This window comes from Sceloporus occidentalis, unplaced genomic scaffold (assembly GCF_023333645.1).
Source record: "Sceloporus occidentalis isolate IW3139 unplaced genomic scaffold, rSceOcc1.0.p SCAF_43, whole genome shotgun sequence".
Taxonomy (NCBI): Eukaryota; Metazoa; Chordata; class Lepidosauria; order Squamata; family Phrynosomatidae; genus Sceloporus; species Sceloporus occidentalis.
The window spans coordinates 5,017,564-5,305,921 of NW_028317023.1; the positions used below are offsets into that span (position 1 = coordinate 5,017,564).

Sequence of the window (288,358 nt, forward strand, 5' to 3'; positions counted from 1 at the left end):
TCAGTCCAACCAGGAAAGCATAGTTGATTATGTCAATCACAGTATAACTGGACAAGGTTTCTCTTTGTTTTTTCTTGGTTTTGGTGGTTTGTCATAGTACAAGAACAATTGGAATGATTCATAAAATATTGTTGGATTTTTTTTTTCCAAAAGAGGATAATCCTATTAAAATGTTTTTTATTTTCAGCATGGGTCAAGCCTGCAGAAGAAACCCAGAAAAGACTACCGGGCTGTCACCATCCACAGTCCTAGAACCACATTTGCCATTAACAGAGCACTGCCTGCTAGTAGGATGAAGAACCCCAGGAGCTCTCGGTTCTCTTTTTGGACAACAAAAGAACTTAATGTGGCTTCGAGGAAAGAGTTAAGTATCCATTGTCCATCCAAAGCAAAGCATGGAACAGCATTAATCACAGCCAAAGCTCCCGACAGAGAAATCAGATATCTGAGACATGTTAAGTGGAAAACCATAATTATGATAAATGTACACATATATATATACATAGAAAAAGTAAAAATAGCTCATACTGCTACACCCAGATAGTACAACTGAATGTTCATACTGTTTCTTTTTTCAGTGATATTATTTATTACTATCTACTTAGCAACCTACAACACTAAATGTTGCGCAATATTAAAATATCACATATGTCATGTCGATTATGGATTTTGCCATATTAAAGACATTTAGAACTCCCTGCTGGAATCCTCAAAAAAAAAATAAAAAAAATAAAATAAAATAAATTTAAAAACTTACTTTAGATGGGGAGCACCATTGAGTATTTACTTAAAGAAGAAATGTGTGAGGACAAAAACAAATTATCTCACTTCAAAGGGATACTTGCAGAAGGTTTCAATGACCACTGGCAGGTGTATGCTGAGAAAGTTATATCTTGGAACAAAACTGCTGAGACTCACTGTGAAAATTAAAGTAACAGTGTTTATAATTTGCATCAGACTAGCTTTATTCTTGCAAAATGAAGAAACATTAAAACAGAGGGGGCCAAGTAACCCCACAGCCCCTACGCCTCTGCACACTTGCTCATTCACACACACACGCTTTTCTGTAGCCTGTGTTGTATCCAGCCCTGCCACTCTGAGCTTCCTTTAAGTAAAACAGTCGCTTACGTTAAAAAATTAAAATCATTTAGTTAGATTGTAAAACATGCTGACCACTCTTAACCACATTGACTATTCTGAGACCAACTCAAGCTCAAACAACCCAATTACCCTTTCATACATTTTTTCGGTTGTAAATAACTTTCTACAACAATGCGCACATGCACTAGCACAGCTTCCTTAAGACAGGACATTTGCACGTACCGGCATATTCCAGATGTACAGGGTATCCTATGAAGAGCATTTCCATTTGAGGTGGGTGCTTTACTCTGATAAGACGAGTTTGATTCTCAATAGATGGGATAGCACAAATGCTGGAAGCATCTCCCTTCTGACAATCTATATCCGATCGACATTCGGGGCTTTTTTGGATTGCCTTTCTGGCTGGCAGACAGACATACTGTAAACAATAGATCGGTGATCAATATTTAGAGGACATGACTGAAAAAAAAAGTGCCTTGCCCAGGTAACACCTTCCCACCCACTATGAATCTCTAATTTGAAATAGCATTGATCATTCTATACGTCTTCATTCAATGGCATATTTCTGGATGGTGTGCCAAACTCAACCTATTTGGTCTGCTATTGATTAAGTTATTTTAAGAACTGTTACTTTTTTTTTTTTTATTTAAAACAATTCTGCTCGCACTAATTTCAATTTACAGCTAAAGAACAAATTGTGCAAGAATGTTTTGCTCATGCACCTAATCTTCTTTTTCCTCTTTACAGACAGAAAAACCCACTGTAGAACTTGCAAAACATTTTTAAAAATCCACATTGGACTGAATTCACTAAAGGCTCATGATAAATTAAAAAGCACGATGAAACAGACATGTAAGTGTAAAGGGCCAACTTCTCGTTAAACAAAATTCCATGGTCTAAGGATGCTTCCTTTACTTGACCAAGTTGGGAGGTTCACTTCCAGTACTCTAATGGAATTTTCTATGAAAATTAGGCTGAGTAGTCACAGGATGTGAACAATTACAACACAAGAATGATGAAAAGTAGGAACTCAATTACAAATAAATATACTTTTATACTTACGAAGGTGCAACAATAAAGCAAATCTAGCCAGAGACATATCAATAAATTATTAGAAGAAAAATCTATGCCTTGCCTTATTTTCATTAATTTTCTTAGATCATTACTACCCTTTTTCTTCACCTGGTCTCACTATCTCAAATGCTTTTTTAAAAATAATAAAAAAAAAAATAAAAAAAAAGAAATTGGTGAAGAAAATATGAAAATTATTTAATGAGTTCTCAAAGAATTGACATGTGACCGTTCTTCATGCTACTGATTCCTGCATCTAAATATGTAGCCTTTGTCCAGAAAAGCCTTTTATTTCCTGTAAACTTACCAATTGATTCCGCGTATTACCGCTGTATGAGAAGCATATGTCGGAAAGGCTGTTGTTACTGCAACACTCGATAGATCCATCCAATCTTTTATACACTGAAACAAATGAAAGACCCCAAATTATATTTATATGTGGATTATATTCAAAGTGCACATGAGCAAATAACTTGAAATAACAAGAGAATGTCCAACAGATGTCTCGGTAGATCTGGTGGCCCCACATTACTTTTTCTTAGGGCTATTTGAGTTTAAGAGGAGAAAGCTCAAAGCTCAAATAACGACGTGTACCAATAGCAAAGGTTGTATGCATTTGAATAACCATTGTATTCTATTTAGGTTCTTCTATTATCAAAAGCAGACACCATGTAGTGTCCAATGGTGTATATGTGACCATGTTGTGAAGTCCTATGAACCCACAATAAGGGCTTGATATGGCAGAATATTTACGCAAAAACTGGGGCCCCGACTACTACATACAGCCTTTCTAGGCAGATACAGTCACACATTGTAGAAGAAAGGAATCTGCTGCATCCAGGTACAGATGCACTTGATACGCGAGTTATTAATGTATGTCCAGTTCCTTGCTTGTTATCCTACATACCAAGGAGTCCACAAAGGCATTAATGGGAATAACTGTTAGCACAGATAACTAGGAACGGTACCCATCCAGTATAGTGTTGTCTGCTACAGAGATCCTACTCCACCAAGTTCCAATACTGGTGAGATCGCCATCTTACTCTTTTTGACTACATCTTGATACATCTTTTTCTATATTGGTCCAAATAAAGGTAACGTCACATACTCTAAGGACCCGGAGACTTAAGTGTGACTTCATGTCTTTTTCTATTTTGGCATCCACATCAACTACAGACTCAAACCATAAAGCAGAAGATCCCAAGATCTGCCCGTTAAAGCTCTAGAGTGGATTATTTTAAGTAGTGTAAATTTGAACAGTGGGAATAAACCCAAGGACAAATGTTTTACTATTTATTGCCCTCTGTGTTTCAAAAGAACAGGATGACCCAATGACTAGGCTCCTAAAATATATTTACCTAGAGCACAGATTTACCAAGGATACAATGTAAAAGTCACTTTGACCCTTACGTCTTTCACCAGGCATTACAGAACCCACAAAACATGTTAAAATCTAAAGAAATAACTGGCGGATTATAACAGACAGTATTTCCAATACCTTTTAGCTCAAGAAAACCTTGCTGAATTGATTTTGTAAAACAGGAATTGAGCTGTAAAATGACTAGATATCAGCAGATTAGTTTTTAACTTTCTTTGTAATTGATGTTTGGTAAAATAATATAGAATATAGAAAAAGCAACACAAATCCATTCAGCTTCTCATTTTGTCTCTGGGACAAGTAACATTGTAAGGCTATGTTTGACAGTCATCACAATCAATGCATTGGCTTGGATCCAAGCTTTCTAACTTTTTCGGTTATCCTCATAATAGCACAAGAGTATGCCATGACACAACAACTCTACTTAGATTAATCAGAATCCTCGCTATCCATGTGTCCAACCTCAACTCGTTGGCTTGCAGGAGATGCATTCAGCCAAACGCAGGTCCCGCACACATGCATAGAAAGCTTTTTCCCTGTTTGTAGCAGCCAAAATTGGAGCCAACAAGGAAGCACAGGGGTGCAGGTTTGTGCTGCATCTCTTCTATGGGTAAGTGTGCTTTTTTGTTTCGCTTATAGGAAAGAACGCATGTTAGAGTACTTACAAAGGTGAGGCTGTATGGGACACTAGACCTTGCCTTGAATAAGGCCGTATGTTTATCATTGTTGCAAAGAATCATACACTAAGATGCTTTTATGGAATTAGGATATACACACAAAATATATTTTCTACAAAGCATACCAATGATCAGATTTAAAAAGGAACGGGAAAATGAGGAAAGGCATGTTCCCTAAAACACTTAGTTCCCTGCAACCTTCTCCTGCAAGAATGTCTAAGCTGACCGTGCATAATGCTAAGTCAATATGAGAATATTTCTTCAAAGCCTTTCTTTGTCAGCCCTTCTTGCAGGAGAAGCTCGCTGGGGTTGGCACTGCATAACACACAGTTCCATCAGAGAGCAAAAATGTTCAGCCCATCTGCAAAATCCTGTTATTGAATGCACATCTGAATGCAGTCGGGTGTATTTCATGATACTGTACCTCTGCTTGGGAAGTGAAGCTGCTGAAGAGTGGCCGAGTTCATACAGTAGCCAACCTGTGGTTTCTGAGATATATCTGCTAGGCATGCATGCCAACCATCCACATTGGTCACTGGACAGTCTTGTACCTGGGTGACAATGTCTTGTACAAACAGTCCCCTTGGTCCGCTGGCAGGTGAATCCTAAACATAAGTGAATATGAAGTATAGTTAATGTTATCGGAAATTTTTTTTTTTCCAAAATACAAAATCATATAAAAAAATAATTATTATACATTACAGTGCCAGCAGGTTCCATAGAACTATTCCAATAGTGGGAAAATGAATATGAACAATAACATTGAAACCAGCAATATACAATTTAGCAATTAAATTTAACATGTGTTAAGACATGCTGGTATATATATAGTGAGCTTACAATCTATTAGTTTACATTCATCATTGAGAACAATAAAAAAAAAAAAAAAAATATATATATATATATATATATATATATATATATATATATATAACGCGGATGGGCAGGCTTGCCTGCTGCGGCGTCAATTATGTTGTGGATGGGGCGAGCCCAAAACACATCAAATTTGTAAGGGGTAGGAGGGGGACATGGCGAGTGGTGACCCAGAAAAGCAGAGCTTCAATGCAGTCCCCGGGTAAAACCTGGAGAGTTCCCAGATATACTTATCACTTGTAATGGAATACAAACGAAGACAAAAAATATATATATTAAAAAAAAATCTGTAGAATAAAACTACTGGGACATTATGCCTGATCCACAAATGTCTATTCTTAACATCTTGATGACATACGCTAAACAAAACGTTCAACAACCGTTCTGCTGACAGATGCACAAGCAGATAATCAATGAAACCTCTGAGGAAGACCAGTTATAGACCATGTCTTCGGCATAATGCACTCAACTGATAGAAAGAAGGAGTAACAAGAAAAAAAAAAAAAACAGCGTGGAAAGAATTCAGCATGCTGACACAGCTACCTTATTTTCACTTAGTCAATCTAATCCTATTTAATCAATAATGAGCACAGTGATCTCTTGAGGGGCTGACAAATGGGTACGTGAATTCACTGCCAAACCAGTATCTGTGTACTGTGGATTCTTGCATGACTGCTCTGTTTCTACTTAATGTTGGACCACTAAACACTTAGATGTATCATATGTTAGATGCAAATCGTTTAAACCTTTAGACACTAAGAGTCTTTCAGTAAATAGCAATTGCAGCACATTTGCATGTATGAAAATAAATATGGGGTAAATATTACTAACTGGGTATGCATTCCAATAGTAATGCAAGCAGAAAACAAGGTACTTAATACATATTAATGGAAGGGATGCGTGAATGAGATGCGGTGGTAGGAATTAAATACCATGGGTTACCCAGGATCTTTCCAAAATCCTATATTCTTACAGAGATAGATGAAATCTATGATTTACATATTCAAATATGCTACATACATGCATTAGAAATCCACTATATGTGTGTACAATGGGAACAGCCTTCTTAACTTCCTCCTCATGTGATCTGCACAATTATTCCTCCTCATTAAGTTATCTCCACCTTAGTGTTAAATTGTTGTTGATTGGCTTGGCCAGCCTTTGTAAGAGTGGCGGGGAACTCCAGGCCAGAAAAATATTTATATAAAGCTGGCCCTTTCACAACCGGCTGCCAAGCCAAGCTTTCCCGTTAAAAGGTTAAAATCCAAGTATCTCCAAAATAATGACACTGATGGACCAACCCGTGGGATCATTATTTCCCTTGCGCCTGTCTGGGTCTGTAATGCTCTGGAACCGTTTACCAGCTAGGATCTGTAGGTGTTTCCGCTGACTTGTGTGTCTACGAACCATGTGGTGGGGTACGAACAAGGGGTGGTTGTGAGAAGGACCTCCTTAGGGAATCCTGTTTTTTATCACCTCCTTTAGACCAGGGCTCAGCAGCCGGGGCTGTGGAGCCTCTACCCAGGTGCATTGGGAAGTGTCCGGGGGAACTGCTGTCATTCGGGGTCCCGACCACGCATCCTTCAATACCCTGGGATCTTCAACGCTCCCTCTTGATTACCCCCCTGAAAACAGTGACTTATGCAAAGATAACAATGTTTGGCGACCTGACTGTGGCGCCGGGCTGTCTCAGCAGGTTATTGTTTGGTTGATGTGATAATGCCTCATATCTGGTAGAGTTCTGTGTATAAGGGTACATGTTTTCTCAATAAACTGTTCCAGTTATGACCTCAACATTAGTTCTATTTGATGATTGGGATGGGCGGCTATGACAACTTATTGTCCTTTTCAGGACAATATTAGCACTGTGCCAGCACGGCTCCATTAGATTGCTGCCCCCCTTCTTCTCACCCAGTGCTGGAGGAGTGAACTGCAAAGTCTCGGATCAATGGAAGTACGATTTGATTTCGTCGGTGTACCCAGTCAGGGTACACATCGTCCCGTCACAATGCTCCTTACGGTGTGTGTGAACCGATTGTGGTGGGATGTAACACAGCTAAGTTAAGCATTGATACACCACAAGCTATTGTAACAAGGAAATCTCAACAACAGTCTCTTGGTAATTAGCATGTAACAGCTTTCTGCTTATGTGATCACCGTGCAGCCTCCCCAATACCGATCATTCGTGGAACAGCTGCGTGGCACTGGCAAGGGTGTTAAGTTTAGCTTGAAAGGGTACTGCTTATGACAAGGTGTAAATTCTTTCTGGGAGACACAAAAATGGGAACCAAATGATTAATTTAGTGTTATGTGGAGGCCAATTAAATTCTGTTTCAGATGAAACAAATAACAGCCTGTCACACCACAGCCTCTGTAAGCTACAGTCATTGGCAGCCTTGATAATTACTGGTTATGTGGAGCATTAACAAAATGAATACATAAATGGCTTGAGTAAACCATTAACATCTATTTACAGTATAATGAGAAGAGACGAGCATGATGAAGGAAGGAACCCTGCTTTTTACACTGTCATTTTCCCCCACTCATGCCCAGAACACATTTCGGAGGGGCGTCATTTACGCTAGAGGCATATTAAAATAAAATAAATTAAATGAAATACATAAAAAAAGGGTTGCAAAATGTATATCCAGATTTTTATTTTTTCAAGATACATTATATTACTATGAATTCCCCAGTTTTAAGGAGAGTTTTTTTACGATGAGGTAGAGCTGCCTGTGTTCAGGTCAATGTCAAGCATTCCCATGCTTCCTCTGGGTTCTGTTTTATTTTTATCACATGGGTTATGGTAACCAATTAAATGCATTAATACATAGAGAGGTCATGTTCTCTCTGTATACCATCATGAGGGATATGTGTCGCAATACGAAGATCAAGATTGTTATGGATAAATTATTCTATTCCCAGACTTCATATGCACTAGGAAGTCCGATATAAGCAGGGTTACCAAAAAAAAGTAAACCACTTGGAAAAATGGTCTTGTGACCAAACCTACCAAAGAAATGTTCCTGTTGATAGTTTGAAGGTCTGCATCAAAATAGCAAGGGGAAGCTAGCCTTGATATTCTCAAAAGAGTAAACATTTTGTTAAGAGAATTCCTATTTCAATGTAAGATGGAACATTACCGCTCTTTCCAGAACAATAGACTAGGGGAAACCTATAAATGTTGGGCCCCTTATATTAAAAAAACAACAAAAAAAAACACAAGGAACCTAAACCGTCTGTTTTTTGTTTTTTTTATTGGGCAAGGCCGGGGGTCAGAAAGAACTTCCAAAGGTTTGAATATGATTTTTTTTTTGTCTTTTTTGTTCTTGTTTTGTAATTATATGATATTGAATTTTTGTTTCTTTCGCTTAATCTAAACATATACTTTGTATTGTCTTGTCCTCTAGAAGTAAAATTGTACCAATAAAATAAAATTCAAAACAAAAAAAAAAAAAATTGTGAAGAGGATTGTAAAAAGGAATTTATAATTTAAAAAAATGTTCCCATAGATGATCAGGGAATATTGCGTCTCCCCCTTTGAAATGCTGAGTATCTGAGAAAAAAACAAATAGGGGTGTAATGCCTATTCAATTACCGGTTTCAACCATACTACCTTCCTCACCCTAGTCATGACCTACACGAGTAGGATTGAGTGTACTTCCTCTGGTAAATCCGTTCATCTGACAACAACATTTAAGTACTTAAAAGAATTTAACAAAGTACAAGAGGAAAGCTTATTTCAGAAGTGAAATGTTAGAACAAGATGTCATAATCTAACAAGAGGAAAATGGGTAGAGTAGATGGTCTCAATGGTTGTTATCTGCTGTCAAATTCTACATTCTAGGTTAGAAAGAAATATTTGGTGCCCCCTTAAGGAGCAAGAAAAGTCAACCCTGCATAGGAAACCAATACCAGCAGGTCACTAGAATACAAAAAAGCCTATGCCTTCCTTGCCATGGGTAAGCACATAATACAATATAACGTTAGTCTTCATGTTAAATTTGTCAGTGACGGCCATAAATATACTACATAAAATAGCATCAAATGATATGCTCATTAATGGCATTTATTGTAAACATGATAGTGACCATGCCAAATAAATTTCATGCATCAAAACACTGGTGACACAAATGGCGGTAATTATGTTACTTGCGGGGAAACAGGGAAAAAAAAATAGCACTTTTACAGATGAGAAAACTGTATCCATCACGCTGTTATTTTACTCTGTTATTAAAGCATGCTTTACAAAGATTGAATTCAAGAGCGTAATATTTTTTTTTTTATTATTGGCACTAATGGCCTTGTAAAAGAACAGCAAACTTTGTTTTGGCCTTTCCGTCAGAAACAATATGATGGGCTGCCAAAATCCTTCTCTTTGGAGACACTGGCACTGTATCCTATCCAAGAGACTTCTGTACCAATAGCAGAGACAGGCTGCCGCTGGGATCAGACATAAATCCAGCCAAGACCTCAGAGTAATGGACAGAGCTCTGAGCTTTTCAACTTCTTCTAATCGATTGTAAGCTTGCAAGAACAGGGATCTCTTCTTCTTCTGCGCCAGTACCTCTTATCGTAGGTCATTGTCAATTTTCAATGTTATTGTTAATTCTCACTCCCGTCTATTGTAATAATGCAGCATGGATTTTGTTGACCGTCTATAAATAAATTGTAATATAATTGTATATTGGGACTTATTTTTGAGGCAGTGTGTCTCTTTTGCAGGCAACAGTGAAATGGGCCAGTTGGAGAGATCCCTTGATGTCCCCTGACTGGCCCAGGGAGGTGAAAAGTATTGACCTCATTTGCAGCTCCAATGTTTCCTACTTCTGGGGTCAGCGTTGCCTCTTGCCACACTCTCCAACAGAGGTGGCCTGAAATGTTGGGGGTTATTCTAATGCATGCTGAAAAGCACAAGGTGTCCCTCTCGATCTAATGCAAAGAAAAGAGACACCTGTCCTCCATCTGCATTCCTTGGAATGTTTCTAATACGTTGAACTAGGTTCTCCATTTGGTAAGACATTGGGCATAGTCCCTAATGAGGTAGTTTGCAGAAAGGTGAGCATTTCAACTCGCTGTTATCTACATCATGAAACAAAAAACCCCAGTGAGTTTTCCTGCAAGAACGGCTGACCTGGCCCAGTAAATCAGCGTGGGTGGCTTTAGGAAACCTCTCGTATTATGTAAGTCTGACTCATCCCTTCTTGCAGAAAAAGCTCACCAAGACTTGATAGTGGAGAGTGATATCACGGAGCTGAAAGGTTCAACTCTCCTGAAATCACCCTCTTTAGTGATTAGAGCCACTTTAATTTAAAACAGGAAAGTACGTAACGTAAATATGAAAGGAGGCGGCGAAGAAGAAAAAGATGCAATACAGTTCCATACGCTTTATCCCACTCTTACCTCTACAACTTCAGTAACAAGCGCTCCAACTCCAGTGTAGTAAAACGGATACAGAAGAGCAGGAAGCGGAAACAATATCAAAATGCCCACCAGACCGAGAATGAAATTATGCCAGACCCCTGAAAAAAAAAAAAAAGGAATTGTACAACTCCATTCAGAAATGTAACAATAACAAAGGATTCAATAACAAGCAATTTGGGATGTTGGATGTACAGAAAGCTTTAATGCATTTAATAGTGGAGGGGTCCCTTTAAATCATGTTTCGAGAACAATAACATGAAGTTAACAGAAAATCAACATTCTGTTGCAAAAAAATAACAGATGTTCAGGCATTCCCCACCCAATGACATCTTCGCTGACAGTACCAGAAATTTTGTGAACTAATAATAAATAATAATGTGAAAAATAATAGTAATAATGATTTAAAAAAAAGGTCAGAGTCTCCGTATGTTTTCCTGCAATGCCCCTAAGAGTGTGATCGAGAAAGTAGTTTAGCACGGACATATTTAATCAACCAGGATGGAAGAATTCTACAGGTCTGAGACAGAAGAGTCATCGCAAAGAACTATAAAATAGGAAGGTAGACTGGGTCCGCAACTCAAGCAGCACATCGAAGGGTTTGCCTGACATCTAGTGGGCAAAATATTGAATGGAAGAAGCAACACATTTGCAGGAAACAAGGAAAACAATCCACGAGTACATAATTTCCCCAAATAAAAACGGTATAAGGAAGCTGGGGGGGGCATGAGAAAAACCGAAGACAAAGTACCCTAGAATGTTGCAATACAAGCATTGGGGAAACAGTGTCTTTTAATGGGATGTTGAGTTTTCTTTCAAAACCCTTCTTAGACTTCTTCTACATTCATTCACTAAGCAATGAGATGCAGTGAGATGAAAAACACAATCTTTCTGCCTTATTATCGACATTTGAGTTTTCTCAAGCCTCCATATGCACAGAACCGGTGTCTGAAGATAGGAGGGATCCCAAAGGATATTTCCTGCAGGACGTATAGCCAGCAACTTATTCTTGCCTACGAGGGCAGGTCGAGGGGGGGGGGGGGGGAATCACCCTCTTAGGTGATCAGGCCTTACTGTGTGCTGCTGCCCAATGGGCCCGTTAAGGGGAGCTCTCATATCTCTGCAGTCAGCCCATTTACACTATAGAGCCCGCTACTGAGTGCATTCAAAGGTGATGCATGGCATTAAGACAGAGCGCCAGGATCTGCCAGCATATCCCGGCGACCGGTAGCGAGGATGGCGGCCATAGATGGGGCAACTGCACTGGGTCAGCATCAGAGGTAAATACGTCTGGGTATAGCTCCTATAACACAGGGGTAGCAAGCATTAAAGGCACCCCATCTATGCATTTTTCACAACCTCCCTGCCCCTTGGCTCTTTGATTTGCAGGAGATGATTTGCCAAACAAGCTACATTTCCTTAGTTTATTAGCCTAAACAAAGTGAGCTCAATGTAATATTTTCATGCCACTTCAATCTTTATTATAAAAAATATCGTAATAATAAACATCCCAACACTGTTCCAGACAAGTTATCAAGTTCCATAAATGCAAAGATACCATTACTATTATTTTTTTTATTTTTTTTTTTTAAACAGACTATAAACTGGGGCCCGATTTGGCGGTGTCCAAAGTTAAAAACTTCACGAACAGAGTAACAAGGATTAGATTCTGTAATTGCTACCCTCCCGCCGTGTTACAGCACTTATCAACATAGTTACGGATCCAACTGCATGGTTAATGTGCAATAGATCAGTTTAATTGCTTTGTTCCTTTTAAGTCCCAATTCAATCAAATGATTTTATTTTTTTTTAAATCTTTCTTTTGCCAATCTGTGCCGCACGAAAAAAGAAGGCAAATTAATGACTAAAATAAAGTTTAAGCCTATATTTAAGAGAAGCTTGCACATATTTTGTTTAGCTATACGTTATATAAGATACTGATGCTAATTCTGAGCAGAATGATGGGAAATGGGAACTAACCCTTTAAATGCCAATGAAAGTACATTGTATTTATATAGCACATGCAGACACCATAGTATTGTATAACGAGTTATACATACGATAATACAGTTAAACTGAGACAAAGGTGATGCGCTTTACAATCTATAGGGTATCAACTCATTTGCAAACTTTAAGCAGTTTATATTTTATTAACTGAAATAATACAGATTATTATTTAGTTTACATTATTTCCAAAATTCTTTAGATGTAAAAATCTTGAAGCAGGTGTCTTATTCTGGTGTTTTTCCCGCAGGCATTCAGCTCACCGGCACACAGGTGCCAGATGGGTCCAAATCATAAAGCCAGGTTCAGCTCATCACCTGTCCTGCTAGCCAAGAAGCTGGGGGGCTGGAAGGAGGCAAATGCATAGTGGGGGTTTTGACGATTACCCTATTGAGGCCGTTGAGATCTCTCAGCTATATACATTAAAGTGCACATGATGGCTAGAGGGCCCCTTATATTATTGTCATCACAAGGCCAATAACATTATACTAAAGGTTATAATATAATTATACACACACAACGAGGGATGATAGAAGGTTAAGTTACTGTTCCGCCGTGTACGTATTACTTTCTATTTTTCTTTTTAATAGATGTTTTGACCTAGAAAGTAGTCTTATGGGGATAGATTGTGTCTTCAAATGGATTCTATTCTTTAACAAGCTGATTAGATTTCATTTTGATGATCCTAAACTAACTCGCCAGAAAGAGCAGGGAAATTAAGCCTTTCAATGCTAGGGATCAGGGCACATTTTGATCCTCGGGAGTCTGGGACAATTTTCATAGTTTTGCTCTAGTGATATTTAGGGGACAACCTTAAAACAATTTACATTTTACCTAGGGACACCTATATTTTTCTTCTGGACAAGTTAAGCAAGTCATAGATGCATAGTGTAAGACTAACGTGCATCACTTACATACGGACACTTACGGTTCCCAAATTTTAGCAAGAGAATTAAAGCAGCAGAAAGAGATCCGTATATGGCCTTTTTAAAAAAAAAACAAACACTTGAGAACACAGATATGCAAACTTCACATTTAGCTTAATTATTAATTGCTAAAAATAACGTTTACTGGCTCTTTAACTGCTTCACTGCCCTACATACGCACTATAATGTCTACAAATCAGATGCAAAATAGCTCTTTGGGGTTACCCAGGAGAAGTCTGAAAACTCCCTGGACTCTGTCCACAGAATGCCCAGTTGTATCATTAGGCATTTCTTTACAGCAGGTGTCACTGCTGACACCTGTACAAGGACTACGTGGAGGGGCAGAGACCTAGGAAGGGCTTTGTAGACCATGTTGGGCTCTCTGATCAGCCCCTGCTGGCAAAGAATACAGGGTTAATAGTTTCACCCACTTCCAAAAAGTTATCAGCGCATTTCACAAATCAGTCCCGCTTTGTCTGAGAGAGGGGGCTATTTTCTTAAGGAGATTTAAACTATGCTACATAGTATGCAGTGTGCTACCCAAGTCAGTATTTTTAACCCTTTATATGATTACAGTCAGGCCCGGACTGGCCATCGGGCAAACCGGGCGTTTGCCCGGTGGGCCGGGCTGGATTGACTTAGGGGCTGATGGAGCTGCAGCTCCAGGCCCCTACCTTAAAATAGGCCCAGTCAGGACCGAACTGACTGGGCCTATGCGGCCTCTACGGCCGCATTAACGCAGGGCATAAGGGGCACCTGCCCCTTAAGCCCGCCGCAACTGCGACCGGGTCCGCCACTCTAGCCGCAGTTGCTGCTTGTTCCGGCAACAAGGTAAGTAGGGTGAGGGAGGGGGGTGCAATGAGAAGGGGCAGAGGGGGGTTAGATAGTGAGAAATGGGGAGAGGGGATAGATAGTGAGAGGGGGTACATAGTGAAAAGGGGGAACATAGTGAGAAGGGGCAGATAAGATGGGGAGAGGGGGTAGTGTGAATGCGTATGAGAATGAATGAATGAATAAATGTGTGAATGATTTGTGAGACTGCATTAATGAATGTGTTAATGATTTGTGTGAATGAGTAAATGCAAAGATAGTACATGAAGGGTGGGCTTTAACAATAAATAAATAAATAAATATGGGCTGCTCGGGCTTAAATGCCCGGGCCTATTTTTTGTCCCAGTCCGGGCCTGATTACAGTATAATGTAAAGTGCTCTTTCCTTATCTATTTTGCAGTGTAGTTTTATTACAAATTAAGTTTTAATTTTAGTAATTAGTGAGCACTTTATGTGTATTTATTCTATTTATTAGGGAGATTTTACTCGTCAAATTTCATACCTGCCTGTTTTATCATACCCTTTGAATATCTGTACTGTAAGTAGTGCTGTGTAAATTGTTAGCGCTATATAAATAAAAGATAATATTAATAATAGGATAAAATAGCAAAAAAAAGTACTGGGCTTTAAGGTATAAAAAAAACATTGATCAAGGAGGGGTTAATTTTTTATGTTCACAGTACCTATTAAAGATTGTGATCAGTTTCAAGTTTGTATTTTTCATACGTAACATTTAGCTCCATGTTTTCCCCAAAATGTCTCTATACTATTTGAATGAATTATAAGGAACCCATAATGCAAAACAGAAGCTTATGATCGTAGCGCTATTTGTTTAGAGAGGAGGCGCTGGATCGTCAATGGAACTTAATCTTTTTTCTAATGAGAAAGACCACCACTTCCCACTGTGATTGACATCTCTTAGATTTTAAGTCAAGACACAGAGGCTCATATTGTGCTTAACCCTTTCTTTACTCCCACACAGCAGCAAAGACGAATACAACAGTAAAGTAAGAAAAACAAGTAGGAGTGTACATACAATAACCCCTCCTACATAACGTGCATCCCATAAAAGGGGACACACATCCCACAATCCTCCCCTTTCTTTGCTGCTCCCAGACAGCAGAAAAGTACACCTTGCATTTTTCATATATATTTATTATTATATATTGCATTTATTTCATTTTGTCTACCTTTGGTTCGGACTGCGGGTTTCCCTGGTGGGACTTCCCGTGGTCTGGCCGCTTGTTCATTTATATTATTTAATATTGTTTTGTCTTTGGTTTTATTGGTTTTCTTACCTGGTCTTGCGGTCCCCGTGCTCCCTGTCGGGCCGGGCGATCGGAGGACCTTCAGGGTTGCCTCTGCCCTCCCCCTTCCTCCCCTCAGTGTTTTTCGTGCAGGTTTTGTGTCTGTGTGTCGGCGTTTTTTCTTCTGACGGTTCGCCGGCTCACTTCTCGCTCTTTCCCTTTCGGCGGTCGCGTATGCTTCCATCGATCTGGTGCTTCCCCTTCATCCTCGTGCGTCGCGGACGTTCTTCTGCTCGTTCGTCCGCTCCTACTCCTGGCTCCTCCCACGCTGGTTCGCGGGCTTTTTCTTTAGTCCTCGGACGTGTGGTGGATAGGAGCCTCGGGTCGAGAGTCTGGTATTTCTGTGACATCCTTTATTTATCCTAGCAGTTCTCCTCTCTGCAGGATAATTTTTTCTCCTTGTTCGGTTGCTTTTTTCTTTGCCGTTCTCTTAAAGGGGCATATCCCTATTATACAATTACCTTCTTCAGATACTCAACTGTTTTGCTCCCATATATATATATATATTGCTATGGCTGGGCACCAATCCCCATCAAAGGAATTGTCTGATATTGATTCCTCTCCCAGAGAGGATCACATTGCTGACTTACCTTCTATTGATCCTTTAAAATAATTTAATAACTCTGTCTCTATGGCTATTGCTTCTGCAATGTCCTCTATGACTACGGCCTTGTCAGCTTCTCTGACTCAGGCCATTAAAAAATCATTACCTGTGTCTGTACAAAATCCAGATCCTGATTCTTCCCATAAAGCATCTGGGGGAAAGAAGGTGTCCTTTAAGTCTCACCATACTGGTGTGTCTGCCTCCAGATCCTCTATGAATGATGATGATTTTTCCATCCAACATAGCGTTCCACCTAAATGCAAACAAGCCCTTACCCACCAGGCAGAACAGGAAATGGAGGAGTGCCAGGGCACTTTCCTCTAGCTCTTCTGATTCTGATCCAGAATCTGTTGAGGAGGCTTGGAATTCATCTGACTCCAGTATGGAGGATCAGTTGACTAATGATTCGGCCCCACCTTTTGAAGTTGCTGCGCAGGCTATCTCCTCGCAGACTGGTCACCTTACTAAAACCCCAGACACTGCAGTCCTTGATCAATTTGGTGAACCATATTTTGATCCTGAGGAACTTCACCATCCCCGTTCAGCTGAGTGGCTTCCTTCTGACCATGTGGCCCGATACTTACAGGCCAGGGTGCGTAAGCCCTTAAGCAAAAGCTCGCGCAGCAAGCTAAGCGCGGAATGCCCACGGCCTATTGCCCCGGGCAAGGTCTGTGAAACTCCCGTTGTTGACCCCAAGATGGTCCAATTTTTGGCTAAGTCTGGCTGGAACCCCCGTAAAGGTCTGGAATCAGCCCTCAAAGCCACGCAGGATAAGCTCCTGGATATCTTTGGTCCCTTGACCAAAATGTTCCAAATTATTCAGGAATGGGTGGCTTCAGGTTCCCCTCCGGACCCTATGGTTCTCCGGGGCTGGATGCAACAGGCTATAAGCATTGCCGGCAACACAAACACCTCCCTCTCTATCGAGCGGCGTAAAGCCATTTTGTTTAAAATCGAACTGAAATTGTCAAACCTGGCTCTCACGGAGATGGGTGGCGAGGCCCAGGGGATTCCTTTATTAAGGATCTCGGGCGCTATGTGGAAGCCTTCACGGCTTTGGACAAGGCTCAGTCCTCTATGAGGAAAGTCTTTAACCCTCGGGTTTCCCCCAGGGCTGGCAGAGGCAGGAGCCATCTGTCCGGCCGTACCTTCACAGGCTCAGTTTGTTTAAGCCGAGGCTCCTATTCTTCATTCCGGTCCCAACGACCTCAATTCCAGGACGCCTATTCCAGCAGACAGCCGTTCTTTCCACAACGCGGACGCTCGTCGCGATCCAGAGGTCATCGTGGATCCCAGTTCACTCGCCGTCCCTTCGGTAAGTCCTTTTCTGTCTCACCCTTTTCCCGGTATCCTGTCGGGGGCAGGCAGTCACTTCCGACGCCTGGGTGCTGTAGACGGTGAGAGGTTATGTCTTCGAACTGGTTGGTTATCCCCAGATGTCTTCCCTTCCGAGACCGTTCCACTTCTCCCAACACGACGCAGAGTTGGTGGATGCCGAGATTTTCTCCCTAGCCGAGAAGAACGCCATAGAACGGGTTCCCCCGGACACCCCAGGCTTCCTCAGCAATATCTTCCTAGTACACAAAAAAGGAGGTGGCCTTCGTCCGGTGATCAACCTCCGGCACCTCAACAGTTATGTCCGCTACCGCCACTTCAAGATGGAGGGCATCCATCTTCTTCGAGATCTCCTGTTGTCAAACGATTGGATGGTCAAAATAGATCTCAAGGACGCTTACCTCACGGTTCCAGTGGTGGAGGAGTCCAGGAATCTCCTTCATTTTCACTGGCGCAACGTCTCCTGGCGTTTCACTTGTCTCCCTTTTGGACTTTCGTCAGCATCTTGGTGCTTCACCAAGCTTCTCAAACCTGTGGTGGCGCTCCTGCGGTCTCGGGGTGTTCATCTGATTATCTATCTAGACGATATGCTCCTCATGGCTCAGGACAAGGAGGTCTTACACCTGCACACCCAGTGGACACTGGAGTTGGTCCAACAGTTAGGATTCCTCATAAACGAGGACAAGTCCCACCTCATCCCGTCCAGACGGTTGGAGTTCCTGGATTTCGTCGTGGACTCCGTGGAAAGTGTTCTTCGCCTTCCGACCTCCAAGATCCACTCTATCAAAAAGGAAATCCGGAGGGTTCTACGTTTGCGGGCAATCTCGCTGCACCACTTAGCCCGCATTATCAGCGTCCTGGCAGCCTCCATTCAGGCGATTTTTCCGGCCCCTCAACATTACAGGGCCCTTCAACACCTCAAGATTCACCACCTCCGCTTGGGGGCGTCCTATGCGGATCTCATCACCTTGGATGCTCCCACCATAGCGGAGTTACGTTGGTGGCTTGCCAACATGTCCACTTGGAACGGCAAGGCAATTTTCGGCACTTCCCCGGATCTGTCAATAGATTCCGACGCCAGCCTTCACGGCTGGGGCGCGAGATGTGGCGAGATTTCCACAGGTGGCCCTTAGTCCCAGACGGGGACAGGTCTACACATCAATTGCCTGGAGCTCCTTGCGGGCTCGTTTGCGATAGAGTTTTTTCAAGGATCGCATCAACTCTTGCATCCGTCTGCGCATGGACAATGTCTCTGCAGTGCGTTATATCAATTGCCTGGGGGGCACCCAGTCGGCCGTTCTGGCAGACTTGGCCAAAGATCTATGGTCCTTCTGCTTGGAACGCAACATCACGGTGCAGGCGGAATATATTCCTGGCCTTTCCAACGTGGTGGCGGATTGGAATTCGCGCTACCTCGCTGACGCCAGCGACTGGACCCTGGAGTGGGGTGTGTTCTCATCTATTATTAAGCTCTGGGGTCCGCTCCGCATCGATCTCTTCGCTTCCCGGTTGAATTCACGTCTCCCTCTCTTTTACAGCTGGCGGCCGGACCCGGACGCACTGGTGGTGGACGCCTTTCTACAGGACTGGTCCGGAGGCCGTCAATATACCTTTCCTTCTTTCGCCATGATTCCCAGGACGCTCCTTCAAGTCCGCCGTCAACAAGTTACAGTGGTACTCGTGGTTCCGTTCTGGCCCTCCCAGGCTTGGTTCCCCAGTCTTCTGGTGGCGGTTCCTCGGTTACTCCGTTCCCACGACCCTCTGCTTCTGGATCCTGCAGGGACTCCTCACCCGCTGATTCAGGACGGCAGTCTCTCTCTCCTGGCTTGTTTGGACTCCGGGAGTCCGCCGGCCTTTCGGTCTCTGCTCAGCAGCTCCTGGCCGGAGCTTGGGCTCCAGGTACCCACAAGTCTTATGGTGCAGCCTGGCAAGCTTGGACTTCTTGGTGTTTGGAACGGGTTTTGGATCCCTTTTCCTTACCTGTTTGATTTGGGGCGCGTGTACAGGACCGTCAACCTGTATCGTTCTGCAATCTCTGCGCCACATCTTGGTTTTGACGGGGTCCCTCTGGGCAAACACCCGCTAATTTGCCGTCTTAATTCTGAATTGTCCTTGCGACAGCTGTCAGCTAAGTTAGTTATGTTGTTCTGCCTCATTTCATGTAAACGCGTCTCTGACGTTAGGGCTCTTGACTGGGACGCTCGATCCTTTATTCCTGAGGGGGTGCGTTTTTGATATCTCGCGTCGCACTTAAACCGCTATCAGGTCGGTCACTTATCCGGCTTTCCCGGCTAATGTTGCTCTGTGCCCAGTGGCTTGCCTCCAGGAATATGAGGCTCGCACTTTGGGTTTCCGTACTGATCATTCGCCTCAGTTGTTTCTTTTTTTTTCGTTTTCCTCATTCTCCTGTGTCATCGGCGACTTTATCTCGCTGGATCTAGTGGGTGATGACCCTTGCTGGTGTTAATGTCTCCAAGTTTGGGGCGCATTCTACTAGGAGCGCTACAGCGTCCAAATCCCTGGCGCTGGGTGGACGTCTAGAGGATATTCTACGTGCGGCGGATTGGTCCAGAGAATCCACCTTTCGAGACTTCTATTTCAAACCCATTGATCATGTTTTTTCTTCAGTAGTATCCTAGCTTTGAACTTGCACAATATGAGCCTCCGTGTCTTGACTTAAAATTATTGGATTTTACTAAAACATGACGTAAAGTCATGATTTTATTAAAGACACGGAGGCGAATATTGTTCCCTGTCCATTTTTTCTACCCCCCCTTATTAATGGCTTATGGTGTCTCTTCCTGGCAGGTTGGTGGTTCCTGTGGTCTGGTAGGTTTCTTTTTTCCTTGTACTGTGTATTTTATATGCCTTCTTCATGGGTGTTATGCGTGTTCTTCTTGGCTGTTATGCGCTTTTTGTTTTTTGCCTCTACTGTCGTTTTGGTGGCTGGCTAACTAACTCGTGCCCACGTTTTTTCTTCTCACCTTCTGTTTCTCAGGTTCCTCCTTCTAATCCTCGACTACATGGTGGTGGTGGATGTGTGATGCGCTCATCTCCTTACCTTCGGTGTTCCGTTGGTCGTTCTTGCGGTGGAGACGGTTCCTGTTTGGTTCAAGTTGCCTGTTCCTTTTTGGAGCGTACAGACTTCGTCGCAGCCTAGAAAGAGGAGGTTTGTGGGATGTGTATCCCCTTTTATGGGATGCATGTTATGTAGGAGGGGTTATTGTATGTACACTCCTACTTGTTTTTCTTATTTTACTGTTGTATTCTTCTATGCTGCTGTGTGGGAGTAAAGAAAGGGTTAAGCACAATATTCGCCTCCGTATCTTTCATAAAATCATGACTTTACGTCATGTTTTAGTAAAATCCAATAATTATATTCTGTGTGGAATGGAGACATTTATCTATTAAAACAACACAATACATTACACAAAAGGTTTGTAAAACACACATGTTTTCTACCTGCACAAAATATCCGCAGTTGTTGAACAGGAGAAACCATCTGCAAGTGAGTGGTCAGCAGATCCACAAATGCCCCGGGATAAAGAATGAAGATAAATATTCCAAAGCCATTAAAGCGCACTGTTTCTCTAAAGAAGGAACAAAACAAATTGCTATTAACAACATTTAAAGAAAAAGTCTATCAACATAAAAAATTATTTGGGAATACAAAATAACGAGTTTTTTTTTTTTTTATAATATGGAAAGCCAACCAGTTATTTTAATCGATAAAATATTCTTTGGTTAGACAGGGTTACTAGTTATCTGACCCTATAGGTTAAAGAGGGAGTCGCATGTAAAAAATACCTTCTGCCTTGAGCATAAAATCCAGTGCTGTATATAGTAATATAGCTTAGCATTGACAAGAACCGGGTTTTATTTAATCTGGTTTCAGTAAACTTCCTTTATCTGCAGACCTGGATGCTGCCATAGTTGTCATGTGACATTTCGAATATCTGCTCAAATACCACACTGAGCCGATTCTTTATGGCAATGCTAGCGAAGTCCGTTGACTTTCTTCAGCCAGAGTGTCCAGCTGGGTGATTAACACAGAGTCATTCTATTCTTTTCCACAGGCAGTATGATAAGGAGTCAGGGCATTTGTCTTGGGAATTGGGCATACATAACAGAGCCAGAACACATACAAATGGCTAATACGCAGCTGTCTGATAAATGAGGAATGCTAGAGCGGTTTAAAAAGAATCACAAGTATTGCCCTATTTCCCCCTTTCTTTAATTTGATAGTAGTAATAAAAAAAATAAATTGGGGTGAGTTCCCTTTAATATTTGGTTTGCATTTGAAGTGCACTTTATTGTGGTGAAGTTTAATGCTATCTCACATTTCCAGGTGTTGTTTGCAGTTTCAAGCAATTCATCAATATGTTCTTTAAAACATCTGCAATATTTTGATCTTCATGCAGTTTAAACAATTCAGATCCAAGCCATTGCTGCGGTAATCAGTATTGTAGCCCCCGATCATTGTTAGCCGTCTGCCTGTTTGAAATATTGATGTTGATGCAAAACGCTACATTAACTTTGTTGTTCGGAGAAGGAAGCAGGTCGTATTACCTTATGGCTGCCATTCCATGGCCGATCTCATGTATGACACCGCTGATGAAAATTGCAGAGAAGAAATATGACAGCTGGCTAATGGGAAGATTTACACCAGGCACCTGTTCAAGGAGGCATGACGACAAAACATAACAGGGTCACTTATACAGACACAGTATACAGGACCGGGTACCAGCTGACAGTATACTGGTATCCGGTCCTGATAGAAGCACTTTGGGGTCTAATCACTAAATGGAGAGTTGTGGTTTCAACTGTAAAGCAGCTTCTATTGTATGACCTAACAGGCAATTAGATCCATTTGGACCCTAGGGGCTTAGTAGGTTCTGTGACGCTTTTTTGTTGTGAGTTTTATTATGGGCAACATTTGGGCACTAAGTTTTATTGGGACACGCATACTCCTGTGTCTACCTCCGGCAGGAGACGTGTAGCAAGTTGGGGATCCCTATACCAATGCACAAGCAACCTTTTCATGAAATATTTAGGGCCCCCTGTTGCAATACTGCTATGGAATCTGCTGTCGTTCTTTAAATAAAATGTAATGCAGTCTTGCGATATATATGGTAGTCGGGCATTCTTGCCAGGGCCAACTAGTCATTTGTACACATAGATACAACGTGGACTAAAGGACAGTATAATGATGTTCTGTCTCTGGAGCTGGTATTCAGGTCTTAATGCTGAACCTGATAAAATCTTTATGGGCTAACAAAAGGGAGGGATAAATCTGAAGGCAGGTCACCCCTATGTCCAACGAGCAATGATCATTATAAGCAAACATTCATATATCATCAATAGCTCTGAGAAAAGGACTCACCACAACCTGCAGGATGCGATCGTTTTGGGACGCTGGACTTTCTGCCATCATCTGATTTAGAGTCTGTACGAGAGTCTTACCCAAAAGGATCATGGAGCCAAACATTGCGAGGACTCCAAATACCATACCCATGCTGAACCTGGCAAATGATTCATTGTGGTATTACATTAAATCTATGTTTTAGAGAGGCTTATATAATGAAAACATAGTACAAATTTAGCCAAACACAGCATTAGAAAACTAATGCAGCCAACAACTTGGTCCACAAACCAAATATAAAAAGTAACAAAAACCCCAAGGTATGCGGTACTACGTTGTGTGCATATTGATGACAGTAAGCATATTGTAGGGTAAACGCTCGATATGGGATTAAAATATGACCTAATTTCTGCTCCTCTGGTGCACCTCTTTCTGGACTACTACTTTCATGACCTTCATCATCGTAACGGAGGGTCATGGAATAAAATAATATACATATTGATGTATATCTGTGTGCATTTATCATCTTTATTTCGGGGTAGGAGGGTTGTCACATATCCGTCTATAGGCAGGCATCAGTAATTGTTCTTATATACTCACAAGTGACACATAATGGAACTCTCCCGGGTATATGCCAGTACTAAGCTCGTTTGAGCAGGGCCCTGCTTACCTGTTTGTTTAGGTCAAATTGTTATGTTATATACTACTTGTTACGGCCTGTCTACCCATTGTACAGCGCTACGGAATTTGATTGCACTGTAAAACAATAAAACAATAAATAATAATAACAGTAAACACAAGGAAAGAGTGATCTGTCTGCTTTGTTTTAGTTCAAACGTATAACACAGAAGTACCATTTTAAAAAAGGTCCTATGAACGCTATATAAGGATTTATTCACTAAAGCAGTTTACAGGTGTCTGTAAGAGAGATGAGGTTTCGGTCCCCTGACTGCATTATAAAGGACACCAGTAAGCTTTTCCTAAAATAAATGCCAATGTAACCCTGCATATTCCATATCCAACGTTCCAATGTTTTGATTTCCACAAAGCAACGGGTGGGAATGTAATCTTTTGCAGTAGATGCTTATTGCAGTCAATCCTTTATAACTCTCCCAAAAACCAACTCGCAAACTAATGTTTTTTGTTAATAAACCTCATATTATGAATAAATTCAGACATTGGGTACATGTGCAAGGTACATGTGTCCTAAGTTTAAGGTAAATATGTTTTTGAGTTCATTCCAGCAACCACATCTCTTAGCAGGTTACATCAAGCCAAACCAAGACTAACCGGTAGTGTGTGATGTCTTTAATATCATACAGTGATTTTTGTGCAGAGTAACAGAAAACCACTGACAGGGTAGACCTAAAGTGAAAACTATATGTATTACTTAGCGTGTTTTTATGCAAAATGTGCACTGGACATACCCAACCATCAAATCTGTCTTCCTATTGTTTGTAAAGAATCGTGAAGACACAACACTGCCCGATTTGTTTATTGGATTATATTTTCTTAGATCATCATTTTGAATTGACAGAAAGATAGGACAGGTTGCTTGGTGGGAGTCCAACACTGTTTATAAATAACATAGAACCCTTACCATAGGTATAAGAATCTAGGTTTCCACCTCCCCCATTTATAGAAGAGGCGGTTGAAGATATTTGTTTGCCAACGGATGTGAAACGGTGAGATGCTGAGCCCTTGTGTGGACAGCCATTCTTCATAATTGGTCTTCAGAGATTTTGAGGACTAAAAGTTTCAGGCAACAAAACGTAATTTAATCATCAAGAGAAAACATCATACAGGGAAAAAAATTAAACACAAGCAGAAGAAGACACCGGTGGCTTTCACTACCTGGCATCTTACTACAGGGACATTGATAGTGCTGCTCCACCGTTAGTGGCTAGTGGTCTACTCCAAATGGGAACAATAAAAACCAATCTTAATTGACTTTCATATAATATAATTATTACAGCATTTTCCATAAAAAGCATGTTTTGCGGGGCTCAAGAGTGGTTCCCAGCCTCGTTGTCATATAAGCCAGGTACCCATTTGAGAAGCAGCAGTTCCTCTCCTACACCCCCCAGGATTGGCCCTGTCCGAAGCTATGCGTTTGCAATGTGAAGAATACCAAGTCTCTCTTATGCCAGCTTGCCCATCATTGGTGGCAACCGCAGCATATTAATCCTAGCATAAAAGGGTGCATTCATTATTGTTCTATTCATTCTGTCAATGTTGTACAGCAAAGAGTGAAGGATCACTCAAATAAAAGTATGGCATATCAACCAATATAAAATATTACATATTGGATGAAAAATGGGCCCAAATCATTTCCTGCCAATGGAAATATAAAACAAATGATAAACGTAAAGCAGCTTCAGCCCTGATTTTCTAAAATAACACAGCTATCATTCGCTCCTTTTTTATGCAGCAATCACTATGGAGACTAAGTAATCCAGCAGCCTCTGTTGCTACGGTTACCACACTACACAGTGCAAAGTGTTTAAATGTGTTGGGGTTACACACATAGCTTTGTGGTTTCTATTTTATTGCTGTTACGTATGACACCTCTAGTGTACACAGACATGATCCCGCATGCGCCTCCACTGCTTCCCTCTGCATGCATCATAGGTGATCATAACCTATAACCAATCACACTTACCAAAAGTAACGTGTCCGCCAGGTAAATCACACACCATCCTCCGAGAACCGTCACCACCAAGGGTATAGGGATCATAGCAATAACAACATACCAGCCAGGGCAACACACTGCCGGCAGACCACAAACAACCCGGTACCTTCCCTTACTGTCCCCTTGTTTCCCACCGAACTGATCCAGCGGATGAACCAATGTGGTCCAATCAGTAGCCGATTTAGCTCAAAGGGGAATTCCGTGCGTATTAACAGTTCGCCATCTTTAGTGCTGGCGGAAGTAATGAGTAGACTAGCGTGTGATCTTTGCATACTAGATAAAGCTGATCTTTAAATTAGAAAACTCATAAATTTAATGCGCTGTGTGGCAGAAGGTCTGCTTTTTACCTTACTTACAGGCAATTAGAAGATGGCAGTATTTTGAGCAGAACTCTTTATTAATAAGGAAACAAACAATACATTTTAAAAAAAACAACAACAACAACAAATAATTAGCAGTGCATGATTTAAGACCATTTCATTTTCTACCATATGATGATCATGAGTTTCAGCTTCAGTGTACTTGTAATTTGGAAATTAATTTATTGGACCTTATAAAATGGAGTGATTTGGGAAAAGACATCCATGCTTTAGTCTGATTTAAGAATTTTAGAAAAACATATTCTAGTGTTTAATACCGGTACTTTTTTGTAGTCTTTTGTGAATGACATAAACTTGATGATAACACTTGCATAACCAAGACTTTTAAGTTAATGGAAATGTAGAGAACGTAAAATGCCTTTACCCCTTTACATTTAATCCATTGGATATACAGTGTCCTTCACTAATATCGGCACTCTTGGTAAATATGAGCAAACAATGTCTTTATTCTTTAACCTTTTTATCATTTCTTCAAAAAGTACAAAAAAGATACTTTGCGGTCATGAATATCAAACAATTGCAAACACAACACAGGTTTGTCCAAAAAAGAAAAAAAAATGTTAAATATATGTGTGGCATAATTATTGGCACCCTTTTAGTCAAAACTTTGTGCTACCTCCCTTTGCCAAGATAACAGCTCTGAGTCTTTATCTATAATGCCTGACAAGGTTGGAGAATAAACAGCAAGGCATATGAGACCATGCCTCCTTACAGAACCTCTCCGAATCCTTCAAATTTCGAGGTCGACACTGGCGGACTCTCCAGTTTCATCCACAGGTTTCCAATGAGTCAGGAGACTGGGATGGCGATGGTAGGACATTGATTTTATGGTCAGTAAACCATTTTTGTGTTGATTTTAATGTAAGTTACGGATCATTGTCACACTGGAAGATCTAACCATGGCCCATGTTAAGCTTTCAGGCAGAGGCACTTGCATCGTGGACTCTAACAAGAAGTCCAGGTCCTCTGGAAGGAAAACAGCCTCAAAACATTAAAAGACCCACCACCATATTCAACCATGGACATGAGGTACTTGGCTGCCTCTGTGCTCCAAACCCACCTCTGGTGTTTATTGCCAAAAAGCTCTATTTCGGTTTCTTCTGACCATAGAACCCAATCCCATTTGAAGTTCCAGTAGTGTCTGGCAGACTAAAGATGTTTGAGTTTGTTTTTGGGTGAGTAGAGGATTTTTTTTTTTCTTGAAACCCTTCCAAACAACTTGTGGTGATGCAGGTGATGTTGGATTGTAGTTTTTGAGACTTTCTGACCCCAAGATGCAACTAACTTCTGCATTTCTCCAGCTGTGATCCTTGTAGATTTTTTGGAACCATCCTCTTCACAGTGCGTTGAGATAATATAGCCACACGTCCTCTTCCAGGTTGATTCATAAAATTTCCAGTTGACTGGAACTTCTTAATTATTGCCCTGATGGTGGAAATGGCTAAATGGCTAATAGCCTAATTTTCGAATAGCCGCTTCCCATTTTGTGAAGCTCAACAACCTTTTGATGCATATCACAACTATGGTTTTACCACTTGTGACGAATGACTAAGGTAATTTGGCCTATATGTTACCTAATGTTTATACCCCTATAAAACATGAAGTCATACTTGAACAATTTCCTGTTCCTAGTCACCCAGGTATAGTACAAATGTAAAATATCAATCTCAATCACACATACTCGTTCATACAGTACAATATATCTTGTGTGTTTCATGCTCCTGTGTAATCAACATACCTGGGAACTCTCCTTCGGGTCCCAGGAGCAGGGTCTTGACACGCTCCGCTTCCCGCCCATTTTCCCTTTAATTGGGGGTTGTGCCACTGTGTAAGTGCAAGCTATAGATTCAACAACATGTACAGTAAAATGAATAATCCTTATTCCTCATTCAGTGCCAAATACCAAATAATAACAAATCATAATGAAAGGTCAGTATTAATGAGCTCAATTCCAAATAACATTATGCAGTCAAGCCAGAGAACGTTTTTGAATTTTCCCCCCCACCTTTTTCTCGTTTTTTTTTATCATGTTTTTTTAATTTGTAGTTTGAATCATGTACCTTTGGACAATATTCATGTGATGTCTTAAAATTATGAACTTTACTGTATTGTGATTATTTAATTATGTGCTAAGGCTATTTATCCTAAGGTAATTATATTTTTGGGTGATATCAGTACTAAATGAATTGTTCTTTGATTTCACGTAAAATACATAATACCTAATTATAACACAGCATTTTGGATTTTTTTCTATTTTTTTATTTACTGGAGTGCAGTCTGCTTTTTTTTTACGTTTTATTGCCGGTTATTAAAGAAAATGCAGTAGGAATGATCCATATTGAGTGGAAGAAAGACACTGTGTAAGTGTATGCTGAACTTTTTTTTACTAAAACAATGCTTGGCTCCCTGTAAAATGTTTTAATGTTTATACAGCACATGCACAAAAAAACAAAACAAATATATAATTGTTATCTGTAAGGATAGCATCTACTACAGCTTCTTATTTATGAAGAATTTACTGAAAACAAAAACCTAAGTTAACATATGCAAATAGCATTTTTTTATGTTTTTGCATCTAGTATACTCTGAACAGCCATCACTATTGTTTCTGAAGTCTTTAGTTCCATATACACTTGACAAAGCAAACTCAGCTGCAGGTGATCAGTGGTAAGCATCTGTTGCTCTTTTACATATAGTAATAGTTAAAGCGACAGTCTGACTCACACCCTTTTAAAATAAATATCACATATTGGAGTGCATTTTTCTGTGAAGACTGCGGGTGCTGGGTTAGTTGGGAAAAGGTTCTCGTGTAGAAACCTGTGTGAGTCTGGTAGATTCTAGAGTCCCTGATGACAGATCTCTGCTGAAGCCTTGGTCCTCTTTTTTTGGACAACATTTAAGGGGCCTAGTCCAAATCATGAAAAAAAGCCCCAGACTAGGTAGCATTCTCTTGGCATCCAACAAACCCAGATTATTTCATCAAACTTCCAGATAGCGAAGCATAAGTACAGTGGTGATGTTCTTTACACCAATCCAGTTGACACTTCCCATTGTGCATAGTGAGCTTGTGTGCAGCTGCGGTGGAATCCTATTTCATGATGCTCCCAACAAACAGTGTTTGTGCTGATGTTTGTTCCAGAGGCAGTTTGGAACTCTGTAGTGAGTGATGCTACATAAAACAGGGGATTTTTACATGTCACTTCATTACATAAGCACTTAAATTGCTCTGCCGACTCCCTGTCTTTGATGTGCATGGTCTACCGCTTCATGGCTGAGCTGTTATTCTGGATGCTTACACTTCACAGTAATAGCATTTACAGTGCACTGGGGCAGCTCTAGCAGTTGTAGTTTACCCAATTAATGGTCAGGTCTTTGTGACAATTTTAGTATATATTCAATAAACAGATTAAATATTTGTACAGAAAAACTTTTTGCTTGGAATAGTTGAAATAGTTTTAGGTTTAAAGAGTGGGGTTATTTAGCCCAGTGACATTGTTGCAAATCCTGGAAAGATGGATGTATAGAGGGCAGATGATACAGAAATAACTTTCAGTTCTTGGTTTTCACTGTGGTATTTGAAGAGTCAACTTGGACTTTGCTACAGGGAGGTTTCCTGGGTCATTTAGCTGTGAACCTCACAAAACCCCAATAGAAGTCAATGCAGCTCTAGTGGTAACTTCAAGCTCAGCAGATGTGCCACAAACTTCAACTCATAGCACCTGCTAAGTTACCTAAGTTTAGAAAACTCTTGGTGGTAACACATCTTAGAATGTACACATAATTTGTACACATAATTTGATATGGTTAAAATTAAGATCTATATTCTCTGTAAGCGACTGTTGGTGTCTTCAACTGATTTTAGTGATATGTTTTTGTATCTGTTTTTCATCTTATAAGTTATATATCTGCAAAGCTTACTGAAAACGACAGTGGTGCATTGAGCAGTGTGATCCTTTTTCTATCCTCTGAGTTACTGTGAAGCATATAATATCTTGATCACTGAATATGTTTTGCTGTGTCAGTTGGATGCCCGCTGGGAATCTCCCAATCACGTGATCCCATAATTAATGTCACGTGATAGATTCAGTGTTTTGTAAACAAGAACTTTGTCAGGAGGGAGCTCTGTCTCATGAGTTTGAGAGAGAGAGAAAACAATAAATAGAGTGCATTAAATTATTCATACACTGAATCTTTTCACTTATTATGTCATTAATGATATTTAGAGTCTTATTTTTTATGTAATATTAGCAGAAATCATTAGCATTATAAATAATGTAACTAATTAAAAAGAATACTTATGACGCTCCACTCATATTCCTTTACAAATTGTCTGTGATTTGCTTATAAGGGCAGTAGTATTTTAAAGGAACGGTCGTGTCATTTTTCCTCGTATTCTTCCCTTGCTTTGCATTGTTTTCTTCTCGCCGGATGGGAGCCAACAGAGTTAAATCCGGAATTGCGCTGTCATATGAGACACCAGAATGTGTTTGCATGTGCATACATCATTCTACATACATGTTCAATTACCTGTTAGAAGGGGGTAGTAGATGCTGATACCAAGTGATGTTTGTTAGTGAAACCATGGTGATTTAGGTAAATGAAAGACATCAGTGATTGAATTGTTGGCGCTATATAAATAAAAGGTAATAATAATAATAAAGATTCGTGAAAGCCTGGGTGAAAAATGGTCATTGCCATCTCTTTAACTAATGTAGTATTTATGTTTTAATACTAGGTAGTCCTGCTATTAGCAAATTAATCATTTTCCAGTGATGCCATAATTTTACAAATAGTGGTGCTTAATGATGATGTCACAAGGGGCCATTGGCAACACAATCAAAATGTTTTTACACTGCCAACACTGTTAATATGTTTTTACTTACACTATGGAATATGTGCCAAAGTAGTTTTTGTTAAATTTTCATGTGGTTAAATATTTATTTTTTAATTCTAGATATAGTGTGACTATGTAACATATAATATTATTTAATTTGTAGCTTTAGGACATAATTACTTCTTGGAATAAAGTGCCACCATGATTTAATACGTCCTACTGGAAATATTATAGTGCTGCCCACCAGTTACTGGTGCAGGGGGCTGCCTTGCAATAGAGGCAGTCCCTCTGGCACCAATGGGGGCTGCCCAAAGTCATGTGACCAGTGCAATCACAGTTATCACATACATTCGCAAGATAAATCAGAGCCACCATATCCATTTTTGATCACAATATTCATATTTTTGAAATATAATTTGTTTTTCTTTCTAGTTTATCTCGTAAGTTTGGTGGCTGGGTAGTTTGCAACAAGGAGATCAAAATGTGATGTTCCCCTGCTTCTTAATATGCTGAGAAACATGGGATCACAAAAAAAAAAAAAAAAAGGGGTAACAATTGCAAAAAATATCATTGGTCGTGAAGGGGTTAAATTCCATTCTAAATGTACCATTGTTTCAGTCTCAAAATACCCCTGATAGCATTAACATTGTCCCTTCTTGAGAACTCCAAGACCAGTGGCAAGTATTCAAAGCTTGTGGTATAATATGTAACAACGTGCCAAAGCCGTGTTGTGCCTTGTTACTGCTTTACTCCAGTGGAAATCCAAGTCATTACTAGCAGAATAAGCAGAGACTTGGCTGTCAGTAACAACCAGGTGAAGCAGAGACCCGGCTGTTACTGACAACCTACCGTTACCAAGTGTAACAAACTCTATATTTAGGAAGAACAACCCAGAGCTATGAAAGGAATCCATTCTGCACTTCAGCTACCAAACTGGGTTTATCTCTAAGCCCAGAGACAGCTCGAAGTGCAAGGCAGACAACGAAGCTCTCCAGAATCACATATCAGCTGCTCTAAAAAGGATCTCTGGCAAGAATACCAACAGAAAAAAAAAAAAGAAGAGGTGTGTAGGGGCAGGAGAGGGAGCTGATTTTGGCTCAGTTTTGAACTGACGAACTGCCCTGCAAAAGAAACCTTCAGCAAAAAGCAAGGTAAGCAAAAAACATCAAATAAATGTACTTGCCATGCTATCAAATCCAAAGTTATAGTAGAGTTTGGACCGTTGCTTAAATATGTTTGTGTGCATATATATATGTATATATATATATATGTATATATATATATATGTATGTGTGTGTTTGCGTGTGCACAAATATTTTAATACTGCAGCGAAAGATACATAACGGTATTTTTATACTAGTCCACTGTTTGTATAGAGTTAAAAATAGGAGATCTTGAGATAACAGGTAAAGTAGAATGTATTTAATTCACATTTTAAGTGGGATCAGAACTTTATTATGTGATGATATATATATGTATGTCACAGTATCATGGGATTAAGTTGTTGTTCAATATGTAAAGTAAAATATCTGACTTTACCGTATGAGAAGATTACGTTTCTGCTTAGGGTCAGCAATGAAACATTCATCTGAGACCTATGTATTGTGGGATGTCACTTCACTATCAGAGTTTCATTTACAATACATTTTTTTATGTAGCACCAGCAGATTCTGTAGCACTGTTACACTAGGGGACAGGGAAATACAGTATTCAACAAAGATAATTTAAAAGCTTTTGTATTTTTAAGCACCCCAACCTACGCATATACATTATATTGTGTTTAGCAAGGCTAATTTAACTACGTCCCCGCGTTTTCCAATTACTGTTCCTTATCCTATTAGAGCAGATTAGTTGTTCTCTTTCTTGTTTCCCCATAATACATAACGTATTACATAGTGATTTTAGAAATAATTAGATACACAGTTTTTCTTGAGCATCATACAATTCTATGCATAATAAAATAGATGGCTCTGTTCACCAGGTTTTAAATGTATGTCAGTCAAATGTAAGTCACATTGTCCTGGATTCAGTGCTGAGATAAACCTTTCAATAGCAATCTTCAAAGATTTCCATGGAAAAAATGAGACAATATACATTTTATCTCTGTTAATCTGGGACAGTATATCTAGTTTTATAGAACAGTTTTTACTACTTACTGTTGCCTTAGTTGTGAATTATTCTACAGTACCAACAAAGGTCACATTTGCGGGTAGACAGTGACACCCATTATTCAAATAGAGCTTGATGTTTTCTAGGGCTTAGAAATATCCATGTCTGTGGATATCAACATTTCAGTTGGTTACCCTACTGTAGATGTTCCAACCAGGAACGTGTTTGTGTCTAGATTTACAGAATAATGTATGTTAAATATGGATTTGCTTTAATTATTCTTTTGTTAATGGAGACTTTTTGCTGCTTACAAAGAGGGAGTAGGTCAGCCCAGTTCTGAATGTCAACTGTTTTAAGGCCTACCCATAGATGAATATAGTTAACTTCACATCTTAGTTTGTAATTAGACTCCAACTGTTATCAACCACTTCACAGTCAAACATGACAGCCAGTAATCAATGGTAGTATATGGGAGATAACAGATCTCTTCTCTAGGTGAGCACTTCTCAAACTTTATTCTCTGCGCAACCGTTGGTCTTCAGGACCTTCCAAGTTCTCCTCATGATGATATAAGTAGTATTAAAGCGATGGCATCTATATTTTAAAAAAATATGTTTGTTAGGTAGGATAGAACTCCCCTGCCCAAAGACTGAAGATACTAATCCAGAGCCACAAGGAAATAGCGATCCATCCGGTTTCCAAGTATTGATATCTTGACTTCCTGTTGTCAGGATCTGCAGGAATTGCCACTTAATAGGTAATCTATATTATTGCTAAATTGTCAATTGTTGATTGGATCCAGAATTTTTGTCAGGTTGGCAGGGAGTAGGGAGAGAACTTCAAGACAGGAAATTGATTAGATAATGCAAGGCCAGGGATGAGCCTAGGGTTATTGGCGTCTGGGTATAAATTGCTTTAGTGCCTCCCACTCCCTCCCTCTTATCTTGGGAGGAATCTTCAGAGCACCTTGCACACACTGTCAAGCTACTGCTATGGGGTCATGTACTGCTGTATTTTGTGATCCCACGTAACCCAAGTGCCTCGATAAAGGGGCACCAGGGTGTGGTGCACCCACCGTATCCATCTCAGTGCTTCCCGGCATGAGGTGATCTTTCATAACTCTAGAAGAATTACACTGATCGTGAAAGAAAAAGCACAATATATTTAACTAATAAATATTAGTAGCCGGGAGGAAGCTCCTCCGGCATCAACCAATGAAGGGCAGCTGCTCTTTATTGATTGATGCCAAAGGAGGCCCCTGCAGGCGACCAATAGAGTCGCTCGTACGGACCTTTATCTCCTAGGACCTCCCCAGGCCAAGTTTCGCAGTTAGGAGTTAAAGGTCCGTACGAGCGACTCTATTGGTTGCCAGCAGGGAGCTCCTTCATTGTTTGATGCCAGAGGAGCTCCCTGCCGGCAACCAATACAGTCGCTCCTGGAACCTCCCCAGGCCGAGTTTTGCCGTCAGGAGTTAAAGGTATCTATTGGTCGCTTGTACGGACCTTTAACCAGTGGTCTCCCCAGTCCGAGTTTCGGCGCCAGGATTTTAAAAGTCCATACAAGCAACTATATTGGTTGCACTTCATTGGTTGATGGCAGAGGAGGCCCCTGTCGGCGACCAATAGAGTTGCTCGTACAGACCTTGGTTTCACCATGGGGTCACGTGACATCACGTGACCCCGATATACTCCTGTCTCCCCGTGAAGGATCAATATAGTTTAGGAAACTATATAAACTATTTTGAACTGATATGAGGAGACAGGTACAAGGGGTTGCACCGGGCCCCCTAGAGACACAGGCCCCATCGCAGCTGCCACCCCTGTAGTTACACAAGTGAATGAGCTATTATTCTGTTTGGTTGTTAAATTTATGATGACCGCATGTGACATAAAGAAGACAGGTAGAGTTCCTGGGAAAGTGATGACCCCATGACATACAGAGTAAAATTTATTTTTAGTCCAACATATAGCTGAACTTTTACTGACACTTTCGTACTGCCAAATGTTCTGGTGCGATCTAATAACACAGATAACCTTTGGTCTCTAGTCTGTATTGTTCTGTCTTTTATTATATGTGAGAAGCCAGCCATGACTGCTACAGTACATGTTTTTGGAATACTCGAGCCCATTGAAAACAGGTGGCTTTGAAAATGTCCTTTCTATCCAGTACCGGGAAATGTCAAATTGCCAAGTTCATTGTGCATGGAATTGGCTTGTTATATTGGAAGTGAATACCTAGAAGAGGCATCTGAGACTGGAAGGATCCATGGCTACCATATATTTAAAATGCAAGGGAGAGTTGACATCTCTTTCACAGGGGACAAGTACAACCAAGTGGCCCTGACCCTACTGCTTTATAACAGCCCCACATCTAATCAGAGTATATAAACACACTCTCAATCACCCCCTTCCTTCATCGACCACTATGATCAATTATAACTTACCTTACTTTGCTGGTGTCTGTCTTCCATCCGGCAAGCTGCCGTACAATCCTCTACGGGGCTAATATTCCATTACATGATCCCACTGAGCTCCCACTTCCCAGAGTGCGACACAAAGCGTTAGCGTCCATGTTGGATGTTCCCTTCATGAAGAATTTAGAGCAGCCCACCCCCGACTGAATAAAATCAGAGCCCAGCAGATATTAAAAAATGTCTTCTTAAATACCGTATTTGCTCGATTTTAAGACGAGGTTTTTTTCAGAGCATATGCTCTGAAAAATACCCCTCGTCTTCTAATCGGGGTCGTCTTCTAATCAGACCTCAAATAGAGGTCTGATTATGAGACTAAGATCCAGTTCCCCCGCACCGCTGCAGGGGACCTGGATCCTCCTGTCTCCCCCCCCACACACACACACTTACCGGTGCTTCCTGCTGTATTGCCGGGGCAGCGGGTTGACGTCTACGCGATCCGCGTAGACAACGTCCGCTGCAGCCGGAAGGAGGTGTGGCTAGCAGCGGGGGTTGTCTGTGTCCGTCGCAGATACCTTCCCCGACTGTCAGAGATCAGAGTTCCGGTGCGGGGAACTTTGATCTGACAGCCGGGGAAGGTATCCGCGACGGACGCAGACAAACCCCCGCTGCCAACTCCACCTCCTTCCGGCTGCAGTGGAAGGAGACGTCAACCCGCTGCGCCGGCAATACAGCAGGAAATTGGAAGCCCGGTAAGTGTGTGTGCGTGTGTGTTAAATGGGGGCATAGGGCATTTCTGGAATGCCTTATACCCCTATATGCCACTCTGGCACTTAGGGGGTTAAAAGGCATATTATGGGGCAAAGTGGCATATAGGGAGGTATAAGGCATTTCAGGAGGCAGAGTGGCATTAAGGGGGCATTTAATAGAGCACTCTGCCTCCTGAAATGCCTTATACCTCCCTATATGCCACTCTGCCCCATAATATGCCTTTTAACCCCCTAAATGCCAGAGTAGCATATAGGGGTATAAGGCATTTCTGGAGGCAGAGTGCTCTATACAATGCCTTTTAACTCCCTTAATGCCACTCTGCCTCCTGGAATGCCTTATACCTCCCTATATGCCACTCTGCCCCATAATATGCATTTTAATCCCCTAAATGCCAGAATGGGATATAGGGGTATAAGGCATTTCTGGAGGCAGAGTGGCACATAGGGGGTCAAAAGGCATACCATGGGGCACACTGGCATATAGAGGGTTAAAAGGCATATCATGGGCCACAGTGCCATATTGGTGTGGCAAGCCTGGGGGCAGATGTGCGTAACTGGGGGACAGGTTGGAAAATACAAGGAAATAAAAACAAAAAAAATATTTTTCTCAATCATAGCTTTTATTTAAAAAAAAAATAGTTTACATGAATTAACATTTACTGGTAAAACTTTTTTCCTTTAGGGTCGTCTTATATTCAGGCTTTTTCTTTTTTTCCTAAGTTAATATTCAGATTTTGGGGGGTCGTCTTATAAATCAGGGTCGTCTTATAATCGAGCAAATACGGTAATATGACTTAATATGACGTAATATATCTACTTCTGTCATAATAGTCACATGATATACTTCCTATTTCACATAGGGACACACAGGGCAGCATATTTACTATCCATTATCTTGCAGAATACATCACTAGTACATATGTGCAATTTAATGAATTGTATTTCACTTGATGCTTTGTGCATGGAACACCAATTAGAATTATTTATCTTATTTAGCATAGGTCTGTCACTTTTCCCAAATACGACATTTTACAGTTCTGGCTACCAAGTAATGTACAAAATAAAATAAACGATAACTAAAAAGCCACATAACATGTATACTGTAAATAGGGCAAGATATCTTAGCTATCTTACTTCCTTTTTTTGGAATCTGCGTGATTATTACGCCCACTATAGGGACCAGCCCTATCATGTAGGCAGTCAAGGTGGGTGTCCAGCTACCCGCGTTGGTAGGGGAGCCGTCATGAGGTTCTTTACTGTGTTAGCAAGCAGGAGGATTTGATTGGATGCTGGAAATGATATTTCCCTAGGGTGTGTCACGGACTGGGTCCACACAGATGACTGAAAGGACCCAGTGCGCCCAAAGATTGTATGCAGGAGTCACAGTGCAGTAGTGGAGTTGGACAGGGCCTGGTTGCAGGGCGACCGCACTCACCCAGGTGTTGAGCACCTAGGGTTGTGCAGCCAAACACCAGCGCCCTGATATAGCGGCGGATGAAGTCCAGAATGAAGTGAAGTGATATCCTGCAGGCACCCTGGAGCAGGCATGAAGCATTTCACTAGAATCACGTGCAGGATGCTGCAGGCTGGAAGTATGGAAGCTAAGCAAAGGGTATAGCAGAAACATAACAAGCAAGGGACAGGGAGACCAGGCACGAAACATAACCAGACAAGATATACATGTTACAGGGCACTACAGTGAACCAGACAAGGAATAAACATTACTAGACAAGATATACATGATGCAGGGCACAACAAAGGACAGGGAACAAGGCAAGGAACACAAGGGAAGAAGTGAGGAGCCGGAATCCTCGGACGCTTCTCCTTTAAGCAAGGATAGGCATATTAACTAGGACATGGGGAGAGGAGAGAGGAACCAGAATCCTCAGGTGATACAAGGAAGAAGGGCAAAGGTACATAAGAGACAGACAAACATGAATACAGAAACTAGCCTAAGACTAAAAGATAACAATTGGAGATTCCGTCACATCTTATGGCCATAGTATGCTTAGCCCACCACTACGCCAAAGTACTCCAATGACGGTGGGTCCTAACGCTAATCCCTGCTGACAGTGGTACGAAACAAACCAAACATGTAAACCAAACACATAGCACTGAGACATACTGTCACAGTCCCGGGTGCCGGCAAGCATGGGCAAGCTAATGCCCGTGCGCGACGGGCACCACGAGGTGGAGACCCCCAGAGACAAGTACTTACCCGATCTCAGCACATCCATGGTTCTTGAGTAGAAGCTGGGGGCGTGGTCTTGATGGCAGGCTGTAGCTGCATCAGTGATGTCATCCAGTGGGCGGAGCTTAGGTCTGGCACAGGATTTTAAAATCCGGATATCCTCCTCCCAGTTACCCTGTTGTGGTCTTTGCTGTGTGCACCGTGCTGTTTAGTCTCCTGAGTATTTTGACCCTTTGCTTGCCTGACGTCTCTCTTGCCTGACGTCTCTCTTGCCTGCTGATTTTGTTCCGCTACCTTCCCTGATTTGGCTACCGATTTGGCTCGTCTGACTACCCTCTCTGGATTTTGACCCCGGCTTGTTCGACTACCCTCTCTGGATTTTGACCACGGCTTGTATGACTACCCGATTTTGGTGCTCTGACCCAGCTTTCCTGACTACCGTTTTGGCATCATCTCCACCCTGTGGGATCCTTTACCAGATCCTTCTACGTGTTACCAATACCTTGTGGATCCAACTCCGTTCCTATATTACCTACCTCTACCTGGCCTCCTTACTGTTGGGATCCTCTAAATCCTGGGGTGCTGCCGCCGGGGGCTTCTCCTTCAGCAGTAGTACTTTGGGTAGAAAAACTTCTGCGGTAAGTGCCAGTGTGGGGGTGGTCGTGACACATACCTTTAGACTGAAGACTGAGACAAACAGAACACATGGGTGGGGCACACCTATTAAAGGAAACAGAGCTGAAGCAAGGAATGGAAGATCAGAACAGAGCAAAAGGAAATCCAGGAATGGATTGAAGCAAAACAGGGAAATTGAAACAAGAGCGAGATAAGCAGCTCCGCAGCCTGGGAAGGACGTAACAGGGTGCTAGAAAGCCTAGGGCCTGTTCTGACTGAACATGTGTGCAAGGAGACCAAGAAGTAGAAGAATGGTCTTAATATGGGAAACCAGACCCTCGGATGTAATTGTTTGTTGAAGAGTTCTTGTTTCTCCCATTACACACTCTTCTACCTGTCCGCCTATCATTGATTACATGAAACACGGCGCTCACTCTGAATTATTTTCTCTTACTATCTTTGTTGGATCGTTTAGTTGCGCCTCGGCCAGTTTTCAGAGTTTTGCTATTTATTTATTTTGGTTTTGTTTACTGATCGGATCACTGCAGGTTTATAGTAATCCTAAAAAATCTACCATGTACATAATGGATTCACTTTGACCTCTGCCATTGACGACTAAATTTCACAAGATTAATTTAGAATCAGTGTCTACGTCCGAGCTTTAATCTGGCAGTGCTTTAGTCTCTACTTTTGCACATACTCAGACCAATATTCATTGTACATTCTCCCGACCAGCTGACATTTGGATTGAACCTTGTTTTGAAGCCCCTTTTGCCATTGGCATGCTATCGTGCTAATAAAGCTAGTGGATAGGCAAAGGGGCAAGTAGCTCTGCAGAAGTTTTCACATCGAAACACTCTGCAGGGAACAAAGAGGCTGTAGGGGTTGTTCAAACTGTAGAATAATTTCTATGCATGTTTAACCCCTTGATGACAATTGCCGGTCCGGGCACATCACGGAAAAACAAGTCGTTTACGACAAATGACGTGCCAGGACCGTCATTTGTTAAAACGGGTGAAAAAAATCGATCCCGTTAAACCCAAACGGCGTTGCTGTAATGCCTTGACCTCGAGGCATTCAGCAACGCCACGATCGGCACCTCGGGGCGTCAACATCCGCCATACATTGTATGGCGGCAGACGCCCGTTTTAAAAGCGTTTAGGAGGCGATCAACGATCACCTCCTAAACTTAAATGGTGTCACTGGAATGCCTCGATCAGGAGGCATCCAGCGACACCAAACACTTACCTCAGGATGGACTGTGACCGGGAAAAAACCAATAAAGAAGAAAAAGTTCGCTAGATGGTCTCCAGACCCTCTAGAGAACTCTGGCTCCACTTGCAGGTTGAATACAGGTACTGCATCACATCATGTTAAGGGGACACTCTAGTGTCCCAGGCTGGGGGTTCAAAGAAGCACATTAAACAGGGCCTGACTGGTTATCACTAGGCAGGCCGGGCACTTTAAAGGCAGTGGCTATCTGATGATGTACGTGCTGCTGACGGATAAACATACATGGTAATCCAGTGGCCCACCCAGCATGGACACTGTGTGCATATTAAAGTTTTTTGTTTTACTCAATAAATGGGAACACTTTGTGTCCATACACGCATACACACAGTGGGGAATCAATTGACCCCCCAAACTTATGTTACCGGTTCAGTTTTTGAAAAGAGATCCAGTTGAAGTCTAAGCCATTATTGAGATAAGTAAACTCAGATGTGCCTTTGTTTTTCATAATCAGATATGTTTATATAGTCTAAATATAGTAACAAAAGTCTAAATATAGTAAAGCAACAGAAGCTCCAAAGAAAGAAAACGGATAAGAAACTAAACTATGCAGAGAAATATCCAACACAGGTATTCGACATACATCTGGAAACTGAAAATGTTAGCAAGGATTTATTGGCTGAAGAAAATATTTATAATTGCAAAAATGGAACAATATTGTGGCCAATTGTTAAAATTTGCAGAAGCTCTCCTTTTTAGCACTAGAATTTCTTCAATTTGCTTTAAGAACCATAGAGTTATTAAAATCTATTGTAAATGAACCACACATTGCAATATGTGCTTATATATACAGTAATCCCAGAGATATTTTACCAATGATATATCACATCTGAGTAGGTCCATTCACCATCATTTAATGTAAGTAGGTTAAACATAGTGGATGTTCTACTAATACTTGACCCTTTTTTGCAAAAAAAATAGATTCACCGGCTAAAAAGTGAGAGGTATTTCTTTAGAATTGTAGCATGATTTAAAACAATTTCTGATCTTGAATATTCCAAATCCTAAAATGATGATTGTCCTAAGCAGTGACTGTGCATATGCGTATTGCGTAATGCGTGTAAATACGTACCATACGGCACGTGGTTCTACTGCCTGCCATGAAATAGCCATCAGCTGCCAGGACATACAGCAGGCAGGTCACCTCTCACTTTACTTAAAACAGCTATATTTGTACAAAACAAAAACGTATCTGCCAACTTTCTGCTATTTCTTAGGACTTAATTAAAATGTATGTTTATAATCTGTACTGAGGAATGGTAATACCTGTAATTTGTGGACAATGAAGATACTTCTGAAATTGAACTGGCATCAGATTAAAGAGGAACTTTGTGTTACTTTATAATTGTTTTAAGAAAAAGTTCATGTGATTTGTGAGACATGTCTGTCTCATAAATTCCATGAAATATTACATTTCTCCCAACAATTCAAATGGCAGAATAGAGATGCTTTTGTTATTTGGTGGTTTGGCTAGTAGTGGCTAGGGTGCAGGACCTTATCAAGATCTTACATTGACTTTGTGACTTATTACACATTTTCAAATGCTTTTCTATTCATAATTCTGATATTTAGACCCTCTTACTAAGCATACATTCCGATCTAGAAAAGAGAGACCCCAGGGGAGTGACTTGGATGCTAAAGAAGAACTGTGCCTCTTAAAGAGAGACACTTTAGATATGATGTCCTGTGATGCAAAGAGTTCTCGTAGATATAAATAATTAGCACATTTACTGTACCTGCTGATCTAGAGGTTAGCAAATGCCAAAACCGAAATTCTGAGTTTGTGGAAGGTCCACAAAAATGATAATGAATGAGAGGCATTATAACAGCACTTAACAGCCACCTGCTCCAGACTCCAGTGCCATTAACTACCTTGTGTATTGTATGTAGTTGAGGTTGTGTTTACTGGAACAACATTAACTTTGGATGTATTATTATCTCTATTACAAGAACAAACACATAAAGGAAGCCTGAAATTTATGTTAACCATCTGATGGACAGATCACTACATATCTCATGCAATGGGTCATTGCTTGAAATTGCAAGAATCCGCTTGCCCATTTGCCCGTCCTCAAACAATTTTCTGTACAGGAGATATATTCGTCTAAACACATCTCCATGCACGTGATATACTGCAAGTAAGCTCCAGTGCTGACGAACACTGAGGCTGAGGGTCTATGTCGGTGGCAAGAATCCTAAGACGGAGGAGGGTACCTGCAGCTTCAGGGGTGCAGTTTCTACCTCAGTTAACTACTTTAATAAGCATTCTTTAGTGGGACTGTCAGGGACAGTAAACAGTTGTTTTAATGTTTGTGTAACTTGGTTAAGGGAATTAAGCACACCCATCTTACTTTCTATGACTCACTCCTATAATCAGCTATCAAACGGCCATGCAGTCACTGAACAACTGCGACAGCACAGATCTCCATTGATATTACAGCTCCCTGGGCTGGTCAGAGGAGATCAGAAGATACATACAATACATACAATATACAGACTTTTCACCCCTGTGTAACCAAACCCGTAATTGCGCTGTGCTGTTTTAGAATGTATTGTGTTAAGTTGTCATCTGTAAAAGTCTTACGCGAGATGAGTTACAACATCTTTCATTAAAGGCTAAATGCACCAGCCCCACACAGCTGTCTGCTATTCTGCACCTTCTGTACAGTTATTATTAGACCCTGACCCTTCTGTGACATTCAGCTGATACACTGAGTGTTATGGATACTATTGATGGTGCGTCAGGTATATATTGTTAAATTATTATTGTTGATTTGATAAAATGGGATCGTAATGAGGGTCAAATAAACCCCTATATTTATATCTACATAAAGGACACTCCAGCCATCATAAGCACCATGCCGTTTTTGTGGTGCCCACCTCCCTTGAAAATGCATGGGGGTTCTGCAGAACACTCACTCTAACATGAAACACATACATACAAACACACATGTACACTCTCACTATCTCTTTCACACACTCATTCACTCTAACAACACGCACATACATGCATACACACACTCTCTCCCATCATCACTGCAACTCACACAGACCTCCCATCATGCAAATCAGAGAAAAAAAATGGCATTCAACGCCGCAGGTAACATCGCAACCATGTTGCCATCCATCAATTTGTCATGTTTACATTATGCCTTCACATTTGAAAGGTATAGCATTGCAGTATTACGAAGGTGAACTATTGTATACACGCATAAAAGTTGCACTGAATAGGTTAACTACAAACGTATGCAAGTTTTGCTCTTCAGCATCAGAGGTTAAATATACACAAACAGACTGATCAGGCACCTGCTGCTTAGGTAGCTGTGCTGAGAGCTAACGTTGTATCCAGTGTGCTGTGAGGCTGCCTACTGCCTTCTTGTGCGAGTAGAAAAGACTCAATAAGCTGGTAAGTGTATCCAACCGGCAACTAGCTTGACCATTTAAAAAACAGTCAAGCCGGGCATATACTACCTGCTTGGCAACCCTACTGCTGCACCATAATGCCGTGTACAGGTGCTGTGTCTCGTAAAGGTGCATGTCTCTGAATACTACATACTATAGAGGCTGTACTGTTCGACACAGTCCCCAAAGGTATGAATACGTTGGTTGGGGACATCAGCAATGTAACTTTTCCATTGAGCTGTGGCACAGTAGTAGCTCAGTTGTACAAAACAGATTTGAGATGCTCAACCAAGAACAACCATGAAGCTGAGGGTAAAGGTGATGGACTGGCCATGCATGTCTCCAGACCTAAACCCTATTGAGCATCAGTGGGGCATCCGCAAGGTCTCTAACATCCACCAGCTCTGTGATGTTGTCTCCAGTGCCAACCTGGGAAGCTCTGGTGAACTCCATGCCCAAGAGGGTTAAGGTAGTGCTGGAAAATAATGGTGGCCACACAAAATAGTGACACTTTGGGCCCAATTTGGACATTTCCACATAGGTGTACTCGCTTTTGTTGCCAAGGTTTAGACATTAATGGCTGTGTGTTGAGTTATTTTGAGGGGACAGCAAATTTACACTGTTATACAGGCTGTACACTCACTACTTTACATTGTAGCAGAGTGTCATTTCTTCAGTGTTGTCACATGAAAAGATATTATAACACATTTACAAAAATGTGAGGGGTGTGCTCACTTTTGTGAGATACTGTACATCTATTAGCACAATTTAATTATAATTTATGCCGAGTTCCTAGAAAAGAGGGACACTAGTGGAGGAAATTGGAGAGAGACATTGTGCTGCGAAGAGGGACTGTTCGGGTATAAGATTTCTCCACTCGTTCATGGTATGTGAGCTTCTCTATCATTGGCACAGATTGATGCCAACACTGTTGTTATAGGAAAAATGACTAGGAGCCTGTACGTGTGCATATGAAGTATACCAGATGTGGAGGCTGGCAGAAGGTGCAAGCAAATGAGCGGCGTGAAACAGCACTTGTTTAGCTGAATGTTGGGTGTCTATAAGACAAACAACTTTACACTTGCTAACTGTCACCTGTTTCCATGTCTCTTTATATTTTGTGAGGAAATCAGAAAGAAAGAATGAGTTCATTTGTTTGCCTTTTCGTTTTAAAAGCTATTATAGCCATACATTTTCTATAAAAAATAATGTAAAATCTTCCGAACCATTTACAATAGTTTAAAATATACGGATACGTTCTGATTCCTTATCATAGCGGGTAGGACCAATATAACATCTAATAGAATGGTAGTTCATGCGAGCAGGGTCGTCTTCTCCTTATTATGGGTTTCTATTCATAAATTGGTTTATGCCAACTTTGTATTCTTGCTTTATTTTAATAGCTCTACTGAAAGTGGTGATGCTCTATAAATTTTAAGTAATAATGATAATAATAATTTTAAGGTTACAATGTGCTTTATTTGGGAAGCTCTAGCATCTGTGACCCTTATGTCTTTGATCAAATAGGTTTCTGTTCTCTGCTATACCTCCTGAATAAGGGAACAACCCTTAATTTTGAAACCAGAAGAGTTTCCAGGTATGCCCTCATGCAATAAAGCTGAATGTCCTCAGTTAGAATAAAGACCTACTGTTCTATAAATTCAGCTGATCTTTATCGGAATTTGTAAGAATTTCCCGCAGCCCAGTGTTACATTACTCAGTACTAGTATTAGGAAAATAAAGCTTTCACTGATTCATTCTAGCATCTCAATGAAACAGTAAAATCCCAAAAATATACTGCATGGTAGTGAATTACGTTAATGTGGTCGAGATAAGGGTTGTAAGTGGGTGAGAGGGAAGTTTTGATGATTACCTCAGTGGTAGGTTTTCCTGAAGAGAAAAGTTTTTAGTGAGTGTTTGAAGGAGGGTAGAGTTGGTGAGAGTTGGACAGCACGGGGAAGAGAGAAGTCCTGTAGGTGGGTGTGGGAGGAGGTGATAAGTGAAGATGCAAGGAGCGGGTCATTGTTGGATCTTAGAGGGCAGGCTGGAGTATATTTGCTGATGAGGGAGGTTAGGTAGGGGGGAGCGGCATTAGTGAGAGCTTTGTAGGATAGAGTGAGTAATTTGAATTTAACTCTGCTATGGATGGGGAGCCAGTGGAGGGACTCGCAGAGAGGTGCGGCAGATGCAGAGCGCCGTGTGAGATAGATTAGCCTGGCAGATGCATTGAGGACAGACTGGAGGGGGTATAGTCAGGAGCAGGGCCAGCCCAAAAATGGAGCTGAGTGGGGCAACCCTTTTTTTTTTTTTTTTTTTTTTTAAGCGAAAGAGATAAAAAGGGGCGCAGAGTGGTTTTCGCTTACCAAGCTGTCAGTACCCGCTCGGCGCCCCTCTCTCTCTCCTCTGCGGCGAGTCTCCCTGTTCGGTCTCGGTGTCGGCTTGTAATGCTGAGTGCCGGAAGATTACCTCATTTCCGGCACTCAGCATTACAAGCCGGCACCGAGACCGAACAGGGAGACTCGCCGCAGGACTGCTGAAAGGTAAGTACAAGGGGGGGTAAGGGAAGATGATAGGGAGGGAGGGAGGGAGAGGAAGGGTAGATAAGGGGGGGCGGCATTTTAAAATTCGCCCCAGGCGGCATTTTGCCTTGGGCCGGCCCTGGTCGGGGGAGAGGGAGGCCAGTAAGTAGGTTGTTACAGTAGTCTAGACGGGAGATTACAAGGGAGTGGATTAGTTGTTTAGCGGTGCTGGCAGTCAGGAATGGATGAATTTTGGAAATGTTGCGCAGTTGGTTGTGGCAGGATTTAGAGAGCGATTTGATGTGAGGGATAAAAGATAAGTTTGAGTTAAGAGTCTCTCTGAGGCAGCGGACTTGTGGTGAAGAAGAGATAGTGGTACCGTCGACAGTGATGGAAAGGTTAGAAGGGGGAATAGAGTTAGAGGGAGGGATTAGAAGGAGCTCGGTCTTAGACATATTTATTTTGAAGGTGGTGAGAGGCCATCCAGGAAGAGATGCTAGATAGGCAGCTGCTGACCTGAGAGAGGACAGATGCAGAGAGATTGGGGGTGGAGAGATAGATTTGTGTGTCGTCTGCATAGAGGTGGTATTTGAAGCCAAAGCTGTCGATAAGTTTTCCAAGTGAGGAAGTGTAGATGGAGAATAGTAGAGGACCCAGGACAGAACCCTGAGGCACTCCAACAGACAGAGGCATTGAAGAGGAGGAGTCACCTGCAAAAGACATAGAGGAGGATCTGTTGGAAAGATACGAGTTAATCCAGGAGAGAGCAGTGCCTTGGAGACCTAGAGAGCTGAAAGACTGTAGGAGGAGGGGGTGGTCGACTGTGTTGAAAGCAGCAGAGAGGTCAAGTAAGATTAGGATAGAATAGTGGCTGTTTCTAGCAGATAGAAAGTCGTTTGTGACCTTGGTGAGAGTGGTTTCAGTTGAGTGCTGTGGGCGGAAACCAGATTGCAGGGGGTCGAGCAGGGAGTTAGAGGACAGAAAGTGGGTTAGACGGTCGTAAATTAGTTTTTCTAAGAGTTTAGATGTTATGGGAAGTAGTGATAACTAGAAATTAATAAGTAACGGAATTGGGGACATGTTTGGGAATAACGAAATGCTATTTAATTGCATGAAATGGAAAATAACAAATAGGCATCACTAATAGAGAGTATCAGGTTAATCCACAAAATATAAGCTCATCCCCTTTACACTATATAGACAAAAGTATTGAGACACCTGACCATTACACCAACAGGGAGTTTTATGACATTGCATTCTAAATACATAGACATTAATATGTAGTTGGTTCCCCCTTTGCAGCTATAACAGCTTCCACTCTTCTTGGAAGGTTTTGCACAAGATTTTGGAGTGTTTCTGTGGGAATGTTTGCCCATTCATCCAGTAGAGCATTGGCAGCCTGGCTCGCAATCTTCATTCCAGTTCATCCCAAAGTTTTTCAGTGGGGTTGAGGTCAGGGCTCTGTGTGGGCCAGTCATGGAAACCCATGAAGATCCCACTGCACACCTTTGTGCTAATATTAATCACAGTGGAAGTTTGGAAGTCTTCAGCTATGGAATCAACAGAGCGTTGGCGACTTTTATGCACCATGCGCCTCAGCACTTGGTGACTTCACTCTGTGACTTTACGTAGATGTCATGACTGCTATTCCTAAATGCTTCCACTATCCAATAATACCACTTACATTTGACCGTGGAATATCTAGCAGGGATGAAATTTCACAAATTGATTTATTGCAAAGGTCAAAGTACCAGGCTTGAGTTCAATGAGCTCTTCAGAACAACCCTTCTTTCACAAATGTTTGTAAATGCAGACTACATGGCTAGGTGCTTGATTTTATACACCTGTGGCAATGGGTCTGATTGAAACCTGAATTCAATAATTAAGAGGTATGCCCCAATACCTTTGTTCGTATAGTGTTTATGTGTGTGTGTTAGTCAGTAAATGTAGGCCTATCTTTAGTCAAACTCAAGTGAACATTGTCATCATCAATAACAATATTCTGGATATTGATTACTGTAGCTGCAGTTTTTTTTTTAAACTGATTTAGCTTTTTATTCAGGTAGTGTCCACACAATTTGGCATATATACAATATTGTATGTTGAATGTTGAATACTGTGTTCTTGAGCTACATGTAGAATGCATACAGTTTAACCCCTTTACCATAAAAAAAAAAGATCCTACAGGACCAGCAGCGTTACTTAGCTGGTGGGTGGTTAGCTAGTGGGTAGGCGCCGGTAGGTTTAAAATAAAAAGTTACGAAAAGTTAATATAAATGAAAACCCGAATATTGTTGTTATTTTTTCCAGTTTTTGCACTTGTAGTCATAAAAATATGACGCCTTACATATGAATATGGTTTTAAAAGAAAGCTCTACTTATCCTAATAAAAAACAATATATAATTTTTGTGGGTTCACTAATTGAGAAAGAGGGAAATAACAGATGAAGAAAAACTCAGCAAAAACAGGAAAATATCCCTGGTCTTGAAGGGATTAATCAAATAACGGATAATGAAACTAGCAGAAAAGGCAGCCTATATTTATACTTCGGCCTGTCACTCGACTGTGTCTTGTCCAATAATGACTACGTGAGAATCAAAACTATGTAAGCATCATATGTTAGGAAGTTGTGACTGCTCACAATCGGTCTCAGTATGTGTGTGTCCAGCGATTATCATGTCCTTGGTGAATACAAAAAAGGTTAAATTCTTGTAGGAAAATGAGCCTGACATAGAAGGAGGCTTTGTAAGTGCTTAATCTAAAGCACTCAGTTCCAATTTTCTAATAAGGAGTCCAAACAAGACATCTTACATGCAGTGTTCAAGATCTGGCATCCAAGGGACCAGGTTCAATAATGTGTCTACACCTTTATTTGTGAATATTCAATGACCTGTTTAAAATCAAATTGTCTGAGGTGGAATCTAGAAGCGTGCACTTAAACGATTCTTTGGGGACTAGGACTAAAATGGTAACTTTTAGTCTGATTTTCTAGTCAATGAAAAAGCAGCTCTAGAAATTTGTAAAATACCATTTATTAGCTATGCATTAAAAATGAATGAAAAGAAAAGGTGGGTACGTCCAAAATTCCAATTTAGGGTAGTTCTAGTACAAAGGAGCTACTAATCAGATAATGAAATCCCGTTCATTCTAGGTAATTTGTAGTTCCAAACAAAATCATCACCTATCATCCCTCCATTGAAGAGTGATATTATTACCTACAAACCAAATCTATTTGCCGTTACATTAAAAGATCCTAAGGTTACAGTCCATACTCCTGACAAAGCCGAGCCTTGGTGAAACGTGGGTCGAGATTTTTTATTTTATTATTTTCTCTCAGTTTCTCTAACTTATACCCTTTTTTTTATTCAGTGTTACTTGCAGGTAGGGTTAGTTTGTAGGTAATAATTTAAACTCTACAAATATGAAATGTGTGTAAATTTTGGAACATATACCAGCATTGTGATTCCACTACAGAATATTGCAGTTCATGTAAGCGTGCAGTCAAGTGTGTGGTGCTGTCGGCCAGGTGTGCCAGATGGCCAGTCCAGACAGGTCTTTTTTTTTTATTTTATTTTTTTTAGCAGTTATTGAATGTATTTTGCATTACCTTTTATATAGATATCCTTTACATGTATTCAATTACTTCTCACACATGTGTAAAAGATTCTAACACATTTTTTCTAACCCCAATTAAGAAATGGACCATATGTAATTATTGGTATAGGCAATAGTCAAAGATATGTAATCATTGTTCATATATAAATGATAATTAAGATATATTAATAGGCTTCAGGGTTTCCTTGACCTTAAATATGGAATGAAGGATTTGCTGAACAGGCATTCTATAGGTAGGATAGTAACTTGCTAATGTATGGTATAGTTGTAACTGTAAAAGGGCATTACAGTATGCGTACAGTGACCACCTAAAATAGGGTTTCGACGTGTAAAGATCTTAGTGAGCATGTTTACCCAATTAGGTGAAGACCAATAGACTGACATCATTATCTAAACGGCATATAAGCTAGGCATTTGTAAGACATGAGAGAGGCATGGGAAGAGAGGTTGAGAGAAGATGTACTTGCCATCCACAGACTCTTCACGTCCCGAACACTCCCTCCCTCCATCCTCAGGAATGCATAGGACAGATGTCATGAACTAAATTCCTCTCCAAGGTTTTGAAAGACTTGTTTTGTATTATTTTTGTCATCTTCTTTTTATATTCTTCTTCTATTTTTGTTCGTATTAAATGTTTCACCTTTGTTTGCATCTAAGTGACTCTGCCTATTTTTGACGCACATACATTTATATGTGTTCCAATTATTTGAAGTTTGTATTGACCCTATATTTTTATTACAACATGTATGTAAAACAGCTGTTAGATAAATATGGCAATATGTTGGATTTTAAATTAACATGTGAAGGTTGTATTTTTCTTGCATGCATTTCAGTTTGTATCAAGGGGATCTGGACCCATTTTAAGTGCTTGTTTAGTTGAATTTAATCTAATTATTCGAATACTCTGGTCTGAAACAGCTGCCCAGAGGTTTGCTTTGAAATGCTTAGACAATTGGTGGTTGTTAATACAAAATTCTGTTAAAAAGGTTCTGTTTAGGTTAAACATGTAAATTAGGTTGAGTAATTAGCGTATGTTACTGGACTTCAGAGTTGAACAGCTAGCTGGCAAGCTACAATTTAGCACTCGCTCTTTTTTCCCCAAAGTCTTAAAACAAGATTGCCCATTGAATTAGGGACTCCAGGTATTGATATATTGATGTACTTGTTCTTAATAACTTAAGCTAATAAGTTACCTACAACATTCAGCGATAGCCAAGAAGGGGGAGGGGGGCACAGATAACTGATGTCCTCAGCTCATGTAGAGTTCAAAGGTGTTGAAGAGTTGAAGCCTGGGAATACTAGCAAAAAATAATATAGAAACTCGGGGAGGCTGGATGGACTTCATAAAAAATGAAAGTAGTGACATTTATTACAATTTTTTTTCTCCATTTTACCTTCTTACAAGAAGAAAATAACAAGAATGCTATTTTTTTCATTTGCATATGATCTGCCCATTCTGATTCTGTAGCAAAGGTAAGTGATGTAATTTCTTAGCTTCAAATATTAAACAGCGAAGCTCAGGTGTTCTTGCTTAACCACATAATTAGAGGAAGTATCCAAGCAACTTTGAAACTGAGAATGAAACCGTATCTTGGTTGATTAAATGAATGAACATTAAACAGACGCATATAATCAGATTCTTATTTTGTTTGCAGGAAGAAGATATAATCAATTAAAATGTCTAAACAGCCAGCATCACATGTCAGATCTATCCAGGTAAGTCTTGATCGATAAAACAAACTTTAAAGGGAATGGCCTTAAACACAGTATTTACTGCACTTGTCACAAATCTATATGTTTTCTGAACATATTTGCAAAGAATGACAGCAATGCAGAAGGGATTGCATTGCCAGTTGGAAATGCTCAATGGATCAACTGCATGTGACTAATAGTCCTATAATAGGTTCTGTTTAGGTTTGCAAGTTGTGAATTATATAGTAGTCATAAACTCCAAAGATTATTCCTATATTAATACAATATCAACAAAATTAGGAAAATGCTGAAAATAAGGGAAAATGTACTTATTTTACCATTCATCAGATCCCTAAAGAAAATAAATACTAGGATATGTACATAATCATTCATCCATTAACCAGATCAGAAAAACTGATTATTCTGTACATCTGATATTTAGCTAGTACCGTGTTCAGGTGAATTTGCATTCTTGTATTCTATCTATCTAGAGTACATGCGATATGGGGAATGTTATACTGTTATCCAACCGTATTACCTACCAGGGTTTATTCATTAAACCTGACCCACAGACTCCATTATGTATTATATGAAGGGCCATCTGAGTCATTCTTGCTTGAGATGTTTACTAGGGTTGACCATTTAAAATATATATTGAAGATTTTCATTTGCCATATTCCTGAAAATGGCCACTTTAGTGAATAAACCCTATTGTGGCACAGAACTCAACACATAATGAGTTTTAATGGATAAATTATGTTCACTCAGTCTTATGTTGTGTCCAATTAGCACCATCTGTCTTCCGATCTTACGTAACCATTCTAACCAACGGAAAAAATGACTTCATCTTTGCTTTAATTAAGGACAAGTAAAAATAGCCCTGGATTTTATACACAACAGCATTTGCAGTTAATTGCAGCAAATATCTAAGGAATCATTACATTAACATGTACTTGCTTTTATCCCTGTACTGCAAAAGTCACCTTTTCCAGTACAATTACTATATGATGTCACTGATTAAAAATGACAAATTTTCTTAAGGAAAACTGAGTTGTAATGCAGATTATTAAATTAAGCACTCACCCTAAAATTACTCTTTGTACATATGATACAATATGTATCTGTTTACACTATTTATTTGTGATGTATCCTAACAAAGTATCCTTTTTCTAAAACCCCTTGTGGGCTTGTTATATGTTTGTTCCATACTATGATCCAAAACTGTCCCCTGAAGCAAAAGTGACACTGTACCTGTGAAAGTCATTCTTTAATTCCCAGTTTTCGTTGTTTAGTTTGCTCCTAATCATTTGGCAAGAATACAGCAAAATCTACGTGAGATTTTCAAAAAAGACACATCTTCCCAGAAGTGTGCCACAGAACCTAGAAAATGATCATGGAAATCTAATGGCATCATAAGGAAAGCCTTTTACTTTTCAGGGCAGCAGTTTTTCATAAATATTGCTCCAATTTTTCAATTCCACTACACTTCTCCTCAAACAAAAGACCATTTGCCCAGAGAACAGCAATGCTTGAACTGTTAGCTATTTTATGATGTCACTTTATTCTGTTGACCTCACAGATGTTTTACATTTGTGCCAGAAGATTTTGTAGTGCTATTGTGAAAATTAACATTAACCTTAAAACTATGCAATTTAACAATAATATTAGCACATGTTCAGCCAGTGGCACAGAGGAATGAGAGGGTTTGTTCTTGCAAGCTTAGATTCACTGATCTTTGGTGTCTCATGAATGTGTGCTATGAGCAGCAGCAGCTCATGAATGTGTGATATGAGCAGCTACCTTCTCCCATATTGAGTGTCACAATGATGTCACAGTATGGTGATGTCATAATTTTTTATATAAGACAAATCATAGATCATGTGTATATATATATATATATATATATATATATATATGTATATAATTGTTAAGATGCTCTTTTGGTTATAGGTTCAGTTAAAATCTGTTCATTTCTCAGTATAGGAGAAAAGGGTTTTACGTTGTATATTAACTTTTTTATGACTACCTTGTTTATTTTGATGTTTCAGCCAGTGGGACAGTGTATTTTGTAATAAACATTTGTTCCTTGTAGTATATGATTTATATTACTTATTATTTATTGATAAAGATATATACATTTTTTTTAATCAGGCCAATATAAACATCCCCATGGGAGCATTTCGGCCAGGAGCTGGCCAGCCACCCAAGAGAAGGGATTTTACACCTGAAGCAGAGCAGGTAAGAATCAGTAGAATATATTGTTATTAATGGAATACAACATGTACAACTACCAAAGTATGTTACACTGTAAATTAAATACTGGTGTCATAGTCCAGTTACAATTGTTGTATCAATAAACATTCTTTTTTTACGTTGCTCATTTTAACAAACTACAGACTTGAGTTTTGAATGCTTCCCATTACTAATAATACATTTGTAAGTTTGTAAAGTTGCTACAAGGTGTTGCAGAAAGTAGTATCAACTCCCTCACTTCACTATTACGAAGGGAAAACACTGGCAAGCTTCTCCAGCAAGAAAGGATGAGCAGGCACTGCACAACGTATAATTCTAAATGTAAGGAGCCTTGGAAGAAACTTCTCTGATTTTAAACTACACATTGCTGTAGAAGCTAACTGGGGTATGACGTATAGTCAAGTCAAGAAGTTGAAACCTAACTCTCCAGCAGTCTCTACTGACAAAAAACACCAAAAAAGTTGGTATATAGTGATTTGGCTGGCAAAGCAACTCTAATTTTGTTATATAATAAAAATAAACAGAAACATTTAAATAAAAAAGATAACTAAATTGGAGCATTGTTAAACTTACAAATAAATTAATTCACAGCACAATCATTAACAAAGAATAAGCTACTATAAATATTGTCCCGGTATATTTTTCTACCACAGTGTGTCAGTATTGCGTAATATATGACCAGCACATCTGAAATGGTTTGGTAATCCTAACTTTTTTCCCGAGACCTTAACTGAATTTGGTATAAAAACTAAAAAAAAAAAATGTTATTGATTGGGATTCCTTACCAATTTATACTAGCTATTCACTCTGATGTATCATGTTTATAAAGGAAAAAAAGTGTTTCCTGAATCAAGGACTGCATGTGTTGAACTCATCAGTATTATTCTATAATGTTGTAGATTTTATTTTAATTACCTGAGAATTCCTTTAAAATGGTAATAATGATAACTTGCTTTACTGTCTCTGTGCTCGTCCTGATCATAGTGTTAGTAGGTTAGTTTTCAGCTCAGTGTTGTTGCCATGGTAACCTGTGAAAATGCCTAGGGTACATGTATCGGAAAAGGGGATCCCTGTATATACACAGTAATAAAATGGCTGGTCTTGTAACATCTCTTGCTCTCTCCCATCTATGTATTTATGTATATATGTGTATATCCAGAGAATTTGGCAAAGCTATGTAATAGATAAACATTGAAATAATTGTGTGCTAAGATGTACATACAGTTACATAAGTTACGGCGGGTAAAGGTGATGTACATACACCAACAGGTTTTCTTGTATGCTGAAACTGTAGTTTGAGTCAAGTAGTGTAGATATATTTCACTCTACAAAAATATTTTAAAATATAAACTATAGTACTGGGGGGATTTATTTGTTAAAAAAAAAGTTTGAAGTTTCAGGTTACTTACCCTTTTGGGTCACTTAGAAATGTCCTTGTCCATTAAAATAACATGAAATGTATCAGAAATACTGTACACACATTGCTAATGTTGTAAAAGACTACTGTAGCTGGAATTTTTAATGGAGTATCAGTATCTTCTTAGGAATACAGAGGCCCTTAATCACTTCCATCAAACCATGTGTTGCAGTGGCACGTTGTGCTCGCTAATCCAAGTTTACATCTAATTGATCACTTGAAAAACAAAACATTACTAGATACTTCTGCTCAGTATATTAGACAGTTAATACATTTTCAATGAAAATTAGCTCAGAGTTTGGATTCTGCATTAAGCAGGGTTGGCTCAGCCCTGTCATTGTTGGCCCTTACAGATGCACAATGAAGTCAGCGAGTTCAAACTGCAATTCCCAATAAAACTCCCTCTTGAGTAATTGAGCCCCTTAGGTATCTTTCGGGATTTAGCCATTGGCAGACGATGTATTTCTGATTGTTATATCTTAGTTGCTGTCAGTCGAACATGAAATCTCAGAAGCAATATAATGGTGCCAAATATGTTTTTAACGTTGTCAGATCTATTTTTCGGCTGAGAATGCCCTTGAAACTTGACAAACGCTACATACTGGATTTCAAAAGTAAAAGACAGCTTGTTTACTGAAAGTCCCCATCAAGAAGTGGATCTGTCACTTTCTCAAATATTACATTTTATAATTCAGCACACGTTCTAAACCAATGTAACGGTAGATTCAGATAAGTAGTGTATATATTAGAATCTGGTATTTTATGTGTATACCATGGAGATAGCCATATTAACTTCCTTTTCTCATGATCTTCTAACATTTAAGGGGAATTTCTTACTTTTAAACCAACTCCAGAACAAAAAATACAAGGACAAGATATTTTCATAAAAACATTTGTGACGCCTAAAACATTAAAGGTGAATGGGTTTCACCTTTGTAGTGTTACATTATAACATTATTTCAAAGCATGGCTGAATTCAGGCACTTGCATTTATTATACATTTTATTCACACATTTCAATAAAAACTAATGTTGAAATATACTATATATCAATTATTTCACACCTTTGTAGTTTCATGTAACAAAGTATACATAAGACAATAAAACACTCTTGTTAAGCAAATTAACAGATCTATAATTTAATTTTTTCCTCTGAAGGTTTAATCACATGAATACACAAACATTTTAGAAAATTTTTCTGTTTTTATGACAACATTTTATATGCTTAAACAGTAGTTTTCTAGGAATGTTTTGGGTTTTCAGCAATACTAAAAATGATATTTCTAATGCTACATTTAGTAACTGAAGTGCTAAATTTTGCAGCATAGGTGGAACAGCACCTTTAACCACAGTATTTTCTTTTCTTTTAGACAGTTGAACAAGAATCACCAAATGAAGAGAAGAAACAACTTCCTGGGGCAGTAAAACTTCCTGGACCAGCATTCAACCTCTCTGAAATCCAAAACAAAAAAAGTGGACTTAAGTTTGTACCAAGGGCAGAGGAACAATAGTCATCAGGAAAAGGTGAGATCATTTATCGTACAATCTACGTTGTAGGTCAGGTACATATTGAAGCTTGCTTGGGGGTATGGTCACTAAACCAGCATCTAGCATTTTAACTCATCAACTTCCCAATGTATTATGAAGGACATGGTAAATAAGCTATTTGACCTTCATTGTTATCATCTATTTGAAGTGTTTAACAAAAAAAGTACATTTTCCAGGGATTGTCCTTTATAATTCACAAGGAAATCAGGGTGTTGAAACCAGTTCTTCTGCCAATTCCATTTTTAATGAATAAAGTCCAGAGTTCACGTGTATGTGGTTATAAATGATTCTAAGGGGTAAGTAAAATTATAATTAAAATCAAGGAAGACATTATTAAAGCTACACCTTTTCATAGCTGTTCCAATTTATGGAAAAAGTTCAAAATAGAAGAGATTCAAGGACAAAGAACAGGTGTGTGTATAGCGTGACAAGAAGATAGCCCTGTTATCTATACGATGGCAAGTAGCTGGCAGACACTCTCCTTCTCCAATGCCAGCCATGATTTTTGACAACTGGCGTCAGGTGTCTTACTGAGTCTCACCACGTGTCAGCTTTACAGCTGCTGTTTGATCTTTCATAACTGTGATAGTTCATTTAGTTCTTGCTTGTAGATGCTTTGTTTTTGGAGAGACATCCATGATATCTAAACAGGAACTGTAACTAAATATTATGCAGGCAACAGTTCTATCAGGAGGAGGAGAGTGAACTGGGGAAGGTATGCTCTGCGGGTGAGCTGCTTCCTTCCAGGACTTCTGTCTGTAGATGTTATCTAGAAAGCAATGCATATCTACCGTTTCACCTAAACTTCCAGGAATGTGTTTGTCACCCTGCCAAAGGACTTTATCCTCATCATTTGGAAACTGTATATGTGTTCTATGTGGTTATCTGCCATTTTCATCAGCCGGAAAGCACCCCTATTAAAAAGCTTGCAAACTTTATTATTATTAATCATCTATGCAGCCATATGTATGTGTTTATAGTAGCATGGTGTTTCTACAAGTCCACACATAATAATATGGGCAAATCTCTTTGGTCACCATTGCTGTCTTTTGTGGCAACTACTATTTGTATTTATGTGTAATATATATATATATATATATATATATATATATATATATATATATATAATATATAAGTCCCATATTACATATATAATGTAATATATATAATGTAACATACAATATATTTAAACAAAGTGCATTTTTCATAATACATATAGTGGGAAAGAAAAGTGCTTGAAGCTAGAAGCATCTTAGTGACATTGCCTCCATACCATACATAATTTCCTTTGAGGCTAATCTCAATATGTTACATACCATTGTTTGCTATCTTAAAAAAGAACAACCTTTGAAACTAGGGGTCATCTCTGTTTAGCAATAATAATGAACCATATGCATTTCTGAAGGTGTTGAGTACCTTAACCTCTCCAGGGCTATTTTACACTACAGGAGCGGGGCAATTCTCAATTAGGTTTCCCACACAAATGCTATATTGTTTCTTTTGAAACCATATCCATATATGTAAGATTATTTTTTTATGAATAAAAGAAAAACAAAGTTGGATAAAAAAAAATAGTTTTACAGGTATATAAATTATAAACGGCTAGTGCAAATGGGAAGAAATACCAAAAATATATATTTATTAAGTTGCCCTCATTTGGAAACCACCCTCTAATAATTCTATATGATTTTAATTTATTTGAAGTTATTTTAGGTTTTTATTGTTCTCTGTAGCTCTCAGCCCACAATCACAGTGAAAACGAGAGAGGCAGAGGACAGAGGCAAAGGAAATCAATCCATCCATCAATGGTGCATGTGATTCTCTGTAGAAGTGATCACATGCCTGGTAATCTTGGAGTTCGTCTGTAGCCTGGGTCAAGGAGCAGTCAGCCACTTTGGTGCAAACATATTTGCTCGATTATAAGACAAGGTTTTTTCCAGAGCAAATGCTTAGTAGAGCTCTGCGCGATTCGCGTACACAACTTCCGCTACCGCCGGGAGGAGGTGCCGTTAGCGGCGGGGGTTGTCTGCGTCCATCGCGCAGACCTTCCCCGGCTGTCAGAGATCAGAGTTCCCCGTGATCTCTGACAGCCGGGGAAGGTCTGCGCAATGGACTCAGACAACCCCCGCTGCTAGCCGCACCTCCTCCCAGCTGCAGTGGAAGTTGTATACGCGAATCGCGCAGAGCTCTACACGCTGCCCGGACTACACACTGGGGACTCAGAAGCACCGGTAAGTTTGGAGGAGGGAGGGGGAGGGAGTGTTAAATGGGGGGCATAAGGCATTTCTGGAGGCAGAGTGCTCTGTGAAATGCCTTTTAACCCCCTTAATGCCACTCTGTCTCCAGAAATGCCTTTTAACCCTCTATACGCCACTCTGCCTCCTGAAATGCCTTATACCTCCCTATATGCCACTCTGCCCCATAATATGCCTTTTAACCCCCTAAATGCCCGAGTGGCATATAGGGGTATAAGGCAATTCTGGAGGCAGAGTGGCACATAGGGGGTCAAAAGGCATATCATGGGGCACAGTGGCATATAGAGGGATAAAAGGCATATCATGGGGTACAGTGGCATATAGGGGGTATAAGGCATTTCTGGGGCAGAGTGTCAAGCCAGGGGGCAGATGTGTATAGGTTGCAGGTTGGAAAAAAAAGGAAATAAAAACAAAATATTTTTCTCAATCATAGCTTTTATAAAAAAAAAAATTGTTCACATAGTTTAGATGAATTAACATTTACTGGTAAAACTTTTTTCCTATAGGGTCGTCTTATATTCAGGCTTTTTTCTTTTTTTCATAAATTAATATTCAGATTTTGGGGGGTCGTCTTATAATCAGGGTCCTCTTATAATCAAGCAAATACGGTATATGAGTGATTTTAACTGATAATGTACCAAATAGGTCACAGGTCCTGTAGCACCATTTTTTAAAGATGTACCTGGTACATCAGCAATCACAAGTGTATAACAATAATTGAGCTTCCTAACCCGTTAAATAAATAATCCTTAGCAGATCAATACATTTTTTTTTCTCAATTCTCTGTTTATTGCACGTTTGGTAAGAGAAACACAATACAGAGCTTCATATACAAAGTCACAGTGTACAACCGATATGCGAGAACATATTGCAAAGGAGCAGAACATATGAAGATGTTGGTACACACAGTAACTTTACATGGAGGACATAGTGCGCTAGGATTTACAGAGTGATACAGTATGGGTAATACGACAATAAATTTATTATTTCCATAGAATAGAATAACATAGACTCTTTAAAGAAGCTTGTTGAGTTTCAATGGCAATAGGCAGTGCCAGCTTTTCCCCCCCGTAATAATTACGGGGCAAAAACCAAATATTAACGAGGCAACATTTTACATGTGTAAAGAATTATTTCCAGGACAGTCATGGGCTTTTCAAGTACTAGGAATTGTATTTCTAATGTTACATTTAGATACAAAAGTGTTACATTCAGCAGAGTAGGTGGAACAGCACCTTTAAATGTCTAAATCTGTATTGCATACTACATATATGACTACAAATAAACTGTATTGGGGTGAGAGAGGTTGAACGAATACAGAATATGTTTGTCACGTGATCTAAATATTTATTTTTATGTATTACAGGTCTGACAAGAAGGTGCGGGCGAAAATTGTGATCTAAAGGATGGAAAGCAGCAGAAATATTTTTTTATATTTGTTAAAAATCCTTTAACGCTGCACACCTCCACAGTACAGCAAATAAATTATTTGTACATTTGTACAAATGATCTCTCATATTTGAAAACTGAAAATGTATTTATTGTAAAGATTTAATAAACGTATCCTGTCTCACAGAGTAGTTGTAAGAATGGATGCACTATATAACCCTTATGATATACATTCAAAAAAGGGGTTACAACAATTCAGTTTATTTAATGTTTGAATCCATTAGGGATTATGTGTAAAAAAATTACCACTTACCACAAAATGGTATCATCACTAATGAAATCAATGAAATGTTTTAATTGATGGTCCAGAGTAAGGACAGTCAAAGAGGTGCAGCAGCAGCACCAACAGTAGTAGTAGAGCGCTGGGCCTGGCCAGGCAGACACTGGCAGATGAAAGCACATGCAGCCCCTTTGACCAGGACTGAATTTCCTCAATATTTTATATATTATAATGTCAGGTCTTGTCACCAATTTTTATTTACCAACGAAGAATAATAGATTATATCATAGAAAGATAATTAATTGACCTGTCCACAAGTTACAGGTTTGGCGAGTATCATAAATGGGCAACTGTCTTAATCAACTAAACTCCACGAAAAAATGTCTGCTGCAGTCCCTGTAATACACTACAACTTTTCCAATCCACCCTACAGCAAAACATTTTCTGCACTAAAAAAACTATTAATCAACACTGCAGTATGATAGGTGAGTAATGAGCATCAATCTCAGCCTCTGCTAAGCTAATTATCACTGTCTCACAGTCCAACTCCCATCAGTCTGTAACTGCTGCTACTAAAAAGTTACAATGGCGTCGGCAAATTTATATATCTAATGCTTGTTCCTTCCCCTTGTAAATGCTGATTGCCCGGCATGAAAAAAGTAAGGAACAACTCCCATAGGTTGTTGGACCCATCAATCACAGTCAGAACAATCAATGAGACCACCCCCATTTTTTTGGCTACTTCTGTCAGTCATAGATTTGTACCCTCCTACTTTACCCCATCAAGGCGTGCCAAAACTGCTCATGATGGCTCAAAAACGGCTTGTAGTGGTGCAAAAATGGCTTGTAATGGCAGCTACACATGTCAACAAATCCTTTTTGCACTTTGTTCTCGTTAGTTTTGGAGGTTGCAATTCGTTGATTAGTACGAATGCACGAAACATGCAATTTTTGTTAAAAATAAAGTTTGTACAAAAACAAATGCATAAGTCTACTGCTTAATGGACCTTGCATTGGTCTTTTTTATAAACAGGCTCTAAAATAGCATATTATTCTTTATATACACTCTCTGCTGTAACTTGGCACCAGAATAATCACTGTCACTATTAACAAGTGATAGGTATGTAATGGAGATATGGAGCATGCATTCAAAGAGAACTTCATTCTGACAACTGGATATAGCGTTCTTATGAATGACGAACAGGAAGGAGGACTAAAGGGTGTATCTGTTATACGCAGCATCTAGTTATGTATATTAAATAGTGGTTGCAGCCATTAACATACCTCTTGTTTCTTCAATATCATTGTTCTTTTAAATGCCATTGCCATTCCGGGTAGGACGTTATCTAGTTAAACTAGAACCAGGGCTGGCCCAAGAAATTGTGCTGCTTGGGCCTCACCTAGGGGGATCATGGATCAAATATCTGTCACTGCTGGCTGCCACTGTAATTGTCAGATCCAGGATTCACTCTGAGTGAGCGCTGACGTCACCTCGCTGGCCAGGAAACTCACACCCATGCTGCCACGCGAGAGCTGACTTCCAATATGTTGAGACAGCATCCCGATTTAGCTCGCTTTATATTTTAAAGAGCACATTGTAGGTTTTTAGCTTGGTTTCCTTTTTTTGAAAACAAACATAACATACATAATATTTTTATTCCTTTGTAGTGACTGGTATAGAGAAAGACTTTTCTTTATGGAACAATGTCATGTTATCTTTCGACTTGAAATGTTTAGAAATAACACCATAATGGTACATTAAATAATACAAAAAGTATTAAAATAAATTGTACAAGTTCCTTAGTTATACCAAACACTCTAGCAAGGGTGGATTAACAATGGAGCAAATGGGGCATTTTAACCTTCTTGCCATCTGCCTGGTAAAAAGGTTCGAATTTATTGGTTGTACAAGAAAATAAAGATGATTACAAACATCTAGTAGTGAATATGACCATGTGTAACACGTGGTCCTCAAACCAAAGAGTTCCTCAGGAACAATTGTCAACCAGGCATCTTTATGCCACTGTATGAAGGCCAGTGGCGTCACAACCCGGGTGCGGGGGGTGTGGACTGCACCTGGGTGACGCCTTACAGGGGGTGACACCACACCAGGCAGGGAACTCTATGAGAGTATAATCCACCTGGGATCACCGTACCGTAGCGCGGCCGGAGCGGAGGAGACAGACCTGGCACTGGCAGACCATCACTGGACGGCGGAGGAGGAATTACGGCACCACGCACGTTGAGGGGTTGACACCACGAACCTCGAGGGGGTGACACCATGTGTCATCGCACCAAGTGACACCAACCCCAGCGACGCCACTGATGAAGGCTGTGCACCTCATCAGGATGTGTTGTCAGTGAAAACAACCCTGTTTACATGAAAACAAGGAAATACACACTAACTAATACAACTTTTAACACAGTACAAATAAATGTGAACAAAAGAGAGTGAACAGATTAAATATACGCTTTATGTCAGTATGACTACCATAAGCATACTGAAGCGGCTAGCTGTCATTATCAGATTATACATATTATGAGATAATTAAGATTTCAAGTAGCATTACACTGGTACAAGTTGTCTGGCAAATAAATCTCATGTTGAACAGCAGTTTTCACATTTTACAACTATGTCCCTGTGCATGTCAAGGTCACATACTGCAGCAATCGTTCTTAGCCTCACCTAATCCCCATGACCAGCTGATGATTGCTGAACATTATCATGAAGCACGATTTTGTCTTCAGCGCCTGTTCTTGTATTCTCAGAGTAGACACCTATAACCATCTCAATTCACGTTTAAAATCAAGTAATACAAGTTACAAACTTTATTTTTCAAAGCTGTATGTGACTATTAGTAAAAAAAAAGAAGATGTTCTGACTCAATGTTTATAGTTTAGCAACTCGGAATGCAAGAGTTTTGGGGAATTTTTCTACTGTATTAATGACTCCATAATACATTTTGGACTTTGTAGGTGAGTTGAGGTGGAATTATGCTCACTAACACACACTCCATCTCACACCACTTACACATCCATGCTCACACACACAATTACACATCCATGCTCACATCCATACAGAAATACAGACATACATACATACATACATACATACCGCCCGCCCTGGCTTACCTCTCATCGATCCAGCAGCTTGAAGTCCAGCTGCTTGCACACTGTGCCGGTTCAAAATAGTTTGGAAAGGGCCCTTCTAACCTGACCGGTGCAGTCCACGTCGGAAGGTCCCTTTCTAAACTATTTGGTATGAGGAGACAGGAACAGGAGCTGTGACCCCTGTAGTTATGCCACTGGTCAGAGAGTGTAGACAGAACATGATCATGGAGTAGACCTAACATGGACAGAGAGAGGGCATGGCGACACACGAAACCCCTGCTCAGAGAAAGAAGAAACTAGCATGTAGACAGGGGGAAGCAGGGATTCACATGGAGAGTTTCCAGGTATGCTCACCATGTTTGCTACTTCATAATGCAGTTGGTGAGATAACTCTCCCCTCAACTCCAATTAAACATTTAGCGAGTAAATCCCAAATAATCTAGATCCAGCACCTTTCCTGACATTCTACACTTCTCACTGTGGTTGTTGTGTTTCATTTGGAGTGCCCTCAGAACATCTTTCATTTTGGTAAATGAGTCCTTTAAGGGCTGCTACATCTATTATGTTAAACTATATATATTCAGCTCTAAATAATGAAAAACTGCATTCCCCCAGCTTTAAATAAAAATGTGTACAATTCCATTTCAAAACACGAGCTCCACGGTCACCTATTCCCCACGTGTTGTTACTTTAACGAAATATGCACAAAATAAATGGTTTTAGTTAAAGCCTTAAAAACATCTTTGTATCTTCACTGTGTGATAACTACTGCACAGAAGCCGATACAAAGTCTATTTGTTTCCACTTTTAAACGCAATTACTGCCTACCCTTAGGTTTTTATAAATGCCCCTACACCACAATGTTCTGATTTAGAAGAAGTACATTTTACTTAGTTAGAAATTGATGAAAGAGATGCGGGTACTATTATTATAGATGTGATTCACTGTTTAGTAACAATATATAATAACAGGTTGGATTTGCACTCCCACCTTCAAACAATTCCTTTCAGCCATGAGCTAATGTTAGCGCTCAGCATCTTAAGTCAGAAGTCATACCCCTGTAGTTCATTTGAGAAAGAACACTCAGAGCACTACTGAGCTATAACATATGTTTTTGTTCTTATCTTCAATTGTTAGGTTCTGCTTACAAACATTTTTGTAAATGTTACCTTTCTTGCCCTATTTTGTTACTTGGAATGAATACAAAATATATCGACTATGAGTTATTTCTGTGATATCATATTTCTCCTTTGTGTATTAAGCATGTACAAATTAAATGCATTTGTACAAAAAAAAAAACATACTGGTGGCAGAGACTTCTTAAAACCCAGAGGAAATATGAATGGATGAATGAAGAGGGTCAGACCTATGTCCATTGCATGTACATATTAACCCATAACAAATCAATAAAAACCACAGTATTGTAAATTGGATAAAATTGGCCGTAGCTTTTTTTAAGTGGGTATAAGAGGCATTAACAACACAAACCATTTAATGTAATAACAACCAAATAAATTCTTATATATAACACACCAAATACAATCCACCCCTTTCTCAGCCAGATTGTGTAACACCAAGCCTCTGTCCACCTCAACACAGAGGCGACCTTTACCCCTATAAAGCTACGACAATATAACATACATTTAAACACAAAAAAGGGGGGGGGCTCGATCAGCAACAGCTTCTTGAAGATTTCGCTTGAGGTAAATTTAATCTCTGCACGCAGCTTATTTATTTTAAAATTATTTTCCCGCCACACAGAACGCTTGCGCAAACCAATTAACCAATCAGCTGTGCTAACTAAACTACCTGCCCGGCAACCTAGAACTAGATTTAGCTAACCTAGCCCTCCAAAACTTAATGCCCTAACTTTCCTGACCTTTTAATGACCCCTGTTATATAACTAATGTCCAGCAATGGACAATTAGCGCGCCGCTTAGGCAGTTTGCGCTTCCATGGAATTTTAAAGTCAGATATTAATTTGTGAGATTTGTATTATTTTTAAAGCTGCACTTGTCATTTTATACACTTTAAACCATATAATATATATGTGTGACATTAGCTTTATGCATCCAAATGAAGAGAGGGATTCATCAGAATCTTCCCTATGTATCTGGTGTTTATCCTATTCCCCAGCTCCTTACCTTGAAGGAGATGCATTTGGCTAAAACGTTCATGCGCTGAAACCACTCTCATTGATTCCAACTGGAGAGCTGATGGGATGGCATGCTGGAGCGGGAGAAACATCAGGAGTGTTTTTTATTTATCCTAATGGTAAAAAGATCATATTGAATGAATTATTTTTGGCGCAGTGGCCTATCTCTCTATTTTTTATGTACTGAACCTTTTAAAAAGGTTTAAAATTCCACACCACACTTATTTTCCTGACCATCCCAAAAAAGCTGAAGAACTCGCCATGTAATTACACCCTTGTGGTCTCTGTGAACTGCCAAGGGGAGCTAATGTGCAGGAGACTGTATCTGAAGAGAGATTTTTTCCTCCCCATGTGTGGATTAAACACTGGATATTTTCCCCAGGACCCCCAATGGCAAGAGGCCCACAAATGCTACAGTACAATTTACAGTACTTGCTGTGTTGGGTGATGTGGAAGGCCCAAGGACAGATTAAGGAGCTTGTGGTCCTGGAGCACTAGAACATAATGTAATATAAAACAAAGTTTATTGCAGATTCCTCTACATTGCTTCATGCTATCACACCCTGTTCATATTACACGTTGGCATCACATTATGTCCCATCTAATCTAAGGCCTGGATGCTGAACATGTGTAAACCATGTTCCTTGTAAAGTAGGCACTGCGTCTGCGCAGCAAATGGACTGACATTAGACAGGACTGTTGGCAAGTGGCGCACCCGGTGGTCAAGACGGTCACCTTCATATTAAGATAATTAGCAAACAACATAATGTAGGGCACATATAATAGTATTACACATTCCACATAACACAGGGGTGGAAAAACCAGGCACTTTCTAGGCTCCTGTAAACTGACCTAGAATTGCTATCAGCAATTACACTTCAAGACAATTCCTTGTTATTTGAGGGCTTCATACTGTCTGGAGCTTTCCAATCGCAGGCTGAATTGAGTTTCAAATGTCTATAAATAAATGAAAACGTACCAGAAGGGAAAATGTAGTAGTCCACCTGGGACTAAGAGAGACCTTGATAAAACATCAAGCTTGTGTGTATACTACATTATGTTGAATTACACTTATGTGTTGCTAATAGAAGTCCTGTATGCTCCTCATCATTTCTGTTGTATGTTGTTGGCTTCTGGAGGCACATAGGTGGACTTGTGATGCATTGAGGTTGTGTGCAGGAGTGCGGGGGGGGGGGGTCCTTGGGTAAGCACTCCTTAAAGTGTCCAAATAAAATTACTTAATGTCGATACATAAAGTATAAAATTCAATCATGCATATTTTATTTGCAGTGATAACATACCCTGTGCTCTGATTCAGCAGGTGTAGTCAGAAACATGTGCAGACATCCTCCTTCTTATTTCCTATTCCTACTCATTTAGGCTAATTAATATACGGTAAGTGGCTTTTCAATGACCACTTCTATATTCCTCCTCAATTTAGACACATGTGGTATACAAAATATGAATATCTCCAATTATTTTTTTATTCCCCTGATGTTCACCTCTAAATCTAATAAATATCTTTCTAGGATAATATCTTCCTTTTTCCTGTTCAACTAAGATATGTGTGTAGATATGTGTAATATATATATATATATATATATATATATATATTTATATATATAGCATTGCAGGTACACTAAAACAATGCACTTTGAAGTATGTCTATTATAGTTAGGGTTATGTAAACAAGCCACTAGTTGGGCCGCACACATGCGTCTCACAGTTTGTTGTGACCCAACACCTCTTCCAATCCCACAGCCAGCTCTGATCTTGGAAAGCTATGCGGTGTTGTCTTGTGTTTGCATTCTATTCCTGTAACTGGGAGTTGTGATGAGATCATTCACACAGGAGCAGAGATACACATGTCAAACTATAGCAGTGACTAATCAGGATATGTACTATTTGCTTCTAAATTCGGCGTGTCCGCATCTAATCCTCGGCTGTTGATTTGATCTTTAAACAAATGCTTACAATTAGAGAAACAAAGGGTCATCCAGAAAACACCGAAGCAGAGGGTTGGGTGTTAGATGCCACTTTATCCTGTGGACTACGAGGACGACAGTGTCTTGAGAAAAAGCAGGAAGAACCTTCATGTTCTGGACAATACAGAGAAAAATGAATTGAAGGAGTTTCAAACAAGAAGGGGCAAAGCTTTCACTTTACATACATGGTCACCAACTTACCCAAATGGCTATTTGAGGTGAGAAATAATGTATCTAACCAGACTAAAAAAATATTCTCAGTTTTTTTGCTGTTTTGCTGATGTGAAACTGGTGCTTCTAAAACAAAACTTTGAACGAGAAGACATCACATTATCCTGATCATTATGCATCATGAGTTATTTTTTGGCCTTCTGCAAGTCCCATCGCGGGCTGGTGTTCACACAATACCAGATGCTAAGAGCTCAAGGACATTTGTGTGATGTTTGTTTAGTAGTGGATGGACACGAATTCCATGCACACAAGTCTTTTTTGGCTTGTTCAAGTGACTATTTTAGAGCAATGTTTAAGGAATACACCAAGGAATCTAAGGCCTCTATCATCCATCTTAATGTTATCTCAGCAACAGGATTACAAATCATTTTGGATTTTATTTACACGTCGTGGCTTTCGCTTTCCATGAACAACTTGGAAGACACTTTGGAAGCTGCATGCTACCTACAAGTCACGGATGCTGTACCACTGTGTAGTCAGTATCTAATCAGTAACTGTGACTTGGGAAATTGCTGTTTTGCTGCCAACATAGCATCAAAATTCTATCTTTCAGATGCATTGGTAGAGATGGAGAAGTACATTATTAATAATCTCTGGGTGCTTTTACAAGAGGATATAGAGAAAACAGAGCTCCTTGAATTAAACATAAAGTCAATGATAAACCTGATAAAATCAAATGATATCCCAAAGGTGCACGAGAAAAGTTTGTTGACTTTAATTCTAAAATGGCTTCAGTATGATAGGACCAGGCACTTATATGTCATGGTTCTATTTGAAAACATTCGATATGCGTTGTTGCCACTGGATGCTCTACGTAAACTTTATACTCAGACCGACGTTCCTTTGACTGCTTCCATCAAAAACCTCATCATCAAAGCAATAAATTACCATTCGATTCCCACAAAACAGCCAGTTTTGCAAGACAAGTATAGCACCCTGCGTAATCACAAAGGATGGATTCTCCTAGTCGGAGGAGACGCTAATGGAGACCTTGTTGAAAATGTGCTTGGATTTGATGTGTATACTCACAAGTGGCGGATGGTAACAAATTTGCAAATGAAAGTACAACTTCACAGCATTTGTGTGATTGGTAACTTCCTCTATGTTCTTGGGGGAGAAACTCCAAAACATGGCACAGAGGGCACCACTTCGTTGACTGTTACCAATGTTGTTTACCGCTATGACCCAAGGTTTAACCAGTGGATGGAGGTTGCTAGCATGTTAGAGAAAAGAGCACAGTTCTCCTGTTGTGTTGTAGAGAATGACATCTATGCCATAGGGGGCAGAGGAGAAAATGAGGCCATTGTTTCGTCTGTGGAAGTCTATAACGTCAGTAGGAACATCTGGACAAAATCCAAAGAGCTGCCTTGTAAAACCCATGGGCATGCAAGCACAGTGTACAAAAATGTAATTTATATATCGGGTGGTAAGTGTGCTGGTCAGGTAAATAGTAGTAAGGATATGTATTCTTTTAATAAGTTAGAGGGCCAATGGAAAAAACAAGCTCCTATGTCTATTGCACGGTTTGGACATCATATGGCAACTGTAAATGATACCTTATTCACATTTCTAGGTATTTATGAACCATTTTCTGATATCGAAAAATACGATCCGCTGCACAACCAGTGGAGCCGTTTGCGACCAATGACGTTTGACCGGTTTTGCTACGGGTTAGCAGTAGTGGAACAAACGGTGTTGCTTCTTGGGGGTAAGAAGTGGCAAGAAGGTCAAGAGGTAGCCACTCAAAATATCGTAGGTTATGATGCAGAAAATGACTGCTGGGAAGAAATATGTAGTTTGGCCTTTCCATTTTCTGGTTTAAAATGTGCAATACTTCAGCTATCAGAATCAGAAGTAACATTAAACGACCAAGAAAAGAAATTGTATCCTCCGATGACTAATAAAAATTAAAAACGCAAGACCAATTATGAATCATATAGACCTGGCCTATGTGATAATGGCACGTAACACAATCTATAGAACAGCATGGTGACAACATGTACATGCCTTATCACAACAAATTAGATACCCTATATATATTAAAAAGATTATCCTTTCCAAAGGGCCCAAGAGGTAACCACCAAAACCCAATCGTCCTATTCATCATCTTTAGCATGATCACTGAATGTGCTTTTTGTAAAATAGGTATTAGTGCAACTCTTACGAACCAACAACTTAAAGTAATTATATGCATTGCATCCCGCATTTTGCTTTAGAAAACATTGTAATTGTTCGTTTTTTTCTGACACAGTGAGTGTGAATTCTGCTAACGGATATAAATGGTTTGGCTAGCGCATTTCTCTGTATGCACATCAAGCCCAACAAACCTTTACATTCCAGGTATATTTGGATGGATTGCACTTCTCGCTTTCCATGTGGAAAGCAAGTTTTAATCTGTCAACCTCATAGCTTTTTGCATAACTAATTTGTTACCTTTAGCCATTGCTTCTACTTTTTTGCATTCTGTGTAACTGTTAAGCGTTTGGTTTAAAAGTAAAAGACTGAGGTATGTGGCAAAAGATGGCAAAACTAGAATATGAATGTATTTTCCCCCCACCCTCATCTTCCTGCAGAGGAGAGCAGTAAGTTAAGAAAAATGAGAAACAATGACTTCATGAGGAGGAATAACTAATGCATATTCCAGGTTAGGATGGGTGCTCCTATGGTAAACACAACAAAGTGGGATTATAGTAGATGCGTTGATTATTTTAATCTGTAAACGCAATTACATGAAGGTTTGTAAAGTACTTAAGTGAAAAATTTACTGGAAAAGGGCTGTTTTAATAAGGGTTATGGCTCATGTATTATTTTTGTGAAATGTGTTAAATATTATGTATAGCTCTAACTAGTACTAACAAGCAGGTTCTGAAATTGATGAAATGTACATTTGTATAGGTTAATACATTAAACGTAGACAATGATAAAGTTTCATATAAAACAGCAATTAGCATTTTAAAAAGTGTAACTGATTTTGTAATACAGTTTAATGTACAAGACAAATATATGTCACATCGCATCTGTACTGAAAAAGGATCACCTTCTTCATATTTAGTCACATGAACTTAAAGGGGCAGTAATACCTATTTTCTAACAGGCGATAGTGATAGCTGATTAAAATTCCACAAGGCTACCGAGTGCTTCCTAGATGTACTGCCAGGTTGCCAAGGTGTATATGTGTGTGTCTGTGTGTAAATGGGGGGATCCAATAGGTTTTTGCATAGTGCTTCCTAAGTGGGCCGCATAAATGTTGTAACTAGAGCATTTACTCTATGGAGATCTGTTCTTAGCCAGCAAAGACCACAGTAGCTCTTTCTCCACACGATGAGCCCTTCTGAGGTAGAGCGTCAAGATATAACATCCACCGCTCTGCGCAGAGGACACATTGTGCACGGAAGAGGACCCCCTCCAAAAGGCATGTCCTGGGGGCATAAGTTCTCACAGCCTTTATTACACATCTTTGGATGAGACAGCAGTTTAAACAATGGTGCAGAAGTTAAATGGTATATACATTATAACATAAGAGGCATTATTACTCAAATGAAAAGGAAACGTGACTGTTACATATAAAGTACATGTATATGCCCCTAAGCAGTAGTACAGGGAAATCTGAAGCACAGAATCCCACTATTAACATTGTAGTTGAGTTTTCTGATCACACCACAGCCAGCTGTTTGAGATGAGATTAGGCGTAATCATATGTGATTGCCAGTAATATAAAATGATGTGATGCTTATAATGCTGTAATACAATGTTTATTTTCTATACTCTTCGTGCTATCTCGCCATGTACAGATATGGATAACGTGGCACAAATTGATTCCTGAAACCTCTTGTTTTATTTAAAGGTCAGTACTGCTAGCAAAAAAACAGCTCTTGGGTAAAAGAATATGATAATAAAGTACTACACCTCTGAGAGATGAGCCTAGAACAAAATGCCAAACACAGAAATCATACATGGCACAGAAGTGTATTACTTTGTCCTTAAGCCACACGTCCTCTGTTTTAAAGCAAGCCTACTGTATCCTTCTTCTTTGTGCCACTTGATGACAAGTGTAGGAATCTCTTGGCCTTTAAACACAAGTTAAAAGAAAATATCTCCCTGACCTAATTATGCGTGGTATCTAGCACAGAGAAAGGTTCTTTAGCAAATAATATTTGGGTCTCTTCTGCATGTGAAACCGATCCATAAACGTATACTATAGAGCGATCCGAGGCTAATCTTCTTAAAGCTTGTTTTATTATAGATGATTCTTTCCTTATATTCCACATATTTAATGAAGTCTGTAGACGTAAATCCGCACTGATGTGTATCAGAACGTTTAAACTAGGCACTAACCATACCTATGATATCACCTGCTTCTACAAGGGTATTTTATTCTGTATGAATACACAAGAATACATACCATCTTCATGTTATATTGGCAAATCATACAGTTTTTGTTGATGTTCACATATTATCGTGACACATGGCACAGATATATTGTATGGTATGAATTGGTGGATGCTTACATGAACGCATCTACTCCTAGGGGTCCAGGTCTTCCACCATGTTTTCAGAAAGATACCTTTGTACATTGTTTGATAATATATTGTGTTAATCGGCTGCATGTGCCTGTACAGTACAGTATATTATGGTACATACGCTGCGAAAAAGCTTCTTCTGACACGAGCAAATGTAGTTTTTTTTATTATTCCAAAAGAATCGTAGAACAGTATTTTTGCAATTGTGATCATATAATAAATAAACCATTATTTGACATTGTTTCTTTGATCTCAAAAACAAGTTTCAACACATATTACATGAGCATGAGTTATTTCGATAAATTATTTTAGTTTCTGCTAGGAAAATGATACAAAACCAAATTAACAATATTTATTGTACTGGCATGTAATCATGCATAAAAGTAAATGCTTTTCCCCATAAAACTATTCAAATAGTAGAGCCCTGGAACTCATTTTTCCAATGAAAATTAAATATTTATGCATGGCAAATTTATATTGTGATTAAGCTATACACAAGAAAGGCCACTCATCTCCTGTGCAAGTATGCAATGTTTATAAAACATTAATAATCCAATGGCAATAAAACCAATACGGGGAAAAAAATCCATTATATAAGTTTCTATGACAAATAACTACTGGCACATTTCTAAACTCAAAAGTTTAAGTACATTCAACGAGCCGCTCAAGCGGTTTTATAAAGACGCTAAAACCTTTGTTTCACAAAAGATATAATACATTAAGTTCTGCTATATGCACTAGAATGGTCTCTGGCAATAGGTGTATGATGCCGTCCTGAAATTCAACTTTTCAGTCATCCAAAAAAACAATTTTCCCAGTTCTAGACGGAATGATTGTATATGAATACTCACATCCTGGAGACATGCAAGTATAATGAAAATATCGAAATATCTAGAAGAAGGTTCATGTAAATTAACCAACATAGAAAGAAGTTCTATAGGTGGGCAAAAAAATCTATTTTGCCAAATGAAAGTATGGCTTTTATCGTGAAACCTCACAGGACAGTATATGAATACACAGTGGCTGCATTACGCAGGCTACTAAAGCCGGATTGGGGGGGGGCTCATTTGACCCTGAAATACTAGCACTGCCGCACTTAGGGGCTCCAGAAGGTCTCGATTTGGTACAACGTGTACAATAGGAATTCTGCTTTCTATAGAACCAATAAATAATTAAAAGGACTATTCACAGGGCTTTCTATTGATCAGTTTCTGACAATGAGTAATGAACAGATATAGGAAATGTAGTATGTACTTCACCTAAAGGTTTGCCTCGCAATTACTTAAAATGTACATGAGCAAGACTAGCAATGTAACATATAACCTACACACCTTCCTTGTATAACATTCTCCTGAAAATGTAGGCTAAGTACTTTGATCGTATCTTTTTTTTTTTAGTTAAGGACACTTAAAAATATACATTCTTGCACAGCACCAATATTTTGAAGTTAAGCCGTACAGAAATGTTTTTATAAAGTGTCCCAATTGAAGGGCCACAAAATAATAAATCAAGCTTTTTAAAGTTTGTGTTTTCCTGTTTTTCAATTTTTGCCATTGCTTTAGAGATATTTGAAGTATTATTTTTTATTATAGCAAATCATAACATCCCCTGTTATACAGAAATACCCCATATCCACAGTTTACACTATGGAGGGTCCAAATGCTTCCTTACACAAGACAAATAGAGTTGATTTCTTTAATAACTTTGGACTTAGGGGCAGCAACGTTTTTTTTCACTTAAACGTTATATTTTAGCGACGGGGGTACAAAGTGTTAGGGCATTTATTTCATAATAATAATTTCCTTTTTTGAGGGAGATTACTAGGGGTGTATACATGTTTTATGGTGTGTGTCTAGGAGGAGCTTGGGGGGTCCCAACCGTATGTCTCGAAGGAGGCCCCGGCATTTTTTGTTACGCCAATGAGTAGAGTGGTGGCGGCATGTGTGTATTTATGTATGTGTACTGTTTTGTTAAGAGTCTGTGTGTATTTTATATATAATTGTACACACTAACATTATACATACACATTGTATACATATGGTGTAGACACACAATGCGTGTGTATATCCGCATGTAGCGTTACAGTGTGTATGTATCCGTGCATAAGGGTTAGTATGCCTGTGCATGAGTGTATGGTGTTTGCATGTGTGTGTATATGTGTTAATGTAAGGTGGTAATGTTTGCGAGCATTTGATGTTAGCATGTGTGTGTCAGAGTATAATGTTATTGTGAGTTTGTGTGTCAGGGTATGGTGTTGGAGTGTCAGGGGTGTCCCTAGGTTTAGTGGTGCCTTGGAGGGGGAGGGGAGCAGGTGAAATAAGGTGTGTTTATTTAAGTGGCAGAGTGAATGGATGCTAAAGCAAGTTTTGGTGTAAGTATGTATGCATGTTATTTATAGGGGACCTTGAAGAAATATTGCACAAAAAAGCCTCTAACCCTAAGCTTCCCTCTGTTCTCCTAAGGTGTGTTTATGGGAGGATCTTAAAACGGAGTAATGGGTTGAGCAATGGGAGAGACATCAGGGCCTATGCGTTAACCACGTATTGTTTTTTTTTCATTTTTATTGGAAAATTGTGAAACTCTGTTTATTTAATACAATGATGCTTAAAAATGTTGTAAGTGTATCAGTGCTTTGGACTCGGGGTCAACGATGCAGGCTTCTGTGCAGAGCAGAAAATACAGACTTGATCCCCAGTGCATCGGAAAGGAGATCTTCACACTGAAGCAAAAAACACTTTTACGTCTTGTTTTTATTAAAAAAGGGAACATCAATATGGCTGTGAACAAAATATTGTGACATTAGGTTTGTAATGATAAGTAGGATTTTCCTTAAAGGCCTGGGGTCTCTATTATATTGCCATGCATGGAAAAGTGCTTGTTTTTAAAGTGGATATTTCCCTTTTCCGGTTTCATCGTTTAGTACACCAAATAAATGTATGCAATGCAATTATTTTAAACTGAAAAACACAAAACATAAGCTATATCACATTTTGAGAAATTCGTTTAGCTATTAGTTGTGAGGGTTTTAAGGACATGGGTGGTAATGATCTATAATGGACATATCAATACATATGCGGGTGCCTAAATCAGAGAGAGCTTGTGTTTACCTCTGCTGTTTGAAGGGATTGTGTTATATAGTACTCTGTTGATTACAGGAAAATAAACCTATGGCTTTACCTACAAATGCTCCCAGTCAGTTACCCGGCTGTTGTATCAGAATAGGTGATTTGTGCGCATAATACCCTTTTCTTTCTAAAAAATGTGCTTCATTGACTTGTACACTCAATGTACACTAAAATAAAACTGTCAATAGTCTAGCACTATTCTGGTAAAGTAAACAGAGCGAAAGATTTATGTCAAAAGAGACAAATCCAGATGTTTCCTGAACTACAATCCTAATAGATTGTAAGCAGGTGTGACCCTAGGGTTAGTGGTGCCTTGGTGCGATATTTGGCATTGCCCTGTAACAAGAACACATACACATACTAACACGCAAAAACACCCAACCACACTAGCACCATGCACTTCAATATATATACACACACACACACACACACACATATAACCTCCCTGCTCTCCGATGCACTACTAACCCTAGGCTAAAGCCATACTTTAAAACATACACGTTATCACCCACCCATGCACACATGCTTACACTGTACATTAACACACACACTAATGGCTGACACTCTTATATGCTAACACCATATACGGTAATAGCACACACACCATACAACACAACCATGCTTAAACTTACAGCAAAACACACTCTACTAACATGTACTTACATACACTCTGCATTCTGCAACCTCATACACTGACACACACTCACTTTAACAACATACCCTTACATATACATACACACTTTCATTATCTATAATCCATGCACCTCACATTGTTCACACTCCCTGTCACTCCCCTCACTCTTACCTTGTGTAAAGCCCTCTCTTCTTCAAAAACCTGCTAACATTTCATAAAAGAAATGTAATGTAACATGCACCTGGCATATTGCTCATGACACAACTAGTCTTGGAATGTTTAAGTTAACAAATAATGCCTTGAGCACACCCTTACTTCTCATACACAAAAAACAGATTTGGGGGTTTCATTACCTTGTTTCACACACACACACACACACACACACATATATATATATATATTCTATATATTACACACACACATTTTGAACATACACAAACACAGTGGCGAGAAAAAGTAAATGAAACCTTTGGAATTACCGGCATTTATGAATAAATTTGTCTCAAAATATGATGTTATCATCTTATGATTCATGATCTTACAATAATGAACAAATGCATTCTGTTTATTACTAATAACACAAAAATCACTGTATTGTTCTTGTCCATATTGAATACATGATTCAAACATTCACAGCCTGGGTTGGAAAAAGTATGTAAACACCTAGGCTAATCACTTCAACAAAAGCTAATTGGAATCAGGAGTTAGCGAACCTGGAGTCCAATCAATGAACCAGTATCGGGGTGTGTTTTAGAGCTACTTTGGCATGAACACATTTTGAGTTTGCTATTCTCAAGAAGCACCTGCTGATGTTAATCATGCCCCGGAAAAAGAAATCTCTGAAGACCTACAATCAAAAATTGTAGATTTGTATAAAACTGGAAAGGGTTAAAGTAATCTCAAATAGTTCATATTCATCCGTCCACAGTACTGTAGCTACTCTCCCTAGAAATGAAATGACTCCAAGGGCACAAAGCAGAAAGACCAATGAGGTAAAAGAACCCTAGAGTAAAAACTAAAGGCTTGAAGGAATCATTGGAACTGATTAACATTTTCAATGTGCAGGAAGGAGCATCATGCTTAGCTGCCTCAGGGCCTGGACAACTTGCCATCATTGAGGGGACAATGAATTCCCAAGTTTATCAAGGTATCATACAGGATAATGTCAGGGTGGCTGTCTGCCAGCTTAAGCTCAGTAGAAGTTGTATAATGCAGCAGGACAATGACCCTAAACATCAAGTAAATCTACCACAAACTGGTGTTAAAAAAAGAGAATCTGCTTTCGCAGTGTCCCAGTGAGAACCAAACCTTTATTAGAGATGCTGTGAAATGACCTCAAGAGAGACGTTCCTACCAGACATCCTAAGAATATGGCTGAGCTTAAGCAGTACCGTAAGGAAGAATAGTCTACAATTGCTCCTGAGCATAATGCAGGCTCGATCTGCAGCTACCGGAACAGCTTGTTTGAGGTTATTGCTGCCAAAGGAGGTCCGACCAGTTATGAAATCCAAGGGTTCACTTACTTTTTTCACCAGTACTGTGAATGTTTAATGAGTGTGTTTAAGGAATAAAAGATCATTGTTTATGTTATTAGCTTTAACACATTGTGTTTGTCTATACTTGTGACTTAGATCAGATCACATTTTATGAACAATTAATGCAAAAAAAACCAAAACCCACCCAAAACAGGTAAATTCCAAAGGCTTAATTTACCCTTTCTTGCCACTCTTAAATTAGAAGGGTATATGAATGTGTAAAAAACAATACAGTAGCTCATCTGATTTATTTATATTGAGTTCTTTGCTGTATTTGATTTTTTTATACCATACTTTGGTAAAACTGAAGGTAGTTCTTGGGAGACTTTCAAATATAATTGCACTACAAAAATGGAATACATAAAGTATTAGGATTATTATTATTAAATGTCTTTGGATATCCCAGAGTGTACAAGGGTGAAACTATTGTATGGCTAATACATATTAAGATCTACTACTTGTATTATAAAATAATCAATTTCTCCAATCTTGCCCCGTGCTACTTTTTAATATTTTATTCTACATTAAATCCTCAAAAATATACCTGTATTTTTTAAAATTTTTAGTGGCCTTTATGCAACATTATAAATATGCCTAATATTATGCCTTTTGTCAAAGTGATGCCTTTATCAAGAATATAATATGACTGTTTAGCAGGATCACCTTGGATTTATATATAATTATAAAATTAAGTACATATATGAAGCCCTAAAAAAAACAGCTTCCTATGTATAGCTCTGTCAACAATTTATATATTTTATTTATTAGTTTCTTTTTAACCACAAGATTAACACAAAACTGAGCACTAATAGCATAGAAAATATACAAATGCCAATAAGAGATACTGGCAATACCATTTAAGATTTACTCCACTTAGATCAGCAACATTAAAATAGATTTTTAGCAGACTTTCCATATATTAATAGAAAACTTCAAATCTTTCCAGGGATAAAGACAATTATACATGCGTTTCAATATATGAATGCGTGTGTGCTAGAGACTGAATAAGGGCGTCTACTTCGGAAGAGACACTTTCACAGTCCTTCGTGTTACTTTTTTGACAGATGTCTGAAAAAAGGTCCAGGTAAAGTTGCTTCCATTCTTGAAAGTCCTTAGATGTCAAATCTGGAGTCTCCAGAACCTTATCAATAATAGCTACCTCTCCTTCTTTGGCCTGAAAAACACAAAACATTTATTTTATTTTACTTACTGGTACATAATTAAAATTCATCAATAAAATATAATAAAGAAATAAAAATTCAATTCACTGTGCATCATAAATATCCCACTGTTTTCAACATTCCAATTTAAAAATCAGCATCTAAGTTAGATGAACAGCAATGTTTGAAGAACATAAATGATCATAATTTTCATCACGAGCTACTCTACTGACAAATCAAAATGTCTCATTACATAACACATTAGACAAACCTGTTTATACAAATATTCAAATGAATATCTCAGGGAACATATCACTTCAGGTTAAATGAAAAAAGACAACAAAAATAATATAATAAGTAAAAGTGAATAGAAACATTAGAAAACTAATTCTTAGTACAGTTGAATGCCTGAACATCTCCAGACATGGTCTATTTAATCATATAAAAGTCCCATTCATCTGTCACAATAACAGACACTGATAGGTTTGTCATCATAGAAACTGAAAAAGCTTTAAAGTTTTTTGTGTTTTTTTGTGTGATTAAACCTTCAGAAGAAATAAAATCTTTAAGTCAAAAGCTGAAACTGAGCCACACTTGTGAAATGGTGTCAATTTTTTGTTGCTATCACATTGTTGCTTTGTTTGGCGACACAGATTAGAAGTAAATATGCGTACCGAGCTAAAAAAATAAATGTTGACATCCCAAGCAATGCATTTTTATGCATTTAACTAGACTTAAAGAAAACTCTGATGATCCTAGGAGTGCAATAAAATATATACCACTTAACATGATTTGCTCCCAGCAAGCTATTTCTTGCATACTCACAGTGCTACCATACTACCAGTGCTGCCAATAATTACTCTGCATTCTCAAAAAGATTTAAGCCTTATTCACTGCACCATGGATCTGCAGGTAAATGAAGCATTTCACCCCACTGTAAATCTCTCAGGTGTTCCTCCTTGAAAGGGAAGTCAAATCCCTATCTCTTTTCTAGAATGTATTCCGTGTACGAGTCATTTCACAGAGTTCTACAACCCTAATAGTCACAACAATGCATAATGAAACAGCAGGCAATGCGTTAATTAAATTGTGCAAATAAAATACATTCAATTACATAAAAATAATTAGGTCACTCAGTAACAAATATCTGTAAAGGACTACTTGCCAGTCACATCTCTATCAACACTCTCAAAAACAAAAGTGTCCCTCGTTGGCTAATCCAAATGTTTAGTTGTATGTCATTGACTTTATTAACAGTTAATAGACATTCGTGGGAACTTTATAGGGTAGGGTTTGTGAAGAGTCAGGGGTAGTCACGAGCAGAGCTAGCCCCATACAGCTTTTAGCCAAACACTCTCCTGCCTGGAGAAAGAAGAAACTGAACTGGAGAAGCAGAGCATCAAACGGAGACTCCACGTTGGAAAGTTCTATGTAAAGTTCACCTTAGCTAAGCTCGACCTGTATAATGTATAGTTACTGTACAAGGAGGAAATCTTCCCACATTACATATGTTTTATGCAGCCCATTATGCAGTATTCTTGCATGGCATGCCCACTGATCTGGGACCAGCTTGGTAAACAAAATGGGATCCTGTACCCGAAAAGCTATCCAAAGCAGGCCCGGACCATCCTTCCATATGTACTAGATTTGCCCGTCTGCACTCTACGTGAGCCTAAAAATATAATGTGCGGCTTCTGGTGTCCAGCCATCAGCTGTGCTTACAACATTAGGCTGCCACCAGTTTTAAAGTGCCAAGGCTGCCATGTTATCCCTAGTCAGGACCTGATCACCAGTAACGGTGCGATAAAGTAGGGCAGTGAGAACTTATGATTGAGACGATGAGTGCAAATTCTGTATCTATCCAGGGTGGACAGCAATTCAAATTACACTTTTCAGCACGTGATAAAGATTTAAAAAATGAAATGACATTATCAATTGTGAAGAGCATAGAGATATTATATTAAAACACAAGAACAACTCAGTTAGTATTTAAATACAGAGTAGGAAGTGTTTTTTTCTGATAATAGAAGCTTAGATAAGAGACTTGTAATCATGTTACATGCTTAGGAAAATAATCTTGCACATTATTTATATAATTACATATTAAGGCATAACAGTAGCAGTGTCAGATTGCCCATCAATGACCTACAAGGCCTTGTTTTCAAAAACACCTTTGATCTGCACCAGTATTTTGGTACCTATAGCAGAATTGACCCTAAAAATAGACATCCCTGCTACAAACCATGAATGGGGGAGTGGACTGATGTCATATCTTGGTGCCTTCTGTCACCCGACAAAAAGAAAATGTGAAAGAGATCTATACGGTAGGGAGCATTTCTCATAGGACCTTACTGCTAGGCAACTAATGGTTGCAACACACAGGAGAACATAACGCTGTGAGCGCCAAACCCCAATAGTGTTTATTCACACGGACCTCTTTAGCTTAATTGTAGTACTAGTAGCAGTTACCCTTGGTAAACACCATACCTTCTCAAGTGTCCCATGTTTGGGACCCAAATCTTACAGCCCTCTTTCTTTCCTGATGCATTTCTTTTCTCAGAAACATTTGGGTAAAGCGCTTCCTCCTACTCATGCCTTTAACCACAGCAACTAAACCAAAAGTGTCTTTCTCTGGCCATTTGAAATGTTGGGTATTTGCAGAGAAGAGTGCTCAGTTTTCTAATTGTCTCATAAATAAAATACTACAGTAATATTTGGGGTCCAAACTGAATTTTTAGGCATCGTCAGTTTTCCAGTTAAATAAAAATGGAGTGTGCATTTAATATTTTTATTTGTGTTTCTAGACTACATTATATTGATTGTAACGAAGCCCAAAATCCACCGTTATTTTTCTCTTCTAAAATCCTACCTTTAAAGTGCTTTTCAAAATTCGCAGTCTGTGAAGTTTTTCATTGACTACCGGATCACTACATCTTTTTATAAATGACTTCTTGTACTCCACTTTGGTTGAAAGTCGTCGATCTCCAAGTGGGGACAAACTTGCCTGCTCCAGGGCCCTGTAGAGATCTTGTAATGAGTCTGCTTGCTTCTCGTTTACAATGTCTGCCATCACGAAAACAGAAGGAATGGAGCAAAAAATTAAATGGTGAGTAAATACAGGCCACTTTTCTGTTGCACTTGTATTTGCTGGTGTGTTAATTGAATTCTCAGGGGCTTAGTCACTAAACCTGAGTCCCAGGTGAGTTTCACACATTTTGACTCACCAACTATGGTAGGGCAAACCACAATGTGTTTCTCTTGCCAGAAGAGCAGAGCTGACACTCTATAATGCACAATTAAATCTGTAGGATTTCTTAGTCATCTCAATAATTTAACTGTGCATTGCACAGGGCTAGCTCTCCTCTTCTAACAAAAGAAACAGTTGGCCTTTCCTAAATCAGGAAGCGGACATGTCCTATCAGTAAATTCATGATTTAGTGTTGTTTAGGCCATGCCAGGTATATTTTCTGCCTATTAATGCAATGTCATTGGTTGCACAAGGAATGTCTATTGAAATCCTCCAAGTAAGAAATAATAGAATTTAAAGTTATTTACTAAATGCTGATTAGCAAGCAACCGTTTAGGATTAATCCATTGTGAAATATCTTTTTTTTATATATAAAATAATGAGTAATAATAATAAACACACAAATGTATACATTTGTGCAGTACAAATCTTTAATTTTAAGAAAGGAATGATGACTATTAAGATTAAGCAACCCAGTAAGAGAATACAATGGCAAGATAAAGTAAGTGAACCCTTTGGAAGTATAAACATTTATGTAGATTTTAAAATATGATATGATCTAAGTTACAATAATGAACAAAGACAATCTGTTTTAGCTAATGACACGCAAATTATTGTATTGTTCATGTCTATATTCAATACATCATTCAGTCACAGTGTGGGTTGGAAAAAAGTATGCAAAAAAGGCTAATCACTTCAACAAAAACTAATAGGAGTCAGGAGTTGGCAATCTGGAATCCAATCAACGAAAAAGCATAGGAGATTTGAAGTAAAGTTAACCCATTAGAGATGCTGTGGAATGACCTCAAGAGAGTTGTTCACACCAGACATCCTAAGAATATGGCTGAGCTTATGCAGTTCTTTAAGAACGAATGGTCTTAAATTCCTTCTGAATGTTGTGCAGGTCTGATGCGTAGTTACCGTAAATGCTTGTGTGAAGTTATTGCTGCTAGAGGAGGTTGGAGCAGTTATTAAATCCAATGGTTCACTTTGTTCCACCAGCACTGTGAATGTTTAATGGGTGTGTTCATTAAAGAAATTAAAGCTAATCAGTGTTTCTGTATTGTTAGCTTAAGAACATTGTGTTTGTCTATACTTGTGATTCAGATGCAGAAGAGATCACATAAAAAGCAACGGTAGATAAAAAACATTCATCCCTTCAAGTCTATGCGTATATTTAACTAAGCCTTATGCCTATCCCACCTTCACTGTATTAACATCTACCACCCCTCTAGCTGATGACTATGTCCTCTTGTCGTAGTCACACCTTTCTTCCAGACTATATATGTCCTTTAACATTTGCTTTTACATTTAATGAACAAGGAATGCAGAAAACCAGGTAATTCCAAAGGGTTCATTTACTTTTTCTTGCCACTGTACATAAGCTTCTTTAAATCTGAACGATAAACAACTGAATAATGGATCATAGATTTATAATAAACCAACAGATTCATAATTGGTTGGTACAAGAGTTTTGTGGTAACCAATTCACATTAAATCCATTTTATGAGGACGCACTCCGCTCCACAGTTCTCTGACATGTTTAATACCACAACACGGACCTTAGTGTACAACACGCTGGGACTATTGCCACATATACATGTCATGCCCTCCAATACTGAACAAAATCACATAAATGAGACTGTCAAAATCACAAGTGCACAGTTGGGGTTTCATTAATGTAAACTGTCAGAAGCCTAATCCTATGTAACATTTTATATACTGGGTGACTAAGAGTGCAATAGGGTTCAACCTCTAAATGCTTCACACCCTATAAATATAAAAACTTATCTTAATTATTATTATTTTTTTTATTTTTCCTTTTCCTCAGTGCTGTACAGCAGACAGACAGAGCATGCAATTCTTTTGACAAAATACACAAAGACAGCACGAAGACTAAACAAAACAGTTGTTGTTTAGATAATGTAGCCTTAATCTAAAAGCTTTTCCCTTCTGCTTTAATCAATAAGAGATGTATGTATTGGGTTCTTCAGATCTCTGAATCAGTTGAAGGGGGAAACAATCCCATAACCTGCACACAGAACTACATAGCTTTGGTTATCCAAGGTGCACAGGCAGTTAACTGACAATTTAGTCCTCAAATCAACATGTTGCTTTTATATGAGCCTAATTTATCATTAGAAATCACGCCTTAAGAAAAAAAGCCACCTTTCAATAAATTCCACTTTCTATGACATCACAATCCCATAGTATTATGAAATCCTTTAACAATGTTAATGCCCAAGGTTATTTCCAGCATCAACTTTTCATTAGCAAATGATTTTGTTAAAGAATTATTCTCAATTTTAGCCCAATAACCTATTTTAGAACAACCAAGCCGGGTAATATTTAACGAATTTCCCCTGCACATGTTTTCCAGTCTACATTACAGATGCTGTCTCTTGGCAGTCGGGAAAAGCTAAAAACCACTCTGGTTGCCTTGGGTATAGCCCATTACTTATAACTGTGGCAGCAAACCTTAGAACTGGCCTTGAGAGTCGTTTAATGGATGGGACATGACCTTTAGTCTATGCAAAGCCAGCTGGATCCACATGGTACTGCATTACGTCATGCGATTCTCAGCTAAGAGGCTCTTACATGTTAAATGTCAAATGGTGTCCATAGCCAGACATAGCTGTATTACTCACCACTTAAACCCTAAGGACCAATTTCGATCATTGTGTACTTGATATTTTAGTAGCAGATCATAGCAAGGGCATAAAATCTCACACCATGGTCATTTTGATTGTATTTAAAGGTTAATGACAAAATGCTTTTAAAAATTGTATACATCTGAGGAAAAAACAAAACGTGTCTAATCCTCCATACAAGTGTGCCTGCCATATTAGGCCCTCGTCCTACAATTTTCCAGGAAGCAGACAGGGGTCTGCCAATATGCCATTTTCATTTGTGTACTTTGGAGCCTGACAGAGACAGACAGAATGTTGGCAACAATGTGAGTAACACACTTAGCTATATCATATTCAGCTCTGGCAATTATGACAACATTTAATCCCGGCAAATCTGTAAAGATTTGCAATCTTTAAAAGCTGGAACGACCCCTTCCTTTTAACCTCTCAACAATTAATAAATCAGTAGCAGGAAAGTTGAAATTATTAGATTTTCCAAGCCAGTGATGTAGCCGACTGGTGATAAGCACATTACATGCCAGTAGATTGTGCAGAGTCCCCCCCCATGCATTTGCAAATGCTACATCACGTTAAATGTAAGAGACCCCATGGATATCATAAGCCCCGAATCCGCCGGGTCGCTCCCCGCCCATTTTCCCTCTTAAATGGGGGTGTTTCCCATTTAGCGCCATCAGAGGGATCGCCCACCGACGTCAGTGGGCAGTCCTCGCTGTGTCTCGCAAGGGAAGGCTCCCGGAAGCTGGAGCTCAGAAGTTCCCAGGTATGCATATGCATCAAGGTGCACTGATGACCCCACTCAACTGAAATCAACACATATCATCTCAATGGAACAATCATGTTTTTCTGTCTTTTTGTATTTGTTTGAGAGGCCATGGTTCACTTGGTTTTGCTTTCTATGATGCAGGAAACAGAAGCTGAGGAGATTTGTTTGCAAGTATAGTAGGATATGGCCCAATTGAAAAAATATTCCTAATTTTGTCTTTTGTTGTTCGGGTTCAATGCTTCTGCTATCTAAATTACTATGGAGAACACCTCAGTAAGACAACTCATTACTTACATAACCAAGGTCAAGCATGTATATGTCACACGGGTATTAGTCACTGATGATGCATGAAGAGCTAAAACAGATTTCCTTGGTGATGGTAAAAGAAAAACACCATGAATTTTAGTGAAGGAATTCTATGCAAACTAAAGCAAAACACAGCAGTTAAGCTGAAATGAAAGACCAGGATCTGATGTTTCTAAGACACCAGTGTTTCCGTAGCAACTGTCAAAGTAAAAATAAGTGTACATCATACTTGTTATTAAAGCACAATAGTTTTATAGAAAAGCAAAGAACGCAGACATGATGTGCTAGAGATGTTTAGAAACGAATGCTGGAACATTGTAATACCCTTTTAAGCGGATGTAATGAGCAATTATGACAAGCAATATCACAAAGGGGTCAATTTTTGTGTCAGGAAACATCCAGTTCCAGAAGGCATCCTACTAAAAACTACTTTGTTAGGGGGTCATGGGCTAGTCACAGAAATCCTTTGATCCCCCCGACCGGCCCAGGGACCTATAAATGTAAAACCTTGCATGTACCCCCCTGAAATGCTGGGGGTTATAGAAAACTGAAATCTGTGGGAAACCAGATTTCTGGATTTTAGTCTACAAAGGATAAGAAGGAATTAGCATTTTGGTAGGTGGACAATGAATTACTGCTTGCTGTAGCAGCAAGTACCTAAGGGATGTGTGTCTCTTCCTAGCTCATGTATATTTTTCATCTTCAATAAAATATATTTGACAAGTACATCAACTAGATTTGTTTGCGGGGGTGTGTGTGGGTTTTTAGAAATGTTGCAGAATACAGCTTAAATATAAAAAAAGTGTTTTGGCAGGTTTGTCCACTGCTTTGCCAGAGAACCGAGACTCGTCGGTGTATAATAATACTAATATTTTTATATTTTTCTAATAACTTTGTAATAACTCTGTAATAAGACTATAATGTAACACTTTGGCAGAATATTGGCCAGTGAGGTGTAACTTGACATCATTCCAATCTAGAACCATTACAGGTTTTAGTAATTTCAAAATATGGTATGAGCTGTCATTTTGCTTTAGTACAAAGTATATTTGTATGAAAATAACAGTATGAGACCACAATTTCTTACATGGAATCATTTTGTAAGCAACATTCCATAAAATTCTCCAGACACTGGCCAAGACTGAACTTTCCTGGGAAACTTACTAAGTACTACTGTATGGTTCTCAAGAGAAGAAGGTTCGTTATGTAAATGACCAATACATTTTTGAACATGCATGGCTTAATTTATATTTTACAAGATTTAGCTTCCATTAGCACTGAATAGGTTAACATTTAGCATGTGCCTTATGCAGAAATCCTTGGTCCTTCTAAACTATTGGTGATGGAACCAGGATTGGTTCCTTCTACAGCAACCTATGGTACATGACCATGGCGTTATTGTCTGCAGTATTGTCTTAAATCCCAGGAGAAAACAGACATTTCATGAGAGAGACACATGTCAAAAGGGATGTAAAATATAAAATTGCCTTATGATGGAAGAAGCTGCCTATTAGTTTGATTATCCTCAAAAAAATACATGAAGACAAAATAAATCATCCGATAAGACCTGGAACTTGTATATTTTGTGTAACTAGACACCCCTGACTATTTGGTATCCAAAATCATAAAAATTATAAAGGCAAACACAGATAATAATTTGGCCAAAATCTATCAAACTGATAGAAACTGAATATTTAGAGGCACACTCCTGCCATCACACATAATACATATGACAGCTATCCCTTTCAAATTTTTGTGTGATTCTTAGCTTTGCAGGTCAGACACTTGCGTCTCCAGAGATCATCTTTTTGGTAACACTAGTTATTTTAACAAACAGTATGTAAATATAATATAGTGATCAGTCTGGGTTGTTTATCAAAATTACTATATAATAAAAAAAAACAGAGTACATGGACACTGCCAGAGAATTGATAGATTGGCAACATTATATTTCCAATTTAAAAAAATTAGGAAAAGCCAGTGGAGAAAATGATGGTTATCCATTCATCAAAGGACAGTATACAGCTGTTGAATGATAAATGTTGATAATGAAAGATCATCTGAAAGGGATTTAGAGAAAAGCGGAATAACCCCCAATCACAATGACTTGGTTGCCATGATACTTGGAGTCGGTTCTGTGAAACACTTAATGTGCCAGTCTCTCATAATAATCATGCAAAAGTAATGCAAAAGCACCGAAACAATTGAAGCATTGAGGAAATATATATTCATGGGCTATACTTAATTGTGTCATTTCAGATTGAAGATTCAGACAAGAAAGAAAGAAAGTCCAATACATGGTGTGTTGAGAGTTCTGGTGGGTGATACTTTGTAGCAGCGCCCACATTTTATTAAGCCATAATAGCGCTATCTATATACGTTTTTTATAAGTTGTTTAAAAGATGGACAGAGTGATACAATTTAAATAAGAGGGTCCAGGAAGTGGGCAGTAGCCACATGTGGCGTTTCTAAATAACAAGTTGCTCATTTTCCAGAGAGGAGGGCATCTTGAGGCTAACACTGTCTGCCGTACCAGTGCCAGAAAACTTTTTACTTTTTCTTTAAGGGAATTTGTATTCCGAGTGCTAACATGTTACATTTCAAAGTCCAGTACTAAGATCATCAGAGGAATCCAAAGGATCCAATTATAAGACACTTGCACTTGAGAACCCAATCCGCTAAGACATATGATGAAGTTTCATGGACAGAACTTCAAGGATGATAAATTGTTTTATCAATACAACCAGAGAGGAGTTCTTTAAATTGAGCTACAAGAAATACAAAAAAGGAAACACACAATTAATGTTGACCACTATTTTGCCAGAAAGGATGGTATTCACTTAAGTTACTGTGCATTATAGAGGGCCAACCAAAGCAAGTTCCTCCTGCAGTAGGTGCTGAGCTCATCATGCAGCAAATAAACCCCTTATAATGCTATGATACGCTTTAGCATAGGTAATAATAGCTGTGAAATTGGACTGGTCAACAAATCCAAACTGACTCATGTCATCCATCTAAACCACATTAACAGCGCATTTTCAACCCTGTTAATGTAACCCTTTCGACTTGTTGGGTGCTGATATAATGTGGCAGCTTAACAGAGGTAAGTGAATTAAGCAGTATTTGGTGAAGTTAAATCTGATATATTTTGAATTTCTCCATCCGCTACATTTGTCTTAAAAAAAAAAAAAAAAAAAAAAAAGTTCATTATGATAGAAATGGAGACCCCCTCCAGAAACCATAAAGACATAATAAAGCCACAGAACAATACTCGCGTCGGAGCCGATTAGCGCGCGCACACACACACATTTTAGTTATGGCAATACCACAGCACACTCTGCATGAGAGTAATAATTAATTGGACTGAAGAAGCATTGGCTTTATTTAAATGCCTTCACATGTTGTGTGTCAGGCCCACTGTCAACAGATAATAGCAATAGTAAAAACTGTAGATACAATTAACTTTTAATAAGTGCAAGAAACTACTGTCAGCAGAACAACTGGTGGAACCAATTACCAAAGTGCTGTGAAACCGGTTTGCCAAAATTGTATTGTATATCGACTCCATGGTATCAAACTTCAAAAGGAATAAAGTACTGAACGGGTTAAGAAAAGCATTGCAAGGGAATTTTGGAGACAACACAAACACACATTGTGAGAAAAGAAGGGCTTCCTCTGTCGCACTAGGATCCCCTAAAAAACACAATCATGAGAGCATCCTTCCCTCGATACGACAGCTGACCTGTCATGTTGAATTACAGCAGTCCACCGGAGCGCAGTGAGAAACACATACATCAATGAACCTCAATAGCCCCTCGCAGGAAAGCATGCTAAGCTAATACTAATCTTATTCACAGGGGCCGGAGTTAAGCCGGAAAGACAGGAAAAATACAGCAGGGCATTTAATCTTTAGGGATAAAAGACAAAACAATGCATGCACCGTATCCAACACCACGATACCGTGGTAAATCTAGGATGGCAGGCTTGTTACATATTAAAAAATCTATACAATAATTTAATGGCTTAATAACAGATTTTATGAGCTTATTTTCAATATAGTTTAGTGACACATATACTTGATGCTCGTACAGAAAATGAACCTTAAGTATGAAACATTTGAGTTTCCATACATAACACCTACAATTTGTGATGGCCAGAAGAGAGAGCTATTTGTTATAGGATGAACCTATTTATGAAATTTATTGAGCCACTGGGAAAATTATTTTTTTTTTGCATTTTATTTACACAATTTACTTCATAAATCAGTTTTCTGTTGTTTATATACACATTATTACCATACACAGTAGAGTGATTTTTAACTCATACACAGCAGACCTTCTGAGTTCCAATAAATAAAAAAAAAAAGTGCAGTATCGGGGTGGGGGGGGGGAGGGATAGAAGCATTTGGGTCCCAAAACAGGGACTTCACTTGGAGTCTCCTAGTGAAGCCCTGCATTGCTGAGTCTCCAGGACACTTTAACCCATGGAATAGGGCACCGTTTGGCCACACCCGCTCCATCTCCTATGGCCCACCCTCTGAAGACACCCCATGCACTGCTAGCCCTGCCGCCTCCAGCAGTATGGTTACTCTACCCTGGGAAGTTGTTTCACTAATTTAGGAGGAAATGGGCTGATCAAAGTGGTAATCAGGCAATTTCCAATTAAGTTAATAAAACTGAAAATGTATGAGAGCATTATGGTGCGCTGTCCTTCCCTGTCTGGAATGCACATTTAAACAAAATATTTTGGCGTTGCAGCAAACAGCAGCACCATGAAAGGGAGGTTTACGATGGGTATTGTCCAATGAAAAGTACAACTGGCGTCTTTTTTAGCAGCACAGGTTCTGTCGAACTCCTTAACTTACACTGTGCTGCGGTTTTACTCCAATTATTGCAATTACTCCAAGGATAATGAAACAGCAGAGGCTGCCAAGTGCCCCACTCAATCAGTCTATCCCATTCCAGTTATGATTAAGCCTGTAACAGCTCACAAATAATTCAAAATCACAAAAAACAAGCCGCACTAATGGCCCGGATGATTCTTTAACGGGCGTCCAAGCAAAGCACTTTTACGGATCCCCTTGTTTATTAGTGCACTTTATGATTACCATGCAAATGAAAACTAGGTAGATTGCAAATTATTTAAAGCCCACTACGGGCCATAAAACAACGTGCAACTTGTTTTATTTGCTCTCCAAAGGAGACAATTGTTGTGGGTCACTCACACCGCTGTCCCTTGTGTTTTTCCAATCCACTGGCTCATTCTCGCAGCTTATTCTAACAAATCCATTGCGGAATAATAAAAGGTGGAACCCTGGAATAAAACAATTACTAAATAACCAACTGATTATTTCAATTAACCAAATTGCGCCCTTTTCTTGTGTAAAGAACGTCCTTGGAAGGCACAGCCCTCAGGTCTTCCACATGCGCATGCACAGGTATTGGGAAACAAGTCACTATGCCATGAAATTAAAAGAGCTAAACCCAAGGAATTCTGCACTTTATATCACAGCCTGCTTGAGGGTTGATAGAAAATAAATGTCAACACAAGCCAACAGTATTTATTTGGTGCTATAAAAATTACAACCAAAACATTCTATTTAACTTTGTCTTTTAAATTGGTACTAAAAAGTGCACAATAATTTAAAAGGACAAAACATTCTAGTCTGAGAGAACTGTAAAGGGTAGCATCAATAGACCTTACCTCAGCGAGCTGTCTCTACATAAAAACAGATCTCACACTAAAATCAGACTCACTAGTAAGTAATTCAGCTTCAAGGGCACTAATCCAAAAACTATTCATATCTGCTTGAATACATGTACACATTTAAACATGTATACCTTATTAACACAACTCAATCTTCAAATATTCCATGTCAAATGATAGAGTGCTCGATAGGATCAAAGGGAAATGTGTGATGTTAGTGCATGTTACTGCCACAGCTGAAGCTCATTACATACTGCAGTGTGAGTGCTCTGATGCTTCCCTATGTTAAATATCTCTTTATCCATACATTTCTGTATAAGAAGCCAACCCCATGGGAGTGAGTGTTGATGTGGTGTTACAAAATAAGTCTAATAAACTCCTAAATGCATGGTGTATATTTTTTTTGTAGAAGCAGCATAGTGGCTTCTTATGCTATAGTCGATGAGTTAAACAGCATTGAAAATCACATTTATAAGGTTAACTTAGCATTGGCAATGTGGTTTACTTTTCTCTCTGCGCATGTGCAGGGTGGTGATTTGGGCGTTAAATGTCTGTAGATGTGCCTGAATATTTCTAGAAAAAAGTTTTTTTTAAAGTCTAAAATGTACATGTGTAAATGAATCCAATTGACTTGCCGTAATACCCCATCGCGTTTAGTAAAGTTTCCTTATTCATTTTTTGTGGTTTCTAGCTAGAGTTTAGTCTGGTAGCTGAATCCAAAATCATGTATTCTCAACCAGCATTAACACCAATTACGGTGTAGATGGGTCACTGAACTGAGCCCCTTAATTCATATTTATACCCTCGACTATCACACTACATTCATGGAAGGTTTATTTCTCAAAATAAATACCTACCGCTAAAAGGGACACGAGATCTAGACAAATATACACGATTTATATTCTATGAATGCTTCATATATCTGAATTTAAGTAACCGCTCACAACAGAGAATGCGACAGATGTGTCAGTAAATGCTATCATATGCCCACCAGGCAGAATAGGATCGAGTAGGCGGAAGCACAGTTATTGTGCACATGGTAACCAATTGACTAATATAAGCATATCACCGCTATTAACTGTATGCGCCGGCTCTGTAAATAACAGAGTTTGAGGTGTGTGCTTATTCTCATGCTCTCAAAACACTTGCCAAGATTGTCCTGAATAATGTGCTTTTACCGAAATGAAGTGGTTTCCTTTCACCGCCATTAGACACCAAATAAAATCTCCTCGCTATTGGCACATAGTGAAGGATATAATCTTCACCCACTTTAATTGCACACATGATTCAAGCAACCACAGAAGTCTGAACTAAAAGGCAGTAAGCTATTAAGTGCCTGATGCGTTTCATCTTTGTAAACTGCGACACAACCCAATGAATCGGAGGATTTCATGAAGCTGTGCCCCTTACCAAGACAGTGAGGCTGAAAGCAGGCAGACCTCTGTGTATGTTGAGGGTCTTTCTTTCTTGCTCCCAGTTTTGAGAGCTTCAAGAGGCTTTCTGGTAGTCATCTGTAGAGGAGGTTTCCCTCACATTTGGGTATGAACCACCCTTTTGTGTGTTATCAGTGCTTTGCAACAGTGCAAGGGATCTAAATATAAATGAGTGGCTTCCAGATGGGAATTGATCACTAGGCAAGCTATAATGGTTTGTCTGTTCCTGGCCGAGCTTACCTCAGACACAATTGCATTTTTATGGCATGTAACTGGTCCTGACAGCCCTAGGAGAAGGATGGGAAGATGAAGAATATTCCAGGGCAGTGAAGACAGACAGACAGACGAGATGGCCTTCACCTGAGCCCATCATCTGGCTAGGCTCCATCTTGAGAACAGAAGAAGTAAGACGCCGTGCCAGCTTAAACTCCTAATCTCTCAAGGTTTTTGCTTTTAATGAGCAGTATACTGTATATGGTATTTTAAAATACATATGTGATCATGCTAAAAGCCACATGGGTGACGGTTAAATCCCTCTAAATTATGTTAATTTTTTTGAGCACATTTGGAAAAACAACTGAATTCCCATGCTTTCATACATGTTCTTGTTAAAATAAAATGTATGGTAAACAGAATAAAATCCAAGCCTAAGCGAAACCCACTTATGCCTCTGGTGTTTTACACAGATACAAAATGTACAGCTTTGTTCAATCAATCCATGCTATAATATGTCAAGCAGCTTTTATCAAAATCTTGTCGTAAGTTATAAACCAGGCTACGCAATGCCTTCAGGAAGGGTACGGCTTCAATACCTATGTGTCACAGTGAATTATAAAAGCGGTGCATAGCCTCAGGTTTTTAATACATAATGTACTTGTTCTTTTCCATTGGACAGATGGAATTATCTTTGATTTTGTAATAAATTATGCTACAAAGATCACATTATAATAAGTGTAGATTTCCAAGAATCACAAGGTGTAAGTTATTCACACACTCATATGTATAATGTACACCCATTGTTAGCTTTCGTCACTATCGCATATATCCCCCCGTATCTAATCTCTCAGACCCCTAGCCACTGCCAATAATGCCTCTGCTCACAAGTCTGCCAATAACTGTATAACTAGAGATAAAGAGGTAAAAGAAAGATGGACAATGAGGATAAATGATAAGGCATGTAACACTTATTCATCTCCAACATGCAGTTTTGAAGGACTTTGTATAGGGTCAGAGTGTTTTTGCACCAAGGGGAAAACTTAGAAGCCTCAAATGAAGTGGCTTGAAATCAACAAGAGCCAAACTCACAAAATGTAGCAGGGTGTGAGAGTTGCTTGAAAATGGTGAATGCACCAAGCACTCCCTTTCTCTTCACTATTTGCGACGTCCAACAAATTATCCGAGAGTCTAGCTATTTGCACAAGGCTAGGGTGCCATCAGACTTGTAGATTGGGCTAGAGGGTGTCACAGCTCAGAGTTAGGCTACGTTTTAACATGGCCACATATACAGGGAATACTCAGGCCAATAATCTTTGGCTGAAATACATATCCTTTACAGCTCACTACTTCCACACCTCACATTACCCTTACTACACAAAATCCTATAACCAATAAAAGACGTCACACCTTCAATGACACAAAGCACTCCTATCGTTATATAAATGATGACAAACACCACCAATGTACACAAAATCTCACTAATCCTTGTTATCTGCTTGGGCATGCCTAACCAACAAATACCAATTAGCAAAATGCCTATCGCAGAGCTGGTGTGCAGAAGTGGACCCTGATATGGGTAAGGACATCGTTAGATGTCCTAGTGATAAAGTGGACTTGTCACAAAACAAGACCACATTGCCAGTTTCCGTGATCTTGTAATGGATGCAGAGACCCCAGTATATGACAGAACATGTACTAGGGAAGCCATCACGCACATGACTGACAGGACCCGCTCAGTGAACATGCAACATCCCGAGTCAGCTGTAACCAAGCAACTGGGGTTGGAGAGAGAAAAAGAGAGTGACGCAAACAGCGTACTTGACTGATGTATGCAAAAATGCGCACAACTGTTTGTTTCTTTTGTGTGAAATAAAGGCTTTTAGAAAGCAGGCCCTGCATTAGGGCATTGTAGATATTTATGCAACTACAGTATGTAAAAATAAGCCTAGGTATTTGTACGTATGTCTGTTATATCCAATGCCTTTTTTAACACTTGGGGAAAAAAATCATCTTAAAGCTGCACACAAAAAAGAAATGGGTTCCCCCAGACTGGATTTATACGGTGGCACCATATTATGCAGCATTGTATAAGGGTTCATTGGGACCTGAGAAATGTGTTTGTGACAAATTCAGTTTCTAACCCATATTCTCAACACCACTGGGCGCATCATTACAGGGCTTCATTCTTTGTTGTGATGCCGTAAAGATACCTCATTTTTTGCAATTAAGTGAGAAGTTGGTCTGATTCATATGTCTGAAAGAACTTTGGGGGACCATTTTCCACCTACTATATTAACATGAAATAGGAAACGGTGCTTTCTACATTTAGAAAAATCACACCAGACTTGTATTGTGTATAAATAAGTATTCAATAGTAAGCAGCCTCCAGGACTGTCCCCAGCTGACGGCGCCAGGGTTTTCAAGTAGGTTGTCACGGGTTCCGGACAGGCAGGAGCATGGAACCCGGGGTGGATGCAGTGTTTTGCGCTATATAAAGGAAGGCCCAGCTAGCCTTTATTTTAAATGGCCAAGTAACTTTAATTTTGGATATGTAGAGGAATAAACAAAACAAAAAAATGTCTTCTATGTTTTAGTAAGTATGAACATCAGGGAAACACTATTTCAAATTATCAGAATATCTGCATTAAGTGGAAGGTACATCTCAATGAATGTGTCTGTATGTCACACGATAAAAAAACGTCAGCTGCACATACCTAAAAGCAAGACACTAATGCCAACATGCGGCATAGGATCACATTTAACGTTGGGTTTGCCAAACTTTGGCATACCTTTTATTCACGCTAGTTCCAAAACCTTAGGACTGCAAGTTTTTCCCCATTCTTAAAAAAAATCCATAGGTGAAATATTTCGCTATCCAGTGAACATGTGCGGGTGAACTCTTGTGTCACTATAAGGCCACAATGTACTACCAAGTCTTCTTCTTCTAGAATAACACTAGCCAAACAGATATGCAACACCTTCCCTCTCTTGCTAGAAAGCAAATGGAAGGGACAGCTCTTGTTGGCCCCCTCTGAAATTGGGAACTACGGAAGGAGGCAAAAAGACCAGCCCAACCCCATCCCCACCAAAAAAGTAAGGGACCACACTTTTATGTTTCATTTCCATTGGATGCAAAAACTCAGTATGCATCTTCCATCAAAAAACAGAAAAAGCGCACAACAAAGTTAAATACATTTTAAAAAGTTACACTACAATGCCAGACAGTAGTTGGCATTATAATAAGTTACCACCCGCCTGCCAGCCAAAAGGCTAGTGAGGGAAAATAAAGGGCAGAAATGGTCCACTGGAGAATACAGTGCTCTTACCAGTGCAGTCCGGGTATCTCTCTCTTACCAACAAATGTTCTATGACATAAACCCAGATTGAGCCATTTTCTGGATTCTAAAGCACTGCCAGTTCCTTACAGTTTTTTTTTGTAGAATTAACACACAGTCTATTTTAAAATGCTTGAGTTTAAATGTACACAAGCTAATGCTGTGGTGTTATAAAAAGCATCACCACTACACGTTTAAAGCACTACAAACATACATTTCAAATAACACAAGGCATTGACTTAATACATAGGACTGAGTAAGGAGCCATTAGAAGCGGCATGCACAGAACAATGCAAACATTTCCCCATAAAACCTTCCTCGTGTGGGCATCGACAGGACAGCAGAGACTACATGAAAGTGGCTCAAAGCCACCAGACAGGACAGAAAAACAAGACACATTAAATACATATAATAAAAAAGAATGTAGTCCACAATCTTTTTTAGTCACTTTTAAGCACATCAGAGCCCATTTTGCATGGGTCCAACAATTTTTCTCATTGTGTTAGTAGAAGGCTTACTTACTTCACATGCTCAGTAGCACACCCACTGAAAACCAATGGAAGTTGTGGCAGTCCGTTGTAGGCATGCTCCCATGTCAACAGGAATGCTACTGAGCATGTGCATGGGGCATTACTCCCTAGTTTTAGTAGAGGCATCCAGGCACATGCAGGAAAACAAGACATAAGTTTCATTTTATAACTACCATAAATAAAGAATGCACCAATTTGCTTGGACTAAAATACAATGGAGTCAATGCAAAAAGTGTTAGATTTTTAACTACTGGCACAACTAATTTGGTACAGTGAGTGCTGCTTCCATTTGTCCTTGCAGTGACTTGTGAGTTTTTGCCAAATGCAAAAAACAAAAATAAAATCATAAAATTTTAGTTTCTGTGTGCGTCACCCATGGAAGTTGAAGCACGTTGCTAATCAGAGCAGTGGTGCACAATGCACATCCTCGAACATTAGTGTTAAGACACAAATTGGACCATTCACTAAGCTGTAATTTTACATCACCAAGAACACAAGAATATAAATGTCAAATTTACAGGATAGCTCTAGAACCAAATGTCAAAGTGTAATGAGACACTTAAAATTTACTTCAGTCTTTATAATCATTAAATACTGCAATGAAAATAATTTCTATAATTTCTATATGTTGGCCCTATTACTGGTTTGTGACATACAGTAACTCCCATTGTATTTTATTGCTAAAGCAACATTTGCAAATATAAACAATATCCTTTTACACTGTGGCACCTATAGAAAGTGCTGACAACATGCAGACAATGTGATACCTACTTGCATCCTCTGATTTTGCTGGTTCCTTGGCAGCTTGTTCCAGTTGTGTTTCCTGCTTTGGAGAGGGCTCAGTTGGTTCCAGAATGTTGACAGGAGACAGCGGCGCACAATGACTTAAGCCAGCATCTCGTGGTAGTGTAAAACTGCGTGGTTTTGCTCCTCGGCCACTGGCTACCTGTAATCTATTTCCCTCATTCAAAGGTAAGTCCCCATAATGATCTTGTAGGTGGCACTTTTGAGCTGGAAGCGTAGACTGTCGTCTGTGATCTGGAGAGGCAACAGTTGGATCAGAGAACACAGAGTCCTCAAGAGGAAGCGTTTGGAGGTAATGAAGTCCTGAGCTGGTTAATGGAGTCTCAATCAAATCCTGCCAGGAACGTCGCTGACTGGCAGTTTTTCGTAGAGGAGAATCTGTAGTGCTTCCTGCAGCTTCTTGCCGATATTCCTCATGAGATGACTGGGATTGAGAGGTTTCTGTAGAAGACAGCCTGTTGTGCTTGGGTTCCACAAAAGGGCTGGCACAACTCATCTATGGAGAGAAAATTGTGGTTACAAGCCATGATGACCGTTGCTTCCAACAAGGGTGGCCATCCAGTGTAAGAACTAGAACTTTTAATTCATAGAACTAGAATAGCTAAAATGAAATGCATTTATGAATCTCAAACCAAAGGAACTTGCAAATCAGAAAAATTGTTTGTTCTTTTGAGAAGAATTCTATTCAAATTCTTATTATAAAGATGTAAATGTGTATTGATATTTAATTTTCCTTTACTACTCTTGAGGAGAAGAGGCAAGATGTGGTGTGCCTGAGACAAAGTAATTGAAATCAATCCTCAAAGTAATTGAAACATTTAAAAAATGATAACCCGTGCTTACCGAGGCCGGCCTTGGGTACGTGTCATACGGAGGCGGAGGACTATCTTGTTTTGGTGTTGATGGTGTGTCCACCTCTTCCTGATCACTCTCACTCCAATAATCTGTAAGGGGAGATGCACAATATTTGCAATATGGCAACTGATCCTTGCTTCAAAAATGGCACAGTCTTGAGCATGGACAAATGGGTTTCATTAAAGGAATGTAAGAGTAACAGGTAAAGCAATCTCTTTCCATGCTTTCAAAAACATTAGACTCAATTCAATGACCTGTCACAATTCTATAAGATTCAAGTACAAGAAAATCCATACGATTAAGTACACAATTCAACTTCCATGGCAAACATCTAAAGAATGCTCAAATTCACGTACACATTTAGCAAGTGTGTCTCATAATCAAAGCCCAACATGCACGTATTCCACATGCAAGCCCTGCACTTCACATAGAATCAAATGATAACCCCTAACTGATGTTAGTACGGGTTGTTGCCACAGCTGAAGCTCATTACTGTCAATGTAGTACAGTCAGTGATATAACTACTAAATGTTTTCTGGTGTTTGCATCTGTGTTACATCATTTTTTTTGCTTGTTCATATATATATATATATATATATATATATATATATATATATGAACATCTCAATTAATAGAATTATGGTTTTTTTTTTAAATTAGAAATACATGTAGATGGCAAACAGTGGAAGAAAATATGATTGGATAAGAACCATCCTTACAGAAGTTACTATAAATGTAGCAATAAATAAATCTATGTAACTCCTACTTCAGTGGCATATAATTTATCGTAGAACTAGCAGGTTTTTTTTAAATTTCTTTTCTATATGCGTTTGGTGTTTATTTCAGCGTTCTGTGGTGGGTTTCATTTGTTTAGATTTGTCTTGTGCATTTCCTATTGTATGGAATGTATGGGCAAAAATGTTATCAATTCAAATAGTTTTAAAACTGTGTACCCCTTAGGATGATATAGAATAACTTGCTTTTTATTGGTTTCAATGTAGCCATTTTCAGTGGTTGTGATCACAAACCATAAATCCATTGAAGAAGATAAGCGAAAATGCAAAATGGGCAGAAGTTTGTTATGTGGAGAAGGAGAACCAAGTGATTACTTTGTCAGAACTCAGACGTGGACTGATCAAGCACTTAAGACAAGAGGAATATACACTGATAAGTATTTTTTCATATGAGAACATATACCGCCAATCCCCCTCTGTTATTAAAAGATACGTATATCCATTATAATATATATATATATATGCGCACCCTCACTATTCTTATAAATGCAATAACATACTGCAATCGCTATTTGGGGTCCAGTCAGGGAGCTGAAACGGAAACCATGCATTTTTAACCACTGTTAAAACCAAAGTTAAGATCGGTCATTGAATTGAGCCCCTTGTCATTAGGTTGCAAGTTGTGTTGACAAATTGAGTACTTACTTAAACTACCTTGGTCTTGTTTAGCCCTTTCCTGCTCCGCGTAGCCAGAAGCAGCCAAGTTAACTCTGTTAAGCCATCTAAGAAAAAAAATGTAAAATCGTTATTTTTCACCATAATAGGACTCAAAATTGTTCCGGTTGCTTGCCATATATCCTAAAACCTTTTCATTCAGGAGTCTAATTTATCTACGGTGTTACACCACTACTGTCACTTCCAACTCATTGAGTTTTGTTTTCAAGTTTAACCCAACTAGAAACGCTTCCCCAGGTTTCCTTTCTTCTTTTTGCCAGTTATGTCATTCATTGCCAGTTATGTCAGGTTGGATATACGGCGATAAGGGTAAGCGCATGTTTATTCCCTTACCTTTAAATGATTTTTTAATAAGACAAGGCGTGACACTTGTCTATACCTAAAGATATGTATCAAGTGTCTTTAGGCGTGTGACTTATTAAACAAAAAACAAAAAAAACCTTTTAATTCTGTATATGAATTTAGTGTTTTAAGTTACAGGTACATATTAAACAGCTGCTGTTAGTATCACTTAGCCAAAATGTGTTTTATTTTCTATTTTGTTTTGTTAGAAGGAAACAAACAACAAGAACTGGCACATCCACAAAAAAGGTTTGTCAGATAGAGAAGATAAAACAACAGGACCCCCGCTGACTACTATAAGACACCCGCTGTTCCAGCACGCTGATTCTCCTGGTATAGCATGGAGTACACTTTAATCAGTGTGAACATCCTAGAGGTTTTGGTGGAACACAGCCAACAGCCAGGCTACAGATCTTAACAGAACAAAGCCATGGCCTTTTCCCATTCACAAGACCAACTAAAAAAAAAAGATCCTAAAGAGCATGTGATTACATTTCAAAAAACTAAACGTTAATAATAATCATATATATACACATAGCAAATAAACTATTGATAACTGATAATATATACATATAATACATAGCAAGTAGAAGGTGTTGGTAAATAAAAGGAATGCTTGCTACCTTGCAATTATTTTTACGATTTAAAGGGAAAGTCCCATGAGCATAAAATGTAGTGCTGTATACAGTAATGGAGGTTAAGAAAAAAAAAGTTTTAACTTATTTAGTTCCAATAAATGACCTTTATCTGAAGATCTGAAACCTGATACTCCTGTCAGTCATGTGACTTTCTCTGCTCAAACACCACACTGAGTGGATTCTTTATGGCAAAGCTAATGAAGTCCGTTCCTCCGCAGACTTTCATTAGTCAGACTGGATGCTGAATGTTTTGCTTTTTTTACATGAAATAAAGTTAACCTTGGGCGTCTTTGATACAGCTGTCCACTCTATTATCACACAGGGAATGTACCAGCCTGAAACTGTGTTCAAGCAAGCAAAAATAATTAATCAGGAGCGCACACATAAATAGATACATTTTAACTGTTTAGCTTACTATTTACCCGATCCACAATTTGCAAGTCATGATCAACTATTTGAAGAAGCTAAACTTCGACTGTTCGCATGTTTTGGCAGGGATGTCCCCTGTCACAGGACTGCCTTTGGCCGCTCTCTGAAGCTGCTAGCCGGATAACATTACAGATTATATCCAGACGATAAACTCTATGTACCGCTTTAAAAGATCAAGTATTAAAACTAAAATTAGTCATTGCATTGCAAAGCGTCTCTGTGCATCACATTCAGCTTTTTAGTTTTAGAGTGAGGTTCAAAGTACAACTTGCTAACACACTGCTCGGCTTTCTTTATGTATCTAATAGGCTTTACACTGTATACCGTAGGCTCTCAACAAATTAGTATAGGCAAGTAACTTGTGCAAGTGATGTGCACTTGCAAAAAGTTAACATTCGCTGCAATACTGTCTTAGTCCAACTACCTTTTTGTTATTAAAAAGACAAACCTTTATTTTGGGTGCTTTTAAAAGAAAATTCCCACCATTTTAGCATGAAATGTGTTCTCAATAATACTGTATTGCTTTGTGTTTTAAAATAGTTCTAGTTTTGTTTCCCGGCAGCTACATATTAGATACATATTAGCCATTTGTATCCCAAATATCACATGACTGTCAACAATGGCAGCCTCCCGGTAACATGGTTATTTAGGTTATATTTATAACCAATCCTGTCCTTTTAACCAATTATATCCCTTCCTATTCTCGTTTGCTAAAAAAACCCCAAAACATCTACTGAATGTCTGTAGATAAAGGAGGTTTATTGGGTTTCCTTCAGTGCTATACTAACATTACCATATTCAACACTTTATTTAATAAGCAAATAAAAGAAACAGATTATTGAAATGTTTTTAAAGATGGTATCCTAACACCAAAATCATAAGGTAAGGTAGGATACCAACGGGAACACGAAGACCTGGAATAACTGAGGATATATCATGTTATGTTATATGTTATGTTACATCATGGTTTTATTTCTGTACCCACTAGTGACTAAGAACATTACATTTTTAACACTATATACATCTTGAAGGTAAAACGAGCCTTAATGGATCTTTTCTAATAGGACCCATTAAGGTTTCCCATCTACATTCTGATTGCTTGGTGTTTTAAGCCAATCAAAATCCTGCTAAAATTCTATTCAAAGTTAATGACCAGAAAACTGGATACATGGAAATACAGTAATGACAGCTTTACATCTTCTGTAAAACGTAGACCTCATATCAATAAAAATATATAAAGTCAGTCTGCATTAATATTTGAGCTCCTCTAAATTGAGCTATTTTAAAGAAACCAAAATTATTCTTTACCAAACTCAATCTAGCTTTGCACCAAGAAACTTATTATCAACAGTGTGATACATTCAAAATCCTGAGACGAGAAACATAGAATATTACGTCGTATAAAAACCATTGGAGAATAGAAAACCATGTAAGCTCCAATTAATACAACACACACACATTATATAACAATGTTTCAACCACAAATGGTCTTCGTCAGGACCAATCTCATGCCATGAGGGAAAGGTGCTTAGAATTTTGTTTTGGCCCTGATGAACACCATCCATGGTTGGAACATTGGTATAAAAAATACACTTCATTTTTTTGTATAATTGGAGTGTGCATAGTTATTTTATTTAACTGGCAGTTTCATAAGGCAGAGAGTCTCAAGGCATACCTTTGAGGAATTAATGAAGCATTTTACTGCAAGAGCAAATATTACGTTTTCCAGTTTTGCTAATGCTCCTCTGGGGGTTTTAACATTTTATATATTTGTGAATATTTACCAGAACAATCTGAGTTTAATTATGCCTACCTATTATACATGAAATGTCAATATTTAAACATAATCAATATAGCTAACACAAGTTATCCAGATATTTATAGTCCTCATCCTTTACTATTGCACGACTGGATAGCAAAATGATTAAGTCCTCAGTAGACAAATAGTTATACGTGTAATGTGGATCATTGCATATCTATTTTAACAGCAGCAAGGGAAATTTGCTTTTAAGCAACAAATCAGTTAAGCCAGATAGCAGAACTAAAAGTTGGCTTCTGAAACAGAATTGGACAATTGCCCATCTCAACATCTCTTAAGCTTCCTTAATACTAGTGCAAGTCTTTTGCAGAAAGCAGAAGACAGATGTTTACACAGCTACTACACATCTGTCATATGGTGACACCTCATTTGTGAAAAAGTAATTTTAGACTTCATTAAGCAGTATATATAGTTTTATAGACTCATTTCCCAACTTCAAAATTCACTGTATATGTTACAACCTTAAGTTAAGCCAACTGCCTTTTGCATACTTGCGTATATTGAGTGTTAAGTTGCATCGCTTGCGAGTAGAAGCTTGCATATTTCACCTTGCATCCCCCTGCTGGGCCAATTTAAGTCAATAGAGGATGCAATGAGACCTTCAAACTCTTGGGGCTACTGGTACATAGGAGTATATAATGCCAAGGACACTATTTTCAACACTGTTTAAGCAGGGAATGGGAAGGGGTACATTATCAAGGACTGACACTGCCAAGTTTCGCCAGCGTGTTGGACTGAGCTGGCCCTGCATAATGTATAATTCAATGTGTAGGACGGCTTTGAAGAAAACGTACCTAATTAGGTATAGGCTAAAGCCACACAAACGCTTCATGCAAGGCTCTTTATGGGTCTTCAAAATGTATTGTAAAGTTAAAGAGCTGAAACTCTTTGGTGAAAAGACTTCACACAGCTACACTATACTATATTTATAGGAATCACCATATGCCCTTTTCAGCATTATTCGCAAAGTTTCAATTCAATTGCAAAAGAGAACAAATATGGAATGCATTACACATAATCAGCTTTGTTAGGCCATAACCGTATAAAAAAAGAGCCCTGTTTGCAACACGTTAAATAAAAGTGTCAATCCTAATGTACATTATAGGCTATGCGACATTTAATGTTACATTCAGATAAACAAGTTTTTCTTCCGCTTTAACTTTCTTCTTAGAGTATTCACTTAGGGCAAAATCAAGATTCCTATTAGGAGCCCTTTGTCTGCATCATAATTCTCAACCTACGTGGTGTCTCACAGTGAATATATTTGCCATGATTTATGTTCTACAAAAGCCAGCATTTAATAAATATTCAAATTTGGTTATAGACAAGATCAAAATCTTTTATTTTTCCTATATATGTCATAATTAAACTACCCCCCCATTGTTTAGACTGTATGCTGCAAGAACATACCTGGGTTACTGTCTATTTTTGCCCCAGAGGTTCCAGGTATCACCGTTGATTGCTAGGTTTCTGAGTCAATGTTTTATTCTCTAGACAAAGAATTGGAAAAGCTTTCCAGCTAATCAACAAACATTACTGCTACCTATATTCCAATACAACACAATCGTTCCTTAGAAATTGTGTTTTGCAGAAATTTATTTGAAAATAAAATGGAATAATGGAACAACTTTTAATAGGAGGTATATTACATTAAGCTAATTATATAAAAGTAAAAAAAAAAAAAAAACCCAAGAAACAAAGCAGACATTTTTTTTACCTGTTCATATCATCTAAATTGTCAGCAGCAAAATAAAAGCTTTTGATCTTCGGATGGCAAGCTTTAAATGCACTAGTAAAAGGAAAACAAGGGAGATGGAAAATATAAGTGCATTAAAACAACCTTCAAAAAAGAATACTGGAATTATTATAAAATAAATTATCTTACAAATGTTATCTAACAAGGATTAAGTGTATTTTTTTTAGTTTCATGTTTTTTCAACGTGGTAATTAACATTGTTGATGATAAAACGGCACAATGTTCTATGATGGCAAAAGGCTTTCAAAGTGTTGGCCAAGTGCGCATGAAATGGTTAAATAAAACTCACATTTTGAGATTATACCTCCCTAATGCAACTTTACATTCAAAACATAAACAAATTGATTACTCACAATTTCTTGCGGCATTCACTGGCTCGATCAATTTTAAATTCAGGTAGACTAATAAAACCTTCTGCCTTTTCTTCCTGCAAGAAAAAAAAGTAACAGTTCTCTGTGAGCATATTTTACCGAAAATAATCTATAATTATTATTTACCGATTCATATAACATCATATTTTGCAACAATGTACTATAGAAATATAGTTCAGCAATGTATTTATATTTTGAAGGCTAATAGTTGTTTCACTGCTCACACAAAACCCCCAATGCTCGGAAATGGAGTAAATCAATCAAAATAACTAAAATCCACCTGTGTTCATCATTTATCCTAATTTATATTTACTTTAAGGCATTAGATATTTTTACCTTATTACCGTGGGACAGGATAGATGCGCTTTTCATGAGTCAAAGATGAAGACGCCAAGACAATAAGAATTATTGTTACATTGCTGTAAATGGATTAAAGCTCTCCATGCGACTCCAAGGGTTGAGGCATGAGGTAGGTGTCATGCATCACCCAGAGCAAAATTACTAGTCCAGGCCTGCTGTACACATGTGGCAGAAGAGAGGGGCACTTGTTGACCTCTTTGGTTAAAGTTGGTCTATTTTATTTATTTTTTATGTTTAACGCAAGGGTACCATCGAATTGATGTAGATTTAGGTCACTGCCAGTTGAGTATAACTGCAAGGAGGTAGTAGTGAATCTAATTTCGGTGGCTGTGCTACTGCAAACTTGCCGTGACTCCAAACTCACTAGCCCTTTAGTAAGTACACTTGTTTGTGTGTCTGTTTCTACATCTTTCTGCATGTCTATATTGGATTTATTCATATCTCTTTCCAATCCTTTCTCAGTTTTTGTCTCTGGGTTTGTCACCGGACAGAAAGCTTCTCACTACTTGTCTCTTAAAAGAAATGTGTGTCAGAATCCCAAACGACAGGTTCCACAATCTGTTGCTATGTCACCAACACACAGTTGCCAAAATGTGAGCCTAAACGAAATATCCTCGCACTCCTGCTTTGTTCCAATTTGAAATGCAACCACTAGGGGGTTGCAGACCACAGTTTGAGAATCAATTGTATATTCCATAAGAACAAAACAATTGTTTGCAGGCTACTCATAAAATTTGCTTAAGTGTAATTATATAAAGAAACAGCCAATACTTGCTAATTTACCAAAGTACTCTTGTAGACAGTGATTATCTTTTTAAGCACTCTTTATGCAAACAAAAACCAAAACATTGGATGACAGCACTTTGCCTAGGATGGTAATTTTCGAAAATATGTAAAAATCAAAATGAATTTCAGAACAGGTCTGAAAAGGTGCATCTATATAAAAAAAAAAAAATTACATGTACATGCTGTAATCAAAGCAAACATCATGCTGTTCTGTGATGTTTACTGGGCATGAAAGCGTAGTTCAAACAAATCTACATAAAAAAACGTATACACTAAACCACGAGACGAAGACAAGTTGAAGGAAGATGGGACGTTTTACATGATTTAGTTAATTCCCCAACCCAGATCCACCACCTTCTGCCTCCCTTAAGAAGTAGAATGTGGAGCATTTCCCAGAGTATATTAATACCTCGTAAACTTAAAAGTCACACCACCACGTGATCTGTGACGATGATCTACTTTTTATCATCAAGATTTCTTGGAACACACCACCAATATTTTATCTAAAATCTGCTTGTATCTAGCTGCTTTCCCTTCATCCTTTATAGTCTTTATATGTTCCCTTGTCTAAAAGTTTAAAACATAGTTCTCTTGCCTCCCAATCCTCTGTCCTCCCTTCCTCCTTCGCTGACCAGCTTTACACGTCACTGAAGTGTGTTGTCTTAATACATTCTGTACTTATTCTGCTGAGCTTGTCTCATTTGAACATCTCATTTTAATAAACAGTATTGCTCTAAACCGCAAAGCTTACATTTCAAATTAAGTTTGATGAATCAGTTTTACTATGAGGTATTTTATTTCTGGACCATTGAGACCATTAAAACTGCAGGAGGATTAGATTTTATGAAGTCCGTGTTCCACGTATTATCATAATGCAATGAAACAAACAGTAATGTTACAAATTAAAATACTGTGTCAACGACTACATTGGGAGTTGAGGGCGTTTGGTAAGTGAGAGGTTACTTGGACTGCTCTCATTTGAAGATTCTTAGAACCTGCAAGAAGGTATTGTTGGTGTGGTTTTATTTGGCAGCCACTAGGTGTCTAGCACCACAAGTCTACAGACACGTATGCTGGGCCACTATCTCCCAATAATGGGCTATTCGGTTGTGTAATATATATGGTACAACCTTGACTTAAAACATTCAGACTTCCCATTTATCCTTGCAGCCAACTAAAAAAAGTATAAAATGCAAAAAAGATCTATTTACACATGGAAGCATTCTTCTCGTGTGCATAATGGATTACAAAGTCTTACATAATTTTTAACTCATTAATCATTGCTTTCTAGGACAATGATTTTTAAGTGGGTTTAAAAGATGAAGCACAAAAACCTATAGTTATCTACCATTAACATGTCAATCTTGTATCATTAAATTATACAGGTTGGGTAACTGGAGGAGTACTATACCAAACTAAGGTCAAACGCCAAAAGGTATACCAATCATAGATACCAATCCAATCCAATAATTAGCCTATAGCTAGTACTGTTTTCATTGTGCTTATGACAAATTTGCTTTTTGGATCATTTAACTCTCCCATCATGTTACTAAATTGCAAGCGAATGTGTGTTGTCAAACTCTGCCAAAACACACAGTACATTATATGGTTATATTCACAAATATATATTCATAAGACTGTAATGTCCAGTAGTACCATGTTCTAAATGTAATTACCGTATTTGCTCAATTATAAGACAAGGTTTTTTCAGAGCAAATGTCTTATAATCGAGGTAGTCTTCTAATCAAATAGAGGTCTGACTACAAGACTAAGAACCAGAACCCCCGCAGCACTGCAGGGGACCTGGATCCTACTGTCTGGTAACCGGGGCTTCTATCACCGAGTGCCGGCAGCAGCGGGGGTTTTCTGCGTCCATTGCGCAGACCTCCCCCGGCTGCCAGAGAGGAGAATTCCCCACAGCGCTGCAGGGAATTCTCCTCTCTGGCAGCCGGTGAACGTCGGCACGATGGACGCAGAAAACCCCCGCTGCTGCTGGCACTTCCACCGAGGCTTCTATGACTGAGCACCGGAGTCCTTGACCTCCCGGTGCTCAGTCATAGAAGCCCCGCCGGAACTAACGCTAGCCTCCACCCGCTGCCCCCACTAGACACCAGGGAGTCAGAAGCACTGGTAAGTCGGGGGGGTGTTATATAGGGTGGCATAAGGCTTTTCTGCCTCATGATATGCCTTTTAACCCCCTATATGCCACTCTGCCTTCAGCAATTCTTTATACCCCCCTATATGCCACTCTTCCCCACGATAAGCCTTTTAACCCCCTATATGCCAGAGTGACATATAGCGGTATAAGGTTTTTCTGGAGGCAGAGTGGCATATAGGGGGTTAAAAGGCATATCATGGGACACAGTAGCATAAAGGAGGGTATTAGGGAAAAAAGGGAGGCAGAGTGGCAGATGGGGGGTATAAGGCATTTCTGGGGGCAGGTTGGCAAGCCTGGGGCAGATGTGCATAACTGGGGGGCAGGTTGGCAAATAAAAGGAAATAAAAATTTTTTTCTCAATCCTAGCTTTTTTTAAATATGAAAAAAACAGTTTACATGAATATTTACTAGTAAAACTTTTTTCCTATAGCATAGTCTTATACTCAGGCTTTTTCTTTTTTTCCTAAATTAATATTCAAATTTTGGGGGTCGTCTTATAATCGAGTATACGGTATATTATGATATACGTTTCTTTATAAAAATAAATTATTAGATACAAAATTTAAAAAAAAAATGTGGTGTTGTCTTGGAAGAACCTGAATGGAGTAGCTCTCAAACTGTTTAATACAGCATCTGGTAGGGAATAATGGGAATAGAATAGTATAGTTAACAGCTCCACTGCTCTCAGTTTTTTACCATCCCTATCTACACACTGGTGAAAATTTACTAAGGGCTGCATTGAACCAAGAAGAGTCTGTATGATTATATTGACCTCATAATATTCACCAGTGAGGTCTCTTACTAATGGCGATACCAGCAAGCCACATGCAAACTAAAGTTGTGTATTCCAAGTGTAAGAAACCTGAGCTCTCTAGAAATCAATGCAGACTTGACTTAGGACATATAGGCCAACATCATATAATCACTATTTGTTACATATGTAATATTGGTTTTTAGATGACATTGCTGTACTTCAAAAACACAGCTTCTATGTATGTGCAAAAGCTTGGAACCTCGGCATAGTATGGCCATATATCCCCTAAACTTGATATACAGTCAGAACAGTTTTAGTCTTCAATAACATGGGGTGCAAAGCTAAATAATTGTGGTTAAAGGAGAAAAACGCATGATAGGCAGGGGCACCATTTACTCTCGAAAATCTGTGCGTCTCTGGGGCAGTTTTTGAAGCATGGCTGTAACCTCTGTGTCAGATAATTGCTTTTTTGTGTGTTGGAAGAATCTTTATTAAAGTACATACAGAGTAGTGTAAATATGCATTTGTCAATAGCAGGGGTGTCAGGGAAATTAGACTGTCCCTTTAACTAAAGTTAAAGTATAAAAGGTAAATGTACATTTTCCACACACTTTATATTGTATAGTCAATTCTTACCTCCTCATTTGTATACCAATAGAGAGACGTGTCCTTCAGAACAAACCAATATTTTTTCCACTTTTGAGAGAAGTAGCTCTTTGCATCTTTCTTTTTCCAAAGCCATCCCTCACAATCACCACGACCCAAGTCCTTGCATGATATGCGCCTTTTACTCTTGCCAGGAACTGGTCCTTGGGGAAGCAGAAAACAGTGGAGTGTATTATTCATTTTAAGTAGGTATGCCTCATCCAATAATCTAGCATTAAACATGCAAGATTTAAAAAATGTGCTGCAGAACTCAAGAGACCATAGATATTCACCATGCAGACATCCAGACAGCTACATTCACACAAATGTATCAGTGGCACAGCCACATAGTCATCACGTTGGGGAAAAGAAAATGTAGATATACAGCATTTAGTGCTTTTCTGGAAAAATTAATTTACTATATGAAAAAAATCATCAGTATTTTGTGCTTGACTGGAGATTTGTGTGTCCATTTGTACATCAAGATGAAACACAAATTGCCACTAAAAATCTACATAATTTTTTTTTTTCAATGGCTCCTTCATTTACCCATATTTTCCAAAAAGCCCCAATAAAATCCACACAAAAAATACCACTGGATGTGTCTGTGAATCAGGATAAAAGATGGTGTCCCCTGGCATGTGTTAATAGAACAAAACATGTCTACATTTTTCACCAGGGGTTGGCCAACTTCAGTAGTCAGACTGGAGTATTAATCACTTCACTGTGCAGGGGTTACGGGTAGAAGGCGTTAAACCTCAAGAGTCTAGTCACATGCGACTTTGATTATTTTTTTTGTATAGCTTATTAGTGGCAGCGACCTTGATAAAGTTCTTGAAAAAACTGTGGGATAAATGGAGCTGTCGCATTCTAATAATGCCACCCTGCTACTGAACATCCTACAATTTCCAAGGCAATGCTGCAGTTTGCCACAGCAGATATCTGATGCAAGTGCCTGATTTAATCAGGGGGTCACTAAGGTGGGAGCACAGCACAGAGCTGGACTGTAGATAGGACTTTGCGCAAGGTTAGAGAGATGAGTATGCATTGTGTTGGAGCGAGAGTGTGTGCACATGGTGGTGAAGTAGGTGTGGATGTATGTGTGTAAGCGTAAGGTATTATTGGTACACAATATCTTATACAATATCTTATACAGCAGAAGGTTGTTACCCTTCTCTAGCAAAAACTGTTACAAGATCTGGTGCCCAAATGCCTCTTCGTGTCATGTGACCATATTTACCAACATTTTTTAATGTGTGCATGTATGCACAGCTGTATTTATCTTACATAACACTTATTTCACTTGAGAAAGACTATGAGTATATTCAGGACCAGCTAAGAATATATCCACATCATAATGCAACCTGTCATTATTGTGGGTCAAGGGAACATTCATTAAATTAATGATAGGCTGCTGACTGAAGTCAAACAACTGTGTACCGGATAAGATATTTGTTCAAATATTGCAATGAGACCTGAGGATGAAACATTACTAAACATGCACTGTATTCACAACGGCACACAAAACAAGCTGAGAATGTTGAGCGAGCATGAGTAGATGCAAAACCGCTTCTTGGTCATCAAGGTGTTAACGATTGTTTGAAAATAATGTAATCTCCTTGATTAAAATACTATGTCTGGGGAGGTGGATTAGTGATGCGCAGAGTATGCAGGGAGGTAACTGCATAGCATTTAATAATACTTCCAGCATGAAATGTGATGGCATTAAAAATATTAGCACTCCAAGCTGTTAATCAGCTCACAAACCTGCCATACAAATTGTACCAGCTAAATGTTCCTTGTTGCTTTTATTTATTTACCTTTGTTCCTCTTCTTAGATTTATGTTGTAAAGATGATTGCGATTGCTGGAAAGTCTGAAAATATAAAATAAAATAAAAATATATTAGCTGCAGCATCCAATTTGACTTACAGAAACAACAGGTGAGGAGGGGCGCTGCTCAAATGACCTGGATCAGACAGGTTTTCCAGTGTGCCAGCCAGCTGATCCAACTATAGGCAATTAGGCATGCTTTTTTTTGTATTTTAACTTTCATAGTTTTTTAAATTAGTAGCAATCATAACAGATAAACGGGCATCACGTTCACTGTGAATGTGAAGTGTCCATTCATAAAGGAAGTCTAGTACAATCACATCATCACGCAAGACTTCTGATGTGGGGGAACATGAATGGCGGCTCCAAGGACTGCATTGCACCTGAACTATCGTTTGCAGCGATCCAGCCTGCTGCTGCCCATTTTCATTTTACTTTTCTGATACTGCTTATTGATCAGCAGCACTAATAATGGATGAATAGAACATCACATTCATTGTGAACGTGAGGCATCCATTCATAATTGAAGTCTTGTGTGATTGCAGAAGAATTCTGGCTTTAGGAGGGTGAATGCCAGTTCCCAAGGACTGCCTCGGGTGCGTTGGACCACCATTCCCTTATTACAGGTTTACTGGAGGCAGTAGAAGAGGCATGGATACCCGTTTAAAACCATACCCACACTAAAACACGTGCCCCTCAAAAACCATATGATTTGTGTGAGAGATTTCTACCCTTCATTAGTCCAAGTATTACACACGAGCCCTGAACATTTAATATGCATTACTAACAATTACAGAGTTGGGTATACCTTATGAAAGTACAACTATAGTACTTCCAAACGTATAAACAGAATAGTTTATCATAACATATTGTGAAACTTATACCGCTCATATGTCCCTGTTCAGGAACCGCAGTCCTTGTTTAAGACCCAAATCTCTATATCCTCTCTATATCCTCTCTTGAAGTCTCTGAAGTAAGTTTTACTACAAAGTCTTGATAAAGCCCCAGATCCTAGCCACCCCTAGGTATCCCTCTTTGACCACTGCAGATGCTGGGAGGTGTGGGAACTCTTCCGTCAATCAATAGGATACGGTCACTTTGATCAGAAAAAAAAATATATAGCCAGTGAAGTTGTGGCTAGATTATTCCTGCCTTTTCCTTCATATTCGCCAATCCCCAGTGTTTCTCCATCTTGCTTGCAGTACATCTCCAATACCAGGAGCTAATTTACCTGTTCCTCTGGCTTTTTGTGGAAGTGCACTGAGAGGCCAGAATAATGCAGAAATATTTGCTCATCTTTCTCAGTCTTCATTAGACTGACTTCCCAGTGCACTTTGGCAAAAGAGCGGAGCCTCTGGGCACACCTTCTCCTCCGGACAGAGAAAAAGAAGCTCTGAAGCTCCACTCTTTTGCTTAAGTTCTTCTATAAAGACATACAGGCCCGGACAGGCCATCTGGTACATTGAGCAAATACCAGGTGGTCTGATGGCAAGAGCACCACACACTGATCCAATGTGCAGACCTGACCTACACAACTTCCATATTAGTGCATATTATCCCCAGCCCCTGCCATGTTCACGCCCAGCCCCTACCTTTTTTGTCCCCAACAGCACCTATAATCCCCCCCCCCCCAGCTTGCCTCCTGTTTTCCTGAGTGGGCTCTATTCCCTTGTGGTCTGGTGTAGGAGGTTTGTAGGTTTATCAGAGGCGTTGGATGTGACATCGGATAAAGCATTTGCTCTTCCTCATTAAAGTGGGTCCCCTTGGGGGGGTGCGGGGCCTGGAGTGCACCCTTGCTAAGCAAGCGCTTGGGTGCAGTGCGCCCGCCTTAGCGTGCCCTTGGGGATCTGTGCTGTGTATAATATATGAAGTAATATTGGAAAAAGACGGATCCTTGAAAAACACTGGCTTAATTATACAACTGTAAGAATGTTATTTCATTAGATTTGATGAAAACAAATAGTTCTGTAATATCTGCTCTATGGTATTAATGATGAAACAATACAATTTGGAATGGTGTTTTAAATTTAACTAATATTTAATTTTATGCTGAAAAAATATCACCACAAAACATCTCTCTCAGAAAAAGGCAACTTAATTTTATACCAATGTTCAGTCTCCATGGAAACAGCTTCTTTCAACTATCTAAGAAAGAAATGTATGCTTGTAATAGGAGCTGCTGTAATTCTTAAAGAGAGAGTACAATCATAATTATCTTGACTTTTTTTTTTTTTTTTTGAGTATGGGGCTTATGAAAGTTCCATTTTTAGTTCATTTCTTCTAGAAAATTGGAGTTAAGAAACAAAACTGCTCAATTTTAAATTATAAAAAGCTGAGGAAATGTTAGGGTTTTATTAAGTTCCCTACAATGTATTGTAACTGGTGCAGGTACTGTGTGTAGACTATAGACTTTATTCAAGGCTACCTGACAGTTTTTGGATGGTGGTCTCAAACTAGCCAACACTACAAGCACTTGTTGCAGCAAAACTAGCTCAAGAGACAGGAATAAGAAAGACTGGGGAACAAAACTAGCACAACTGGATATCCAGTATTTTCTTTCTTCATGTAGTTTAACCATTTATGTAATAAACTGAAAAACAATAACCTACAGATCAAATACACTTGTACCCTACAAAAGCTAAGAAGTCATAAGAAATAGATGAAATAATAATTGAAGGAGCCCCAAAAAAGCTGGAGAGAGGAAGATATTTTACTGGACCAGGGTGGGCCACAGTTTTATTTTTATTTTTTTTAATTACAGCTAGTTAGCAGCAGGTCCATTGTGCTGGTAACATCACATACTTAGTTTCATCACTTGAAGAATCTTTTCATTCTCAACTAAAAACTAAATTAATTCAGTTGTGAACATTTCACGATTCATACATTCAATACATATTAGCAACCTTCTCGCTGTAATTACCTTTAAGATACAAAATCACATTGTTATTTAAATTGTGATCTGTCTCTGGTTAAGCTTGTTTAGATATATCTCTCTAGACCTTACCTTGGTAACAAAATATAACTACAGAGATGAAAAGCTTAAAACCTGGCTACACTGAGTGCTACTGCGCTGGCAAGAACACAACAAATTTAAAAACCCTACATGGACATCGTTTTGCAGAAATCAGTTGTGTTTTGTGAGCAAGGTATAACGTTTCCATAAGTAGCAAAGTTCAATAACTTGTTTGCCAAAATAAAAAAAAAAATAATAATAATTTGCCATTTTCTGAAATAATGGAACAAAACACAATTGGGTCTGGACACTGAGGCGAGAGTAGCCAGGAGAGTTGTGTTTCAGCTCTTTGATATCACTATACATTATAAAGTGAGCTTCTGCTATAGGATAAGCTTGGCTGGGTCTGTATAATGTGTAGTTAAGTCAGTGGGATTTCTTCACCCTTTAACTTATCCATTATGTGGGACCAGCTCAGGCTTTTTTTTTTTTTTTTGAGAAACCAGCCAGTGTTGGCCCATTATAACGAACGGTGAATGAGGGAGTTGGAGACCCAACTATCGGCAACTCTCCCCTTAATGAATAAAGCCCAGTGACCGTTGAATATCTTTTAACATAAATGTATAAAATGTTTTTTCTCAACTGACTGCAACTGCTTAACTGTTATTAGAATGCGAGCAACTGGCCATCCCCAACATGTAAAACCTTTAACGAGGTCCCAGAAGAAAAGAACACCATTACTTAACAATAAAACAGACTGCATTTTATTTCCACGTTTTACCAGCCTGTGGGTGATACAGTTTGAAATGGATTTTTAATCTCCTTTCAGGTTTATTTAGACTGAGCAGTGAAATACTTAAAAATAAAATGACAGATGGCATATCAAGAGTACAATAAGTGATGTCCAGATCCCGCTGCACATGGTAAGATGGCCATTTGGCCCAACAGATCTAGTTTCTCATTTCCTTGCAAAACCTTATGTTGACTGTCCCCCACCCCCGGTTTATAGTAATGCTCAGTGGCAAAAAGTCAAAAACAAACAAACAAAAAAAAACACCTTCCTTTAAGTGCACAATACTCAGAGGTGTCGATTTTGGGAATTGTACTAGCCACAACCAAAAAGCGAGAGCCACACAAAACCCAAAATGATGAAACGTAAGAGATGCCTAATTTAGAACTGTGTGCTTATTTTTATTTGGTACCAGTACTTAAAAGGTCTGATTAGCCTCAGTTATGGGCGTGACTAGAGAAGGGAGAAGGCGGGGCTAACGAAGAGAATGGGCAGGCCCAGAGCCACCTGCCCACCTTACCCGATGAGCCAGCTTTAGTCATTTAGCTACAGAGAATTGTGAGGTAGCTACGTGCAGGTCATTCAGGGCAGATCAGAGGATACCCCACTCGGCCCATGATCCCAACTGCTTGCAAAAAGCATGCCAGTGGGGCAGCTACACGGCATAGTCGCTGAAAATTGGTACTGTCCCACAAAAGCCAAGATACTTGGAAGGCATGGATCAGGTTAGCCAGTGTTGTGATGTGCTTAGTTATCCCCATGTGTTTAATCAATCAAGAGAATGGTTTTTATTTTTCTTAAATACAATGAGAAGGAATTCCATTTCTTTCAAAGTAAAACAATCAACTACTATGTTCTAGCAATTATTCTACAATACATACAAATAAAACAAATCCCACCAAAGATGTCTCCATCGTAGTCATATGATTACATCTTAATATTTGCAATGTTATACTCTTTTGGGGTGTTTCTGGGTCGTTGTGACAAGCAATCATCTCCAGAAAAATGTGCCACCCCATAACCTTATTTGAATAGTGTCTAAGCTGGATCACCCAACAGCAGATTGTATAGTATTATATAGTATTATATAGTATTGTGATATCAGATGGGCATACTGTGACATCACAGTACATAGATAGAACTGTCTCCTACATTAAAAAGGGTTTTCCCAGCAAGGTGATATCATATTAAGTGTGAAGTGGAGAGAATATCTTTTAAATGTCTGCACATTACAACTCCAGCTTCACACGGTGCATGACACTGTATTTAATGATTAAACATGATCAAATGAGAACACTTCATGTGATATCTTATTTTTACTTGTCTATTAAAGTAGAGAGGGGGATAACCTTGTCCATTAAAGGGTTAAATCATACTCCTACCAGAAGTTGTTTAACCTTCATCTCCTACAAATGAATGCACATCATTACTCCTAAAGACTTTGAATTTTCTCTTTTTCTGCACATTTGTTCCGTTAACGGCCAAGTGTGAGATTTGTGGCAGTTTGAACTTTTCACTTGATGGCAGAATGACATACAGAAATGCCACAAAGCTCTAGTTTTTGACCCACATGGAAAGATGCCTTGAGAGTACAATTCGCCTGAATAAATGAGAACATTAATTTACCCAATAAACATTAACATCGGCTCGATGGCCATAATAATTTAACTATAATTAAAAGTCGCATAGAAAATCCAATTTCTTGGAATCTGCAAAAGACTCTAATTGATGATGGAGATACCCAGAAAATAAATACATAAGCCATGTAAGCTACAGTAAAGCATAACTATTCCAGGTACACATCAGCCATCAACTACTTACTTATATTAAGCCATCCCGATTCACCAGGGGTAGGATTTGGATACATATGGTGTTCTAGAAATCAATAGATTGATAATTTTGAGAAACACTGAGTAGCTGGTTGTTCTTAAGGAATTTGGGAAGGCAAGGATTTTCACGTGGGTACATTTCACAGGAGCATTGCAAAAAAAGCATGCTATGTTTTGTTCTTTTTGAGTTGTATTTATTTTAGAAAAATATCAGTTGTAACGCTTTCACAATAATTTATCAACTTCGGCCCTGTTACTTTAAATAAATAAGGAGCCCAACTGCTACAGCCTATCGAGGTAAAAATGTGAAATAGATTTGGAATTGTGTGTTCTGGAAAAAGAAGGTATACAGAAGGTTTGCTGGATTTAGAATGCAGCAGTCCTCCCACACCGTTATTTCCTCTGGTCTGAAGAATGCTTTACTCCCACGCCTCCCTCCGAGTTCTCACATTTTTTTTTTTTTTCAGGCGAAAAAAATTAGATCCTTTTCTCATCACAGTGACAGAGATCGTGGAGGTACCAGCTGCTTTGTATAAATAGCTCTAAGTTCAAATAGCAAAAGTATAAATATAATCGGTACCATGGGTGCTTACAGCCAACGGTACACAATTTGAGAGAGCTGGGGACAAAATAAAACTCACAAACATGTGTCAGTAGCTGTACCCATCCTTATTACATCACCTAGTGAACGTTCTATAATCTCATCGAGCCATCTGCATTGATGTCATCTTTTTCGATACTTTTAACACCCACTCAAAATCTGGTTTTGTTTACAATTTACTTTTCTCTCCTAACGTACGTTTAATCAAAACGTCCACACTGATTTTAGATTAGTTTAGATTTTTCTAGTATGGATTTGAATCATCAACATTTCTGCAGCATCTAGTATACCCTCAGAGCTCTCTTCATACTTTTCATCTATTGTAGACATTTGTAGTAACTGGAGTTATTTTCTAGAGTTCTAAAAACTTACAATTATTACATTAGTTTCTATGGTGATGGCTAAAAAATTAGAACTTAACCCATGAAGTCTGTAAAAATTCTATTTTAAACATTGAATCTCTTTTTGTACATTTCTGGTGCCACCTTAGGATTTCTAAAATACATTTTCCATTTAACGTAACCGATAGATTTCATATTCTTTCCCCTGATAAAAATATGCTTTCCCTTAACAAAATGATTTTTGTATAAAGGGTAAGCTTGCTAGCAGGGCCCTCGTTACCCAATGTATCGGTTTGTTCTGTTATACCCCTTAAATGTACGTACTGTAAAGAAGTGCTATATAAATAAAAGATATTCTAGATCTCTGTTATGCGTTACTACTCCCTTTTGTGCCTAAAGGGGCAGTGATATTTTTATTTCCTTCTACAGCATCAGCGAAGCAGTGTTAACCTCCTTGATGACATTCTTTCAGGGAAACAAGTGAGCTTCGCTTAGAAACATCACTCATTCAATTTACTTGCAGCTGCTATGCTTTCCCAACTCCCAATACACAGCAGCAGAGTTCAAGATTGATCCCCGCTGGGACCGGTCTTTGCCAAATGCAAGCTAGACAGGAAAACTTGCTATGAAGCTGAAATAGGTGGAACTTGACCATTCCTGCAAGCATAATGGCCAAATTGACTGGAACCTAATACCTGTGAAAGTGTGATAGTGCAGCCATCATACACACTTTAATTCATAGCCAGGGCCGGCCTTAGGGGTGTGAGACCTGTGCAGCGGACAGGGCGCCATGGCAACAGGGGCGCCTGCCCGGGACTTAAATTAAAACATTGGTGTTTTTTTGTTGTTTTTTTAACTTTATTTAACATCCTCCATGATAAATAAAGTTTTTTTAAACTTTATTTAACATGGAGGATGTTAAATAAAGTTAAAACAAACAACCCCCCCCCGATGTTTTAATTTAAGTCCCGGGCGGTCGCTCGTGAAGTTTTAAGCAACCGCTCGGTGCCCCTCACTCTCCGTGACTCTGTCGCAGTGCCGGTGTTTCACGCTCAGCTGTGAAGCGTGCACCGTGGCAGAAGGGGAAGACGGACGCCTCCCGCTCCCACCGCAGGACTCAACAAGGTAAGTAAGGATAAATGAGAAGTAGGGAGAGGTGGTAGAAGGGGCAGAGGAAGGCAGTGAGAAGGGGCAGAGGTGGTAGATAGTGATAAAGGGGGAGAGGGGGTAGATAGTGACAAGATTTTTTTTCCTCTCTTTTTGGGGGGATGGGGGGGCACCAGAGGAGTACTCCGCACAGGGCGCCAGAACACCTAAGGCCGGCTCTGTTCATAGCTAAGTGGTCCCTTTCATTTTCATGGTGTCCCCTTTGCAAATGTATTCTTGCACCCTAGCTCTTTAGCTTGCAGGACATGTGTCCATGCTGTGTACTTACCACCAGTCAGCTTCAGCACTGGTTCAGAGATAGGTTTATGGGTGTTTAACGGTACTCAGTCCCGGAAAATGGGACTGAGTACTGCAGCTCCAGAGCAGCTTCTCCTTAAGTTATTTTTATTTTGAACAGGTTGAAAAGTACATATTAAAGAGAGAATGTGTCCAACTCTGGTGTATTTCAGAGTAAAAACAATACGCTTTAATTATAGTACAATGGTTTCTCTAAGGCAAAACTGTTACAGTGAATGGCTTCATTCCTATGCCTTACTGTAGATGCATATACAGCGGTAATTGAATTTCGCAGTTCAACAATATAATACAGGGAAATTGCTGCCACTGTATAGGTTTGTTTTGCATTGGGAAAAAGTTTTTTATAATTACATACTAGGTTTTTAGGTGTGTTCATTGCTTTATTACTTTTGTGATTCTGCAGCACCAGGCTTGAATGGAATTCTAACCGCAACACTCAGGTACACATTTACTGCAAAGTCCTTGTACACCTAAATCAGGCCTTTCGTACACTAAAATACACACACATTATATATACAATATATTATATATAGCGGCTCCCATGACCAGAGCTCCAACAACACATTTTCTAAGGAGCCAGAAGGGCCCAAAAATGACATGTCCAAAGTGCTGGCAGCATCACTTGCTCACAATGAGGTTGTTGGATAATGTTGTGCCCATCTATGATTTAATGAACTCCATAAGGTTTAGTAGTCCTCTTCTCTATTATTGCTGTGTAATTTCCCATAAGAAAACGAAACAGCGACATATCTGCTGTAAATGGAACACACACCTTCCAACACTGAAAATAGCTGAAGATGGAGAATTTTGTTTTATGTGGTGGGGTATGGCTAGGATTCAGAGCTTTACTGATATTATTTAAGTCTTTTTTGACCAACTAATATCTACTTAAGCGAGTAAGACATTTAAAAGAATAATACTACACATACCATTTACATGATTTCATTTATAAATACTCACACTTGGCAAAAATTCTGGACTCCTAGAAAGCAGGTCCCCACTAAATAGGGGCACTTAGGATAGAATATTTAATTGAAGATCATACTGGGCCAACGTAAAGTCAAATAACCTTTAAGGACTTCAGAGCTCCCTATTTCTGATAGAATGGGCAGCTAAGAAAAATGGTTCGATAGTGTCATTAATAGGCTGCATACCACTAAACATTATTGGCATATCTAAGAACTCTACAGTTGAGTTGGTGTAGCCTTTATAGTATAAATGGCCTGTTGGGAAGATCAAAGATATCCCATATAACTGACCCATTGAGTAGCTGGACACTCAGAGGAATGATGGCCCAAGGGGGCAATTTGCTAGCCTAGGCCTGGAGAAGTCAATGCACACAATAGCTGCCAAGATTGCCCTGAATTTGCTAGAATAGACCCAATTTACAGGTTTAGGTCCAGGCAGTTAATCTGCAAAATGTTTTACAAGCACCGTTACCTCTATACTGAAGTTCTATCTGGCTTGTATGGAAGATCATGTAAGATTTCCTTTCACATCTGAGGCGAAAGCCGATGGCTTTATTTAGACACATTTTCTAATATTTTCTAACATTTTCTGTCTGACTCCTGCTTTCGTCGTACATCTTTCCTTTACATATATATTAAAGGGTGTTTGAGGATAATATAACCTGTCGTTCTCTTGCTGAAGGGTGATCTAATCAAGCAGAAGCAATAAAAAGTAAAGAAAATGAAGGTTTGGAGATAACATTAAACCCGTTTGGCAGAATCGCCTTTTTTCATTGTCCGTTATAAGTGGGAGTTAAATGAAGTAGAGAATATGTAAGCAAGCCTTGACATGAATATTAATATTTCAAAGATTTCATATATACCACGAATGATATACCCAGAGGAACATGAATGAAGTAAAATTACAGACCACTGCGTCGCCCACATAGAGCTACACACACAGCTGTATTATTCCACATGGAGAAACAAGCTAAAAGGGACTATGGACAGAAATATGAATGGACAAACATCTCATTGTTCTTTAAAAAGCTGGGCAAGAAAGCTGAAACTCATCTTTTAATCTTTTTTTTCTCCATAGTAAGACAACAAATTGTCTTGGGATTGCAACTTTTGTGAAACTTCTCTCAAAAACACTGCAAAGAGGGCCCACGTTTGGGGGAATTTTAAATTCTTACCGATATATATTACACATATATTATACATACATAATATTAATAATGAAGGGATTTTTGCAGCTAGAAAGATTAGCTTAACCAACAAGCATCATGAACTCTGAAGAAAATGTAGAACATGCAGTTTCTTGTGCAATAAATCCAAAATATTGATCATCATAAATACATCATGTTTTAGGCGTTTGTACAGGGCAGTTTATAAAAATGTATTTTTATTCAGACAATAATTCAAATGTAGCATATAAATTTTCATTTAGTTTATGCAATTAAAAAAAAAAAAAATGTTTCTGCTGCACATTAAATAATTTTCCCTTAAAACAACCCTTTACAAAACATAGCTCTATGTGTCATTTCAGTAAAGTAATAAAAACGCTTTATTTATTTCATAACAGCACCTCTCCGGTATGATTCTTTATGATTCCCTGGCCAGTTAACCCCTGACCCCCCTGTCAGCACATATACCTTTCAGAATTCTATTACTGAGTACATACTGTACTATGAAATGTGGGCACCTCGGAATCTGCAATGCCTCTCTTAAAAGACAAACATCAAGGACTTTTATTCTTTATATATCAATGCTCATATATACCGTGAGAATGTTCGTGTTTATATATATATATATATATATATATATATATATACACATACATACATATATATATATATACACGCACATACACACACCGTATATATCATTCTAGATATGTATATCAACAATGCATCACATGACAGAGGCAGCAGCATCTAACAATTTCCCAAATCACTTTTGCATCAATCTCCACTGGTTGCCTGCCCCTATCAAGTACCCTGCGCTTGAGCGTGTGATGCTAAGCGGGCTAACAGCTGTCAAAGTTAGAAGTCAAGTTTAGACTGCAGGCATGAACTAGAATATAAATAAAGCCACTAAAAAAGGGTTGGTGACATTGTCCTTTAAAAAGGTAAGGATCTATTCTCTAATATAGCTGTTAGATAACGATGACTTCCTAATTACGTCTCTGTAAAGCTGAAAACTTCCCTTTAATAACAAACTTATTTCACAGCATGTCTTGTGTTATGCAAACCTTACAGCATACCCAAAAAGAAAGCACAAAGCAGGAAAAGTGAAAAGATAAAGTGTATGAATTCTAAATTATATAAATCAAGAATAATGGTACGCCATTAATTGTTCATTTACGCGAACACTCAAGGTGAAAGCTCAGCTCTACATAAAGAACATTTCTTTAATACGTTTTTGTCACAGTCAAATTGCTAGAAAATATAATGGATACAAAAAGACATTTCTTTTTATCTTTTGGATCCTACAAGTAGGCTGTAGGCACATATGTATGTGTACCCACAATGCATCTAGTTCACATTTAAACGTGGAACTATTCTTTTTGACGTATACGTCGTGTAAGCCCAACATTTATAAAGAGTCTTCTCTTTTTTGCATGGTGGATGCATTTGAAATCACAACGAGCACTTTATAATTTAACACAATGCATACGGACAGCACCATCAAATTTATATGCTGTGCTCATAGGCTAAATACTACTAAACGGGGGGAAAAGTTAATGATATGGTAGATTTCACTTTGTGAATATTGTGGGAATCAGGGCCACTGGCCCACGGGATGGCTTTGCGGTCGTGAAACTTTAAGGCCATCAGCCGCCAGGTGGATAAGCCTGGCCACACGTTACAATTTTAATATCACGTAGCCGGGCATATTCATATGGTGGTCCCACACAACAGCACCTGATCTTCTGCTGGGGCTGGGTAAGTATCTGCTATAGGCCCACCAGGCATTTGCTCGTTATGCTAAATAGCCAGTCCAGGTCTGGTGGGCATAGATAAGCACAAAAAACATAATAATCAGGTCTCTATTTTATATTCCCTAAACAAAAAAAAGTTGTAAATAATTCCAACAGCCTGAAACACCTACTGCTATGTCAACAAATTAAGAAATGATGTCTCAAAGCACTCTGTAAATCACAATCTTAAAGTCAGAATGCTAACTATGTTTCACATTTCATAAGATCCACAAATCATCATCTTGCAGTTACTTATTTTTTAACCGTGAACATCCTTGCATTTCCATATTAGTTGTAAACACTGCACAGGTCCCTGAGCATTACATTAAAGAGTTCGCTGTTTGTGAACAAACATTTCAGGACAGAGAACACTCTTGGAGATGTATAGCTCTGCCCTTGAGGGCAGTAATAGTTTTAATATTTATAAGGCAAACAATTAACTTTCTAACTAAATAATATCCCAATATAGTTTTAAATGCTGGTTTGCCCTTGTATCCTAGGCATTAATATTATTTCTTTCATAATATTAGTGATAATAATGTAATTTTGATAATAAGGTATTGCAGAAGAGCCTGGACAGTTTGTCTGCTGGCATCTATGCATGTGAAATGGGCACTGTCCACGTGAGAAGAACTTGCACTGTCACTCTGGTGAAACAGATTTGTTGACCCTCAAGAGCCAATTCTCACTTTTTTACTCACATGATAAGAGGCAGCGTCTGACACCGATGGACTGATCGCTTCCTGACGCAGTGAATCCATCTGAGCTCCAGGAAGCAGAGCGTAATGGCTGGGACTAGTGTTCTTGTCCCCTTTCTTTTTTGATTTTTTCCCAGTTTCCTTTTTAGTACTTCTCTGTTGTAACATATATTCCTCTTGGATAATTTTGTCATTGCTCATGTATCGGAGCAGTGAACTTTCTGAGCAAAGTAGAAAAAAAAGAAAGGGCAATACATCGCATGACTGATATAACCAAATAAAAAAAAAAATCTGTTAATGGGTCTATTATGATTTGTACTGTTGTAGAAAGGAATTCAATTTTGGTCCAACTCCAGGACAAAGAACACTTTTTTTCCCCCACTTTAAAGTGGGGGTGCGACCTATATTCGGGAATGCACAATTCGTATCGCCCGGGCGCCGGGCAAGGATACAGATCCCCCGCAACACTGCAGGGGACCTGCATCCTACTCTCCGATACCCTCAGACAGCCTCCCCTGCCAGCACTTCCCATGGGGGGAGTGCCGGCACGGGAGATTGTCTAAGCGCATCGTGCAAAAATCATAGATATCTGCCTTTCACAGCAAACAGCAATGTCACCAAAATATACCGTGCCTGTGATCAGTATGGTCTCCTCAAGACTGGGGGAAAGTGAGGGTTGCTCGTTGCAGAACCAAGGAGAGAACGCTTCTCTAAAAAAGCACTCACAGAAACAGAAGCGCTTCTAATAGATCCTGAGAATAAATAAATCAACTTCTAATACATTTAACAATACTGCATTCCACATACATCTTTATAAAAATGTTTGTATAACGTATATAGACTAAGTAAGTGAAAGAAATTCTGATTGAGCAAGAAAAGATCTTCAGAAAGCCTGATCAGCTACTTTTGGACTACTGCAATTACTTTTTTGTTATACACAATTCAGAACACTAAACGCAGCATAATACACAGACCGCACACACGAAAACAAAATATATATAGTTTTTTGTTAATGTTTTTATAATCTGTTTCATTCTGGATTTTTTGAAATCAACGAAATGCTTATGTTTTTGGCTAATTCATAACGAAATAGAATTGCTGAAAAGTCTAAAAAGTACCAGTGCAGGTATTTACAAAGACAATGTCTTTATTAGCTTGTTTACTCTGAACATAAGGAAACCTAGCATCAGAGTAAACAAGCTAATAAATGCATTATTTTCACTATAGCAACAGAATAAGTTTGTATATTTAACAGTACGCAGCACGCGTATTTCCCTCAATTCGTCAGATTCTTCACCAACCTCTTCGACTGTCCCTCTTCATTTTGTTGGGATCTTCATAGTCCCCAACCCAGTTATACTCGACAGGCATCGAGATTGGGCGCAGTTTACCTAGGGTTAGAAAAATTCAAATAAATAAGACATTTTGCAGGGATACACCTTTATTTTAGGCTTGATTATACATTATTATAATAGATCACAAGGTTCTGTTGTGAAACAGCAAGAACCCGACTTTGACAAACAATCTTTTGGGGATAAAATGCCCACATTAAAATGAACAATTTCCAGGAAACACTTTTTAAAAATCACTTTGTCACTTGTTAAATCTATTACTGCACTGTGCAAATGAGAACTGTGCCAGTCTCTGAAACACCCATGCTGCCAAAACGTCTGGGTGATATTCTTTTAGAACATGGAGGTGTTAATTGCGGTTTTGGTGGTTAATTTAAAAGATATCACAAAATGAGACAGAACACACACCAATTTAAATTAAAGACTGTGTTCTTTTGAAAACGTTAAAATTTTTAAATTAAGAATACCATAAAAGTAAGCCAAAATAACTGAAACCGTTAGACACTCACATATAAAAGAGGAATTGCATTGAATGTCCCTGTATTTATTATACTTGCGTCATAAGCTATGTTAAGTAATAGTGTACCATTTCAGCAACAATGGCCATAAGCAATATTGACTTGATTCTCATAACATGTCATAGGTGCATGCATTTCTATTTGCTAAGAACCTATATATCGAATTTTGAACAATTTGGGTGCTTGCAATTACAACCACCTAAAGCTTGTTCTTTTGTTCAGACAATATATTTCGGAGATATTTTACTTGAAAACCCAAGCATTAATCTAATTTCATAATCCATTTTGTGTCCTGATCTCCCTTCTCCTCACCCACCCTTACAAAACAACCAACAATAACCAGCAACCTTGGGAGACAGATAATTTAATGGAGGGGAACCATGTATATCCTAAACAAATTAAGATGGCGCTTCCCTAAGGTCGATTTTAACACATTGTATATGTGTATATTATGCTTATTGTAATATACAAACATAATTACAAGAAGTATCATATCAATGAGAAATCAACCCCTGTAAGTAAAGCACACAGACCACAGAGACATATATGTTAAACATTCTGCTAAAACACACTTCCCAAAGGTCACTCATTAGGAGGGACAGTCCATTTGTACCTCTTTCCTGCCCTGATGTCCATCGTTTTGGCAGGTTTTCTAGGTTTGTTAGGTATGAGTATCTCAGTGTTGTAGACTACTAATGTATGATATTATCCCTCTTTGTTTTAAACGTGGAGAGGTATGTCTATTGTAAGAGCATGTGCTTAACTTATCTAGATAAACGGCTGACTAGGCATCAATTAGACACAGGACAGAAAGAGGAGTCCCGATAAACTATTACCCTGACTGCATTAACAAAAACCAGGGTGGGTTTAGCATGGCTGTATTTTAACATTCTTAGTAAATTATTAAAAGTATTGTTTTTATTAAAACTCCTCCTTTCTAATGTGCATAGGCTAGGAGTGGGATTTCAGTAGAAGACTCAGGACATGTAAATACCTAAGAATTCCATCAGTTGATTTTCCTATACATGTAGTTTGTAAAATACGCACACACGTGCCTAGGCCCAAGCCATTTAAGAAAAGAGAATACCGTATGACGGTGTGCTTTCTCTCCGACCTTGTATGCTGCTCCTTCCTTTGTCGTATTCATAGCAGTAAAGGACTGCATCCTCTTCTACTACGTTGAAGTGTTTTCTATATTCTTGGTCCAGAAATGAGTTTGGCGACTCTGACCCCTTAGAGACTGGTTTTCCCACAACATGCCGGCTTACATCATCACAAGGCAAGTTTCCCTTCTCATCCCTTGAGCAAACAAGCATACAAAACAATATTAAAATAGAAGTAACAATAACCGACAGCCATTGTGTCAGTCAACGCAGCTAATAATAAAATATTTGCAAAGCATTTAATTTGCTATTTCTGCAAATGTTCGAAAGTCACTGAATAATTCATATACATTGCAAATTTAGCAAAAAATTAGATGACATCATTTTCACATGTTTTCCTGATGCTTCTTTATGATTGATGACCTTCCAACATAATCTTATGAATTAAGTAGGGCTGCAACAACTAATCGATAAAATCGATAATAATCGATAATGAAAATCGTTGCCAACGAATTTCATTATCGATTAGTTGAATCGATTTTTATCGATTATTAAATGAGGGTTTTTTCAGAGCAAACACTCTGAAAAATACCCCTCATTATATAATCCGTTTCAGTGACTCACAGCAGCAGCTCCTACTTACCAGTCCCTCCCTGTAATCACTGTGACAACTGGCCCCGCCCCCTTCCTTCTCCCAGAAGGCCAGAACCACATGGCTGTGACACTCATCTAACTGTAAGTATAACATTAATATTTGGGCTACTGAAAGTTAGGGGAGGTGGGAGTTAATTTAGGGGCTGTTATGGTTAATGGGGTGTTTAGGGTTCATTTAGGGGCAGTTATGGTTAATGGGGTGTTTAGGGTTAATTTAGGGACAGTTATGGTTAATAGGGTGTTTAGGGTTAATTTAGGGGCAGCTATGGTTAATGGTGTGTTTAGGGTTAATTTAGGAGCAGCTGTGGTTAATAGGGTGTTTGGGGTTAATTTGAGGCAGTTTTGGTTAATGGTATGTTTAGGGTTAATTTAGGGGCTGTTGTGGTTCATGGGGTCTTTAGGGTTAATTTAGGGGCAGTTATGGTTAATGGGGTGTTTAGGGTTAATTTAATGATGAGGACTGAGGGTTAATTTTATTAATTTATTAATACAATTAACCTTAAGTTAACTTAAGATGCAGTTAGAGATAAAGGGGGGCAAACTAAGGGGAATCTAAATCCTGGGGGCAGTGAAGTTTAACCCAGTACTTATTTATAAAAGTATGGTCTGTGACTCTATGAGGGGACTATGAGATATCTGGGGGGTATAAGGCATATCTGGGGAGGACGGAGTGACATATCTGGGGGTATAAGGCATATAGGGTATATAAGGCATATGTGGGGAGGGCAGTGTGGTGAATCAGGGTGTATAAGGCAGATCTGGGGAGTGGCTTATCTGGGGGTAGAGTGGAGTGGCATATGTGGGGAGGGCAGCGTGGCATGTCTGGGAGGCAGTGTGGCATGTCTGGGGAGGATGGAGTGGTGTATCGGGGTATAAAGTGTATCAGGCACAGTGGCATATGTGGGGGTAGAGTGGAGTGGTATATGTGGGAGGCAGCGTGGAGTGGCATATTTGGGAGGCAGCGTGGAGTGGCATATTTGGGAGGCAGCGTGGCATATGTGGGAGGCAGCGTGGAGTGGCATATGTGGGAGGCAGAGTGGCATATGTGGGAGGCAGCGTGGAGTGGCATATGTGGGAGGCAGCGTGGAGTGGCATATGTGAGAGGCAGCGTGGAGTGGCATATGTGGGAGGCAGAGTGGCATATGTGGGAGGCAGCGTGGAGTGGCATATGTGGGAGGCAGCGTGGAGTGGCATATGTGGGAGGCAGCGTCGCATGTCTGGGAGGCAGCGTGGCAAGCCTGGGCTCAAACGTGCATAAATTGGGGGGGGCTGGTTGCGAAATAAAGGCAAGAAATGCATTTTATCAAAGTTTTTTTATTATGCCGTTTGTATTTAATATAATTTATTACATTATTTTAAATAAATGAAAAATTTACATTCATTTTTTTATCCGATTAATCGAAAAAATAATCGGCCAACTAATCGATTATGAAAATAATCGTTAGTTGCAGCCCTAGAATTAAGTGTATGTACCTGGATTAGGATGTTCATGTACCTGGAAGCAAGACATTTTCAACAGTGGTCATAGAGGAAAGCAAGGATTTTAAAACAGCCCCAGAATAAACATTTGTGTCCCCATAGACAAATGATTAGGACTCAGATCCAAACCTACAAATGCATACTTTAAACATAAAGCCTTAGATCTCGTGTCTTGGCCAAAGCGTACCTGGCATACCAAGGCGCCCCATGAGAGGAGAGTCTAAACTGAAATACAGTAAGCTTACACTAATACTATAACGTCATATGTAGAATTTTTTAAAAGATGCTTTCCATAATAAAAAAATAAAATCAAAGTGCTGTAAAAACACGGTACATTTACATTAAATCTATATACACACATGAGATTGGAGCAATATTAATAGTTTTGAATTCAGCTGTACCTGGGTGTGTAGGGCTCAGCAGGAGGTGGGGGTATGAAGAGGTCCTGCAGAGCGGAGCTGTCTCTTTTAGTAGGTGTGCTGATTGTGCTCGAAGGCGTAGCAACGCTGCTTGTGGGACTTCTCGGAATAAGGGGCTACGAGATAGAATACGTAAAGCAGCATTATACAAACAATACGACGCATCATGTCATTGAAATACACCTGGCTTGGGTGTGCAGGGCACGGTTAAGTACAGTTCACCGATGAAACCATTTAAATCCATTGCAGAACACAGTAAGATCTTAACCAAGTTACAATGATCAGCTCTAGGAAATTTTATACGATATTTTGGAGTCACACATTTTTCTTTCTAAGAGCCAGGAAAGGACATCCCCATCGGTACATATCTTTAGTGCCTACACCACTCCTGGTAACCATACCTGGGAGCTACTTAGGGTTGGTTTCCTGTAGCACCCATTTATGTCAAGGGTGTTGGTGGCCACAGCTTTTTTTTTTTTTTTTTTAAACATTTGAGTGCCGGTAGTCAGTACATACTTTTCCTTTAGGAGGCTGGGCAAACTGTTACAGTTTTGCCATAGTTAGAGATCTGAGAAAACCTTATAAACAACTTACACTTAAAATATACATAGATATTTTACTGCAAGATAAGTTATTCACAGATATCTAGTTTAAAGGGACACTAGTTTAAAGGGACATGCGTAGCAAGCGCTTCTATTGATTTTAACGGGAGTGTAATCAGTAGCTGGAAATGTTGGACCAAATTTAAGGAGGGCAGATGCAACTTCTAAGACATGTATTAATTTTGAGGAATGCATATAAAAATTGTGCACATCTTATGTTATGCATATTTGCAGGTTCTGACCAAAACATAGGGTTAAGCACCCCATCTACCATGCAGGTGCCTCATTAATAGTGTCCAGGGAAGGCTTTTCATTATTTGAGAGTCTCGTTTGGGATAAATGTAGTGCAGTCCCACTGATTCAGCTCCTTGCTAAATAATCTAGCAATGAAAAATTATATAGACTCGCCAAACTTGGGGTGCTTTGATGTAGTGGCGGGCTAAGCAATATTTGACCAAACAGTATGAAAGAATGCCTAATATTTATGCCTTAGTGAATGCCTGGTCAATAAGTAATACAATCTAAAGAAAATTCTTGAAAGCCCCCTAATTTTCTCCAACAGATGTAGTTCTCCAAACACGCAGATTGCACAAGCAACCCATGTAAGTAATAGTACACAATATAAACACAGGGTAGGAACTAGGGAGACGCTATCACCCGCTTGCCCAGTGTGCCAGATGGCCAGTTCAGTTCTGGTATTGCTATTACCATTTCAAAAGTAACAGTAGAGCAATATCAACCAATTTACATATTTTCTGAATCAGATAATTTGGTAATTGACAGTTTAACACCCAAGGACCTCTTAGTGATATAAGCTTAATAAAGCTTTTTGGCAAACACAGCCCTTTGTTCCCGATTTTGCCATCACTTGGGCAAAGCCGCAAGCAGAATAATTTCCTATTTCTGAGGATGTGGCAGCTGTTGACTAATTACCTGAGGTTTCTGAGAACAGGATGACAAAAATGGAACACTGAGCTGTGAATACTGTCAGTCAACTGGAGTTGCAAGAAACGCAAGAACACATTTCAAACTCCTGTTGTAACAATTAACACAACGGTTTGACACTGAACAAATAATTAAATCCTGTCACATCTGACCTTCGTTAGGTCAACCGCTGAGACGTTGTACTTATTTCTTTGTCCTGAACAGCTCTATCTGAAGGAAACCGTACTACCTATTTGTTCTCTGTCTGTTACACAACCCACAGTGCCATAGTATAAAACCTTTTTATTTCTGAAATTTAAGTGGACCATGCTATCCCTAGCTAGGCATCCATATAATTAAATAACGGGCTGTGCAGGTGGCTGCCTAACTACATATTCATCTTTACTATGTACTGGCAACAAACACTTATATATTGCGGTCAACTGTGGAAGAGACAGAGACTGAGACCCTTTGGGGCCAATGGGCACACACAAACCTCCTTAACCTTGTGGCTCCTCTTCTGCTCCCACCCGGCGAGAGCTGCTACTCTACAGGGTAGCATTCTGGCTACCATAGCCGGCACAGTACAGCTACTGATATTTAGCCAGTGGCAGAGCATGGGCAGATTGTCCATTAGTGCTCAGGGCCCCAAGGCACATGCCTACTGTTGCTAATCTTCCAATGGAGAAAGAATAATGGATATGTCCGGCACCATTTAGTGTATAATCTGAAGCAAATACACAATGTCACACCCAATTTTATTTACCAACAAACGTCTGCACACATCCACTTCTCCTTTGCTTAGCCTAGGTATACGGATTTATGATCAAAGAGCCCCAAACAGAAGATGAAACATTGGGTTTCTGTTATGATACCCACTAGAGGTTAAACTTTCTTGAAACTCAGCAAAAAACATTAGTGTGCGCTTTTACCTTTTTGTATATGGACTTGTATTTGGACTTTGGTTTGAAGATGCACCCACACACATACACTTAGACCATATGACCAAAAGCGTGTGGTCTTCTCTCCTAATTATTAAGTTTATATTTTTAAGTCATTGCTAACGTGTATAAAATCAAAAACATCGACAGTTGTCTCCATACAATGGGTTGTACTGAAGAGTTCAGGGACTTTTTATCATGGCACTGTTATAGGATGCCCTGTTTACCAAGTCAGTTTGTGAAATTTCTACCCTGCTAGATCTGCCCTCATCCACTGTAAGTGTTATTACTGTTAAAGGAAATTGTCTATGAGCAACAACAGCTTAGTCACAAAGCCCAAGACCACGCACACTCACAAGGCAAGGCTGCCATGCCCTAGAGTGTGTGGCAAAAAAACCCTGTTTGCTCACTGCAGAGTTCCAAACTGCTCTCAAATCAAAGATTACAATGGCAAGTGTCAAGTGGAAACTGTTCTCTGGAGTGACTAATCACACTTCACTATCTGGAAGTCTGATGGACGAATCTGGGTTTGGCGCATGCCAGGAGAATGCTACCCATTATATGTTTTTCAGGGTTTGGGTCTCTTAGTTCCAGGGAAGGGTAATGCTTCCAACTGGGTGGCACCATTTTTTAGGAAGGCACTTTCCTGTTCCAGCATAAAGCTCCGTAAAGACATGGCTTGAGGAGTTTGCTATGGAGGAACTTGAGTGGCCTCACGGAGCCCTGACCTCAACCCCATCCAACACCTTTGGAATGAACTTGAATGCTGACTGCAAGCCAGGCCTTCTTGTCAAACATCACTGCCTGCAGTGCTGTTTTGGTTGAATGGGCACAAAATCTCCCACAAGAAGAGTGGAGGCTGTTATAGCAGTAAACAGGTGGTGGTGGTGGTGGGGGTGGTGGTGGTGGTGGGGGTGTAACTCCATGTTAGGACTAGGGTATGTTACAAAAAAGAAAAATCTGAAAATGAGCAGTAAATGGCTTAAAAGACAGTAACATTTGTAAACACAACATTTAAAAAAGATTTACCATCATTCTCTGTCTGCAGTTTGATAAATTATGCACTAACACATCCTTTCCACTTCATTTAATGTAAAATTAAGTCTATATCTCTCTGAAAAGCATAATCATGTAGGAATTTCTTTTTTTAAATGCACATCAGAAAGCCACTAGCAGCAGTTTAAAGGGAAGGACACACATAAAAGTATTATAGACTATTGCCTGTGCTGCATTTGTTTTAATTTAGTCTAGAGGGAAATATAATGGAAAACCTGTAGGAATGCAAAAGAGATCTCACTCGTTCAGACGGCATCCAGATTTCCAAGGCTTGCTAAAGCTCTAAAAGTCAAACCCATGCAGTAGAAGAATGTGTTTTTATTTAAGCTGTTTGCGATGTATAAAGTGCTGGAGATCGAGAACACTGTGATACACTCATACCCAACAGCCATCCTGGGCTTCTCGAAAAGACAACATTGGGACGGAAAGAGGGGTAGAGAATTTTGGGTTCCTTAGAGACACTATAAAGTAAAGTATGCCGCGTACGGACACCTGGGGCAAAATGTTCTTGTATGACAAATATAATGTAGCAAGAGCCCAGACATTTAAATGGATTTGAGCTCCAGGTTGATCACCTACACATGGTGATATTGAACATTCCTCCTCCCTAATCATTCTGTGTCCTTAGAGACTACTGAAGCTCAGCAAAGAAAAACACAACATCCAGCCCTATGTATATTTATAATAACAAAAAAATCCTTAATATAGAATCAGTAACTGAGGAAAATAAGTCTGCAGAGGTGAACCACAGACTTATATGCCATCCTATATGACATACACAAATACACTAATTACCAAAATAAGAAATGATTTCCTTGAACAAACACACGTGTACACATGTACAATACACACACATCTACAATAAATCTATCTGCACATATTTTACAATCACATTATGCACTTTTGTATCAAAGAACAGGGTTTTCATCTAAAGGGAACTTTGTTTTTGGATAAAAGACCACAGTGTCCAATTCAAAAAGGAAAATGTTAAAAATGCACAAACTCCAGCCAGCATGAAGTCATCGGAAGACCACCCAATTGCAATGTCCATAAAATATACGTAATTGAAGAATTTGAACTTTGGTTAAAATATGAAGAAAGAAAAAAAAAAAAATCAAACAATTGTTCATTATCTGGATTTTACGAGGTCTTTGGGTGTTGCTTTAAAAACCATGAATACAGAAGACGTATATTATCTTTTAAGATGGTGTACAAAACAATATTTTTATGAGAGACTACCGGATGGTGTTTCAAGCCCACGAACTTCAGTGCTTGTAGAAAATATCCTTATTCTGTTATTTAGTTTGTGCCTTAAAAATTGTCCTAAAGTGTTTTAATTTTTTAAAAATCTTTGCATGAATTATTGCATAGTATAAAGAACGTAATGTGTAGTAGGCCTGTATCCCAAGCAAGTTCCTTGCTTTCTAATAAAAAGGTAAACAGAGCCTCTTGAAATTATGTGTGGATATATATCGTTATATAATTATATACAGTTTCTGTTTTGTGCTACTGTGCATACCCAGGGGAGAGGTATAACTAAGGGTAGTACTTTTGATTATACGCATACTCATACCGGGGACCTCTCTCAGAGTATCGCCCGGAGACTCCGGGGGAAACATGCTTCTCCGGGTCTCCACGGAGAAACCCCATGTCGTGGGAGCGTCATTGCAGCAGACCACCACTCCCGGCTCGCTTCTCCTAAAAAAAGGGCAGCTTTCAGTGGGTCCCCCGCTGACATTCATGGACCACCTGCCATTGTCAGAGGACTGCCTACCCGCAGCCCAAAAAGGGATCCCAGGTATGAGCATGATTCCTTTTACACTTACTTTACATCCTTGTCTCTGTAGAACTTGCAAAGGCATTCATGTATGAGAGAAAAGGGAGGCACAATTCAAGGTTTTTTTATATAGTCTTTTGGGGTTCATTTGCTAAAAGGAGAGTTGTCATGAGAATCTGCCTTCAAGTTTTACCTTCAACTCCCACACCTCACTATACATCATGACGAGCCAACACTATCAAGTCTCTCGAGTCAAAAGGGCTGAGCTGGTTCTGTATAATGTATATTTCAATTAAAGAAATCTCACTCATTTACTTAGAACGCCAAGCTCTTCCTGCAGCAGGAACCTCGGTGGAGTTGGCTCCTCATAATGTATAGTAAAGTAAGTTGAAAGTACATCTTTCTAGTAAACTCCAGCATCAGCGAATAAATCTTTGTGTAAAGTACTGAATAAACTAAGTAAATATTTTTCTGACTCCACCATAATAAATCCATTTAATCTATGCAGTTAAACATATATGCATATTGCACACAAAGTCCATATGGGTAACAGTAAAGCATATCACAAAGTAGGCATACATGAGATTAGAAGGGTTATTTGCTATAATTATACAAAAGAAACCCAATGTAGGTCGAAAATACACACAATACCTTTTCTGTACCTTTAATGCACTCACTTGTTTGGGTTGCGGCTCCAATCACTATCTTTCTGGCTGAAGGTGGTGGTCCCACATGGGCTTATTGACTTTGTTTTTACTAAATTTAATGATGAATAGCACCTGTCATGTCACAGTGTCTGATTCTGGCATGTAAGCAGGAAATGGACAATTGCTTCAGCAAGCTGTCACGCTAATAGAACTACTTTTATAAGGCTTGTTGGTTTGTTTGTTTTGAGTTAAGTTTATTGCAGTATACACAAAGCATGCAATGTACTGCAATGCAGCACATCCTGATAGCATCATCGGCAAAAGCAGTCAATGCAAACATACACAAGTAATTACCGACTGGGCAATTTACACACATTTACAAACCTCATATCGTGCAATGAATAGAGGTTTGCTGGAGATTTAGTGACCTGGAGAGCCAGAGAAGAGGCGCTTCACCTGGAGTCTCCGGAATAGACCGGGAGAGACATATATGCCGACAGGGCCAGTTAGACAAAATAAATGACTTTTGGTACAGGAAATAGTTGAAATAGTTGAAATAATTTTTAAACAAATATTATAACTCCAATCTATTTGGAATTTAGTCAATTTAAAATCCGTGAAGTCAATAGTTTCCCATCTTACAACAGTGATCTGTTTTTTTTCCGTATTTTCTAATTTTTACCTTTCCCATCTCCATCCTTTCGAGTGCGCTCTTAAATGACAAAGGTTAGACCAGGCAAGGCACCATACTTGGCATGACTTAGAACATTACCCATTTATTGTCAGCAGACTTGCTAATTTAATAAAATGAGTGGGGAAGGGTGTTGGTTTTACAATGAAAAGCTAAGTCCCGGTGGGTTAATTAATCCACCATAAAGACAAGTGTCTTCTACTTCTGGTCAGCAGCAATCAGTAAAGTAATCAATAATACATACAGACTAAGCAAGTTCAGGTACATAAATCTTATAAGATGAATTCACTCTGATAGTTATGGGTTATTTTAATCAGCCATTGGCAATAAAAGCCAGCAATTAACATATTTTAAATGTAATATTAAATAAAATAAAAACTCCATTATTAACCTGTATGTTAGCTGGAGGGCCAAGAACAGAGATTACATATCGACTATGCTTGGGACACTAAATACCTTCACATTTATTGATGTGCTGATAGGAAAGGAATATTGTGGTAAAATAAACTTCAAGACAACTTTTCTGCAAAAACAGGTTTCAACCCCAGCAACATAAGTTTGCCACTCATGGGGTTTAACGAACAGAGCCATTTCAAAGTTACCCTAAACACAATGTGGTACGTTAACACCACTAAGCAAAATGATTTACCGTATTTGCTCGATTATAAGACGACCCCCCAAAATCTGAATATTAATTTAGGAAAAAAAGAAAAAGCCTGAATTTAAGACGACCCTATAGGAAAAAAGTTTCATCAGTAAATGTTAATTCATGTAAACTATGTGAACAATTGTTTGTTAATAAAAGCTATGATTGAGAAAAATAATTTTGTTTTTATTTCCTTTTTTTACAACCTGTCCCCCCCCCCCAGTTATGCACATCTGCCCCAAGGCTAGCCACTCTGCCCCAGAAATGCCTTATACCCCATATATGCCACTGTGCCCCATGATATGCCTTTTAACCCTCTAAATGCCACTGTGCCCCATGATATGCCTTTTAACCCTCTATATGCCACTGTGCCCCATGATATGTCTTTTGACCCCATATGTGCCACTCTGCCTCCAGAATCGCCTTATTCCCCTATATGCCACTCTGGCATTTAGGGGGTTAAAAGGCATATTATGCGGCAGAGTGGCATATAGGGAGGTATAAGGCATTTCAGGAGGCAGAGTGGCGTATAGAGGGTTAAAAAGCATTTCTGAAGGCAGAGTGGCATTAAAGGGGTTAAAAGGCATTTCACAGAGCACTCTGCCTCCAGAAATGCCTTATGCCCCCCGTTTAACACTCCCTCCTCCAAACTTACCGGTGCTTCTGAGTCCCCGGTGCTTAGTCCGGGCAGCGTGTAGAGCTCTACGCGATTCGCGTAGACAACTTCCGCTTGAGCTCTACATGCTGCCCAGACTAAGCACCGGGGACTCAAATGCACCGGTAAGTTGGGGGGGAGGATCCAGGTCCCCTGCATCTGAGTCCCCGGTGCTTAGTCCGGGCAGCGTGTAGAGCTCTACCCGATTCCCGTAGACAACGTCCTCTGCAGCGGAAGTTGTCTACGCAATTCGCGTAGAGCTCTACACGCTGCCCGGACTAAGCACCGGGGACTCAGATGCACCGGTAAGTTGGGGGGGGCATACACAGGAGGATCCAGGTCCCCTGCATCGCTGCGGGGGATCTGGATCTTAGTCTCATAGTCAGACCTATTTGAGGTCTGATTATAAGACGACCCTGATTATAAGACGAGGGGTATTTTTCAGAGCATTTGCTCTGGAAAAAACCTCGTCTTATAATCGAGCAAATATGGTAATTTAGAGGAAATTAATATATATATATTTTCAGGCATCTCTATACAATGGGGTTATATGACATAATACCGGTACTTTACATGTCGAATTTTTAAACGTCCTATTAATGATTTTCAAAGAAAAGGTACCTTCTGAAAAAATGGATTTAACACAGAAAAATGACTTTGCTCAGGATGTAACATTTTCAGGCTTCGGAACACAAAAGTTGCTAATTTTTCAAATATGGTCAGACATTACAGTTGTGGTCTGATTTTCTGCTTTGTGACATTTTTAAGCATGAACTACTTGTTTTCACTCCTCTGTGACGTTCAGATCTGGATTTTGATTCCTGAACCTTAAATCTCTTGTCCATTGACCATTCTTATAAAAACTTGCCTATGTGTTTTTCCAAGTCATGCTGCAAGACCCAATTGCTCCTCAGCTTATGGCCAGATAGTCTCCTGTAGAATTCTCTATTACAAAATAGAAACAATGATTCTATCAATAATGACAATGTTCAGGGTCTGGTGCACCAAAGTCTCTGACATCACTGTGCTTGTCCAGGCTCATATTGTGGAATGCAGTATTTGTTTTTTCACTAGATATAACCCATGTTACCTAAAAGCTTCCATTTTGACTTTTCAGAACTCTTGAGTTGCATCTATGGGCTTCTAGGCAAACTCTAGACAAAGCAAATTTATGTTCTAAAGTTCTTAAACAGAGTTTGGCAGCAAAAACCTGCTTTTACCTCTCCTTGTGGCTCTGACAAAAGGTTTAGTGGAACCCAGTGCCTTATAAATGCGCGTTTAACCCTTTCTAAACAACTGCAGTCTCTGAATCCTTGCATTTTGTTAACTTCAATCTGATAGCAAGGGCCATAGACAGTCAAATATATATTGGGAAGCATTAGTCTAAATCAGGTCTGTTTTATCGTTCACACTTTCTGTACGTTACTACAAAACGAATGTAAAAATAGGCAAAAATTTGAAATTTCCAGTGGAAACAAATACTAAGACAGATTTTTCAATTAAAAGGCAATGTCTAGTACCCGGCACTGCTTAAACTTTCAAAAGCCATGCGTCTTTACTCGCAATAAGTCTCTTACTCCTCAAAGAAAGAAAGCTGGTGCTCTGCAGCTCTCCAGGGGCCAGATCCAAACCCTCCAAGCAAGTACACACCAGGAATATAGGTAAGCAGCACTCAAGTTCACTGCCATCAAATACATTCTGTAAACTTTGCTGTTATGGATTGAGAAAAGCATAAACCGCTTTGCGCTAGGTGCTTCATCATAAGCTTTAAAATTACAAGTTTACAAAATGTATTTGATGGGTGCTAACTTGAGTGCCACTTACCTATTATTCCTGGGGGGTACCTAGTACTGCTTTCAATTATAATCAATAACTAAGCACTTAGTCAGTTTTGAAATTAAGGTTTACACTGACACTTCATTATTTAGCAATCAAACAAACAAAACCAAACTGCTAAATATGTATTGTTTTCATATAAGAGATGGAAAAGCAGAATGAACATAGAAGATAGCTTTCAAACGTCTATGGGTCCAGCAATAAACAAGACTAAAGAAAAACTTTCTTAAGGACGAACAGTTCTATCACCTGAACTCAACTATGGTTATTAATTCTGGCCAGGACTAAAATTGCTACCACAGTGCAGTTTTTCAACCAACAAAAAAGCAAGGATAACATTAAAAAGTAAAAGAAACAATTCAAAATCGCTTTCATGCTTCACTAAAAAGCTAGTAACTTGAGATGCTTACTGATAAACGTGTCCAGGAATAAGTTTTCATTTCATCATCATACCACTAAAAAAATAAGAGGACACTCATTATGATTCAATTATAGTTTGGCGAAATATGCAAACTACTAGAATAAATGTATAATTAAAATCTATTGAAAATGTCATACTTGCTATTCTATTTATTAATGTGGACCTCTCATGCAGCAGCACTTCAGATATTTGCCACAATTCGTTTGTAGAACATGTAGATTTATTATATTAGTATTTTTTTATATATATAATTATCTAGTAATCCAGTAATTAAATGCATGCTTATTTCCTATTTATTCGACGGTATAGTATCTCTGGCTATCCAATTTAGGAAATCAGCTAGATAAATACTACACAAGTTGTCCAAGTGTGGCACGGCTGCCAAGTTTGCCATACAAGTGACCTTGAAAGTCACATTTAGACTGTATGCTGCTGAGATGAGGCACATTTTAAGCATTGCAGAGACCACCTATGGCTAAAATGATGGTGTATGACTTATGGTTAAGCTTTTATTACCTGCAGAGCAAGAGGTTTCCATCTCATATTTTTCAGTAAAGCTGGAGCTGAGGTTAGCATGCTCTGAGGTCGCTTTTTCAAAGTTAAGATAACACCACTCGGGTCCTCTCGTAGTGCATTCACCAAATTTTTCAACTGCCACCCCACCTGGTAACCAGCAAAATTATTACAATAAAATTGAGGCATTGTAGTCATAAAGTAATGATCCCCCCTTTGATAAAGAAAGGGGGAATAAAAGAGGTGATATGGATGATCGCTGTTTCTATAATTGGCAGGTGTAGGCAGATTCAGGAAATGCAAATGTCCTCCATTGATATGTTCTATGATTGCATGATCATTACAATATTTCTGTTTGAATATGAGAACTGAAACATAAAAAAGTGTTGAGAAGGGGCTATTTAATGGAGATCTATCTAATGTTTTTAGTTTGTTCATTTATGTTTTGCAATCAGTGATTTAGAGACATTTGGCTTGCAAGTTTAGAACTACTTTACATCAGGGAACCTGAGATAGTTGGCAAAAGGGTATTCTTTATTTTATTCTGTAGCCATAATTACATGGATTATTGTATGGTACTGAACAGCATAATGTGGGGTTCAAGAAATTAAGTGTAGATTTTAGTTTGTTTTTGTTTTTTACAATATAATGAAAGTTAACATATTAAAATAACATTGACAATTTGTTCTTGTTTTCCAATGCCTTGTCCCCCCTTTTATGTAACATTAGCCATAATAGTACCCTATATTTCCAGAAAAATATCTTCATTGGATACCAGAAATGTCATAGGTATTGGGAGAGTGGCTGGGATGCAGGTGGAGTGACTTGTGAAAAGCAAACTGGGTCAGTTTCATTTTTGACACCAACTAACAATACTAACTACATTTTACGCAAAATAAAGCTGAAAAGAAGATCAGCAATAAGGAATTCAACATTCAGTATATTTTTGAAAATGTCATCCTTAATATGAGGCTTGCCAATGTAAAACATTCTTGTTTAATAGGCAAATCATATTCCAAAATTATGTGGCTAGGTTACAAACAGCCTTCTCTGTCTAGACAGTTCTAAGGATAGAAGATACCTTACCATTAAAAAACAATACCCAAGAGCATGTACTCATGCTTGGTAGCTCTCCAGCGTAGGCTACCTGGAGCTTTCCCTCTTGGGAAGTGGCTTTGTGAGCCTTATGTAAGTGGAGAGAAGGAGGGGAATAGAACACGGTCAAATGCCGCTCCCATGCCCGAAGAAAGAGACCGACCTGAGACCCGGGAAAGCAGCACTTCACCCAGAGACTCCGGGTCAAACCCAGAGAGTTCTCAGGTATGGAGATACGGGCAACATTGCTTTCAAGAGTAGATTACTTGACATACTTTTAAACCACAATAAAATTTTTATTAATTTAAAGAAAATTTGAGTTTGAGTTAGAAATAAATTACATTTGCACAATTTGTTACGTGTTTGATGCAAAACATAGCAAACATGCTAGCAATCTCAATTAAATTGTATTTTACACAATCCTACTATGTTATAGGAAGAACATTTATAACATTATGTAACATTACATCTCTCTAAAAATACACAACATGGTGTAAAAGCCATTTCATGTCAACACGTTATGGCCTTTAAAGCTACAGTGCACACAATTTAAATTTATTGTGCACCCAGCTGTGTGTTACGTGAGCACATGAAGCAATGTAGAGTAATACCGTTTTCATAATACAGTAATTTTGTATACAAAATGAAAATAGCATTTAAGCAAGAAAGTGTGATGGTCAAGCATGCATCTCATGCCATGTTGAACATTCAAAGCATGTTGCAATATTTTTCATGCTTTCAAAATAAGTTCAAAAATTCAGACCAGTACAAATAAAAAAACAAAATTAAAACATACTCACACCTATTTCCATGTTTAATGTCATATATTTATGAATCTTTGTTTTAAACAATATTAAATCTAAACATGGGAGATTGTTATATTAACACACCCAGAAAAGTTCCCAGGTGTGTGCGTGGATGGCACCAATCAAATATCAATAGTAACACGGTGTCTCTTACTACCTGTTTTACATTGGAACTGCCTCGCTACAAAACCTATTGGGACCCATTTTTAAAAGTTTGAAGGTTGATTAAAGGTATTAAAGGGGGTTGAGTGTGGCCTTAAACTGACAGAACATATGCAGACATGGAAGAAACATATGTCAAGATCCCCATGCTTTTAAATTGTCATATGTCCCTAACATTGTATGCACTCAATGGGAATCAATTACTTTAAGTTATAGAATAATTTATTCACTACATTACTCCAATACTGGGGCTGTATCCTTACGTCACACCATCAAAGTACTCATCACAGTACACTTTTCAACAATGTACTGTCTTTTTTCTTCACATGCTATTCGTTACACCAAAAATACAGCCAAGAAAGTGAACACGTATAAAATCAAAGGCTTGTCGACCTCCATGTTTATTTTATCAAGCAGTATCCAAGATCAAACAGTTTGAGTCATTAGCAAAAAAAAAAAAAAAGCTATGGTAAACATTCATTTGACCGTAATAATTACGTATTACACTAGACAATTTCTGTTCATTTCTGACCCTAGCAATATATCAAACTGTGTTCATATGCTTTCAAATAAATAACACAGGCCTGTATAATTCTATAAACTGTAAGGTGAGGAAAACATAAATGCAGATATAAATAACATTCCTTAAGAGCTCTCTAACTGCTGTAAATGCAATCTTCTTACAGCTATTGCTAAAGTACAAATCTGAGCATAAAGTGCCTTAAGAATCTAATGTTTCTAAAAGGTTCTCTTTAGCTGAGTGTTCACTTATACACGTAAAAAACAAGCGAAAGGAATGCGTTCTCTGCTATCTGCGAGTAATCTGAAATTGGGTGAATGGTATGGAGGTCAACCAGACTTAAGTGCTTGCTTGCCCTTCACAGGACCTTGCAGAATCTTTCTGGACCTGTGTAAGAAACTGTGTCTCTGGAGAACAAGTTGGATTGGTTTTGGCATGACTTTGACTCAGCTCATGTCTCACCCATTGTGAGAATAATGTATTCATTATACGGTCTCCACATTCTCAGTGCCACTCAAGACTACTCAAAATCACAATTCCACACCAGGAGATAATCTGCAACATATAATCGAGATTCAGTTCTTTTTCCGCAGATGACTAAGTCAAAATGTCTCTTTGTATTCCAAGCAGGAGAATAAAGGAGGAAATGAAGAGTAACATTTCACATTTTCACTCTAATAAGGGTAATATGTTATAATGGTATAATGTAGTTGGGCAGTGAAAAATATAGAACAAGTAATTACCCAAAACAGACGACGTCTTCAAAAGCCAACCACACATTCCTAAAAGTTACGCCAGAAATACATCCTGGGCAGCTTTGCGCTAATGCATAGTTAACATGGGGAGATTACTCTCCTCACCCACTGAACTATGCAGAACCAACCCATTATCCTTAATAACGCACAATGAAATAACCAAGCTGAAACTACGGATCTCCTGCAAAGTCAACTGCAAAACCGCCCTTCACTAAATGAGCTTCAATGAAAAATGAACAGTTCAGGAAAGTTAAATACCAGTAAGGGAAAGGAGGTGAGGACAGGTAAATCATCAAATCCTTTTCTTATAAAATTTCTCATTGACATATCTCATCAACAGATAGAATTCCCAGTCTGGCAGCACTTGGCGCTTTCTAATAGCTTTAAATGCCTCAATACATATCATGGTTATGGTTAATGCAATAACACAAGAATTATTATCACAATCCCACTCATAGATGCAGCTAAACTTCCAGACCGATATTTCTTTTTTTCACATGCTCATTTGACCTAGTTCTTTCATATCTTATATTACTTTTCCTTTGCATTACCCTCCTGCCAAATCCGTCCTGTCTCTCTGGTTTATTTCAAACATCATTTATTCAACAATCCTATGCCATTTACCAATATACAGTATTGTCCCTTTAAAAAATATTTTCATATATATATATATATATATATATATATATATATATAAATTCATATTTCAGATTTTCCACAATTTTCTTTTAAAAAGCTTTACTGAGACTGCAAACAGCTGAACTATTAATCATAACCTAACCAAAGCCTCGGTATTAGAAGACCAAGTGATAAGGTGGTAAATGCAACAACAAAAAAATAATGCCCCAACTATATCTAAAAGGAGGAGGTCTTTGTTAATGGCAGATGATATTATCATTAACAGGTTGACATCAACATAATTAAAAATATGAAATAAGGGACAAAAAAACAAACAAGAAAAATGAGTAGAAATTCTGGATTAGACAAGAATTAAATATAACTCATTAGAAAGAGAAAAGGAAAAAAACATTAAAGTTAAAAAACATTAAGCTGAACAGGAGGTCTTTCAAGGAGTGATTTGGACGCTGTATCTCTCTCCCCTACTGACAATGACAGGAAGAGTAACTCGATAACTGCTAATTCAACGGGTTGTAAAGTCCTACACACCCAGAACAAGTAAAAGGAACTTTACCATCTCCTCTCCGGCACAGACATCCTTTACTATTCACAGGGATATTTACAGAGATACACGATACCCATCTCTGCTACACGATGCATGTTAACTGGGTCTTTATGTCCCAGTGGCTATGAGTGCATAGGAAACATCTCCATATCCAAGCCTATCTTAACTTTATATGTGCACATAAAATAACAAAACATCTCACATTTTTGTTTTCTTGTTGTATCGCTTACAGCTCCTGATGTTACAACAATGTCATGCTTCACTGCGAAAAGAGAACCGGTGAATACCAATGTCTCATTCAGTACCTGAGTAAGTCTAATTTTTGCTTCTCTTGCCTATCAATTGAAGAAATTACTCCTGCGGAGAATACAAATTTTCATTTTCCATCAGCATGTTCGGCCACAGTACCCCCTGCTACCAACAAATGAACGATTGTATGGCAATCACGTGCACACCGGTATCTGCATAGAAAATCCTTCATGAAATGCTCCAATATGGCAATTTTTTCAATCAGCCAAGTAATTAATAATGATTATCTCTAGTGGTTTTACAACAGATGCTCATGCTGTGGAAACTGTTAAACAACACTAAAGACGTCCACAGAAAACAATCGTATTTCTCTCTTTAGTACCAGGGATACGCAGTGTCTTGTTTGGGAATGATTTGTACCCATACTATAAATTGTTACAGAAATGATTCTGACCAATAAAAAAAATCATAATTATTGATTGGTATATTTTCTATAGAAGAGACATGTATGGTATTTAATATACATTTAAATGTCCACCATTTGAAGCTAGGTGGACATGCAGGAATGCCAGCCCAATGATTAAACAACAGCGCATTGCAAATGTACAGTAGCAGTGGTTATCAGCTATAATACCCTTAACGTTGACATTAAAGCAGTAGCGTACCTAGCGGGGGGCGGGGCGGTCCGCACCGGGTGCCGCTCATCAGGGAGGGTGCCAACTTGCCGGCACCCCTCCAGAGACGGACAGTAATGTCCGCCGTCGGAGGAGCAGGCTCGCAAGGGAGCGATATCGGAGGTCTTTAACAGACCTCCGGCTCCCTTGAGTGATTTTAAGCCGGTTCAAGAATCCGCGCGGCAACAGCTGCTGTGCTGTTGTCAGATCCCGGCGCCCACCGCCGTCCGTGCCCTCTGAACCAGAAGAAGACAGAAGAACTGAATAAGAGGAGTGAAGAGGAGAAAAAGGAGCTGTAAGGAGAAAAGAGGAAAGGTAGGAAAGCATTCAGTGACAGTGACAGTGAGAGTGGATTGGTATATGTGTGGATTGGATTGGTATATGTGTGACTTGGTATATGTGTGGCTTGGTAAGTGTGTGAGAGTGATGGGTGTTATGCTGTACCATTTCCAATGTATTTTTCATTATATAATTATGCCCTAAGGTACATCATAACTCCCATCACTCTATACTGTTCCATACAGTGGCAGAGCTGGGAGACAGAGGCCTTGCACCCCCACCACAGGACTCCTGAAAGGTAAGTGAACTTCAAAGAGGGACAGGGTAGATAGTTAGGAGGGGTAGATAGTTAGGAGGGGTAGATAGGGAGAAGGGAGTGAGACGGGGTAGATATGGCAGAAGGGAGTGAGAAGGGTTAGATAAGGAAATCATACTCCTATCATGCCAAGTCTGGGAGTACCATCCTGGAATCTGGGTATGCCTGGGCATGATAGGAATGTGATTGCTGTTAACAATCATATATATATATATGCTGTACAACCGTCAATGTCTGCCTCAGTATATAGTGATAGGTGTTATGCTGTACCACCGTCAATGTCTGCCTCAGTATATAGTGATAAGTGTTATGCTGTACCACCGTCAATGTCTGCCTCAGTATATAATGATAACAGTAATGCTGTACCACCTTCAGTGTCTGCGCCGGTATATAACGGTAGAAGCTATGCAGTTTTTATAAGTGTGTGTGGGGGGGGGGGGTGCCACATACAGGATCCGCCCCAGGTGCCAAATACTCTAGGTACGCCCCTGCGTTAAAGTTACAGGACTAAAAGGACTTGAATCCCAAAGAGGATCGTATAAAATGCGTATGAAATAAGGAGCTGCAATCTTATTTCATACGCACACACAAGCACACCTTCAAACAGCGTGAGGCACTGATCCAGAACACTTGGAAGGTGTGCTTAGATGTGAGTATGAAATAGGATTGCCGATATCAACCAATGTGAACGTTTCTATGATCATTTTTGCGAGGTTAGCAAGCTGTGTATCCATATAAAAAGATTGTTTCCACTGGTGTAACATGCCAGATAGAACTACCCCAATTACTGTGAATCCTTATTAACGCCAATCATAAGTAAATCAGCTTATATCTGTGGTTAGTAACACATTTGGAAGGAATTGGTGCAATATTTTGTTATTTTCCCAATGTGGACAATGCATTGACAATGTAGTAAATAAACATTCTGCACATCATAATTATTGGCAGTCTCTTCCATGTTCTGAAAGGTCATACCGATCAACTTCATTAGATGGACGTTATCCTCAGCAATCATGCTGGTGTGGCAAGTACCTTAAACTTGTTTTACACAAAAGCTTATAATCACTAATGTCCTTGAACATTAAGAACTAATGTACGCAGATGAACACTCTGGATGCTTAATTTATGATGTTGAACATGAATTACCTTATGTTAGAAAGAATGTCAATAATAATAATAATAATAATAATAATAATATTATCCTGTGCCTGTAAAATGGAGGCCATCCGACCTAATCTACCAGCACTTTGTAGGATAAACATCTATTATACCTGCTTTACTACTTCTAGTTTACAAAATATTCCCTGGATATGCACAGGTTAAAGCCACGCATACCATTGTAAACGTAAAATGCACGCTCACATCTCAAACAAAATAACTTTGCCTCGTCTTGGTTATATTTCAGGTTTTATTTTAGCTAAATAGGGGACTTGATATTTTATGACCGCAGATTAAAAAGCCAAAACAATGAATTCTGCCGTATTAGTTTGACTGTGGTTTTTAAATATTCAACACAAGTGGTAAAACGGTGGGTTTATGTAAATCTTTAATACCTCTCATGAATATGCATCACAGTTTTGGGAACCAGATTAAAAGAGGATTGTCTAATTGGGTTAGAAATAGCTTCGCGGGAGAGAGTATATGTTTTTTGTTGTTCCATAAGTCTACTAACTGTAGGTTACAAACTAAACTGGGAGTGTTTGCACGTATCACTATAATAATGATTTGGGAAAAACAAAATATTTTATTCCTTTACAAAATTGCACAAATGTCCAGAGCCCCCCAGTTTTAATAAATATAAATATTAGAAACTGAAAAGAGACTGAATTCCGTTCTCATTTTTTCCCCCATCAACTAATAACTGGATTTAAAGTTTTAATGAGGCAACAGAGCTGCCATCTTATTTAATGGCAGCCCTCTCTACAACAGTAGCCCTACATCCTACAATGCTATATACACACACACATACAAAAAAATGTACGTGGAAAATGGCTAGATCGAAGCCAGGCTGGCCAAGGTTATAATCCAGCAATTTTCAGGAGGTCAGATAATTGGGAATGATGAAAATTTTCACATAGATTCTATTATTCAGTTGAATATATTATTCAACACGGAATTATGAAACCTTTCACAAAGACTGTATTATTCAATTGGGTACAATGTGCCATAGAAGAAAAAAGTTACAAGAACTCACAGACAAACCAATGCATTATACAGTATATAATTCTCTCTAGACATATAATTTGTAAAGCTTTCCCAAGTCCATCGGAAGAACACGCGTTAAAGAGAAAAGCAACATCATGCAGGTGCTGTTCTGTTATTTCAAGCAAAAAGGAACAGAAAGGTGTGATTTGTCATGGGGTTAGAGTGATTTTAAAGGTATTGGAGCATTTGGCAGAACTATGGGGGAGGATTAACATTTGGCAACACCTTAGGTAAAGGTTCTTGGACTGCTTGTACATGATCTGTAAATCTGACAGCTACATTTAATGTTAGGAAATAAATGGCCAGAAAAAAAAATGCCTCTAACTTAGGTAGGAAGCAGGACGGAAAACAATGTCATATAATGGATGAGCTGCAATAATTACCGGCTTACTCTTTCCAAATGCTGAGAAGAGCAGACGTTTAAACATAGTTGCCCGAGATTTTACAAATCAGCAAAGCATGCTCTAGGTAATCCCTGCCAAGGAAACTAAATTTGTATGACTACACAGGAATAAAAAGTACTTAAAAAAAAAAAATCACTGTAATGCAGACAAATTCTTTATTATATTACTTAATGATCTTTAAAAGTTTGGAGAGGACCCAATACAGGAAAATCAGTTTAGCTTCCTGATTATTGAGTGACATCATCAAACACATGGACATTGTAAAAATATATATTATGGATAATATGTTGTGACAACGTTGCAAAAAGATTTAATAATCTACAATGTATGATGTAGCATGTTCCGAAGTGTCACTTCTAGAGCTTTTTAAACTAACTATAATAGAACATGTAGCTACATCATGACCTTATTAGTCGCTATTAAAGAACAGTTGTGATGTTACTGTCCAGATCATTAAGCCCTCACACTGTTATCTATATATTACCATTCAAACACCACAAACATTCTGTTATGCCAGTACCTTTTGCTTTTACATCCGGAACTAATTTAGATATTTTTTTTTTAATTTAGCCAAACAAAATACTGCTTTCCGATAAGGCAGATAATGAAGAAAAGGAACATATAAGCAGAGATAACCTCATGTGAAAATACTATGACATGAGGACCATCATTGTACAAGCAAAATATATTTCTTTACTTTAATATCCCTGACACCCCCCCAATATAGAAGAATGCTTATTATAGTATTCTTCCAAAACAAAAATAATTTCAGGCACTTACCAGACACAGAAGATGCAGCCGCCCTAATCCACCATGGTCCAGCTATTCTTGGCACTGATTAGCCGCATGAAGCAGCAAATCAATGGGAGCACTTTCCACACATGTGCACATGGTTTAGACCCCGGCACGTGGAGTTCCCAGAGCCAACACTGGACGAAAGTATATCACGTGCAAGGAGATACGTTCGACCGAACACATCTCCCGCTAGCCATTTAACGGGGGGGGGGGGCAAATACATATAGGGGTATTCTGCAGAATTGACCATCTAGCTTTCACATGCATTGAAGTGCATATGATGGCTAGAGTGTCAATTTAACTATCCATGGCATTAAAAAATAAGCATTCATTGTCACATCAATGTAAAGGATATATGGTCTTTTCGTCATTCTGTTTATATTTCTATAAGATACACACATGGGTATTACATCTATATACTTAATGAGAGAGTCTTAAAACACATGTAAAGCAAACTTTTGTTATAGGTTTGTACAATAGTCATCTTAAGTGATTATATTAAAAAAGCCAACTGACTTACCTTGTGATGTTCACTTCCTAAAGCAATCATTCTCTGTCCTGTAGGGCAGAGCCATTCTTGTTGCGAGATCCTCATTGTCCAAAGATAACTTAGTTGGCTTTTTTATTCTCTCCCTTAAGATAATGGTTGTGTTAATCTTACTTTTAATATAAGTACGGTTTGCCTAATATAAGAAAGCTTTTTACCGATTGGGTTTCTATGAGTCCTATGGTTTATCTTAATAGGATCACTATTTTACTCATGAGGATGAATGTTCTATAGGAGACAATCCAAGCTTGCACCACTGATGGCAAGCTATCAAGCAATGTCTTCTCTCCATTGAGCTTTTCAGACATCTGCAGCTTGGACAGTAAATGTGTATCGCATGATCAATTATTTGACAATTTCAGCATGATTTGTGTTAAACTTAAATAGTCATGTTTGTAATACATCCCTTCTCATATTCAAACACAATATATAACATATTATATAATGAGACTGCATTAACCTATTTTAGAATATATTCAGATTTAAACCAAAAAAGGCATCAAGCGGATTCCACCAATCACATAGCAAAGGCAAACATTGGGCTTGAACACAGCGTGACCCTACATCTTACCTAACTGTAGTACACTGTATAAACTATGTTGCGACTGAAAATGCCAACAAGGCCTTCAAGATCCATAACAAATCTCATCTGTCCAAGTTGTGTACCCAAACATTGCCTCTCTTCTAAAATGTACCTTCAGAAAGTGCTCCGTACAGACTGTGCTGGTTCATAGATGCTGGGAAAATAAGCGAGGCCTCCTCTGTGGCATTCTAACAACTATGCTTAGATGTTAATCTGCTGAAAATGAGCTAACACATGCACAAACTGAGCTGAAAAGAAATAACCTCACTGCATCTGTAATCATAAACCAAATGTGCCTTACCTTTCTGTTTCCCTGTGTTATTTCCCTACAGACAGGAGCTACGTGGTCTTGGCATAATGCATGTGCATAATTCAAAATTACATCGTATAGCGAGTACTCCATCTTCCAAATATTTGGGCAAACCCTTCTTAAAATATTCTTAATAGGAAAATATTATACTGAACAAACAAGAGCCAGAGAAACTCATGAGAACAATAAGGCTCGACTTGGCCGGCAACAAGGTATCTGCAAAAAATACTTTTCAATGTCAATCTTTTTTGTTATAATACCACAAGGTCTCAGTAGGCTTCATTAGGCCTACATCTCTACCTGCTCTCGCGAAAATAAACTTTATAGGACAGTATAACTAACACCAAAACATATGGTATTTAATCATTTTCTTCATTTGCTTTTCAATTAGAAGTGAGTAAGCCTGTGAGTGGGCTCCGTAGACTTAAAGCTCCAAAGATAGAGAAGCACTTTTAGCTGTTATTTTTTTTAAACGTTAGATAGCTATACATTTCTGTATTGAATGATTAATAATAAAATTAATATTTTTTTAAATCACAAAAATATGTAACAGTAGTAGTGCTAGATGCTCGTGTTAAAACCCAGGCAGCTTACTGCAACTTGTTGCTTGACCAATTGACACTAGTGGAATTCAAGGATCATGGGACATAAAGGAGAATGAAAATGTTTTACCTACACCTTTGTATTTGCAACGCACCAAGCAAAACATTTAAATAAAATAGAGCATGAAACAAACAAAAAAAAAGAACACGAACAGTTGGATTCAGTCATTATTTTATCTCATAAGTTTTAGTTGCCGATTAACTAAAAACAGTGGCAGGAGACCCAGGTATAGCCCTTACTATGTAACTGTTGTCATTATGTGACCAGCTTATTCCTTCAAGCACATATGGTGGAAACCGAAAAAGAACAATAACCTAATGAAAAAGCAGGTGCTTCTGTAACAACTCAAAAGAGATTATTTATTATTATGAAAAGGTGGCACCGGCAGACTAATATATACATGAAACAAAATCTAATAGAACCTATGCAATAGCAAAACATGAATGGCTCATGCAATTCGAATTTGTTTAAGTGTGCATCCAGGCAATTCTAGGCTCTGAAGCTTATTCTTATATCAAAGGTTTGTCAAAAATCTTTGATCTGGAAAGTGTACTTCAAAATTGTAGTGCATGGTTGAAGAAAAGAAAAAAAAAAAAAAGTATGTTGTCAATACAAAAAATATCAGTCATTTAGAATTTTTCAAACAGTTCAAAAGTTTTATAATCTCATATAAAAAAAAAATCTAGTTTTATATTTTTAATTCTGCTAAAAATACATATGTTAGTTTTTGTGTTTAAGTATGTTAGTATGTGTAAGTCTGGTACTATGTTAGTGTGTGTATGTGTTTTTTTTACAGTGTTTATAGAAGGAGCTTGGGTGTCCGCCACGCATCCACGCATTTGTTGCTACCCCATTGAGTAGGGAGGCAGCGGTGTGTGTGTGTGTGTGTGTGTGTGTATATATATATATAGATATATATAATGTATAGTGTTAAGAGTCAGTGGGTGTGTGTTAGTGTATATTATTGGATAGTCTGTGCTTGTATATAAGAGTGTGGTCTTAGCCTGTGCGTGCATATGATGTGTGTGATACTGTATGGAATTACCATGAAGGTGTACAACCACTTGTAGTGTTAGAGAGTGTATTAGTGTATGGGGTAAGCATGCCTGTATATGATGTTAGCATGTGTGCATTACAGTATGGTGTTAGAGTGTGTAAGTGTTTGGTGTTAGCATGAATGTATGTGTGTTAGCATGCGTGTGGGAGTGTTAGCGTATGATGTTAATGAGAGTTTGTGCGTCAGTATATGTTTGCGAGTTGGGCTTCATTAAATACTGCACACAGCTGCCACTAACCCTATACTTGTCCCTGTTGAGTGATGGGTGAGGCAAAAGGTAGGACTTGGGGGATCTTAAGGTGGAGTGATGGGTGGAGCCATGGGAGGGGCAAGAGGGTCCAGGTGTTAAGCATGTACTGTGCCCCAAAATGACATTCCTGTTGAGGCATTCAAACTATGCTCTTCTCAATGGTGTGTACAAGTTTTAGAGTTACATGAATACTGGTGATCCAATTCAGAACGTCTTTACTTCCTGCATTTTATAAAAGGGACATCACTAGGACCACTTGGTTGCCATCATTAAAAAGTCATTACAATAAGAAAAGGGATGTCAGCTCATTTATAATGCTCCCAGGTATGATTAAATCATTAATGTCCAGTAACACTGTACTACATACTGCATTGTCTGAGCTACTTTCTCCATTCAGAAATCATCCTTCTTTGATGTCAAACAAGCATAACTAAGTAAAGTCAACTGGGATTATCCTTGTTTTGTGTATGACACACTTCAAAAGACACAAGCATCCTGCCAAAGGGAAAGTGTACAGCCAAATGGGCAAAGTCTTTTGTGGTTTTTGTCTAGTGTGTTTAGTGTTCACACCATAACGCAGACAAAGTTATTCTAAGCATCAATCCTCTATACTGCTTGTGAAAATCCGTTTGTTGGAAGGTTAAGCTAATGTCCCTTGCTAATCAGGATGATTAAAATTGCCATCATTCAACAAAATGTAGCTCAAGTAAAATTTGAGCAACTGCTTAATCTATTATTACACATGCAGAACACACTTCCAAAGTTAACACAGTAATGTGAACAAAATCCACCAACCCTTCTTTACAAATACATTTATAGTTGCCTTAAGATGAAATACACATTGTACTCAATTCCCTTTTTCCTTGCATCCAAACGATCATCATTCAATCATCTAAGGCTGAATCAAAATATTATAGTAAAGGGAATTGCTCACCAGATTTGTAAATTCTTTAAATAAAAAAGCAACATAAAATGTATCAGTAGTAAATTAAGATTCAGGAGGCCGTGTCTATGGATATTTTTGATCATAGTTGACAAAACACAGACAACCCCGTCCCAGAACCACATGTCTGTTTAAAGGGGAAGTACCATATTTGCTCGATTATAAGAAGACCCTGATTCTAAAACGACCCCCCAAAATCTGAATGTAAAAAAAAAAAATATAAGACGACCCTAAAGGAAAAAAGTTTTACCAGTAAATGTTAATTCATGTAAACTATTTTTTTAAATAAAAGCTATGATTGAGAAAAATATTTTTTTTGTTTTTATTTCCTTGTATTTTCCAACCTGTCCCCTAGTTACGCACATCTGCCCCCAGGCTTGCCACACCAATATGGCACTGTGGCCCATGATATGCCTTTTAACCCTCCATATATGCCACTGTGCCCCATGGTATGCCTTTTGACTCCCTATGTGCCACTCTGCCTCCAGAAATGCCTTATACCCCTATATCCCATTCTGGCATTTAGGGGGTTAAAATGCATATTATGGGGCAGAGTGGCATATAGGGAGGTATAAGGCATTCCAGGAGGCAGAGTGGCATTAAGGGAGTTAAAAGGCATTGTATAGAGCACTCTGCCTCCAGAAATGCCTTATACCCCTATATGCCACTCTGGCATTTAGGGGGTTAAAAGGCATATTATGGGGCAGAGTGGCATATAGGGAGGTATAAGGCATTTCAGGAGGCAGAGTGCTCTATTAAATGCCCCCTTAACGCCACTCTGCCTCCTACCTCCCTATATGCCACTCTGCCCCATAATATGCCTTTTAACCCCCTAAGTGCCAGAGTGGCATATAGGGGTATAAGGCATTCCAGAAATGCCCTATGCCCCCATTTAACACACACACACACACTTACTTACCGGTGCTTCCAATTTCCTGCTGTATTGCCGAGGCAGCGGGTTGACGTCTCCTTCCGCTGCAGCCGGAAGGAGGTGGAGTTGGCAGCGGGGGTTTGTCTGCGTCCGTCGCGGATACCTTCCCCGGCTGTCAGAGATCAGAGTTCCCCGCACCGGGGGGGGGGGGGGGGGGGGGGAAGACAGGAGGATCCAGGTCCCCGGCAGCGGTGCGGGGGATCTGGATCTTAGTCTCATAATCAGACCTCTATTTGAGGTCTGATTAGAAGACGACCCCGATTAGAAGACGAGGGGTATTTTTCCAGAGCATGAAAAAAACCTCGTCTTATAATCGAGCAAATACGGTAATAACCGATTTGCCACAGAGGAAATTAGACTAGATGTACCAAATGGTTCTTCTGCTGTCAAATTCTATGTTTACATGGTTTAGTTCCATTAAGCAAACAAGCAGTCAGTATTATGCTCACATTCACACACAGGAAGAAAGGTAATTTTAACTGACTTGGCACTAAAAGATGAAATTATAAAAAAATATTCTTTCATTAGAGTAGCTCATTTAATAAAATACCGTATTTGCCCGAATATAGGCCGCACTCCCCCCCCTTTTAAGTCTTAAAAATGGGGGTGCGGCCTATAATCAGGGTTTATCACAGGGAATGCGCAATTCGTATCGCCCGAGACATGCAGCTCCAGGTGCCGGGTGGGTGTTTTTTTTTTCATTTAGCCCTGCTGCGGGCAAGCAGCAGGGTTAGGATCCAGATCCCCACAGTGCTGCAGGGGACCTGTTCTTCTCCAGCAGCCGGTGGATGTCTGCGCAATGTGCGTAGACAATCTCTGCTGCCGGCACTTACACCGGGCTTCTATGGTGGAGCACCAGCGTGACATAACCTTCCGGTGCTCCACCAAAGAAGCCCTCATATACACTCAAAAAATGCACTACTACATACATCATAAAATTATATTACTAGCTGTCGGTAGATACAGTTGAGAGGATACATTTTCTGACGGTAAACTGATGTACAAGACATTCACAAGCTACTCAATTAAAGAAAAAAAAAAACACATTTACCATATTATAAAATAGTAAAAATAATTTTTTGAGGGAAAAAAAGAAAAGTAAAAACTAAACAATTCACCCAAGCGTATTATTAATTTTAAGTACCAACAATGACATATGGGCAAACACTAGCTGTCCCCCTACAAAATATGTAAATTAGTTGAAATATTAAAAGTTAAAGAAATAGAATTGCAAAATTGCATTATCTTCAATGCTACTTCAATAACCATAATGTGTTACAGATCAGTGCACGTAATCAATTTAGCAATTTTAATGTTACAAATTCATGGTACAAAAAGACTTATTTTTCAAGAAGCCTTGTGGGGACAGAGAAGTAAACAAAGCAGTAAAGCACATTATTACTAATTATTATTATTAATGTGACAAAAGCTGATAAAGAAGGTTTTAAGGGTTATGCCAATATAGCTGCAGTTAAACCAAATCCAGTAATTACTTGGTGAATGACTCAATCAAGCATATTATAGTCATGTAATAATAAAACATTTTTACAGGTGCATTTTATTACACATATACACATTTATAAAAAAAAAACAAATAGAGGGATCGACTTAAAGAGACAGTTTAATGTCCCTGACAGCCTTTCCCAAAAGGGACACCATGTAGATTAAAAAGGAACCTCTCAGCTATCATACACTTTAAAGTACACATGATGGCTTGAGTGACCTTTAATAACTTTACCAATTCAAAAAGCATTAAAGCTACATTAAAGTAATGATATGTAGACCTGACACAAGTACAGGTAATCAGCTTACCTAACAGATACAGAAGAAGCACCAAAATGCCACAATATTCATTTTATATCTAACCACGTCTGCCCGATATTAACACAATATAGCAACACGGACCCTTGTTTTATAGATGCTAAACTTAGAGCTGTGTATTCAAGAAGTTTGCACGCCCACAGCATTCTACAATTTACTTCAAGCAGACACGAAAGACTCCTTTCCATTTTAGCCAGCTAATGGTTGTAAATTATACAAGTCTCTCATCATCCGCTATCTGACAGTGAGCTATCAGGGGAACCGACAAAACCTTAAAGAACACTAACGAAACACAGACCATTTTACTAATATTACTAAACATGAAGCTCAACATAATTAATCCTTTGGAAGAAGTCATACGGATGAGCGACTGGGCTAACAACACAGAGAGGGTGGCAATGTTACATACTGCGTCTGACAAAGGAGAAACCTTACTGCTGAGACTCAAAAGGACTAAGTCATGTACTTGAAACAACCTACAAAGCAGTCTGTTAGATCTAGCAACCAGAGTCACATCTCTCACTGATATATACTTATCTATGGCACGACTATATCAAAACGGGTTTTTCAGTTTTTAATCTGGGCAAGGGAGGGGTATTTGGACACTACCGCTACCCGTCAACTTCCCTCCCACCCCTCCAGCTCCAGGCCCGATCATGTGACAAAAAAACCAGCACCAGCAGATTGTTGCCAAAGACCCCAAAAAAAACTTCTACAAAACTTGTGCTGTCCCCCCCCCCCTATTTTTCTCATATGGAGATTCTCCTCTACATATGAAGATTTAGTTAAATCACAATTTAGGAGACTAATTAATTAGATCCTATGCTATGGTTTAAGCTTATTCTATTTCATTTTATGAAACTAATAATTTCACCTTTAATGGGATAATAAATAGTTCTCAGCACTGTAAAATTTTATTATCTCAATTTAATGTTTTATTTGATTAAACCATTAAAGGGGTTTTGTCTAAGTGGAACAGTGGTAGGTCTGCCTTATTTAGTTTTTTAGATGTAGGCAGATGAGGAGGTTTGGTGTAGCCGGTGTTCGGGATATGAAAAAATGGTAGCAAGGTAATTTTCTTGCCGTTTTCCTTCTTCCTAACACAACAGTAACGTACACAGGGTTAGTGTGACCCGTCTTACCCATCTTATTAATAGAGCGCTAGCAGCTTCTGTAGCACTATGAATGGAAAATACTAAATAAAAAATAACATTAAAATTAGTAACAACATTAAACTGGCATAGTGGTACGAGAAGAGATGCGGGTCCTGCTCTTGGGTGCTTACAGTATATTTTCCCTATGAATAATATGTTATATATGAAACTCTCATACACAGTAGCCGAGTCATTCCTATATCAGGTATAACAAGTGGCCTTGTGGTTTCATACTACACTAAGAGTTTACTTTCACAATACTCCAGCTGTGCATTAAGAAAAGAAAATAAGTCTTGTAGGTCATCAGTGACTACCATAACTTCTACTACATAGCACTTACATGACAAAGAAGTGCTAATCAGCCTGCAGAGACGATTTATGTGTTTACTTAATGTATAGCTGAAACATGTTCGGTGTAAGTTCAAGTGTTCAGACTTTTCTTGAATCATCAGCATCTGAACAATGCTGAGGACGACGTGTTTTTTAATCAAGCTACTCTCTCGTTTACATGTGATCACCACCTTTGCAGGGAAGCGCACAGCTCAGGCTGTAGATGGTACTGCGATCACGATTAAGCGGAAGGAGGAGTAGACATTTCATCGTTCTTTGGACAGCATAGAAAGTATGAAAAGCAACATGAGGGGATCCTGGTGAAGATACTGTATAGCCATATACCTAAACCCAAAACCTCTCCTTTTTAGCCCAGCAAATAGTTTCATTTCATGCAATGAATGTCACACAACTGATTCACAAACATTGCATCACCTTATTAAATATTTATCGTTCTATCAGCAATAATGAGCCAGTACACACACAGCAGGGCAATGCTCTACAGATGGGCTTGTATAACGGTGCATATCTTGCAAAGCTTTTAATGCATGCTTTAAATATCCAGATGCCAATGGTTGAAATGCCGCATACATACCACAGTTTGATGGTTCACTTGGATCACTTCATCCCCTGCATGGATCTTCTTACATCGATCAGCAGGAGACTACAAAATAAGCAATTATGACTCTTATATCAGCTTACAATTGTACAAATGATTACATACAAACAAGTATTTTTCAACAATGCTTGATATGAAAATATAAACATTTGTAGATTCTGCAGTTACAAATTCTCTTGCAATGATCAAATAATTTCAGAGTGAAAAGTGGTTTTATTGCTGAACGGCATATTGACTTGCCTCTGGGGCAGTATCTATACTTCTGGGCTCTGGCTACCCAGAGCCTTGCTTGCGAGACGCGTCCAGCACTGCACACTGACGTCGGCGGGCGGTCCCGCTGACGTAAATGGGAGTTCCTGCTGACGGCAGCGGGAAACATCCCCATTTAAAGGAAAAAATGGGCGGGGACCCGGGTGTGTCAAGACCCCGCTCCCGCGACCCGGTGGATTCCGGTCTTGATCCGGAGAACTGGAGGAGCAGCGCTCACCCGGCAATCTCCGGGTCAAACCCTGAGAGCTCCCAGGTATGGCAGTATCTTAGTATGGGAGTGGGATGGGGGATATGGTTCCAACCACCCCTTTCAGGCCACCTTAAAAGCTTAACCGGTCCACTTTCATACTAAACCACCAAGATGCGAAGTAGAGTAAGAATCTAACATTGCCTGTGTATGCCTATGAGAATACATAAAGGTGGCCTAGTTATGCCACTCGGGATTTGGATTTTTTATTCCTTACTTACATTTTCTGTTGTTCCAGTAATCACATGAAGTCCATCATACGTGGATTTAATGTACATACCCTGATAGAAAGAAGAAAAAAAACATTAAGATGGGTCAGCCAGGTTAATGAAGGTGTGGCACTTATATGGAAATATAGAGAAAAAATAATTTCAAGATACTTAAAAAAAAAAAAATACTGTGTTTTTTTTGGTGCTAATCTGTTTGAATAAGATTTCATCTGAGGAGCACCGGAGTTTTCATTATCAAACATTTCCCAGCTTTGTAAATGTCTTGTTATTTTCATTTTAATACAGTTGAGGAAATGACGACTTATCATTTGATAACGACATGTCAATTAGCTTTTAATAGTCACCCAGCGGTATAATGGTAGGACAACATGCACTTTGAGATTTTGCCATATAAAATAAATTGAAATGCTCTGAACACAATTACATAATGGCCCTTGTCTGATGTTCATAGGGGAATCTATTATGCTGCTCAGAGAAATCTTAAGAACATTAAGAGGATGCATTTGGTCATGACGCTAGGGTCTTTAAATATGAATAGATCATCACGGTGATGAAGGTCAAGATGGCACCTCCTAATTCTCCTACTCATAATGTTTTTCTATTAAACTACAAAAAAAGTTTGAACAGCCAATAATGTGTGATCTCCAGAGAGTTATCAAAATATCAAAAAGAGACTCATGCAGAGGACTGTAAATTACATCAAACAGAGGAAAGAGATCTTTTATTTTCTCACCACAAGTTTAAACTTCACATTTTGTCTATTACCTGGGGCACTTTCTACGCAGTTAGCAGTTCCCTTTTTTCTTAAAGGAATTATATATTATTTGCACAGCAGATTCCTGATTTTTTGTGATAGTTTGAGATGACCTTCCCACCTTGCTATCCATGTTTTTCTCAGTGAACAGACCAGCAATATAAATTTTCTATAAATAAAACCATTGTCAGAAAATGGTGAATTGAAAGATTGCCTATAGCGCCTGAAATTGAGCAATGACTTTTCAGGACTAAGATGAAGTATAAAATAAGGCTTATATGAGATCAGGCACAATTTGTAACTAGTAACTCAATATGGAAGGCAGAAGAATCATTAAAAGCAATAAAAAACATTGAGACATAAGCTAAAATCAATCAAACTATTATCTATATTGTTTTATTTGATGCTCTGGAATTCCCAAGTGTATGATATGGATCTTCCTATCAGTTTACGTTTACCAGTTATGGGCAGATTATGAATATAGGCATGGAACAGTATGCATTACCATTCTATATAGATACAGGAACAAAACCCCAAGATGCTGCCCCACACCTGAAGAAACTATTGTTATTTACCCACAAAAAGTCAACGGAGAATGCCAGATAATGTGCAGTAACCATTATGCCAGACCCATAAATAACTCTAAACAAGCACGGAGTCCGTCATTTAGGTATCTGGCCCTGCTGATATAGGATGGAGCAGAAGACTCCAGAAGCACGAAGATCAAAGTTTCTACTTTACTTAAAAATACAACATTCAACATCACAGTCCAGGAACAAAAACAGCATATTACCCATACTAAAAGGAGAATCTATATGACAGAAAAAAATTATACCTACAGTGTTTTAATAATTCTCTTCAGAATTAGAAATTATCAGCCGATAATAATGTTGTAAAGGTCTATCGTAAAACACTACTTTCAGTGAATTCCGAAGCATGTTAAACATAGAAACGTAGAACTTCACAGCAGATAAAAAACATTCAGGCCACCTAGTCTGCCCATTATTTTTATATATGCACATCATATTTCAGAATCACGTGTAAACCAATTGAGTCAGTGAGCAAAAGCATACACCCTTATAATAATTCTATTTTCTGGGAAACATACAACAATGAGGACCAGTGTGTAATATTATTGCCGTCGATCATTGTCTCTGCAATTGCGTACTTCTTACCAGCCCTTCGCTTGGTTTGATGTTGGATAGCTGAATAACTTCCAGATGAGCAGACTGAGAAACCAGTGGATCCGATGATAGAGAAATTATATGATCACAAACCCCCGAGAGGGTTTTACACTGAAAGTAGAAAAGCAAATATATTACAAAGACACACCAGAGGAATCCATATCCAAATTCTACGGACATCTACGTTTAGGAGGATGTGGTGGTACTGGTCTGACAAATGTTGATTGCAATTGAAGGTTTTTGTAGGGATTTTAAGCCACACAAATGGGGTATATTTGTTGAAAGCAGTGATGAAGGGTGATTAGCACCTCAGCAGCAAGAGGATACATTTCACATTCAAAGATAATTGGACATAATGGATTAATAATAAGGACTTTTTGTTTTAAATTCCCCTTGCTTTGTACTCTGGAAATCTGCCTAATGAATGCCTCTGGCGCAGAATGAGCTTTAATGTTAAAGTTTATATTTAACAGAAGGAAAGATTACCATGTTCACAAGCAAGCATCCAAGTGTTTAACAAAAGGGTAATAAAAAGAATGGTAAATCAAAAGTCACATAAGAATTATACAGGATCCAAAGAGTTTTAAAACTATTTCTGTTGAAAGGGCATGTTCATAATAACTAGGTCCCACTTTTTTACCCAACTTATTTTTACCTCTGCTCATATTCCTACCCATTTCTTACCAGTCTCTCTCCAGTTTCACCTAGTCAAAATGTACCTATACTACACTCAAACTAAATCATGCCTCTTATGTTTCAAATCTACAAAGGTAGATGCCTTGGGTCCATTAATACAACAGACGTACAACTGCAGCCACCTGCAATTGTCTAGTTACTTCAGAACTCACTCCCCAGAGAAACAATGTGTAACTCTGTTTCCTTCCACCACTAGCTTTAAGAACTCCAACCAAGTCGAGATGATATTGTCGAGTAATCTTTTTTTTTTTTTTTTTTTATAACTTCTTTATTACCCGGAGAAGACAAAGCATACAGCATAAAAACAATGTTACATATAGACATGGTGACAGACTAGATGCATACAGGTACAAGTAATGCACAATTCCAAAAACACATACAGTGGAGGTAAAAACACTTCCTCAATCACAGAACACCGGGCCACAACACAGATACGTCCTGTCCCGCAACGAGATCAGAACTCCGGTATGGGGCGAATACCTTTGAGGACCTGAAGACAATACCACTCCGTGGTATTGAACGTTTGAAACAATGACAACCTGGTGGCGTTATCTAGTGTAGCGATAAATGGGGACCAGCGATTGAAAAGATATTTGACCTTGCTCTCCTTATGAAGGACAGCCTCAAGCCAGTCCATATGAAACAAAAATTGCAGTCGCGACAGAACCAAAGGAACCAACGGAGGTTGAGGATCAATCCATTTGGACAATATTGCCCGTTTTGCCACTGCGGAAAGCAGTGTATGAGCAACAGAAATTTAGCCCTCGCTACAGGTGGGGGAATGTGGTCAGGGAATATGCCAAAAATAGCCCATTCAACAGATATTACAAAACGAATGCCCAGAGTGTCGTTGATGTATGTTTGTAGGGCATCCCAAAATGGGGCAATAGAGCTGCAAGACCACAAGCCATGCAGAAGATCGGCCTCAGGTAATTGGCATTTTAAGCATCGGGAGTGATCCGCTAAACCCATTAAAAACCGAAGTTTAGGGGTGACATACGCTCTATGCACAATCTTGAGGAACATTCCACTATAGTCCCTAGAAACCAGGACTTTAGAATTGAACATATACGCCCAAAGAATCTGATTCGAAGTTAGATTTGGAAAATCAGCCCTCCAGGAGGGAAGACCTGCGCCGTGGGACTCCCAGTCGATGACAGGCCTGCTCATACTATAGATTGTTGACATCTTGAGCATTATGACGGGGGACAACACCGTTACCTGGTCTAAGGGACTGTTAGAATTAGCCCCAAAGAGATAAGGAAGCAGGGTATTAACATAATGACGAATTTGAAAGTAGTGAATAGGGTGAACGTTAACAGTAGGGAATTTAGACTGGAGCTGCAAAAAGGACAACAATTTACCCCCACGTGGGTCCAGAAAATCGCCAACGGTGCGACCCCCCACCCGGGCCAGACGTCGAAAGACAACATCCTCCCTCCCATGCTGGAAGTGCGGATTACGGATCAATGGCAGGAATTTAGAGTAGTGGACCTCCAGGCCCAGGCGCCGTCTAACACGCCCCCAAGCCTTTAAAGTGTGATACAGCAATGGGTTGGAGACAACCTCTGGGGGTAGTTCAGCTTTAGATAGATGCAGGAGAGAGGCCAAAGAAATGGTAGGAGACAGGCATTGCTCCAGGGACACGTTGGTGAATTTAGACCCGCCCCGCAACCAATCAGCCGCAAAACGATAGTTAGATGCCAGATTATAGTCCAATAGATTAGGCAGATTCACCCCTCCATTGCGAGCAGGCTGTTGGAGTTTAACCAGTGAAATTCTAACCTTTTTATTGCACCACAGGAATTTACGCAGTAGTGCATTATGATGTTGGATATCTTTTCTTCTTAAGGTAAGAGGCAACATATGGATCGGATATAAAAGTTTGGGGAAAAAGGCCATTTTGTACAAGTGGCATCTTCCCAAGAAGGAGAGGTTAAATTTGGACCAGGTTTTGAAAGAATCCTCCATGTGACGCAACAGAGGAGAAAAGTTTAGTTTATAAAGGTGTGCCAAATTCGTAGGGATAATGAGACCCAAATATTTCAAAGAGGGAAGTTGGGTCCAATTGAAGGGGAACGTCCCTCCCCAGCCACGTTTAGCCTGAGGAAAAATGGGAAGCGCCTCTGTTTTGAGCTTATTTATGAGAAATCCTGAGGCTTTATGAAAACAATCAAATAGATTAAGAAGGAATGGCATTGCCGCTTTAGGGTTGGAAAGATATAATAGAAGATCGTCAGCAAAGGCTGCGATTTTGAGCTCAACCTCACCTATTCGGATTCCCTCAAGCTCGACGGAACGCTCAACACGTATGAGGGGCTCGAGTGCTAGGTTGAAAAGAAGAGGGGACAGAGGACAGCCCTGACGAGTACCCCTGCCTAGAGAAAACCAGCAGGAATTCACATTATTCACTGTAACTTGAGCCATAGGCAAATGATACAGTGCTTGAAACATCTGTATAAAGGGTAAACCAAAATGATGGAATTTAAAGAAACTAACAAGATAAGGCCAGGAAATTCTGTCAAAAGCCTTATCAGCGTCACAACTAATTACGATAGAGGCTTTACTATTTGTAAGTTTAGCAGTAAAGATTGCCGAAATAAGGCCTCTAATATTTCGTGTAGAGTGGCCACCCTTAACAAAACCCGTTTGAGAGGGGGAGGTAAGCTTCATTAAAACAGGTTGTAGTCGAGAAGCCATGATTTTGGCATATATTTTAAGATCCTGGTTTAGATAGGGCGATAAGAGGAGAGCAGGGCAGGGTCCCTGTTGGGTTTCGGAATAACTATAATGCGGGAAGCCGTAAATTCCTTCGGGGGTATCTTTCCTTGTAGAAATCCATTAAAAACATCAGTAAGATGTGTCGGTAAGTAAGTAGAGAGTAATTTATAATATTCGGCTCCCAGACCATCTGGTCCCGGGGATTTACCGTTAGGGAGGGATTTTATGGCAGCAGCAATTTTGGAGGGGGTAAACGGTTTAACCAAACGTTCACGGTCGTCAGGCGTCAATTTAGGAATATCAGCCTGCCGAAACAGGTGAAGCATCATATCAGGATCATTAGATTCTGAGGAATAGAAATCCTCAAAATAGTCAGCAAAGAGCTGTGTGATTTTATCGGGTTCAGTCACAACCGCCTGAGAACTGTCACGAAGCTGAGTTACACTATGATATTTGGATTTAGAGTGGCGGATAAGGTTGCCCAAAAGCTTACCAGGCCTATTGCCCCAGCGAAAAAAGGCGTTGCGCATGTAATTATAGGAAAGCTGTGCCTTCTCAGTAACCCAAGCATCATAGAGAGATTTAACCTCCTTATATGTTTTAAGGGTAGCAGGACTAGAATGAGTTTTATGAGCAACACACGCCTTAGAGAGATCCACCGTAAGTCGGATAAGTTTAGCATCGGCCTCTCTCCTGCGTCCCACCACATATGCAATGATGTGGCCCCGTAGAACTGGTTTGGAAGCACCCCAGAATAAGTCAGGGTCGTCCAGATGGACATGGTTATCATCAGCATAGTCATTCCATTTGGCAATCAGGAATTGCTTAAACGCTTCCGAAGTATATAGGTAGCTAGGAAACCTCCAATTACGGGACATCTGATATGGGGAATTTAAAGAGACCTCTATCCAAATGGGAGCATGGTCAGAAATCACTATCTGGCCTATGTGGGCATCCCTCAACCTATGAAGAAATAATTCAGGAAGGAAAAGGTAGTCCAGCCTCGAAAACGAGTTATGGGGATGAGAGTAAAACGTGTATTGTTTATCTGTTGGATTAAGAAAGCGCCAAGCATCCCGCAAACGGAGGTGATCCAGCATGGGTAGGGAGGAGAGTCCAAGAGGGCGGGAGGAAGGACCAGAGACATCCAAAGAAACATTAGCCACTAAGTTAAAATCACCCCCCCAAAATAACGTTAGGGGCCGAAATCTCCAGCAATAACGAATAGACTTTGGCCAAAAAAGCGGACTGGCCAGAATTTGGAGCGTATAAATTGACAAAAGTAAAAGACTCATTAAACAATTTGACTGTAAGAACAATGTATCGCCCTTCTGAGTCAGCAATCTCTGATTCGACAATGAAAGGCAACTTTTTGGAAAGTAAGATAGTGGCACCTCTAGATTTCTTGGTGTACATAGCGGAGTAACAAGCGCGCAGCCACGGCGCTTTTAGCGTGTTTTTAACAGGGTCACACCAATGGGTTTCCTGGAGATAAATAACATCCGGGCGCAAACGTTTGAGATGGGTGAGAACTTTTTTACGCTTAACAGGGGTGTTTAAACTAGACTTGTGCATTCGTCTTCGGGCGAACATGAAAACGAGCACGAAGAGGCCGTTTTTTTGTTCGTTCCGAAGGAACGTAGAACAGAATACAGTGCCGGCAAACCGTAGGCGAAGACGAAGACTCACAATCACGAAGAATCGAAGATTCTTCGTGATCGTCTTCGTTTTTGCCGCGCAACCGCCAAAATTTCAAACAGGAGTGAGCTGATCCTCGTCTGTCCAATCAGCTCACTCTTGTGACGTAACGCTAAGGGTCTCGTCCAATGCCTGTGCTGCTGTTTTTTGAATTCTGAAGGCGCCTTTATAAGACCAGAGCTTGCCTGAGAGATCCATTCATTTTTCGCTGTGACTGCTTTGGCAACACTGCTGTGCTGCATCCGAGCGTTACAGAGAGAGATTGTTCTGTTCTGTGTGAGACTGGTAAGCCTTAGCCTGCCATTTCTCACTGTGTACTTCATCCTCACTTCAGTGCTACTTAATTAATATATTTAATAATAATAATTTGATTAATTTAATTTTTTTAAAATTAATTTGTCATCAACTTTAGTGTAAGTGCTGTTGAGTTGACAGTGCACCCAGTGCCTCAGTGGCACTGGGGTGCCCTTGCCCTGGGCTGGCACTAGTGCCTATTGCCTGTCCTGCTTAAATAAATTAAATAGAATTTATAAATTACAATTTAATAGAATCTATAATTTAATAGTTCATTATAATATTATATATATATATATATATGTCAGTCATATATATATATATACTATAGTATACTAGTGTAGAGTGTACTGTAGACATTCATCTACTAGTGTCTAATTTAAAATCAGTAATATTAATTAATATAATTAATAATTGAATTCATTATAAAATTATATATATATTTGTCAGTTATAGTTAGTAATAGTATACTAGTGTAGAGTGTACTGTAGACATTCAGAACATCTACTAGTGTCTAATCTAAAATCAGTAATATCAATAATTCTCTAATTCTTTCTTATCTTAATAGTTAATTAAATTAGCTATAAATAAAAGTAATAATATTAATTAATTACTACTAGCGTATAGTTCAGCTAATCTTATTAGTACTGGTGCTGCAGCTCTATAGTTTGTGCTTTGTTTTAGCAACAGTAAGAGACCAAGTCAATTTTTCTTAATTAATCTTTCATTTTATTTCATTTGTTTTGCTCACCTCAGTCCATCAGTGAAGTGAACTTGTTGGGCTAGTGAGTGCAGCCGCATAAGTGCTGTGTTTTTTTTTGATCAGCAAGCAGTGACGTTAACTGTTTTGCAAAGATTTTCTCATTTATTTTACATTTTATTTCAATTTTATTAAAAGTACCCTTAGTGTTTTGCTCACCTCAGTCCATCAGTGAAGTGAACTTGTTGGGCTAGTGAGTGCAGCAAGCAGTGAAGATAACTGTTTTGCTGTGACATTTTATTTTATTTCTAATTCTTTTCAAGAAAAATTGACTGTGACGAGCTGTACTAAGCAAAGCTTCAAGATACTAGCTGTAGTACTAAAATAATTCTAATCTTCTTTAATCTTAATCTATAATATATTATAAATAATAATATTCTAATTCATAATCTATAATATAAGTAATTCTAATTCTAAATTCTAATTGATAATCTATATTCTTCTATCTATAATACATAATATATAAGTAAATTAGTTCTAATCTATTAATATTATATAACTTAATATTAATTAATAAATCATATACTGAATCTGATTTAACCTCACTTTAGCTTAGTGGGTTTGAGAGCGTCTGCCTAGAGGTAGACTTATAGTAAGGAAATATAGCTTTAGGCTAGCATAGTGGTAGGCTAAGCTCTTAGGCCCGTGTAAATTCAAATTAAAAATAAAATACTGCTAGTTATTAAATAGTTAATCTTGAGTTAATAATTTCAATAACTTTAGGATTTTGGCAGATTGCACACAGCACAGTGCAGTAGTGCATAGTTTTACTTTTTAAGCAGTAGCACTGAAGAGAACTTCCTCTAATTTTTTTGTCTTTAATTCGTTTTTCCTTTTTTTTATTTTTATTTTTTTATTTTTTTTTTATAGTTTTTTAAACACTACACTACACTACACTACACACACAACACAAAATTTGAAATGGATCCTCCTTTTGGGACTAAGGAGGGACAAGCTCCATCTACCACCACCACCACCACCACCAGCACCACCACCAGCACCACCACCAGCTCTAAGATGCAGCCTTTGCGTCAGTCTAGCCGGCCAAGTAGGCCAAGCTCTCGCTTATCATTTGGGGAAGCATTGCTTGAAGGATCATCAAGTAAAGGAAAGGCACCAAAAGCAGGCAGTAGTAGTGCGGCTAGGCCCACAAGCTCTATGGTTTTTTACGGAAAGCCTAAAGCACCAGAAGCACGTTCAAAGTTAAAGGGTAGCACAAGTAGTACCAGCCCAGTGACTAAAAAGAAGTGCCTTTTGCCCCAAGCAGCATCTTCCCCATCCACCAGCAGCATGCAAGGTACCAAGCAGAGCCAAATTAGCAGCAAGACTCAGAGGGGTCCCAAACCAAAGCGATCTCATTCCTTTGTAGGGAAAACCACCACCACCACCACCCCCGCCTCTACCACCACTAGTGCTGCGCCTACTGTTCCCACTGGTACCGCCACGCCATGTCCTCCTAGTACCTCTAGCAAGCCACCAAGTCCTTACAAAATTTTTGTAAAGACAGTTAGAGAGAGGGCTACACATAGTGGAACTCCACCTAGCGAGGTAGCAGAGGAGCCTGAGACTGAGAGGCCAAGTGCAGAGTCTATTCTTCCTGCTCGCACTACTACTAGTCACGAGTCTCACGACGATATCAGTCTTAGCTCCAGCCTAGCAGGAATTCCATTCGATCTGGCTAATGAAGAGCTAGACTATGAGCCAGAGGAAGTAGAGGAGATGAGTGGTCAGGAATCAGATTCCTCAGGGAGCAGTGTCCAAATGACTAGTGCACAATTTTCCCCTGAGCCTCCACCTTCTCCGCTACGATCATCACCATCACCACCACCAGCAGCAGCAGCAAAACCTAGCAAATCTAAAGCAATTAGCAGTCCCACTATGGCCAGTACTGTTACCACCAGTCCCACCACCACTAGTTCTGCCTCTGTTCATCCACCCCGAGCAGTAAGAGCAGCACCCAAGGCACACTCCAAGGCTATGCGCGCCCCAATTTGGGAGCACTTTGAAAATGTTGAAGAAGGGCGCTATGGAAAGTGCAAACATTGTGGGAAGCTAATAAGCAGAGGGAAAGTGTCTGGCCATTTTACCAGTGCTAGCATGAAGCATCACCTCAGCACTCAACACAACGCTGTGCTATTGGGGAAAGATGCAGAGGTAAAACTTAGTGCAGGCAGCATAGCTGGTGGCCGTGGAAAAACCCCAACAGCTTCTTCTTCTGAGCCAATAGCAGCAGCAGCAGCAGCAGCAGCAACTAGTGCTGGCAGCCAGAGACCAAGGCAGGTTGGAGCACTGCATGCCCAGCCCACCCTGGAAGAATTTGGGGCATTCCACTCCAAGAGAACGATGCCCAAACAGCAGGCCAATAAAGTAACGCGACTTATTGGTCAGTTCATTGCTGTTGGAGGGTGCATCCTTCTCCATGATTGAAGGGGAGCCTTTCAAACAATTGATGGCGGCTGTGGCTCCACAATACACAGTTCCGTCACGTTCCACTTTCAGCAGGAACATTGTCCCCTCGCTGTATCGGTCCTGTGTTGCAGCAGTGAAAGAGGAGCTTTCCAAGGCTGCTGGTCAGTGTGTTCATTTCACTACAGATTTGTGGAGTGCACCTAGCGCCCAGCATGCCTTTCTTTCTTTGACAGCACACTGGTGGCAGCCCGGTGTGTCTAAGGAAGTTGCTGCAGCAGGCTACCGATCATTCCTTCTCCATGCAGAAGTGATGGATGAAAAGCACACTTCCCAAAATATTCTGCATGCGATTAGGAAAATGTTTAGCCTTTGGGTGGGAGCAGAGGCGGGCACCAATGTTGAAGTTGGTTTTGTGGTAACTGACGGAGGTGCCAATATGGTGAAAGCGCTGCGAGATGGTCATATTGTTGGTGTGCGCTGTGCAGCCCACATCATCCATCTTGTAGTGAAGGCAGCAATGTCAGAAGGAACTAATGTGGCAGCAGTAGTTCTGTCCCGCTGCAGAAAGATCGCTGGGCACTTTCACCATAGTGTTAAGGCTAGCCAACTTTTGAGGGAAGAGCAAGAGAGGTCAGGTCTTCCCGTACACTGCCTACGTCAGGATGTCAGTACACGGTGGAACTCCACGTTAGACATGCTAGAGAGGATTTTGGAGCAGCAGAGGGCAATCCATAATCTTGCCTCAGAGCACAATATTGGGATTACCTCTCCATTGAATAGGGAGGATTGGACAGTGATCGCCCAGCTAGTGGCAGTCCTTAAACCATTCAGGGATGCCACAGAAAATTTAAGCTCAAACACTGCCAGTCTGGCCCAGGTAATCCCAGTGTTCTCCCATCTAGGCAGCAAGATGGATGTGTTCCTTGGAAACCGTGAGGCTGTTCAAGGTGGCACTCTACATCCTGACGTAGCAGCCATAGTCAGGAAGCTGAAGGATCTGCTAAAAGTACACCTTCGCAAGCGAATGGAAGAGAGTCCCGAAATGATGCTAGCGTGCCTTTGTGATCCAAGAATTAAGGGAAAGCTAGCTTTGAAATTCAATGTTCTCAGTAGCTACCGGGAGCAATTGGTCAACAAGGTGCGTGACTGGCAGCGTAAAATGGGAATGCTGTCCGAGGAGGGTGAGGTGCAGGAGGAGGAAGAGATGATGTGGTCTGCTACCCCTAGCAGCAGCATCAGCAGCAGTGCCACAAGCAGCACAACACAGCTGAGTGGAGCAGCTGCGTTTTGGGAAGAGGCACTTGGCAGTATAGTTGGACCATCTGACAGAGCTAGCAGCAGAAAGGAGAGTAGTGCTGCTGAAATGGTCAAACTTTACCTCTGTGAAGTTCCTTCTGCTCCTAATGTTGATCCTCTTAGCTACTGGGATGAAAAGAAGAGTGTGTGGCCTGCACTCTCATGGGTTGCGCAGCAGCTTCTATCATGTCCGCCAACCACTGTTCAAAGTGAGCGCGTGTTTTCTATGACTGGAAACATACTGAGTCCACAGCGCTCACGCATGGCACCTCATCTGATGGAGCAGATTGCCTTTCTTAAATTCAATCTGCCCAAATTGGGTTACCCAGCTCTTAGCTTGGAAAGTTAAATTTTTTCTCTCTAATGTTTAAGGTAGTTTCTCCCCCTGGTTGCACTTGCTGCGGTGTGGCAATGCCTGCTACCTCCGCTGGTGTAGCCAATTTACGCTAGGGCCTAGTGTCTGAGCTCTGTAAGTCCGCTCCCAAACGCCTAGGACTGACAGTCTTTGGATGCTTTGCCCTGGGGTGAAACAGGTGAGTGGGTCGTCAATTGCCCACTCATTCACCTTTTTCCGTTTCCAACGCTGCTGCTGGTGGTGGTGCCAGTATCTTTTGCCAGTTCGCTTCCTGGCTGAAATCATGCCTCAGATGTCCCTAATGGAAAGGGTAGTTTCTCCCCCCTGGTTGCACTTGCTGCGGTGTGGCAACGCCTGCTACCTCCGCCGGTGTAGCTAGCTTATGCTAGGGCCTTGTGTCTGAGTTCTGTAGGTCTGCTCCCAAACGCCAAGGACTGACAGTGCTTGGATGCTTTGCCCTGGGGTGAAACAGGTGAGCGGGTCGTCAATTGCCCACTCATTCGCCTTTCCCAATTCTGCTGCTGCTGGTGGTGGTGCCAGTGTCTCTCTTCAATGCCAGTTCGCTTCCTGGCTAGTGTCATGCCTCGAATGTCCCTGATGGTAAGGGTAGTTTCTCCCCCCTGGTTGCACTTGCTGCGGTGTGGCAACGCCTGCTACCTCCGCCGGTGTAGCCAGCTTACGCTAGGGCCTTGTGTCTGAGTTCTGTAGGTCTGCTCCCAAACGCCAAGGACTGACAGTGCTTGGATGCTTTGCCCTGGGGTGAAACAGGTGAGCGGGTCGTCAATTGCCCACTCATTCGCCTTTCCCAATTCTGCTGCTGCTGGTGGTGGTGCCAGTGTCTCTCTTCAATGCCAGTTCGCTTCCTGGCTAGTGTCATGCCTCGAATGTCCCTGATGGTAAGGGTAGTTTCTCCCCCCTGGTTGCACTTGTTGCGGTGTGGCAACGCCTGCTACCTCCGCCGGTGTAGCCAGCTTACGCTAGGGCCTTGTGTCTGAGTTCTGGAAGTCCGCTCCCAAACGCCAAGGACTGACAGTTTTTGGATGCTTTGCCCTGGGGTGAAACAGGTGAGCGGGTCGTCAATTGCCCACTCATTCGCCTTTTCCAATGCTGCTGCTGCTGCTGCTGGTGGTGGTGCCAGTGTCTCTTCGATGCCAGTTCGCTTCCTGGCTAGTGTCATGAATCAAATGTCCCTAATGGTAAGGGCAGTTTCTCCCCCCTGGCTGCCTCTGTCTGCGGTGTGGCAACGCCTGCTACCTCCGCCGGAGTGGCCAGCTTACGCTAGGGCCTTGTGTCTGAGCTCTGGAAGTCTGCTGCCAAACGTCTAAGACTGACAGTGTTTGGGTGCTTTGCCCTGGGGTGAAACAGGTGAGTGGGTCGCCAATTGCCCACTCATTCGCCTTTCCCATTTTTCAATGCTGCTGCTGGTGGTGGTGGTGGTGCCAGCATCTCTTCTCTGCCAGTTCGCTTCCTGGCTAGAGTCATGCCCAAAATGTCCCTAGTGGTAAGGGCAGTTTCTCCCCTCTGGCTGCGTCTGTTTGCGGTGTGGCAACGCCTGCTACCTCCGCTGGAGTGGCCAGCTTACGCTAGGGCCTTGTGTCTGAGCTCTGGAAGTCTGCTGCCAAACGTCTAAGACTGACAGTGTTTGGGTGCTTTGCCCTGGGGTGAAACAGGTGAGCGGGTCGCCAATTGCCCTCTCATTCGCCTTTCCAATTTTTCAATGCTGCTGGTGGTGGTGGTGGTGGTGGTGGTGGTGCCAGCATCTCTTCTCTGCCAGTTCGCTTCCTGGCTAGAGTCATGCCCAAAATGTCCCTAATTGTAAGGGCAGTTTCTCCCCCCTGGCTGCCTCTGTCTGCGGTGTGGCAACGCCTGCTACCTCCGCCGGAGTGGCCAGCTTACGCTAGGGCCTTGTGTCTGAGCTCTGGAAGTCTGCTGCCAAACGTCTAAGACTGACAGTGTTTGGGTGCTTTGCCCTGGGGTGAAACAGGTGAGTGGGTCGCCAATTGCCCACTCATTCGCCTTTTCAATGCTGCTGCTGGTGGTGGTGCCAGCATCTCTTCTCTGCCAGTTCGCTTCCTGGCTAGAGTCATGCCCAAAATGTCCCTAATGGTAAGGGCAGTTTCTCCCCCCTGGCTGCCTCTGTTTGCGGTGTGGCAACGCCTGCTACCTCCGCCGGAGTGGCCAGCTTACGCTAGGGCCTTGTGTCTGAGCTCTGGAAGTCTGCTGCCAAACGTCTAAGACTGACAGTGTTTGGGTGCTTTGCCCTGGGGTGAAACAGGTGAGCGGGTCGCCAATTGCCCACTCATTTGCCTTTCCCATTTCCTTTTCCATTTCATTATTTTCCTTCTGATACACAACCAACCAAAAATAACACACACAATAACACATATAACACATAACACACAGTGACATCACACATAACACACATACACACACACTTACAATGCACAAAACACAAGGACCTTTTCCTTGTTATTTGCCCTGGCCTTCACTCACTAATAGCATTACATTAACACTATAACTCACACTTCACCCTATAACATTTTTCCATCCACATACCTGCCAACAGACCCAACTTTTTCAGGGACAGTCCTGCTTTTTTCCAGTCCTGTCCCATCTAATTTAGCTAAACTAGGTATGCAAAATGCAAATACACATAGGTAGTTATAGCTCGGTAGGTAACGCTACTATAAACATTTAATAAATATAATCAAGTACTAAATAATAAATCTAACTTTAAAATACATTTAAATAAACCCCTATTTTTTTTAAAAAAAAAACATTAAAATTAAATTATTATTATTTAGACATAATCCATCTTTAACCAAACCAGTGCACTGCTACTAATCTTAAACATAACCGTACATTAACCCTAAGCTATTTTTTAGTTCTTGTCCAACATTTTTCCATCAGCATACCTGCCAACACACCCAAGATTTTGGTGGACAGTCCTGCTATTTTCCAGTCCTGTCCAATAAGTAAGTTGGGTTGTTGCAAAGTATGCCATTGTAAATAGGTAGCAAATGTTAGGCATGTAAAGTGGTCCAAAATCAATTTAAAAATGTAAAATATTCAATATTCTTTTATTAAACATCTATGGACAGTACACCTCGGTATGTGTGTGCAACTCTATTGGTCGTTTCGGCAGGGGGCTCGCCTGCCATCAACGAATGGAGTGCATTCTGCAGTTCTGCAATTCACTCGTTGATGCCAGACCAGCCCCCTGCCGAAACGACCAATAGAGCTGCACACACGTACCTTCACGGCAGCTGCTGCTGCTGTGATGTGTTATTAACCCCGTATTAACCCCTGCTAGGCAACCAGGAGGAAAACGAAGATTAAACGAGCACGAAGAATGTCCGCGAATATTCGCCCGAAGAGAAGACAGGAACGGGCGAATATTCGCGGAATACGAAGATTTTTTTTTCCCCGAAGACGAGCACGAAGACGAACACGAAGAGCCCCCTGGTGCCCAAGTCTAGTTTAAACCTTCTACATTCCACGATACAATACGCAAGGAAGATGGCGCATTACACCTATTATCGGGTTGCATCATAGCTATTATGGCAACGGAGCCAGGTTTTCACCCGATGCCCCGCGGAGGAAGAGATAAAACATCGAATAAGCCGGAACAGGTCGGTCTAGGGAGGTCCCAGCCAGCCCCCCCAAACACCCTACAGACGAGGGATAAAATGGAATCATACATCACCATTTGAAAAGAGCTATGCTTCTCCCATTTTTATTTTTTTTTTTGCATAAACCAGAACTCGGCACATGTAATTTTGTGCCTAGAAACAGAACAAAATAACCAAAAACAATAACAGTAAACAAGAGCCAATAAAACAGAGTATGACCGAAAATGATGGCTCGAAAGATACAGAGCCAGGCACCAACTTGTCGAGTAATCTTAACTACATGTAAACATGGCAACATGTATGCTCTGACAAATAAAGGTGTTTTTACATGACATGCTCATCTATTAAACTGAGTGAACGTTAATTAGCTAAAGCTGCATTCTCGAAAAAAATTTAAAAAAAGTATTATTCTTTGAATGGCCAAGATCACTTACAAACTCACCTGCAAAGTGCTATAGAGAATAGAGAATCTCAGTCTGCCAGAGTCACTGCTGGTTACATTACATGTATTATGTATATACGATATATATCCCCAACATTTCAGGTTTCCAAATCGTGACACCCCTGTTCGGGTGTGTTATCCGGGGGAGGCCAGAGGAATGGCCACCCACCCATCTTACCCAAAGAGCCACCACAAAGTGCTCAACTGGAGTACATTGCAAGGTGAATACATGGGAGCTGTATCACAACATCACAGCCTTCTGTAGATTTTACAGCTCAATGTGCTGATCATTGGAGATCAGAGCATCTCTTCAACTGGCTAATGATTGCCATCGCCCACAAAAGTGGAAAAGTATAGCATAGTTTTGTGGTTTGTTGAATGACGCAAGCAATCATTTCTGAATCATTAGCAGCCATCAGTAATACCTCCATTGATTCTACTAATTTCCATGATGTCTGCCGTTTAACACGTGTCCTCAACATGTAACAGGTCAGTGACCACTTATGCTGAAACACTGTACACTAAAGTTCACTTCCATTCCTACCAAAATTTTTCATTTACAATGGTTTTCTTTCACACGTTGAAATAGCAATAAACATTAAAGTGAATAAAAAACAGTTACAATAGAATAGGTAACTCACCACATGAAGAATTTTGTTTTCGGTTTCATATACTGTGCATTCCTAAAAGAAAAATATTACAAGTACATTAATAAACTTTGTAAAGTAAATAATACTCCTGCAGTGCTGTTCAATGGAGAAAATATTTTCATTTATAATATATATCTGAAACAGTGCAGAGCCCTGATCTAATCAGAGCTTACACTCTAACAGAGCTAGAACAACAATGTACAAAGTGAAATTTTAAGAGAACATTCTCATCAACACAATGTTTAAAAAGAAGGCGTTTATTAGCTAAAGAGAGAGTTACATGTGAACAAGAACATTTCATCTCAACACATTGCTTTTGGAAACGTTTCACCATGGTTGGCCCTTCAACATGCACACAATGTAAGGCTATAAAATGTCCCAATTTTCTAAAGCTCACGTAAAACTCACTCTTTAGTGAAAAGACTACAGCTAAGTACAGCTTGTGTCTTTGGTTTGCCGGCAATTGCTTTGGAGATATTGATTTAAAAGCTGTTTTACCTTCTGAATGGAGATGTGTGGTAAAAGATGGCATAACTAGCATGTTGAGTTCCTCTTATGAAGTCATCTCCCTTTTCCCCGCTACATGTATAATGGCTGTTTTAAGCATTGTAACCACACAGTCTAGGTGACTTTTTACTGGTGGTGATGACTGGTAACCAAGACTAGATCTGACGGGGAAAAAAGCCCCTATGGGAATAACCACAGTAATATTCTGTTTTCCCCTGCTTCAGTGAAAATACCACCTGCATCCCAACAGCTTTTGTTACACTGTACAACACAAAAGATAAGGACTGCAGTAATGGTAGCTGCCATGACCAGGTAGGGGACACAATTTGATCAGTATAGTGGCTGCTCCAACACCGCATTGGAAATGGAAGCATATTACAAAAGAGAACTGCAGAAACCATAAATGTTCATACCTCTTATTGGAATCCCAGTTGACAATTTTTTAAAATAAAAGTACAATAGGAAAATGATGAAATATTCATCTAGCAAATGTAAAAAAACTATAAACACCTGCACATAAATAAAACCCTAACTATCCTACTGCAAACAAAACAAAGCCCATCGCCCAAAAAAAAACTAATTTGCAAATTGTTCAGAGTTTTCGCAAACTGAATCTAATCTTTTAAGCTTAACATTTACATAGGGATAAGACATTCTATGAATAATTAAAAGGATAATTCAATACCATATGAGGCCCTTCCTCACAAAGCAGGCATGTGAAAAGGAGGATGAGGAGGCATGCCTTTAAGCAACTGAAATTCAGCTTAGTAATACCGTATTTGCTCGATTATAAGACAAGGTTTTTTTCAGAGCAAAGTCATATCATGGGGCACAGTGCCATATAGGGGGTATAAGGCATTTCTAGGGCAGGTTGGAAAACAAAAGGAAATAAAAACAAAATACTTTTCTCAATCATAGCTTTTATTTAAAAAAAATAGTTTACATAGTTTACATGAATTAACATTTACTGGTAAAACTTTTTTCCTATAGGGTCGGCTTATATTCAGGCTTTTTCTTTTTTTCCTAAATTAATATTCAGATTTGGGGGGGGTCGTCTTATAATCAGGGTCGTCTTATAATCAAGCAAATAAGGTAGTAATCAAAATGTTTTAGACTAGTGCTGCAAAGCTCCAGTCCTCAAGGCCCAGAACCCGGCCACAATCTAAGTCCCTGAAATCATTTTTAAGGACACTCCGCCTCCCTCTCACTTTGTCACCAATGACAAAGTGAGAGGGAGGCGGAGTGTCCTTAAAAATGATTTCAGGGACTTAGGTAGCAAGCTTAAGGCAAGGACCTCCAAGGTAGTATTTTCTGAAATATTACCTGTACCACGTGCCACACCAGAGAGGCAGCGGGAGATTAGGGAGCTAAACAAGTGGCTCAGAAGCTGGTGTAGGAAGGAGGGGTTTGGGTTCATGGAGAACTGGGCCGACTTCTCTGTCGGGACAGGCTCTACGGTAGGGACGGGCTGCACCTCAATGGGGAGGGTGCAGCTGTGCTTGGGGAGAAGATGGTCAGAAGGGTGGAGGAGTGTTTAAACTAGGGAAAGGGGGGGAGGGAAACTACAATATAGAAGGGGAAGATAGTGTAGATAAAGAGCTGGGGCTTATAAATGTACCTGGGGGTGGAGCAGAGGGAGGGGTTAGAATAGTTAATAGGGATAGGCTTCATAGGGAAAAAAACCATACACCTCTAAATTGTATGCTTACTAATGCCAGAAGTCTGACCAATAAAACTGACGAACTGGAGTTAATAATGTCTGAAGAAAATTATGACATAGTGGGTATAACAGAGACATGGTTGGATGATAGCTATGACTGGGCGGTTAACGTACAGGGGTATAGTCTATTCAGGAAGGATCGGAAAAAACGAAAAGGGGGAGGAGTTTGCCTTTATGTAAAGTCCAGCCTAAAGGCCACACTGCGGGAGAATATATGTGAGGGAAATGATAATGTGGAGTCATTATGGGTAGAAATATATGGAAAGAAAAATAATAAAATACTGATCGGGGTTTGCTATAAGCCACCAAATATAATGGAAGCAGCAGAAGATCAATTATTAAAGCAAATAAACAAGGCAGCAAATCACAATGAGGTGGTTATTATGGGGGACTTTAACTATCCCGACATAAACTGGGAAACCGAGACCTGTGAATCTCATAAAGGAAACCGGTTTCTGACTATAAGTAAGGATAATTATCTGTCCCAAATGGTACAGGACCCGACCAGAGGGGGCGCCCTACTGGACTTAATATTAACCAACAGACCTGACAGAGTAACTAATGTGCAGGTCAGGGGACATCTAGGAAATAGTGATCACAATATGATGCATTATAACTTGTCCTTCAATAAGGGAACTCTTAGAGGAGCCACAAGAACTATGCACTTTAGGAGGGCAAAGTTTGATCAACTAAGAGAAGCCCTTAACACTGTAAATTGGGAAAATGTCCTCAAAAACAAGAGTACAGACGCTCAATGGGAGATTTTTAAGAATATCTTAAATTCTCACTGTGAAAGGTACATACCGTATGGGAATAAAAGAGTCAGGAACAAGAGAAAACCAATGTGGATAAATAAAAATGTAAAGGGGGCAATAAATGGCAAAAAAAAGGCATTTAAGCTACTAAAACAGGAAGGCAGTGAGGAAGCACTAAAAAGCTATCGGGAAAAAAATAAAATATGTAAAAATCAGATAAAAGCAGCAAAATTGGAGACAGAAAGACTCATTGCCAAAGAGAGTAAAACAAACCCCAAAATGTTCTTTAACTATATAAATAGTAAAAAGGTTAACAATGAAAGCGTTGGCCCCTTAAAAAGTAATGAGGGAGAAGTTATAGACGGGGATCAGGAAAAAGCTAATCTATTAAATATATTCTTCTCTGCTGTATTCACAGAGGAAAATGAAATGCCAGGTAATATACAGCAGGATGAGATAAATGCCCCAGTACATGTCGCCTGTCTAACCCAGGAAGAAGTGCAGTGCCGCCTAAAAAAAATCAAAATAGACAAATCACCAGGTCCAGATGGCATTCACCCCCGCGTTCTAAGGGAGTTAAGTAATGTAATAGACAGACCCCTATTTCTAATATTCAAGGACTCTATAGTGACAGGGTCTGTTCCCCAGGACTGGCGCATAGCAAATGTTGTGCCAATATTCAAAAAGGGGACAAAAAGTGACCCGGGGAATTATAGGCCTGTTAGTTTAACTTCTGTTGTGTGTAAACTGTTTGAGGGTTTCCTAAGAGATGCTATTTTGGAGTATCTCAATGAAAATAAGTGTATGACTCCATATCAGCATGGGTTTACAAGGGATCGGTCCTGTCAAACTAACCTGATCAGCTTTTATGAGGAGGTGAGCTCAAGACTGGATCGGGGTGAATCGCTGGATGTCGTATATCTTGATTTTTCCAAAGCATTTGATACGGTGCCACATAAAAGGCTCGTACATAAAATGAGAATGCTTGGGCTGGGGGAGAATGTGTGTATGTGGGTAAGTAACTGGCTCAGTGATAGGAAACAGAGGGTGGTTATTAATGGTACATACTCTGAGTGGGTGACTGTTGCTAGTGGGGTACCACAGGGGTCAGTTTTGGGTCCTATTCTTTTTAATATATTTATTAATGACCTTGTAGAGGGATTGCATAGTAAAGTATCAATCTTTGCAGACGATACTAAGCTCTGTAACGTGGTTAACACAATAGAGGACAGCGCACGATTACAAATGGATCTGCATAGGTTGGAGGCTTGGGCTGGGATGTGGCAGATGAGGTTCAACACAGATAAATGTAAGGTTATGCACATGGGGAAGAAAAATCCAGGCTGGGAATATGTATTAAATGGGAAAACACTGGGGACGACTGACATGGAAAAGGACTTAGGAGTTTTAGTTAACAGTAAATTTACCTGTAGCGACCAGTGTCAGGCAGCTGCTGCTAAGGCAAATAAAATCATGGGGTGCATCAAAAGGGGCATAGATGCCCACGACAAGGAAATAATTCTACCCCTGTACAAGTCACTAGTCAGACCACACATGGAATACTGTGTACAGTACTGGGCACCAGTGTACAAGAAAGATATAGTGGAGCTGGAGAGGGTTCAAAGACGGGCAACCAGAGTAATAAGGGGAATGGGAGGACTACAGTACCCAGAAAGATTATCAGAATTGGGGTTATTTAGTTTGGAAAAAAGACGGCTTAGGGGGGACTTAATAACTATGTATAAATATATAAGGGGACAGTACAGAGATCACTCCCAGGACCTATTTATACCCAGGACTGTATCTGTAACAAGGGGACATCCTCTACGGCTGGAGGAAAGAAGGTTTCTACACCAGCACAGACGGGGGTTCTTTACAGTAAGAGCGGTGAGATTATGGAACTCTCTGCCAGAGGAAGTGGTGATGGTAAACTCAATAAAAGAGTTCAAAAGGAGCCTGGACGTGTTTCTTGAAAGCAATAATATTACAAGTTATGGATATTAGATTAATAGGGACAGAACGTTGATCCAGGGATTTATTCTGATTGCCATATTTGGAGTCGGGAAGGAATTTTCCCCCTGGTATGGGGCAATTAGCATCTGCTTCATAAGGGTTTTTTGCCTTCCTCTGGATCAACACAGTAGGGACACAATATGTATATAGGTTGAACTTGATGGACTTTGGTCTTTTTTCAACCTTATGAACTATGTTACTATGTTACTATGTAATCTCCACATATCCCAGCTTCAGCACAGGTATCTCTATTAAAATGAATTAAAACAACTTGTTTTCTGGTAGGGATACACAGCATGTTTACGGCTCTCAACGACTGGAGCTGTGCACCCGTTCTAGTCACACAACCTTTAAATTCAAGATCTTTAATGCTTGTGGGACTCTAACACTTATGCTATAAACAGAGGTCCACTAAAAGGTATCACAAGCTGCTTTGAGCTATGTTGTCCGAAGAATATAGCAAGTGACTTTTTTTGAGAACTGTGTTGAGAACTAAAATCCAGAGGTAGTCAACATTGACCAAGCTGTCTAGTGGGCACTATATTAAGCCCTGTCCAAGTTTTTAGACCTCCGTTTTCAAAGAACTCGTTTTTTTATTTATTTTTTACTCAGAATGGCCCTACTCAGATTAAGCTCATGTTGTGCTAGACACTCTAGTGGCTGCATGGAGAATTGCAAGTACAACAAACATAAAATCAGTTCTGGTAGTGGACCTTTTTGCCCAATGCCAGCCGTTCTCTAGAAGACACCTGCTAATCTTAATTTGCACAAACAAAAAAATATTGATACAGAAACTGCATTTTCATGCATAGCACAGGCTCTAGTAAAATAAAATTAATAAAAAAATATTAGCATCTGCCTCACATACATACATAAATATAATTCTCTACTGAGTAATGTAAAAAAACAAAACATGAAACAACTCTGTAGAAAGGAGTTGCCCTACTTTGGGTTATACAGATTTCCTGACATCTAAGCCAAATTAATATCACATCAATTTCCATCATGTCAGAAAATGATGCTACAATAACAATTATAGTTACAAGCAGCAAAAAAGCTTCAACTTGCATCAATAAATAATCAAAGCTAGATTACTACTGCTTTGTACATTAGAGGTGAATGTCTTTAAAATGTTCAGATATAGGATATGGATGCCTAGTCAATAAACCATTGTGCTTTACTCAGGCCAATTTCAATATCAGCTTTAGTAAATATGCCATTACGCTATACATTTCTTGATGGGACGAAAACATTATTTCAGGGGAAATACATTTTCTTCTCAAATAACCCTCACTGTGTGTTTAGGAAGACTTTTTTCCTCTTTTTTCAATTTACTACTGTATGAGTTGAATTCCCTGTTTATTTTTAACCCCTTTACAACAGAAGGGAGGTAACCCCAAATTAACAGTATTTCCCCCCCCAATTTTTGCATATTTTGGTTGAACCATTACCCTGTTCCATGTCCAGTACACCCACACAAATTATATATTGTTTTTTCAAGGACAAACAGGGCTTTCTCTGTAGACAAATTTTTTGTATAGTCTGTCATGTATTATGATGATAATAATAATAATATTTTTGCAATTTTACTTAGGATTTCTTCGACAATTCAGGTCCCACTGATGTATATGTATATTAAGTGTATATTTCTAGTGGGAGGAACACAAGCTGTTTAGGCATCGATTTTTAATTTTTCCTAATTTTTTTTCCCCATGTGTTTTAATAATTAATTTTTACTAGAATTCCCTCTGAGGTCTTTAAAGCGTCTTTTTGGAACTAGATGGTAAAGTTTTTATTATTTTTTAAAAGGGAGAACCTGTGTTTTCAGTTTGACATAGTGAAGTGGAAGTGCTTATCCACTCAAACTGGTTTCTTCCTTTGTTTCGGTAAACAAAGTTCTGCTTCTCCAGACACAGCGTAGCCAATAGGGCAACAGATCTGTTGATATTACTCACAATACTATTGCTATGAAATACTATGTTTCTATACTAAAAGGATAGGACCTTTTCTGACACCGATTAATAAACTAGGGCAGGCTACCCCAGCCTGGACCTCCAGATATTTTTGGAACGGAACTACAGTCAGGAGTTAACAAGGCATGATCTTAGTGAACTGTATGCCCAAAAGACTTAAGATCTACAAAAGATAATGCAGATAAACACCAAAAACTTCTGTTTAATACACAGGAAAAATAGTATTTTCTTATCTTATATTAGTATTTGTAAGTTGGACGCTATGCCATTATGCTGATAAAATGCTATTCAAGTAATGCTGCACGTTCCCAGTTTCCACCACAGAGAAATGAAAGGGAAATTGATCACTTTTAATTTCATCTAAACATCTATTTTGGAAATATGAAGGAGTTTGACTTCATCAAGAAGCGTTGCCAGTCCAATAATGAAATTCTGCAAATTGCTTTAGTCAAACACATCTGTATAACATGCTACACTTACCTAGGTAAACTGTCAGAATTTCATCACACTGTGCATAACCGCAGTAAAAATACAAAAAGTAAGCATGACGTGTCTTACATCCGCTGCACGGTTTCCCAAGCCGACCACATTGCCTGGGGAGATCTTGCTGACGCAGTGTGGCTACCTTGTGTTTTGTTGCTGTGCCATGGTGTCTGACTTTAGACATTACACTGTCTTCAGTAACCTCACCTTGTTTGACTGTTCCTCTCCCAGTTTTATTCTTCCTACACATTTGTTTTTGTTTCAATTAATGATTGTGTTTCAACCTACATATTAAATTCATTATCATTAGCCAGAATTGATGCTGTTTTAAAGGCAAAGGGTGGTCACACCAAATATTGATATAGGCAGATGTACAAGATAAAGTTAAATAAAGAAGAATCCTTTAAAGGAAACATTTAAATAAGTAAACCTTATCTTAAAGCTATAAAAGTAATGATCTTCCATTTTTCGAAGTCACAGCATACAACTATGTTGCCGCAACTGTCCATGCAAACAACTGTTTGAATTCAAGTATGCCACCAAGTGTGAATCTCGCCCTTTGGAACAATGTTATGTATTGGAGACATGTGTGCGCGGTTAGTGCCGCTGGGAGAAAGCACAGCATCTCAGTTTCTAAAGCACAATTACTGAGCAGGATCGCAGCATCAGAAAATTCACTCACTACGTTGCTAAAGGGAAGGGCACAAAGATATGACATCCAGCAGCCAAATCAGCTCTGGTTACAATTCTTGTAGTAGTTAACTGCCACATATCATGACGACTACTTTGCAATACGCCTATTTATATCGCTACACCATTTGAGTGCCCTCAGTCATATAAAAAAAAGTAAAAACTAGACTTGTGCATTCGTTTTTGTATGAATGCCTTTCGTTACCGTTTCGTCAAGTCGTCTAAATAATTAACCCCCGAATGCAACATTGGGCAAAAGAAACGAAAAACTAACGTGCACAGTACGAAAACATTTGTTCATTCGTTCCCTCGCTGCGGCCACAATTTTAACTACACTAAGAGGAGGAGAATCTCGCCTGCACAATGTCCAATCAGCTTACTCCTGTCACATGATGCTTGACATGAGGGCTTGTCCAATGGCTGTGCTGCAGACTAATAACGAAGAGAGTCTATATAAAAGAGTGGAGCAGGCAGGGATCTGTGCAGCACCTTACAGAGTGAGATTCTTCTGTGTGAGACTTGGTGGGCCTCAGCCTCTAAGTGTCTAAGACCCTCTAAATTTTTATTTTGATTAAGATCATTTAACCAGTCCACTACTATCCTTAGCCCCGTAACTTTAAGCTAATTTTGACCCTCTTTCTTCCATCCATTGGTCTCATATTCCCTATTGAACTTCTTCTACGCATTTTCTTGTATCCATGGCAACCATGACGAATGAACAGGATTTCCGAAAACAAAAATGTTAGACGACAAATAAAAAGACAGTAATAGATGAATTTCGGCGAATACGAAAAAAAAGTTTTTCCCCTGAAAACGAACATGAACTTTAAGCAGGCGCCCAAGTCTGGCAAATACCAGGAAAAAAGTGTGCAAAGATAAAAAAAAAAAAAAGGGTGAATGTGATGCTTTCAAAAGGTCTAACAAGATTGTTAAATGTCTTTCAGGGATCACTAGGTGTGTTGGTAGAAGGGATTTAAGAATATACAGTTGAAGAAAAACTTTGATTTGAAAACTATGGGCGATGATCAGGAGATTTTATTGGTCTCTTGGTGGTTTTACTTGAAATAGGATATAAATGGCAGCATTTACACCCAGACTGGATCCTTCCCTTGCTCCATTTAGGGTTTGTTACAATAGGTTTACTTTTTGGAAAATGTGTTTTGGGCATGACTGGATAGCTCCTATAGTACAATTTGCTAATTGTAACAAAATACCTAATATTCAGTCTGTTTATTCCGCGTGACACAGTTGCGACTAAAAAGAATGTACCCGCTCCTTTAGTAAGTACAGGCATATGACTATCATTTGTAACCAGTTTTGTTGTTTTAATGCAATACATATTTTACAATTTATTTCCTGGAGTATAATTTGCTTTTTTTTTTTTAGTAGAAATCAATGGGCTTTGTTCAATGGTGGAGAGAAATCTATCACAAGTGATTGAATAGAAATCCTCAGTTTGTTTAATTACTTGCAATAGATTTTTCTCTGTCATTTTATCCATTGTGTTATAATAACTGTCAGTCTTTTATTTGCCGAATGTAATCAAACAGCTGGGAAATTATGTTTCACCAAATGTCATTCATGTAAAATATCTACTCCAAAAAAAAAAAAAAAAAAAAAAAAAAAAAATATTATATATTATATATATATATATTATATATATATATATATATATATATTAATTCTACTTGCTCATGTCATAGACAAACAAGCATTACAGGAGTTGCATACATTTAAAAATCACATACAGGGCATCACCCCTTCAGAGATGGGTCGTGTGTAATACATTTATTCTGGCTCAATTTGTTACAGCAGGTAATTGTTTTAATGCCTTTATGCTAATCTAAAGCAATCTGCGTCAGTTTAATCTTTGTTCGGGGTTAAATTCCTAAAAGCAAATCTGTTTACCTGATGAAGAGGGAAGACCAATCAGTCATCAGAGCTAAACTAAGCAGCAAGTTATAGGAATATGCATTTCGACTACCTTTCTTCAGCTCAAAAGAAAGACACGATGAACATTCTAATTGTGAAATCACAACAACATACAATTATGGCTCTCTAGTGATGACATCATAGCTGTCTCCAATATGAAACTGTATATTTCAGTTATACACTGTATGTCATAGTCCGGTTTAAACATGTATTACATTACTACATGTGTTTTCTGTGATAAGTGGTCATTTTAGGAAAATCTTAAAAATAGACACAAAACAGCAGGATCAGCATATAATAATACGCATTGCAATGCTCTAGGAAATATCTCTTGATTTGCCAGTATCCAAGATTGAAATCCTACCTACTGGGATCCAAGAATATAATGGATCAACATTTCAAACAATATGTACCTGACCTTTACATCCATTTAAAACAAGTCTTATACAAGTAAATAAAAGCAACAAAACCCTTTTTTGGCTAGGTTTCCACTTGGTTTTTTTTTTGCTAAAAACGCCAATTCAGCCACACTTGATGTTAGCCGTTCTTCAATAGGAAATCGCACAATGCCATATCCACTTGGCGTTTTTCTGTTTGGCGTTTTTTCAGTCCTCTTTGGCGTTTTTCTGCTTTTTTGGGCTCCGTGGCAGTTTTTCAAAATCGCAGCATGTTGACACTCTGGCGTTTTTTGCAAGGAAATCTTGGCGTTTTTCTCCAATAGAAGTCAATGGGAGAGAAAAAACGCCATGAAAAAGCCATGTGGGTTGTGCCTTGGCATTTTTTATGGCGTTTTTTTCCACAGTTACAATGCAGAGGATGGACCCAGTATCTGTGTGTCCTACGAGAAATAGGCTGGAAACAAACAGTTTCACACAAAACAAAGTTCATATTGAATTTTACACCATTTGGAACAAACATGCCATTACAAACAAACATACCCGACTGGATCCTGCGTGCCAAAAGCAACAGCAAACAATTTGCACCATCATTTGGGGCCAATCTTCCTAGAGGAGCAGACATTCGGAATAAAGCATGCCTTACAAACCACAGAAAAGAGACAAAAGGGTCCGCCGGGGGGTGTTTAAGTAGAACTCTACCAAGGAAATGGCATCAGGAGGGGGCAGATACTTGCCATTTATCCTAATCCCTCTTAGCTGGGTGAAAATTCCAACGTGTAAAGGCTGGAAAAACTGCCTAAGGTCAAAAAAGCAATTTCCACAGAAAGGCTAAAACGCCAGAAAAAACTCCAAAACGCAGGAGAATGCAGTGGCAGTTTTCTTGGCGTTTTTCATCAAGAAAAAAAACGCAGGACAAAAACCCAAGTGGAAACCTAGCCTTTTAATGGAACCACTGACATTTATTAAGGAAAATTATGGGGTGGAAAAATTAAATAATTTGTAACCTTATAATTTGTCAAACTCTACACTGAAAATAATAAAACATGTAGACCATTCTCCATAAGAAATATATATAATTTATACAAACCTGTTGAACAATTGTTGTTAACTCCAGGCAGAGCTGAATAACGGTATTTCTTGTAACAGAGTAATCTGTAACAGCAGCAAAAGGGGATCTGCAAAAATAGACATTTTAGAATATTCAGCACACTCACCTTTTCAAATCTATGAAATTTACATAATTTTGCAATCAAAATGTATATAACCAGAAGTAGTCTTTGCTGTTGTAGAACTCTGAAGGTTAACAAGTGAATTAAAAATGTATCTCAAAATGTACAATATATATATTTATGACTGTGAGTGATATTAAGCTTACAGTCCTCGACATATACTTGATTTGACAAGGATGGGTGAAAATTTCAGGCATTTTAAGGAGCTTCCAAAAAAGATAAATATTTCAGATGTTTTTTTTACATATACAGTATCTGTATACAATTTATAATGTGTAAAATTGATTTTGTTTCACTTTTTGCTGTACTTGTCCAACATTAAAACACAATATAGTTTGCTTCTGAATGAGAAATCATGAAAATGCTAAAAACGCTCTAGTCTTCCTTTAAAAGAAAGCTGATGGCTTTTTTTTTTTTTTATGGGCAACAAGTTCGGTTTGGGTTACATGACATTGTTGACCTTATTTGCAAATGCTTACCCTTGTGGTTGTGGCAGCACTATGAGATTTCTGAGGGAAAAACAAGCCTTCTGGCTTGTCTGGTATCTGTAGATGAGTGTTTAATAATACTTCTATTATCCCTTAGCATGTATGAAATTTCTGAAAAGGGTTTGCACTTTCAGCTGGAAAGGTCATTTTAAATTAAAAATTCTGTTGCAGCAAGTGTCAAATGTAGCAAAGTAGGTGGAACAGCACCTTTAAATGTTAAAGATGGGTCCATTCAGTATATCGTTAGGGGCTTAACACCCTAGAGCAACTGTAAAAACATCAATATATTTTAGCGGGTTAACCTATTCATATAATAAGACAAAGTCATAACATTTTATGACCTCAGTGAATCATTTGTCCTTTTAAGACATCTTTAGTTTTTGAAACTATGTAACTTTACAGCTTATTCTATTAATATGTTGGCTGATAAAATCACATACTTCTCTAGACTAAAGTTTGACGAGATATTTTTTCCTTAATGGTCATAATTTGAAAGTAGATTTCTTAAAATACTTTCCAAACTATAAAATGGTTTTCAACTTTCTATTATGCCAAAGTACTATTACAGTTAAATCTTTCCAGATGACTGTCTATTTTATTATTGCTGAACACTTATAAGTATAACTAAAGAAACATACAATCACAAGAGGGTTGTTTATCAGATAATTTGAAAATGTCAGGCCTTGCTTCTTTTACAACACATTGTAATTATAATTTTAATTACTTGATTGCTTACTAAAGAATTTAGTTTTTCGTTAGTGTTTTAGAAAAATGTGTGTAGGCATAAAATCCCCAGAAATATAAGAATGACTATAACAATTAAATATAACTTTATTCAACCACCAAAATACTTACCGAGAAAACAAAATGGAAAAATATTGTTGTAATATTACATGTAATTAGTGAGCCCTCTATAATGAATAGAGGGATGGAACCACCATATAGCAGCACTTAAAGATTAAAACTAAGGAGAGGGCATATGTTGTGGATATAGGGATTCTACCACACTACTATCTGCATTTCTCACTCTGCCTTCCTAAAAGTGGTAGCTTTACTGAAAGCATTCTAATTCCTTGCCTATTGCCATTCAGTAGTTGCTATCTGAAGTCCTAGCAAGGGATAATCTGATCTCCCCAAAACTAGTTTAGAGCCTTGCTGCTACCAAATCCAAAAATAACAAAAAGCCCGATATAAGTTTCACCGACTCGGCTAGGACTTCAGATTGTACCCACGAAATGCCAAAAGGCTACAAATTAGGATGCTCTTTCAGTAAAGCCATCTACTTTTAGAAAGTAATGTTTTTAGAGATTTTATCACAACATCAATACATATAGAAACAAGATTAAACCATTCCATGGAGATACTACTAGTTAGACATTTAGAGTATTCTTCTAACCTCAGGATTGCAAGATTTGTAAAATTGCTTGTAAATTATTGGGCCAACATAGAAAAAAGTTGTAAACTTCGGATGGAATGAGCATCTTCTGTGTTGGCCCAATAATAAACTGGTATCAGTTTCTACTAAAAAAAGGCTTTTTCTCTCAATTATTTCTGTAAGAAGGAGAGACATACTGATTGAGTCTTGGGCCACTATTAAAGTACTGCTTGCACAAACCATAATAGGCAAGCGGTTGCACAATTCAAGGCAAATGCAAGGGTTTGAAGGTCTGCAGCAATTTCAATTCCATACTTACTGACTGGAATCAAAGTTTCAATGTACACAACTGATTAATGGCGTATTCTGGCCTTGGCCTAGTGTGGCAGCAGCCACTTGACTGCAAAATATGGAGCCAATCACTCCCTGCAATGCCACTACACCAGCCAAATAACACTATGGAGGACTAAATAGTAAACAGCCTCCATAATTTATTACCGCCTAGTGCCCCTCCGCCTTAAATAAAATTTAAAAAAAGAAGGCTGAGAGGATATGATGTCCTGTCCCAGAGCTCAGAAGAATAAATTAATACAGTTATATTTCTATGACAGAAGTCATCTTTGAAAATAGTGGAACTCTGGGCTGGTGAAGAGCATTAAAATACAACAAACATTTCACTGAAGTAGTCTAGACACAAAGATACTGCTACAAAGCTTGAAAAATGTACTTTTCTCTATAGCCACCAATGGAAAGGTCCAATTGACAGATTTTACTCTATATTCCTTTTATTTATGATGTCTATGAAAATAGATTTTAGAAGTGGATGGTAAAAAAAAAAAAAAAAAAAATACACACATTTTAATTTGTGCTAAACAATCAATTTACTACTGTATGTATCTACCATTCTGTTAATTTAATTTTAATTTGTGATAAACAATCAATTTACTACCCCATTTTATCTACCATTCTGTTAATTTTTGGGGAGGGGGTAACCCTTCACCTTCTTTTAGATGGACTGCTTATAGTTTAGACTACAATCACAGCCCTGGTGAGGATCTCTGAAACCACTAATGGAGGTTCCTAAATATATATCTTAGGAATATCCATTATCTTAAAAAGTCAAGGCAACGATTTGCAAGGACTTTAACAGCATGATGATGCTTATGAATGGCATTACGTAAATACAGTATCAATAAAAACACAAATGAAAGGATGTGGGGAAAAAATGATAAAATATATAACACTAACCACATCAAAATATTTTTGTTCACATTACATGCAGATTTATTGGAAAATAAAATGTAAAAAGGCATTTAAATAAGATGCAGTTTAACTCAGCAGTATGATGTGGTAATAAATCTTACATCTTTATAAGCGGAACTAAAGTATATCACTTATCACTTTATAAAAGGAAATATTAATCACATTTTTTCATGACACTTACTTATCCAGTTTATGCCCTATCCATCTTTTTTTAAGGTTATCAATGTCATCCTTATCAGCGTGGCAATACCTATGGCAAGAGAAGGACTTCAAACATACAAGAAAGCTTTCAAAAAAACAAATGGATAAAACATTTTAACATTATTTTTTAGGTAGAGGCAAACAAATATTTACAATAATACAAAGTATCCATCAAACAAAATTAATCAAAAACAGTATTAGGAGCATACAAAGTTAGCTTCATTCCGGGAAGATAATCACCACACAGAGTGCGTGGGAGGTTAAACTCTTCACAGTAGACCTCAAGTGCGTGTGTGTATGTATGTATGTATGTATGTATGTATGTATGTATGTATGTATGTATGTATGTATGATATATATTTTATCTTCATTCTATAATACATTTTAAAGGTGCTGTTCCACTTAGAGAAAACTTAATTTGAGAACATGTAACGCAAATACGCTTTAGCTGATTTTTTAAAAAACATTTCTATGGCAGTAGAGTATCAGTGCCTTTGTGTCATGCGACAAACATTCCTTGAAGAAAAAAAATATGAATGAGGCAAAAGTAGACAATGTCACTGCAGTCCTTTTTTGGTCTTTTACAGTTAACGCTGTATTCTGGAGAATACTTTATATATTCATTGAGTAATATAATATGGGAGCTAAATTAAATTAGATTTGGACAACGGAAAGATGGCGATCCTGGATTTTTCCAGTGTCCTATCATATTGTACACATTCACATAAAGCCTACAGCATGTTTCATATCTTCAGAAAAACACATTCATTACAAACAGGCATGATTCAGATGGAGTGCAGAGAAAACCTCTCAGAGAAAAAGTGTAAATCAAGCAACTATCAATCTAATGCCCACGTACACACAAAAAAACTGTATTTCACTCTTGCATTGTGGTCCTTACTTTCCTACAATGACAAAAGGGAGGTAGGGCATAACAAAAGACAAGGAAGCATCAAGACCAAAAACAGGCTGGTCATTGGAGGCATAACCGGCCAAGGCTTTAGAAGAGATAAAGGCTAGATCCTCCATTCCGAGAGAAACAAGTCCAGTAGTGAGCCATCATAATGAAGCCTCCTCCACAATCTTCAGGTATGTACATTCACACAATCCAAAATATAAAAACCAATGCACTGACATAAGTCTTACCTGTCCAACCAAGCTAGTAGGCTTTTGGCTGACCCAATAAGATCCACAACAGAAGTCAGAAAGTCGTTTGGTAACTTTCTGCTACTTTTGCCATCATAATGGCCGCTTCTCCTCCTTCCAGTTATAAAATTCTGTAGATTTTTGGCAGAAGAATTTAATTTGTGGGAAAGTGTCTTCAGGTTTTCAGTTTCCAAACCATAATTCTGTTATGAAAGAATAAAAATTGAAAATGTTACGACAGCAAAAACAGAAAAGTCACATCAACAGAACATACAAAATACTAGACTTGGGTGCCAGCGAAGTCTTTGTGTATGTCTTCGGGGGGGGGGGGGATCTTCCTGTTCTACGAATGTTCGCCCCTTTCCGTGTTCGTTTTGGGCAAATATTGATATACGTTCTTTGTATTAGTTTTTCTCTTAGTGTTCTGACTGTTTTCTAGTGACTGGCAGGGTGCACATCTGCATCAACCAATGAAGAGCTGTCGCTCTGAGCAACTTGGCCTGGGAGGAATGGGGATTTTAGTCCTCCTTGGCAAAGGGCAGTGAAAGGTACACCACGGAGCAATTTGGCCTTGGGAGACCAATGGCTTTGGCACCAGGAATTAAAGGTCCGTAAGAGCGACTCTGCTGCCGGCAGGGGGCTTGTCTGGCATCAACCAATGAAGGGTAGCTGCCCTTCATTGATTGATACTTGACAAAAAATACCCCTGCCGGCGACCAATAGAGTCACTCTTATGGACCTTTAAATCCTGGCACGATCCTAAAGATTCCTGTATTAACCCCTGCTATACTACAGAAGTCTTAAAATAGGTTAGAGGCAGTGACTTGTATGGGGGAAAGGGACCACGGAGATTACCTATATTTAGGGATTTTGTCTTAATAGGATAGCCTAGTATATATACAAACACGAAGAAGGGTGTGCCTTCTTGTATGTTTATCCGTCGCCATATTTGTTTGTTCATTATTCAGTTTCAACAACCAAAACGCAACATTTGTGTTCGTTTTCATGTTCTCCCGAATAAGAATGTACAAGTCTACAGAATACTAATCACTTTTGTGATTACAAACAAGTATGTTGGCTAAAAATATAGAAACTGAATAATAAACAAATGCAGTTATGGATAATAGTCAAATTACTCTCACTTTCTTATTTCTAGACCTAGGCATGGAGAAGGAAATTAGTTTTTATGATTGCAGCAGGTACATCACACTATAACAAAGAAAACCATTTAGGAAGCATGTGAAAAGAGAGGTGTTTCATTGAAGACAGAAATCACACTGCTGCCTCATTTTATGCAATAATGAAGAGGGGCAAAATGTTACAGGGGTGTTGGGCCTCAGTGATTCAATGTCGAGATCTTAACAGGCACACTGTAGTTAACTGCTAGAGATATATATATACATACATACATACACACACACACACACACATATACATACACACACATTTACACACACACACACACACACACACACACACACCAGGATCTTGAACAGCCCCATGACTAAAAACATTATTTCTAAAAAGGTACTTACCAGTGCACATAACAGGTCAACAGCTTCAAGAATAAGTTCTTGGTGTCCAATCCTAGTGACTCCCAGCTCTTCTAGCTCTTGATGAGTAATACGGAGCAAATGGTCACCCGCAATCTTCTCCCGTTCAAAATTTTTTATATACTGTTGCAGGCAGTCATCCAAACCTATAAAAGGGAACAAAGAAGCAATACTAAGTTAGAAACTATTTCTGTATAATATGCTAAAAAGAAGTGATTTTCTTCATTATATGTGTTTGGGATAATATAAATTACTCTCAAGATCACTATATAACTATGATTAACAAATCCACATTGCAAATACACTTCTAAAAATACAATCAATTTCTATCCATACATACGCACACACTTACACATTACATGTAAGAACAACCATTTGCTTCCTTCTAACCAAAAATAATGTGTTGCAATTGAAATTACACACAATTACACAACACATATAGCAATATACACATTTTAGTTCTATTGAATATTCACCCATGACCACTGAAACATACAAATGTAGGATATATTCAACATGGGTACTGATAAACAATAGATCTGCTAAAGAATAACATGTGAAGTGGTTCTCACTTGACTTCTCATTTTGACTTTAGAAAAAGACATACACTACATGGACAAAAGTATTGGGACACGCCTTTTAATTATTTAATTAATGTGTTTCAATCAGACACATTGCCACAGCTGTATAAAATAAATTTTATACAAAATTTCATCCCTGCTTGATATTCCACCATCAACTGTGTGGTATTATTGGAAAATGGAAGCGTTTGGGAACAGCAGTAACTCAACCACGAAGTGGAAGACCACGTAAAGTCACAGAGCAGCTAAACATAGCTGAAGAGATGCAAACTTCCACGGGCATTAATATCAGTAGAAAAACTGTGCGACGGGAGCCTCATAGAATGGGTTTCCATGGCCGAGCAGCTGCATGCAAGCCTCATATCACAAAGTGTTGGATTAATGTGGATAGATGCAAAGTAATGCATCTACAGCATAAAAACCCAAGGGCAGAGTATAGAATATTTGGTACTGTCCTAACCTCAACGTGTGAGGAAAGGGATTTAGGGGTAATTATTTCTGAGGATTTAAAGGTAGGCAGACAATGCAGTAGAGCAGCAGGTAATGCTAGCAGAATGCTTGTTTGTATAGGGAGAGGTATTAGCAGTAGAAAGAGGGAAGAGCTCATGCCGTTGTACAGATCACTGGTGAGACCTCACTTGGAGTATTGTGTACAGTACTGGAGACCGGATCTCCAGAAGGATATAGATATGCTGGTTAAAGTTCAGAAAAGGGCTACTAAAATGGTTTATGGATTACAGGATAAAACTTACCAGGACAGGTTAAAGGATCTTAATATTTATAGCCTGGAAGAAAGACGTGACAGGGGGATATGATAGAAACATTTAAATACTTAAAGGAAGAGAGTTTATTTAAAAGGAGAAATACTACCACAAGAGGATATAGTCATAAGCTAGAGGGGCAAAGGTTTAAAGGTAACATCAGGAAATATTACTTTACGGAAAGGGTAGTGGACGCGTGGAATAGCCTTCCAGCAGAAGTGGTAGATGTTAATTCAGTAAAGACATTTAAGCAAGCATGAGAAAGGCATAAGGCCAAGATACATATATGATAAGGCCAGGTACTAAGGAAAGTACTCAGAGGTTGGGCAGACTGGATGGGCCTAAGGTTTCTTATCCGCCATCCTTTTCTATGTTTCTAAGTGGTTTAAAGCAAGCTGCCACTGGACTCTGGAGCAGCGGAAACTGGTTATGTGGAGTTATGGATCACGCTTCTCTGTTTGGCAGTCTGATGGTCAACTCTGGGTTTGGTGGATGCCAGGAGAACGTTACCTGCCTGGCTGCACTGTGCCAACTGTAAAGTTTAGTGGAGGAGGGATATGCTGTGGGCTGTTTTTTAAGGGTTTGACTAGACCCCATACTTCCAGTTAAGGGAAATGTTAATAGACAATGCTATGCTTCCAACTTTGTGGGAACAGTCTGGTGAAGGCCCACTTCTACTGCAGCATGACTGTGCCCCAGGTCCATAAAGAAATGGTTGGATGAGTTTAGTGTGGAACTAGACTGGCCTGCATAGAGCCCTGACCTCAACCCCATCGAACACCTTTGGGATGAACTGGAACGGAGATTGCGAGCCAGGCCTTTACAACAACTTTATACGTGAACACAAAACAGTATTCCATTAACTTTTAAGTGACACCACCGGAAAAGAACAGGAGTTTGAAGATTCACCTCCATTCATAGCTGAGAACGCTCCCGGTTTCGTCCAGAGACTCCAGATGAAACGCCGCTTGCCCAGGTCTACGGGTCACTAAAGGGAATCTCTGAATTGCGGGAGCAGCGTTGCGGCACACCCCCACTCCCCACCCACTTCCTCATTAAAAATACTGTGTGTCCTGCAACATCAACGGGACCACCCACTGTGCCAGTGGGAACTCCTACTGGCATCCTGCAATGGGGGCGCTCAGGGTAGCCACAGCCAGAAATCTCCCAGGTATCTTAGGATATACAATAACTGCCAAAGCTAATTTGGGGCATTGTTTGCATATGCCTCCCCAGAATCCCCTGCAGTGGTGGTAGCACTGCAAGATTTCTGGGGGAAAGGCAAGTCTTCTGGTAGATGTAGACGCCTCTGCTGTAACTATAAATGTATTATTTTTATAATGTGTGTGTATATGCAGAAAACAAAACCCACAAAACGGGCAAATTCTCTTCTCTTTAGAACTGCTGCGAAGAGGCAGAAACAGAAATATAGAAATATATTGCATTACATTTCCATCTTCTATTTTGGTTTAAGAACCCTTTTTTAGTTACATTCCAACCTCAACAACCATACATAAAAAGTTGGCCATACTGAGAATACTGTCTGTGCAGCAAAAACAGTGAGGGGGTTGATGAAGAAGAAGAAAAAACATTTCAATTGGATTTCTGTGTTAAGTGGTTTGTATCAATGTAGCTATATTTAATTGTGAGTTGGCATGATAACAGCCTTGTGTGGGAACGCAGATGGCAATTTTTTCCCCCCTTGTAGGAGTATTCGTGATACTAGAAACGCACACATGCTGAAAGTACTTTTAGTTCCCTGACAAATCTATGACTAAACTTCTGATTTGAATCACTTGTATCTGCACTGGAACGATCGCATTAAACACGTCACCTATGATAAGTACGTTAAGCATATACACACACATATACACACACACACCTCTATTGCCAAAAGACTACCATTCTCCATTCGAACAACTCTAAAAGACTTATGGGTATACGAACTATCTTTTGCAATATCACTATATATGAGGGCCCGATGTAGTTTTGTGTAGCCCACAGTGAATGTGTAAGGTAAATTATGCCACCCAGCAGGGACAGGCTTGTTCAGGGGGTCAATGTCTTCACAATGTCAGACCAGCCCTTTGTGAAGAATCTTGGACTGGCCCGGGGGCAATTCCCCACCTGCCCCCCAGTCCAAAGGGTCACATAATACGATATTATGTAACCCCACGGTAAAAGCGAGGCTGCAGGTGAGGTAATGGGAGAGAGGAGGAGAGCGAGTAACAGGGTAAGTGAGGGAGTGTGTTTTTATGTATGCATGCATGCATGTATGCTAGAGTAAGAGTGTATGTGTGTTGACATGAATGTGAAAGTGTGTGTTGGAGGGAGTATGTGCAAGCATGGATGTGTATGTGTGCACGCGAGTATGTGTAAATGTGTGTTGATGTAACTGTGTTTGAAAGTGTGTATGTGTGTTAGCATGTGTGAAAATGTGTGCCAGCGCCTATGTGAGTGACTGGGTGGGGGTGGATGGGACCAGCTGGCTTTACCTGCTCTCCAGGCGAGAAGGTGCCAGCCCTCACCTGCAACCCAGTTTCCTATGAAGTGTGGTAGCTAGCAGTACAGTTGGTTCAGACATTTTATTAGCAGTTTTTGATACATTGTATGGTGCCTCTTTTAATAATTAAAACAATCCCATGATCAAGGTCTCTGGAGCAAAACAATTTTCAGTTTTTATCTAGTAGTGAATTATGCACATTTGACTTGGCCGGGTACCAGTCCAAAAGCAATTACATGTTTATTTTATTTCAATTTTAAACAAAAAAATTTAGTTTATACTAAATATTTAAAAAATATCTCATTAAGCTTTGCTCAAATACAGTACAACTACTACACACGTTAAAAGATGATTGACAATTAATACTATGTTAAAATAAATAATTTCAAAACAAAATAAACTCAACAGTTAATCAGTAAGCAGTAAAAACAAACCCAGCTTCTAAATACCGCATGCTTAATTTATACTGAGATACAGCACATTCTATTGGGTTTATGAATCACGCTGAAATCATATTGTTATTTCAGCTGCTTAATTGGGATATTTCAGAAATGCAACTTCATTAAAATTCAGTTCAAAACCTAGAAGATGCCAGGAAATTATGAGTTACTTCAGGTTCTAAACAGCAAACAAACTACCCTCCAATAAATGTGCAAAACCAAAGGCTTCTTATCTTTCTCAGATATATTAAGTATTAAAAAATAAATTTAACACTGATGGATATTGAGTTGGTTATATGCTTCACACTATGGCTGCTGCTGCAAAGTATCGAGTATGGAAATATGCATGAAAAAAATATTTACTTTTAATTTTGCTTTGGATAGTTACTTTTAATTATTGTGGGAACCTGCTTATTCCTACATTGATGTATACGGCATGTAGCCACCAAAAAGTCTCAAGTATGAGCTTTGACAAACAACTCTGTTTAAGCTATTGAAAAATGTCATTATATTGCAAAGAAAAAAATGATTGAAAGTTAATGTGTTCCTCACACAACATCAGATGGCAGTATATGTTGATTAAAATGAATGTAGAACTTTCAAAAGCTGCCTGGACAGATAAAGCGGACAAATTACCAATTATTAATTTACAAAAAATGTAAAAACACTGGGCCTACTCCAAGTAGATGCTTGCAAACAATACATGTAATCATGTAGACCACCCCGAACATCCACCCTGGAGCCCACAAAGCAGTTGTGGAATGCCTAAACTGGAAACGACTACAGAGTGGCCCCTCGCAATGACATTCTTCCTCGTGTACAGTCAATCACGTTTCCCAGGTCGCTGCCTGCTTCATCAAGAATAGTGACCCTGGGAAACTCACCATTTATATCCCTAGCGGGGGAAAACAACATAACCTTATACAGCACATTTCTAGGGACAGAACATTAAATAATCCTTAAAAACATTAACACTTATAAGAAAGCCCTTTAGCCCCTTAAGGACCGGGCTCATTTTTCGTTTTGTACCCTGTGGGACCGAGGCTGTTTTGACACTTTTGTGGTGCTTGTGTTCAGCTGTAATTTTCTCCTCACCCATTTAGTGTACCCACATAAGTTATATATTGTTTTTTTCAGGACAAGATGGGCTTTCTTCAGATACCATTATTTTGATCGTATCATCTTATTTACTATAAAAAAAATAAAAAAACATGGTGAAAAATTGAAAAAAAAACACATTTTATGACTTTTCTTTGAAAAATCTTTTACTCACCTAAAAAAGCAAGTACAAAAACTAGCTAAATAGATTCTACTACTTGTCCTGAGTTTAGAAATACCCAATGTTTTTATGTTTTTTTGCTGTTTTTTGTAAGTTATAGGGCAATAAGTACAAGCAGCATTTTATGATTTCCAAATCTTTTTTAACAAATCTGGTCAGTCTGCCTCCATCTCCTCTTTGGAACATCTTTGAAGCCGGTTAACTCAATTTAACCCATTCAAACCATATATTTTTGAAAACAAGACACCCCAGGGTATTCCAAATGCTGTTATTTTAACCCTTTCCATGCACCAATTATACAACTACACTTTGTCAAACTTTGTAATAGTAATTTTTTTTATTTTTTTTTCCACACAAATTGTACTTTAGTTATAGATATACAGGTGCTGGTATATGTCACTGTCAAACAACACCCCAATATGTGTTCAGCAACATCTCCTGAGTACAGCGATACCCCACATGCATGGGTTTGTCAGATTGTTTGGCAGGTAAAAGGCTACTTTTGGGGCATGCGTAATTCAGGTGGTCATTTGGTCATTGTGCCTCCCTCTCCTCTTTGGAATATCTTTGAAGCCGGTTAACTCAATTTAACCCATTCAAACCATATATTTTTGAAAACTAGACACCCCAGGGTATTCCAAATGCTGTTATTTTAACCCTTTCCATGCACCAATTATAGAACTACACTTTGTCAAACTTTGTAATAGTAATTTTTTTTATTTTTTTTTCACACAAATTGTACTTTAGTTATAGATATACAGGTCCTGGTATATGCCACTGTCAAACAACACCCCAATGTGTGTTCAGGAACATCTCCTGAGTGCAGTGATACCCGACATGCATGGGTTTGTCGGGTTGTTTCAGATTTAAAATGCCACATTTGGGAAGTGCGCTTTTTTTCGCCATTTTGGTCAGTCTGTACCTATGCCCTATCTTTGAGCTAGGCCACTCCAATTTACCCCATCAGCCATTTTTTTTATATATTAGACACCCCTTGGGTATTTGAAGTGCTTTTTTTTAACTCTTTGTTGAGATTTTTGAGAAATTTTAGCACTTGCTCAAAATAATAAACTTTATTTTTTAATTTAATTTTATTTTTTTAATACTTTTTTTATATTTTTTTTTACACATTTTGCTGGTACTGGATGGTTCATCTAGTGACATCACTGCATAATTATTTTTAAATGTTAGCACATTTTTTTAAAATTTTTTTTTCCATTTTTTATTTTTTTATTTTTTTTGAATATTTTACTAATCACATAGTGATTGGAAAGCTGGGCTCCATTGACTTGCATGGTTGAATGCAGTACCTGTATTCAACCAGCAAGTGGAGCCAGTTCTCTAGAGGGTCTGGAGACCCTCTAGCGAACTTTTTCGTCTTTATTGTTTTATTTCCCGGGCCGCCGCCATCTTGCTTGATGGCGAAGATCACCGGCAGCGGCGGCTGTGACCGCTCTCCGGAGCGGTCACAGCCCACCCAGAGGTAAGTGTTTGGTGTCGCTGGATGCCTCCTGATCGAGGCATTCCAGCGACACCATTTAAGTTTAGGAGGCGATCGTTGATCGCCTCCTAAACGCTTTTAAAACGGGCGTCCGCCGCCATACAATGTATGGCGGCTGTTGACGCCCCAGGAAGGGGCCAGACATGGCCCCCGATGCCGATCTCGGCCTTGCTGAATGCCTCGACATCGAGGCATTGCAGCAAGGCCGTTTAAGCGAAGAAAGTGATCCTTTATCACTTTCTAAGCTTATTTAATTTTTTGACGGTTCAGGACCGTCAAAGGTCATTTAGTGACCTTCTTGTTATGACGGTCCTGAACCGGCAAAGGTCGCGAAGGGGTTAGACATTCTTTTATTTATTGCTTTATTAAGACAATACAGGTGGTGCTGTTTTTGCTCTTTTTTTTTTTGTTCGGTTTATGTGAAACACTACATGTACTGTAGCACTTTGAGTATTGGTGCACCATCTCGCCTTCAGACATTAGGGCAAATACTGTAAAGTTCCCCCCCTGAATACTTAACAGCATACCTGGGAACTCTCTGTGTTTAGCCCAGAGACTCCTGGTGACGTGCCGGTTCTCCAGGTCACTATGGGGAAACGAGTCGCAAGAGCCTTGTTTAGACACGCCTCACTCCCCGCCCACAATAGCACGTGTCCCGCGCCATCAGTGGGACTGCCTCGCGGCATCAGCTGGACCAGCTAGACCTCCTATCCGCATCCAACAAGGTGGGGACTCCAGATAGCCAGAGCTATAAAGTTTCCATGTACGCTGAACAGACAGAGGTGATTTGTAGTATGGTCACACAGGGTGGACATCACAGTTGAAAGATGGAAATTGATGGCCTAGTCTGCCCATTTTCTCCAGCTGTAAAAACCTTAAAATCTTATTCTGGCCTTGGTCTTGTCTCATGTTTAGGATAGACTCATGCCTGTCTTATGCATATTTAAACTCCATCACTGCGCGAACCTCTACCTCATCCATGTGTCTACAACCCTCTCAGTAGTAAAACTTCCTTACATTACATCTAAGCTTCTGACCCTTTAGATTACGTGATCTGCACCGGCGACCATACTTTGGCTGTAGAAACCTGGCTAGCAAATCCCACAGGTACATTATTAACCCCTTAACGACCTTTGCCGGTTCAGGACCGTCACGGAAAAACGGTCACTTAACGACCTTTGACGCTCCTGAACCGTCAAAAAATTAAATAAGCTTAGAAAGTGATCAACGATCACTTTCTTCGCTTAAACGGCGTTGCTGTAATGCCTCGACCTCGGATACAGCCTCGCCCCTCCCCGGGGCGTCAACATCCGCCATACATTGTATTGCGGCGGACGCCCGTTTTAAAAGAGTTTAGGAGGCGATCAACGATCACCTCCTAAACTTCAATGGTGTCGCTGGAATGCCTCGATCAGGAGGCATTCAGCGACACCAAAGTCGCCACTGGCGGTGATCTTCACCATCCGCAAGATGGCGGCCGCCCTGTAAAAAAAAATAATAATAAAGTTGAAAACGTTCGCTAGATGGTCTCCAGACTCTCTAGAGAACTCTGGCTCCACTTGCAGGTTGAATACAGGTACTGCATTCAACCATGCAAGTCAATGGAGGCCAGCTTTCTAATCACAATGTGATTAGTAAAATATAAAAAATAAAAAAAAAAATGGAAAAAAAAAATGCTTAATTATTGCATGGAAAGGGTTAAAATACCAGCATTTGAAATACCTTGGGGTGTCTGTTTTTCAAAAATATATGGTTTGATGGGGATTAATTGAGTTAACCAGCTTCAAAGATGTTCCAAAGAGGAGATGGAGGCAGAATTACCAGATTTGGAAAAAAAGGTTTGGAAACCATAAAACACTACTTGTACTTATTGCCCAATAACTTACAAAAAACAGCAAAAAAACATAAAAACATTGGGTATTTCTAAACTCAGGGCAAATAGTAGAATCTATTTAGCCAGTTTTTTTTACTTCCTTTAGTAGGTGAGTAAAAAAATTTTCAAAGAAAAGTCATAAAAGGTGGGGTTTTTTTTCAAATTTTCACCATGTTTTATTTTTTTTTTTTATAGTAAATAAGGTGATATGATCAAACCATCTGAAGAAAGCCCATCTTGCCCTGAAAAAAACAATATATAACGTGTGGGTACACTAAATGGGTGAGGAGAAAATTACAGCTGAACACAAGCACCGCAAAAGTGTTAAAACAGCCTCGGTCCCACAGGGTACAAAGAAAAAATGAGCCCGGTCCTTAAGGGGTTAATGCACCCTATGGCAAAATACAACGAGCTGTATTCGAAGTCTTAAACAAGAAAAACTAGACACTTTTTTCTTCAACATAACTATATATAATATTTATTTATATTAATGGACTGTTTCTACAAAATGAGAAAAAAAAACTGCTATGGTTCACGCTTAAGGACTGTGAAAAACAAATTTCAATTCATTTTATTAAAAAAAAAAAAAAGTCTGATTTTATAGGTATTTCACAAAATACAAGAAGTAGGAAGATAAATATTTAAAACATAAGAACAGTATGCACAGCATCTAAAATAAAAAAAACACACGGCTAAAAGACAGGTCATATTTTATGTAAAATACTGGTCATTACAAGTGTAAGTAAGCATTTATATCCTAACTAGCAACGAGCTTTGCCACTGCCGAGTTACCTTGGAATGCATTTGAATAGTTGTATGGGATGGTTTAGTCTGTGAACAGGTAAATGCATACAGTTAGATTTCTCGCATTATGATATAACAAAACTGTTGCATCACAGCTATTTGTTTGTGACCTTATATGAAGTCACAGATGCTAATGGCAAAAAGTCTCTAAGCTGTAAGTTTTTTTATTAACAGTATTGAAATGTTGTGAAGAACGTTGAGAATTTAAGTCAACTATATCCAAGCCGACTTGCTGCATAGAATCTGTAAGAAGATAGGCCGGAAAACATTAACCAAAAAAAAGCTTTACAATCTCTTAAAAAAAAAAAAAATGTATATTAAATTACACTTGAAAAAGATTTGATGAGGCTAAATACAGTATAATATGGAATCCAACCATGTCCGAGAATATATATTTCCATACAACGACATGTATTGAAACAACGTGCATCATTTCCTGAAGACCCGTTATATTTCAGCGCCCTAAAGGATGGAGTCGGGCACAGACCTATACTATGTGAAGTCGCTTTTAATTAGGCTTTACAGACATGTCACCAGCATGCTGACACATGCATAAAGACCTATCTTAAATCAGGTTAAGTCCACAGAATTATACCTGTCAAAGCAACATGCCAAGGCCTGCAGATGTTAATAAACGGTGCTGGCGCATACACTGGGTTTAAGGTGTAGTTCTACTTAGACAAAATATTAATGGAGCTTACTGGCATGTAAACACATTTTTTTTTCTTTCCACCGAAAGTTAACCCCTTGATGACAATTGCCGGCCCGGAGCGGGCACGTCACGGAAAATCATTTGTTAAAACGGGTAAAAAAAAAAAAAAATAAGATCCGTGATCGATTTTTTTACCCAAACGGCGTTGCTGTAATGCCTCGACCTCGAGGCATTCAGCAACGCCATGATCGGAATCAGGGGCCATGTCTGGCCCCTCCCCGGGGCATCAACATCCGCCATACAATGTATGGCGGCGGACGCCCGTTTTAAAAGCGTTTAGGAGGCGATCAACGATCACCTCCTAAACTTAAATGGTGTCGCTGGAATGCCTCGATCAGGAGGCATCCAGCGACACCAAACACTTACCTCTTGATGGACTGTGACCGCTCCGGAGAGCGGTCACAGCCGCAGCTGCCGGTGATCTTCGCCATCAGCAAGATGGCGGCGAACGGGGAAAAAAAATAATAAAGACAAAAAAGTTCGCTAGACGGTCTCCTGACCCTCTAGAGAACTCTGGCTCCACTTGCAGGTTGAATACAGGTACTGCATTCAACCATGCAAGTCAATGGAGCTCAGCTTTCTAATCACAGTGTGATTAGAAAAAAATAAATTAAAAATAAAATTAATAATCATTAGAAAAAAAATAGTAAAAAAACAGTAAAATGTAAAAAATTCCCTCTGATGTCACTATCAGGGGAACCTTCAAGTTGAAAAAAAAATCTTAAAAATGTTTTAAAAAAGGCAAAAAAAAATTAAAATATATATATAAAAAATATATTTTTGTGAGCAAGTCCTAAAATTAGCACATTAGCTTAAAACAATTCTCGCATGGAAAGAGTTAAAATACTGGCATATTAAATGCCCATGGGGTGTCTACTTTTAAAAAATGTATGATTTGATGGGGTAAATTGAATTGGCCGGATTCAACAATGTCCCAAATAACACGGGGGCTTCCCCCCCGTGTTATTTGGGACATTGTTGAATCCGGCCACACATCTAATTTCCAATTAGAAAAATGCACACGTACCAAATGTGGCCTTTTAGTTCCCCCCAAAAATGACAAACCCATGCATGTGGGGTATCACTGTACTCAGGAGATGTTGCTGAACACATATTGGGGTGTCGTGTGACAGCGGCATATACCAGGAGCTGTAAATTCATACAAAACATAGGTGTGTGGGGAAAAATACACACACAAAAATACTACTGCAAACTTTGAAAAAATGCTGGTGGTAAAATGTGTGCATGCAAAGAGTTAAAATACCAGCATTTAAAATACCCTGGGGTGTCTAGTTTTCAAAAATATATGGCTTTATTGGGCACACAAATGGCCCGGCTCAAAGATGTGCCAAATTGGCATTTGGGGATCCACTGCCCATGCCCCAAGTTCAACATTGAAAATGCGCATGCCCCAAATGTGGCCCTTTTGCCCCCAAACACCCAGGCAAAATCATTCATGTGAGGTATCGCTGTACTCAGGAGATGTTGCTAAACACATATTGGGGTGTTTTATGACATATACCAGAACCTGTTTATTCATACCTAAAGTAAAGTGTGTGAAAAAACAAATGCAAAAAAAATGACTACCATAAAGTTTGACAAAGGCTGATGGTAGAATTAGTGCTTGGAAAGGGTTAAAATACTAGCACTTGGAATACCGTGGGCTGTCTAGTTTTCAAACATATATGACTTGATGGGGTAAATTGCATTGGCCGGCTTCAAAGATACCCGAAATGGCACATGGGGGGAAGAATTACCAGATTTGGAAAAAAAGGCTTTGAAATAGCAAAACGCTACCTATACTTTTTGCCCCATGTGTAGAAAAAAGCAAAAAAACATAAAAACATTGGGTATTTCTAAACTCAGGACAAATAGTAGAATCTATTTAGCAGGTTTTTTCATTACCTTTTATTGATGAGTAAAAGATTTTTCAACTAAAAGTTAGAAACAGTCATTTTTTTCAAAATTTTTCACCATATTTTATACTTTTTTTAATAGTAAATAATATGCTACAATCAAAACAATGTCATCTAAAGAAAGCCCTTCTTGTCCTGAAAAAAACAATATATAATGTGTGTGGGTTCAGTAAACGGGAAAGAAGAAAATTACAACTAAACACGAGCAGCGCAGAAATGTTAAAACGGCCATTGTCACGAAGGGTACAAAAAGTAAAATCAGCCTTTGTCACGAAGGGGTTAATCATAAGAAACACAAACAAAAAGAGGCTTTTTAAAAACATAAGTTAGAGGAAGAAATACATGTAATAGCCTATTAAAAGAGGTTGTTATAAATTCTGTATTACTGCACAGTAAGATATACAAAGCTATGTAGCTATATACCTTAACAAAGGCTTTCCTAAAGAACATCTCTTGCCATTCCAATTGTATATTTTTTCACTCCTGCACCTCTTATGGTTTGGGGTTTTTTGCATTTTTCACATAGCAGATAAAGATTTTAAATGCTATGTTTTAATAATTCACTTGTGTCCTTCAGGGATACTTAATGATGTATTATTTTATTGAGGTTCATGTCTCTTGGCACATGCTACTTCAACTGCAGAGCATCACTAATGGATAAGATGCTTGTTACCTAGCAACAATGACATCATATTAGATTTGTGTGTATATTTTAGAATGACACAGTAACCAATCATGGCATGTTTACATTCGCACATTTTACGCCGAATAGCTACGTCATTTGACAAAAATGCCACCCACTTAAGAAAGATGCATGTACGATTACGAATGCACTTATCCTTGTTATTGGTATCATGGAGGAGGTGGTAATTCTAATTTAACATAAAAAATACTCTGCACGTTTTAGCTAGAGATGTGAACAATTACAGTCTGCAAATGGATCACCTATTAATGGATTTTAAGCACTAGAATGCAGAGTGACTTCCAAAGATGACCTCTGTCGTCAAATATTCAACTTTAGGGGTGACTCCACTGCTGCCCTATACTACTTATAGTATACTACTTATACTACTTACTACTTATACGATTATCTTCTATGTTGGCTCTTGAGAACGATGCAATGTGACATGCCCCACATAATTGAAAGAGAGACATTGACCAACCTGCCACACATATGCATGTACAATGTGCCTGAATGCTTTACCTGGATAAAACCAAATTAATTCAAAATGGTTTCTATCCATCTTTGGCTCTGCAAAAAACCCCCCCAAAAAACACCTTTGATTTAGGTAACCGATCGTGTTCCTATGTATGTGTAAATGTACTATTATATACAGCGATATGCCTAATATTGTGTAGGTCCCCCTTTTGCCACCAAAACAGCCCCTGTCGAGGTATGGACTCCACCAGACCTCTGAAGGTGTGCGGTCGTATCTGGAACCAAGACATTAGCAGGAGATCCTTTAAGTCCTGTAAGTTGCGAGGTGGGGCCTCGGTGGATGCATCCTGGTGCCATGTGTTCTCCAGGTAAGCGATGCACCAACACCTGGCCATCCACGTGATGTAAAATAAAACGTGATTCATCAAACCAGACCACCTTCTCCCATTGCTCTGTGGTCCACTTCTTATTCTCACATGCCCATTGTAGGTGCTTTCGGCAGTGGACAGGGGCCATCATGGGCACCATGACTGGTCTTAGACAAGGCAGCCCCAAACTGTGATGCTCTGCGTGTTGACAGAACCACCGTGTTCAGAACCAACATTGACTTTTTCAGCAATTTGAGCTACAGTAGCTCATCTGTTGGATTTGACCAGCCAGCCTTTGCCTTCAACATGCATCAATGAGCCTTGGCTGCCCATGACCCTGTCACTGGTTCATCGCTTTTCCTTCCTTGGAGCACTTTTGATCACTGCACAAACTGACCACTGCAGACCGGGAACACCCTACAAGAGCTGCAGTTTTGGAGCCAGTTGTCTAGCCATCACAACTTTGCCCTTGTCAAAGTCGCTCAAATTCTTAGGCTTGCCCATTTTTCCTACTTCTGATGCATCAACTTCAAGGACAAAATGTTCACTTGATGACTTATATATCCCACCTACTGACAGGTGCCATGATAACAAGATTATCAGTGTTGTTCACTTCACCGGTCAGTGGTGATAATGTTAATGTCATGAATAACATTTTCAATAGGCAATGGGTTTGCTAGGCCCTACTGATGCTAATAAGGACTGAACTCACAGTCACTTGCAGAAGCTGCCTGATATGACAAATTCTCTGAACACTCCTGCATTTGCTCCTCATAATGTTTCACACAAATTAACCACAGGTTAAACTGTGGCTTTTGTGACTAGATTAAAGTCTTGAAATGTGGGATTATATATACAAGCATATTAGATGCACAACCAGACAGGAACATGCTGCACTGAGTGGGGAAGACGCATCTAGATATGAAAGAAAGGCACCCTTTTAACTGCCAAACTTCTGTTCCTGCAGTATAACTAAATCATTTCCTTAGACTAATTCTTGAAATATTTGCCATTTATAATTTTGTAATGTGTTAGCTGTACATCAGGGTTCTGACCATCACTTAAAACACAGCAGGATAGACTTTGTGAAGTAATAATCCTCTAGCTTCAATTTCAAGAACAAATAAGATTTCATCTTGAAACCGGGTGAATGTGAATTAGCTCTAGTCTGCTCGAAAATTAGGTTTTTCTACCTTCCATTTCACAGAGCCTAGATCCGATCAATGTGAATAACTCATGTTCCACCTTTCATTTCAAATCATCATAAGATCATTACGTAGTAGTTTAACTTCCTGATCGCTACGGAGAATAATAATTATAGTCTATTACTTTACTGTCAAACATTCATCTCACTATCTAGGTATCAGTATCCAACAGCAGATGGTCTTATTTGTGAGATTAGTATAGCAAATATAGAATAATAATAATAAAAAAAACATTGCCCAATAATTCTTCAAAATACTGAGTCACAATGGTGTAGCTACAGGGGCCGTGCCTCTATGGGGCCCAGGTGACCCCCACAACCACTTGTTCCTGTCTGCTCATGAGTTTCTAAATTGTTCAAACAGGGTCCTTCTGTTCTGGCTCAGTCCATGCTAGAAGGGCCCTTTTGAAACAATTTTGAACTGAGAATGGCAGACAGGAACGCAACGTGGTCATGTTATGTTGTGCCCATGCAAGGAAATCCAGGCTGCTCGCACAGTAGACTAAAGCTGGAGGAGGGGTAAGGAGGTTTGGGCGGAAGGGGGTATGTATGTTTGTAAGCATGAATGTTTATGTAACAGAGTAAGGGGTCATGGAAGTGTGTGTGATAGCATGAATGTGTATGTGTACTTGTGAGAATAAATGTGTAAGTGGTGTGGGATGGAGTCTGTGTTAGCATGTGTAAGTAGGCAATTATGGCACAGATGAGCTGTTTGAGGGTTAGGATGGCACTGAGAAGCTGTGTGGGGCAAAGGTGTCACATGTTGCCATTTGCACACTGGGGCCCGCGGTTTCTAGTCATGCCCCTGCTCACTGAATTCCTAGTATCTGCAAAATTTCTCCTTTCTGCACTCAAGGCACTACTGAAATGCAAATTAATTCCCTGTTGATGTCCTTTGTGGATTATTGCAACCATCCTCTGACTGATCTCCCCCTTCCATGCCCTTCACCACTCCAACATATTGTGAACACCTCTGCCAGTCTTTTTCAGCTGTAAGTAACAACTCTGCAAGAGGTCTATACAGACCTCTTCTCTATCCCACAACCTGTTTCACGCTTTTAAGGGACAGTTTAACAGTAAAAAAGAATGCATAGTATTGTTGAATACTCTGAATAAATGGAATTCCACCTTTGTTTTACTGTTCGCAGTAGAGCGGAAAAGGTTTAGCACCACACCGCAGTCCTTTGCTAGCAGCACACAACAGTGGTAACTGCTTAAGAAAACATATTGTAAAGCAGATTTAAACAGATGTTTCATACACATTAGAAGTGGCATAAAATCTGTAAGCACTGATGCTAAAAGGACAATTTAATTAGTTTACATGTTTTAATGCAGGAAGACTCTGACTTTGCAAATGTGACCCATCAACACAAAATAAGGTGCACAAGTTTCTAGCAGCAGAACTGTAGCATTATTAGAAGACTGGTCAAAATGACTAATGCTTAGCCAAGCTAGACTGGTTGGTCAGGTAAGGTGGCCCTCGGACAAGTCCAACAGAATGCAAGCAACATTTTTTAGCTAGTGTAAAAATTTTGATTGCCTCTTGAAAACCATGAGCAAGCGAAGGATGATGATCGACATTTCAAGTACTCCTTATTATGGGGACACAGCTCAAGGGCTAAGCGGGTTTTTTTTAAATAGTTACTTAGACCTCCATTTTAAGATCAAATGTAAGCATAGTATATGAAGATCCCCTGCAATGGCCAAGGCTGTGGCTATTTATGTCAGCAATTATTTTTTTTGTTTGTTTGTTTGTTTTAAAAGGGCTTTCTTTCTTTATTTGGGTACTTACGAACAGATGTGCAGAGTCCTGCCCTGAGTTAATGACTGCATAATACATGCATTTTCAGGTCTGTAGAAAACTATGATACATTCACATCAGATGAGGTAGGAGTGACATATTGCTTTGGATCCCAAAGAGGGACTGTCCCTCCTACACAGCGATACATGGGAGGTCTGGAGGTATCTATACAGCAGGATCAAAACAGGTCTTTTTATTTTGAATGACATATAAACTGAATTGGTAGCACACAAAGTTTCTTAGTCTGCCATATTGTGATAAATGAACATCGCGTATGGACAGTTTTCAATAGCAGCTGGCCTGTGCTTAGTCACCTTGAAAGCCAAGCGCTAAACCAAAACTCCAGTATCCTTAATAGAAAGCAGTCACATTGTGTGCGACAACCCATCATTTATGATTTAAGCTATTGCGGCGTGACATTAGGAAATGAGAATAAGGTTTATCTGCGGTCTGCCTGCCCAGGGATCCGATTACTAGGCAGTGTGTAATTGAATGATGTATATTCGTATGCTTAGAAACAGTTGATATAATCTTAGAACCCCGAGGTTAAGAAATCTGGCTGTCATAATAAAAAGGAAAAAAAAATGGTTAATATATGAAAATACCACAGACATTTGAAATCTAAAAACAAACACTTGTGAGATATACAGGTCCACTAAATGCAGCACATTAGGCAATATATGAACGGCTGTTGTCCGTTCACTAAAGATAATTTTCAGCTAAGTTTAGGATATCAACTCATCAACTTCTCTAGGCATTATGAGATCAAGCTGCTGTACATGGAGCCATCATATTTAAGATTGAACAAGGGACTGCTGATCATATCAGTGGCCAAGCAGTATCCTACAGCCAAAAAGTCAGATCCCTGCCTAAGTGCAGGAATAAACCTATGTAACTGACAGCTTAGTGTAGATGCCAGTTATCCATTGTGACAATTTGGACGAAATAAAGCGCCTGCAAGGTAAAAAGCCGATCCATTGTTAGGTCAGCTTGTCTGAATGCAGGAACAACTGCCCGAACCCTGCAAAGATGCAGGGACCAGAATCAGATATAGTTATGTAACAGGTGTCACCTTTCAAAGTCCCCTCCGCCCCCTTAAATAAATAAATAAAATCCGACATAACCACACTTGAAGGAAAACTGTGGACATGAATTCTTGTGGAGTACAACTTCCAGGACTCTCACCCAAATGATGATGAGGGTTTTTAAACAAAGTGCGACGATATGACATCATATTCAGTTTTCTTGCTTCAATAGTGTGGAGGATGGGCAGGTAAGTTAGGTAGATGGTCCTGCTCCAGGTCTCACCTCTATCAATATCCCTCACCCTAACGAAGCTATCCTACTCTGGACACCTACAGTGAAACAACTCGGTGGGACAGAGTGAGAATGCCCAAAAACCGAGACTGTACTAAGCAAATCAAGAGGTATGATTTTAAGGGGTAGCTTTGGTTTCCTATTTTGACCTGGTACATAGCGATGGTTTTTTGGATTAAGAAACGCTCTAAACATTAATGAAAGTGGACTCAAGTAAAGCAAGTTAGAATGAGAATGTTAATGCTATGCAAATTACTTCATAGCAGTCAAATTCAAGCAGCTATGAGGGAGACATGCAGCTCACTGAAATAGTAACGTGCAAGGGCTCAATTTGATATTGCATCACTTGACATCATAATTCAACCGGCCACCGCTCACAACTATGGTAAAGCTCTGTTTTTCCTAAATGGTTATCCCTGATCTCTCCAAGTCCAAAGTCCTGGCAAGTGTACCAATTTTTTATATTCTAGTTTTATATCATTTTTCCTTTGCATTTTAGACACACATGTATTATTCATTGAAATAAAAAGTCTATTGTGTTATGTCCATGGTTATATAAACAAAAGAAAAAAAGGCCTTGATTAAATACATTTTAATGGGAGAAGCAACCGATAAAATGTATTATTCTAGTTTTAAGTAAACAAATCAGAGGTAGGCGAGAGAAATAAAGTACATTTTAAGTAATCTCCATGCATTTATATTATTTTGGTAAAATTGGCAGGCTCTGCAGGCCACATGGGTAACATTTCCTGTCAGATTTTATGTTTCAATGGAAGAAAATGAAATATACTCTACAATAATTAGAGCTGCTGGCTATGCTTAGATACAGACTGTATTTTAAGCAAGGTTCTCTTTTTTTTTTAACACATATATATATATATATACACACACACACAAAGCCAAATTTTAAAGTCACAAATGATCTATCTAGCCCATGAATTACCCTGATATTCAGCAGCCATTCAAGTTCCACAATAGAATGATTTTGGCAGCGTCATGAATGCACTGACATATTACATCTGTATTTGTTAACGTTACAAACTCAGTAGTTTTTCATTCAATACATTTTATATCACTAATATCTTATTTGCAATATATAGAGATGTCCCCTTTCTGTTGCGGGCCTACTTTAAACTCCCTAGATAGGCATCTCTATTTAACTTTTGCAAAAAGGTTATTTTAAAATGCTAAAGGCAACAAACATATTTTGCCTAAGAAACTGAACACTCACACTGAATAACTTCATTTCCCACAATGTCCTTCATTTAGGGCATAAATCCCTCGGTTTCAATAAATAAGGCATCCAAGATCTCCTGTAGTAAACCACATAAGTCAGTTTATAAAACAGTAAGTAAGCAGCTGTGTTCACTCCTGGAGTGATACCATGGTATCTGCTAGATGAAAACAACAATGTAAAGGATGCGTGTATGTGTGTGTGTGTGTATATATGTATATGTGTGTGTATGTATCCGTGTATTATAATTAGTGCAAGTCTGCTGAAAGTCCAGAACCTCAGTATGGTCCTGAAATGTGAAGGCTTTTCTTACAAGGTCTGCCTCGACTCACACATAGTTGTATGAGCCAAGCCTGGGTTCTAGCTTGGCTAGTGCTGGACCACTCCCTTTAGTAGATATATATGTACTATGTACTAAATGGGGACTTGTGTGGCAGAAACTTGTGTTTTCGTTATATATATATTTTTTTAAAGTAGCCACAGAACAAGAAATGTACATAAAGTTCAATTACTTTGGAGTAGAGTCAGCGTGGAGTTAAAAAAACAAAAACAAAAAAAAAACATAAGTACTCTGCAAACAATAACGAAATCTAGAAGACTACTCCGTAATCTCGCTGGTTTACACTAATGTCTGAGAACATTGTTTCTATGAGTATGAAATGGTCTATAACGCCCTGAAACAACTGTGAGAATGTGCAATACAGATTAATCAAAGCTGCCTTTCAGGCAATTAAAAGAATTCTTTGCCGATTTCTACATGTAGCCAAATCTTATGAAAAGCCTTAAGAACTCAAAAAGCAGCTTTGTTTGTGCAGTCTGGCCAAAATCTCATCTACTTCAGAGCTAATATGTATTTTGGAGGAAAACAGTTTAAGCCTGTGGGGCAAATTGATTGATAGAGGAAGAAGCTGTGGCAGCAACTGAACAACTACAATCCTCCCAAATGTCCCTCTTCTGGGGCTGAAATCTCGCTCTTCTTCCCTGTCCCTTTTTTCTAGAAGCTCAGAATGTCTGGTGGATGTAGGTGGATATGATCATAATGTTATAAAGCCCTGGAAAAAATGGATAAAAATAGCAAAATCACCATCAACACAGATGATGGGAAGGCAATTCTTCATTCACATCATTACTTTTTCACAAAAATGAGAGTTTCATCATGACCTTCCACACCCAGCTTTTTGTAATCATTGGAAAGCACTGCAGCCACAGCCTTCTAAAATGTGACATCTGATATGAGTGTGGAAGCTATCAAAATTTTAACCATGGTGATTTAAAACATTGTGTGAAGTTTATTTTGATCAATACATAACTTGAAAATGAGCCATAATTTAAAGGAAGCCCCCCCCAAATAATAATTACATATTAATGTACTTTTATATTTATTTGACCTGCACAAAAACAGCAGAACACTCCCTTCATGCTCTATTTTTCACCACCTGAAGTAGCCAATAAGTTGCAGGAAAGCACTCCTACTGAAATAAGAGTGCTTTCCACGCATGCGCACAGGGATCCCGTTAGACCCCTTGTAGCATTTGCCGAGGGGGAGCTGACCGATGGTAGTTATAACACGTGACAGCAGATGTGTTCGGCATATGCAAAAGGGACACCTTCCAGTTATCACATACATTAAAAGCTTATATGACGGCTTGTATGTTCCTTTAACCGGACAATGATTGGTATTTCATTGAACCTAGCCCACTTAATAACCTATTTCATTATACCGTATTCATTTAATAGTATTTAGATAACTATGTCAAAATAACGTGATGTCACCTTGCTAAACATGTCATTTGTCAATAATGTTACTGCAACAAAAGATTTTTCAAGTGGATGTCTTCAAAATCCCTACACTTGCAGTCTGTAATATCGCTAAACAGTGATAATCGTATTACCTTCTTACATAGGCATTGACAGAGGGGAGAGTATCAAATCTCAGAGAAGGAAAAAAAACATCTTAAGGTAAAGAAGAGACTGATAGCTTGGACAACAAATTAACACATTTTATATAAACACGACAGAACTCTTCCAGTTATGTGTAAAAAAAATTACATTTTAATTCCTATGGTACCACAAAGCTATTCCTTACAAAAAGGATGCTCAAAAGGAACCAATACATTTTGGTTAACTACATTGTTGAGAATAGGGTAGTCCAATGAGGCAAACATTATTATGAGGGATTATTTTCTCAGAATGATACAGTTTTGATGGACTCCTTTTTATTATATACATTTATTAGATTAATTTAATTAAATCGTTATCAGCAACCATCAGAAATCTGGAGGCCAGTACAAGCTTTACGGCTACATACTGACGCAAACTCGCTCTAACCCCCACTTACTCTACCACTATACACTAACAAACATTCGTTCTGCTCCTCTTCTCGCCGATCATAGTAACACTAGGCTTACCCATGACACTCCAACGCCATACGCCATCACCCCCCACATTCATACATGCTAACACTACATACTAACACACATATACACTCATGCTAACACCATGCATTAGCATAACGTTACACACTCACACAGTGTAACACATACAGTAACAGCCACACAAGCTAACATCATATGCTCACAAACACACACACTAATATAAGCTAATATTACACACACTAAAACACATGAACATACACACACTATAGCATACTTACACACACACTAACATCCTTACATATACTTACATCCTTACACACATGCATACATATGCAGTTACACTTATACGCTGGTGGAACTGGTGATAGGGGGTCCATCAAGGCCTCCTTACTTCTACCACTGGATCATCTAATACATGTTATGTGATCCCACTGAGAGTTTCAGTTACCTGCCACATAACAAAAGTCAGGATGTAGCACACCTGAGGGATATGCTGCTCTTTTAATGGGAAGACTGCATAAATTAAGAAAAAAAATGTGTAAGTCACTGGTTCCTAAAATAATTAGCAGATCTGTCCCTCATTCCCTCTATCGTCATTTCATCAAGACTAAATAATTACTAGAATTATTGTTGGGTTAAAATGTTTTCTTAATAGTGAAGGTAATATGGAGTATCTTATGTTATGCAACACGTGATGTTCGTTTAATCATCTGGGTTTCTTTATTTGGGTTTTGTTCGTTTGAAAAAAGGTTAATGGTATACTTCACATAGAAGAGTAGCAGAAGACTGTAAAATGTAACCTTATCAAAAGCTTATTTCTCTACTCCTAAAAGACTATTGAACAGAATACCCAACAAGTATTTGTCCAGCTGTCATGCAACTACAGTAATGCTCGCCTTGGAACATTCCTTGCAGCTGAGCCTCTGGGTTGTGAACACAAAACATGGTGCAAGAGAAGCACCTCCACTCGGACTGCTATTGACAAACATTCTCAGTAATATTGAGTCAACCCAGTGTCCAGAACCCAACACTCAAGGAGACCCCAGATAAAAGGACATGGTTCAGTAGGGATGGTGCCTTGTTTAGACTGAAAGCCTTGTGATATCAACCAGGTCACAAAAAAGCTTAGTATATTAAGCAAGCCAATTGCACCCATGGGTACCACATCTACAACTTTTATGCTTAAGTGTGGAGAAAGATCAAATTAGCTAAGAAACGTATTCACACTCAGATAAATGACTATACTCAGCGATTACTGTAATTATGGGGGACAAAAAAAAAAAACAAACAGCACCTCACTGTGATATATTGGCAATCAATTGTGTCTGGACAGTATAAATGTAGGAAGTATGCAGAATGTCCTATTCTCACCAGTGCCATCTATCATATGGAGAAATTGCAACCCTCTAAATGCAGAAATGTTGTTGGTATATAAATGGGGTACTGGACAACAACTTAAACACTCCAGTCATAGGGAAGCCACACAGTACTTTAGGAATGTGACAGCGCATGAAAAATTGCTGTGTGGTAAGCAATCCATTGGTATAAAAGAGATATGCTATTTATTCTGTCAAGGGAGTAAAGCTGGATGATTTCTACATTAGATAAGGAGTTTAACCGTGCTCTCCCGCCTTAATTGAAAGTTAAAAGGAGATGGACAGACAGGTTTTTAGTCCACCTAGAAATTAAATTAGCTGGACAGCGTGGTTTAACCATTTGGTTGCCAGGTCAGATAGACCACATGGCTTTGGAATGGCAGTGCCCTTCTAAGAATCAGATGGGAATAATCAGATACTGCAAAAATGATGCTATGTGTATTCTGTTTAGTCTTCAACACAATTTGGATTTAACTCCAATTTAATGGGCAAGCGTTAAGTGTAGTCTGTTCATTTACTGTGTATTGCACACACATAACCTGATAAACAAAAATAGAGCATTCCTCACTCTACAAAAAACATTTTATTCAATATATATTTTCTTATTATGCCCCTACGCTGTTTAGAATAAAGCTCACAATTTAACATAAGTGAAATACCATCCCAAAAGCTGGATTTAACCCTTTGAATGTGTTCTGATAATCAAGCAAATACATCCCAGTAAAGGAACACCTGGATGCAATTCTATATAAGCAATGATTAGTAGATGTGGCACAAGCCTGTCTTGCACAAGGCATTGAATCCAACCAAAAAAAACTGGTTTTCCATTCATTAATCATCGATATCACACATTGCATTTGAGTATCTGCTTAACACTGAAATTAGCACACACATTTGGTAGGAAATTCATGTTTGAATAATTAACCCTTCACTTAGAGCAATGCATTCAATAGTCAACACTCCCTCTAGCACTCAATCTGTTAAACACACACACACAAAAAGATTTTTTAAAAACAGCAATACCTTTCCTACCACAAATCAATTACAAGTCCAGATTTGAAAGAAAATCTGGAGATGGTTGGATGTGAATGGGTTAAAGAACAGAGTCCCACAACATAAGGTTAGGGATATGTATCCATGTCTTCTGCCACCTAAGCACTACATAATCCATCAAAAAGAAATGTTATTAAAATAATATTATAGATACTAACAATAAATAATTAATTTAATATGATCAAACTGACAGTCAAGCTGATTAATTGTATTCCTTGCTTCAAGTCTCTCATAAATCAATCTGATATTAAGAGCAAGGAGGAGGCACTTATTTTACATTAATCTTAATTAGTTACATTAACCCTTTCACCCACATAGGGAACATAATGACATTTAATTGATACACTGACCTATTTTTCATAAAGCAGCAGGAACAGCATTAGATTGATTAATGCACATTGTTACAAATGATTGAGACTCCCAAGACAAAATAAAAACAAATCAACCCAAGTGGTTATAAGATAAAAAATAAACAGGTGATCACAGATCCTTACAGCATCTACACCAAGATCAAATATCCAGAGACAGATCACTGGCTTACAGTATTCAGTAGCAACTTCACATATGGATTCAATGCATGTAGTGAAACCCTGAGCACTTGCAAAAGATGGTAAGGTTTTGCTTTAATAGATTCACATTATAATAAGTTTCCAACCACAAACACAGTTATGAAAACTGCGTTTGATGGACATTATAATACACACAAGCACGAGTGCCCTGATCTTGGCACCTGTTTGACAGCTGCTGAGGAATGACAGAAGGAATGCTAAACCCTTTACCAACTGGAACATGCCAGCTACCTCCTTAACAAACTAAACCACAACATACTGCTTTTTCATCACTGAAGATATTATTCATTGGCTTCATAATCAGAAGAGGTTAAAAGAAAACCAGAAAAAAATAGATTATTCAGTTATCCTTATTACCTTTCATCCAGTCCACTACTTGACTTGGAGACCACTTACTCACTGGTTCCATAATTAGGGCCATTTCAAACTTCAGCAGATGTGAGTGTCTTAGAAATGAAGATTTATAGCCAAGCCTTGCCTTCTGAGTTCTGCCTCCCTGGCTATTGAATGTGCCAGCAGCAGTTAGTGGTTGTAAGACAAGAACAAGCTTTGTTTCAGCAGACAGCCCAAGTGGAAAGCAGCTGTAGACCTCAGCAATGCTGCGATGTCTCTGTCCAGTGCTTCTTCTTAGGACATGCTTCCATAACCAGCATCAGACTGCTGGACAGAGCACACCTCCTTACACAGCACACAATGCTGCTTCTCACCAGTCACTCAAACCAACCAGTGCTCCCCCCCCCCTCCACCTATCATTCCCTCCCACCATGACATCATCCCTCCTCCCTGAGTGTAGGAACGCCAAAGATTAAAAGAAGGGAGAAAATAAAATCTTGCTCTTTTTTTTCTATGTATGATAGAAGAATCTGCATAAGTAGCCAGCAGATTTTGTGTGATCTATGATGAATAGCATGATAAATTACCAGTATGTCTGATTTGTTTAAAGAGCCAGTAAAGGGTGGGGGCGATAGCATATAAGTATGCAGTGTGCATCTAGCCATAGAATGTAATGATTTGTTTCTTAAACAGCTTGTAGTCCGCCAGCGTTATATCTGGAGCTGTGTGAGTGCTGGTACTTTGAAATCAAACTACTTAGTGTGCTTCAAAATTCAAAGCTGTGTCCAAACTATACAAGAATAACTCTGATCCTCAGGTGGGATGCAGCCGAAGTGAGGATCCCAAGAACAGTAGGGTCGCTAAGTAGTGTCCATCTTTGCAAATATATAATAATATCAGAAGCACTTTGGGGCTTCAGCGACTTTATTAAAGTCTGCGGATAAAATTGGCAAATAGAGATTAGAATGTCACACCTGAGAATGTGAATTTGAGAAGTGGATTCTACATTATGTGGGATTCATGCATTGACACAAAGCAAACTAGCGTCTGAATTTTACATGCTGTCTGGCAGCCATGGCCGGACTAGGGACCACGAGTTGGCCCTGGCACTTTAAGTCCACTGGCCCCCTGATGATGTAGGTGCAGCCGATGGCTGGACATGCTTGTGAGCACGCTACATTTTTACACTTAAGTGGAGTGCACCGATAGCCAGCGGCCTAACAGGTGCTGGCAGCACATCAATCTATTCACTAAAGTGTGAGTATGTTCTAGCTTATGTTACACTTGTTTTGAGAGTTGCCGCACTGTCCTCAAAGGTTTTGCTATGTGGCTTGGCATTCCCTTTAAGCAGAATAAAGCCTTTTCAATTACAATTATTGATTGAATAATAACTTAAAAGCAAACGAGTATAATAATCACAGTATTGGACCGCTTCATTTGGGCCTGTGACTCATGGATATTTGCACCTGTTGACTCAGACATCACCCTTAGACTACACAGTGATATCATGATGTCTGCAGGTGGACCACTGCTTTCTTGTATAGACTTAGTCTGTAGCCTCGTGGTAATAAAAACTGGAATTTATGGGCGAGACATCTACAGTTACTAGCTATTATATAAGAGAAAGACAGCGATGACCTGGAATAAAAAAAAAAAATCAAAGTAAACTAAGTAATTGTTACAAAAATGCTGTAAAAATATATTCACTAGTGTATAATGTTTAGGTGGTGGTGCTACCTTGGCCAGTGGCCTCTTGATGACATAAGTGCAGCTGCCATCTGGATATGCGCTGCTGGGCTTTTATTGGAGGCGGCTTGTGGTCACTATGGGCAGGGCCGGCGCCACCTAAGGGCAAAGTAGGCACCTGCAAAAGGGGAGGGGCAAGTGAGGGTGGAGCCAGGGGGCGGCAAAATTATGTTTTGCTTAGGGTGGCAAAAATCCTTGCACCTGCCCTGGGAGCTATCAAACCCAAAGAATAAACACTTAAATCAAGACCATATGAAAGAATAATGTTAAAACATCACCAGTGATGGGAGAATACCTAACCCTAAATCCTAAAATGATACCAATCTCAGATAAGAGAAAATCTCATTACTAATATCACCCCCCTGGATTCTAAACTTAATATTGTTAATAGTGCATCTTGGGGCTATCCTATCTCATAGCATGGAGCTGTCAACCAGTGACTGAGTGATGACTATTACCGTATTTGCTCGATTATAATACGACCCTGATTAGAAGACGACCCCCCAAATCTGAATATTAATTTAGGAAAAAAGAAAAAGCCTGAATATAAGACGACCCTATAGGAAAAAAGTTTTACCAGTAAATGTTAATTCATATAAGCAATTTTTTTTAATAAAAGCTATGATTGAGAAAAATATTTTGGTTTTATTTCCTTCTATTTTCCAACCTGCCCCCCCAGTTATGCACATCTGCCCCAGAAATGCCTTTTACCCCCTATATGCCACTGTGCCCCATGATATGCCTTTTAACCCTATATGCCACTGTGCCCCATGATATGCCTTTTGACCCCCTATGTGCCACTCTGCCTCCAGAAATGCCTTATATCCCTATATGCCACTCTGGCATTTAGAGGGTTAAAAGGCATATTATGGGGTAGAGTGGCATATAGGGAGGTTTAAGGCATTTCAGGAGGCAGAGTGGCATATAGAGGGTTAAAAAAAAGGCATTTCTGGAGGCAGAGCAGCATTAAGGGGGTTAAAAGGCCTTAAGCCCCCCATTTAACACTCCCTCCCCCCCCCCAAACTTACTGGAGCTTCTGAGTCCCCTGTCATGTAGCCGGGGCAGCGTATAGACAACTTACGATTTGCGTAGACAACTTACGCTGCAGCCGGAATTCACCGCACCGGTGCGGGGAACTCTGATCTCTGACAGCCGGGGAAGGTCTGCGCGATGGACGTAGACAACCCCCGCTGCTAGCCGCACCTCCTCCCGGCTGCAGCGGAAGTTGTATACGCGAATCGCATAGAGCTCTACACGCTGCCCGGTGCTTAGTCTGGGCAGCGTGTAGAGCTCTACGCGAATCGCGTAGACATCTACACGCTACCCCGGCTACACACAGGGGACTCAGAAGCACCGGTAAGTGGGCCGGGGGGGGGGGGGGGACAGGAGGATCCAGGTCCCCTGCAGCTCTGCGGGGGATCTGGATCTTAGTCGTCTCATAGTCAGACATATTTGAGGTCTGATTATAGGACGACACCGATTATAAGACGAGGGGTATTTTTCAGAGCATTTGCTCTGAAAAAAACCTGGTCTCATAATCGAGCAAATACGGTAATTCTACACGGTGCAGGTCAATCTGATAAATGCAGCCCAGCAGTATGTAAAACCCGTACCCTTTGTACACATTGAACACATTATATGAATTCTACATACTGCTGAGCAGTGCTTCTCAGGCTGCGGACTGTAGAATTCAACAGTTTCATTAAATAATTAAGGTGGCAACTCTGTACAACTAATTTTTCAGAAATACTTGACTTGAATGTACAAAACAAAAGCCACTTTCACCTAAACTGTGATTTGCAGGTAGGTTCTAATTAATACAAATTAATTACTTTATGCAAATTAATGTTTGCTTTCCCCACCCCCCTAATGTGCATAAATGGAAAGGGCTCAATGGGAGCACCTCAAGCAGCCAATAAATGGAGAGAATGATCAGACCACAGAGAAGGCAGGGATCTGCAGCTTCTCCATAAGGTAAGTGCTTGTATTTTTTTTTAATCTTTTAGGAACACATACTAAAGTACATAGACAGTACTTTAATATGCATTTCTCTGTGGGGATGCTTTTGTGGGACATTAACCCCTTTAGACCACTAAAGACATACGGTACACAAAAACAATGCCATGGTGCCCGTTGGTACATACGTATACACCTAGACCTCTACTCAGTGCTATTCACTTCACCTGTAATGTTATGGCTGATCGGTGTATAACCCAATAATTTGTATCATATAGGTGAGGGAATCATGGGAGGAACATGGGGGCAACACCACCAGATGCACCAGATAAACCATCTCCACAATCTCTTTTAACAGGTCTGGGTTACATTCTGGAATATCTGCTACAGCCTCTCCATAATAAGACCAGAATAAGACCTTCATTCCACAAAGTTAGTAAAGTGACGTTAGCCAAGAAGCCCCCAACATTAATCTAGCCCTTAGGTGGGAATTATCCTAGTTCTGTCTCCGACTTGCTCGTATACTGTAGCTTTGGGGGATATTCCATCTCTAACATAACGAACTGAAATGACACCTGAGGTGTACGGTTCTTGACTACACACATCTCAGAGAACACAGTGAGTGGGATGCCTAGTAGTGTATGAGTTGTACATATTTTATTAATGTGTTACTATTGGCAAAAAAATTCTTTAAAATTCATGATGTATGTAAAATATAAAATAATCTTTGGTAAGTAATTGTTGTTATTTGTAATGTTTATCTTTTTGGGGAATATGCAAAAAAAAAAATGGCAATTATTTATTTTACAAACTATTCAAATGTAATTTCACATTATCAATTCTAACAGTTTCTTCTAATTTTATGATGTATAAACAATCAGCGGAGTTAGTGAATTTAGTAATCCTATCCAAAAACATAACTGTGTGATCTATATGGCCAAAATAAGATCTAATTATATTTACTCATTGTATGAAAAGATCAGATATTTCAAGATTATTAGTATCAAACAAATAAGCAAGATCAAAGGACTCTTGTGATTTGTACACCTGCTTTTCTTTTGTGTTTTCAGGGTTCTTAAATATTTATAGATATATATACAGAAGATCAAACAGTAATACCCTCATTAGACAGCAAAATTCTTCATCTTTAGATCTGCTATGCAGAACACTGCTTCAAATAAACATAGAAGTCCTCATGCCAATTAAGATATCTCTCAGAATACTTTTTCGCCAGATTAACACAGTGCACCAACCTTTTCTACTTGGACCTTGTCCCTGAAAGAAATTCATTGGACCACACAGTTTTCAGTTTTACTGAAAGTAATCTATTATAACAGCAGCTTCTTCAATACATTGGAGCTGGGTGTCTATCCTTTGAAACAAGGGTCAAAGGTGGAATTAGTAGAGGCACCGCTTTATAATGCTATTGTGATCAAAGAAGTTTATGCATGCAGCAAAAACTAAGCATATGACTATATTGGATGTATTTTTTCAATAACTTATGTATTGTTTTTTTTGAAATGATGCATTTGTAATACTGGGATATTTGGGAGGTAAAACACACATTTGGAAAGTGCGCATTTTTCAACTTTGACAACTGGTCATTCTGCCCCATGTCTATTTCAAGCTAGCTAATTCAATTTACCTCGATCAAACCATGTATTTCTGAAAACTAGACACCCCAGAGTATTTTAAATGGTGGTATTTTAACTCTTTCTATGCACTAATTCTACCACCAGCCTTTGTCAAATATTGTGTTTTTTTCACACACATTGGGCCTTGGGTATGAATTTATAGCTCATTTATATATATATATATATATATATATATATATATATATATATATATATATATATTATAGTTATATGTCACTGTCAAACACCCAATATGTGTTTAGCAACATCTCCTGAGTACAGTGAAACCACCCATTTCAGAAGTTCACGTTTTCTTTTCATTTTGACATCTGATCAGCCTGCGCCCATGGCCTATTTGGGACATCTTTTTAAACTAGACACTTTAAGGTTTTTTTTAAATGCTAGTATTTTAACTCTTTCCATGCCAAGAGACCCTCCTGGAAACTTGTTTATTTTTTAATGGATGCCGCCATGTTGCGAGATGCAAAGTCTCTCACAATGGGGCTTGTGACCTCTGTCTGGAGCGGTCACAGTGCGTCCTGGGGTGGGTTTTCGGTGTCACTGAATGCCTTTAAATCAGATGTCCACTGTCATATTATGTATGGTGAACATTGACGCCCCAGGGAGGGGCCACATGGGGCCCTTTCTAAAGTTCTTGGTGTTGCTGAATGCCTCGGCATCAAGGCATTACAGCTACACTGTTTAAGTGAAGCTATCTTAGATCACTTTTTTTACGCTTATTTAATTCCATGACTTGTCAGGCACGTGATTGGTCGTTAACTGACAGTTTTTTCCATGACATGCCTGGAACATCATTGGATGTTAAGGGGTAAAAGATGATGTTCTACCTACTTTGTTTAATTTAACACTTTTTTTGTAACTACGCATAGCATTAGAAACATCATTTATAGCACTGTCCAATGTCCCAGAAAATGCTTGTTACTTAATTAAAGGTTTGCCTCATTTATATATTTTTTTGTTGCTATGAACCCTTTATTGTCTTAAGAGCGAAAAAAACATGACAATAAAGGGTTTATGAGCGTAAACCTTAAGAGAAGCTCTGGGGGAAGTGTGTAATGTGACCCACCCATATGCATGAAGAGAGAGCACTCCCTCTGACTTCAGTTGGAGCACTTAGGGGAAGTGCACTGCAGCTTTTCGTAAAGGAAATTACTATTATTTGATTTTTAACCTGCTTAAGAATGCATCTGAAATTACGTGCACAGTATTTTACAATGCACTTTTTGTTGGTGAAGCTGCATTGGACACTAGGGTGTCCCTTTAGGATAAGCAAAATGGCAGGACCAAGTAATGAGTTTCTTTGATGTAAAGGAAGCGAGAGAGACTAAGAATTTACATATGTGTTTGTGTTTTTTCCACCTTTGACTATCTATTTTTAACATACCAAATACTAGCTTAATGAGTAGTGAACTAAACCACTTAGTTGTTAATTGAACTTGGAAACAGCAATTAAGTACTGAATAAAAGAACATTTTTGAAGTACATTACCATACACTTAACAGATTATATGTGGGTATGACGCAAGAAGCCTTTTGTGTCCATTAGAAGAACAATGCCTGTAATTGCATCAGTACTAAAAATGATGATTTATTTTCAAGAATGTCAAATTACCGGTATTTAATTTCATACATTTTTAAGGTTTTGTTTTTTTCATTATATTTCATTGAGATTCATTGTATGCATATGTGTATGTGTGTGCAAATGCATTTGGGGGTATAGGCATGTCTATATGTCTGTGTGTATGTATATATATATATATATATCTATATATCTTGTGTAGGCCCCCCTTTTGCCGCCAAAACAGCCCTGTCAAGGCATAGACTCCACTAGACTGTCGAAGGTGTACTGTGCTATCTGGCACCAAGACATTAGCAGCAGATCTTTTAAGTCTTGTAATTCGCGAGGTGGGGCCTCTATGGATCGGACTTGTGCTCGATTGTATTGAGATCTGGGGCGTTTGGAGGCCAAGTTAACACCTAGAACTCGTGAAAGGGTGTACCCAGGGATGGCCTTTTGGGTGTGCGAGCTGTGCGGCGCCAAGAGGCCGTCCCATCACCAAGGCCAGGACCCGGCCGAGGCGGGTGCACGGCACCCAGGCGACAGGAAGCGGAGGAGAGGGGCTCATGAAAACGTTTTCAGCAACCGCTCCGGGCCCCATTGTGTCCTCTGCACTGTGCCACCACCCGCCTCGGAGCTTCCGTGACTGCGGTGGTGGGAGCGTGAGGCCTCTGTCTTGGTGCCAGCACTTCATGCTGAGCGCTGGAATATATCCCGGCGCTCAGCAGTGAAGCCTACCACAGCAGAGCATTGAGACAGAGGTCTCACACTCCCATCACAGGACTTCAGCTGGTTAAGTGAACTTAAAAAGGTGGGAGATAGTGAGAAGGGGGGAGAGGTAGAAAGGGGGGTAGTAAAAATATCACAATAAAGAGTAAGAATGAGCAAGAGAATGAATTAATGTGTTCTAATGACTTGTGTGAATGAGTGAGAGAATGAATGAATTAATGTGTGGATGAATTGTGTGAATTAGTGAGAGAATTAATGAATTAACGTATGGATGGATTGTGTGAATGAGTGAATATGAATTAATGTGTGGATAAATTATGTGAATGGATTAATTAATGTGTGGATGAATTGCTTGAATGATTTGTGACTGTATAAGTGTTTGTATTTCATAGATGTATAGTTTGAGAAAGGCAAAGATGGCACAAGCAGGGTGTTTGAGCCCTGGGGAGCAAGAGGCACAGGCAGGGTGTTTATGGGACCCTAAAGACCCCATCAACCATAACTGCCCCTAAATTAAAACTAAAGACCCCATCAACCATAAAAAAATTTATGTCCCAAGTGGATTATTTTATCAACATTAAACTGTGGCTGCCACACTCTTGACCATTCTTCTAATTTAATTAAGTCTAGACTTGTGCATTCGTATTCGGGGGAACATGAAAACGAACACGAAGGGTGCGTTTTCGTTGTTCAGCCTGAATACCGAACATACGAACATGGCGGCGGCAAAACAGATACGAAGGCGAACCTTATCTACGCAGCATCGCAGGGGTTAACGGGAGCGGAACTCCTGACGGATTTCTGCTCCTGTTAACCCTTGGAGCGGAGAGACAGGCCAAGTTCCCTCCGTCAGGAGTTAAAGGGTCGTGGAAGCGACTCTATGGGTCACCTGCAGGGGCCTCCTTAGGCGTTAACCAATCCTTCATGGTATATATATATTCATGATTAAAAAAACAAGTGGATTTTAGTGTATACTTTCTATTTTGCTTACAGTATATGTCAAATCTAGGAAATAATAATCTTCAGCTATAATAAATACTGATATCTCTCTTTCATCTTCTCTCTTCTATCTTCGTCTTCATCTCCACGGACATACCCTAGTGCGAACGTCTGCCAAAATGGCGGGTTTCCAGTGACTCCTTCACCCCGATCCTCTAATAGAAAGAGAGATAAAGAATGATAGAGAGAAAATAGAGAGAAGCTGAAGAACAAGAAGTGAAAGAAGAAGCGGAAATGGTCGGCAAAGAAGGTAAGGAAACATTTAGAGCCTGAGAGAGTGAATGAGAATGAGAGTGTGAAAGAGTGAGTGAGAGAATGAGAGTGAATATAGGGACCGGGCAATGTATTTTGTTCCGAAATAAAAAAAATTTGTCTGAACCGAATGGGTAGGGAACATAATTTATTCCCTGAAGTTCAATAGCCCATTTGCACATATCTAATATAAATGTCAAATACAACTATAATAGCACCTTACTACTAAGTAAAATCAGATAATGAAATTAAAAAAATAACTAAATTCACTGTGGAAACATGACACTTCACTTTGCAGGTTTATTAAGATTAGTCATTAAATTAAAAGTACTGCACTAGCTGCATTCTATTCCTTATGGACAGCCAAAGAAATTGCTTTTCATACCAGAGAATTGCTCAAATTGTAAGGAACTACACATCCACTCAGGAGTAGTTAGAAATAAATGAAAGATGAAAACACATCATCTGTGGCTAGTTTCAAATTTCCAGTGGAAATAAATAATAATAAATAATGTTTTGTAGAGTATGTATTGCTTTTTTAAAGAATGATAGTTTTCTTGTTTAGGGTTTTTTAATTTTATTTTAACCAGAAGGTATGCAGTGGGGATTGCATTTAAAAAGTAAACAACCACCCATTGCTAAAATTAGATAATAGAGGATACAGAAAAGTAGTACAGTACTAAAATATTTACAGACATATGCTCCTAAAATACAATGCTCTGGGGGTTATATTCACTATATTCACTGGAAAGTGGAAGTTGGTAAGAGTTTCCAGGAGTGTTGAAGTTCCAATTTATCAACTTTACTATACATTATGAAGCTCCAACCCCTGTGAGTTGATGACCTATTTGAATGCCTAAAAAAAAAAACACTTGAGTGTCGGAGGTTTTACATTTTCCATTGTCATGGACCTGGCCAATTTTCCAGTTTTGCTATAATTACATTTAGGGAAGGTTGACATAGGGAGGGTACCTATGACATCGTTTTTTCTGCCAGCTATGTACCAAATACGGAACTTGCACTCTGCAGGTTAGAGCATCCCATGGAACTCTCCAGGTTTCGCCCAAAGACCCGAGGTGAAGTGTTGCACCACGGCCAGACATCTCTGGGTCACAGGCAGATTTACCTTCACCGCCCATACTAATATATAACAAATTAACTCTGTCTGCCAGCCTGCCGGCCTCACCTTCGAACATCATCAGCTCGCCCAATGATGACATCAGCCCACCGATGTCAAGGGGCTGGCCAAAGATCCTTGGGCAGCTGGAACCTAGAAGTTCTTAGGTGTGGATTGGAGTCACCATACTTATGTAAAGCACACATTCGCCTAGTGTTAACTGTGTGTCTCAACAGAAACATGTATTTCATTTCATCCAGCCTCTCTGTCTTAACAGACTACTAGAATTTTCTACCACTTAGCACATTTTACAAGATCACACTTAGTTTAGGAACATTCCCAGTTAATGAAGTAAGGTGCTCCAGTGTGGTATGTGCCACTGTTTTTAGCGATAGCTTCATTATTCCGCATTGACTTGAGTTGTTTTTTTGGTATGATTCATTTTTTTGAAGATAAGGTTGTTGTCCCTAATTCTTTTTCAATGGTTTACAGTGGTATCTGGGCGCCTCAAGTTTTTTATTTATTTTTTTTATTTTTAAGTTTTAAACATTTATTTGAAAACAAATAAATCCAACATGCTCAAAGCGGTGCAATACACATCGCGGTACAGAGACAACCATACATATAATAGCTTGAAGATACTGCGATACAGAATTGGTGTCACAGTACTGCATATGAACAATAAGAAAAAAAATAAAAAAGAACCGCCATCTCTGAGTCGATGAATTATGTCGAAGCGAGCCCCTCCCGGGTGGGTATAGGGCCGTTTCATGGTACGGAAGAAATAAAAAGGAATAAAACAGAACAACAAAACACACGGTGCTTCCCAGGCAAAAGAAAACACGTATAATGCCCTCTGCTTAATCGCAAAAGACGCCGACCGCAAAACATTATTGCCCCCCACATTGTCTCGGAGCCACCACATACTCCACACTTTAACATGGGAGTCCAAATGATTCGAGGCCTCATGAGCTGCATACTCATATTGTTCATTCTCTTCAATGAGAGAGATCAAATCCTCCTTGGAGGGAATATGAGCCGATCTCCACAGTCTAGCTATCAGCGTTTTAGCCGCTATAAGCACGTGCATAACACGTGCGTAATGACTTACGAGTCATTTTCCCGATACATTTGGGGAGCATATCTAACAAAGCTATTTTCGGATGAGGTAATACTCTGTGGGGGAGCAAGCTATTAATGACATTGAAGACCATGGACAAGAAAGGCCGAATTTTGACACAATCCCACCAGACATGGAGCATTTAACCAGGAGAGTTGTGGCAGCGCCAACACAAGGCTGAGGCATCTGAAAAAATGCGACCCAATCGAGAAGGAACCAGGTACCAACGGTAGAGAACCTTCCTATTCACTTCCCAGTGCGATACACAGCGAGATACACCCTGTAAATTACGAAGGGCTTTGTTCCAGTCCCCCAGATCTAATGACATGCCCAGCTCCTTTTCCCACTTTACCATATAAGATCGTTTGGATCCTGGGCCAAAAAACGTACGGTAGCATACCGTGATGGTATGTCTCAGATAAGGGGAGGTAGAACAGTGCTTCATTAAGGGGTGAGTTTGAAGCACAGGTATACCAGTGGGCAACAGTTGAACTAGAATGTGTTTGACTCGAAGATAACGAAACAAATCGCTGGGCGGCAGAGCATATTGGGCCTGGAGAACAGCGAAGGGGTGTAAGTTTAGCTTGTCATACAGATTATCAACCGAAACTATCCACTTGTCCCTCCAACGGTGCAGGGACAGATTAGGTGAGAAGAAATGGAGAGAAGTGATCGGCATACGGCGCCTAACCCAGGGTGCCTGTAAAACAGGCATCAATTTCCTGTCCCAAATACCGAAGGTATGATGGAAAACAGGACCTGGACAGGGAAGTTTAGGCCTCTCCCGCTTGTAACACCACAAGAGTTGACGATAATTATAAGGCAAAAGAATGTCATTTTCCAAATCAACCCATTTTGGGGCGGGGTTCGCAAACACCGTCTGTAGGGCCTGGGTCAGTCTAGCGGCATCATGGTAATATAGCAAATTAGGGGCACCCATACCACCGTGGAAAACAGGCATACAGAGAGTGCACTTCGCAAATCTGGGCGGACGGTTCAACCAAATGTGTGCATTAAAGGTTCGCTGATACATTAGTAGAAGATGTCGCAGGACCGGCAGTGGGATAGCACGAAACAAATAAAGGAGTTTGGGAAGACACATCATTTTAAGGGAGACAATACGCCCCCACCACGAGACTTCAAATTTGCCCCACCTGTGTATATCTTTCGTTAAGGTGGCCCATAGTTTATTATAGTTGTATTGTACTAAGGAGTGGACAGATTTTATCAGATAAATGCCCAGATATAGGATCGAATCGGTACGCTAATCAAAAGAGAAGGCTTCTTTAAGGGAGGCAATCACATCATGGGGGAAGCCTATAGGTAGCGCTTGCGTTTTAGTAGTATTGTTTTTATAATAAGAGCATCGACCATAGTCGTCTAACAATTTCTGAAGGTGGGGGAGGGCTGCAGTCGGATTTGAAATGGCCAAAAGAATATCATCGGCGAACAACCCCAGTTTGTGCTCGAGAGATGAAGAGCAAAAGCCACGAATGTCCGGGGAGTTCCTAATGGCTATGGCCAGGGGTTCCAGGGCAAGCACAAAAATCAAAGGAGACAGTGGGCACCCCTGTCTCGTACCATTGGTAATGGGGAAAGGGGCAGAGTGGAACCCAGCATATGACACCTTAGCACAAGGAGAAGAATAAAGGGCCAAAACAGCTTGAATAAAGGCTAGTTTGTAGCGAAGGAGAACTTCCCGCATGTATGCCCAATTCAGGCGGTCGAAGGCCTTTTCGGCATCAAGGGAAAGTAATAGCATTGCGGCTTTGGAGTGCTGCACTCGTGAAAGAATGTTAACGAATCTACGAGTATTGTCCGGGGCTTGCCTCCCCATAACAAAACTCACTTGGTCCGGGTCGATTATGGACGGTAAGACCTGATTTAACCGGTTTGCTAATATTTTTGAATACAATTTAATGTCAGAATTAAGCAGAGAAATTGGCCGAAAGTTTTCACATTTCGTTGGCGATTTGCCTGGTTTGGGAATCGTTATAATATGGGCTTCTAAAAGCTCGGTTCGTACCGTGCCATGAGAGAAAATAAAGTTAAATAAGCAGGTAAGGTGAGGCGCTAAATGTGGACAAAGGCTCTTAAAGAAGATATTAGACAAGCCATCAGGACCTGGAGCCTTGCCAGCCTTGAGAGCTTTAACCGCAGTTTGAATCTCATCTAACGTTATCGGCTGTGATAAGAGATTTTGTTGGGTCTCCACCAGATGGCGCACCTAATGGGTATCTAAAAAGTTAATAATTTCTTCCCCCCTGGGCTGGTGCGTATCAGTATCCTGATTAAGGTTATATAGCGAATGTAGCAAATTCCTCTACTATGGCTTTTGGATTGGCAACCTTATGTCCTGAATTATTGAGAACATAGGATATTGCGGATCGTGCTGTTTGGGCGCGGAGTTTGCGAGCCAGCAGAGTATCGGCCTTATTACTTTTACGGTAAAATAGCTGTTTAGATTTCCGCAGGTTAAAAGCAGTGTGTTGTAGAAGATGCGCCCGTAGGTCTGAGCGAGCCTTGTGCAGTGCCTGCGCAGAAACAGTGGTAGGGTTGGCCTTATGCTGGGATTCCAGAGAGGTCAACTTATGCAACAACGAGAGGTAAGTCGCCCTGCGCAAACGCCTAAGTCGGGAGGTATGTTGTATGAAATGGCCTCGAATAAACGCCTTATAAGCAGACCAAACCGTCGGAACGTCTACTTCAGGGGTGTAATTAATAGCGAAAAAATCTTTAGTCGCCGCAACGAGGGTGGAGACAAGTTCCTTGTCATTAAGCAAAGATTCGTTTAAACGCCACGTTCCGTATCCCCGAACCGCTGCCACTGAGGGCAAGTCCATGAACATCAGAGCGTGGTCCGACCACGTGATATCACCTACAAGGTATAGTCTCTCTCTGTACCATGTAGGATGCGCCAAGAGTCATATAACCCGTGCTGTAACAAAAGGTCTTGAAAACCCGAACATAATCTACGTAGGGGCGCACTTCGGGCCCTGGGAGCCGAAGAGGATGTATCTCACACAGGGGAGGTTAAAATCCCCACAGACCAATATGCGTCCCTGTTGGACCTTAGATAATTTCTCAAAGCACATTGACAGGAACGGGAGTTGGTCAGCATTAGGCGCATATATACACGCCACGGTAACAACCTGTTGATTCAAGCGACCCACAATAAAGAGAAATCTCCCTTGTGAGTCGGAAACCTTTTTAATCAATTCAAAGGGCCAATCTTTGTGGATAAGTATCGATGCCCCTTTCGTTTTAGTAGAGGCCATGGCTGAGTAGTGCGTAGGGTATTGGCGAGAAGAAAAGGTCGGCAGGCGGATATTTGAGAAGTGAGTTTCCTGTAGGCATACGACAGCGGCGCGGGCCTTGCGGGCCTCAGATAGTGCCAGTCGATGCTTATGAGGGATATTTAGGCCTTTTACATTCATAGATATAACCTTAAGAATATCCGGAGCCATAATAGTTAACACTGAAGGGGCAGCGAATTATGTGTAATAGAAACATAAGAAGAGGAGCTGGGAGCGGGGCATAACCGCAGGCACCGAGTAGAACAGAACATAGAAAATAAAAAAACAAGAAAAAATGTGTTCTCCATACAGCCCCCGTCACCAGAGAACAGGGCACTAGCCCCGGACCATGGCAACCCATACTAGACGAGCACTAAGAGTGCGGTCGTCGTTCTATAACCCCCGAAGCAGACAGGGTGTATGTAATATAATGGACGCAGTGGTAGAGGTACAAAGTGAAAAGGTAACAAAAGCTTTGTAAACCCCGTGGCCACCCGTTCAGCATAGAAAAGAACTCACAATCGCATTAGAGAAGAACTGTCCCAGTCCAATCAGGTGACCCATAGGGACCAACGATTGCAGCAGAAGTCCCGTAAACAGTCATCCATGAGGTGCAGCAAAGTCCGGCGGCAAGAAAAAGGACAGGGTCGGCGACCTATGGAGCCCATTCGCGCCGCATCTTGACCAGGCGTTTCTTGGCTGGAGGGATCGACACGTCCTGCGGGAGGAGGACACCCCAGGCACGGAGCTTCTCATGACAGTCTGAAGGAGAATGAATCGGATGCGTAGCACCATCGATAGTAAGGAATAATTTTGTGGGGTAACCCCACCTGTAAGGGATCTTATTCTTCTGTAGAGATTCCAAGATCGGTTTGAAGCTTCGTCTCCTGGCAAGGGTGTATGCAAAGAGATCAGCAAACAAAGTGATGTGCTGAAATTCCTCCGGAATTTTCTGTTTCTGTCACACGGCCCCCATGATGGCTTCCTTTGTTTAAAAAAAGTGCATCCGGACTATTGGATCTCTAGGGACTGAAGCGGGGAGGTCCCGGGGTTTGGGCAATCTATGGCAGCGATCGATCGTGAAATCCAAAGCTGCATGCGTGAGGGGGAGAGCTTTAAAGTAAGAGAGCACATAAGGCTCCAGGTCAGACGGTTGTATTGATTCAGCAATACCTCTAAGCCTGATATTAGTCCTGCGGGAACGATCTTCTAAATCTGCCACTTTTAAGAGGAATTGGGTATGGTCATCTTCAATGGCACTATATTTATCAATCAAATCATTATGGCTTGTGCAAAATTCCTCCATTTTCTGCTCCACATGAGCAGTTCTCTCTCCCAGCTCCTGCACATCCCTCCTAATCTCTTTAACAGCATTCGTAAGGTCAGCATGTAAGGATTTACGGAGTTCTTGAAGCAGCTGTTGCATGCCTCTCATCGTTTTAGGGGCCTCCACCTCCTCCCCTTCACTGTCTGAGCTACGATCGTGTGATGGAGATGCAGAGCGGTGGGTGCCGCCATGCCGCGTTTCCCAACTCGCGGGGAAAAGAAGTGCGCTGGCTTTTCCTGCCCTCGTTTGGGCTTCTGAGATGCCATGATCCCTGCACCGCACCGTTGGCAAGGTATAGTGGAGCTTTAGAGCCTCTCCAAAGCTGCGTTCAGCCGCTTAAACACCCCGTTTGAGAGGAGCTAACCCGCCATGCGTCCGCTCTCCTCCGTCGTTCGGCCACGCCCCCACGCCTCAAGTTCTCTGTCCACATTCTATGGTGATCTCTTACCCAGGTACATCGAAGGAAATAGCACTGGTATATTATGTCTTTGGCCATATCCTGTAGCTTTATCGAGGCAAGCCTGATATACAGTAATATAGGTCAAAAACATACAATAGGGACATAAATAATGGTGTTATTTAAGACTTACGTGTGTGTATAGCTTCATGGCATGTGGAGAGCCCTGTGCAGACCACAGTTAATATGTTGTATTAGTAACAGAGGGAAGTTCTGTTTATTGCCTTGGGTGTAGTTTATAGTAATTTTGCTGCAGGGCTAGCCCACAGGAGAAGAAAAGATCAAACTATGTAGTAGGTAGGTTATACTGTGATATTCTGGTGAAACATAATGTAAAAAAAAATCTATTACATATCATGTACTAGTGATATTTTTAGATGAATCCTGTCATACATATAGAACATTTCTAGAATGCAGCGTGTGGATAATAATAAAATCATGTCAGGTAAACATCAAGCTGAAAGAACCTATATTGTGTAAAAGGATCATCATTTTAAAGAAATTGCACTTAAAACGTACTGAACATAGAATTATTAAACAATTATGATATTGAGTTTGTAAAAAAGCAGCACCATGGATCTGGCAATCTTTTAAATGGACTTTACTCTATAAGGAATATGCGTCCTAGACTTTCCAAATGCAATGACGTAAATAGGTGCCTCAAAGCCCCAACAAAAAATGTAAATAAAGTCTCTACAGAATGAAGTAGAAGGAGCTTTGTGTGTTAGGGACAAAATGATGCTGCTTTGGTAGGGGTTGGTGGAATGACCATCAACTTACTGTGGTACCAATGGGGTATAGGTTAGTGGTTATTCCACCTACCCCAACCAATGCTGTACCCTTTTTTGTGCCTATGACATGCAAATAAGTGGTGCTCTGTTAAGCTTGCCTTCCTGTTGTATTTGGCTGTCCATGCACATAATTATTAAAGCCTTCAGCCACACACATACTGCATCATGCCCTTTCTAACAGACATTATGTTCTTCTGCTCTTTGATATCTTTCTGTCTGCAGATAACCAAACACTCTAAATAATCACAGTTTATAACATTATTTTTTTGTACAAAATATTTATAATTTTCCATTTTAAGTCCATCAGGCTGTTGCCCACTAGCTTAGATTATGTGCATCAAGTATAATTTTAGCAGCTACCTCTCTAGGAGATTATAAAAAATATGATATGGATGAGAATCACTCAGACTAGGGTACTTTTGCCTGGTGCTTCTTACAGAAACACATTATAGGAAGGCATAATGTTAAAACAATCCTTCTTTAAAGTCCGCATGCTGTTCAGGTACAGTCTCCTAATCTATTTTGCCATTTTAATAAAGTTAGTATATTGCACAATTTACCAAAACATTCCAAGGAGTGGGCTAGGTGGCGCTGTGTAGAGCAAAGTTAACTTCAGGCAATACTGAGTAGTAGGAAAAGTAGGTGAGCAGCAGGCATACAGAAACACTGCTCGCTCTGCCAGTAGCAAGAGAGAACTGACCTAAAGACCTCGAGAAGCAATATCAAATCTGGAGACTTTCCATATACAGGACTATATGGAGGAGAAAGTGGCCAAACAGTAGTAACAGCTGAAGAATTCACATATACACACCGATCAGCCATAACATTATGACCTCTGACGGGTGAAGTGAATAACACTGATAATCATGTTATCATGGCGCCTGTCAGTAGATGGGATATATTAGGCAGGAAGTGAACATTTCATCCTCAAAGTTGATGTGTTAGAAGCAGGAAAAATGGACAAGCGTAAGGATCTGATTTTACAAGGGCCAAATTGTGATGGCTAGACTACTGGGTCAGAGCATCTCCAAAAATGCAGCTCTTGTGGGGTGTTCCCGGTCTGCAGTGGTCAGCACCTTTATAGGTCTAGTGGAGTCCATGCCTCGATGGGTCAGGGCTAATTTGGTAGGAAAAGGGTGTGTGTGTATATATATATATATATATATATATAAACTATATTTTTTTTATTATTGTTACTATTATTAGGTTTTTTTTATAATACCTTCGGCTTCTCTGGTAGAAGAATCTTGCGAAGAGAGTGTCAAAAGCTTTCAATCTAATGCAGTTCAGTTAGCCAAAAAAAGTAAAATCTCATTATTTCTTATACAATATATTTTAATAATTTGTTCTGTTCTATGTTCTGTTCTCTTATCTATCACATCTTCAAGTAGGTTGCCCTACAAATGTAAATAAGAAAAATGCTGTATCTCATGCAGGCCTTAGTGAATAGTCTCCTTAATGTATGCTTTAATATCGTTTATAGGGAGTGAGGATATAATATACTTTACTATGACATATAAATATGTCTAGCCTATTACTTGGCTGTTGAACAAGCCTTGTTCTATGCAGTTCTAAACTAGTCATTACCCCTATTTAAGGCCCACAGACATTAGGTGTCATTCACCTTGTATCTGCAGTCATGTGGAGCTGTGGGGGAAAAAACATTAATTCATAAAAAAAATCTATTGGGGTTTTGTTTATATACACCTACACCCCTTGATGATATAAATAGCTTTGTTTTTAATTATTATTATTTTTGTTTCCTTTTACCTGCATTCAATTTCTGCTGTAGCAGGTCAGGCAAACTGTATTGGTGATCTCCTGTTAATGAGTTTACACAGCATTAGGCGTCATTGGATGTGAGAACAAACAATACTCCAGAGATACTTCTTTTCTATTTCCAGCGGGTCAATACATGCCTGCAGTGAAATAAATAAATAACAATGGTTTTTTTTTTGCTAAACGATGCAATATACTAACTTAGATTAGATTAAGAGACTGCACGTGAACAGTATACAGCATATAAGGAAACGTTATAACAATTTACCCATTTAGTCATTTGACCTACAGAGTATTGAATACATTCTAAAGAGAGTTCACAGGAGGTCTACTAGAATGGTATATGGTTTAATGGATACAAAATATTAAACTTGTGCATTCCGATTCATACAAATTTTAGGGAAATTTCTTAATTTTGTTTATTCATATGAATGTCCAAAAACAGGGAGGTGCAGAAAGGCTTCTCTTTCTCCCTGAATCCATCTGCAATATTCTGGTTTCTTGAAGTTCTTCTGCAAAACGGAGGAACCATGGCACGCACCAAGGGGACAGCCTCTCTCCCATTACCCTAACTGGGGGAGATGGTTTACACAGAGGCTCCATCCTTTTCTGGAAGTGATCCTGGAGGCCTGCATAGCGGAGGTGATAGAAGGTGAGAGAATCGGACAAAGAACAAAGACAGAAGAACAAGAAGAGTCTAGAGACGAAGGGGAGCTGTGGAAAATGAGAGGGGGACATGGAGGCAGTTAGTAGAGGAGGTAGAAAGACATTGAGAGAGAGTAAGGGAGAATCAATGAGTGAGAGAGAGCAAATGAGTATATGATAGATCATGATGGCTGAGTGACTAGAAATGTAGTTTCCGAATAAAAAGCCTTCATCAATATGTAACAAGAGGTCATAATCTAAAATCAGAGTGTCAGAGACTATGATGAAACATAAAGGAGTTTTACTTTACTGAGAAGATAGCAGAAAAGTGGAACGGCCTCCGACCAAAAGTAATATAGGCTAATACTGTAAGGAATAGGCATAAAATATCTAGAACAAGGTTTGGAACTTTAGATGAGTAAAAGTGAGCAAACTAAATGTGCAAAATAGTCCTTACCTGCCATAGAATTCTGTTTCTACAGCAAGTAAGCAACATATTACTTCACAATAGAGAAAGATAAAGTAGACTTTTAACCCTGTGAGGACCAGCAGGGCAGTGGCGGAACTACCGGGGTCGCGACTGCGATCGGGCCCTGGAGTTCTGCCAGTCAGGGGGGGCCAAGGGGTGCCGAGCAGTCGTTTTCAGCAACCGCTCGGCACCCTTCTGTCTCCTCTGCTGCCGCCTGCCTCAGCGCTGCCCCGACTGCAGTGGTGGGAGCGTGAGGCGTCTGTCTTGGGTGCTGGCGCTTTACACTGAGCACCGGCATATGACGTCATATGCCGGCGCTCAGCAGTGAAGCCGTGCACACCGCGGCAGAGGCCTTGCATCCCCACCACAGGACTGCACGGTAAGTGACCTACAAAGGGGGGTAGGGAGAGGGTAGATAGTGAGAAGGGGGGGAGAGGGGGTAGATAGCCTGAGAAGGGGGTAGATGGGATGGGGGGGCCCTTAACAGATTCTCTCACTGGGGCCCTGAGGCTTCTAGTTACACCCCTGGACCAGGGTAATGTTATAGTACAGGACCATAGTGTTAAACCACTACTTTTGGGAACAGAGCCCCCGAGCAAGTATGCTGGCAACCAAACAGGCACCGACCACCATAGCAGGGCAAGGTAAACCAGGTCACGACAAGCTGGGTCTGGATGTCAAAGAGCAAAAAGTACAGGCTGAGTCAGGATCCCAGAGAAAAAACAAGGTAAAATAAACAGAAGACTAAACAACACACTGCTCGAGCAAATCTCCACGAAAGGGTTAAATTAGGCTGTAGGATGATTATACTACAAACGTTATTTAGAATAAGAAACAGCAAGTGCAGTGTCTCTCATGGAGTTTAAAGCAAAGTGCACTATGATTAGACCTTCACTGTATACACTTCCCCTTAATTAGGTGACCAATAATTCACATCAAGGCTCTGCTAGTGGAAGGGAAAACCTGCCGGATTGCGTTGTATGCAAGGATGAAGGGCCTGCCAGATTTTGTTGGGTGCAGGGAGGGAAGCAGGGGCAAAAGGCTTTCTAGATTGTGTTGTTGTCATGAGAGAAAAGACAGAGAGAGTGAAGAAGCAAAGAGAGCGTGGGAGAGTAGAAAGAGACAGAGGGAGTAAGAAGGAAAGGGGAGAGGAGAAAAAAGAGGGGAAGATAAGAAAAAAGGGGGAAAGGAAGTTGGGGTAAATAGAAAAGGAAGAGTGAAAGAAAAAACACAAATCATTTTAATGTTGGGCACATACAGTAGTAATGATGTATAATCTCAAATTCTGTACATGCTACTGCAGATTTCTGGAAATCATCGTTTATTAAATTTAGTTCCATATATGCGTAAGCTAGGACAAGGTAAACATTAATTTTTCATTATTCTTTCAATAATACTGCTTTGTTTTGTTGGATAATCTAATCTTCAGTTTCCTGATTTCAGTAGTCAGGTAATTTCTGTGCTTTCTTGCAAAAATATTTTTTAAAGTCTCGTAGGGTATGATTATTATTTTAACCTTTATTTATGAGATGTTGCATGCATTGGAACATGTCTATAAAATGGAAATTCAATTGTCATGAAGAATTAGTTTAACTTTCAATACACCCTAGGCACTGTTTTCCTCCTACTAGCTTAGACCTAGGGGAATGTCAATTTCTTACTGATTGAACCTGTGAGTTAAGCCTCTCTTGAAATTGATGGGGACTGAAATTGTCGTAACCCCCAGAAGATGGGAGCCACTGTCTGTGGCTTTGTGAGTACACTCCAGAGCTTGTAAATATTCTGTTTTGCACAATAAGAAGTATATGAATTCAAGAAGAAATGCCAGGCATTACCAAATGTATCATTGGACAGTGCTGGAAATTAGTATTTATTGTTTTATATAGCGCCATCATATATGCCATCTGTTCCCCCAAATATGTTTGTGCCATATTTGTCCCCAAACAGCTAGTCTGTGTCCCCAAACAGCCTGCCTGTGCCATTGATGTCCCCTAAACAACCTGGATGTGCTACTTCTGCCCTTAAATAGCCCGCATGTGCCACCTCTGCCCCTTAAACAGCATGCTTGTGCTACCTCTGCACCTAAACAGCCTGTCTGTGCCATTTATGGTCTTTAAACAGCTTGCTGGTGCCACCCCTTTCCCTTTAACCAGCCTGCATGTGCCACCGCTGCCCTTTAAACAGCCTGTCTGTGCCATCTCCGTGACTTAAACAGCCTGTCTGTGCTACCACTGCCCCCAAACATGTATGTATTCATTCATTCTTTCACTCACTCATTTACTCACAAGCTCACTCACCCACTCCTTTGTTCACTGCCCCAGACTCCCTTACCTAACCTGGCGATTGATCTGTTCCAGGGGCCGGCCTAGGAGCAATGGGGCCACACTAATGTCTATGCACCCCAACAGTCACCTGATGCGGGCCTTCAGCTTACCGTTGTGGCTATCGCACACTGTCTGAGGAAACTCTTTCCCGCCCAGGGAAAAGAGGGTTTCCTTACACAAGGTCAATCCGCCCCTGAAGAGGCATTTAGGGTTATAAGGCAGGAAAAAGATGCGCAGCTCTGTAGATTCATTTACATTATCGTTAATTTAAGTTTCAGTCCGGTGCTCAGAACGAACGCAGTCACGGTGTCAGAATCTTCGGGAAAAAAAATTATCTGAATTCTCTGATGGGTCCAATTCACCAAGTTTGTTTGTGAGTGAATTTCATACCACACATTACTCATTTGGTTTCAACATATTGCCCTATTATTGTTTTTTATTTTTTCTCTCATGTACATGCGCTCCAATGGTTTGGTGATTTACATTTTTTACACCCTGAGGAAGAGTGTTTTACGGTAGCTGCAGTCATTTGGGAAGTACTTCATATTTATATTTATATTTACATTCACATTTATATTCATTATTATTCACTTTTTCACGTGAAAATTAGGTCCTCATACACATCCTTTTCACATCTTTATGGTTAAAGGCAGAGACCACTCTAAGGCCCAAAAAGCATTAATCTTCAATCCGGTCATCATCTAAAACAAATTTTATAAAAAAAAATTCCTTTCATATCTATCAACAGTCTTAGTTGGTACAGTTCATTTTAGTTCCATGTAAACCAATATTTGGTATACATCTGAAACTCAATAAGATGCTTCCTAATTATATACCTCATTAAACTGATTATTTGATTCATTTTACAAATGATAATAAAACAATGAAATAAAGTCTCTATTGGGTGTGGCTATTGCATAATTAGTATTTTTATTGTTTCCAGCATAGGGTTTTGGTACACCATATAATTAATTCTCAAACAAATTCTACGGCCAGATATGATATAGACTGTAACTTATAAGAAAAAAACTTTTAATGTGTATATTATGTACATATGAAATGGCAAATCCCGTCAACAGTTTTTGCAGGGGAAGTGTGATATTTCCTTGACCAGGTGTGGAAGTGGGTTTAAAGAAAGATATTATTATGAGTATATCATTAGGAATATGAATACAATTACTTATAACCACTAGATAAATGTCATATACATTGCTGTAACATAAGGTAGGAAACTCAACTACATCAAAATTATAGAACAACGGGAACACACTCAGGAAGATTAACTTTGAATTTACATAATTTACAGCACAACTACCACTACCTAAACTGTGCAGTTCTAGTACGCTTTTCTCATAATTCTTCCTTTCTTTTTTTAGCTCACCAATAGATTTACTGACATGAGGCAAGTCTCAGGAGGATATGGAAATATGGCAAGGAGAACAAATCAATTTTGAATTGATGTTTTACAAGATAATCTTTGTCTTAAGTGGAAGATGGTGCCCAAACTATGTAGCATTTTTCTATATATAATACTGTATTTTAGTCAGTATACATAAAAGCAAATAATAGCTAGCCAAAATCAGAGTATCAGATTTGAGGACTAACAATTTATCATACCTTTTTGATTTCATGAATATATCTGGGAATTGTTTGGTTTGACACAGAGTCTTCTGGTGAAGCCCTGCTTCTATGTGTCTCCTGGTCCATGAGAATGATGACAAATTGTCTGGGGTTAGCCTTGCTAGTCCCACCTCTACACATAGACACCGACCCAGAAGAAGGAGAGCTTTGGGTGGCCTAGCCTGGGAAGTTCCGAGGTATGTTAATGATTTTTGTAAATTAAGTAAAATTAAGTAGTTGGTTAGTTTAAAGGGTTAGCTTGACCTATGTAACCTGACAAGAAGTCGTGGCTGTTGATTTAAGGCAAGTAAAGTCAACATGAAAAAAGGCAACAATCTAGTTGGGCTTTGGTATGTTGGAAACTCTAAAGCAGAGTTGTTTTTTTCTAATTTACAAAAAATAATAGTGGAACTCCCAGTGTAACTATGGGCAAATCATCTGACTGGTCTGTATTAATTATCACTGAAAAGTTTTTTTTTGAAATCTGTATTATTATTTATTGTTTTATATAGTACCATCATATTCCATAGTGCTGTACAATGGACAGACAGGACATAACAAGTAGTATATAACATAATTTGATTTACAGAAACAGTTGAGGAGAACCCTGCTGTACACTGTAGTGAATGTTTGTTGTTAAAGCGAAATGTGTTAAAGTTGAATTAGATCATTATTAAATTGTAAATTTACATTTATAAGCATTTTAACAACATTCCTTAACCATTAGCAAAACCATTACAGGTTGTTCATACAGTTTATTTGTAATTAAGTAATTAATCAGCTATCATGTGCTACTAAAAGGAATACATTTGTCCTGCCCTTTCCACACCCAATTTAAAATGTGTTTATTACTTAATTCCAATGACTTAGCTGAATCAACATGAATATGTGTCAGTGTAACCCTTGCCTGTAAAATACATAAAGGCTTTATATAATACAAAGAAGTTTGTTACCAGTGATATGCAGTATAAATGTGTTAAGGGTTGGAATTTTATTTTTTGTTTCATTTTTGGTCCATTCAACTTTTTTTGACAACGAACTCCATTTACTGCTCATTCAATTACGACAAAAACTGAGGGCTTTTTGCATTCAGAAAATAAATTTGTTGTCATTTTCCGTCATTCACTCTCTCATGCTCTTTCATTCACTCTCTCTCATACTCTTTAGCATCCATGACATAGAGACAGGAACATGAGATCGGTGTCAGGATAGTAGGGAGAAGAGGATAATAGCGGAGTCCAGAATGCAGGAACAGGAACTGGAGCGCAGCGTTTAGTAGATAAGACCCAAAAATCAGTGTCGAAAAGAAAGCCAAGGTTCGGTACACAGGAGGGAGACGAAGTCCAAAAGCTAGCCGAGAGGTCAGGTACACAGAGGAGTCAGAGAAGCCGTTTAGATGCCAAGGTCAGGTACAGGAGAGGAGGTAGTCAGGATAAGCCAGGTCTGGTACACAGGAATCAAAATAGGAGACACAATGAACGAAGTAATACTAGGCACAATAACTGAGCACTGAGCGGGAACAATAAAGTTGCGTGAAAGGCGCGCGCGTGCCCTCTAGCTGCAGCCATGGAAGAAGAGAGGACCGGACGCCACGCTGGATACAGTACCCGCGAAAAGCTGGTATTCAGGTGAGTTGCTGCGGCAGGGTCTGTTCCGCGGACCCTGAAAATCGGTCAGCTGAGAAGGTAGGGAGACATTCCAAGAGAAAAAAAGATGATGATAATATATATATATATATATATATATATATATATATATATATATATATATATATATATATATATATATATATATATATATATATATATATATATATATATATATATATATATATATATATATATATATATATATATATAATATATAGTCCGGATTGGACTGAGACATAAAGTGGGTCCTGGCACGTAAAAGACAACACAAAGATCACAGGTTTGCAGCCACATGGATACATGTGGATACACAAAATGTTAGAGAACCACTGGTGTAGGAGTTTACAGCAGGAAGAAATGCTACTGCTTTTTGCACAAACATATTAACATTTTCAGTAGCTTTTCAGAGTGATCTTTACTATAATACGTAAAGGGAATTAGTAACCACTACATGTTGAGATCAAACAAAGCCTTTCATTAACCTTTTTACTCCTGCTGTCACTTGCAAGCCTTTGTCTTTTCAGACAACTATAGAAGAGATGCATGATATGTCTTAGCATAAGCCATGTCAGGATCAAACTAGACCAAGGGTTTGACTTGATGAACGGCGAGTCAAGGCAAACAAGACTCCCATCACCCCATCAGCTAGATATATGCGAGGACCAAACCAATAAGGGGAGAAGCAGTTTTAGATTGTTTAGCACAGGCTGTACTGTATTTGCTCGAATAGAAGACAAGGTTTTTTTGAGCAAATACTCTAAAAAATACCCCTTGTCTTATATTTGAGGTCGTCATAATTGGACCTCAAATAGAGGTCTGACTATAAGACTAAGATCCAGATCCCCTGCAGCACTGGGGCTTAAGGCGGCATGGGGCTTAAGGCTGGCGGCAGGCAGGGGGCTTAAGGCTGGCGGCTTAAGGCTGGCTGGCAGCAGGGGGCTTAAGGGTGGCGGCTTTAGGCTGGTAGCAGGCAGGGGGCTTAAGGCCGGCAGGTGTTTGGCAGCGGCAGCAGTGCGTGTGGGGGCGTATTGTGGTTACCCTTTAATCATTTGCTCGCTCGCTCGGTCACTTGCCTGCTTACTTAGTTCTTGTTAATTTGTTTTGTTGCAGGCCCACTCGGTACGAGATTCAGAGCTGTTTGCAAGCAGGGCAGTTCAGCTTTTCACCTCTTCACTGCTGCAGACTGTGGAGCTAAGGTAGGCCTCTCCCCAGGTCACCCTGAACTTAGCCTCACACACACACAAATAAAAAAAAAATAATAATAATGGTATGTATATATAGCTATAGATATATATAGATATATATATAGATAGATATATAGTATGATATATATATATATACTATGATATATTTCACGCGACCGTATTTCATGTTTTTTCCGCTGCCTATGTAGGCCTGCTTCAGTTGTATGGTTCCCAACAGTAGGCGCCTCGCAGGCCGAGCTGCTCGGAGCCGGCTTGCGTTCTGCACCAAGTCCCCATTTCTAGCAGGACAAGTTGCTTGTAAAACCCCGGAAGTCAATGATGTAGGTTCTTCCGCCGGTGTCCGCGTCAAGTTGCCCGGGGCCGGTTCAGCCTTCTGCACAAAGTCCCCGTTTCTGGAAGTCCATGAGCTCGGATGTGCCGCAGACGCCGCCCCGGGCTCCGTCGACCTTGGCCACTCGCCCGGATCCGCAGCTCGCCCAGGGGCGGCACTGACGAGCAAACCCGCCTCCGGTCCGCTGGCTCGCGTTGTGCACAACGTCCCCGTTACTGGCAGGACAAGTTGCTCGTACCCGGCTCGCGTTGTGCACAAAGTCCCTGTTTCTGGCCGACCAAGTTGCTTGAAAAACCCTGGAAGTCAATGAGGTCACACACACACACATACACCCTTACAAAAAAATCACTGCCGTTTTTCTGAAGTAATACTGCAGTTTTTTGGACATGAAAAAACTGCAATACTGCACTTTTACTGCAGTATTACTGCACATTTACTGCAGTATTACTGCATTTGTACTTCACTGTAATACTGCAGTACAGTGAAGTACAAATGCAGTAATACTGCAGTAAAAGTGCAGTATTGCAGTTTTTTCATGTCCAAAAAACTGCAGTATTACTTCAGAAAAACGGCAGTGATTTTTTTGTAAGGGTGTATGTGTGTGTGTGTATATATATATATATATATATATATATATATATACCGTATTGGCTCGAATATAGGCCGCACTTTTTTCCTCCACTTTAAGTCTTTAAAGTGGGGGTGCGGCCTATATTCGGGGTCTAGCGCCCGACGCCCGGGCAGGCAGCGGCGTTAGGATACAGATCCCCTGCAGGGGACCTGCATCCTACTCTCCGATACGCTCAGACAGCCTCCCCTGCCAGCACTTTCCACGGAGGGGGGTGCCGGCACGGGAGGTTGGCTAAGCGCATCGTGCGGACGGTCACCGGCTGCGGAGGTTGTTTACTCGCATTGCCGCAGCCGGTGACCGTCTGCAAGATGCGTTTTACCTCTGCCCCCAAGACTTACCAGAGCAGACTCCTGGGTGTTTTGCGGGGCCAGCGGGGGACATCTACGCAATACGCGTATACAACTTCCGGTGCCGGCACATCCGCTGAGTGTCGGCACCGGAAGTTGTATACGCGTATTGCGTAGATGTCCCCCGCCGGCCCCGCAAGACACCCGGGAGTCTGCTCTGGTAAGTCGGGGGGGGGGGCAGAGTGGCAGCATATCTCGGGGGGGGGGGGACAGTGGCAGCATATGTCGGGGGGGGAGGACAGTGGCAGCATATCTCGGGGGGGGGACAGAGTGGCAGCATGTTTTTTTGGTGCTTTTTTAAAGAAAAACACTTTCTTTAAAAAAGCACCAAACTTTTAGGGTGCGGCCTATATACGGGGGCAGTCTATATCCGAGCCAATACGGTATATATATATTATAACCTATAGAAATGAAACCATGTGAATATGGAGCGTGTGTTGGCCAAGGACAGCATGGGTACATATAATATTTAACAATGTTGCAATTGTGAATAACACATTTATATCATTTGATCAGAGTTTTCTTGTCATTTTTGAAATTAGGCAAAGATTCCCATTTGGAATGGATCTACCAGTTTGTCTATGCCTCATTTATCATATTAATGTTTTATTATTATGAACTTCCCCCTCTCAGTACTGTATGTCCCATTCTGCTCTCTCCTGCTTGCTTCTATCAAATTGAGAAGTCTCCCTCAACAGTTTGTTTCCACTCTGCTTTTAGTTCCTTTGCCAAATGTTCTTTCTCCTAATTTTTGCCTTCCCCCTTGTGAGTACATTTATTTATATAGCGCCAGCAGATTCTATGGCGCTGTGCCATTTTCTGCCATGCCATGATCATTTCTGGCTGTTAGTGCATTTGCATCCCTTTACCAGGGGATTTCCATTGGAGACTTCCACTATACCGTTTCCTTCTGTCTGTGTCCATCCTCAGTCTCTCCATGCCCGTTCTGGTCAGTCACGTGGATCCTGTAAATTTTTGTTCTTTCAAGAAATGTAATTATTTTGTTGGAGGGGGTTGTAGATCAGTGGTACAGCCTCTCAGTCAGAGGTGGTAGGGGTAATGGAAGTTGAACATTTGCTGGGAAATTGTATAGCTGCCCTGAAACAAACACAAGGACTTCAGCCTTAACAGGCTAGATGGACCCAATGGTTCATATTGTAATTCAATCTCTCTATGTATGTTCGTTTTGGAAGAAAAAATGGCCAATGTGGTCATCCTAGTCTGTGTCCCACAGGGTAGCTCACAATAGCCAAGGGAATATTAGCACCTTAATTACAGCAAAGTCTTTAACACTGTCATACTTTCTTGAAATAGAGCAGGAAATGATTGCAGCCCTTCCGTGGACACTGGCTAAAGAGAAGACTTAGCCCTCCATTAAAGGTAAGACCTGAAAATAAAAGACATTGAGAACGCATACATCTTCCCCTCTGTGTGTAAAGAAAAGTGGGTGTTGTTTTACAATATTTTGGCCTTCCCCCACAGACGCCACCCTGAGCTGATTGTTTTGGTGGCAATTGTAATAAAATCCTTTCCCCTAGATATACTCATTAGTCCCAAGGTGCCTTTTGGTGATGAGGACCTGCTTATCACAAGGTTGTAAGATAAGCATTTAGTGTCATTGTCTAAGACTAGATTTGGTGGAGATCTCATAGACAAGAGAGATATGTTTGGCTAATATGTCAAGCTGTCAAACACCCTACAGTTTCATTGGAACAGGAAAAGACCAAAATAGTAAAGCTTTTCCTTTAGTGTTTCTTCTTTCTAAAGTTATCCCCAAAATGCTTCCATACTTTCAGTTTTTGAACTGTAAATGCAATAATTACATGAAAATATGAAATTCAAGTGACGTGTACAACCGGACGCCTTTCTTACGTCCTCTTTAGCACAATACCCCTATCTTTAAATCGATGGGTACCAATAACTCAGGTGTGAAATGTTAGATATAAAATAATTTGTGCAAATTTTACCTCTCTAGCATTTTGAAAATGGTTCTATTGCTTTTGTGTTTACCAAGTAAAAAAGCAAGAGAGAGTGCCATTAAGGTTGTTGATGCTCCTGCATGGTCATCTAAGCATCGGGCTATTGTCTGGGCCAGTGCACTATTGGGTAAAAGAGGGCTAGATGGTAAGGCAAATTGCTTGCCTCAATTAGCGTGCACGGCCTTTTAAGGTTTCTGATTAACTTGTTTTCTTTTTCTGCTTTGCAAGCGACAGTGGTGTACTCTGTTGATTCCACATAGATGTGGCAGAGACCCTGGCAATGATGAGAAGACCTGACATTCTAGGACATGCCGTGATCCCTTGCAGCTGGTAAGACAAACATGAACTTGCGATCAGAGACAAGATGGTCTGTAGTTGTGCAAGCATTTGGAAAAGCGCCATTGTGTGTGGCCACAGAGTGTGGAACCAGCCTTTGAGTGATCCTTTCAACCAGTGAGTATGAACATGTAGGGTTTTTTTTTTATTGATTAAGTACCAACACCATCTGTGCAGCCCTCTCTCTCCATGTCACCCTTTTGTCCCTTCCTCCCATCAAACAGTTCTGCTGCTCATAGTCCCTCCTCTTCCTCTTTTTCCCTTGCTACAACTGCTTCTTTGCCTTCCCGTTTCATTCCCATTTTGCATGCTTCTCTCTCTGCTTATTTCCGTTTTGCGACCCCCCCCCCCAAAAAAAAATGATGTCCTCCAATACCTTCCCCCCCTGGAACTTATAAGGAAGATACTCCCCTTTGCCACTTGTTTTGCCAAGAATTGCTTTAAACAACCCATACTGACTGCCCCTTGCCCATTCTCCCCTCTTTATTTAACATAGCATTGCCAATTTACTAACATATTCCCCCTCTATCCATTCTTTCTTCCCTTAACCGTCTGATCTCAGTGGCCATCTTACAGCTAAATGCACTACCAGCCTAAAATTGTCAGGTCCGTTAAAAACTTGGATTCCATAAGAACCATTCGGCCCATCTAGTCTGCCTATTTTTGCTGATGTAAAGACTCTGACCTTAATCAAGTCCTTGATCTCGTCTTAGAGTGGGGATGGCTTTGTGCCTGCCCTGTGCATGTTTAAGCTCCCCCACTGTTTTAGCCTCTGCCACTTTTGCTGGCCGGGTTTCCATCCTCTGATTAAAATAAACTTTCTTCTATAACGTCTAAACCTCCGACTCCTTTCTTTTTGATTATGACCTCTTGTTCACACATTTCTCCTCTTTTGAAAAAAAAACAAAAAAAAAACCTCCATCCCGTACTTTGTTAAATACTTTGAAGTATTTCAATTTTTCTATCACACCTTCTCTCTCCTATAAGGTATATGTATTTAGTCTTTGTAGTAAATTGTTTCCTGCAAACCATTCACCATGGATAAAGCCGCCTCTTTGGAATCCATTTTAAAGGGATTTGGGTCACTCTGCCAGCATCAGTCAATGAAACCATGCACCCCTCATAAGTTGGAATCAGGCCTTCAGGGTGGTTGGGGGTATTCAAATGTTACTGGAATGTGGCTTTTCTTTCGTGCTAACCTTTATTTATTTTTTCTCTTTTGAGGTCAATGCAGGATGAGCTGCTACGTCGATTTGGAACAACTGTTGTGCCCTGGAGAACCTGCTTGAAATCCTTTGGCAACTCACAGATTGATGAGGAACTGGATGAGAAAAGCATCTATGAACCGCATTATTCTTGTCAGAAAAGCATGCTATAAGTTGGTCCTCCACGGTCTAAGTACCATGAGTAAAAATGTTACAAAAGCTAAAATGCTGGATTTGATTTTCAGGGAGCAGGGATAGTGAAATGGTTGGAAGGAGAAGATAAAGGCAGTACCCGTTCTTGTTGTTGGTAGTAAAGTGGTGTTTTTCTGCTCCAAGTTGATGGCCACAAAACACTCCCACTTGATTTACGGTCCGAGGGCTCAGCTAACAGCACAGACCTGTGGGATATGAGAAGCGGTGTGTCCTGCATGAATTGCCTTGTCTATTTTGTCACATTAACAGCTCAGTGGAGTTTGCTATCCCAGTTTGGAGGTAACGGAAGTATGGAAAATGCTACACCCAATCACAAATGGAGTCTTGCTGAGCCAATAGAGATGCAACTTCCATCTAGGAAGTGTCTTGACGTGGCACATTAAGGAACTTCTCACATTTTTTATCTTTTATGGAAATAAAATGAATTATTTAAGTGTGTGTATTTTTTTTTTTTAAATATTCCTTTGGTTTATAGTTTTCCCTGCAGATTGTAGGAAGTGCTAGTGCCTGCACTAGAAAATGTTAATTTGGTTAGTGAACCAGGTTGTTGAAGCCTTCTGCTTTCCCTCCTCCAGTGTGAGGATTCGTGGACTGTTGTGCAAAAGCAAACAAAGGGGTTTCATTTCAGTGAATTTATGGGGCTATTTATTGGCTGGTCCTGTATAATGCATAGCTAAGTCAATGAGATGTCGCTGGAAAATCCCTGAACTTTAATTATGCACTATACAGGAGCAGCACCACCCTTCAGGTAAATTTGGACCATCCTGTCAACCCGCCTTCTACGGAATGCTCTCCAATTAAATGACTGTTGAAGACTTTCTCACGCCCGATGAACCAAGACAGGCTTATACTAGTCAATCAACAGCTGCCCCTCAGCCCTAGCCTCCTGATTGGTGGGTGCTGTCACCTGACCAGGGCTGATCAATTAGAGAGAAGTGAACCTTGGCCGACTGATGATTGGTTGCTGGAGTCAGCCAATCAGCAGCTGCCCCTCAGCCCTAGCCTCCTGATTGGTGGGTAATGTCACCTGACCAGGTCTGACCAATCAGAGAGAGGTGAACTTGGGCCTGCTGCTGATTGGTTGCTGGAGTCAGCTGACTAGGCTCAGCCAATCAGGGGCTGTCCCTCAGCCCTAGCCTCCTGATTGATGGGGGGTGTCACCTGACCAGGGCTGACCAATCAGAGAGAGGGGAACCTGGGCCGGCTGCTGATTGGTTGCTGGAGTCAGCTGACTAGGCTCAGCCAATAAGCGGCTGCCCCTCAGCCCTAGCCTCCTGATTGGTGGGTGGTGTCACCTGACCAGGGCTGACCAATCAGAGAGAGGGGAACCTGGGCCGCCTGCTGATTGGTTGCTGGAGTCAGCCAATCAGTAGCTGCCCCTCAGCCCTAGCGTCCTGATTGGTGGGTGATGTCACCTGACCAGAGGGGGTATAAGGCATTTCTGGGAGCGGGCAGAGTGGCATATAAGGGGTTATAAGGCATATCTGGGGGGCAGAGTAGCAAGCCTGGGGCAGATGTGCATAACTGGGGCAGATTGGCAAATAAAAGAAAATAAAAACAACAAATGCATTTTTCTCAATCATAGTTTTTATGTAATATGAAAAAATAGTTTTCATGAAGTAATATTTACTAGTAAAACTTTTTTCCTATAGGGTAGTCTAAAATTCAGGCTTTTTTTCCTAAATTAGTATTCAAATTTTGGGGGGTTGTCTTATAATCAGGGCCAAATTGTAATCAAGCAAATACGGTATATATAAAACATTCATTCCAGCAGTTTACTTAGGTTTGTAGAAACATTCCTCTGTACTGTTCAAGGATCAGTATTTTTGTTTATTTCAAGATGGGGAGTATGTCAATTTTGATAGTAAAAAAAGCTAAAGGCGACTTCATCCAGAAATGTCTGTCTTTTCTTGAAGATGGCCTGTCACCGTTTATATATTCACCAATAGTCAAACGAGAAAATCTGTTTTGATTACCATGTCAGTGTGTGGCTTTGGGCAAGGTTAGAAAAAACATTAGTAGGGTTAAAGTAATTCAGGATTGGCAACATGAGTGTGAATATGTGCACCTTTGATGATGTTGACTTTCTTGTTGGGATACATACTGAGACACTAAGAGCATAAACAATAACAATAAAATGGCATTAAATCCATTACTGGTTAGCTGGAGTGTCTGCCTAATTACTGTTGACCTAATGACCATATACAGCTAGAATAAATACCATGTAATCTCTTCTGAATAACTTGTTTGTGTCTTTAATTTAATGGGTTTGTGTCTCAATTTATTAAATAAAAACATCTGTATTATTAGCATCAGTTTAGGCCACTTCAATGGTGCTCTATAATGAAAAATGACTTTAGTGGTAAGTCATACACACCAATAAGCTATAAAACCACAGGAGGTTCATTTGGTTGTACAGGATGTGTTACCTGTGGACACATGATTTGTGGTTCCCACTGTTCACATCCTTATAAAAAAACCCAAAATAAGATCAAATATAGAATAACATGTACAACTGATCACGTGGTGTATAAGGTTATGTGTCCAGGTGAACATGCATATATTTGCAAGTCTAAATTGATTAGAAGCTTTTTTTGGTACAACATCCTTTGACCTCACTTGGGTTTATTCCAATTGATCACATACCACCATTGAGAAGTGGAGGCAATAGAACACAAGTTTTGATTCAAAGAGAATCATATTGGATACTTACCTTGGACACACTGACCCCTCGGGGTCTTAATGAGAACTTGCCGTCATGGTGTTTTCTGTCTGTCAGATTGAGAAAGACCAGTGTGAAATAAACTCACGTTACCATTTAAGTGCTGAGCCTCTGCTTCTTTATTTTGAATCATAGAAGCCCCAGCGGAAGTGCCGTTGTGCCGATGACAACATTTGCTGCTGCCAGCACTTCCACCGGGCTTCTATGACGGAGCACCGGCATGACATGACCTTCCGGTGCTCAGTCATAGAAGCCCCAGTGGAACTAACTGGCAGCAGAGGTTGTCTACGCGCAGCACGCAGACGTCCACCGGCTGCTCCCACTAGACACCAGGGAGTCTGAAGTACAGGGGAAGCGTTGGTAAGTCGGGGGGCACAGAGTGGCATATAGGGGGGTTAAAAGGCATTACTATAGGCAGAGTGGCATATAGGGGTTAAAAGGCATTTCTGTAGGCAGAGTGGCATATAGGGGGTTAAAATGCATATCTGTAGGCAGAGAGGCATATAGGGGTTAAAAGGCATTTCTGTAGGCAGAGTGGCATAAAAGGGGTTAAAAGGCATATCAGGGAGGCAGAGTGGCATACAAGGGGGGAGAGTGGCATATAGGGGTATAAGGCATATCTGGGGACAGAGTGGCATATAGAGGGGTATAAGGCATTTCTGGGGCAGAGTGACATATCAGGGAGGCAGAATGGCATATAAGGCATATCTGGGGGGCAGGTTGGCAAATAAAAGGAAGTAAAAACAAAAAAATCTTTTTTCTCAATCATAGTTTTTATAAAAAAAATGAATATTTACTAGTAAAACATTTTTCCTATAGGGTTGTCTTATATTCAGCCTTTTTTTTCTTTCCTAAATTAATATTACAATTTTGGGGGGTCGTCTTATAATCGAGCAAATGCGGTAATATATAGATAATCTCACTTTAGCTTAGTGGGCTTGAAAGCGTCTGTCCTTGCCTAGGGGTAGACTTAGAATAGGAAGAAAATATGGTATAGCCTGAAAAAAGCTTTAGCCTAGTAGTAGAATAAAGAGACTGATAGATCAATCTTGCTCTTGTGTAAATTTAAAATAAAAAATATTGCTAGTAGTTTTACTAGTAGTTAGTGTATTATAATAGTTAAACTTGAGTTAATAACACCATTTAGTGCCTTTAGTTAAACAATTGATAAATAACTTGAGCACTTTGGCAGACTGCACACGACAACACAGTGCAGTTGTGTATAGTTTTCATCAGTAGCACTGAAGAGAAACTTCCTCTACTTTTTTGGTCCTTCCTTCATTCCTTCCTTTCTTCCTTCCTTCCTTCCGTTCTTCCTTCCTTCCTTCCGTGGGCAGCATTCCTTTCTTTCCTTGACAGCACACTGGTGGTAGCCTGGTGTGTCTAAGCATGGGCGTAGGAACCGGGGGGGGATGGGGGGGATAGATCCCCCCCAGTAACTCATGCGGGGGGGACCGTTAATGAAGAAATCCCCCTCAGGGCTGTAGAAACCCCCCAATAGAAACGCCGCAGGAGGAGAGAGAGGGGTGCCGAGCGGTCATTTTCAGCAACCGCTCTGCATCCTTCTGCCTTCTCTGCTCCCTGCCACCGCCGCCGCCGCCGCCACCAGACTCAAGGCTGCCCCGACTGTAGTGGTGGGAGCGTGAGGCATCTGTCTCGGTGCCGGCGCTTCACGCTGGGCGCTGGCATATGACGTCATATGCCAGCAATCAGCAGTGAAGACGCGCGCATCGCGGCAGAGCAGTGAGGCAGAGCCTCGCTCTCCCACCACAGGACTGCATGGTTATTAACCTACAAAGGGGGGTAGGGAGAGGGTAGCTAGTGAGAAGGGGGGTAGCAAGAGGGTAGCTAGCGAGAAGGGGGGGTAGGAAGAGGGTAGCTAGTGAGAAGGGGGGGCAGGAAGAGGGTAGCTAGTGAGAAGGGGGCAGGGAGAGGGTAGCTAGTGAGAAGGGGGCAGGGAGAGGGTAGCTAGTGAGAAGGGGGTAGGGAGAGGGTAGCTAGTGAGAAGGGGGAGGGAGGGGGTAGATAGTGTGAGAAGGGGGTGAAGTGGGGATAAAAGTAACAAAAGGGGGGTAGTAAGTATATTGAAATAAAGAGTTAGAATGAATTGTGTGAATGAGTAGGATAATTAATTAATCCACGCGTGGATGAAATGTGTGAATCAGTGAAATAATGAATTAATGTGTGGATGATTTGCTTTAATTATTTGTGAGCTGGGCTGTTTGGGGACAAAGTTGGCTCACGCTGGGCTGTTTGGGGACAAAGTTGGCTCACGCTGGGCTGTTTGGGGACAATGTTGGCTCATGCTGGGCTGTTTGGGGACAAAGTTTGCTCACACTGGGCTGTTTGGGGACAAAGTTGTCTCACTCTGGACTGTAATTTGTTTGTGTAATCTGAGCGGTGGTCAGGTTACATGTGGGCAATATGGACGCCAGGGCTGGCCTTTGGGGTGTGCAACCTGTGATCTATGCCTGTAATTTAGGGGGTTTGCTGACTTTTTATGTGAATTCCAGTTGATTTATACCTGCAAAGCTGAGTTTATGTGTTGTTCTGTTTATCCATATCTGCTACGCTATGCTTCCATACATTATTTATATATACCTGCAAATATAGGGTTTGTATGTCTTATTCAGTTAATCTATACATGCATGTGGGGATCTGATGGGGGAAAATGCTGTCCCCCCCAGATTTTAGGGGTTCCTACGCCCATGTGTCTAAAGAAGCTGTTGCAGCAGGCTACCGATTATTCCTTCTCCATGCAGAATGATGGATGAAAAGCATACTTACGAAAATATTCTGCATGTAATAAGGAAAATGTTTTCTCTTTGGGTGGGAGCAGAGGCGGGCACCAATGTTGAGGTGGGGTTTGTGGTAACTGACAGAGGTGCAAACATGGTAAAAGCACTGCAAGTCATATTGTTAGTGTGCTGTGCAGCGCACATCATCCATCTTATAGTCAAGGCAGCAATGGCAATAGGAAGTAAGTTAGCAGCAGTAGTTCTGTCACACTGTAGATTGCTGGGCACTTTCACCACACTCCTATCATGCCCATGTTTTAGCATGTACTGGTTGCCTGGGCATGATATGAGTGTGATTGCTGTTAGCAATTATATATATATATATATATATATATTAATATTGTTATTGAATTTTTCTGTTCAAGTTTGAAGTGTTACTTACTTTTAAGTAAAAGTGTGGTTAACACACCAAAATTGGACAAAAAAATCAATAGTATATATAGAATTTCTAACAACAATCACACTCCAGCCAGTACATGCTGGAATGTGATTTCAGCCTCCCTATTCCATACTACCCCCTACACTAACACATCCAAGCTATCACACACTCATTTACAAACATTCATTCACAAGCATTCAGCACAAACGACAGCATAACACCCATCACTCTCACATACTTACTAATCCACTCTCACTGAATGTTTTCCTACCTTTTCTCTGTCACTTTCCTCCTCCCAGTCCTCCTGTCCTTCCAGTGCAGTGAGTGCGGAGGGCGGTGTCATTATATACTAAGGCAAACATTGATGGTGGTACAGCATAACTGTTATCATTATATACTGAGGCAAACATTGACGGTGGTAGAGCATAACTGTTATCATTATAACTGAGGCAAACATTGACAGTGGTACAGCATAACTGTTATCATTATATGCTGAGGCACGCACTGACGATGGTACATCATAACACCTATCACTATACACTGAGGCACACACTGACGGTGGTACAGCATAACACCTGTCACTATACACTGAGGCACACACTGACGGTGGTACAGCATAATACGTATCACTATATACTGAGGCAAACATTGGGGGTGGTACTGCATAATCCCTATCACTATACATTGAAACAGACATTGACAATAATGCAGCATAACCCCTATCACTATATACTAATCCAAACATTGATGTGGTGTAGACCTACTACTTCAGTGTCTGGCTTAGTTGTAGGGAAGCACCGAAATCGAAAATTCAGCATTCACTTGGCCAAAACTGAAAATAACCCCCCAAACCTTTAAAAAAAAAAACCACACTTTTATTAACCCCTTGATGACAAAGCCCATAGGGGTTAAAAGTGCCGTATTTGCTCGATTATAAGACAAGGAAAAATACCCCTCCTCTTATAATTGGGGTCGTCTTATAATCAGACCTCAAATAGGTCTGACTATGAGACTAAGATCCAGATCCCCCGCAGCGCTGCAGGGGACCTGGATCCTCCTGCCTTCTGCCCCCCATTTAACACTCTCCCCCAAACTTACCGGTGCTTGTGATTCCCAGGTGTGTAGCGTCTACACGCTGCCCCGGCTACACACCGGGGAGTCACAAGCACCGGTAAGTTGTGTGGGGGGGTGTTAAATGGGGGGCATAAGGCATTTCTGTAAGCCACTGTGCCCCATGATATCCCTTTTAACCCTCTATATGCCACTGTGCCCCATGATATGCCTTTTGACCCCCTATGTGCCACTCTGCCTCCAGAAATGCCTCATACCCCTATTATTATTATGGGGCAGAGTGGCATATAGGGAGATATAAGGCATTTCAGGAGGCAGAGTGGCGTATAGAGGGTTAAAAGGCATATCATGGGGCACAATGGCATATATTGGGTATAAGGCATTTCTGGGGCAGAGTGGCAAGCCTGGGGGCAGATGTGCATAACTGGGGGGGGCAGGTTGGAAAATAAAAGGAAATAAAAACAAAATATTTTTCTCAATTATAGCTTTTATAAAAAAAAAATAGTTTACATAGTTTACATGAATTAACATTTACTGGTAAAACTTTTTTCCTATAGGGTTGTCTTATATTCAGGCTCTTTCTTTTTTCCTAAATTAATATTCAGATTTTGGGAGGGGGGTCGTCTTATAATCAGGGTCGTCTTATAATCGAGCAAATACGGTAAGTAACACACCAAAATTAGACCAAAAAAATCAGTAACAATATTTAAAAAAAATAATAATATATTAACAGCAATCACAATCCTATCATGCCCAGGCATACCCAGATTCCACCATGTACTGGCTGACTTTGCATTATAGGAGTGTGATTGCTAACAGTTTCCGTGCGCATCGTGAGGGAGCAGGATCGGAGGTCTGCATTAACAGACCTCCCACTCCCTGGATTGACTTTAGGCCGGTTAGAGGGAGATCCTTGATCTCTCAGACCGAGCCTGCTCCTCTAGCGGCGGACATTAGTGTCTCCGGCGTGGTGGCACCCCCCTGATGAGCAGCACCCGGGGCGTACACCCCCCGCCCCCGCTAGGTACGCTACTGCCTAGATGCACCCACCCGGACCTGAGGTTCCAAGCACGAACCAGCAAGGAGCCTCCCACCTGTTATTACCAACACTGATCATACCACCGCATTAACCCCCCTAGATACATAGTAAGATGAGGCTCTAAGACTGTGACAAACTCAACAACTCTCAGAGTGGCCATTTAAGGGAGGGACACAAGGGACACGTAACCTAGGTATGATTTCTAAAAATGCCCCCCAAGCCCGGGAAACCATCACTTTAACCCCTTAATGACAATTGCCGGTTCTGGCACGGCACGGAAAAACAAGTGGTTTACGACAAATGACGTGCCAGGACCGGCACGTCTTTAAACGGGTGCAGAAAGCGATCTACATTCGCTTTCTGCACTCAAATGGCGTTGCTGTAATGCCTCGACCTCGAGGCATTCAGCAACGCCACGATCGGCACCAGGGGCCATGTCTCCCCGGGACGCCCGTTTTAAAAGCGTTTAGGAGGCGATCAACAATCACCTCCTAAACTTAAATGGTGTCGCTGGAATGCCTCGATCAGGAGGCATCCAGCGACACCAAACACTTACCTCTTGATGGACTGTGACCGCTCCGGTACTGCATTCAACCATGCAAGTCAATGGAGCCCAGCTTTCTAATCACAGTGTGATTAGTAAAAATAAATTAAAAAATAAAATTAAATTAATAATAATTAGAAAAAAATTGTAAAAAAAACATTAAAATGTAAAAATAATTTCCGTCTGATGTAAAATTTTTAAAAAAGGCAAAAAAATAATAAAATATATATATAAAAAATATATTTTTGTGAGCAAGTCCTAAAATTAGCACCTTAGCTTAAAACAATTATCGCATGGAAAGAGTTAAAATACTGGCATATTAAATGCCTATGGGGTGTCTACTTTAAAAAAATGTATGATTTGATGGGGTAAATTGAATTGGCCGGATTCAACAATGTCCCAATTAACACGGGGGGGAAGGATGGCCACACATCTAATTTCCAATTAGAAAAATGCACACGTACCAAATGTGGCCTTTTAGTTCCCCCAAAAAATTACAAACCCATGCATGTGGGGAATCACTGCGCTCAGGAGATGTTGCTGAACACATATTGGGGTGTCGTGTGACAGCGGCATATACCAGGAGCTGTAGATTCATACAAAACATAGGTGTGTGGGGAAAAAATACACACAAAAGAATACTACTGCAAACTTAGAAAAAATTCTGGTGGTAAAATGTGTGCATGCAAAGAGTTAAAATACCAGCATTTAAAATACCCTGGTGTGTCTAGTTTTCAAAAATATATGGTTTTGTTGGGCACACTGAAATGGCCCGGCTCAAAGATGTACCAAATAGGGCATGGGCAGTGGATCCCCAAATGCCAAAGTTCAACATTGAAAAATGCGCATGTCCCAAATGTGCCCTTTTGCCCCCAAACAGCCAGGCAAAATCATTCATGTGAGGTATCGCTGTACTCAGGAGATGTTGCTGAACACATATTGGGGTGTTTTGTGATAGTGACATATACGAGAACCTTTTAATTCATACCTGAAGTAAAATGTGTGTGACAAAACAAATGCAAAAAAATGACTACCACAAAGTTTGACAAAGACTGATGGTAGATATGGTGCATGGAAAGAGTTAAAATACTAGCATTTGAAATACCCTGGGGTGTCTAGTTTTCAAAAATATATGGCTTTATTGGGCATACTGAAATGGCCCGGCTCAAAGATGTACCAAATAGGGCATGGGCAGTGGATCCCCAAATGCCAAAGTTCAACATTGAAAATGCGCATGGCCCAAATGTGGCCCTTTTGCCCCCAAACAGCCAGGCAAAATCATTCATGTGAGGTATCGCTGTACTCAGGAGATGTTGCTAAACACATATTGAGGTGTTTTATGATTGTGACATATACCAGAACCTGTTTATTCATACCTGAAGTAAAATGTGTGTGAAAAAACAAATGCAAAAAAAATTACTACCATAAAGTTTGACAAAGGCTGATGGTAGAATTAGTGCTTGGAAAGGGAATACCCTGGGCTGTCTAGTTTTTAAAAATATATGACTTGATGGGGTAAATTGCATTGGCCGGCTTCAAACATACCCGAAATGGCACATGGGGGGAAGAATTACCAGATTTGGAAAAAATGGCTTTGAAATAGCAAAACGCTACCTGTAATTATTGCCCCATAATGTGTAGAAAAAAGCAAAAAAACATAAAAACATTGGGTATTTCTAAACTCAGGACAAATAGTAGAATCTATTTAGCAGGTTTTTTCATTACCTTTTATAGATGAGTAAAAGATTTTTCAACTAAAAGTTAGAAACAGTCATTTTTTTCTACATTTTTCACCATACTTTTTTTAATAGTAAATAATATGATACAATCAAAAAAATGTCATCTAAAGAAAGCTCTTCTTGTCCTGAAAAACACAATATATAAGTTGTGTGGGTTCAGTAAACGGGAAAGAAGAAAATTACAGCTAAACACGAGCAGCGCAGAAATGTTAAAACGCCCATTGTCACGAAGGGTACAAAAAGTAAAATCAACCTTTGTCACGAAGGGGTTAAATAACCTACCACTTAAACTCCTCCCCTAAATCTCTAATTCCTGCCAATAGCCTATCCCTAGTCTGTAGGCCAGTCAAGGCCAACTATAGCCCAATCTCTGCCAATACCCCCTCCGCGTGGACTTCAATACTGCTGCTCCAATCCCTCTTTTTTAACTGTGGACAGTGTTTTCTGTTAAGTGTTTTTTTTTTTTATTTAGTATGCTTATCACTTGAAGTATTTCAATCAAACGATAAACATGAGAACAATAAAGATGCACACAGGTGTCTTTTAATACAGAGCTATTTGTGTAAAAATGCAATAAAACATAAAATTTGTCTAATTTAAATGGAATGTGATTTGCCTCGAACCAGTAAAATGTCATAGAAAAAAAAAATATTCCTCTTAATTATGTAACAGGTGTCTGGGCTTTGAGCCAAAAACAGGTTGTGGTTATTTTTCAAGAGAAAGAAGAGTCATTTGCACATCAGAAAAAATATTTCAATTTTACATTCATTTTAATGTGTTTTTTTGGGGGGGTTCAGTTGAAATGATATGGTGGGGAACATAAGAGTGCCGTTTAATATTGCACTTTGGTTACCTTTACCAGCATTAAAAAGTAATTTCTGTATTTATTTAGTTATGCTAATAGTTAAGAAAATTAGAAATTTTTTGATAGATAATAACCGTAATAACCCCTCCCCCCAAAATAAATAGTCCCTGGTCTTTTTTTTTCTTGTCTATAGTTTTTTGTCTGTTTTAAATACTTTTGGTATTTTATACAAACCAATGTACTATTTCATTGTAGTTATTGTAACTTCAGCATAGAGGGGATTATTCACTGAAAAGGGAGTTGGCAGGTGGGTTTACAGATTTCAACTCCCCAACTTGATTATATCTGCTTGAAGGGCGCTAGAGTCCAGCATGCTCCAAAGGCTCCGTAGTGTAATTGAGCCTGTTGGGGAGATGAGAGATCTCTCTTGTAACCTGCCCATTGAGCAGAGGAACCGAGACTGCTGCTTCCCCAGACCTGCTGCCCAGAATTTACCACAATAGATCCTGAAGGAAGTTTCAATTCACTAGCGGGCTAGTGCAAGTGGAATTGCCTTCCAGAAAGTGATATGCATGTGACAGATAGAAAACTGCCTTAAACATAATAAAATAATTTAATGTTTTACTATAGAAAAAATAGATCAGCCTTGTTTATGCAAATGGTCTTTATCTTAGGCCAAATTTCAGATTCATATCTCTGCCCTTCCTTCCACGCAGGATAAGGTAGAACTTGGGAAACCAGCCCTGGAACATTTCCAGGTATGAATAGTTAGTAGAGGAGGCCCCTGCCAGCAACCAATAGAGTCGCTCTTACGTATAGTACCTGGAGTGTACTGTTAACGCGTTAACCACGTATTAACCCCTGCTAGAAAACTGTCAGAAAACGAAGAGGAAAACGAACACGAAGAACGTACACGAATATTCGCCCAAAAAGAACACGGGAACAGGCAAATATTAGTGGAATACGAAGAAGTTTTTTTCACAAAGGCTTGGCCAGCACCCAAGTCTAGTTTTTACTCATAGATGCATTGGCATAAGTCGCCTACTTGCTCACTGATTTCCCATGCTCTGTAAAATCCCTAAAAACAACTGAATTGTCAACCTGCCTTTCAATCCTGCTGCCACCTAACTTTTTTTTGGCCAATGTGCTATCGCTGCCATCTTCAACCAAAAATGTTACGACTTGACCATGTGTATGAGCCTATGATATGCTTACAGAGATAACCACCGTTGATTTAGGCCAGACTTGTTTTAGCACTCTGTCATAGATTTCTGCACATTGATAAAAAATAATTTGTAGCTGAGATAACCCAATTAATTCACTCATCATACATTACAACAATTGATTAGTACTCTTATACCTACATTAAATCCACATGATTTAGAACTCAATGTTACGAATGATCTCCTGATAGAACTTTTATACTTGTGCCTGCCAAGCAAGTAGTTATAGTAATTAAACCAAATTTATATCATAGATGGGAATTAATTAGTTCTCCAGTGTGTTTTTATATTCTGTGATGATTCATAGACAGTAAGGCTTAGTAATCTTTTTCAGCACACTTCCACATTGTAACTAAGACAACATTAAAGACTGAAATCAATTTATTTTAGGAATAAGTTCAGTAAAACCTCTCTCTCTAATCAATCATAATTATAACAATTATAGAAAGACACTGTGCTACAGCATATTTAAATTTGCAGGAGACTTACCATGATGCTTTATTCCTCCTATTTTTGTTTGTGTGGAATGGAAACATGGTTAGATATGTAACGAGTAATAATTTGATAACATCTGCATTTTTTTCCCCTGGAGTCCTTCAAGTGCATTGATAAGAAAAATGGAAAAAAGTCATATTACTCCAAGAGATAATAAAGTCATTGAAAGCCCCAGCCTCCCCCTCCCCCCATGGTCAGTCTTTTCCTTGCGTTAAAAGGCAAGCTGTGCCTTTAAGTCACGGAGTGCCCAGATATGATGTCTTCTAATGAAATCTATGGATTGTACATCAGAGTACCCAGGCATGGTAAAGTTACATATACTTTTAGGACCACAGAAGTATCAACTTCAACTAAACCATAAAAATCACATAGGAAATGTCTTTGTATGCTGTAGCATTACCATTACCCTTCCCTGGAACTAAGGGGCCTAACCCAAATCCCCAATAACAGCCCCAGACCATTATCCATCCCAACCAAACTTTACAGTATGTACTGTGCAACTCCTGCCATCCACCAAACCCAAATTCATCCGACTTCCAGTTAGTAAAGTGTAATTGATTGTATACACAGATTAGCAATGAAACACCCATACTCAATATTTAGGAGGGTTGTCCTAAACATTATTTCCTTATATTTGCAAAATGAAATAATTTTTTTGAATAGTCCAGACCCCCTTTAATAAATGTATAAATATATATAAATATATAGTGATACAGCTCGTCCTAGAATAAAGTTGTTTAATTCTACATTGTTTTGTTATAACATTGTTACCCATGCACTCACTCATGCTCTCTGTCAATATCTCCTTTCCTTCCTTGTGGACCACTTTGGGTGTCCCTGTCTCCTTTCCTGCAGCTCTGCTCCTGATCTTGATCTTCTTGTTCTTCAGTCTTCAGTCTTCTTTGTGTCTGTGAACCAGGCCTCCTGGCGCATTTTTGCATAGGGATGAAGCTTCAGGGAACATCCTCCCTCCCTGATTAGCATAATAATCTGAAGATTCAGTATGAAAATATTAGGAAATACTTACCTGTGTTTCTTTAGTTAAATCACTTGCTAATGAAGGGATAATTCAGTGATCATTATTCCAGATATTTATTAAATGCACAGGGAAATATTAAAAGACAGGAAAGACAGGGAGAGATTGTAGCCAATATCAACATTATTATTTCTTCATTGATAAAAGTTTTTTTTTAAAATGTATATTAACCAATATAAATGGTTAACTTGATCAAACGTAAGAAAACTGTATGCCTTGTTTTTATTACGAATATTCACTTGGACCCAATATCTAGCCTTTTTTACCAGTTTAATAATACTATTGTTTTTATGCTGGTTGCATTTACAGGTGAGTTTTCAAGCTTTGAACAAAATATAGTACTAAGCTGTTGACATCTAGTACTTAAAGTACTTGGTTTTGTACCCTTCTTTTTCCTTCATTAATTTTGAAAAATATGAAACAATAATTGTTTGTCTTTTTACTTTAGTGTATGGCTCTTACATTTAAAATTATACAATAGTACTTGTTTGCACAAATATATATATTTTCTCCATTTAACGTGACTATTCTTTAGGGACACCTTTCAACTTTGATCTTCACAAATGTTCTAAGGAAATTATCTATGCCTAACACTAAATTAGTAACTGCATATATATATATATATATATATATATATATATATATATATATATATATATATAATATTAAAGATATTGTCATCGCCATTCTGAATTTCCATACAAAAGCTCCAAAATATTATGGAATATGGAACAAATCAGGTGACTCATACTAACGGCTAATGTATTCTTTGAAAACACAATATCTCTCCCTCTTTTTTTACAATATGCTTTTATTATGCAAATCTGTGTATTCAAAGTGGTTAACATTTCCGCTGCCTCTTCTACAAAAAAAAAAAGGGATGCTGAATGGTTAGTGTTTTCTATGATGCTAGAAATAAACGAAACACCACTTTGTGAGTGATTACAATAAAAAACATACCTTTAACACAAAACTATACAGGATCCGCAATGACTAACATTTACATTTGCATGTTAGTAGAAGTCTTTAGAACCATTCTAACTGATTGAAATTATGTACTATGTAATAGTTTTAGGCAGGTGTGAAAAAAATGCTGTAAAGTAGGAACGCTTTCAAAAATAAACATGTTAATAGTTTATTTTTACCATTTAGCAAAATGTTAAGTGCGTGAATAGAAGAAAAATCCAAATCAAAGCAATATTCGGTGTGACCACCGTTTTGCCTTTAAAACAGCATCAATTCTTCTAAGAACTTGCACAAGTAGGTGTATGATTAGGTGTATGATTAAACAATTATACCAAACATATGCTAATGATCATCAATTTACTATTTAGGTCCAAACACAATCATAAACTGAAACAGAAACAGCTGTGTAGGAGGAATAAAACCGGGCGAGGAAAAGCCAAACTTACTAACAGGTGAGGTTGCTGAAGTCATACACCATAGAAACTTAGCACAGGTTTTCCCAGGCAGTGTTTTCATGGAAGACTTGTGGCCACAAAATCATACCTCTGACATGAAAACAAGGCCAAGCGAGTCAACTATTCATGAAAACAAAGGAACTGGGGTACAGGAAAACGGCAGCAGGTGCTCTGGACTTATGAGTCAAAAATGTAAATATTTGGTTGTGGAAGAAGGTGGTTTGTTCGCCTAAGGGCTAAGGAGTGGTACAAGTATAAGTGTTTGCAGGCAACATAAAGAGAGAGAAGCAAATTAGGCTTTCTAAATCCACAGACGTACTGTGGTTAGTTCTCAGAGATGTTTGGAACAACTACTGGTGAGTTTCTGTATGCAGGTGTAACTAAAGGAATTGGTGCTGTTTTAAAGGCAATGGGTGGTCACATCAAATATTGATTTGATTTAGATTTTGTTAAATGATAAACATAAATGTTTTAAGTGTGTGATTTTGAAAGTATTCATTTAAAGCATTCTTTCCACGCCTGCCTAAAACTATTGTACAGTACTTTTGTAAAGATTGGGGTCGATGTTTTTTTCAAAATGTTCTTCTCTCTCAAAAAGAAGGAGAATTTTTTTAGTGACCCCAAACAGTAGTGTAAAATATACTAGATTTTTCACCCACTGGAAGATGTGTAAATAGAACACAGATAGTAGAAATATACATCACTTGGGATAGGTAATCAAGATAATAATCAGAAATATTTTTTGTATTCAAGAATAGTGTCAACATTTAATAAAATATACTTTAGTCTTCTGATGAGATAAGAAAGGAGAGATACAAGTAAGCTCTCCAAGGTATTTAGCATAGTACACATAGTATAGCTATAATTGGCTACAGCCAATTCCTGGGTGTTTGGCTGCTACAGGGCTCCAGTTGCAGGGACAGCGAGTAAGGGAACCCAGCATGGTGCTCTGAGGTACCCAGCACCAGTGAGTGTGCGTACGTACGTATACAGGTACATGTGTAGATGTATTATGTTAGAGTGAGTGCGTGTTCATATGCATGCATGTATGTATGTGTAAGTGTATGGTGTTAGAGTGGGTGTGTATGTATGTATGTATAATTGTATAGTGTTAAAATGAGCGTGTGAGTATATGGTGTTGATGCAAGTGTTTAGAGCGTCTGTTATTGTAAAGTATGTGAGTGTTTGGCGTGACTGTATGGTATTTGCATGTGTAAGTGTATGGTGGTACAGTGTGTATGGTGTTATGTAATGTGTGTGTCAGTGTATGGTGTTATCGTGAGTATGTTTATGTGTTGGTGTCAGCATGTGTATATTAATTTATGTTGAGTTTGTGTGTCAATGTATAGTGTTAGTGTCAGGGGTGAGCCTAGGTTCAGTGGTGGGAGGGAGAGGAGGGAGGTGAACCCTGCATTTAAATAGAATCCTAGAACATTCTGCCACATTAGGTGTGACACAGTAATATTAAATCGCATAACATGCTATATATTCTGTAAGATAAAAAAGTATTTTTAATACTAAAGTTTTGAAAGCAACTCAAAACTAAATCCTGCAAGTCTACACTGGCATAAGGGGCTTTTCCTTCGAACATACAAAGATTCACTCCTGAAAGGGACAGCAGAGTGATTTCCTATAATGAGACACAGACTTTAGCTTGTTCATTTTTCTTCAGAAGGCCATCTTGTGCCATCTGTGATGACATAAACTCACATAACACCAATCTGATTCAGCATAACAAATCTTTTTTTATGGTTTGTCATCTGTTTTGAAATCCTAAAGAAGATAGCAAAATCCGTGTTCTGTTTCATTCTAGGAAATGTATCTGGCAAGAAAAGAAGAGAGCAAAAAAGGGCTACTTACTGTGTATATTTACTGAAAGTGAAGGGCCACCAGTTCCTTTTTTGCCTTCGAAATTTATACAAATGTATCTTTTACGTTCGTTAGCAATCGCTGTATTCAAAGCTCTTCGGCCCGACCCAGTACCCCAGTTCACTAAAACATAGGACCTTTGTTTGCGATCACTAGCAGCATGACAATCCAATTTCACATCTTTGAAGAGTTTGAGGCACGGACTTGCTTAGTCAACCAATATACGTGCTTACAGTAAATAGTGACGCTTCAATGTTACCTAATTCACTGTACTATTTTTAATGATATTTTAAGGACTAATGTAAACGTTTGATTTCAAATTGATTCCAGACATTGCTGGCATGTTGGGGAGGAGCATGTGGATAATGGTCTACCTCATGGTCTTGGGACCAATGTTGGCTCTAATCTTAGGTTCTTTCATAGGTCGAGGTAAAGCTCCACCCAAAACTACTTTTCCCTTCTCCTCATCTCTTATGTTACCTCTGGCTGTATTCTCAGTGTCCCACCTCATCCCTTCCAGACACTGCACTAACTTGAACAACCACCTCCTACATTCAGATATGTTCCAAGATGTCATGTGAGTGGTACATTTTCAAGGTAGGGCTGACATCATTGAACCCAGGTGCTAGCAAAAGCTAGAGACCTAGTGATATAGTATCCCAAATCATTTGGCTAACAATGACAACGGCAACAAGGCTCAATGCCGATAATTTGCTTCCATACAATATATATCAGCCTAAATAGTCTGCATGAAAAGGAGCACAGAAAGGATACAGTCATGGTGCCAATGCTACTTAAAGACCTTGTTAAGCTCGATACCCTAGTGATTATATGTGGAACTACAAATAAAATACACAGACAGAAAAAGCTTCTGGCAGTTGCCCAAAATCTTTAAATCAAATCAGCCCAAGAGGCAACTCCCCCTCACCAGACTTTTTCATGAATGTCCTATATTCTAATAAAACATGAGTTTCATATAATGTTATTTTTATTCTTCAGAAAAGAATGAAAACATAATCAATCTTTTTTTTGCGATTTGTTAATAACAGAAATGTGTATCTTTCTGAGATAGATACTGTGTTCATTTATGAGATACATATTTCTTTAGGGTATTCACAACTGTCTTTGAGAGTATGTTTATTTTTTGCAAATGGAGCTACATAAAACAGCTTTATGAAAAAAACATACACATTTTAAAAAAGCAAACAAAAGCATGATCATTTGTTAGGTTGAATACATTAATATGTACATATATATATATTTATGTATAATATATATATATATGTATACTGTATATATAATATACTTTTATGTACCTCTTTGGACTTATTGTTTGATTATGTAACATAAGAAAAAATCAGTGTCCAATTTCAACATACTTTTTTTCAGCCTTATGGAACTTAAGCATTTACTTAACACAAATGGATGTTGGGTTAAAAATCAATACCAAAAAGTGTTTTTATTATATTAATATCAATGTTTTACTTATATTAATATAAATTAAATTATATGTAAAAAAAATAAATCTGTATTCAAGAACAATTGCAAATGGGAAAAGAAATCATAATCCTTTATGAGGAAATGAATCTCAGTCCGAATATATTGGAATGGTAATAGACAAAAAATTCCTTCCAGAAAATTTAAAAAAGCAAGATGAAAATGCACAAGGTCAATACTGTGATTAATTTACTTAATTATGTATGTATAATATATATAATCAAATGTTAACATTACATAGAAGTTTATAGTTTCGCTTTGGTTAGATTTAGAAGGCAACCTTATAATCAGGGAAACATAACAATAGCCAAACAATTTTCTTAAAAGTATCCACTCCCCCAAGTATGTTTATCACATAGGAGTCACTTTACACTCATGTAGATTGCATGTGGAGCCCATGTAAATGACAATACACAACTTAACGCATGTTAAACAAACACCCCACACGTGTGGGAGGGAAGTGGCAGGACAAGAGATAAGATCTGTTCCCCTCCAAAAGCACCTTTAAAGTTCTGTATAACCCAGGCACCTCAGTGGGCAAGAATGTCCTTAAGGGGTATAAGTGCAAGCATTTTAACATGACAGGCCAGTTGGCTTCTTAGTGAATAGACTCTTGTGAATTAGAGTGTCATTAAAAAAAGCATATAGAAAAAATGTGATGTTTTCCCAAGTAAATAAATAATTATACTAGTTGAAAATGAAGCCAAAACTCAGAATTTTCATCCCAAATTAGCGTCCCATTTTGCTCTCTCTCCCATTCTGCTTCACTCTCACACTCTTTAAATGTTTCCCTACTCCACTTCTGCCGACCACTTCTACTTCTGTGTCTTCTTGTTCTTTATTTTCTCTCTTCTATATTCTCTCTTTCATCTTCTCTCTTCTTTCCTCTTCCACATCTCCATGAACACAACTTCCACCAAAATCTAGGTACTTCCAAAGATGTCCTCTCCCTCTATCCTCTAATCACGGAAAGTGCCAGGATTTTGGTGGAAATATACCTTAAGGCAAAATCGCGGCGCTTCCATTGCTTTCACTGACATCCTCTCCCTAGATCCTCCAATCAGGGGAGGCAATGTCAGGGAAAGTATCACGATTTGGGTGGAAGTTCACCTTAGGGCAAAATGTAAAAATCCACATAACGGAAAGTAAAAATATGTATATTTAGTGTTAATAATATAACAGATGAATGTTCTGACAGACCTTGGTACCTTCACCTGTAATGAGTAATCTGCTTAGGAAAGTCACTTATAATAGTTCTAAAAAGCATTCATGTTTGTCATGAGTTTGTCATGAGTACTGATGTGATTGACTCATGTTGAAAGTTCAATTTGGGGGGACGTTTTTTCCATTTTCCATCTAAAGAGGATGAGCAAGCCAAATACAATCTGTGATACCAAGTTACATTTGCATTATTACAGAATCTTATTAAATAACACAATAGTCTTGAACTGCCAAGCTTTTGTGTTAGCTTGGATCTTTGTACAATAACAGCAGCAATATGTGAATTCACTTTAAATGTTTGCAATCCAGCTAGGAAATAACACAGAAAAAAAGATTATTTCTGAAAACAGTCATTTGGCCAGTATCTTTATTAGCTGTGTGAGAAATTGTCTGAGTCATCCAGGTTTCTCTGGAAAACTGAAAGTGTGGACTAACATATAATGGAAATGTTGATAATTTTTTTTTTTTAAAAATAGAGAAAAGGTCTATGTTCTTGTTACCATGGTTATTTACTAATTGTAATTTTTTCCTCCCACAAAGATGAACATGAAGATGAAGACGAAGAGTTGGCCGGCGCCGAAGTCTAGTAATTACCAATCCTAAGTAGCCTCACTTTTTACAATATACAGTTGGAGAGTGAGCTAGATACTTCATGTAAACTAGCCGCTGCAAAGACTTAAACCTTAATCAGCCCTTGGTCTTGTTTTAGACGCAGAATTGCCATATGCCTATCTCATGCATGTTTAAATGCCCTCCCTATATTAAATCACACAGCTTCAGTTCAACTATTACATAAATCCAGCTTTGCACAACACATGCCCACCACTGGACATTGAAGTAAAGGACCACCGGAAAGATAATAGATGAGCTTCACCAACGTGTTAATGAAAATCATGAACAAGATATATTGTGCCTCTTTGAAGATATTGGTACGATATACATTTTTATAAGATGATTGCAATATCATAATTGTGTAATTATAACACAATTATATTTTTTTGAAGAACACTTAGGAATTATTTCAACTGTATTTTCTCAAAGACAGAGATTAACTACTTATAATTAAATGTTACGGCTTACTCAGAAGCTGATATGCGCTTTACAATTTCACAATAGAGAAACAAAATGTTCTTCTTACAAGCTGAACATTTTGTCCAACAGGAAGCATTATTTATTAAATGATAATCTTTGCAAACAAAGAAAAATGTTAGAAATAATTCCAAATTCATATGAACCTTCTTAATATTCAGCTTTTGCCTCACTGGACAGATTGCCAAGGCTGCTTGGCAAGAGTGTTAAAGCAGAAATGATGGTCAAATGTATCAATATGCTCATAGCTCCTAGAAAAAGACTGGGTCTTGAATCAAAAAAGGCTTGGGTATTTACTGGGTTGGCACCTTTGAGTTTTGCTATGCTACACACTAGTATTTAGCTCTTGCCCTTAACACTGAATGTGGACTGAAAATGCTATTTAAAGTAATCCTTGATGGCAATGTTAATCGATTCCAGGGTAGCAGATGAAAGTATCACCTGATACAATTATTATCCCACAATCAAAAGAAAAAAATTACATGCAGAAACAGGTAACTTGGAAATAAATTTCCTGTAAGCTGCAAACACATATCAGGACCAAGTTATGACCTTCCCTGCAAAATGCAAATAAACAAAAAAGATCTCCAATTAACCAAGGGGATAATTAACTAAACCACGGAGGTACATTACTCAAATATACACTTACCCCAATCGATTCCTGCTCGGATAGGTTGGGGCGAAGATGGGAGGCAATCTTAGTTTATGCAGGGTGGGGATATCTTCGCAAACAACCCACATATTAGTGAACCTGCAAGTTGTTTTGTGAGTATTAGCATGCAAGGGCATGTGACGTAAATGTGATTAATTCTTAATTCAACACACCGCTCAACTCACCTCACGACTCCACTGAGTGCATCAGACAGGGCTTGCACATATAAGGCTGAATTCAATGTTGCAGAATCCTTCCATAGATTGCAATGGCGCATTAGATAGATTAAACCAGTCCCAAATTATCAACTGATAAAAAATGTGTCCCTGCTTTTCAGTTAAATTTCTCACTACATTGTGCAGGACAAAAACTTCAATTTATTCTGGTAGATTTATCCCTGTATTGAATTATATATAACGATTTATCATATTTTTTATTCTATGCAGAATTCTAAGGACACGTATATTTCTGCAGTTCCTGCATGTTTTATTTCATGTAAATATAGAAAGCTAAAATGTTTCAAGTGATGTGTATGTCAGTAGGACTGTTCTATATTTGGAATTTTTCTGAGGAAGCAATTGTGGCAGTAATTCATGTAATATGTGCTGTTAGGAAAAACTGTTACTAAAGAATAAATATATGGTATACTGTATTGTATATATAAATATACACAAGTTAAATGATTGGTGGAAGTTACATATACAATTAAACTGTCATATATTATACGCCTTTACAAATAAAAAAAAAATAAAAATAAAAAATAATAATAATAAAAAAATAATATATAACAGTCCTCATATATTAATTTTATCTAGAATTTGGATTATGATATTTTCTTTTAACAGTTAGAAAAAATATGGTTTGTTTGGAATGGTTGCCAGGAGAAAGTCTCTTATCTCTAAAAAGAACATGGCAGCATGCCTTAGGTTTGCAAAGTCGCATCTGAACAAACCACAAGACTTCTGAAACAATAACCTCATACCAACGGTCAAGCACTGCGGTGTGGGGTGATGATTTGGGCTTGTTTTACAGCCACAGGACTTGGGGATCTTGCAGCCATTGAGTCGACCATAAACTTCTCTGTATACCAAAGTATTCTAGAGTGAAATGTAAGGCCATCTGTCTGACAGGTAAAGCTTGGCTGAAATTGGGTTGTGCAACAAGACAATGATCCCAAGCACACCAGCAAATCTAAAACAGAATGGATGATAAAGAAAGGAATCAATATGTTGCAATGGACCAAAGTCCAGGCCTCAACTCAAATGAAATGCTGTGATGGGACCTTAAACAAATGCCTGCAAACCACAATTAATTAAAGCAAAGTTGTAACGAAGAGTGGACCAATAATCCTCCACAATGATGTGGGAGACTGATAAAGTCATACAGAAAACGATTACTTCAAGCTATTGCTGCTAAAGGTAGTTCTACAAGCTATTGAACCATAAAGTGTACTTAGCTGTTTCACAAATGGCTTCTCCATTTTGGCTTTAATTTTGTCGAGTAAATCATGACAAGGTGCAATATGTCTTGTGAGTCTTGAATTCTGGTGAAATAATCCAGAATTTTTATAGTGAATAAATAAATGATTAATATTTCATTTTCCCATACTTCGCTAATTTATTAAGGTCCCATGTGTGTTGGGTCACCCTATCATTAAAAGGTTCAGAAATGGAGCAGGAATCCTTAGAGTCGAATAACATAACACGTGCCACGGTCCAATATTAATTAAGTGGAAAAATAGTGAATAATATCTCTGTCATAAATCTCAAACTTATAATATTTATTGTGGATTTTATAAACTCAATTTCTTTTTTATTGAGGGGACACAGGACCTCTAGACAATTAGCAAACTTAGCAAAAGCTTCTAATAAAAATGAAAAACAGTGAAATTATACATGTAACTAAATTTTATTCACTTATCTTCTACATGTAGGTCTAATTTGGAAAACCTGTGCCAGCCCTGAGATCCAGCAAATAAGAAAACATACAATGTAGAACTACTTGGTGGGCAACAAAGTTGTTGTAAAAATTTTTTTAAAAAGCAGGGACTGTGGTGTTATAGTAAGGTTAACAACATAAAGATGTTATTATATATTTATCGTTATTTTCTTTAGCTTTCACAAATAAAAAACTATGTTTTCTCTTATTAGAAAGCAAAAGCTATATCAGACAACCACAATACACCAACGCAGACATCACACCTTACTAAGGAAAGAGAATGCACATAACTAGAGCAGGTGTTAACACAATACAGCAAGTATATGAGCGACCCAGCATGAGTGCATTACACTACACTGTTAGCGGCTCAATGAAATACTCAGCGTTGCAGTTCTATAGAAAACTCATTTTTTTCTTTAACAGAAAAAGTCCTTTTTGCATTGTGCAGTTGTGCTAGTCATTCAGACATGAGTTGCTATCTTAATTTTGTACAAGCAATGATTTTTTATTGGTCCATAATAACAGGATGTGGAAATAATCTGCAACAACGTTTAGGTCTGTTCAATACGAAGTTTAGTAGCCAGTCTACTTAAAGGTTAAATTAATGGACTGGACTTGACTGAGGTCAAATGATAACATAAGTTGTTGTGAGTGCATGTTGAATGAAAATGTGCAAACAAATAAACAGATTGGGACCAGGACCCCCTAACGCCACCAAGCAACATGTTCCACAGTAAACAGCCTGCCTGTGCCATCTTTGCTCCAGCTTGTCAGTGCCCCCAAACAGCTTATCTGTGCCATCTTTGCCACTAAACAGCTTGTTTGTGCCATCATTGCCCTCTCCAACATACCCTATGGCACACATACGTAAACACTTGCTAATTTACACATCCTAACACACACAATTACTCATACTCACTAACACACACACTTACACACTTCTAAGCCACACTTCTCTCACACCATGCATGCTAACACACACTTCATCTCACATCACTTACACATATATGCTCACACACATACACATCTACACTCACACACACATAGCCACATCCATGCTCACACACACTTATACATAGACACGCATGATCACAGACACATATACATAGACATGCATGATCAGATACACATATACGTGCATGATCACACACACTTATACATAGACATTTATGGTCGTATACAAACATACATACACCCTCCCTCCCGTACCTCCTAACCTCTCCTGCAAGCAACCTCAGGTTTACCGTGGGGTCACGTGACCTTGCGACCTCTGCGACCCCTGTAGTTATGCCACCATTAGTAGTTGTTAGGACTTCCCTATTAATTGAGGGGGGGGGTTGTAATCATCCCTCTGCTTCCCTTACACTGTGTACAGTGGAACTGGAAGAAGTAAACGTTGGTGGTATAGGCCTTAGATATACTACACTCTAATTTCTCATTCCCAAAGGCATGAGTGACAACAGGAATCTTTACGGGAGGTAAAAGTATCCTCCCCATCTTTACCCTCTCCCACCCCAATACCTTCTTACCTCATCCTCATTGTCTACATTTGTTGCCTCAGGAAAGGGGTTTTTAATAGGAAAATTATATGACCATGGTAGTGGTAGCTAACAGACGATCATGTACTTGTGCAACATGAGAATGTTAATTTACAATAGCTGGAGTGGTAACAGCTACCCCAGTCTACAATTCTTATGGTGTTTAGTCAGTAATGGCTGACTATATTATGGGAGCTGCAGTTAGTGTGTAATGTAGACAACACAACCCCAATCTATAAATACAATTTCCATGAAGTTCAGCCAGCAAAACTGTCCAGCAATACTGAAAACGTATTGCCTCCCTAAACCCAATATACAGTTACAAGGAAAAGAAAAAATGTCGGTGCGCTAAGCTAGTCTCAGGCTCAAATAATACAAATGTAGAATATGAGGCCTACCAAACAGTGTGAGCATGCTGCAAATACAGTGTGTTGGCTGTACAATGTATACAAAAAACAAAATACTGTCTGCGCTTCTCACCCTAATAAAGTTGGCAACAAATATATAAACATAATATAAATGAGAGGTTTTGGTTATATGAATTGGCCAAAGCATAATTAAGCTCACCCGCCACGTCAAGGCACACTCTCAATAGGGTGAGAACCTACTCTCACCTCCTACATAGTGGGCACACAAAGCAGTTTATACTGCTACCAAAACCAGATTAATGTGTTGGCGGAGGTGCAATTATGCTTTGGCCAATTCATATAACCAAAACCTCTCATTTATATTATGTTTATATATTTGTTGCCAACTTTATTAGGGTGAGAAGCGCAGACAGTATTTTGTTTTTTCAATATACAGTTACAAGCCACTATTCCTACTATTGCTAGCTCAACCTCATGGGCATTTATCATGATGTTCAGCAAACTAAATGGATGGCTGAGAATCATCAGATGGGCATTCAACAGCAGCTGCAGTGCCAATCCGTAATGATAAAAAAACTAACCTTTGACACTCCAGTTGTACTCAATTTCCCATGATACTTAACATACCAGACTGTCTAAGAGTCATAGGTGCTGGAGTATTAACAAACCCTAGCTCCAATACATATTTAAAATAAAACTACCTTATGTCTGCAGCCTCAAAACTGTGTCTGACAGGAACTCTGTGTCTACGAACAAGCGGTTACCAGAGTGAAGGGGAGGAGATCAGCTAGAGGGAGAAGAAGAAAACAGACCAAACAACTCTGACAGCAGAGAGGTGTACAGAATTAAATAAAGGTTTTCGGCGTACTACCTGGCTGACTCTTTGACATTCCAGGCTAGGGGGGGGCAAGTTCCCCCTCTTTACCCCTTTTCAGGCACACATGCCCACAAGGCAAGGAAAGAGGGAGGGGGAGAGGTACATATGAATACGTATACATTAGCATTGGAACCTAGAAGATCCCTGCCTGTAGCTATTACAGATGTTAGTTCCCCCAAAATAAATTTGCCAGCCATCCCAATTTTTTGTAGCAGACAGATTATGGATACTTGAGATTGAGTGCAGACTTTGGTTTACCATGGTGCGATAAATTTACAATTGTATATAAAATGTAGGTGGGGTGTATATCTTTAGATGAAGGTAATATATCATTTGGTCTCTTTGGTCATCTTGAAAGGACTGTTCACTAATCAGTATACAGTAAGTGAGCGGATGTGTGTTTTCAGAGCACCAGATTAAGTCAAATTTCCACTGGGATCTGTATTTGGTAGAAGTGGTTTCATTTTTGTACAATGTTTATGTAATAACTGTGTGAGATCACTCCTCATTCACCTACAACAATCATTTAAAGTAAGTGAGATGCAGAAAACAAGTAGAGGTGCTGAAATGTTCTTGGAGTTATTGTAAATCCATTCGTTCCTTAGCACCAATAACAACCTCATTAATTTTAGTTTGTGTTTTGCGCACCACTGAAATTTACATGGGTTCAATCTGGTAAAGCTGGGTTTTGCAAAAGAATATTAGGGTGAAACCTAAGAAGCTAAATACTCACTTATTTAGAATTATGTAAATAAGTCTATGAAACCGCTAAAAGTAAAAAATTGTATTACTGTTATAATAAGACTATAAATTTTATATGCACAAATAAAAAAGATTCTTAGTTTTATTAAAAGGTCTTGGATTTATTTATTATTTAGGCATCATCTATTATTTACTATTAACTAAATATTTTTAGTTATTGATGAGTGACCCATTTTGTAAGATTAAAACACTGATTAACCTCTTAATATTTATAAGCCCTTTAACACTAGAGAAGTCTGCAATTTCTGAATTGTCTTTTTTAAACAATGTGACCCAAAGCAGTACATAATAAAACTTATTCTTGCAGCTAATTGATCTGCAACATATTGTTTTGATAATCTAAATGCTCTTATAATTTCAAATTACCCTTGAACATGAATATTTAATTATCAAGTCTTTTTTTCAGCATATTAAAGAAAGCAGTGAGAAGAACTATGTCAGTGTTTTAGCTGTCTTTCCAGCTTCCCTTTCCATTAAGTGAGGAACCCAGAGCACTCTGTAGGCTAAAGGAATGTTCTGGGAATTATTTTTGAGGCCTGTATTTTTGTATGCACTTGCGGATAGCAAGCCAGGTGAGTGGGCGTTCAAGATAAATCTTGCTAATTTGAAAAAAAAAAGGAAAGCAAGGGAACAGGAGGTGATAAATGCAGCCTGCCTACTCAGGTTCTGTCACAGAAGATGTCAGCTTTTCATTTTAATTACATTTCGTGCCAACCCTCACGCATACACAGAAAAGAAAGGTTGTTTTACTCGATATATTCTTAACACTATGTGTATTTTTTTCAGTAACCTCTATATATGGCAATATCTATAGCAAAAATAATAAAAAAAAAATGTCGGTGGACACGTATTCCATGAACAGAAATGCCTCCATTTTATTCTATTGTATACACCCTATAAGTTGAAAATGTAGTAAACACTTAAACCGTTCCCAAACAAGTAAGCCCAGGTTCGTGTTTTGCCCTCAGTGTACATCTGTCTTATACCAAATACTCCTTCTCGTTTAGGGAAGACCTAACCTAGGACAATCTCATTCTGTGCCTCCCCTCACATGGCTTGTTTTCAATCTTGTGAAGGTGGAGATCTGTGCCCAGTGGGGTACCTAGGTGGGGGATGAGGGAGGCACCACTCATCTGGGGTGTGCCACCATTACAGTTGTAAATGGTCCGGTCAGGACAAGTCTCCCCTGTTTTTTTAAAGCTCTGCACAGGACCACTAATTAGAGGGGGCTGGAGGAGGAGCCCTCACTAAGGTGAAGAAGGTCTCAGACCATCAGGAGAGACTTCTCAACTCTCCTGGTTGGCTGAGTCCCTCCACACGAAGCTCAGTGTAAAGTGCAGCCAGCACCAGGTAAGAAGCCCACTGTATGTGTGATATATACGTGTGTATGTGACTGTGTTTGTCTGTGTGCGTGTGAGACAGCCTAAGGGAGTTTGCGACATTTGTACGAATTCATGAAATTGGTAAATGTTAAAAATACAATTAGTAGGGATCCAAATGTACACGTCTAACATTTAGCATGATTATAATAGACTAACAGTCCAGTTCCTTATAGGGACAAAGCGTTTCTGTTCCATTTGGGTATTCTGTCCTTTCTAAGCTTTGGATATTCCAGCTTGAGCACAAGCATCTCAATTAAAAATGTATTAAAATACATAGGCAAGCAAAGAATTCCTGGCCATTTGTGGCGCTCAAGGTTTGAGATTTGTGTACCCCTTTTTACATAAAGTGGTAAACAAATGGGGTGTAGCTTCTAGACAAACTGTGTTAATTAAACAAGCTTAAATCATTAGTTGTTCTTTCTATAAGATTAGTTAATATTTTTCAGGGTAGTTCTCTTCAAAATGAATATGAATCATGATTGTGATAAACATATTTAATAATTAATAAGTATCCATTTGAAAGGGGACATTTTTAAAAGATGCAAATTAAGTTGCACAGAGAAAATTTAGTTTTTCATGTTTTTCAGCTAAGCTGCAGTCACACGGATGAGGTAATGGGGTTTTTTCACCATTAATGGACTCCTTACGATTTGGCTAAATCCATAGTCTGACACATTATCACTTTAATGATGTGATTAAGAAGACCACAGTCCCCCTGAGTCACATATTTCATCTAAGTAATGCAACTATCATACAATTATAAGAATAAAACATTGCTAGTGAGATATAGTATGCACAGTGAATATGTTTTACAAAAGAAAGACTACTCTATCAAATGGCTCAGTCTGGATCTGTCTGGTTCTCCTATGTGTAATATCACATAAAGCAGATTGTTTATTATGGGGTTTTTTTATCTGAAAATGTTGTGATTTTTAAGATTCACATTTCCTTTTCTTTTCCAGCAGTGCTGTGAATAGAAAAAGTTAGTTACAGTCTGAAGTGAACATAATTCCGTCCGCCGTCGATCTAGTCTTATCAAAATGGAATGCAGCAGTGTAGTGGATAATTACGACATCACCATCCACATTGGGAGATTAAATCTGGGCATCATGCTATCCCTTACCCAATCATATCAGTCTAGATTACCAAGTAACAAGAGTACAGTTGGGAGTTTGAGGTAGGGTGACCACAGGTCCCGGGCAGCATCAATCCAGGACAATGCATTGTCCCTGAATGAGAGCTCTCAGCAGTATCTTCAGGTGGCACTTTGCCTTGAAACTTATTGGACTGGTTCAATTCGTTTTCAGACAGACGTAAAGTTTATGTCCGCCTGAAAATGTATTGAACCCGCCAACTCAATTTTTGTGAGGGCCTCTAGCTTGACTCAATAATCTTTGCGGGCAATGCCCACGTGGCAGTGAGAGCAGCAAAACCACCAAGATGACAGTTTGTGTGGAGGCTCAGTCTCCTGAAGTCTTCTGCCAGTCTTCCAAAGGTTGTCATTGGTTTTTTGGGACAAAGTTAGTACTAGCGCACAAAGTTAGAATCTGTTAGGGCACAAGGTTGGCAACGGGAAGCTGTTTTTTGGGACAGGGTTGTTAAAATAGTACAACAGCACATGCTATCTTGAAATTGTAAATTATTCACATTAGTTTGATATTGTTGTACCTCCATTATTGTGCATTATTAATATTTTAGTCTCTTAGTTGAAGTTAATAAAGGTTAGGTTTTACACGAAGATTGAGGATAGCATCACCCTGTCAGGGCACTCGGTGGCGGATCAGGTAGGAGTCTCAATGGAGGGGCAGGTTAGGGTTCAGAACATGGCTGTACGCAGGTTGATGTGTCCAGTTCAGGGTTGTGCTCTACTTTAGCTTTAGATTTTCTCTTGGGCGCCATCTTTAGGTGTTCAGAGAGAGCAGGATAAAAACAGGCAGGAAACAGGAAGCCCACTGGCAGGGCAGACGGCTAGGAAGCAGCCGGACAGGTAGGTACATCTGGGACATGCCAGGGTCTGGTACACAAATCGGGATCGTTAAAGTAGCCAAGAGTCATACACGGAAAACAGATCAGATGCAGAAACACGGTAGGTCAGTATGCAGGGCCAGGAACACAATGCTCTAGCAATGAGGCTAGGCTGATGCCTGGTTTATATAGAGCCTTAATTGACCAAACGAGGGGCAGGTGTTTCAAGAGCATTAGGGAACAGCATGGTCCAAGGAGAAGCAAAAGGAAACTGCGATCCCAGATCCACCCGGTGGAGTAGTAGAAAGGTGATTCACCTAGATTCCACAAGGTTGCAGGTTCAAATCCCTGTGATTCCTGCCACACCCTGTCTAAATAAAATCTTGGAACAAACACGACTTCTGTCTAGGGGCGCTTGTAACTCACAATCTCAATTGCTCGGATAAAACAAAATAACAAATACGAAAAAAATATAGTGTGATAAGGTAAGACACTCTGGAACTTCAGGACAAAACTTCAATGGTTGCACTCACAATATGTGTGAACCTTTTAAGCCTCCAAAAGCAAACTCCTTGGTGTGTGTGTCAATTCATCAATCCCACGGACATAGAAGAGAAGAAATCTACCATAGAATATCTTTCTAAACCACTGTATACGCAGTAATTGGATGCACTCAGATTTGGATGGATATATCAAGCATATCTGATGTATATCTTGGAGTTGTAGTGGCCTTTGGTGAAGTTCTTGATGTAAATCCCGTGGATCCCAGTGTTCCTCTGTGTCCTGGAAGGATGGTTCCTCTATGTTCCAATGTCGGTGTTTTAAAGTGCAAATATCAATTAATTATAGGATGTGTATTTTTAAAAATGCAATAAATGGTACGTGTCCAGAATTCATCAAGAAACTATTATATGTGCCATGATCTAATACAAGGAGTAAATAAATAAATAAATAATTTATTCTGGGACTCAGCCCTCACAAAGCTAATCGGAAGCCACACTAAACAAGTGTTAAAAAATAATCCGATATAAAGGTGGCTTCCTCAGGATAATATAATCCCCATGACAGTATATTAAACATTGTTCATACCAATGGTAGAGTAGTCCCCATTTCATGTACCTATAAAGTAACCAGGCACATTGTGAAAGTTGACCAAGTGGCCATGGGGATGCCTTAGCTGCCCAAAGATTAACTTAATTAGAGTAACACACTTCAATCAAATTTTAGTGGTGCTGGAGAAATGAATGTTACCTACATCTAGTAATTGTCCCAATTGCAATACACATGATGCTGTCATTTTTCACTTCCTTTTGGAAGGCACTCTGGAAGAAGAAGATGTATGAAATTCCAACAGATGTTGGGCTCTGCAGTTAAAAATTGATAATTACCTAGTAGACCCACACAACATACCTAGAACTGCCTTTCAACACTTTCTACATAGGCAATCTGAGTAGATTAATATAGAACCTCCATCTTTAAATCTGAAGTATAGTAGACTGTGAATATCCCATTAAGCGACGAGAATAAGAGAGAAATATTTTTTTTCTTAAAATGGAGCTTTAATATATCTTCAAGATGACTCAGTTTGTGAAACAAATATTTATGTATAATTCACTGCTGATGCAGGATGGTTGCCTGTATCTTACCATGACAACAAGAAAAAATTATAATTACAAAAAAATATTGTTTAAATGCCTATGTTAACCTGGCAAAATAAGGACATTTTCCTAAAATATGTAGTGTTTAAAAAATTGCAAGCAAAGCAAGATACAGGAATAGCATTGAATGCTGCAGCGAGAAATGCTGAGTTAGCTGGAACAAGCTTCAACTTCTATAAGGAAGAATGCATGTGTTTGAGTATCAAAGAGCATTTATAGATGTTACGGCACAACAAGTATGGAGAGACAGAGCTCTGTAATTTAACTTGGCTTCATTGTCTATTATTTCCTTCTCTGCTTTTAAAATCAGCCTTGTTGTATTTTCAATAACAAAGAGAAGAAACTTGGTTTATGGACGTTTGTACCAAAAGACTTGCTGAAAGGGCAAATGCTATTGGGATTCATTATTCCATCCTATCCTATAGTAAGGTGAGAAACGTGATTACGTTTCTTTTAAGAACAACCACCTTTGTTGGAAACAGGGAATGGTTCACTTTTAATTCTAATTTGTAACAGGGCTGTATTAAAAAATGTGATGTTCACTGAGAGAAAACATTAATGGCGATCGCAAGCACATTAAGTAAGTAAACCTCATCAGATAACGTATTAAATATTTCCTCTTAAGATTAAGCAAATAATAACTACACATTTTTTCTGTGGGAACAACCTCAATGACTACCTTTGTGTCATGACTATTAAGTGTTTCTTACAAAGTTTAATTTATTAAATAATTATTTGTAGAACAGGTTTGGACATTAAGGAGTGCTAGAAATCATGTTTTTTTAAGTTGTGTTAAATCCACCATTAAGTTCCACAGAGTAGGTAGAACAGCACCTTTAACATAGGGCACAAAACAAGACACAAGATACTGTATAACACTACTACTCAAGTAGCGGCGTATAAATAAGTGAGATAATATATGAGGATATTACTGTCCCTACTACAAATATTCCATTGTCCTTACTTCCATAACATAGAGTGATATTAAATTTAGGTTTCCTGGAACATTTGGCGTAACGAGACTAACAAGACTCTACTAAGGTTGCATGCCCTTGCTTGCTAACACTTGCAAAATAACTTGCATATTCACTAATATGTAGTTTGTTTGTGGGTGCATGCTACTTTATGTTTTGTAGTTTTTAGGCGAGGGCATGCAAGTGAAAACAAAACTGTGAAAACAGCATGCCTTTTCTATTCAGGGGTCCAATAAAATGCTTGCGGAAGCATGCACATTTATTCTAATCTCCATTGATTTTGATGGACCCCATTCAAGTCGATAAACCCCATTCACTTCTATGGGTTTTTTTGGTCAGTTGAAGACAACAAACAATGCTATGTGTGTTTCAACTTTTTAAACGGATTTTAATCTCCTATCTGTCCAGGATAGGGTCTGTGCCTTCAACAGGCTATTTTAAGAAAAATGTAAACCCTGTCATCTTACTGAGCAGGGGTTTAGGGTATAGTGAAGGACTATACATAAAGATTTTTTTGATTACCCCCTGATCAACTGCAAATAAGGCAGGGGAATATAAGTGATTGTTGGCTCTTGTTGGTTTATAGGGGGTCCAGGAGGTTGTGGAGGTGTGAAATATTTATCTGTTTCATACTGCTATGGAATAAGATATTTGTAAGGATAGTAATTACCTTCATGCATGTAAATGGCAATAGAGCATTTACTAAAGCCCACTTTGGCTTTTAAAACTTAGAGGAATATAAACAACATAATTTGAAAATTCACAACCATAAAATTACATTTTAAAATTGAAATAGAAAAATGATTGACTTTAACAAGAGAAAATTCATACACATTAACGAGATCTCTGATGCAAAAAAAGATATTGAAAATAAGGCCAGGCAATTGTATAATGCAGAACAATGCATTTAAATATGTTTTGTATATTGTGACACTTTCACCAGCATCCATTCAGGACTTCACTCGGTTCCTGCTCTCTGTCCACAGTCCATAGCAGTCCAATTCCGCATTCTCCACCATATGTGACAAACCCTGTTGGCCGGGGGCCACTTTTAAGGATCCTAAGCATGGCCCTCTAGGGCAATAAGCACAAGAATACCAATTTGCATGCATTTTCATGCTTCCACTACTATTAGTCTGACATGCTCTCTCTTTCTCACGCTCCTTTCAATGTTTCCCTGCCTTCTCCGCTGACTGATTTGGTGTCCCTGTCTCCTTTCCACCAGGTCTGCTGCTTCTCTTGCATCTTCTCAAAAGAGAAGCGAATCTGTCTGCATTATTCTGGTCTACTGGCCTATAATAGGGACAATACAGTATATATATCCAAACAGGATCTTATCTCTTACATAAAACACTACATTTGTTTATAAAAAGTACAGTTAACTAACAAAATAAGAAAGGTACAATTGTGAATTAGATGGTGATTCATAAAGTTATGCATATCAAGTATTTTGTCTTCCAAATTATATTGCATTGCATACCATGCTGCAACTCTGCAGATCAAGAATATTTAGACCTTTTGAACAAAGTACGGTGTTTTTTTGTTCAATCCATTGGTCCAGATTTGCCACAATTCTACGTATAGATTCCCAAGCGTGTCAGACTTCTTGGATCTGTGGCTTAGCAATTTTAACTACCATCAGAATTTTGTGGCTTAGGTAACATATTCTCCCCGGTGGCTCTCTTATTGTGACATAATGCCCTCCCCTTAGGCCTTGACCCTAAAAATATAAGCATTTTGATGAGAGTGCCATTGTAACATTATGCTATGTATATTATAAAACATTTATAGCTAGCTTTGAATCTATGGGAACAAATATCCCATTTACCTCCATGGATTATTTCAGGAATTTATAAATGGGCTTGGTTCATACTGTTTAAGTAGTTCTGTGTCTAGAGTCTATGTGACTCTAATGCAGCCAGTCTAATCTTAATTTATTTAATCAATTATCCTTGTATAAAAACTCACCTTCTTGCGTATCTAAATAGAAGGTGGATCTGGGAGAGCCCTGTACATGTGCAGACAGTGAGGACATCAGAGAGACTACTCACAACTATGTGTCTCCTTGAAAAAGTAAGCTTACAAAACCATGCTGAGGTGGGAATCAAGTTACTTAAAATCATATGGGGGGGGCTGCCCTCATCACCACAGCTCCTGGAACCCAATTTTGAAGTCAGGTTGGACTGTCTTCAGAAAACCAATCACATTAGACCCCTGAACCTACCTTTTTTTGATATCCTATCATATCCTCACCAAAAATTGAATACAGTGATGAGAAAAACCAGTCTGGTTGGTAGACAGGCTCTAGCAGAAATGTTTTTGTTGACTTCTCTGATCCCCCTGCTTTGATTTGTGGGGGTCCCTCTAGTTCCTATATACTATTTTCTACACCAAGGTTAGAGGTTTTTTGCAGTCTATAAAGATCCTCATGTCCTGCAGTTCAACACTTGAGGCTTCTTCTTGGTGGAAAGGTTGGGGTGAAACATTTCAGGGTGCTGTCACGATAGCACATGACACATAGAAGTAATATGTAATGTTGTTCAGCGGTGTTATTGTTAGAAAAACGCTTGTTCAGGAACTATCAACTAGTATTTTTGTACTATAAAAATGCTGGTAACATAAGTTAACTTAAGCGCTTTCTTTGTTGGGGTTTTTAAGTGATTTTGCAGTTTTATTTTTGTGTTTCAAAGATGCTTAATGCGTATTTTGTAACCTTTATGCATCCTTAATGTCAACAGTCTTCTAGCCCGCTTGTTCAGATTAATGTGATTGACCAAGACAGCATTTCCTATTCTCTCGTACTGAATACGAAGTAAAATAACCAAGCTAAAATTAGACATTGTTAAAGCAGGTAGCAAAACGGACAAATAAATATAAGAAATGTAAAGTTTAGATTTATTAAATACATTGAAGTAACATGGCTGAATAACCATCCCAAAACAGAAAAAAAGAAGTATATGAATATCAAGTGAACCATTTTTATTTTAACTGTAACAATCAAGGTTATGTCCACTTCTCATTCTTACTACTATATGCAAAAGGTCTTATTCACTAAACTGTGAACGTTCCCTCCCTTTGTGTCTCGTTCCCCCTCAGCCAACCCTAGCAGCATATACAAGGTAAGAGAAGATGAATATTTTATTTACTTACTTTATGACCACATTTTCTGCTTTGTTATCTATTATTGAGAGTTTTAGGGCTGCAGAACACTGTCATAATTTCATACTTACCAAAGCTTCTAAAATTAGGGACAGCTAGGAAGAAAGAAGGACTGTGGACTGTTCTTCCTCGACTTTTTTAAGTTGAAAGCTATAATATACAGTATATAGAAAACTCTGAAAGATTGCTCATATGAAAATCCATCATTTTACCTCATTGACTCCCTGTGAGTCCTA

At 39.3% G+C, this 288,358-nt stretch overlaps 4 protein-coding genes across 5 annotated transcripts; 2 read left to right on the plus strand and 2 right to left on the minus strand.

Annotated features, from left to right (window-relative positions):
* Nucleotides 1–222: 222 nt before the first annotated feature.
* Nucleotides 223–25,627, minus strand: LOC149289749 (membrane-bound transcription factor site-2 protease-like). The gene is made up of 11 exons (XM_089490339.1): nt 25,553–25,627; nt 24,491–24,639; nt 22,912–23,050; nt 22,098–22,201; nt 20,991–21,118; nt 10,504–10,622; nt 4,652–4,832; nt 2,480–2,574; nt 1,324–1,519; nt 842–917; nt 223–445 (listed from the first exon to the last, which is right to left on the minus strand). The coding sequence occupies exons 1-11, from the start codon at nt 25,625–25,627 to the stop codon at nt 223–225; spliced, it is 1,485 nt and encodes a 494-aa protein (XP_089346465.1).
* Nucleotides 25,628–51,395: 25,768 nt separating this feature from the next.
* On the plus strand, nt 51,396–56,590 carry LOC149289750 (small muscular protein-like). The gene is made up of 3 exons (XM_089490264.1): nt 51,396–51,434; nt 53,562–53,648; nt 56,450–56,590. Exons 1-3 carry the CDS (start codon nt 51,396–51,398, stop codon nt 56,588–56,590), a joined length of 267 nt encoding a protein of 88 aa, XP_089346390.1.
* An 11,563-nt stretch (nt 56,591–68,153) lies between these two features.
* Nucleotides 68,154–69,944, plus strand: LOC149289751 (kelch-like protein 34). The gene has a single exon (XM_089490265.1). It carries the CDS (start codon nt 68,154–68,156, stop codon nt 69,942–69,944), a length of 1,791 nt encoding a protein of 596 aa, XP_089346391.1.
* An 8,861-nt stretch (nt 69,945–78,805) lies between these two features.
* On the minus strand, nt 78,806–220,254 carry LOC149289752 (connector enhancer of kinase suppressor of ras 2-like). Of its 2 annotated transcripts, XM_089490195.1 has the most exons (23): nt 220,191–220,254; nt 194,990–195,153; nt 193,455–193,657; nt 188,840–188,927; nt 177,273–177,314; nt 162,320–162,439; nt 160,382–160,441; nt 159,620–159,688; nt 141,056–141,202; nt 130,326–130,459; nt 127,776–127,987; nt 126,120–126,209; nt 124,822–125,039; nt 112,201–112,255; nt 110,372–110,544; nt 105,660–105,733; nt 105,268–105,339; nt 100,302–100,369; nt 98,842–98,942; nt 97,966–98,494; nt 95,059–95,061; nt 81,877–82,070; nt 78,806–79,021 (listed from the first exon to the last, which is right to left on the minus strand). In XM_089490195.1, exons 1-23 carry the CDS (start codon nt 220,252–220,254, stop codon nt 78,806–78,808), a joined length of 3,096 nt encoding a protein of 1,031 aa, XP_089346321.1. The 2 variants fall into 2 exon arrangements, with proteins under 2 accessions (XP_089346321.1, XP_089346322.1); XM_089490196.1 differs by lacking the exon at nt 95,059–95,061.
* Between the last annotated feature and the right edge of the window lie 68,104 nt (nt 220,255–288,358).

Bases quoted from the DNA above. Each gene is read 5' to 3' on its own strand.
- LOC149289749 (XM_089490339.1), bottom strand. From the start codon at position 25,627: ATGATCCCTATACCCTTGGTGGTGACGGTTCTCGGAGGATGGTGTGTG. The intron at 24,640-25,552 runs GTAAGTGTGATT...TGAAACTTTTAG, and splicing joins TGGCGGACACGTTACTTTTG to TCCTCAAAATCTCTGAAGAC. The intron at 21,119-22,097 runs GTAATACGACCT...TTCCTTCTTTAG, and splicing joins CATGGAATGGCAGCCATAAG to AGAAACAGTGCGCTTTAATG.
- LOC149289750 (XM_089490264.1), top strand. From the start codon at position 51,396: ATGTCTAAACAGCCAGCATCACATGTCAGATCTATCCAG. The intron at 51,435-53,561 runs GTAAGTCTTGAT...TTTTTTAATCAG, and splicing joins CACATGTCAGATCTATCCAG to GCCAATATAAACATCCCCAT. The intron at 53,649-56,449 runs GTAAGAATCAGT...CTTTTCTTTTAG, and splicing joins TTACACCTGAAGCAGAGCAG to ACAGTTGAACAAGAATCACC.
- LOC149289751 (XM_089490265.1), top strand. From the start codon at position 68,154: ATGAGTTATTTTTTGGCCTTCTGCAAGTCCCATCGCGGGCTGGTGTTC.
- LOC149289752 (XM_089490195.1), bottom strand. From the start codon at position 220,254: ATGGCCCTAATTATGGAACCAGTGAGTAAGTGGTCTCCAAGTCAAGTA. The intron at 141,203-159,619 runs GTATGTATGCGG...GCTGGTTACCAG, and splicing joins AAGTGAACCATCAAACTGTG to GTGGGGTGGCAGTTGAAAAA. The intron at 98,495-98,841 runs GTAAGCACGGGT...TTCTCTCCATAG, and splicing joins CGTACCCAAGGCCGGCCTCG to ATGAGTTGTGCCAGCCCTTT.